The 222500-nt window shown below is 44.4% G+C and overlaps 20 protein-coding genes and 4 non-coding genes across 38 annotated transcripts in view; 13 read left to right on the top strand and 11 right to left on the bottom strand.

The window, feature by feature from the left end:
* The window catches only part of LOC134074145 (adhesion G protein-coupled receptor L2-like), an 82112-nt gene extending 49837 nt beyond the window's left edge, over positions 1–32275 (top strand). Inside the window, exons 8-21 of one of the 2 annotated variants that reach the window (XM_062530412.1) lie at positions 1–83; positions 5256–5439; positions 8307–8429; positions 8838–9043; positions 9555–9728; positions 11191–11400; positions 12517–12737; positions 13853–13919; positions 19110–19201; positions 20595–20763; positions 21450–21578; positions 22068–22164; positions 24086–24214; positions 29862–32275. The exon at positions 1–83 is cut by the window's left edge and continues 103 nt beyond it. In XM_062530412.1, the coding sequence (XP_062386396.1) occupies positions 1–83; positions 5256–5439; positions 8307–8429; positions 8838–9043; positions 9555–9728; positions 11191–11400; positions 12517–12737; positions 13853–13919; positions 19110–19201; positions 20595–20763; positions 21450–21578; positions 22068–22164; positions 24086–24214; positions 29862–30937 (2960 nt within the window). In that variant the 3' untranslated portion in view covers positions 30938–32275. The remainder of the gene's footprint in view (positions 84–5255; positions 5440–8306; positions 8430–8837; positions 9044–9554; positions 9729–11190; positions 11401–12516; positions 12738–13852; positions 13920–19109; positions 19202–20594; positions 20764–21449; positions 21579–22067; positions 22165–24085; positions 24215–29861) is intronic. The other variant, XM_062530413.1, reaches the window with a different exon arrangement.
* A 34726-nt stretch (positions 32276–67001) lies between these two features.
* On the top strand, positions 67002–84931 carry prkacbb (protein kinase, cAMP-dependent, catalytic, beta b). Of its 2 annotated transcripts, none has more exons than XM_062530415.1 (10): positions 67002–67241; positions 74342–74403; positions 74629–74757; positions 75074–75172; positions 75286–75368; positions 76588–76714; positions 77351–77446; positions 77558–77680; positions 79665–79829; positions 82527–84931. In XM_062530415.1, exons 1-10 carry the CDS (start codon positions 67223–67225, stop codon positions 82650–82652), a joined length of 1029 nt encoding a protein of 342 aa, XP_062386399.1. In that variant the 5' UTR covers positions 67002–67222; the 3' UTR covers positions 82653–84931. The 2 variants fall into 2 exon arrangements, with proteins under 2 accessions (XP_062386399.1, XP_062386398.1); XM_062530414.1 differs by lacking the exon at positions 67002–67241 and adding an exon at positions 69221–69812.
* Positions 84932–85739: 808 nt separating this feature from the next.
* Positions 85740–88335, top strand: exosc4 (exosome component 4). The gene is made up of 3 exons (XM_062557019.1): positions 85740–85962; positions 87482–87688; positions 87833–88335. Exons 1-3 carry the CDS (start codon positions 85792–85794, stop codon positions 88190–88192), a joined length of 738 nt encoding a protein of 245 aa, XP_062413003.1. The 5' UTR covers positions 85740–85791; the 3' UTR covers positions 88193–88335.
* Positions 88336–88781: 446 nt separating this feature from the next.
* gpaa1 (glycosylphosphatidylinositol anchor attachment 1) lies at positions 88782–93799 on the top strand. 2 transcript variants are annotated; one of them, XM_062530417.1, is made up of 13 exons: positions 88782–88848; positions 89282–89371; positions 89541–89720; positions 89940–90051; positions 90140–90287; positions 90481–90582; positions 90717–90913; positions 91196–91392; positions 91592–91745; positions 91972–92040; positions 92287–92483; positions 92646–92816; positions 92994–93799. In XM_062530417.1, the coding sequence occupies exons 2-13, from the start codon at positions 89298–89300 to the stop codon at positions 93235–93237; spliced, it is 1845 nt and encodes a 614-aa protein (XP_062386401.1). In that variant the 5' UTR covers positions 88782–88848; positions 89282–89297; the 3' UTR covers positions 93238–93799. The 2 variants fall into 2 exon arrangements, with proteins under 2 accessions (XP_062386401.1, XP_062386400.1); XM_062530416.1 differs by having other exon boundaries at positions 88787–88848; positions 89278–89371.
* A 451-nt stretch (positions 93800–94250) lies between these two features.
* On the bottom strand, positions 94251–101998 carry LOC134074224 (ranBP-type and C3HC4-type zinc finger-containing protein 1-like). 2 transcript variants are annotated; one of them, XM_062530419.1, is made up of 9 exons: positions 101381–101998; positions 100965–101139; positions 100692–100781; positions 100362–100503; positions 99342–99432; positions 98794–99130; positions 97627–97724; positions 96541–96651; positions 94251–95379 (listed from the first exon to the last, which is right to left on the bottom strand). In XM_062530419.1, the coding sequence occupies exons 1-9, from the start codon at positions 101630–101632 to the stop codon at positions 95323–95325; spliced, it is 1353 nt and encodes a 450-aa protein (XP_062386403.1). In that variant the 5' UTR covers positions 101633–101998; the 3' UTR covers positions 94251–95322. The 2 variants fall into 2 exon arrangements, with proteins under 2 accessions (XP_062386403.1, XP_062386404.1); XM_062530420.1 differs by having other exon boundaries at positions 97627–97721; positions 101381–101993.
* A 590-nt stretch (positions 101999–102588) lies between these two features.
* On the bottom strand, positions 102589–114519 carry puf60a (poly-U binding splicing factor a). 6 transcript variants are annotated; one of them, XM_062530424.1, is made up of 14 exons: positions 114434–114508; positions 112964–113053; positions 112085–112192; positions 111352–111447; positions 110411–110500; positions 110255–110305; positions 109799–109960; positions 109413–109505; positions 108950–109163; positions 107623–107813; positions 107238–107294; positions 105663–105768; positions 103554–103813; positions 102589–103306 (listed from the first exon to the last, which is right to left on the bottom strand). In XM_062530424.1, exons 4-14 carry the CDS (start codon positions 111427–111429, stop codon positions 103007–103009), a joined length of 1602 nt encoding a protein of 533 aa, XP_062386408.1. In that variant the 5' UTR covers positions 111430–111447; positions 112085–112192; positions 112964–113053; positions 114434–114508; the 3' UTR covers positions 102589–103006. The 6 variants fall into 6 exon arrangements, with proteins under 6 accessions (XP_062386408.1, XP_062386406.1, XP_062386407.1 ...); XM_062530422.1 differs by lacking the exon at positions 112085–112192; XM_062530423.1 differs by lacking the exons at positions 112085–112192; positions 114434–114508 and adding an exon at positions 114118–114403.
* On the bottom strand, positions 108316–108453 carry LOC134075756 (small nucleolar RNA SNORA57). Its single transcript, XR_009938477.1, has one exon. It is a non-coding gene; the product is annotated as a small nucleolar RNA SNORA57 (small nucleolar RNA).
* LOC134075755 (small nucleolar RNA SNORA57) lies at positions 109580–109717 on the bottom strand. The gene has a single exon (XR_009938476.1). It is a non-coding gene; the product is annotated as a small nucleolar RNA SNORA57 (small nucleolar RNA).
* On the bottom strand, positions 110036–110173 carry LOC134075758 (small nucleolar RNA SNORA57). Its single transcript, XR_009938479.1, has one exon. It is a non-coding gene; the product is annotated as a small nucleolar RNA SNORA57 (small nucleolar RNA).
* LOC134075759 (small nucleolar RNA SNORA57) lies at positions 110672–110806 on the bottom strand. Its single transcript, XR_009938481.1, has one exon. It is a non-coding gene; the product is annotated as a small nucleolar RNA SNORA57 (small nucleolar RNA).
* Positions 114520–115225: 706 nt separating the features above from the next.
* nrbp2a (nuclear receptor binding protein 2a) lies at positions 115226–136339 on the bottom strand. The gene is made up of 18 exons (XM_062530432.1): positions 135577–136339; positions 123708–123830; positions 123314–123415; positions 121890–121979; positions 121604–121644; positions 121335–121429; positions 121097–121120; positions 120441–120524; positions 119654–119709; positions 119449–119544; positions 119159–119291; positions 118839–118941; positions 118699–118749; positions 118475–118610; positions 118227–118280; positions 118057–118120; positions 117768–117823; positions 115226–117379 (listed from the first exon to the last, which is right to left on the bottom strand). The coding sequence occupies exons 1-18, from the start codon at positions 135697–135699 to the stop codon at positions 117281–117283; spliced, it is 1530 nt and encodes a 509-aa protein (XP_062386416.1). The 5' UTR covers positions 135700–136339; the 3' UTR covers positions 115226–117280.
* A 1039-nt stretch (positions 136340–137378) lies between these two features.
* Positions 137379–145550, bottom strand: LOC134074373 (B-type lectin plumieribetin-like). The gene is made up of 4 exons (XM_062530437.1): positions 145481–145550; positions 139010–139114; positions 137903–137996; positions 137379–137766 (listed from the first exon to the last, which is right to left on the bottom strand). Exons 3-4 carry the CDS (start codon positions 137990–137992, stop codon positions 137500–137502), a joined length of 357 nt encoding a protein of 118 aa, XP_062386421.1. The 5' UTR covers positions 137993–137996; positions 139010–139114; positions 145481–145550; the 3' UTR covers positions 137379–137499.
* LOC134074389 (B-type lectin plumieribetin-like) lies at positions 141244–142342 on the bottom strand. Its single transcript, XM_062530438.1, has 3 exons — positions 142183–142342; positions 141731–141824; positions 141244–141629 (listed from the first exon to the last, which is right to left on the bottom strand). Exons 2-3 carry the CDS (start codon positions 141818–141820, stop codon positions 141363–141365), a joined length of 357 nt encoding a protein of 118 aa, XP_062386422.1. The 5' UTR covers positions 141821–141824; positions 142183–142342; the 3' UTR covers positions 141244–141362.
* Positions 144810–153499, top strand: klhl18 (kelch-like family member 18). Its single transcript, XM_062530433.1, has 12 exons — positions 144810–144975; positions 146063–146193; positions 146322–146462; positions 146577–146775; positions 147437–147597; positions 148006–148142; positions 148278–148500; positions 148849–148953; positions 149059–149170; positions 149336–152302; positions 152552–152617; positions 152780–153499. Exons 1-10 carry the CDS (start codon positions 144841–144843, stop codon positions 149720–149722), a joined length of 1731 nt encoding a protein of 576 aa, XP_062386417.1. The 5' UTR covers positions 144810–144840; the 3' UTR covers positions 149723–152302; positions 152552–152617; positions 152780–153499.
* Positions 153500–153548: 49 nt separating this feature from the next.
* On the bottom strand, positions 153549–156957 carry bfsp2 (beaded filament structural protein 2, phakinin). Of its 2 annotated transcripts, none has more exons than XM_062530435.1 (8): positions 156399–156957; positions 155911–155993; positions 155471–155627; positions 155059–155220; positions 154750–154878; positions 154285–154520; positions 154011–154096; positions 153549–153756 (listed from the first exon to the last, which is right to left on the bottom strand). In XM_062530435.1, exons 1-8 carry the CDS (start codon positions 156828–156830, stop codon positions 153710–153712), a joined length of 1332 nt encoding a protein of 443 aa, XP_062386419.1. In that variant the 5' UTR covers positions 156831–156957; the 3' UTR covers positions 153549–153709. The 2 variants fall into 2 exon arrangements, with proteins under 2 accessions (XP_062386419.1, XP_062386418.1); XM_062530434.1 differs by having other exon boundaries at positions 153549–153774.
* A 1165-nt stretch (positions 156958–158122) lies between these two features.
* LOC134102790 (leucine zipper transcription factor-like protein 1) lies at positions 158123–163620 on the top strand. Of its 3 annotated transcripts, none has more exons than XM_062557046.1 (11): positions 158123–158159; positions 158379–158424; positions 158798–158922; positions 159034–159228; positions 160926–160983; positions 161222–161293; positions 161504–161569; positions 161767–161844; positions 162174–162350; positions 162620–162723; positions 162875–163620. In XM_062557046.1, exons 2-11 carry the CDS (start codon positions 158422–158424, stop codon positions 162888–162890), a joined length of 894 nt encoding a protein of 297 aa, XP_062413030.1. In that variant the 5' UTR covers positions 158123–158159; positions 158379–158421; the 3' UTR covers positions 162891–163620. The 3 variants fall into 3 exon arrangements, with proteins under 3 accessions (XP_062413030.1, XP_062413014.1, XP_062413022.1); XM_062557038.1 differs by lacking the exon at positions 158123–158159 and adding an exon at positions 158198–158228; XM_062557030.1 differs by lacking the exon at positions 158123–158159 and having other exon boundaries at positions 158175–158424.
* A 1052-nt stretch (positions 163621–164672) lies between these two features.
* zgc:136930 (uncharacterized protein LOC563946 homolog) lies at positions 164673–169713 on the top strand. Its single transcript, XM_062557057.1, has 9 exons — positions 164673–165418; positions 166051–166111; positions 166229–166324; positions 166456–166635; positions 166813–166938; positions 167945–168165; positions 168302–168339; positions 169268–169309; positions 169542–169713. The coding sequence occupies exons 1-9, from the start codon at positions 164706–164708 to the stop codon at positions 169622–169624; spliced, it is 1560 nt and encodes a 519-aa protein (XP_062413041.1). The 5' UTR covers positions 164673–164705; the 3' UTR covers positions 169625–169713.
* Positions 169714–172430: 2717 nt separating this feature from the next.
* Positions 172431–174566, top strand: ccr9a (chemokine (C-C motif) receptor 9a). The gene is made up of 3 exons (XM_062530439.1): positions 172431–172490; positions 172667–172746; positions 172876–174566. Exons 2-3 carry the CDS (start codon positions 172696–172698, stop codon positions 173947–173949), a joined length of 1125 nt encoding a protein of 374 aa, XP_062386423.1. The 5' UTR covers positions 172431–172490; positions 172667–172695; the 3' UTR covers positions 173950–174566.
* Positions 174567–177430: 2864 nt separating this feature from the next.
* LOC134074447 (uncharacterized) lies at positions 177431–179960 on the top strand. The gene is made up of 4 exons (XM_062530441.1): positions 177431–177563; positions 177904–177975; positions 178066–178142; positions 178662–179960. The coding sequence occupies exons 1-4, from the start codon at positions 177492–177494 to the stop codon at positions 179707–179709; spliced, it is 1269 nt and encodes a 422-aa protein (XP_062386425.1). The 5' UTR covers positions 177431–177491; the 3' UTR covers positions 179710–179960.
* On the bottom strand, positions 179852–190964 carry prpf4ba (pre-mRNA processing factor 4Ba). Of its 3 annotated transcripts, none has more exons than XR_009937676.1 (16): positions 190908–190964; positions 189185–190423; positions 188766–188921; positions 188437–188592; positions 188239–188320; positions 187792–187999; positions 187208–187281; positions 186357–186447; positions 185924–186071; positions 185281–185418; positions 184825–184978; positions 184469–184583; positions 184125–184276; positions 183477–183563; positions 182301–183329; positions 179852–181697 (listed from the first exon to the last, which is right to left on the bottom strand). XR_009937676.1 is itself a non-coding variant. In XM_062530440.1 (15 exons), exons 1-15 carry the CDS (start codon positions 190958–190960, stop codon positions 183126–183128), a joined length of 3057 nt encoding a protein of 1018 aa, XP_062386424.1. In that variant the 5' UTR covers positions 190961–190964; the 3' UTR covers positions 179852–183125. The 3 variants fall into 3 exon arrangements, 1 of the variants encoding a protein (XP_062386424.1); XR_009937670.1 differs by having other exon boundaries at positions 179852–180083; positions 180423–183329; XM_062530440.1 differs by having other exon boundaries at positions 179852–183329.
* A 297-nt stretch (positions 190965–191261) lies between these two features.
* si:dkey-154p10.3 (zinc finger and SCAN domain-containing protein 2) lies at positions 191262–196177 on the top strand. Its single transcript, XM_062557068.1, has 8 exons — positions 191262–191401; positions 191691–192198; positions 192488–193208; positions 193592–193691; positions 193849–194034; positions 194383–194516; positions 195081–195204; positions 195398–196177. The coding sequence occupies exons 1-8, from the start codon at positions 191382–191384 to the stop codon at positions 195591–195593; spliced, it is 1989 nt and encodes a 662-aa protein (XP_062413052.1). The 5' UTR covers positions 191262–191381; the 3' UTR covers positions 195594–196177.
* A 1196-nt stretch (positions 196178–197373) lies between these two features.
* LOC134102823 (PX domain-containing protein 1-like) lies at positions 197374–198380 on the top strand. The gene is made up of 4 exons (XM_062557081.1): positions 197374–197406; positions 197487–197601; positions 197698–197803; positions 198091–198380. Exons 1-4 carry the CDS (start codon positions 197395–197397, stop codon positions 198308–198310), a joined length of 453 nt encoding a protein of 150 aa, XP_062413065.1. The 5' UTR covers positions 197374–197394; the 3' UTR covers positions 198311–198380.
* A 1308-nt stretch (positions 198381–199688) lies between these two features.
* Positions 199689–201182, top strand: opn4.1 (opsin 4.1). Its single transcript, XM_062552593.1, has 2 exons — positions 199689–200836; positions 200873–201182. Exons 1-2 carry the CDS (start codon positions 199689–199691, stop codon positions 201180–201182), a joined length of 1458 nt encoding a protein of 485 aa, XP_062408577.1.
* Positions 201183–202080: 898 nt separating this feature from the next.
* tmem53 (transmembrane protein 53) lies at positions 202081–203978 on the top strand. The gene is made up of 3 exons (XM_062557093.1): positions 202081–202253; positions 202767–202870; positions 202963–203978. The coding sequence occupies exons 1-3, from the start codon at positions 202199–202201 to the stop codon at positions 203659–203661; spliced, it is 858 nt and encodes a 285-aa protein (XP_062413077.1). The 5' UTR covers positions 202081–202198; the 3' UTR covers positions 203662–203978.
* The last annotated feature ends 18522 nt before the right edge of the window (positions 203979–222500 follow it).

The raw sequence follows: 222500 nt of genomic DNA on the forward strand, positions 1-222500 counted from the left end.
AGCAGCTGGTGGACATCCTGGACGCTCAGCTGCAGGAGCTGCGGCCCAGCGAGAAGGACACGGCCGGACGCAGCTTCAACAAGGTAACGCGCAGCTCGCCGTCTGGCCGCACAGGTGCATCACCTCTTCTCTCCCCTCCCTCCCACACCTGTAAAACAAAACATTAAAAAATCTGACACATTCGCTGCCCTCCATGGTGTGAACGTTTTGATCTTCTCCTCTCTCTAAAATGACATTGTATTCCGACAGGGTGCCCTACTATTATCTATCATCTATTATCTAGAGAGGCTCTCAGTGATAATGGAACAGCTGTTTGTGGGAAAATCTGGCTGTCACAGTGGCACACGGGGCTATTAATAACGTTGCTTTAATCGTCCGGCACTCGAGGTGCTCCACGGGCACCCTTTCACGTCACGTTATGCCCTTTGCAAATAAAATTATTGCGGGGAACGTACAGTTATTTAAAGGTAGTCTGGCCATGCTGTGTGATTAATTATTGCACAGTTGGTCATTTCTCTACCTGCATAGGTGTAGTGTCCGCCGGCTGTGTGAGCCGGTGCTTTGCCAATTGATACTAACGATCTCACACCTTGAAGGAAGCAGAATAAATTGCTTTCTCTTGTCAATTAGAGCAGACGAAGTCTCCTGTAGGGCTTTTCTGTAACTGTCCTCTCTATCAATGCTAACCTTAAGTGAATTTCCCTGCCAGGGAACCCTTATTGGATCTAATTGACAAGCCCAAATTAATCCAGATAATTCCACAATAAGTTAGAGCAGGCTTTTAAGCTGGTAGTTGGAAAGAATGCCAGGAAGGCTGCCATCAGAGGATGGATTTCCGTAGTAATTTTCTCCCAAAGCCCACCTCAAAATCCTGGTATCCTACACCTCCCAAAAATTGTCATGCCCCTTGTTTCTCAGGAATGTTGCTGTCTTATCCCCCTCTGCCTCCAGGGAATTTCTCAATCTTTGCCCCCCCCACCCCATCCCCCCATTCTTTAGCCCCCCTGTGGTCTCCTACTTCTCCCTGAACCCCCCACCCCCCACCCACCCCCCCCAAAAAAAGAAAAGAACTCCAGCATCCTTGTGTCTCTGGAATTCCACAGTCGCTCTGCCTGAGGTATCTGACATTCCAGCCTCTTATCCCCACCTGCCCCTGCGCTGTTCCAGGATTAGCGCCCGCCCAGCCCCGAGGCCCTCCGACAATCTGTTCTGCCCCAGCGCTCCCGTAATTACAGGGTTAGCCCAGTCGCCTCACCTGGTGGTACAGATGTAAAAACCGATGCTAATGGATAGAAGCCGGCCCTGGAAAAAAAAGAGCCCCGTCCCCCGTGGGAGAGTAATTGCCCTGCTCTGTGTTGCATGTGTAAAGGCCGGCCAGCACGCCGGCGTCAGTAGTGCACACAGCCTTCGGCTCGGACGGCAGCACACTTTATAGCATGTGCCGACTAACTGGAGGCCGACGCAGCGTGGGTCTATGCAAATAGCTGGTAAAAACGACACCTCACACAGCTTTATATGCGTGTGAAAGCTCGGCCACATGCAGTGTGTGTTTGTGTGTGTGTGTGTGTGTGTGTGTGTGTGTGTATGTGTGTGTGTGAGAGAGTTTGTGCGTTTGTGTGTGTGTGTGTGTGTGTGTGTGTGTGTGTGTGCATGCTTGCGTGCGTGCGTGCTGTGGCAGGGCCTGCTCCCAGAAGCACAAGGAGTATATTGACTTGCCTGCGCGTCTCGCAGGGCCTGTCCTCAGCTGAACCTTTTAGTCGACAATCACTCCTGCTTGCAAATCTGTACACAAGTGCCCCAAGTCTGGCTTCAATGGAGGGCAGATGGAAGAATTATTTTGATAGAGCTGCAAGCCAGCGCCAGGCTAGAGAACACTGTATTTCCAAAGAGCACAATAATCCTGACCATCAAATACAAATGACCCTTTTCAAACGCTATCTATTGAGTTAATGGACTTTTGGGGGGGCTTGACGGTACAGTACTTTCAATCTATATCCCCCCCTTTCTGCTATTCAGCATTCTTGCTGTTTTTATTGCGTAAGATAGTTACATATTCAAAAGACACTTTTAATAGAAATGGGGGCAATGAGCTATCACTGGGATGACGAGCATTTTGTATACACAGCCCTTCTAATGCAAACTTGAAAACTTAATTCTGCCGTCCTTGAAGTAGTTTCTTCTGTGCAGTGGAATGGCTATTTTGAGTGTCACTTCAAAGAGTCATTTGATCTCGGGGTCCTATACCTGTTAATGCTGTGTTTCCTGTTGTTTTGATCTTTCCTTGTGTGTATGTATATATTAAAACAAAAAGCTTCAGAAAAGGGAAAGGACTTGCAGGGCATACATGAAGGTATAACTACAGTGCTTCTGCTGTTCCACTGCTTCCATAGCGCCTTGTCACCCACCCAGCAGCATGCAGGCTTTGTGGTGCTCCTGTCCTGCTTGTCTATCAGTCCAACTGGCTGCCTGTCTTGTGGTCTGTCCAGTCGCTGTCCAGCCACCTGTCACTTGCCTTCTCCATTGTTGTTGTTGATGTTGTTGTTTGTTTTGTTTTGTTTTTTTTGTGGTTCCACATTTTGTTTTGTCCATCCAGCTTGTCTTTCATCTCCCATTCGATCCACCTCCTCCCTCTCCTCCTCCGTCTTTTTTTTCTCGCCTCCCTCGCTCTTTCTCTCATTCCTTTCCTTTACTCTCTCCCTCCATCTCCATCGCTGCACTTTGTGCATTCTATGAGTAATTGCCATCCCACGGCCGTAATTGCAGCTCCCTGTCAGCCAATAATGGTGATCAAAGTGGCACCGAGCTCCATTTTTTCTTCTTTTCTGATTTTTTTTTTTGTTCCCGTTACTCGCTTGCTCACTCAGCCAAAAGTTTCTGTCTGTTGATGGATGCATTCTCACCCCCATGTATTTGTGATATGAAATGCTCCCTCTGTCTTGTGTTTTTTCTTCCTATGTGTTTCTCTGCTAGAGTTTGGTTTTGAAAGAGGCTGCATTGGCACAAACACACACAGCACAGAATCAGTTTTGCAACAGGCTCCCCCCCCCCTCCCTCTGTCTCCCTATTGAGCTTCAATTTAGAGAGGCAGCAAGACATGCTCGACTGTCTCTTGACACTGCCACATACACACGGTCCCTCTATCAGCGCCCCCCCCCCCCCCCCCTCCTCCTGCATCAGATGTCCATGGTGAAGCAGCACAGCACAACAGAGAGCAACGCTGTGCCGAGTCGAATCAGATCAGTCATCTGAAAAGGGACGCAACGTCACCGCGCGCCGCGGAGAGACCCCCTTTTGTGTCCTCGCCGCGTTCCGACGCACGACCTCCACCCCGAGCAGGAATTAAAGAGAACCCGATCAGAACACCGGTTTCCATACGTGCCGCAAATTAGAGACATGAAATTCCCAGCGGTGCCGCCGCTGCGAGGGCTGGCCGAGGGGGCAGGCCAATTTGTGTCGGTCTCAGTGTAATGGTCTCGGCCCTGTAATCATGGGCGGCCCCGGCTCTTCTCTCTCTGCGCTCGCTCTCCCCATCAGCGTGCCTTCAGGAGAGGCACGTCTGAGAGCCCTCCTGCTCGCCCGAGAGGTCAGGGCCCTCCAGACGAAGCGAGGCCCCCAGCCAGCCTCAGCATCCCCCCACATACACACACACACACACACACCCACACACACATACACACACACACACCACGCTTCAGCTATTAAAATAGCCAGGTTAATCAGCGTCTCGGAATAAAGCCCGGCGCTGATACAAAGCAGCGGATAATGAATGCGGCACCTAGTTAACGCTCCGTTTCATCTGCGAGGCTGGCATGTTGCCTATCGGTCAGATTCACACGCGGGGGCTAGTTAATAGAGCCTATTGCGGCGGGCTAGTCGCAGTCTTGTTAATGAGCAATCAGGGCTCAGGTTTTATGAACACTTCTATTAAAGAGACACTGCGTAGCCGTGCACACGGGTTAATTAATATGCGCGGGCAACAATCCCCTTCCGCCTGTCGGAGCCTTGCTACTGCCAGCCCCATTTGCCAGGGTTATAAACAGTTAATAGATGTTGCCCGAATCCGGGTTGCTCTAGTAGTTAAACGCTGTTCTAGTCAGAGAACAGTTCATGAATGGTTAGACTGATTTGATTATCTAGCCTGGTGAATCACGGATCACCGATATTGCAGGTAGAGCAGCAGGCTCCCTTTCAGCTGTGGCTGGGCCCCCCTGCTCAGTGGAGCCCTTGTTCAGTGAAATATGAGCCGGTTAATAGCTCGCACATTTTCCCGGTAATAAGCATTTATTAACACTTCATCAACACTTTATATGGCTCGTAAGTTCTCCTGGAAACACTAGCCGTTTCTCTCTCTCTCTCTCTCTCTCTCTCTCTCTCTCTCTCTCTCTCTCTCTCTCTCTCTCTCGCTCTTTCTCTCTCTCTCTCTCTTCAACATGCCAGACGCAGTGGCAGCAGTGCAACCTGTAACATCATGTTGTACGAAGGTCAGGGTTGGCCGTGTCAGAATAATTGTCAAGACACATCTAATGAAATTTCACAAGGACCGGGCAAGGTGTAGAATAACCCAGCGGATTGTTTGATACACTTAGCTCTTGGCTAAACACAGGAAATGAAAGGACCGTGATTGGAAACAAACGTATTTCAGTTTTTATATAGACCCACCGCTCTGAGGCCAGCAGATCGGCCGGCCTGATAAGGTTTCCCCTGTCAGGAAAGAGAGGCAGTTTCAGGTCCTTACGGTCAGATCCTGTTATGGAATGTAATCATTGTTAGCAGAGATAATTGTTCTCTGGAAAAGACGTCCCTATGTTGGACCAGCCAGAGTGGGGGAAAAAGGGAGCGGGATCGTAGAAGAATGCTTCATTTATTTGGAAAGTGCCCCTCTTATTTTCCCTCTGGAATTTGGAATAACAAGCCTCTGATGGTTTAATGGTAACACAGGCGCACACAGGCGCATGCAGTCCTGCACACACACACACACACACACACACACACACATGCACACACAAATTACCAACATCTTTAAACAATATTTTTTACCTGCTTTCGTCTGACTCGGCAGAGACATATGTTTTTCGTCTGTCATTGACATTATTTATTATTTATTTTATTTTTTTTGTTACTCTGTGCTTGTCAGGAGCCCCATTTGCTTTTCTTGCCTTTGTGCCTTCGGTGAAGTTTGATTGTATGGGTAGAAAAATAAATATATATATATATATATCAAAAGGCTGACATTTCTCTTGTTTCCACGGATACAGGCCATTGTAGATACGGTTGACAACCTCCTGCGGCCGGAAGCCCTGAAATCCTGGGAGGACATGAATTCGACAGAGCAAACGCACACCGCCACCATGCTACTCGATACCCTGGAGGAAGGAGCCTTTGTCCTTGCAGACAACCTGATGGAGCCGGCTGTTGTCAAAGTCCCCGCTGAGAACATAAGTGAGTCATTCTGTTCACCAATCAGGACATCATGACGTGTCTCCTCCCCCTCTGACTGCCCAACACACACACACACACACACACACAAACACTTCACCTGTCAGGGATCACTGGCTAATGATCAGCTTCCTCCACTGATCATGGTTAATTAAAAAGTAAAACTGACAGGTATTTCACTGACCTGATTTGTCAAAAGGCAGGGCGGTTAGCGCACCCTTTCTTCCCTGGGCGAAGGTGCACTCTGCCAGCTGAAGTCTCAAGGCCACTGAAGAATCTGCATAACGAGTTGTAAAGAGTGAGCGAGACAGAGTGCAGGGGAGGCCAGAGTGGTTTTAAAGTAGAGGGGATTTGGCTCTGAAACCACAAGTGTGTGGCTTTTAGTTTCTTGCTGTACACCAGGAAACCAATACTGGCTTTTTGAGCGGGGAGTATATTAGTAATGTGATCCCATTCATATAAGTCAGCTTTGTGCAGTCAACTGTCATTTCCCTACACTCTCTCCTGTGTTGCCATGGTAATCACATCCCGGTGACTTTCCAGTCCCTTGATTTTGGCCTGTGTTCTGTTTTGGATTTTTCTTTTTCTTTTTTCCGGGACGGGGGGGTTAACAGGCAGAGCGGCGACACAGTCGCTGAATCCGTTTTCCAGATTTGATTTTCAATTACAAGATTTGAAAATGTCCTCGGCCCCCCTTGAATACGCTGCCAGGGTCCCCCAGACTGGCCTGCCGTGTTATTATCAGCACTTAACCTCGGCAGTCCCGCGGGTAGCTGCATACTCTCTCCGCAAAGCACAACCATATGCTTCTTACATAGGCCATTTGATGTAAGTCTAGTGAAACCCTCCTGTAGCAGATAATATCACACACAGCCAGGATATTTGACTTAAAAGGAGAAAAGCTGAACTGACTGCCCCGTTATTTATTTATTTAACCTCCCTTTAATCACAAGGTCACTTGATATTGAAAAAAAAAAAATCCTTTTCAGCAAATAAGGGCAGCCAGGAAAGTAGCATTGCACACTGTTTACACAGTGTATCATGCGTGGCTGGTCATTCATAGTCCGTTTCTTCAGTCTTTGCGGAATTTATTCATAAGGCGCTGCAGTTCTTCTCCTCAATGCTTTGTACAGTGATTCTTAATGAAGAAGCAGTTTTGGCTTATCCGAGTGGTACATTCTCCCTCTCACCCTCTCTCTCTCTCTTTTCACTCTCTTCCTCTCTCTTGTTTCACTTATGAGTGTTACTGTTTCTTTTCACCCTCTTTTTTCTCTACATCTCTCTTTTTCTCTCTCTTTCTCTCTCTCTCTTGCTCGTTCGCTATCTTCCGTGCTGCTTCTCATACACTCCCTGTCTGTTCGGAGGCATAAGCAGGGCTAACTATATGGTCTCGCACCAGCTGGCTTTAAGGCTTAGGGCTGCGGGACAGATTGTGCCCTGGAGCACAGCGCAGGAGCGCGGAGAACACTTTAACACAAAGAGAGAAAAAAAGAAAAGAAAAGATCTCCGCATGCAAATGAACATAGTTTCACTCGTCGCAGACCAGCTACCTCAAAGCAGCCGCGCTGGACAGAGAGAAGAGAGGGAAGAGAGAGAGACTGTCGGAGGTAGAGAGAGGTGGAGGAAGAAAGAAAGAAAAAAAGAAAGTGTGTTCAGAGAGAGAAGGCGTAAATGTGAGACTGCAAGAAGAGAGACAAGGTGTTCTCCGGTCCAATCTTGGTTCCGTGCCGTGAGAAGTCTGAGAGAGAGGGAGAGCTGCGGCGGTGAGATGGGGGCGGTGGGGGGGGCAGGGGGTTTAGCACCGAGTGGGCTGGTGTGTGTGTCCTTCTGACCCGCCCGGTAATTTCACACATCAAAGGCGGCGGGGGCCGGTGAGGTAGTGGGCAGCGGTGGTGGCGGCGGCGGAGGCGGCTGTGCTCGTGGAGAGGAGCTGGAGCTGGAGCTGGAGATGGCGGGGCAGAAAGTGGGCCGCCCAGCTTTAAGGCTGCCCGGGCCGGATCAGCCCCAGCCGGTGCCCCTGACTTATCTGAGCCGCACAAGGGGACGAGCCCAGGGAAAAGCCCAGTGATATTTTTGATCCCAGAAATATTTGACATTCATGCTGTGCCAGGTTCTGTATGTATTTGTGTGTGTGTGTGTGTGTGTGTGTGTTTATGTATGTGTTTGTGTGTCAGTGTGTATGTGTGTGTGTGCACGTACGTGTGTGTGTGAGTGTGTGTGTGTGTACATTTTCCACTGTCGGCTTCTTGCTTGAAAGCAGGAAGCTGTGCTGTTTGAGCACACGCACACACACACACACACACACACACACACACACACACACACACACACACACACACACACACACACACAGGGCTGAATAAAAAGTGAGTCCAGATTAGGTGGTGTGGCTGAAACTCCTCATTAGGAGTCCACAGCAGATAAACCGTAATGGCGCCGACACATGTTCAAAAAAGGGGAAAAAAGAAAAAATGTTGCCGCACGGCCGCGGCTCTCGCTGTCTGAAATACTGCGGCGGTTTAAACCAGCCCATCCGCAGCATTGTGAGCCGTGCCGGTTGGGGATTTGTGCATGCATTCAAAGTCCAAGCGCTCTCTCCATTATGCATGCTGCAGTTCAGTAGCTGCATTGTTCTGCGGCTGGAAATGAATGCCGTCGCCGAAGCCCTTTGGAGGTGTATTTGCGCAGCTTGGCCACACTGTTGGACCTTGAAAATGTCATCTCGTATCTCTCGCCTAACCAGTGTGGCGAGGCTGCCATGTGGGGCCTTCACTAATATATCCACCTCTCTTCTTCTTCTCCTCCTCTCTTCTCTTCTCTCCTCTCCTCTTCTATTCCCTTCATCCCCTCACCCTTCTCTGGTCCCGCAGTGCTGGACGTGTATGTGCTGAGCACGGACGGCCAAGTGCAGGACTTCCGCTTCCCCCAGACCAGCAAAGGGGGGGCCACCATTCAGCTGAGCGCCAACACCGTCAAGCTCAACAGCAAAAACGGTGAGTGGCTTGACAGCAGCCAATACCTGCTCAACGGACACCGTGGATGGACACTTTGACATGAACCAAGGCGCCCGTACATCAGCGGCGGTGGATGGCTTGATAGGAATACCTGTCAGTCACCTCCTCACAAAGTCACTCGGGTGACACGTTCTGCATGTTTAAACTTGACAACAGTAAGGTCACACAAGACAGGAAATGAAAGGTGTTTTGTCGGGTGTCCGTCGACAGTGTCTCTCTAGTCATCACACATTCCATGTATACAGTCCTTGTGGTATTCTGTGGTAAGGTCTCCGTGCAATTATGCCACACCTAGTAGAGGTGTTGTTGTCTAGAATGTGGTGTGCTGTTTTAGCACAAAGCACAGGACGTTTAAGTAATGCTGTGGCTTCCCTATTGTTTGCGCAGGCATCGCCAAACTGGTTTTTGTCCTTTACAAGCACCTGGGCCACTTCCTCACGGTGGAGAACGCCACCATGAAGCTGGGCGGGGAGCCGTGGGGACACAACCTCACGCTGGTGGTCAACTCCCACATCCTGTCCGCCTCCATCAATAAGGAGTCCAGCCGCGTGTTCGTGACTGACCCCATCGTCTTCACCCTGGAGCACCTCGACGTGAGTCCGGAGCGAAGCGAAGCGAAGCAATGAGAAAATGAGAGAGAGAAGAGTGTGTGTGTGTGTGTGTGTGTGAGAGAGAGAGAGAGAGAAAATAAAAAAAGGAGAGAAAGAGTATGTGTTACAGTGAGAGAAAAGTGTCTGAAAGAGAACAATTTTCCGCCGTTAATTCCCAGGGCTGTGTGCTTAAAAAGTGCTAGATGTCCGAGAGTGCGGCCTGTTTACCCGTGCTGCTGGAGCCCTCGGAGTTAAAAAGAGCCACCCAAGGTTGTCTCAGTGGAGTTCCTGTGGTCTTGTGTGTACCCAGCTGAATGAAAGCCCCGAGTTCAGTGTGTACCCAAAACCAAAGCTCTTCATCTCATGCTGGGCACCCATTTGATAGGCCGCGACTGCCAATCAGTGTAATCCCCGGAATCCGCCGAAATGGATTTTTTTTTTTTCTTTCGCCTTCGCTCTCTCTCCTCTCCTCACACTCGTGGCCGGTGGCTCTTTTTGTGCTTTTCCTTTTCAGACGGAGCATTATTTTAACCCCAACTGCTCGTTCTGGAACTACTCGGAGAGGAGCATGATGGGCTACTGGTCCACGCAGGGCTGCAAGCTGCTGGACACCAACAAGACGCACACCACCTGCTCCTGCAGTCACCTGACCAACTTCGCCATCCTGATGGCGCACCGCGGGCACGTGGTGAGTGGTCAGCCTGAGCAAACAGGACGCCGAGATAAGGACTCAGACACACACACGCACACGCGCGACATGCATACGGAAACACACAGAGATACGGGGGGAACGGGAGCGGGAGCTTGCTCACACACACGCACACACACACACACACACAGACAAATACAGAAAAACGCACAGGAATACAGGTGTGTACACACACACACACACACACACACACACACACACACACACACACACACACACACACACACACACACACACACACATTTGTGCAGAAACATTCACAGAGATACAGGTGCACACAGAGAGAGAGAGAGAGAGAGAGAGAGAGAGAGACAGAGACAGAGAGACAGACACACACACACACAGGCATGCACACAGACAAGGCCACACACACCCTCTGGTGTGCACACACCATTTCATTACGCACACGCGGGTGTACACAAATGCATGGGCACATTCAAGCAAAGGAAGCCATCATCTGCAGCCAGTGATTAAAATGTCAGTGAGAGGTGGGTTTGTTTTGAGGGAGAAGGGGAGTGCATGTGTGTGGCATGTGGTATGATGGTGGGGTGGGGTGTGTGTGTGTGGGGGGGGGGGGGGGGTGCAAGCTGCGGGTTAACCCAGCTCTCGAGGAGGCCGAAGGATGTTGTTGTTGTTACCACTTGAAGGGCCCCGCAGCAATTGCACCAACTTCAGCCCAAAAGATGCCGGGTGGAGATAGGGCCGGCTTTGGCCATTGGCGGGGGGAAAAATAAATTGCGTCCTACCTATGGTCCATGACTAATGGCCCGGGGCACACATGTCTCCCCTCCACAGCCCGCGTGGAATGCGCCGTTATTAGCTGCAATTTGCATGCCCGCTCCGCGCAAGGTGGGGAGGACACATTTCCGAGTGCAATTCAATTACCATCCAATTACATGATGAATATCATGTGCGGCCAGCAGTTACACCATAATCAATGTGGAAGCAGGAGTTTGTGGGAAACGTAATTACAAGCCTGAACCTCATGACCCTCAAACCCTATCCACTAACCCCCCCGCCCGTCTTCCTCCTCCCCTACGTTTACCACCACCTCCAGCTCGCCTCCTGACGAGCAGCTTTCCGATAGGCCAACTCCTAGCCCTGACCCCAGCGGCCGCTGAAGTCCAAGCTAATTGAATGAAAAGTGCACAATAGCGTAACCCCTGAGTTTCTCTCTTAAGAGCTCCGTTGCATTTGGCTGCTGGGCAGCTGGAAATGTCAGGGCAGATCTTTTGCATTACCAGCAGTTTGGGTCCTTGAAGTGCTCCTCGCTAAATGCCCTTACGCTAAATGCCCCTCACGCTAAATGCCCCTCACGCTTCCGCTGCTGCCCCCACGCGTGCCCCCTGAGTGTGCCCCTGTGCCTGTGCTTTCTGTTTTTCTTTTCTTCTTCGTGTCTTTTTTATTTTCTTCAACCGTTCCTCTTCCTCTCTCCTCTCAGCGCGAGGGAAGCGTCCATGAACTGCTGCTGACGGTCATCACGCGGATGGGCATCGCCGTGTCGCTGGTCTGCCTGGCCATTAGCATCTTCACCTTCTGCTTCTTCCGGGGCCTGCAGAGCGACCGCAACACCATCCACAAGAACCTGTGCGTCAACCTCTTCATCGCCGAGCTGCTCTTCCTCGTGGGGATCAACATGACCGAGCCCAAGGTGAGAGACCGGCCGCCCCTCGCTTTCTGCACAGGTCATCCGTACCGCCGTCCTGGAACACTAAAATTCAATAAACAATAAACTTGAATTTCCCCTTGGGGTCAATAAAGTTTCTATCTATCTATCTATCTAAAGGTTCGATTGGCCTGAACCAGGAGCAAACGGGGGGGAAAAAACAGATTAGTCTAAAAATGTCTAAAAATGCACAGAGAATGCAATGATGAAATGGAGAATCAATATTAGATGTATGTTAATATAATAAAATAAAGTGGTGTGTGGATGTGTAAATTGGAATCACATTTGCAATTCTGTAGTAAATTAGTTGATTTAGTGAAAAGGCTGGCACCTCACTAAAAGCTGACGGTAGCAGCCAGTGTTAAGATAACAAATACTGTTATATTTTTTTTTTGTCTCTCAAATGCTGTAGAGCAAATAACTAAAAACTAATCAAGTAAAGGTATAACAGTTTTAAATGCTGTACGAAAGGTTGCATTTGCATAATATATTTGGTAGTTAAAGCTCTTGTTATACAGAGAGAGAAGAGACAGATTGAGAGAGAGAGAGAGAGAGAGAGAGAGAGAGAGAGAACAGCAGTGAGTGGAGCATGGATGTATAATCTCTAAATTATACCACAAGGGTTTGTGTGTATGTTTGTATTGGTCGCAAGATTTTAATTGACTTATTGAAGTAATTAATTGGTTCGAACACCGAGAGCATACCCGGGGGCTCTCTTGGACGACTGCGCCGCACTTGTGTTCTTGATGAAGACTGCAGCGGGCAGATTCATTGATTCGCAGAACAATGCGCATTCCCAAAGAGAAGCTCGCTGCAGTACATTGTATTGTGACCATTCTCCCGTATAATGATGCTGTGTTTGGCATGGATTGTACACCATTGGATGTTGTGAACAGCACAGACCTTGATCTGGGAAAAAGCACTGACAGTCTTTTGTTCTCTTATTCTTCCTCTCACTTCTCCTCCCCCACCATCACACCGTCTCACTCTGTCTCTCTCTCTTTTTCTCTCTCTGTCTCTCTCTCTCTCTCTCTCTCTGTCTCTCTCTCTCTCTCTCTCTCTCTTTCTCCCTGTCCTTGTCTTAATCTCGATCCTCTGTAGATTGTGTGCTCCGTAATCGCCGGAGTCCTCCACTTCTTCTTCCTGGCGGCGTTTGCCTGGATGTGTCTGGAGGGCGTGCAGCTGTACCTCATGCTGGTCGAGGTGTTCGAGAGCGAGTACTCCCGCAGGAAGTACTACTACGTCTCCGGCTACCTCTTCCCCGCCATCGTGGTCGGGATCTCGGCCGCCATCGACTACAGGAGCTACGGCACCAAGCGGGCGTAAGTGACCCTCACCGTGTTTTTTTTTTTTTTTTTTTCTATTCCATCTCTTTCCTGTGGTTTTGTTTTCAGATTATCATTACAGCCAGCTGCCATGGAGCTTGCTTGTCTGTCAGAAGGCCCCCCAAAACAAATGTGCGCTAATGAGAGCAACATCACAGAGCAGACACCCCCCCCCCCCCCCCTCCTCCTCCTTCTCCTTCTCCTTCTCCACAACTCAAACCCACCCACAGCTGCCTTCTGGCAAATTTACACTCGGTCACGGTGCGAGGAGGAATGAGAAAGCTCAGAGCAAATGGCTGTATTTAATGAACAGTCTGGCTGACTAAGATGATTTGCACTGCATGGAATTGAGGCCAGTGGTTTCAGCTTGTTGCTTCGACCCCCTTACCGGGGGTGGGGGGGGGGCCTCGGTCCAGGCTTTCCACCATGACATAGTCCCCCGTGCCGCTTTGGAGCTAGCATACATTATTCTTCCCCACCAAGTCCTTGATACATTTCTATTTGCGTGTAATGAATCCAATTTAATCCACGTCGTAGCTCTTCGTCGGCTTGGATATCCAGGACTCAGTGTTTCAGTGTCGTCAACCACTTATTGCAGCCGTGTGGTTTTTCGGCAGGGCACAGTTTGATAAGCAGCTTGCCACGGTGGGACTGATATTAGCAGACCTCGGCCTGAAGTGTGTGATGACTTGTTAATTTGAGCACAGGTCTTGACAGTAGCACTCACCCCACTGCTGAAGCAGCAGCAGCAGCGGCAGCAGGCTATTCAAAGTGCTCTCTCGCACCAGTACAGTCCCCCAGCAGCTTGTGAAAATGTCACGCGTCAGTTGCGTTCGCGCGAAAAAAGAAAACACACACAGCGCGCGGAGCAGGTGCAATCGCGGGCGTGATTGAAGTGCTATTTATCAGCTTCCAGTTGCCCCACACGCCTTGTTTCTTTGTCCACTCTCATTAAAGAGTGTGCAGCGGACCATTGTGCGGTATGATAGCTGACCCCACGCCAGCAAATCGCTCGCGGCAGGCCTATAGCCCCAAATGGCGGCAGCGGTGGCGGGAGAGCGTGTGGTGTTTAGGGGGCCCGCGTCTGACTGCTGCCTCTGCTTGTGTTACAGCTGCTGGCTCAGAGTGGATAACCACTTCATCTGGAGCTTCATCGGACCGGTCGCATTCATCATTATGGTGAGTCGCGCCTTTTTTGGAAATAGTGTGTGCTTGACTGTATATATATGTGAGTGTGTCTGTGTATGTGTATGTCTCTACCCTTATATCTGTTCAGGGCTGTGGTAATGTATGTGGTTTCAAATGTATGTTGAAGGGGCCAGGAGTGTGAGGAGCTTGTATTGAGGTCATGTCTACACTGTTCAGGATTCATTGAAATCCGAAACACTTTTGTTATGTTTGCGCCTCGTATCTATGCTACTACAGTGTTGTCGAGCTCCTGGAACGGAACGATTTGAAAACCCTGTCGGTCCCATTTTCATTTGAAAACTCCGGCTTTGCATTTTAATGTGGGAAATCCGCAAACAAGAAAATGATGACGTAGAAGTCCATTATCTCTTCCTGATTGGATCTCATCAGTCTGATCTTTTGTTCGTACGTAGGCTATAAAGATCATGCGCCCCAAGAAGCCTCAAAATGAGTCCTATCACCTTCAACTATCCATGAGTAATTTAAAGGAATACGCCACCCAAAAATGAAATTAAGCTAGTCTCGGTCACCCCCAGAGTTAGAACAGTGAAAAAAACCCGGTTAAAATCCGTCCGGGCATTCTCCTGCTTTGGGAGCAGCGATGTTAGCTTTAGCTTAGAACAGTTGCTGTAGTTGAAGGGTGTCAGTGAGCACGTCCTCCAAAAAGTGACCGAGACGTCTAAATTTTTTTCTAAATATATCTTGGGAGCCGTGTGTTCAAAACGAGTACAAATCATAATGCAAAATCGAACGAGACTATTACCTGGGCAGATCTTTACTTGGAACTATTTTCAGCCTCATCGCCGACGAAGCACCGCTAGCTAGGCGCAAAGTTCTCACGTAGCACCACTTGTGAAGTTCCAGTCGAAGCTAGTTGGGAGTTTACAAGACTGCTACGTGAGAACTTTGCGCCTAGCTAGCGGTGCTTCGTCGGCGATGAGGCTGAAAATAGTTCCAAGTAAAGATCTGCCCAGGTAATAGTCTCGTTCGATTTTGCATTATGATTTGTACTCGTTTTGAACACACGGCTCCCAAAATATATTTAGAAAAAAATGTAGACGTCTCGGTCACCTTTTTGGAGGACGTGCTCACTGACACCCTTCATCTACAGCAACTGTTCTAAGCTAAAGCTAACATCGCTGCTCCCAAAGCAGGAGAATGCCCGGACGGATTTTAACCGGGTTTTTTTCACTGTTCTAACTCTGGGGGTGACCGAGACTAGCTTAATTTCATTTTTGGGTGGCGTATTCCTTTAACTCCCACTGCTAGCCAGCCAGCGGGGAATGCACACCTTTCTGTCTTTGGTAGCATCTGGTGTGCAGTTACATTCTTAATAAATTCATTAGATTAAATTTAATCACATTAAATTAATGAATAGTCATGTGATTTGTGCGAATAGTCATGTGATCCGCATTCCAGGGGTCCAGGGCGGACAAAATACCATTTTGGCTCTGGATTTTCAAACGTGCGTCTGGACTGAGATTGTATTCGTTTTTTTTTAAATATCATTTTACAGAATGGTGTGGAGGTAGCCTGAGTCTACAATGACTTGATCAGTTGTTGAGGAGTGTAGCCTTGCTGCTTGGACATGGGAGGGTTGGGGTCCGTGCAGTGGCAGCAGGGGATGAGAGAGGGGTGGGGGGGAGGGGAGGGGTGGCAGCCGGAGTGTGTCTCTGTCAGGCATTCAGGTATGAAATGCTCCCGGCCAGGCAGAAGAGGCAGCAAGGCCATCAGGGCTGAGCGCGGAGTGTGCCGACTGTGGCTGCCTCTCCAGGGGAACCAGAGGAGGAGGAGGATGTGGGGGAGGTGTAGGAGGTGGAGGGCAGAGAGGGGGGTCGGAGCAGGGTGGAGAGAGAGAGAGAGAGAGAGAGAGAGACGGGCGATGGAGGGTTGAGAGAAAAAGAGAGAGTCTCAGCCATGAAGGTCATCCACTCGGCTGGGGGAGGAGAGAGAAGAAGTGGGGGGAGAAGACAAGGAGGAGGAATGGATGAGTGCTGGCGTAATGAGTGGGCGGCATCGACGGGCATTACCGCATCCTGAAGCCATTCACCAGCGGCCGGGCCTGGCCCACGCCGCCGGCCGTGTCCAATCCCATTAGGCCGCCGCGAGCGTGACGCGTTGGTACGCGCGCTGCCGCGCTCGCCTCTCTTCACTCCCTCCACGACGACAGAGTGCGGACAGACACGCGCGCACTCGCTTAGGTACACTCCCATACAGTGTGTGCCAGGCCCTGCACACTTCTGTTGTGACACCTTTGTAAACTCAGATTACAATTACACACACACACACACACCAAAACACACATACTGTACACACACACACACACACAAACAGACTTCAGTCAAAGTCAATATGCATAAGCCCCTTGTCCAAGTGCCTGACAGTAAGGTGTTGGTGTGCAGTGAGTTTTTTTTTTTCTTTTTTTTTTTCACGAGGCGCTATTTCTGGAAGGTGAGGCATATGTCTGAGTGGGCAGGGGGTTGGGTGATGGGGGTGGTGCTGATGGTTGACTTGATTTGGGTGTGTGTGTGTGTGTGTGTGTGTGTGTGTGTGTGTGTGTGGACGGGGTCCACTTGAGACCCCACTGGACAGGCGCGGAGCGAGGGCATGGCGAGTTCGCCGGGCTCTCTGCTGTGGTGCCTGGCTGCCCGCGTGGCCGCCTGTCTCATCAGATCTGTGTCATCACTCCAGGCTGCGTTAAATGCATTTCCAGCCACTCGACTCATGCAGACGTAAATCGGCCCTGGTGGCTAGGAGACAAAACTCAACAGGGTTGTAATCTGTGATCTAAAAGCTCTTGCTCCGTCTCTCTCTCTCTCCCTCTCGTGCGCGCGCGCTCTCTCACTCTTTCTCTCTCCCTCTCCCACTCACTTTGGCGCACACACACTCTCTGTCCCTCTCCTTTTTTCTTCTTCTCCTCCTCCTTCTCCCTCTCTCCCCCATGTCTCAACTCTCTTCAAACCGTTCTTTTGTTCTCTCCCCAGTCTCCTATCTCTGAACATCTCTTTTTTCCTGTGTCTCTTTCTGTCTTTCTCTGTCTCTTTGTCTCTCTTTCTGTCTACCACCACCCCCCCCCCTCTCTCTGGGTTCAACATCTAATAGGAGTACCTCTGTGCTGAATACACAGCGAACTGTAAAGGGAACAGCCATAAAAAGTTATGCTACGTTTTTCACAGCTGCTTATTTCCTTATGGTGTAATGTAGTGGGCAAGAAGACAGCATAGTGAGGTTTTTATGATCAACCTTCTTTGAGAAGAAAAAAGAAACACCCCGAGCTTAAACGCCCAGAACAATTCTAGTTAGTGCTAAATGAATTGATTCCTAATCACTGGACACTTAGGTCCATGATTGATTTTGTAGTCTCCAGATTTATTGACCTCGAGCTCGCGTCCTGTTTAGTGTTGTAGACATTTTAGACGGCCATTAAAAGAGCTGAGAGGGTTGGTGGACCTGCTAGATTAAACAGCGCTGCTTTTCTAACTTTAGCCACATCAGTATCATGTCCGATGACCCCAGTGATTCAGCTCCGAACCAGCCGCTGGTCTCTCGTCTGGACGTATCCTCTATTAATATGTATTTGTTTTTTTTAGCTATTGTCTTTTGGCTGCACTTTGAATGAGATGGAAGGAAGATTATGGCGAAAGCCTTGTAATAACATTTAATTCAGGATATTGATTTTTTTTTTCTATTGTATTTATGTAGGGGCCTTCTTAGGGGTGGGATGGGGGGTGGGGGTGGGTGGGGGGGGTCAGATGGTTGAGTGCCAAGTCGAAGTAAATCCCCCCACACACACACACCTCCAGGGAAGTGGAACGACCTCCCAGTGCTTCCAGACAGACTTCAGAATTCATGGAAACATTTTTCCGGCGCAGTTTAAATATGTTGCTGTCTTGCTTGGCTCCATATGCCCTCCCTCCCCTGTTCCCACCGCCCTTTTTCCTCAATTCTTTTTTGGCCTTTCTCCCTCTCTCTCTCCTTCTCTTTCCCTCTCCCTCTCTCTCTCTAGTGCTCTCATTTTTTTCTGTTTTTCTCCCTTTTTCCTTTTTTTTACCACACTTCCCTCTTCCACCTCTCTTTCTCTCTCTCCCTACCTCCCCCTGTCACCCTTGCCTTCCTCTGCACACTTCTTTTTATTTTCATGCTTTCTCTCTCAGTCAGTGTGTGTGAGTGTGTGTGTGTGTGTGAGTGTGTGTGTGTGTGTGTGTGTGTGTGTGTGTGTGTGTGTGTGTGAGTGTGTGTATGTGTGTGTATGAGTGTGTGTGTATGAGTGTGTGTGTATGAGTGTGTGTGTGTGTGTGTGTGTGTGTGTGAGTGTGCGACTGTGTATTTGTGTCTGTCTGCCTCCCCCCCCCCCCCCCCTCTCCCCCAGTGTTCTGGCAGTCTCCTGCAGTTCTCTCCTCTATCTCGTTTTCATACTTCCGGAGCTGCTTTGTCTCGGTTAGCGTTGGTGGTGCTCCGGCAGGCTGCTGGCTGTGAGCGTGGCTGGGGGTGGCAGGGCCCAGTGAGGCTGGCTGGTGGGGTTTGCTCGGGGAGGGGGGGTAGGCTGGTGGCTTGGCTCCTGGTCGTGGGCGTCCGGTAAGGGGGGGCGGCTGGTGGCTTGGCTCCTGGTCGTGGGCGTCCGGTGAGGGAGCCCCCTGTGGCCATGCTGTGCTGTTCATCAGCCCCCGGTCTGCAGAGGCGCCGGCCTCGCTCCTGATTTCAATAGCAGCTGAGAGCAGGCGAGAGCAGGCGCTGCGCTCTCCCGAGGGCCTTTGTGAAGCGGGGCTCTGGCACCGGGGAATGAAATGTGGTCGACGGTGGCCGATTCAACAGGGGAGACAGAGAGGGGGAGAAAGAGAGAGAGAGAGAGAGAGAGAGAGAGAGAGAGAGAGGACTGGTAGAACCGAAGGCTGAAAAAATAAAAAATAAAGACACACCTAGTCCAAAACAGTGTGATATCCTATCACTCGATGTCTGCCCACGGTTGCGTAATTGCTTAATAAGTGCTAATTGGTTGCTAATTGTCCGTTAATAAGTCACTAAATGTAGAGTGCTCTAATCTAGGGCAGGGCCTCCTTTTCCAAGACTGCATTGCTGTCCAGCTCACATTAGAAGACATTGGAGTGTCTGTGTCTGGGGGATTGTATAGCACATGTGACACTGTGGTCTACTCCTGTAACCTTGATATTACTGTTTGGACAGCTCAATCTCATCTTCCTGGTTGTGACCATGTACAAGATGGTGAAGCATTCGACTTCAATGAAACCGGATTCCAGTCGCTTGGAGAGTATAAGGTAAGACATGTCAGCCACGCTGAGCAACAGCCACGGTGTCTGCTTACACCATTTTATTTACAGTCTAAGAGAAATGTACTGTAGAGCCAGAGACACAAATATGGGTAATTTACCAGCTGTGTTGTTTTATTGAGATTTATGAGGTTAGATGTAGGAATAATATCATATTAATGTGCTTTTTATCGCCTATTGTTTTATAAACCATTTGCTTTTATTGCCGCTTTTAATAGACTATCCCAGCAGGGACCATAAGCCATTTCTGATTTGTTTTTTTGTTTTTTCGTACACATATTTTCATATTTTAAAATGCTTGCAAAATAAAGCCGCACCAAATAGCAGATGTACCCCCACACATTTAGATCATCTTGGGTATAATTATCACAATCACGGAATATAAATGTAAAATGTGAACCCCCCCCTCGTCCAACACGCATGTGTAATTTCGGTAATATCCGAACGAACGGAGTTGGCTCTAATTTGGTGTATTATTTGGATGGGCGTCGGGGTGAGATGTCGGGGCAGTGGGTCAGGCTGAGGCTAAGCAGAAGGGAAGCGGCCATTAAAGAGCCCAGGCATGTTATTACAGAACCCATTAACCCTTAGTCCAGCGCGCCCAAGTTATTGTCGCACACTAATTGAGTTGTTCCACTACAATTACATGCTAGAAGGACAACTTAATCTTACCAGATGCTTCTGGTCCGTCTTGGCACCAACACTGAAACCTTCAGCACGTGGTTGGTGTAGGGGGGGGGGTGGGGTGGGGGGGGGGGGGTTAGGTTCGAAAAATGAAACACTTTTGTGGGACACGTGCCCGTAACTTCGGTCAAACATCCAGGCAGAGAAACAGGAGACGAATGGACGGAGAGGGAGTGAAAAAAAAAACCTCTCTCCCGTCCCGACGCTGTGGATCAGTGCCTGACTGCTGTCAGGCCGGCCTAGCACGGGGGTCACCCGATCTGCTGGAGGTGTTCCTGGAATCTCCAGTGGAAAAAATGCCGCGTTTGCACTCTCTCTCTCTCTCTCTCTCTCTCTCTCTCTCTCTCTCTCATCTCTCTCCTCCCTCTTTCTCTCTATTCTCTCTCTTTCTTTCTTTCTCTCTCTCTCTCTCTCTCTCTCTCTCTCTCTCTCTCTCTCTGTGTCTTAGCCCACCCTGAGCGAGCCATAAAACATCCGGACGTAAGCACCGCAACAACTCTCGGGACATTGTCGTCCGATTTCCCCATCAGACATCGTGGCTAAAATTCCCATCCATCCTTATTTATTGGGGCTCATTTTTATGTGCTCGAGTGGAGACGGGGAAGGGCGGGCCGGGGGGGGGGGGGGGCCTTTGTGCTGTGTGCTTGTGTAGTGACGTTATTACAGCAGCTGTGATTTGTACCCATGTGTGTGGCAGGTCCTGGGTGTTGGGGGCATTTGCACTGCTCTGCCTGCTGGGACTGACGTGGTCCTTCGGCCTGTTCTTCCTCAACGAGTCGTCCGTGGTCATGGCGTACCTCTTCACCATCTTCAACACCCTGCAGGGCATGTTCATCTTCATCTTCCACTGCCTCCTTCAAAAGAAGGTAAGCACAGTAGTCATGGGTGGGGAGAGAGCGACTGCACCGCTAATGATGGCTGAGTTTTGTTGACTCTACTTGTTTTGATTCAGTCTACTGAAGCAATAACCGTTGAGTTCCTTTTTATTTATTTATTTATTTAGCATTGTAATTATGTGTCTAATTAAATGAAGTCGCAATTACATGAAGCCTTGCTTTTAGTCAGAATCTTTTGTGATTAGCTATTCTGATAGTGGTAGTGGCTTTTTGCTTCTTGAGGCAATCTGCAATTTATGAGCATGCCGTCATCAAAAAGCCTCTTTAATTGGTGTTTTTTGGTTTCTTCTCTGGTTTTGTGCTGTCTCTCATGCGCTGTAGTGATTTCAGCCTGTCTTGCCATCAACAGAGAGGGGGTAATTTGAAAGAATGTCACATGAAAGACATTTGCTCCTCAAACAAAAAGCAAGAATTCCCCTATCCAGAAACCAAAAGCCACAAACAAACATCTTGGCACTAAAAACAAGGCTATTTTGACACATACCACAAGAAAACAGTGATTTTTTGGACACGCTCGTCATGCGTCTCCCAGTTTCTTTCGCACGCTGCAGCGCTAACGTTTTAATGACGGCTTGGCTGGAGCCGTTGCCGTTAGACGACTGACTGACTCACTGACTCACTCTGCCCTCGCCGGGGCGCTCTGTGCTTCCCACCAGGTGCGGAAAGAGTACAGCAAGTGCTTCCGCCAGTCCCAATGCTGCGGCGGGCTGCCCTCGGAGAGCGCCCACGGCTCGGGGAAGGTGTCCACGACCCGCTCCACCGCCCGCTACTCCTCTGCCACGCAGGTACGACCACCGCCGACACGCTCACACGACAACGACAACGCAACGCACCAACAACTCCACAAACAAGTGCTTCTCACCAGCAGCTGACAAATGAATCCGTTGATCCCTCATGGTGCCTCACAGTGGAGGCAGCGTTTAAGCTGACAGACTCTAGAAGGAGTCAGATCCCTACAGGCTGGTGTTTGGGGGGGAGGGGGGGCAGGGGTAGTTAGAGGAGTTAAAAATGTCCACAGAGATTAACCTTCATGTCCTGGTACCTACCTGTTTCAACACATGTCCCAGATGGTCAATCCGATGCCTAACCACATAATGGAAATGCAATGCCTAATACGCAATACAATATAGAGTATATATATGGTCATCAATAGAACCGGGTGCAGAGAGATGTTTGTGGGGGAAGATGAGACAAGCTCTTACACCTGTGTGTGTGTGTGTCTGTGTGTGTGTGTGTCTGTGCGTGTCTGTGTGCTGTGATTGCGGTCGGAACAGAGTCGTATCCGGCGGATGTGGAACGACACGGTGAGGAAGCAGTCAGAGTCCTCCTTCATCTCAGGAGACATCAACAGCACCTCAACACTTAACCAAGGTAAGTGCAGCCTCGTCCCCCCCCAACACTCTGCCCTACTTTGTACAAGCCCCAGCCCCAGCCCCCACCCCAGACGCTCCATGGCTGTCTCAGAAAACACACGGGCGATTCAGTCGATACACCACCACAGGCAACAGCCGGCCCTTTCCAACACTTTTTGTTTTTCTGCCCTTGACTTCTGACGGTGGTTTTCGACACATCTGCTGTGATGAAATCCCTCTGTTCTGCTGTTCTGATAACAGCAAGAAGTAGAGGTGGTGCAGAGCTTGTCCTACGAGTGCCTGGTTATGGGGGATAAGCAGTGCCTGGATATCGGATAATTAGGGAGCCTTTCTTTTTTTTTGTATGAATATTTCAAATGTTCTTGTAACATCCCTACGGAAGTTCTGTTAAGTGTTCCCAATCCCATAATTGAAGAGAAGCTAGCTCACCTGACACGATCCAGTCTACACTTGTCTGCAATGAAAGACTCATTCTGCAACATTTGCATTATTTCTTTAGTCTTTTTCCCTCCCAGTCTCAACAGCCACTTCAGTCTGCTTTGGGGGGGGAGAGAAACGTTTTGATCTATTATTTAGCAGGAGTCAGAGTGTGGCTGATGAGATGATGATATTAAACTCAGCACGACCCTGGCAGGCGGGAGAGCATGCTCTGCGGCGCGCGCTTTCGCAGACAAAGTTACTTTCGGAAAAAAACGTTGCCATCCAGAGCACAGTGGTGGCCGCAGCCATGTCTGTTGTGACTCAGTTCCTTCGATTTTTTCCCCCCTTGAAGTTAGCAGTGATTTGGGAAGATGCCTCGAGCTCTACAAAGAAGGGCCTCGACTAAAGTTTCCAGGCCCTTCTCCCTTTAAATATGCTCTTAGCACCCACACTCACAAACACTATCCAAACTTCCACTGCGCACTCAGTGCCCGTAGACAGAGTGCATATTGATATAGGCGCTTGCTTTGAGGCAGAGAAACTCTGAGATGGGATTGAGATTAGTTTTGTGGACGGGTGCAGGGGGAAGTGAGTTTTCGGGGCTCGGACTTGTTTTGTTTTGTGGAGCACAGTTCTGTGCCTGTGGGAAATTGAAGGTCAGACTTGTTTTTGAGTGTGAGTCCGATTGGCTGTTTCTCTCCACACTTGTTGAAATGTAATCAAAACTACACTGATGGTATACTTTTCATGACTTTATCTTAAAGAAATGTATTCAGGACCCTGCTGGGACCCTATTCTCTACAATTTAGCAATGTGCCTTTTTTTTTCAAACGGAAGGAAATAGTCTGTGTTTTAAACTGCACTGTTTCTCATGGTGCCAGTTGACCTCAAGGATGTTTTTAATCAATTCAAACAGAAATCAGATTAAACATAATAGCTTCTTAGTATATAAATAAATATGGGACAGATATGCTTGACAATTAAAAATTCCTCTTAAGTGGATATCTACAATAGCCAACCCACAGCAGTGGGCGAGTTTCCTTACATCTGTGCTTAAAAATGTTTGATGAGTTGTTTGTCGAATTACATATTCTTCCCAAGTTTTGTGATGTACACAAACAGAAAATGAAGCTTACCACAATAATTACCCCCAAATATGTATTGGTTATGTTTTTCCTCCCGTAATTACAATCATCAAAGTTGGGATGAGAAAACCCATCTTTTTGTTTGTGAAAGATCAAATGTAATCCTACTTTATAATTAAAACGGTCCTGGCAAAAAAAGCTTGACTTAATCCCATTTGAAGAGATGAGTAGGATGGCGAGGTAGTCTTTTTCTCCTCTCATTATGTCTGCGGCTTATGTGAAATGTGCCTTTTCTTCTTCTGCTGCTGCTGCCTGTCCCTTCTCTTCTCTTCTCCTCTCCTCTCTTCTCCTCTCTCTCTCTCTCCTCTCATCTCTCTCTCTCTTTCTCTCTGTCCTCTGCTCCTCTCGTCACAGGGATGACTGGCAACTATCTTCTAACTAACCCCCTCCTCCGACCTCACGACACTAACAACCCCTATAACAACCTCCTCGCTGAAACCATCGTCTGCAACACACCCTCGCCCCCAGCCTTTCATTCTCCAGGTGCACTATGCCCTCCTCTTTTATGCTCTACTTGTGTTAGTGTGTGTGTGTGTGTGTGTGTGTGTGTATGTGTATGTGTATGTGTGTGTTTGGAGTGGGTGGGTAAGTGGGAAACATGCATGTCTTGAAATAACTGCAAATGGTTGGGGTTGAGGTTGAGGTTGAGGTTGGGGGTGAAGGTGGGGTTGGTGTTTTAATTGTTGTTTCTCAGCATTAGAAGTTATAAGCCATTTTTGATTTCACTTTATTCCCTCTCACTCACGCTTCATTCCAAAAAGATTTGACTGGATTTTCAGTCCAGCGCCAAATTAATTTGCTCCTGCTAAGATCCGTCCAGCCAATTACTTGGCTTCCTCCCTGCTGACATCTCACCCCAAGGCACACAGGAAGTTTGGTTGGAGATGGAGGATGCAGAGTTTAGCCGAACAAAAAGCGTTTTTTTTTTTTTTTTTTTTTAGTGGATGTTGCGAGGTACTTACACAAATTGGAGCACTTACGGAGTAATCAGCATCAATAATAAAACAACCCGCCTTTTTAAAGTGCCGTGCACCTCATTGTCTCCCATTCCCGTTTTGTGCGTGCACTGTGATGTTCACCCGCCCTGCCTGGTCCGTAATGAGAATTGCTACAACAATAACCAGGCAGGCGTGGCTGGCTATTTATTTCACCTGCCGCTTGTCGACGAACACCAAAATACAGATGCAACGGCACGCAATTGGAATGCTGTTTGTGTCGTCTCTGCCCCACTTTCTCCCCTCCCCCTCCCCCTCCCCCTTCTCCTCCCTCTCCTCCCTCTCCTCCTCGTCAAAGCAAACAGGGGGAAACAGTTTTTGCATTCAGCCATCTCTCCATGCTCTCTTCCTCTGAGATGTTATATCACAGGCAGCCGCTGTGTGGGCTGCACTGCACCCTCTACCAGAGCGGCACAGAGAGAGAGAGAGAGAGAGAGAGAGAGAGAGAGAGAGAGGGAGGGAGGGAGGAAAATCAGAATAAAAGGGGAGGGAAATTCAGAGAAGTCATAGAGCAGGTATCGTTTGTGCCTGGAGCTGACAGATGACAATACGGCTGCGGTGTTCTTCTGACGCCGCCGTCTCCGCATGCATTTTTAAATGGCATCTCGTTCCTGAACGCGGGGTCTTTGCATTTAGATGGCAAACAGACCTTTGAAGAGGAACGGAGCAAATAGTTTGCCGCATCTGCATACATTTCCGCTTCCCCGCGTCCCGTCGATTGACAGCGAACTAATCAGCACTCTGAAGGAACCCCGGGAATGTGTGTTTGTGAACGTGCCACACAAGGAGATAGGGAATCAGAGTTTATGTATCCGCTGTGCAGTTTTCCTACTAGTCGGGTGTATGCCGCTGCACACTACCTACCTCAATAAGTGAGACCTAAAGAATTACACTCACCTGAAATGTGTCTTAAAAATCGTGTATCAAAAATAACAGGCATTTAACATCACAGTGTCTGTAGTTGAGCAGCTATGACAAAAATAATCCGTGTGTGCAGGATACACTTCACACACATACACATGGAAAGATAAACAGCGACCTAGAAGACCTACACCCACAGTGACACTCTCACACACACACACACACACACACACACATACATACAAACACAAAAGAAAACATTCACACACACAAGCACAAAAGAAAATATTCACACTCACACAGAGAGGTAGAGAAAGGAAGAGAGGCAAAAAAAACTCCAACTCACTCACACACAACACACACGCACACACACAAATGCAAAGAAATTATTCACACACAGAGACACACACACACACACACACACACAGAGAGAGAGACACACACATGCACACAAACAGAAACACTATGCTACCTCCAGCTGTCAGTCACATTCATCATGCTAGCACTAGAGAAGGGAAAGCTCAGTGGTACCTGTGCTCGTTCACACACACACGGCGGAGGAAATGAGTAACGGCGCAAAGCCGAGGCATCATTACTGACACGCAGGGAGCAGGGAGCCCTGTTGCCGAGAATTAACAGGAGTGTTCAGCGGGAGGGGAGCCGATAGCATCCTCTTGACATAATTACAGAAGAGATTACAGAAGGAGATGTGCAGCCACGGCGCATTCTCCCTTACAACACTATCAGTGACATAAACGAAATTAGTAGTAATCCTCAAAAGCTCAGTGAGGGGCGCACGGCAGGCAATCTTGGAGGGCTTAAGTTGCCACTGAACGCAAAGGGAATCCACTTATGGAGCAGGATGAGACTACCGCCATTTTTTCTTTTTTCTTTTTGTTTTTCTTTTCTTTTTTATTCTCGTCATGCAGCTGTGCCCCCAACAGTGTGATGGCCCTGAGACTTTTCTTTTTTTTTTATTAGTGTTATTATTTTATTTCTTAAAGCCAAATGATGTCAGGAGTTTGCGATTGAACAACAAGACACAAGCACAAAGGGGTGGGGAGAGTGAGAAAAGCGAGTGAAGGAGGAGAGTTGTAACTTCACAAGGCAACTGTGGAGAATGAGAGCAAGTGAAACGGAAGGCCGCCGTTTGCGTTTTTCACCAAGAATTCCTGAGAAGGAAGGCAAAAGAGACAGAAAAGTGGAGAGTGGTGGAGGCAAGAATGAAAACGGCGAGAAAGAGAGAGAGAGAGGGTGGGGGGAGGGGGGAGCGTTGAGAGGAGAGATGTGAATAGCCATGTCTATTCAGCCTTACTCAAGGCTGTGTATTTCACTGGGGATGCACATGCATCAACACTTACAGCTGCTCGAATCAAATAAAAGAACAGGTCCAGGTGAGGGTGTGTGTGGCACAAAGACTAGGCCAGTGGCAAGGCCAGCATGTCCATCTTAACTACATTCTCACAATCGATGGCCTCCAAGTAGCCAGGCGTGATCCAGGCTCTTTAACATCTACCGCGGAGCAGCAGTCCAGAGGCTCTCGCGCCTTTTGTAGCCCCGGCCGGCTCAAGAACAAAACCTGTCTGGATAGTAATAAAACAAGCGCGGTTGTTTGATGCTCAAGCAAATGCAAATAATCTCTGCAATGGCACAATTTCATGGTGTCTCTCCCACCCCCGCCCCACCCAACCCCTTCTCTTTCTTTCCTGTCCCCTCCCCTCCCCTCCCCTCCCCTCCCCTCTCTGCCTTTTTCTCCTTGCGAAAAAGAAAAGTCTTTGATGTCTGTTTTTTACTTTCTTTTCTCTGTCTACAAAAGAGACTTTTCCTTATCTCACTGACTGCATGTTACAGGAGAGCAGCATTTTTTCCCCACTCCCTCTCTCTCTCTCCCTCCTTCCCTCCCTTCCTCTCTCTCTTTCCTTCCCTCCCTCCCTCTCTCTCCCCCTACCTTCCCTCCCTCCTTCCCTCTCTCCATTTTAGTCCCTCGCCTTTTGACCATAGAAAAGCAGAGCGCCCTTTGTCGTGTACGAGCCGGACCCCTCATAGGTCACATCTCCCCTCGCCATTTCATCGCTCTTTTTCTCTCCATTCCCCTCCATTTTCATCTGCCCTTATTTCTCCCTCTCTCTCTCTCTCTCTCTCTCTGTCCCTCTCTTTCTCTCTCTCCTTCTCCGTTGAGCTTCCTTTATTCTTCATTAATTGTGTCAATCCCCGTACACAAAGGCCTATTTGAGGAGCACTAATAAGTGGCCCTAGCTGGAAAATGTACCATAATGCTTGGATTAGCGTGCTCTGCGTTTCATTCCGAGCCCCTTATTAGCCTATCCGTGAGACATCTGGGATGGGGGTGTGGGGGGGGGGGGGTACACATCAATTTTGTGGAGGCTCGAAACATTACAGTCACAGGCTTATCCAGAGTATTCAGACCAATTATTTCAAATATGCCTGTGTGCAGACCCATAGACACCCATGTGAAATGGGCTTCGGGGGAATTTGAAGCCAAATAAAAGGGATGGTGCAAAGCGAAACAGTCGAGCACGTGCCACGCTCATCAGATCAGATGAGGAGAGCTAGCTGGAGACACATGACTGGAGAGAAAGCTGTGATTGCTTGCTGCTGATCCCCTTACACTTGCCACATCCTGAATTCAGCCATCCTGCCAATTTGCTCGATCATTTCTCAGAGGGAGGGGGGCGGGTGGGTGAAAGCTGACTGTTAAAGTCTGAATGATCTCCAATGAGCTTCATCACACTACCAATCAGGGACAGACATGTCGTGGATGACAGGTTTAGAAGCTCAGGCTACTTGGCAACGGAGTCATATAAACTTAAAGAATGCATACGCTACGGCGTAGGGCAAGTGGCCAAGGCTGCTATGAATCACTTGGTATTTGGGGCGTAAATATTGAATGGAACAGTTTCAGAAGAGTTTTGACATTGCTATTGTCCTGGTGTCAGTGCTTTTCTGCCTCTGTGGCTTTATGCTATTTTCATTTTATTTATTTCTTTTTGAAGAGGGGTTAGTATATATACACTGGTGGAGGTGCCACTAAATGGCACACCAGATCCAGTCTTTGACACCGCAGTGGGGTATCTGGGAGTCTGGGAAGCCACACGGGCCAAATATGAACGGATGGTCTGAATTCAGGCAGGACCGTTTTTTGTCCTTTTTTGTTGTTTTTTAATTATTATTAGTATTATTATTTATTATTATTTATTTGTCTTAATTATTATGATTTAATTGATTTTGTGTGTCTCCTTAAATTGGTGATCTGATCACTTTGTCATGCTGCAATGAAAAAACGACAGTTACTGTTTCACTTTTCTTTTGCGCCTCGGCAGTCCTCAGGCCCGATGGCCTGAGCAGACACACTTGATGTGAATGGTGGCAAAGTGAGTTGGGCTGCACCCTGCCTGTCTGCCTGCCTGCCTGTCTGCCTGCCTACCTGCCTGCCTGCCTGTCTGTGTGTGTGTGTGTGTGTGTGTGTGTGTGAGTGTGTGTATGTACCGCTGTGGGCTGTTGTCTGCCATGTGGCTGCTCATCCAACACATCCCCCATTCACACCTATGATTTCCATGTGGACATAGATTGTTTTGTTGGTGGTGACATTTATCTTTTCATATTTTGAGCTGTTGGTTGGTTGATTGGCTGGTGGGTCCATTTTTAAGTGTGTGTGTGTGTGTGTGTGTGTGTCTAGTGATTTGAGGTACAAACGCTTGCTCCTACATTTGGCCACATGCTGTGCACGTATTATTGTGCGTGTGTATTTATGTGTGTGTGTGTGCGTGTGTGTGTGTGTGTGTGTGTACATGTGTGTTTGTGTTAACCATTGCTTGTTGTTTTAATATTGTGAAGGACAATCCAAAACCTTAACTCAAAAAGCGTTTTGGTTCCAGTGGACTCAAATGGCCACATTAGCATTCAGCGCGACAAAAACAAACATCACATTTAGTCACCATGCAATTTGTTTCCTTCTCCTTACCAGCGATTTTCACATTCACCACGCCAAGATGCTGGCTCTCGGCTAATGTGCTGGTTAATGTCCTGAACAGTATTAAAGAGGTTGGGTGGGTGTGCTGGTTGTTTTCTCTCTGATGTGTTGCCATGGCAGAGTGTGTCCAAACTGACTCCTCTCCTCTCTTCTCCACTCCTCTCCTCTCTTCTCCTCTCCTCTCCTCTCCTCTCCTCTCCTCTCCTCTCCTCTCCTCTACTCTACTCTCCTCTACTCTCCTCTCCTCCTCTCCTCTCCTCTCCTCTCCCTTCCCGCGCCACAGGTCAGCAGTCCCTGACCAACAGCAGGGACGTGAGCGCCATGGACACGCTGCCCCTCAACGGTAACTTCAACAACAGCTACTCGCTGCGCGACGAGGAGTACGAGGACCCGGCGGCCGTGGTGCGCTGCACGGCCGACTGCACGCTGGGCCTGGACGACGCCGCCTTCGAGAAGATGATCATCTCCGAGCTGGTGCACAACAACCTGCGTCCGCGCGGCGCCTCCAGGCCCGGCCACGCCGAGCCCCCCACCGACCCCAAGGACCGCGAGCGCGGGCGGCTGGCCGGCGGCGGAGGAGGAGGAGGAGGAGGAGGAGGAGGAGCGCCGTCGCCCCAGACGTGGCTGAGCGTGGAGGCCGGCGTCGTGCGGACGGGCGGGCGGTGCGGGGCGGGCAGCGGCAGCGAGGACGACGCCATCGTGGCGGACGGCGACGACGACGACGACGGTGTGGACGCCTCCTCCCCGCTGACGGCGACGGCGGCGTCGTACCCGGCGTGCGTCTCCGGCGGGCCTCCGCCCTCCTCGCACCGCCCCCCGGCGCTGGAGCTGCTGCTGCACCCGCACCACCGGCAGGCCCTGGAGGCCCCGCTGCTGCCCCAGCGGACTCACTCGCTGCTCTACAGCGCCCAGCACCGGGCGCAGCGGCGGACCCCGCGCCCCCAGCCCGGCGACGAGGACGGCGGCGACGACGAGGACGGCGAGCGCTCGGACGACGCGGACGGCCCGGTGGCGGCCCGGGACGGCAAGGGCTCGCCCTCGCCCAACAACAGAGACTCCCTGTACACCAGCATGCCCAACCTGCGGGACTCGCCCTCGCCGTACGCGGCCGACGAGGACGAGGACGAGGACGAGCTCTCGCCCTCCTCGTCCACGCGCAGCGACGCCGAGGAGCTCTGCCACAAGAGCATGCCCGACCTGGGCGACGGGCCGCCCGCGCTCTCCTACTACCACATCAGCCGGCGGGGCACCAGCGAGGGCTGCATCGGGCCCGGGGACCCCGAGGACTGCCCGCAGCCGCCGCCCGCCGACGGAGAGCCCCCCAGGGACGGACAAATGCAGCTGATCACCAGCCTCTGAGCTCACGGCGGGTAGCGGTCCAAGAGACGCTTTGCCACTTTTAGCCCACCCACCCACCCCTCCCTATCTCATTTCATTTGCTCTCTCTCTCTTTCTCTCTCTCTCTTTCTCTCGCTCCCTCTTTCCTACTCCCTCCATCCCTCAATCTGATTCGCAGGCCACCAGGCAGGAAAAGTGAGCCACATGTAGGAGGAGGCGGCAACGTGAAATAACATTTTTATTGCTAACTCAACAAACACAAACAAACACATGCACACGCACACATACAAACACTCGTTTTTTTTTTTTTACAAAAAGAAGGAAGGAAAAACTTGCCATCTGTGTATTTTGAACTGTTCTGTTGGACTCCTGGGGTGGTAAAATGCACAGAATGGCGTGCGCGCGCGTGTACGTGTGGTGAGAAAACGAGGCGTCCATGATAAGCCTGGCGCCATCCTCACCCAATGCTTTTTTTTTGTATGATATAACGAAACCATGCCAATGTCTTGGAGCTCCGATACTGTCCTGAGTCTTTTTCCAAGTGGGAGCACTCTACTAACTCCGGAGCCTTCAGATTCCCCACGACTCTAGAGCAAGGGCCACGCCTCAAAAAAAACTGAAGACTGAAAAGAAGAGATTATAAAGAACCACTATTTCAGACTCAGGCCTTATATTTTCTCTATTGCACATTCAACTGTTGTACAAAGAACAGCTAAAGAAGATATATTTTGCTGTACCACAAGTGTAAAAAAAAAAAAAAAAAGATGAGAAGAAAACCAAGCAAAACAATTATTGCAACCATTAAGTGCGAGATGTCAGTGAAAGAGATTATTGTGAAGAGGTTGCACATCATGTTAAAAACGTGTTTATTCTTCATACACTTCATTCATTGTAGTACCTTTAAAACATGGAGAAAAAAAGGAGACGCATAAGTTCATACACACATGTCCACTTGTGAGCAGTGTTTTAGCTTCCATGGAACATGGGTTTTGACGGTTTTTTAAAAGAGATGTGTTTTTGCCAATGTTTCATGTACCATTTCAAACAAAAGATAGCAACGCCTTGCACAAATTTGGAGTGAATTGGGTTATTATGTAATTTATTTACTGTAAAATACTTGACAGTAATAGTCAAGATTCAAATATCTCGTGTTGATACGATCAAGAACGTTAAATAATTTATTAAGAGTGATGGATTGAGGGAAATGAAAGGAATGTGCTGGAAAGAAGTGTGGTTTGCATCAGCACTGTTGATACTCATTTCAATCATTTTGTAAAACCCCATTGTCAGAAGCTGATGTAAAATCCAACTCTTGTTTGATGTCAAATAAATGTGAGAATTTTTTTTCTGGTTTGCAAATTCTGAATTTGAAACACTGTTTTTTATGTGTGTGGGTGTGTCTGTGAAGGTGTTTGGTATTTTGGCTGTCCTGCACTTGGCTGGAACCAAATATATGTCCACTTTATTGCTTTGTAAAACCTCCATTTGTTGGCAATATCAAATCATTTGACATTGCTGTCCAACATCTACAGAACAGGACAGTCAAAGCAACTGCTGTGCGGCTTTGAGAAAATAATTCTACTTGGCACAACTTTGAAAAACCCTATAATAGTCTATTGAGACATTTTTCACCTTGGTTGGATCCACCCTGGCTACTCTGCCGTTAAATGGAGACAGCAGATGGTGCGTGTGGGCTAAATGGTGTTTGTTGAGTTTATTTGCCCTAATAGTATCTGAGGTACTGAAAATAGAAGACAGAGATGAGAGAGCGTTGGGACTTGTTGTTTGAGAAAAAAAAAAAACGAAGACTTTTGTAACTCCCAAGGAAAATGTGAAGTCTGGTACAAATCATGAGGGGGGTATTAATTCCTGGGTGGTTGATGTAATCTCATCAAAAGCTGAATCAATAATTACATGCTTGTTATCTTTATGAACAGCACTGGAACTCATGAAGGCAATGCCAAAAGAATAGTTTCTCCACCCCAACATAAAAAAAGCTTATTAAAAGTCCTTCCTGCAAACAAACAAACAGTCATTACAGACGTGACACTGATGCAACCATCTATCTAACTCAGCGCAACGCCCAGCATGAGTAATTCAAAGCTCATTTGCAAGTTCGCCCCATGCCCACGCACTCTGCGGGGCAGGCCAACACAAACAAGCCCTCCGGCCTTGCGAGTGTGCCACAGCACAAGACAACGCCACTACACCTGGTCCACTCAGCCCTCCCCAACCCCACCTGCAGCCACGGCGTGTCGAAACCCAAGTGCAGCCGGCGAGTCGGTTATGGAGTGCCGTTCCAGTCTGCACTTCGCTAGCCAAACATTCAAAGTCGTCGGCTGCCAACACGAGACAATACAGCGACTAATGAAACTCTTATCGTCTCGTCATAAAGCTTTGTGTGGCATTATGCATATATATTGGCTCATTGTGGTTGGGAAAAACAACCTGTTCTGTTCCTTTTCTATGTAATTATCACCTGCAGGCCCGGCTCACATTGAATTAACTGTGGGATATGAACTGCTGACATAGTCGTCGCTTTTGCATCACGACAATGTTGTGTGTTTTATGTGCTTACTGATTACAGCCATTTTCTCAGCGGGGGAGCTGGAATCACAGTTTGCAGTCTCGTTTACTAGGCTTGTGGCCACATCAAAGTAACGGTTGTGTATGTACTGTGCTGGAGCTACAGAGTTGGATGGGAGTGGAGGAGAGGGAGAGCGCGGAGGAAGGGAGCTGTCACTTCGACTCCCGGAACAATCAGATAGGGTCCCGTCTAGGGGGTCATGCATCAGCAAATGTGTTCTCAATTCGAGGCTAAGGGAGTTGTTTTAATACCGAGCAAGGTTGTTCTCGAAAGCGTTCCTGTCAGTTAAACTCAAATGCGTCCTGAGACTCCTGTGTTGTACTCCACACCCCCTGATGCACGTCACCGAAAATAAATCAAACAAATAGTGCTCATTTGGCGCGTTTTGAGTGTCGTCGAGAGATGACACGATCGAGGGGTATGACAAATGAATGCCTCACACACTGGATTTCAGTGCCTCCACAAGCCCCACAAGACCTTATCAGATTGCAATGCGATCATTCGTTTTCTTCTGATGTTGATGTTGATCTTGCCCACAGTTATTTCCCATTGTTTCATGTCCATCTTCAAATGGCATCAAAGAAGATATTGCTCTTGCATTCTGATCGCAGGGCTCATCTAGCTGTTGATGTTTATCACCTGAATGAATTCTGTGGTCATTAAAAAGTCATCAGTCCAGAGAATTACAAATACCATCCAGCACTAAAATAAATTGATTAATTAAATAAATAAATACAAATAATTAACAAAAAAAAAAAAAACAGTTTTCCCCATGTCAACTTTACCAACAGTGCGTGAGATATGTTGATGCTTTCGTTGAAAAGTCACCATTAGTAGCAGCCCTCTCTAAAGTGAAAAAGGTGTTCTTGCGGACAAACTGTTATGTTACTGGATAGCTGTGTTTAGGGAAAGCGGAAACAGTGTATAATTGCATTACTGCAGACATGTAGCAGGACGAGCTCACCTTACCACTGGGCCTCTGTGTGTGTCAAGTCTGCATTCCCTCATATTTGTTTTTGTAGTAATGGAAAGTCATGTGTGTGTTAGTGTGTGTGTGTGTGTGTGTGTGTGTGTGTGTGTGTGACTACTGTGAGTATTATGCACATTTCTGTATAGGCGTAAGAATGTATGTCATTTATGGAAATGAGGAGGTTTCATTGGAATAATGTCAGAAGTGTACTCATGTTCTAGCAACAGTTTCACATCAAGTGTAGTAACGGAGGACGAGGTTAACAGAGAACTGCTCTCTGCACTCTATCCCTGAGTGGACTGGAGAGCTGGAGAACGAGGGAAATGGTGACAGTGGGGGTGGAGGGTGAGGAAAGAGCCAGCATATAGATATCGTAAAGCACTCCTCCGTGGAGACTTGCTACAAAAGGCCTTACCTTAAAACAACCTCTTACGTGGCAGCCTTACTGCCTACAACTCTAGTGTCCACAGAGGAATAAATGATATGGTTTCCATCTGGATAACCATGTACAGGAGCTTGTGACTTTGAGCATACCTGCGTGTTTGTGTGTGTGTGTGTATGTGTGTGTGTGTGTGTGTGTGTGTGTGTGTGTGTGTGTGTGCACGACGTGTGCGTGAGAATTTGTACGCCTCTTTTGCCGAGTGCCTGTAAAGGCTTCTGTAACGCAGTACATTACCTCCTCAGCTTCCATATTCAAATCAATACCTGGGATTTCTTGTTAAAGTTTACGGTCACTTCAACGTTGGAGAATTCATTTGCAGATTGCGTTTCACCCATCGAGGTGACCTTTCCGTGCGTCTGCCGGTGGTCTTACACAGGGATTTGGACCTTTCTCTTGACAAAATTGAATTGAATATTTCGGGCCGACCAAGAGTGCATTGTACCACAGAAAATGCTCTCTTGTGGATTAAAGTTCCTAACCGCGGTGGTCATTAAATATCCTCTGACATTTTCAGGCAAAGAGTGCGCCTGGCCAGCCTCCAAGGATGGCTCCATTAAAACATCCAGGGCATTTAATCAAAGGGGAAAATAAGACACCAGTCTCTCCACAGGCCTCTCTGGTTAAATAAAGGTTGAATAAAATAAATTCACTTTCCGGCTCCAGGACCGGGGCCGGGCTCCACTCAGGGACTCTTTGTAGTGAGAGACATGAGCGTTCACGCTGTATGACAAATTAATGCATTATTACACATGTGCCTCTGTGAAAAGCTGCCGCTCGCAAAAGAGTTTATGAGCAGATATTCTCCTGTGTGTGATGGGCGTGGGTGTGTGTGTGTGTGTGTGTGTGTGTGTGTGTGTATATATGTGTGTGTGAGTGAGTGTGCGCGTCTGCGTGTATGTGTGTGTGTGAGAGAGAGAGAGAGAGAGTGTGTGTGTGTGTGTGTGTGTTTTAATAAAGGTGGTATATGTTGTACCGGTGTGGGAATGTTTATGCAGGCTGAGAAGGTCCCTCATGATGTCTGAACAAATACGGGTGTAAAGGACTGACCACCACGGTGCCATTAAATACTTCCCATCTCTGGTCCATTCCCCCCGCTCAGTCAATAACCTACCCAGAGGGTTCCTCCATCGAGGTGGCCGCCACTTCCATTCCAGCATTGTCACCCACAATCTGAAGCCTATCACCCTGGAGACCTCTACAGCATCCAATTAGAATGGTGAGCTCCTGAATGTCACAAGAATGCAGAGGGCAGAGCTCCTTACCGACAATGCCAAAGGTTGATGACTACACTGAAATATGTAAGCTCAAAGTAAACAAGCATTTAAATGGCATTAAAGGTTCACCTTTTTTTTTTTTTTTTTTAAATGTCAATGGACTTAGCTGGACATTAAGCCTATCAATAGTTTTGAAACAGATGAAGTAATACTTACTTTAAATTGATGTTGGCTGCTTACCCACAAAACTGAAATTAAGTATCTGCTCCTGATAATTTTAGCTGTTGAAAATAAAAACAGACTTCACCGTGGAATTGTAAAAACATCATTGAATATTCTTTCAATGCAAGAACATCAACAAACACAAAGAAAACACTTCAGAAATAACAGGTGCATGCTTTGAGAGTCATAATTGCTGAAAGACAATGAAATATTTTTATTATTATAATTTTTTAAAGCCTCTTGATTTTTTTTACATTAACAGCTGAAAGTGACCTGCCCACTGATCTTCAATCTGACCTGCAGGACCATAGAGCTGTGTCTGTACTGTAGTCCTGCAGGACCATAGAGCTGTGTCTGTACTGTAGTCCTGCAGGACCATAGAGCTGTGTCTGTACTGTAGTCCTGCAGGACCATAGAGCTGTGTCTGTACTGTAGTCCTGCAGGACCATAGAGCTGTGTCTGTACTGTAGTCCACTCAGGTTCAGCCTGCTGGCAAGTCCCATCTATCAGAATAGTGTTGGGCATTGTGACAGACACGGGGCTGATAGGACAAGCTGCTGCAAGATACCGGAGAAACATGCACATATTCCTTACACTGTGTCAAGGCCACCGTAACTTGAGCCACTGTTGCATAGATGGAGGTCGAGATACTGACACCACATTGATCAATACACAGGGAGGCCCAGGTAAGTCAGGAGACTGCAGGGTGCACAGGCCTTTTTCGAAAGACTTGCCACTGACAAAAGGAAATAGCAAGAGATGAACGTGTATATATTTAAAAGTGACTCTCGCCCAGTTGTATTCAGTTATGAAGAACGGAAAGTCAGATGAACATTGACATTTTCAAAGCCTGAAAACCTTGAGTCTGGACCTATCACGCTGACATCTTGCTGAATCTGAGGAACAGCAAAGGAGAGGTTTAGGAGATGGTTATTTGTGTATAAAAGCTCACATAAGGTAAAACTCCATGTGCAGTCTGGTCATATTATTTGACAGCAAACTTTAGTATTCAGATAGACTTTTTTATCTTCTCTAAAGCAAACTGCCAAAAGGGCTTTTGAGCCACAGTAGGGAATTCACATGTTGACACGATTGCTCTTGAGGTGTGTGCTCAAGGTCACATCTCAGGCGCTTTGAAAGGTGGGCATTTGGAACAGAGATGTGCTGTGTATATTGGATTAATATGCAGACAAGATTGTCAAATGAATTGAATGACGACATGGAATCAGAGTGCATTCCAAGGCTAGCGCTAACTGAAGTGATGTCTCCTTGCTTTTTCTGAAGGGCTGTTGTTCTCATGGCCATTCTTTTCAGCGTCTCTTTCGCCCATTGGCAGTTCATTCTATCCATGAAAATATGGACATATAAATTGCTTTTTCTCTAGGAGGAGCTAAAAAATGCCTTCATTTCATACTCAATGAATGGAAACACATAAAAGCCTTTAAGATAATCAGCATCTCATTTTGTTGTGATAAATAGGACATTCCATCATTCACCTGAAGTATAATATATGAATAATAACACGTGATGTTGTATAACGGTGGTCAAGGAACTATTTGATGAGATTGTGTTCTCATGGCTGCTATTGCCCTCCTCTTTGACATGCAGGTGCATTTTTTATTATTATTATTTAGGCCTATGCTTTACTATCATTGCAGCCACCATTTCTGCATGAAAGCAGTCAAATAATGAGCGTTTTGCATTTGTACACAGTATGTAGGGCATTGTATTATAAGGGCACGTAATGACATAACATTTAGATTTCTCTTCAAGAGGTTTATCACCATGTGAGCCTTCAAAGGGGATGGTTCTGGCCATAAACAACAAAACAAATGCGGATGTTTGTTGATTTCTGTCTGATGTCTGTTCACTGATTTTTGGCCCTCCTCTGGCATAAAACCACGAAATCCATTGGTGACACAGTGCTGTTTATTTCATCAACCCTACTAAAAGCTCTTTTGTCTGTAAAGGAATGAGGGCGTTCAACAAAACCGTTCTTTCTCATTCCATTCCATTCTTTAGAGTCGCTAAGCATTTCTGTGTGGTAAAAGTGTAATATTCATTTTCTTTTACCCAAATTCATGGTTTGTATGGAAACTGACAGGCCGTTCTTATAGTCTGAGTGTGCAGTGCGTATCAGATTACGTCAGTAACCAATCCAATAGAGTCCAGATGCTCTTTTTCAGACCAGAGGACTCTGTGTTTCCTCTCGATAATTTAGATTGAGTAGGCAGCCCGAGTGCCCTACAAAGAAGTTGCCACATGACTAACCCCACAAGATAAATAATATTCCAGAGGTATGCAAAAGCGATTTGTGTATGCGCAAACACTTGCCACGCAAGAGAAAGGATCTGCAGGGGAGAACTAAAGAGAACAGAAATCCATGCAAGACACGGAACCCTTTATGGATTGCTGTAAAAATCAATCGATGCACATACTCATGGGCTGTGAGGAGCTGATGAATGCGGGGATTGAGTGTGGCAGCATGCCTGTGTCTCTTCATTTCACCTGTTGCCAGGTAACACAGCTACTTCCCGCACCCCCACCCCAGTGTTGTCGAGAGGTGCTTATCAAGGTTAGCAAGTTGAGCCACGCAGTTTGGAAGCAGAATCAACCTTAAAAACGACATCGACTTGCTTTCCAGAGTACTGGAATGTAAAGCAAAGAACGCAAAAGGTCAGTGTGGTTGAGTTCTCCCTGAATGCTGCGCCAGAGCTGTAGCCTGTTGATGGGCGGAGGTGTTAGCACGGTAAACATAACGATAGCTGGCAGAGAACAGGAAAGAGAAGAAACCTCAGACGCCATAAGTAGTTATGAACGTTTGTTTTCAGGTCTGTGAAGGCCGTGTCATGCCACGGATGCCATAAAGCTTGCAGACCTGCTGGCATGTGGGGAAGGCGCGATGGCACCGGCGAGCGCATCAAATTACAACAAATCTCAACCGCTTGGTCCTAATTGTCTTTGTGTCACCTTGATTTCGGAATGCCGTGCTTCAAGTCAAGAAACTCTGTTTGGAGTGCAATAATTCTCCGGCGTAGCATTGATTTTCATAGCTTGGCAATGATCTCCATATGGCCTGAGCCTAGTTCAGTCCTCTAGAGTTTCTAGCACAGACTCTTGCTGTGGGCTGGAAACACTGGCATAAGTAAATCTGTTGAGAAAAAAAAAAAAATCTGCTTGTGAAACCAAAGCATGGATCCAGGACACCCCGCTGTCCAGAGCTGCAAACCCTGCTACTGATCCCACTGTGCTGAAAGAGAAAGGAGTTTAAGAAATGCTAAGAGCTATTGTTACAAGCTCATCCCTCGTAGCACTTACATGGCCACTGATCGTTGAGATTTTTAAACACGAACAGCCTCCTTTTTAAAAACCATGGGCTTTCATTGTTGTACAGAACAAAAGCTCTGGAACAAAAAATATATACTTCACCCACATAGCAAATACATACTTATTCATAGTCTGTACAACAATAAAATGACCTGAAGTATAAATCCTTCAGACATGAAATATATATATAGGCCTACCTAGTAGGCCTACCTATGTATTGTATAAGACCGCATTACAGACCTGATAGGCCTATTTCAAACATATTCTCACAGAAGCAATAGGGAAAATACAGGGCATAGGCTTCTGTTTTTATCTCAACTGCAGATGCGAACCTTTCACTGCAGTCTATTGGTATTTATGCCATTATGCTAAAGGTCCATGGGTAAAATACGTAAACATTAAGACATACACCTAAAAACATCAAGACGCAGGATTCCATTAACCAAAAGACCCACCGTAAATGCAGCACCATGCTGCAGAACTTTAGACAGGCAAAGTGCCTTCCTTTGTATTTCAAAGAGCCTCGTCCTCTCTCATGTTTTGTCTGTCTCTGGCACGTCCTCTAGGATGTCGTAAAAAAGAAAGCCTTTGAAGTAAAAGGGAAGGAAAACACAACAGTGTATCATGATCATTCAATGCACAATTCAGAATTACTGAAAAAAAAATCTTTGGCATAATGGCTAACACATGGCGGGCAATTTCAGTAAATAGGGTCATGGCATGATAATGTGTAAATCAATCTTGGATATACACAGTTGTACAACTGTCACATAAAGGGCGATGCATTACATTAACTGTCTAAATCACAATTGTAACAACTGCAGTTAGCCAATATATGAGGCCAAAATAAGTGCACAGACTCACAGAAAGAGCAATGACAACTGAAAACAAAATGAGTCCAATTTGAAACATTCATACATGAGAGTGAATACCAACATGCTCCAATTGCCAAGAAGAAAAGAAGGGGGAGGGAGCCCTGTAAGCATCACTTTCTAAAACATTTACCAAAATTTGAAAAATTCCTAATTCCTATCCTATTCCTAATTTCATTTGTTTTCAAGTGTTTAAATCTGTATAGATTTTTAATTTACCATATTTCAAAGGAAATCTCTGTGGGCGAGCCCTTGCCGCCGGGCTGAAGATGGGGATTAATAAACTGGGTTTTAATGTGGTGCCATGCTTGCACCTCTGGGAAATGCTTTTCCAATAACAGGAGTGCTGGGCACCAGAAGAAAGCCCACACATCAGACCAGCATTTCATAGCGAAATGAGTGTAACAGATTACCCCAGCTTCTCCTCTGCCGCTGAGGACGACACCCCAAACATGTGGATTTACGCACACACACACACACACACACACACACACACACACACACACACGTATGCATGCACCAACACACTGAGGACAACTCCCCAAACGTGGATTTACACACACACACACACACACACACACACACACACACACACACACACAACATACTGTATTGACACATAAACTTACACATTACAGTCTATTTATCATGACAGAGATGTATCTGTTGAGACTAGATATAATCCAAGTTCAATCTTTATCTCGGCGCACTTCAATAGTCATGGTAACTTGCATTTTATGGAGTAAATATGATCTAACGTAATATTCTATTAATACTTTATCAGTGGCAAACACATTTCGGAAATCCGCCTGAAGTGTTTCCAGCCATCGCAGTAGCCTCCTTTCTCTGGGTCCCACTAGATTAGTGGGAGATTTATGTTTAATTTAAGCGAAATTGCCCAATGAATCATTCGATAATGGAGCAGAGGTCAGAGGAGCCGAGCGCACCACTGATCTGCTCCCGGGCCGCCGGGGGCTCTCTCAGCTGCCCAGTGCACTGCTACACACTCACTGGAGAGACAAGATAGCCAGCGCTCACGCGCACACACACACACAGTACGCATGCATGCATACGCGCGCGCACGCACACACACACGCACGCACGCACACCCACACACACACACACACACACACACACACACACACACACACACACACACACACACATACATACGCACGTGCACACACACATACACACACACACACACACATCACATACACTCACTGCATATACATCCTTAGAACACACACACAGACACAGACACACACATACGCACGTGCACACACACACACACACACACACACACACACACACACACACATCACATACACTCACTGCATATACATCCTTAGAATACACACATACACATACTCACACACAAAAACACACACACACACACACACACACACACACACACACTCATAATTTGATGTCACTCATCAGAGGGACTGTGGTTAAGGTTCATGTGCGTCGACATATGGTTGTGTGATTTCATGAAAGTCCTAATTAAACACAGTAGTGAACTTGTCTGAGAGGCAAGGTCACTTACTGTTATAACAAAATATGGACAGATGATCGTCGAGCAGAATGCTAATTTAAAGGCTTGGGTAGCACCACCATATCAGTTCTACACATGCAATTACCCACTGGAAAAAAAGGAAGACAAAAAAAAAAAAAAAACGCGGCACGCACACATACACACACACACACACACACAGAAAGATATACAATTCCTAAATAAATTGTCTAATCTCTGCCCAATGAGACCCTGGAGGAAACTAAGAGTTCAGAATAAACATGTGCTTGATCAGGCTCTGCCAGATATAAGGAGAAAAGCACTACATGTAGCCGGGCTCTGGCGCTGCTCCCAGACACAAACAGCACCCTTCTCAATGCCCCTGTAAATTACATGCTATGTCTCATATATTTGTATTAGTTAAGAGTTTTAGCTGTGTGGCTGTGTGAAAAATTATTCGTCTCAACCACTAAATCTCCAGTTCCAAACCTATGAGATAATGTGAGGGAGGGAAAGAGTGAGGAGAGGGGGGATATTTGAGACCTTGAACCCTCCATGATGTACCGGAGGCATTCCACACGGTCCCTAGTGGTTCGCACGGGGTTCCTCCTAGACCTCAATGCCCCATTGAAGAGCCACAGCTGGAAAAGTACACCAGGACATGTTAAACACCCTTGTAAAAAGGCCATTAAAGCCAGTTCTGTCCCTGGCCATACTGCCGTGTGTGTGTGTGTGTGTGTGTGTGTGTGTGTGAGAGAGAGTGTGTGTGTGTGTGTGTGTGTGTGTGTGTGTGTGTGTGTGTGTGTGTGTGTGTGTCTCTCTCTATGTGTGTATGTCCGCATGTGTGTGCGTGTGAAAGGACTGCATACATCTGCTCTTTCCACCATCTCTGCAAAGCATTTGGTAAGAAGGTTAAGGTTGTGAGGTTTGCCCATGAACATAACCTTCAAACACAGTTTGGATGAGAATCACAGTAATATTCTAACATGCCAATATTGATGTCTTTAACCGATATAAATGTCAAACAAACATCAAATTGCATGCTATTGTTGCGTGTGGAAATAGCAAATAAATACCACTGCAATAAGTCATAAGTTATGTTCAGTTTAAATTGTCACCATGAAAAGAGCCTTTCCTAAAATCACATTGATTAATTTGATTTGTTCAGTTCAATATACCCAAATGTTTTGCATAGACAATGGGATTATAAAATGCAATTATTTGATTACATGAATGTACCACTTTTTAACCGGATATAAAAAAGTATCACAAAGACGTTCCATTGAGATATTAAGGAAAGAAAACCAGGAAAGGAAGGAGAAAAGAAGAAAGACTATAAAGGCAAATGTCTTTAGAAATTAAAGAATAATGTTTAGGGAAGACAGAACCCCTAGGGAAAAACACTACCTCACCAGTACTCTCATCTAATTGTGCACAATTCATCATCAACTCCTCTTTATCGATTACAGGTAGACAATGATGAGACAATAATGACTACAATCTGACCTTTAATCGTGGGAGTTTAACTGCTGTCTTTAAAAACGTGCTTGTAAATGAAATGACCATTTCAGTTAACAGAATGAGTGAAAATGAAAATGAAGTTAGTCCTTGAAAACAAACCTAATATGTGTAATTGATCAAATAAGACAAATCTGCCCTTCAGACTGACATAAGCCACAGAATGACCTGTGAATTCACTGAGATACAGTACAAGAATTTCAGTCCAAGGAGAGAGTTTGCTGTGTTGCCAGTTGCTATTCACCATTTTCCTACCTCTTGTATTATTGCTCCTGAATGAAAGCAGTGTGATGTGGAGCGCATTCAGACTATGCTCTGGATAACAGCTAGCTGGGTCTGGCTGCTTCTTAAGATTAGCAGCACATGGTGCCTACACGCTGGGCCAACATTAGATGTCTAATAGCTGTAATAACACGCCGAACATACTCATTGGGTCCACTCACATGGACCCAATTTAAATTCAAACAGCTTTTTTTTTCTCTTTTTTAGGCTTTGCCTATTTTGTTTTCTGAGTTTTTATTTAAAATAATAATAATAATAATAATAATCATCATCATCATCATCATAATAATAATCTTGCAATTGGTTTTAAGTGTAGTTTTACTTTTTTAAAATAGTGCTCCAATGTTGAGAACATTGTTTTTCCAAAGTGTTGAATGCTTTTTTCTCAATTTCCCTTATATTATAATAAGACCCAAATGTTACTTTCTTATTCAAAGGTGTCTCAAGCAGTTGATCATCAGGGCATCTCACCATAACCCTGCTTAATATCCTATTTGTATTAGCCAGAATAAATTGACCTATCAAATCAGGTGAAGATGTACAGTGGTAGGCAAATGAGTATGTCTCGGAATCACCCTAATCAAAATGCTATCACTCCTGAACCATGTTGATCTCCATAACAAACAAATACGCACACACACACACACGCACACCAAAAATATTTGGATTATAATAATCATCTTAAATTACAGTAAGTAAGATTAAATAATGATCATAAATAATCATCAAGATCTTATAATTGATTGGATCCATTGTACTGACGACTTTATCGGTGTCTTTTAATGGTGTATGGCTATGCTAGCTGGCATGGAATCATTTTTTGTCAGCTGTTAATGTAACATGACATATACTTCACTTTGTTACATTAGCTACACCTTTAAGCTGATGTTAGCTCCAGAGCAGGAAAGTCCTCCCTGCCGATGGCATCAGTGCTAAGAGCAGAATATACTGGTCGCTGAATACTACCCTCTGGTGTGCTACCAATTATTTGGTCGTTACTTTGACCATCATGTGCAGACACAGTAGGATAAGTGGGCCCTCTGAGAGCACTGCAGCATCTCCGGTCCACATTGGCACCAGCGCATGCTGATCACGCAAGAGCAGATTGCGTCCATGTTAGCTGAGTGACATACTGTGTAATGGAACAAGGTTGCAGAACCTTGTTGAAGCTGAAGTGAAAATACTTTATTGTCAGTGTAAGCAGAGCAAACTATTGAATTATAGGGACAAACTCCAAGTCAGACCAACTACAGTGGTTTAACCGTCATCTGGCTTACACAAAAAAAATGTACAAGGCGTCTCTGAGGTAAGACGTGTAAGAAAGGTAATGTATGCGCATTCATATTTCCATCAAGAGTCTCCATTTTGTCAGCGCAGAACAACCTCCAGGACCAAAATAAAAAAGAGTGAGATGGCCTGTCTTGTGGAGAATCTCATCTTTTTGAAACAAACTGTAAATCAGGCTGGGGCTGATTCACGGTAATATGAGGAGAGCCGCGGAGATGCCTTAGGCTGATATGACCCATCACATCTCCTATTTAAAAGATAGCATGGTTCTGAGAGAGGAAGAATTGAATCAGTCACTCTCCCCCGTAATTCCGCGAAAAACAGAACCCAGCTGAAGGCTGAGGAGAGCTATGAGATGAAAAGGGATTTCAACAAGAAGGGGGTGATATACCTCGAGCTCGGCTAATGAATGTACGTGACACGTGGCATACGCAGACCGTATATTGAGAAATGCAGAACAGGGTTTGATGCAGAGGTTTCGGGCTTGGCAAGCAGAATTCTAACAGCTGAAAGTTGTGTTCAAAGGGGCAATTTTTGTTGTAGGAATTTTCCCAAAAAACTATTTTGTCATTTTGTTGCACCACTTTTTGATGAGATTTGTGTATGAAATCTGTCTCAAAGTAAAATGCTGCATAGTCATTAAAAATGCATCACGCACTGATGCAGGTCACATCCACAAATTCTGTTATATTCACTCAGAGGCATGTATGCCACAATGAAAGTTAAAAAGCCCTGTTTGTGTTATTGAACAACTACCTTTTTTTTGTAATTCTAAAAATCAGAGCATTTTTGTATGGGTAGATTGCTATACAGTACTCTTCTCCCCATACACACAAAACAACCAGACCAGCCATTATTGATCTTCCACTGCTTAATATTCTTTCTGAGCAAACACACGCTTGTATTCAAGGATGACTGAACTGAATGCTCCAATGCCATTAAGTGTTTATGACAGCTTTGTTTGTGAATAGCAAGAAGACAACGGTTACAATGAAGCCCAGTGAACAAGCCATAATTTGCACCGTCTAAACAAAAACATAAAACCAACATGGTTCTCAACTCAACAGGCGATTATAGTTAGGATTGACGGTCTCGTCTTTGGACTGTTATTGGGACATCAGTCACCAGAAAGATCCCAGCACTTCTCCTTTCTGGAAGTTTCTTGCTGCTTTTGTTGAACTCTCTTTTGTTGAACATGCAATGGGAAAGGAAAATTGATATGGTTTCTAAGCCCTATCAGTTTTTCAGTGTCCTCTGCTCTCCATTCAACTCCAGATTCTCACAAACGGTCTAAATTCCAATTGTGGGTAGAAATTATGACATTGGGCCAAATGAGATGTTATCTGTTTGTACAGCTAGATGGTTTTCATAATGTTCTTTCCCTCTCTCTCTCTCTCCCTCCCTCGCTCATCCCTCTGAATCATCGGACCTGACAGCTGAGTAAGTGGCACAACCAGGAGCGTTGAGGTCCAGATTAGATTCAGGCCTCCAGGGTACCTGAGTGTCTAATAAGTTTATCATTAATTACTGCCTCCGGGGACATTTGTTCTTGAATTAATTAGTCGGCAGGACAAAAACCTGACCACTGGAACGCCAGATAAGGCAGCCAATGGAACAGAACAACACATGTGACACAGTAACTTACTTTTGGAGTTTCAGTTGGCGAAACACCACACTTCTCTCTATGAGCTGCCGTGAGTTCTATTTCAGATACCCAAGCCAATGGCAGCTGCAGCGGCGGCAGTTAGCGAAGTGACATGAAAGACGAGCCATGAGGCCTTTTTTTTAAAAGGGAGTGATGGCACGTCCTTGTAAAATGGTGGGGGTAGAATTATTCCGTGTAATCATGGACAGATTCTTAATGTAATGTAAAGCAGGGCGCGTAATAAAAGCCAGAGGGGGAAAAAAAGAAAGTGCGAGGTGCTAATACCCAAGCTCAGCTCTCGGGGTATTCTACTTCCCCAGTGAAAAACTTTCTTGTCTAGTTCTGCTCTCGCTCCTCACAGCTTATACTGACCATGCTGTGAATGCACACACGTTCACACACACATGCATGCGCCCACACACACACACACACACACACACACACACACACACACACACACACACACTCTGCTCTGCTGACTTTGAGGCCAGGCGGCCAACATGTCCGTCCTTTCAGAAGGCATCCAGGCCAAAAAAAAGGAGAAGAGGCCCGGCCATCAGCTCTCCTCTCAGGAGCTGTCCATCACTGTCACAGTGGATCAGTGGTGCAGAACTCCGCTGGCCGCTCCCCCCGGTACCCGGCCGACTGGACTGCAGTGGACTACTCCTCATATCAATGTCAGGAATGAGGACTGACTCCTGCTTGCTGCCTCAGCTTATTGCGTTACGTAGCCATGGATCAATGCAAACGATCCCGGGCATTGAGCGTGGAGAGGCAGGCCGGGGCAGAAAGGGTTCCGCTCCGCACTCCACACCGGCCTTAACTGTGGAAATCACGGGCGGAAAAGGGGAAAAAAGGTGAGTGACCATCAGGTTTGGGTGGGGACTGCGCTACTGATACGGGAGATGTTATGCTCTCCGTGTTCCCATAGAAATGATAGCATATGTTACAGTGTCAGCCAGACAGCTTGGTCATTCTGAGTAACACTCTTGAATGTGATTGCTGTTTAGTTCACCTTATTTGTCAGCCTTGCTCCGGGCGCTGACTCCAGCTTTGTAATTATCCCCAATTAGAGACAGCTCAGGGCGATAAACACCGACTCGACGCGGCACGGTGCAGACGGAAAAAGGAAAACAAGCCATAACAACCTGCAGCATCGAATCCGCTAGGTCTGAGAGCCGGCTCGAGCCCACCATACGAGTGTTTCGACATTACGATCGCTCGTTCCGAAAAAAAAAAAAAAAAAAAAGCAACGGAGCTATCAAACCGACCACAACCAGGCAGCAATCCCAGCTTCCCAGCCTCCCACAGTGTTGGGGACCAGCCCGCCAGACCTGACAGAGTTGCAGAGAGAGGCTAGTTTAAACTCCAGGCCACACACAAGCATATGGCACTGGATGGAGGAAACATGAGACCATGCTTTGGTTTGGATAATACAAAGCTTAATATCACAACAGGACTGATGTGAAAGCCACAGCATGCAAGAGAGAAAATGAGAGTGAGAGAGAGAGCAGAATTGAATCGGACATCTGATAAGGTGGGAACGCTAGGATTTACAGTATAGATCTTGGGTGGTGATTGGATTGTGGCTGGAGGGCTGATTGATCAGTAGGTGATATCTGTTTCAACAGCATGCAGGCACTACGAAAGGTCAGCTCCAGTAAAGTAAAGCTCAATATTTAATTAACTCAAAATCAGTGACTGGGATTAAGCTTCCACTTTTTTTTAGCTCAACTCTAAAAACCTACTGGAACAACTGAAGTCTGCTACATTTCCGAGGAATGTTTTGGCATGCATTTCTCAACATGAAGTTGATTACAGTCCAAAAAAGTGTTAAGTTGAACAAAAAAAGAATAGAAATGCTTGAATGCATCATCAACACGAGGCTTAGCCAAACATTTTTCCCAGGGATTTCAGCTGGAAAGCACAGAATGTGCTCTATAATTTTGAGGCTGAGATCTTTCGCCGGCACATTTTTTTCTTTTTTTACTTTTTTTTTCAGCCCCCCGCCACCTCTCCCCCCCTTGTCCCCAATCATTGGTCCCTCCCCTTTAGGTGTCCACATTCATTAAATATGGATGAGTGATTACAGGTGAACCGGTACCCTGATGATAGGATTCAAGGCTGTGCTGGCAAACACATCAAGGGGCCTTCTCTGCTGCATACTGGCTCGCCCTGCTGGCAAACTATTAAATCGGTGGAGCAGGGAGCAACAGGCCCGGGCCCACGCCATTGTTACCTCGTCCAGGGTGGGGCACCTGGGACGGGAAGCAGACGGCGGTTTAATTTCGTTTCTCTGTTTCGTTTCCGTGGCACCCTAGGTGTCCGCGCGCGAGCCCATTAAATGTCATTAGCACCTACCTCGCTCATCGTCTCGGGTGAGTTCGACAGAAACCAAAAAAAAAAAAAGAGAAAGAGAGAGAAACTTTCAACTTTCATGGCTCGAGACGCCCCGAGCGTGATCGAGAGCGTTTTTTTTTTCTGGGCCACAATTTACAGTGCCTGAGGGTGGGGCCCAGCAGGGCGGCAGTTTCTGTGGCGCTGTGGGCTTTTTTCAGGATCTGGGTGGGGAAGGCTGAGGAGGAGGGGGGAGATGTGGAGGCTCACCCGCCAGCAAGGAAATCCAGATGGAGGTCATTGCCAGAGAATTCCAGAATCCTGATGTACTGGCCGACAGGGAGGCTACAATGCTTTCCCCATGTAAATAACATGGGCGCGTTCCCCTCCTAGCTCATAAAAATCTGGATGTGTTTAGTCGCAGACAGCCATGAGAATCTGGAACGCATGTCTCCGTCCGCTAGTGTGTCTCAGATCGCCTCACCACAGACACCAGGGGAACGGCGCAACGAGTTTGACAGGAGTGGGTCAGAGAAACGGGCAGTGAGGATGACATCCAGAAAACGGTGGGAAGAGACCAGGGTTAGCCTCGAGTCAGAGTAAATTGACACTGGCATTGAGCGGTGTGCTAATAACCTGGAATTTCCAGAGTTTTCCTGACAAATTACAGCTAAATATTATGCTGTTTCCTTTGGCTTGTCTTTGAACATGTCTGTAGGCCACCAACAGTGTGAGTGGGAGTTGCCATGTACTGAGCAATATCTCTTTTTTCCCCCGCTGTCACACATGTCAATAAAGTTACTGAAGCAAAGAGACAACGTGTACTTTCAGGAAAAGAAACGCTGCAACTGAAATGAAGTTATTTATTATTGATGGGATCATCATTGTGCAAATGAAAAGAGTTGGCCGCATCTGATGTATCTGATATTACCATCTAAGACTTTTTTTTTACTTTTAAGAAAAGATATTTGTTTTCAGCACCTATTTTAATGAAAAAATGACCGCATCCTCTGCAATCCTCCACAGGTATGATCATCCCTCATTTTCTGTGGTGTTGCATGCAGGTATATGGCCCTGGCCAACGAACGCAGCCAGGTAGTCTGTGAACTCCACAGAGGTGGATAATTACAGTACAGTTATGATTACAGAGCTCGTCATTCATCACAGCACACTAATTCATTTCTGGTGTGAACATAGCTTAAGGGGTCAGGCATTCAGATGGTGCTTCATCACCAAGCCACGAATGCTGCGCAAGTAGCTTTGCCAGAAATGATGTGCCGTTGTGGAAATGAGAGATCGTTTTTCTTCGGCGTATAAAGCTATCCGGCTGATGGGAAAGAGATGACTGGGACGCGCAGTGTGAGAGACGAGGGGGACTTCCTCCCAGCCTAAGTAGATTTGTATTTTGGGAGTGAGTCAGTGTTGCAAATGCCATTTGTCATCCAAGGTTAAACTGTCGGCTCGGCGGTAAAAGTCCATCTTGTCCGAGGGTGTCAGCTGAAACAACGCAGGACAACAGGCGCGACAGCCAGGGCCTTTATGGGTAAAAATAAAATCAAAGCTCCGAGGAGGCTGACACAGATGTGACAGGCCCGTGAAGAGCGGCGGAGAGCACAGCACGCGGGCCCCAGCGTACAGACACACTCGGCGGGGGCCTCCCCTGAAATATGGCGGAGAAAAAAAAACACCTGCGGAGAATTAATATTGCTGACATCCAGCATCTACAGTGTGTGGGTCCGCTCCAGCTGTTTCCCATTAATTCATGTAATCGCATCCTTGCCAGATACATCATTCCCCATTCCACGTCGGCCTCGCGCTTCGCCGTGCCCTCCTTCATTCTTCTGACGCAGGCAATCTCTTCATCGCACGGGGGTGACTTTTTTCATTCACTCCACAGAGACGCGGAGGTGTGAACCGACAGATGTTTCTACTTGGACGGCTCTCTCTCTCTCTCTCTCTGTCTCTGTCTCTCTCTTCTATCTCTCTGGCCTAAACCAACCCGAGCGGCGCCTGTTGCTTTTCTTGAACTGGTTCTTCTAATGATCTTGTCCGATCCGATGAGCCGTTCGGAAACTGTGAAGCGCCGTCCTAAAAATGGGTCTCCGTGCAGGGTTCTGTTCAAGGCTTCAGGGAATCTGCAAGTTTTTTTTTTTTTTTAGTCGGAGATCGTAGATAATTTTGCTTTATGGCTAATTAGATTACGGTCTTCCGCGGTCCTCAAAGATTTGCATCTCCCCGATACTGCTGGGAGAGACAAAGCAGGTCATCTCCAGTATTGAAACCATTTGTCCATGTGTGTGTGATGCGTCTTCATCCTCTCATCTCTCCTCACATCTCTGAGCCGCATCCCCTGAGAAGAGATGGCCTATAGTGTTGTTTCATAAGACACCCTATAAGTCAGTAATATGATTCGAGCTATGCAGTATGCCGTAATGCCTTTTCTTAATGAGCTATCGTTAAGCTGGCGGCTGGCTTTTTCAGCCTATATGGCTTGCTAACGAGGCTCAGCACCTCCACTCTAACTCCCCAGTTAGCCGGATGTGAAAAGGGACCCACAGTGCCTGTCTATAAAGAACAAATAATTGGATCATCACACTGCAGCCTATCAAGACTTATAGGCACTGAATAACTCCGGGACTCAAGGAATTAGTGTTACCACAACGTTTCCGTCCCATTTGTGGTTGTCAAGTTTTGTCTCTCGTTGCAGTGTACTCACTAGTTAGGTAGTACGGTACGTAATTCTCCTATGCCGTTGCCAGAAATAGGTGCTGACAGTTGTGAATATGGGACAATATAATCATTATGCATGTCTGACTAGTCCCTGTAGCCTGCCAAGCGTGCTCTACCCCCCGGCTAGATCCGAACACATGATAAATTGATGGCTAATTAGAAGCCAGTGGGTGTTCAAACAGTGCTGTACTCGTGGCCCTTCAGCCTGAAGTGTTACCTTCCTCTCCCACTAAACGGTAAGCACCTCGCCTGGCCCACAACCGGGTTTAATTACCCCCAGCCTAATGCAATTTATACACGTGCATTAGTAGACAAAGGTTGGCAGCACCTCAAATGCCTTCGATTGCCGTGACTTTTCCCCAGCTTATCTCCCTGAGAAGATAGATTTGATTTTCAGCAAGTCTGGGGTTCTGCAGTGGGCCAACCCTTGAAGCGTGTAGTAAAGACTCCTTTTTGCTATTCACAGAGAAGGGAAAACAGTACTGATCAATGTAAACTGCCACCAGACCAGCTGGACAGTACGTAGCCTACAAGGGAGAAGTGGAACACAACAAGACACCAAGCAGACAGCATTGGAAATTTGGATTGGATATATATACTATTGATTTTGCATGGTATGAGATGAACTACAGTTTGCTGTCAAAAATAATAGTTTCCTCACGTAAAACACATGGCGCTGTAAAACAGCCTATGCATTTCAAACTGCAGAGCGCCTTTACACACGTAGTCTTTGAGTTGATGACTTGACGTTAGACATGCATGTTTTTGTGCAGATGACATCACTGTACACTTGGTGTTCCATGTCCAGGAGATTCTGTGAAGTTCATAGAAAATTGCCACAGGACAAACATTACACTTTCCATACATATTTGCCCTAATTACACTTGAGCCGGGAATGGCGTGTTTGTTCTACAGTACGTTACTGTTCTGCCAGGAGTTCAGCGCAGAGTTTGGGCTTACCATTGTTTTTCCCTCCTAACCTGAAACTCCTGTTGCTGGCTCCCCCCACACCCCCCCTTCCCCCCCACTAAACGCTCCACACGGGTCGCAGCCTATACGCACATATGACATGTATGAGCTGTGGCATGTCAACATCAATGCCTGTATTTATCCACGACACACACTCACACGCCAGCCAAGTCCAGGCCGCCATGCCAGTCAAGTCCAGGCTGCCGTGCCAGTTGCTAAGGTTAATTAAAAAATCTGGCAACCATTTCAGTGGTGCCAAGTTTGTGTCACTCGCAGGTATGTCTTCATTTAAAGTGTCTTCCGTTCTAAGTACAGTTGGCTGGCATGGACTCAGGATACCTCTCTCAAACCACACAATCACCCTGCCAGTGCCAGCCCTTTATAGTGAGGTAAGACAAAAGAAGTGGAGTTTTTCATCATCCACCAGCGTAGTGAGTGCTCTGACAAGCCAAGGAATGGCTAATGAGATCATGTTAATGCAAAAACGCGTATAATGTATCCCATAATAGCCATGAGGGTTGTAGGAGTGTTTAACCATATGGCTTAACTGCACATGTATCACATTTTGCATTTATTTTGCTATTCATTTGTGTAAACCATGATAGGTAGGAAGATCGGAAGGCACATTGGTGTGTAAGTTAATTGCCTCCATTTGTCACAACAATGTTCTGCTCACAGAACAATACTACTGTAATTGTAAGTACAGCATTCAGCTAGAAATTAGATTAGGCTTGGCAATCCCTATAACATCTGATTCTCAAGTAGCGGTATTATTACCAAGTTTTTTCTCTCCTCACAAAACAACACATAAATTACTTATATATCAAGCTTATTCCAATATTATGGTCTTCATTTACATTTTGGCGTGAAGAGCACTTTATGATGTAGGCCTATCTAATTTCCTCTAATCTAATTTGGTGCTTTGAACTAGACAGCCTTCCAATGCATGCTTTATGTGGATGTGATATTAGGCGCTTCATCAAGAGAATCTCATATTCCCCTGAGATATCCACAGATGGATACTTGCATGTGTTGTATGTCATGATATATTCTAGGCATACAAGGATAAAATAATCTGACCAACCCCATTTTGTTTGATTTTGTTAAACAAAAAAAAAGAAAAAAACTATTACAAGAATGAATACTGCACATTCATTCTGCAGCTTCATTTCTAGAGTTTGCTCACAATTTATGCTGTTACTCACTTTCTTTGAGGTTTATGAAATATCTTTATGAGCTACAGAGGAAGAACAGTGCAGATATGCACTAAATTTCATATACTAAACTATGAAATATCTATTTCACCCATAACCATGATGTGGGAGCAGCTAGGCAGTCTTTCACTCAGCATTTTTCCAGGATTATTTTTTTTTTTAAAACAAAGGGCAAAGACGGGTCAGGAAAACATTCTTTGGAAATATCGTTACAAAGAATTATAAGGCCATATATTTCTGTAACTCCAACTATCACATTTTGTGGCCATCATAAACATGCCATGTACCCCGCAGCACAAACAACATTTGTTAATGTGCCCTCCATGTTTGCAGTTTATGGGGCAAGGCTTTTCACAATTGATTTAGAAATCAATTTACTTACAGTAGTGCACGTACTGTAATGGAAATACTATTGGCCACCAGACCTATAACAGTATTACAAAGAAAGTGTTGTGTGAGAATAGTTCTGCTTTGACCCTGACTTTCCCATTTCGATCCAAGTAATTACATTTTTATTATTCCCTTTGTGAGTATGCACACATGTGGGATGACTGAAACAGGGGAAAAAAAGAATTCTGAAGAATTACTGTATATTAACAGATGAATTATGGCACTCTTATATGTCACTTGTCCACAACGCCACTTAAAGTAATTATATAATTTGTTAAGTTTGAGAAGTTGTTGCTCGCTTCTACATTTGAAAAAAGACATAAACTTGCACAAAGCACAAAACTGCAGACTTAAAAAGTCTCTTAGTATTCAACAGACAAAACGCTTTTAACTGCTTTTAGAGAATATATCAAGTGGAGGCTACTGTCTCAGGGAGATTTATCTTGTGGTGCACTCTTAATTTTTCATGTTAGCAGCTGTATTTCAAACATGGCGCTCCCGTGGCAGACGGGGACAAGTATAAAAAGCAGCCTGTTGGTTGTCTCCCCTGGGAGAGAGACCGAGCTCAGCAGCAGAAGCCTTGCCACGCGGAATTCTGGGACTGCTAGTAATTTACATAAACACATGAATAATTCTGCTAAGTCAAAAGACTCGAGCGCCGCGCTAATACATTGCTGCGGCTGCTGGCGATTAGAGAGTGCAGCGAGCATGGTGGAGATGTATGTAAAGAGGGTCTTCTTTCCCACGTTTTCCTATCCCTCTCTCGTGAGCACTATTCCAGACGCCCCTAGTCACATTGTTCCAGAGAGATAGCTGGGAATTAATAGCTCTTCCCATCTTTCCACTGAATTTGGGTGGGGAGTTCAATTGTTGTTGTTTTTTTTCTCCTTTTTTTGTGGGATTGTTAAGGGTTGCACGTGGGTAGTCTCTAGTTCTGACTGATGGTGTAATAAATAATGTTGCACAACATGAGATTGTTTAAATGTGTGTGTGTGTGTGTGTGTGTGTGTGTGAGAGAGAGAGAGAGAGTGAGAGAAAGAGTGTGAGTGTATTTACTACAAAGGGTGTGACATCTGATTTTGAGTTTAGACAGAAAAGAGTGCATCTGCATTCTGCAAGTGTGAGCCACATGTGAAGAAAAGCTCATTCTTCAAGCCTGAAAATATTAAGATGAATAGAGAAAGGACTTTTATGCGTATACGTCCCTGTTACAGCTTTATATTGAGACAGCATGTGCAATGCAATAGGCAGACCAACGGACTGAAATGCTTTGCTCTTTTAAGCACAAAGCTTTCTCCTTTTCATACACCCACACTCATAACTCCTCCTCACACATGCACTATAGTCCCCCCCACCCCCTCTCTCACACAGACACACAGATGTGTTGGACTATTTCACAAAGCTTTACACCCACTCTCTAAGGTGCACAGATACCACACCTGCCTACTGCATACACGCGCATGTAATAAAACATTTAATATTATTAATTCTATCTGTTCCCGGGTTGCAAGTGTGTGCTGACAACCAAAGTTTCATTATTAATCTGAGAATAAGATTATGATCAAGGCACTACTGTATGCTCTCTTCTTTATAATGCCTGTGTCCGTTGTCACAGTGGCATATGGTAAATCACTGCTGGTATGTGTGTGTGTGTGTGTGTGTGTGTGTGTGTGTGTGTGTGTGTGTGTGTGTGTGTGTGTGTGTGTGTGTGTATGTGTGTGAATCAGAGAGAGAGAGCCAGCTGACATGCAGGTTCCGTCTGAAGTGCGTGAATGTGAAGGGTGCAAGTGTGGATTATAAAAAAAAAATCTATTTAGCACCTTCGCTTCAAGAGTACCGATAAGTGTAGGGAGGATTGATAGGTCACTTACACTCTATGCATACCAGCGGTCTGTGTGTGTGTGTGTGTGTGTGTGTGTGTGTGTGTGAATGCTTGTGAGACAGGACATGAGTGAGAGAGAGGGCGAGAGGAAAAAAAGAGGATGTGAGAGTGTGTTTGTAATTCAATACAGCTTCATCACACCATCATGGGCTCTTTGGGACTTATTATCAGTCCTCCTTTTTAATGAGAATCAACCGATAGGGCAAGGAGATTGAGCGGGGTGATTTATCACTAGGAGAGGGCAAAGATCGCCACCAACTGGCTGGCCTTAAAAATATTTCTTTTCACTCACACGCACACGCACACACACAGACACACACACACATATACACACACACACACACACACACACACACACACACACACACACACACACACACACACACACACAGACACACACACACACACACACACACACACATGAATACATGCACCTTTCCCTTTCAGATGTAAAAGCACACAGCGTAATCCCTTGCTAACCTTTACAGCGCTCAGTGTTGTTTGTGCAGAATGTTCTGCATGAAAGCTGTACAACGGTGCAAAAGGCATGACTTCATGTTTACCCATTGCAATACAGAAAGAAAAAGACTAGCTCAAGAGGAAAATGTTATGTTGCCTTTTCATACTTACAAAATGCATGGCAACTGAACATCCATCTCACAAGATTATACGATTTTACTTCTTTATTTCAGAATTCACTAAAGATGTACCTGTGGTGAGTCTTCGTTGACAATATTGTAAATCCGTAAAGCTGTGAAAAGAGCAAGCATAATAAATATGAATATATATTTTTTATCTTAGGGAGGAAAAGGTGTTGACATGGACATGTTTAAGTTAAATTAAATTTAGCTCTTAAAAAACTCTGATTAACCAATGAGTAGAATTGGATTAATGAAACACCTGTAAGTATCTCAGGTGTTTTATCCTCAAAATGTAACGAGAGCAGATGAACACCATATGGCAGTCAATATGAGATTCTTAGTCAACACAAGATGGTGTGTGATCTACACGCATTTATATACCTGAGTGGGAATCACTTTTCACTCCTTCACTTTCATTTAAGCGTAAGCGTTCTCCGCCACATTCTCCCTCCTTCTCTCTGCAACAGATGTTGTGTGTCGCCTGCCACTCAGCCTCGCGTAAACAGTGTCGGCTCGCTGTTCCAGGAATCAGCTCTCTCTCTCTCTCTCTCTGCCGTGGCGCGGGCTCCGTGGCTGAGATGTGTGATGGGCCCGGCCGCTGCGCATTAGCACCCCTCCGCGCGTCCGCACTCCTGCCTCTGATGGGGAGTGACCTTGAGGCGGCGCTCAAGGACAGATGGATCCATGACAAGCGGGGATGCTGCTGCTGCTGCTGCTGCTGCTGCTGAGGCTGGTGGTGGTGCGGGTGGTGGTGGTGCGGTTGCCTGTGCCGCGGTGCAGGATTACTCATTCAGTGCGTGTCGAGCGGGCCCATGCACCGGGACTTGGCTCCGCTGCTGAAGGTCCTCTCTCAAACTCACAGCGTAGACTCCCCGACTCCCCAAACAGAACAACGGCTCCTGTGCAATCAGGCTCTTCCCAAATAGATTTGTTGCATGTTCTCTCTCTTTCTTTCTCTCTCTCTTTCTCTCTCTCTCTCTCTCTCTCATACTCTCTCTCTGTCTTTGAGCTCTTGTTTACTTTTACAAAATGAACACAAAATGTATCCATACGTGGTTATCCAGTCCCTGGCAGGGCCAAGTACTGTACAGTGTCTTCAGTGATACAAAATAGTAAAACAATTTATATATATATATATATAAAAAAAATGGTAATGAATAAAGGATGATATCTGATATTTAAGCAAGGGATTCATTTTTAGTTCTGTGATTCAAACCTTAGAAGCTGTTGGTTAAACTTCAGGTTATCTTTTAATGAAAATATTAAAATGGGAAAAAGTTTCCTTTCCTTTTTTCCGAACGATAAGCAATAAGGTGTCTTTTTTTATGGTCAGACATAAATCTACTGAACTGTTCCATCAAGAAACATCATCTAAAGACTTAATCAGAGATAAGAAAAAGATCGCCAAAGAAAATGAAGATTTTTCCAGATTTCTTATGAAAAGAAATTATTACATCCAAGCATTCCTCATTCGATTACGTTCTAAAATCCTCGGAGAATGTGAAACAAAATCAGCCTCTTTAATTCTGTCCCAGGCATTGTAAAGCGCGCTTGAAGCTGTCACTGGCAAATCACTCTCAGGCTGCCTAATATCATGGCTGTTGCTGAGGCTGAACAAAAGGAAGATGAATTACATGTGTGAGTATGCGAGGGTTTTGTGCAGCCTCAGCGGTGCTGTTCTCTCCCTTTCATCTGCTAGCTGTCTCCTGCTCCATTCACTTAATTATGGCCAGGGCCGCAAAGCCTGAGGAGTGGCCCGCAGTGAAGCCCAGGCAGAAAGCCCTCAGCCATAGGAAGTAAAGGTATGAATTAAGGACTTTAAAACGCCTTATCCAGTGGCTTAGCCTCCCCAGTGTCGCAGACTCGTATCAGTTTGTGTAAGTGTGTGTGTGTGTGTGTGTGTGAGAGAGAGAGAGAGAGAGAGAGAGAGAGAGTGTGTGGTGTGCATGTGTTCAGCTCCCCCCCCCAAAAAGTGGAGCACAGAAGGGCAAGAACTTGCTCTTAGCAGGCATAACAGCTGCAGGCAAAGAGGATATGCTCCTATCGTCGTTGTGCATGCATGCATGTAGGTAGTTTTTGTGATATATGTGTGAGTAGTGAATGAGAATGTGTGAGTGTGTGTGAGTATGTGTCTGTCTGTGTGTGCGTGCGCATGCATGCATTTGTGTGTGTGTGTGTGTGTGTGTGTGTGTGTGTGTGTGTGTGTGTGATTGTGCGTGCATGTATGCACTTGTGGCTCTCGATACTATTTTGCCATTGTCTGGAGAAAAGAAAAGACTGGCTTTAAATGGAAAGGGGAAAAAAGGGAAAAGACAATGTTCCCTCTTTAAATGGATGTCATTCTGTGCCATTGGCCCATTCTGGCGCCAGCGCGCCGCTCTAACACAATATTCAGAGTCCGGCGAGTTAGTGTGATTAGGCAGAGACACCAACATCACAATCGCATTAAGGTCAGACATGTAGCCCCACCAGGGGCTACCAGGCAAACACTGCTGATTACTATGTCATACATCAGAGGCCAAGCACAAAGAAAGATGAAATACATTTTTCCACTTGGAAGGAGACACAGGAGCAAGGGGAAAAAAAGTAATTACATGTTTTGGCCTTGGAGGAATACCCAGGAAATCAAACTGCAGCGGGAGTGATAGCACAATAGAAAACATACAATTATTGCTAATAGAGGGCAGTGTTTACCCAGCAATTAAAATGTCAGCTACAAAGACACCAAGGGAAGGTTCCATTCAGCGCTAAGTGGACAGACTCATCTTCATTTACCTACAGAACAAGTGACATACCCCTTTTTTCCCCCATAATAAATGGTCATTGCAGAATTACTGATTCTGTGCAATTTTATTTATGCACGCTTATATTAACATTTCAGGTGCTGCCATAGCCTGAACATAAACTGTTCCATGACAAGAATTCCTTTCCTGTGAAATTGCATGACCATTTTGTGGGGTTTCTTCTTGTCTTGCTACATTAAAGCCTCCAAATATAGGCAGCGCGCCTCAGTGTGGTGCCTGGTGCAAACCTCATCCCTGACAGGGTCATCTGAAACAATAGGAATTTCAGGAAGTTCGGCACCACAAAGCAGGATCCAGTGGTAAAGGTCCCTCCCCGACATGTGTTGTGCAGCTTAGTGTGCCCGACGCTATCCCATTACGAGGCGAAGCTTATTTGCATGGACGGTTTGTCTTCTGGCTCATTTCCATGATATTTGGTGCAGTTGTCTTGATGGGCTCTCTCTCCCTCGCTACAAGAATCACCTCTGCTCAATTAACAACAACAGAAGAGCACCAGCACCCAGGGTAATGAAAGATCTCCCCTGAATATGTGTTGTTAATTCAAAATAAATCCCCCTTCTGCTTTATTACTGGCATATTACTGAGGTACCGATGTTATGACATCCACAAGCTGTTCACTGTAGCCTCTCATAACAAGGTGTGGTTGTGTAACTGTGCATAATTACCCAAAGGGGAGCTCAGCCTCCTCCATTCCTGCGATGACTCATGCATATAGTGTGTAATTTTGCAGTACTGGCAAAATCCTATGGAATAAAGAAAAATAGGGGGGAAATAAGGGGACAGAACTTCAAAAGGTTTAATGGTACAAGAAATCATCAAAGAGAAGGACTCCCTGAAGGAGTCTGGCCCTTGTTTTCATTTAACATGGTGGCACACAAGGTTGCGTTTAAATTGTGACAGTATCAGTTTCAACCAGTAGGTCACTGTGCATCCTTATTTCCGCTAAGGGATATTCCAGTGGCCTACACTGACATGGCTGTGGAGTATTACATTTCTGGGACGTACGCACTCTTAACATACTATGTTACCGAGACAGACTACACTCAGTGAGAGATCACACACTCAGCATACTGGAACACACACGGCTGGATTTTCATTGACCGTTTTAAAGCTGTTTGACAACTCTCTGCTTGCCCATTATCATGCACTGTTCCTTATTAACTGATTAATAGCAGACACCACGCACAGTGACACAGACAAATGTCTCCCCGAGCCTGTTCAGCGCTCACTTAATATCCAGTGTTTCCAAAGCAATCCTCTGCAAGGAGACGTGCTCTCCAGGAGTTAAGATGTTTAAGCTAGGATCAATCGCATCCAATTCATGGGCTGAACTGGGACGGGAATTCCATTAAGTAGCTGGGACAGTTTTCCATTTGCTAACCCAAAAGGGGAACTCCCCTCAGCTTTTCGGGGAGTGAACAGCTCATCCTCTCGTCTGTGAGAGTGAAGCCAAAAGTGCAAAACGATGCCAACGCAGTAGACCTGTGGCAAGCAGGGGCCGCCGAGGTGGGTGACGGAACAATATACACGGGTGGGGCACCCACATCAGACTCTCGCAGAAGCTTCTAGACATGAGGCTGCAGCGTGCTCTTCCATCTCCGCCCCCCACAGCCCCCCCCCCCCCACACTCACACACCCAATGCCTTTGATTGTCTAGGCTTTGATCTGGTTCAGACGGCCCGCGTAATGCAGTATTATCTTCCCATCCTCCGTGCTCCAGTTCTGAGAGCCTTTGCTCCCTCGCTCCCTCCTTCCACGCCGTCATGTGGATTTTGCCGCATTCGCCATCCTCTGGGAGACCTGGGTCGGAACCTCACCAATTTGCCTGCCTGAGACGTTGCTCTTTTGTTCTATCTCTGCCTACCTACAACAGGTTCACAAGGAATTTGGGGGGCGGGGGGGTGTAATTGTCTGTTGTTCTTGCACCTTGTTCACATTTTTTTGAATGGCTGCAGATGTTGAAGTTAATATTTAAATTTATGGCAAGTCAAAGCTGTTATTTCTAATTCCACTGCCTGTTATTTTGTGGCTTCACAAATGCCGTCCCATTCTTAAGTCAAGGTTTTATTGTGTGCCATTATGTTTAATGTCTCCCTCATTTCTGAGGATTGTCATCCCAAAAGGCACGTTATAGTAAATGTCAAGAAGAATAAATCACAACATTAATCCATATCCTGTTCCCAAAAGTTAACGGCTCTGGCCTAGAGAAAGTGTTTCGTATAACGTGCAGAGAAGATGCTCCCAATGTATATCCATCTTCCGATCCCTGAGGAGTTCATTCTAGAATTAAAAAAAGCTGTGTGTCCCATTATGCGGTCTCATTCTCCAGAATGTGCCAGCCATTTTGTGCGGACTTATGATCGCACAGTCCTTACTCTGAAGATGAAGGATGACTCAGACTTTGACTGCAGTTGTTAACCACAGCAGACAATGAGTCAGAAGTATTTGAAGCAGTGGAGAGGCATGCCTATAGGACATTAAACCCCAGCTTTATCCTTCCCTCAACTCGTTCTCCTTCTGCTCCTATTTATGTGTATTATTAAAAATGAAATAATAAACACACACACACACACACACACACAGAGAAAAAACATTGAAGTTTAAATTATAGCCATTTGTGCCTGTCTGTGAATGTGTGCAAAACATCATTTCCCACTGAGAAAAATCCTCAAAGCATTTTGTTGCAACAGCACTGAATGATTTGCCTCAGTATCCTATTGGACAGCTGGGACCATAGCAATCTAGTGTCTGTAAAAATTGTTGCCCCATTCAAGAAGACTAGAGCTAAGAAGGGAGAGGGAGTATAGCTGCCTGTTGGCTGAGTGCTCGGTGACCAACGTGCTGGAATGTTTGCGCTAGCAGGGGGTAGACACAGGCAGACAAGGACTCATATGGGGAATCCATCTCAAAAAACCGCCATCCAACAAGGGAAAGGCTTTGAATGCCGAGTCCGTGACCTTGCTGCTGGTGCTGCACATTGCGGAAACATCACCTGTGTGCCATCACTCTGCTCCATGTTACATCAAAGCAAAGCCTGTGTGACTAGACTGGCCTGGATGTGTTACAGTATAAAAAGAAAATCTTCGACTATCTGAAATGAGCAGGAGGGAAAAGAGCGGGAGGAGGAGGAGTGCGAAGGCAATGGGGCCGCGCGTTTCTCAAGCTTAATTAGATAAACAAATGCCTGATTGAGACTTGATGCTGTATTCTAGGCTACACACCAGCTGTTGGGCCCCGTCAGAGCCAGCTGTGTACATGTCTCTTTGTACACTAAATCAAACGTCCCATTGTGCTCGTCTGGAACACATTAAGAGTTCGGGTGGAGGGAGGGTAGCTTTGATATAAAGGGGAGGAAATGGGTAATGTCCTGGAACCATATCCAACATCCTAATAGGAACTGGTGATTGATAATAAGGAGATTGCCAGATCATCTCTTTCTTTCCCTGTCTTTCATTCTCTCTCACCCTTATTCTTTCTTTCTCTCCCTCTCTCTCTTTCTCTCTCTCTCTCTCTGAGACTTAAACAAAAAAAAACAAACACACTTGTTGATGCAATGAACTTGAAAATGGGGTTTCACATGATTATTCTCATTGCACAACATACAGCGCAGAGAATAGACAGAGGAATCTCTGGTTTCTGTTCTTGCTGGGCTGGTAGCAGCATTGCTTTGAGCTGTTTTCGGTCGCATAGCAAAATAGACACCACATTTTGCTGAACCAAAATGGCCACTCATTTGTAGCCACTTGAATGGATCTACATTGCAAATGCCTTTAGAGCAATCACATAGCTGTCCCACTTCATCAAAAAACTCAATCTAAACAAAGAAAACAACATGTTTTCCTACAAACCTATTTTGCAACACATCAGTTCAACGTGTTGCTTAATCACAGTCATTTTGCATTCATTATGTACTTATATTTCTGCTGTCCTGGGTTATAACTACAAACGTCCTTCTGACTAAAGAAAAACTAGATGTTTAAGGAAAACCACAAACATCCTGAGAGCATGCATAAAGGACATGGTTTTGTGTCATCCAGATGGAAGTGCGTGTTTGAACATCAACAACACGCCTGGCATACTGGCGAAAGAGGAAAGCAGACAAACAAACAAAACAAAACGAAAGAGTTGGAAGGTTTCTGCCTTCCAAATGAAGTAACAACTGGCTTGCAGGCAGAGAGGCCTCTTGTTCACTGCTGTGTATCAATCATTCGCTTTGAAGCAAGACTGCCCTCCTGTGCGTGGAACATATGAAAGTCAATATTGAGAGCAGCTGGGCATTCGTAACGGACATAACATGCTGTTTATTGGCGGAAGGAAGAAGGGAGACAGATAGGGAGAGCAAGACGAAGAGAGATAAACACAATGCAGTCTTGGAGAGCTTCTGAGAGCTGGCTGCATACATATATGAGTAGGTAAATATATTCTGAATGCGGACCCATCTGACTGAGGAAATTTTACATCAATCACTGCACGTCTGAAATTAACTGTCGGAGCAGTATCATTTTGATTTCTTTCTGCATTCAGAAATGCATCTGGCTATTTTCTGATAAGAACTGTCTTCACTTGCGCTTGCCAGGGTGCTCTGGAAGCACGGATGTGACATGACATTAATTTAATTACAATGATGGCAAAGACAGCTTCAGATTCACCATTGATTCAGCATTGATTTAATGATGCCTTTGTCGCTTTGATTTAATTCTATTTATTTTCTGTTGCCCTGACAGAGGCCGCTATGAACAAAAACAAATCAAGCTCTTCAAGGCAGCAATGGCAAAGCTAATACAAACTGATTTCTTTGTGATGAGCAGATTTTCCTACGCAACAATGCAAGTTATGATAACATAAATTCCATCAATTATTTTTCTATGAGCAGGAATAATGTTATATTGTTCACTATAGGTACTATATTGAATTGTTAATTAACAATATGGAATATTAATGCTTGTTTTGGGGTTATCAGAGTTAATATGTTGCGTAGGTTATTACACCTATTTTCATTGAGTTTGTACCACATCATTATATTTCAAACAACTGAATTCATCTGGAGCTACATTAAAACAGTACTCTTGAGCATTTTCAAACTGGGTTGCTTTATTTATCCTCCAATTCAGACTAATTGTATGCAAGATAATTTGTTTTTTAGCTCATTAAACAAACTGATATTTATTTCTTTTACTGAGATAGTTCAAAACAATGATATATTAATTGTTGAAAAAATGTCATTAGTTAATTATGAAGACATTTCACCATGTGGTTACTTTCTAAGAGATTCAATGGAGAAACCAAATAAAACTGATAACAAACATCCGATCCAATTAAACTGACAAATTGTATGCAATGTACTAAAGTACATTTGGTTTTGCTTTCAACAAGCAATGCATGAAGAAAAGCTGTCTTCCAACCTTACTGCAGACTGAACAATGCTGTTATACCGTGACTGTAAATTGTTTGTATTACAAAGTTATGGCCATATTGTCTGTGTACCATTTGAAGTTGAGTTTTGCTTATTTAATCTAGGTCAGGTTGAGAGAAACGATTTGAGCAGTCTGACGCCAGGAGAAAGGCAGAGCTGATTCCAGCGCTCTGTGATGAGGTGGGGAGCACCAAATCCTCTCTAGGTCAAGACAAATCCACCCCAGCTGGATGTTAATCTTCCCGCCATCACTGAGAGAGAGTGTGTGTGTGTGTGTATGTGTGTGTGTGTGTGTGTGTGTGTGTGTGTGTGTGTGTGTGTGTGTGTGTGTGTGTGTGTGTGTGTGTGTGTGTGTGTGTGTGTGTCTGTCTGTCTGTCTGTCTATGTCTGTTTCAAGGGGAAAGATATAACGCATTAAAGGCTGTCTGAAAAGCAATCTTTACATAATAAGAAAAGCAACAAAGTGAGCAGGAGGTGAAAAGGGTATGTCCTTAACACAAGTGTTTGTATGTAAGATTGGCATGTTACAAGGTTTGCCACTAGGACCAATGGAGACCATTCAATTCATAGAATGTCTTGCATACTTTCATATGCAGCAACAGAACATTGCATGACTGCATGACACACAGTGGCATTCATATTTTTATATTATGACTTCAGTGCATGGGGAATGCATAGGGGCATAATTCAACCTAATGTTTCCAGCATATCTCTCTCCCCAGACCAGAATAAAAAATAAGCAACAGGGAGAAATCTCCATCTTGATTTAAATCACCTTCATGTGTAATTAACAAGGGAGAAGTGTAGTGGGACATATCACACACAGACACCCAGAGAGAGCGAGCGAGAGAGAGAGAGAGACACACACACACACAGAGAGAGAGAGAATGACTAGGAGAAAAACATGAAACATTCTGTTAAATGTTTTTGCACATTTGTTTTATATTAGCCTACGTTTTCCCCTCTGAGATGTGATATGTTGCCCTATCAGTCCTTCATTCTGCAGGGCACAGCTACAGCAGAATTTCCGATATTGTGCATGTTAGAAGTCAGGAAGTCAGACCTAATGAGACCCGGTGGCCTTTAAAATACTGTGGCCTTGGCATTAAGTATATTTGGCAGGGGGGTTAAACAGTAAATACCATGAAACATTCAATAAAATAGACATGAAAAGCTTTGAGCTTTCTGGTCTGTGTCATAAGTTAAGTATGCAACAACTTGTGAGGGCATGGAGGGGGCGAGTGGGGATTGGGGGTGGCAATAAACATGACATCAAACAAGCCCAGCATTTTTCTTCAGCGAGAGAAGCTCATGAGTCGGAGGGAACTATCATTTTTGCAACATGCAGGCTACTTTTCGTATGATTTTCTCAGCAATTGATTTCATCTTATCTGACTTGCTGATAAGCTAAGGCCTAGCCTATGAAACCTCGACAGTGATCAAGACTGGACTGTCGGCTTAATCAAAACATTCCAAGGTTACACAACAGCGCCATCTTCAGTTTTTCAAAGCAAAATACAGTATATTCTAGACAGTATATTCTTTGTGGGGGAGGAAACGAATAGTCTGTATATTTATATTTTAATGGAATTATAATAAAATGTATAACTTATAAAAGTCCGTTTGTATTGCTAATATCATTGTTTACATGCACATGACATCTTAGGCAGGCTTAGCCTTAGACTGTGAAGGAAAATTGCTAATGTGTTCTGTAATGTTAGGCCTAAGGAATGTAGAAAAGCAAGATTCTCCTGTAACATTGACACAATGCTTGAATCAACAATGACGCTTTCATCTTAGACCAACATGTTCCACGTGTAAATTGACTCTAGACGAAGGTTTACATAGCATACACGGAGTAGTTTAAAGTTCTGAGGGTTTCCACGTGTATTTCTTGTTGTTTTAAAGCAGAGCAAGATAATAGCATATGGCACTGTAAATTAGAATCGTTGGATTCCATCTTGTGCTGGCCACGCTCAATCTGTAGAACGTCGAGGACTGGTGGCGTTTAATGAATGGAGAAGTCGCATAGAATTGATGAATAATGGCTGACGTTGAGTTATGTGAGTAACATTTCATCTTTTCCCAACATTCTTTAGTACTGAGTTTTTGGTTACTGTCATCAACTGTTGTTGATAATCTGGTGATTTACTTCATTTGAGTTCACGATTCCACTTTTTTTTTGGCGGGCTAAGATCTTTCAATGAAGTTTGTAGTAGACAGTAGCAGCTATGCTAATTGGCTAACACAAGAAATAACCGTTAATGAGCTTCTGTTAGGCAACGACTAATGCTGGCTAAATGTTACCATGAAAAAGTAATTTCACCTTGATATTAGTTTGTAGTACTAACAGTTGTCAGAATTTAAGTGCAGTAATGTTGTTATTTAATAATCTGTTGATGTTGATCATTAATGCAGATGAAAGTAATGTTAGCTCTATTTTACATAGCAGCTAGCAGCTAATGATAAGTTAACGTTTATGTTAAAGTTAACTTTAGCTGACTCAGCCACCTGACATTCCAAACTTTGCTAGCTTAATGACATAGTGCTACCATTAGAACTAGTTAACCTAATCACATGTTAAACATTAGCTAAAGTTGCTAATTTAGGTAACCTAACGCTAAGTACTGCTATCACAGCTACACAATTATGGTGTTGAAGATTTGCAAAATAATTTCAAACAGATTCCCTCCCCATACACTCTACAGTTAGTCTAACGTCAACCACCCCCCACCCCCCATTAGCTTACTTACTGATCATTATGGATTTGGCTGTAACAGCAGCACAAGTTCTCTAACTTTATATTCCATGTTGTCTGACAAAGTCATTGAATATGCAGATAACTTGGGTTCAAGTCTGTAGTGGATGTAGTGGCTACCCTCCCCCTTCACTGCATAGCTGCTGTGAGTCTACTAGCCTACTCACTTTGAGTAAACACCGATTTCTGAGGGCAAATTTCTCTCTTTTAGAATAATTGCTGTAACAAATCAGATTGTAAAGGCTTCCATTTTCTAGTATGGCAATGGCAAAGGCCTATGTCCCTGAAATGTTTTTATAGGCTGTCTTTGTTCTTGAAGTTTATGTTATAACAGTTTTAGATGTAAGATCATTCGCAAGCTACTAGGTCAACTAAACATACATTTATAAGTTAATAAGTTATTAATATGCCGTTAGGGATCCAAACAAAAACATGCCAGGTTATCATTTTATCATTTTTTATTTTAATATGTGTTAACTCAGGACAAATAATCTGTGACCTACTAAATAACAAGCTCGACTTCTGAGAAGATAGCTGTGAAGTGAGGTTTAAGTCGTTTTGTCTGGGTATGTTTTTGCCATACTTGATTTTTGCATTGCATGTGGTAACAATATTGGAGATAGAGCTATTTGAAGTTACTTTTTAGAGTACTTCTAAATTCAATTAGGACTATATATGTGGACAACAAAGTATAATGGCTAATCTTTACTTTTAGATGTGTAAGCGACGGCGGTAAGAGAAATAAGCGTCGTTTTATTCCCATTGATGTTCATGTATAATTTTATTTAGGGAAGTTACAAGGTTTTGGTGTTATGGTTGCATGCCAGTAGAGGCCGTTGTTGATCCGTCCGTCATTCTGTTGACCTATTGTCATTTCCGGTTTGTACTCTGTGGTAAATGTTGAATCCAAGATAATGTACATTACAGATATAAGGCTTTGCAAATTTCATATTAGACACTGTGGAGAAAATGGTGGTGGATACTGGCCACTCCACATGTGATGACACATGCTGTTTATTGTGAAAAATATTTTTTGGAGATGAATGCGTCAGCAACAGGTGTAATTATACATACTATGAATTGTCTTGAAGGAAGTATGAACGACATACAATAAAATAAAATAAAATAAAATAACCAGACAGTGAATATAATCTGGTTGAATAACATCCAGCCAGTGTCAATTATCTCATAACTAATGCCGCTTTCCATTAGTCTCATAAGCGGTAACTGGAGACTATGCCGACTTAGGTACCTCTGTCGTTTTAGAAAATGTATGGTAGACGTATGAGACAGTTTATTTTAAAATGACTGAACTCCTCATCCCATTTAGTTTTAATTGAGCATGCGTATGTTGAATAGACGTTAATGTATACCTTATAACACTTACAGTATGTTCAGTCGTATGCTACTGTGGATGTGCATTTAAAACTTTCTTGTAGTTGCCAACCGTGTTGATGTGTCGCTGCTATTGCTATCACAGGTCGCCTGTGGCTGGTCGGAAGCTAGTCGAGTAGAGAGTCTCTGTGCCAGTAATCTCGGTCTGGAATTATCATTGGAAGCCGAAGGGATCGACTGTGAGACGAGACTCCGCTACCAATTTGTAGCGGAGACAAGAGATTTTCATCACTGGCGGAGAGGGGGAGAACACCGTCAAGGGAACGTAAATACTCATTAGGGTCTCCCCTTTAGATTGCGGACGTTGATGTAAACATTCATTATAATCAACGTGGTTTAGAAAGAAAGTTATTGCTAGGTTAGCGCGGGGAGCACCGTTCTTCCAGCCCTATCGCCATCTCCAGCACTCAAATCAACAGCCGTGTCTTCCTCACGATGGGGAACGCTGCAACCGCCAAGAAAGGCAACGAGCTGGAGAGCGGTGAGTGGAGCTGGTTTATGCTGTCATTATTAGCCAGATAAACAATGGCCAGTATTGCACGGGGGTCAACAACACAAGCACACCTCCATTCATTTTTGAAAGTGTAAATATTGTGTCGGCCCAAGTATGCTATCGCTACACTGTTACTCCTAATGCTAACGTGCAAATGGTAGCAAGTAACGGCTAGTTAGGAGTCATTCCTCGGAAAAGGTACAGAATGCTAGCAGGCTAGGATAGTTGCCATCACACAACATTAACGATACGAGATAGGCCTGACATTGTAGTGTTTGTTACTGCTGGATTGTCACGAATCTCAACAATAAACTGTAAATGTCTAGACTAGTTAGACTTCACAGAGAGTGTTGTTAAATCATCATGTGGCGAAACACAATTTTTAAGTAAGCTTAAAGCTGAATACACGGTTGTATTTGTCCCCGTTAGCCATGCTAGCTTGCTTACTAAAGGCCAAGAACTAAGTATATTCTGTTGTGAGTTATGCATTCAGTTGTCAGTCTAGATTGCTGTTTTAGATTCACGTATCCACAATCTTTGGTTTTTAAATTCTAGTCGTTTTGTAACAATATTGACTTGCATGTAAGATTCTCTGAAGGATTAGTCTCCAGTTTAACTGATTGAGTTGATGGTAGCATAGCAAGATAGATAGCTAGCAATGTAGAGGCAGGGGGCAGGCCGCCATGGCAAGTACATTAATGAACATAGCAACTGCAAAACAACCGCCAGATTATTGATCTTTGACATTGAAAAGGAGTGTGCCGTCCATGTATTTTTGTCCTTTAATTTTAATGGTATGTTTAGCCAAACAGAATCAGGTTATTGACAGGGATCCAAAGGGCCTAGTTGTTTTGACTTCTGTTATAGAGCATCAAGATGCTAACGTTGAGAATTCCAGTCTCAAATTGCAGGCCCAGACCTCTATCCAAACTTATTGCTACCAAACTCCGTGTTTTGACAACCTTTACTCAGAACAACACAGAAATAAGAGTTATTCAGCAATAGTAATGTTGTTAAGTATGTTGTACGTCGGCAGGTGGCAAGAGGCATCGACATCAATTGTTGATTAGCAAGCTAACGTTGCTGGTGTATAGCGAATATTAATTAATTTGCGGCTCTGCATAACGTTTATCATAAAAGTTTGAAATTAAGCTCTTACGACGACAATGAATTTGTTAATTGACAGATGTTTCGACTTGAACACTTGTTTCACAGGCGGAGAAGCGGTCATGACCGTGGTAGTGTGCATTTGGCTTGCGAAACTGACAGACGAGAATTGGCATCTAAAATGATATCCGCTACTTTAGCTAGATCGATGAACACACATGCATGGAAACGTATATGCCTATTTAAACAATTAGTTAACTGATTTTTAAGGTGCTGAAACAACCATGTTAAATTAACATTTTATATAAATAGTGCTGAGGTAGCTTAGAAGCTAACATCTAACTAAGCTACTGTTCAAAACGAATGCACAATGTGAATACGCTATTTGGTTGTCAATGGAGTATATGTACTAATATTTACTTGCAGAACATGTTTGACATTTCTGCTGTGATGAAGAGGGTATGTTTGGTCTTTGACTATCTGCTATTGCAAGCTCTCTCTCTCTCCTCAGTGTCTTACTGTACCACCACTAGGCACTGACTGAATATGGTGAAAAAATGACTAATGCCAGCTCCCATTCATAAAATCACCCTCAAAACCATTTATTTTCGTTTTGTTTGTTGAGAGTGCCCTCTTCTCTGATGCCCCATCCTCTTGCCCCTTAATCTCTCAGTGCTGTGAAGGTTCCTGGCTAACACACACACACACATACACACACACATGAAGAGCACGTTTGTCATTGACTGGAACAGCTTGTCATCAGACCTTCGTCAGAGGATAAGTGTAATTACGAGCTTTGAAAGGCTTGACGCAATCAGCCCGAGGCTTGTATTAGTTTGCAGTGTGACACTTTGATGCTTGCTGATAGCACACTGTGCTGTGTGATAGAAGCAGATTCATTCTCCATAAACTATAAACAGCTTGTCCCTTTTTTAGGAAATGTAGTCACTAGTACCAAAATACACATTCTCGTATTTTCTTCTTAGAAAGCATTTGCATTGCATTAGCCCTGCACAGAAATCAGGCCTAACTGTATACTGTAACTGTTTTGATTGTTATAATTCCAAAACAGGCAAACATGGAGCCACAACAGGTGTCATTTCACTGTATGAATCTATAAATATGCAGAATATCCCACTGTGTCTTGTAATAGCCTTAGATCCAGATATGATTATCTCTTTTGCTATTGGTGGTCTTAGTCTCAAGAGGTGGAAGGCACTGGGCTGTATTTGTCTGACAGGTTAGGATGAGGGAGGCAAGATGGCAGAGGGCGAGACAGGACCGGATTTAGACAGGACCTGAATTATAACACTGACCCACATCAAAGCTAGCAGGTCCAACCGTGTTAATCTGTCGTGTCAAAGATGTAGGGAATCAGCACACTCTTTCTCACTGAGTGGTGTGTGGATTTAGTGCATCTTATCATTGAATTAAGCAAGTGATATTTAAAGTAGGCTAGTGGGCTATGGAAATCTTCGTTTTTAATGTCTAATTGACTTGTTCGAAGTGAACTGATAAACGCTTGGTATCGGTCTTGTTGCTTTATGCAAGTAGTTGTGGAATGTAGACATAACATTTGTGTTATTGCTCTCGGTAGGAAGCTAGATGTAGGCTTTTAGAGTCCTTTGCATGTGTACAGCAAACACAATAATAGCTTGAAGACATGTTTCTCTTCCAGACATTTGAACAGTATGTCATTGGATGCTACAGTAGTGTTTTGTTGAGGATCACTTTACTTATTTGCTTTCTGAAGACTGACCAGTCTGCAATGAATAGCCTATGTTAGCTTTCGGGATTGTTTCATGAGTATCTATGTTTTTTTCTGCTTTGACAACATTGTGTTTCAATGCTTTTCTTTTTATCTTGGTGTGTTTGTGTATATGTGCAATCTAAAAGGGTCATAGAACAATAATGGTGTTCAGTCCCTGTTAGGATATTCTCCATCAGCCTCACCATTTCATTTGTGCTCCCCCTCCAGCTGAAAGAATCCCCTGCTAACTTTCTCGTATCCCAGATGCCCCAGGAAAGCCCGTTCCCAGGCCACGCTTGTGCTGAAGTGAAGTGGCTTGCCTTAAATGGATGTAGCCAGAGGCAGGATTCCCTCAGCCAGATGTCTTCCAGTAACACTAACTTTTAGCCACTCCCCAGCTGTTTCAAAAGGGGGAAAATAAAAGTTGAACAATTAAACCTAAAATGATGATACTCACTCCCCCAAATATATAGAAATGAACCCCCTTTTCTCTGCTGCTGGATAATGCAAACCCATCAGAGAATTTCTTGACTCTTTGTTTAGTCAGTCTGAAGACAGTTTTGACAGTCAAAAGTTTGCTGGATGAAAGAAAATATCAAATGTCTAAAGCACCAACAAGCTTGGATACTCACTATTTTCTGTTTCTAATTCTCTCTCATTTTATTTCTCTGTGTCTAAAATGTCATAAATGATTATTCTTGTCACATGTGGTCCATGTGTTGTTTATCTGCTGTGCCTGTTACATACATAAACCTTGCTCTCTTTCTCTTCTGTTTCTCCTGTCTCTTCTCTCTGTCTCTCATCATCCCATGCGTGTGGGTGAATGTTCCTGCAATTCCTTGGTGATCTATAGAGACTTTTGGTATGCCCATTCTCTCACCGGGTGGCCAGAATGACAGAAAATGCTCAACAACCTGAGCCATCCCGGCCCCTTTGAATGATTCTCAAGTCAATCACTGAACGGGATCGTGTCCTGTTTATTCTGACTGTCTACCTCTAGAGTGTTGCTTTACATCTTTTCTGTCATTCTGGCTGTCTATTGTCTGGTGTGTCCCCCTCATGTTTTGTGATTTTTTTTTATTTTTTTTAGTTTGTTTATATTTTATTTATTTTTTTTGCCTGTTTGGGTCCTGATGTGAGTCTCCTAGTTTATTATGATTGTTGTAGTTTCCTAGTAACGGTAATGGGAAGGGATGTCCAACAACTGCATGGTCTGAAAACTCCCATTTCCCTCCCATCCCCAGTAATCAGTCTCTCCCTTGGCCAACCATGGCTACTGAACCCTACTGAGCCCCACAACTCTTCACTTGTGACATTGCTTGCGTTTTGTTTGTGTTTGTTAATGCTAAGAACTTAGAATCTTGGCTTTTTCAGTTTACTAGGTACGTAGTTTAGACATATTTAATGTAAATGGGAATTTCACAGTGTGATAGTAGGCCACAGATGGCCCTTCAATCCACTAGTTTGACCTTAGTCTGAAAATTATTTCCCTACACTTGAATCCCAGATACATTAAAGGATTGCATACGTTTGTTGCCTTTCCCCATCCCTTGAATTTATAGTGTGCCAACAAGTAGGCTGTAATGCATTCAGACAACCATTGTTGAATTTGTTCTGTTGTCTAACATACATGTACTTTCCCCTCTGTCTTATCCAACAGTTAAAGAGTTTCTAGCCAAAGCCAAAGAAGATTTCCTGAGAAAATGGGAATGTCCGCCACAGGTATGGAGCAGTTGGCCTAATATTAGCTTGTGAAGTGTGTTGGGCGTACTGATGCTTTTTTTTCTCATTCCATAGTGACCGATCAATGCAGAAATAATACACGAGATACATTCCTTTGTCTATTAAATTTAAGATTTACCATCAATGGCTTAAGACAGAGCAGTGTACTCATGTAATCGAGTGTTGAAGCTAAGCATTCATTCTCTGGGCCTCTCTCCCCCGCAGTGTACGACTGGCTTAGATGACTTCGACAGACTGAAAACGTTGGGCACTGGCTCCTTTGGCAGAGTCATGTTGGTGAAACTCAAAGGATCAGAGCAGTTCTACGCCATGAAAATCCTGGACAAGCAAAAGGTTGGTGTTTCAAGTGGCCTCGTCTTTCGTCGCCTTTCATGTGCAATATTTAAATATAATGAATCAGAAATCCCATCCGCCTGAGGATATTTGTGTGATGGTGGTGCCATTGTTTTGGTAAGACTGGATAGATTATGGGATGTGTGGAAGTGCACCTCCAGAGGCACTTTGTAGATTGTTTGTATAAGGAGGAAGTGGATTTGAATGTTCGAGGGGGTGGCAGGAAATGTCTTTCGGACTACTTTCTGAATATTTGTATGATCTTAATGGAACCCCACACCTCACCTTCAGACGCTTGTGTTTTCTTGTGTTTCAGGTGGTGAAACTCAAACAAATCGAACACACACTCAACGAGAAGAGAATATTGCAAGCTGTCTCCTTCCCCTTTCTTGTCAGATTGGAGTTTGCATTCAAAGTATGTATTTGTTTCCTTTTTAGATGTTCCACTGTTTTGTATGCTGTGCTCAGTTTTTTTTTTTTTTTTTTTTAACCACGACCTAACTGTTGAACTGATCTAAATGCTCACAGGACAACTCCAACTTGTATATGGTGATGGAATATGTACCAGGAGGAGAAATGTTCTCACACCTTCGAAGAATTGGGAGATTCAGGTGTGTGCTTATGAAATTCCACTATGTCTGGCTGTGATGTACATAATGCCCTGATGCTGTACATTAACGCTGTGATGCTTCCTTCCAATGTGTTGTATTAATGTTACTATAGGGCACAACTTTGGGTTCTGGTAAATGCAACCTACTTAAGTTAATTAGCTATCTCTATACGAATGGATGTTCTTGTAAATTGTAGACTAGAGTAGGTGACATTCTACCTTTGACTATAGGAATCATACAGTTTCTTTCAAGAGTTAAAAGGAGAGTTTGTTAAATTGGAGAGAGACCTCTGCTTTGAGAAAAGTAAACAAAGCATTTATTCATTTTTGAAAGCATGACTTGGGGAATACAATCTGAGAATTGGAAAATTACAAGATACAATTAACAGTACATTGTTTGCTATTGTCACAGAAATTAAGGAGGAATTTGTGGTAGAATAGGATGTAAACAAAGAATAGCAACATATGCTCTCAACAGGCACAAGTAACAGTTACAGGGAACGCACAAGACAGTTTAATTAAAAACGTTACGTTAACTGATGTTCCATTAAGAATGCTCCCCTGGTCTGTCTCTATATTAAAGCATTGAATGTACATGTAGGCATCAAAAATCCATCCATCTTCACATGGGCACTTGTGGCCAACGGCACACTGAACCTCATGGGTAGTATGGTTGGTGCACACTGAACCTCATGGGTAGTATGGTTGGTGCACACTGAACCTCATGGGTAGTATGGTTGGTGCTCACTGAACCTCATGGGTAGTATGGTTGGTGCACACGGAACCTCATGGGTAGTATGGTTGGTGCTCACTGAACCTCATGGGTAGTATGGTTGGTGCACACTGAACCTCATGGGTAGTATGGTTGGTGCACACTGAACCTCATGGGTAGTATGGTTGGTGTTCCTTTTCAGTGCTATTACTCTGTGACCCTTGGACAAAAAAATAGAAAACACCAGCAGCACATATTGGGGCTTTTGGATGTCAAGTTACACATGGTGACACAAATGATTCGTTTAGCAGGGGAGGGCAGACAGAAGGGTATTTTTCACTAGTCTCTAGCCAGCATGTGTGTGATTGGCTGGTTTTACTTATAATCGCCGTTGATATATTTTTGTCCTTATCAGTTGTTCTTGCTGGAGGGCCCATTGTCATTCGGCATGATTGATCGAAGTACTGTGACTGAATATATGTTTTTCTCCCCTGTTCGTGTTTTGCAGTGAACCACACGCACGATTTTATGCAGCTCAAATAGTCCTGACCTTTGAGTACCTCCACTCGCTAGACCTCATCTACAGAGATCTGAAGCCGGAGAACCTGCTCATCGACCAGCATGGCTACATCCAGGTAGATCTAGATCCGCCTCTCACTGATACCAGTAACCTGTTGTACACTCCCAGCCTCTGTTTGAAGGTATGGGGATTGGACACAGAAACGGAAACACTGATCAATATAGTGCAGCCGGGTGGCCAATCTTCTCTGATTTCCGTCACCATTCCATCAGTAAGAGTGTGGAGGTTGTATTGGCAGAGCAATAGCACAGCTGTAGGGATGGGCACCATAAGATATTAAATGAATCACAGTCAGCCAGGCACAACTTGCAAGAGGAAGCTGTTGGACACCATGTGATGTCTGGATACTAACCCGGATGATAATGTATATTTAAAAAAACACACACACAGCTGCTAATCTCACTGCAGAATTAAAGTGCACTTGGGCTGTTTCCACCAAAACTACATATGGTCTAAAACCACTTGTTTCAGTTCCACTGCCCAACTCCGGTAATATACCTTATATACTGTATGTGTTTTCAGGTTTGAGTGCAGGACTTTTGACGTCTGTAAATAACATTGGCTTATCAAATATCCTTAACTTTTGAAGGCATTATTGATATTCACACAAAAAAAAATCATTCACAAATTAAAAGTCACCGTAAAATATTTTGAACTGCCAGTAAGAGTTGTTACTGTTTGTGCTTCTCAGGTCACAGACTTTGGCTTTGCCAAAAGAGTGAAGGGCAGAACTTGGACATTGTGTGGAACCCCAGAGTACCTGGCACCAGAGATCATCCTCAGCAAGGTCACACTGTCTTGCGCCCATGCCCTACTTCCTTATACAATTGCAGTCTGGCTTCTGCTATTTTCCATCCATACTGACGTGCTCTGTCACTGTTGTGGATGGTTCTTGCAGGGCTACAACAAAGCTGTGGACTGGTGGGCGCTGGGAGTGCTTATTTATGAAATGGCAGCTGGCTATCCCCCGTTCTTCGCCGACCAGCCCATCCAGATCTATGAGAAAATTGTGTCTGGAAAGGTATGGATGTACATCTAAAACTCACACATGACTCAACACAGACGGATGTCTTCAGGAGTGAAGGGATTGAAGGATTTGAAAGGGGAGTCTTTACTACTACCTCTGGATTTCATCATTGTCAAATAGGACTGTCAAAATTGATGTTCGACTATTCGTTCTTAAAAAAACCACATATATTCTAACCATTCGAACATCTGGATACTCATTTTGTCAATGACGCGCATTGTCAAAAACAGGACAAATGAATATAAAGAGACATACAGTGGGGAGCACATGTATTTGATAAAACAGGAATATTAGATCATCATGTGACAATTGATCTTAATGCCTTAATTAAAAAAATGAGTAAAAATCAAACCGCCAAGGACACCAATTTTCTTTGTGATTGAAGAATGTATTGTAAATAAATAAATGTTTTCCTGAAATGCTAGGGGAAGGGAGTATTTGACCCCCTTAGAACCCTATGGGAATTTAACACATAGGGTTAACATAGGGGCAGGCAGATTTTTATTTTTTCACCATAGCTAGAGATTGGCATGGTGCTTTTTCCAGTAGGCCTATTAGCCTGTTTGATTTGCATTGAGCTCAATGAGCATCAAACAGGCTAATAGGCCTACTGGAAAAAGCACCATGACAATCTCTAGCTATGGTGAAGGGTATGTGATGATGTGGGGCTATTTTGATTCTAACGGCCAAGGGAACTTTATCAGGATGCATAATATCCTGGAGCCATGAAATAGCTGGCCTTAAAAAAATACAAATCTGCCTGCCCCAATGTTAACCCTATGTGTTCAAATCCCATAGGTTACATAGGGGGTCAAATACTTCCTTCCCCCTAGCATTTAGGAAGAACATTTATTTTTTTGCGATACATTCTTCTATCACAAAGAAAATTGGTGTACTTAGCGGTTTTATTTTTACTCATTTTTTTTTATTAAGACATTAAGATCTATTGTCAAATGAGGATTTTTCATTCCTCTTCTTAGGCAACTTTAGTATGGTATCAAATACATTTTCTCCCCACTGTACTTACTAGATTATTTAAGTTTAAACAGATTCGACAACATATTATCTCCACAAAAACAAGTAAATTAACTAATGGTCAAGACCCCAGACTTCACTCTCACTCACTCGCTCACACGCACTCTTTCTCTCTCGCCCACACCCTCACGCTCTCTGCACATAACAGTTCAAATGAACAACAACAATAAACAAAATGTTGAGTGCTGATAGAGAGTTTTGTGCAAGCAATTTAATGCAGGCTTCATTCAGTGATTGAAACCAATATTATATATATTAGGCTTATTGACATTATATAACTGACTTTAATTTCAAAGTGCTGATCCATCGCGTTGGACAGTCGTTAATCGAAACGTTGTTTCGATCCTATTGGTGACTGTTCCACGGCTAAGGGTTACCTCATTGCTTGACTGAACTCAACTCACTGAAGCCTGCACCATCCACGACACTGATCGGTCTCATGTCATTACAAATAAACGTAATTAATTTCAGCGTGATGGTCCCTTACAAACAAAGGGCTTGTGGCGGGCGGTGCAAAATAAGTGTCAAGACGAGTTGTTAAAATCTCTTTCTCTGCTGCGGTCGAGTTGGGCTCTGCACGTTCTGCCATCTTTCATTTAAGTCAATTTTCAAAAGTGACTCTGAGCTAGACGACAGTGCGACTCACCTGTCCCTGACCCCTCAGGCAGGGCGCCCACTCTCAAAGCAGAAAGCCGCGCCTCTACCACGGGCATGTTCTTACACATTTGAATATTCGACTATAAATTCGAATTTAGAATATTCGCTGACAGCCCTACTGTCAAATATCGCCCAAAAATATCCACAGTAGCTGCATCTTATGCTCTGTATTTTATCTGATCCATGCAACTGCAGATATATTTAATTGGGAGTTATGTAATGATTGTTGCAGAGAAATACTAGATGTACCTGTTAATAGTAAATCCCACACGTTTTCCTCTTGCAGGTACGATTCCCATCCCATTTTAGTTCAGATTTGAAAGACCTGCTGAGGAATCTGCTGCAGGTAGACCTGACCAAGCGTTTCGGTAACCTGAAGAATGGAGTGAATGACATTAAGAACCACAAGTGGTTTGCCACAACAGATTGGATCGCCATCTATGAGAGAAAGGTACAGTGTGTTGGAAATGAAACTGAATGAGAGGGAAGTTGAACAAATGAAAGAATATAGAAGCAGAATAGGTGTGTGTGTGACTGACTGAGTGAGAGAGTGTTTTGTTTTCCTGTCCCTCATCCAAAATGTGGGTAAACTTTCAATCTCTCTTTTTTTTGTACTCTGATCTGATTGTTTCGTAAGGAGGGCATGTTTGTAACACTGATAGAGGAGGTCTGTTTCTTTTTTTTTTGTTTGTTTGACAAGCCTTCCACTCATCTAACTTACCCCACCCAGCTGACTAACCGATAAGACTTGAGACGTACATACTGTTTTCTGCCTTAATATGTAAATGTTTGGATAACAAGCAGACGAAACGGCTTCAGATCTCCTTAAAAGAAACACTCTACTTTTATCTAGTGATTCATTAGATGGAATTCTTAAACATGAGAAGCAACCACACATTTACACAGTTAAAGCCCAAATGCTGAAAGCAGTGACCTATTGCACGACTGTGGTAGAGGCGTTGTCCTTTTGTGCCAGACGTCAGATACAGATCAAGCTCACCCACTGACTCTCCTGTTGCCATCTCTGCTGAGGGTGCTTGAGGGCGCTGTGTTAGCTTTATCTTGAGTCTTTACGATGGTCTTTAGAGTAACAGCACTACTGGTCGTGTTGATGTTTGTTGATATTGCACATGTGGTCCAACCTAGTTACTGGGAAGTCATGTATAGTTGTAATAAACCGTTTTTGAAACCTGCTTTGCTTTCAGCTCATGTAGACTTCATGAACTAAGATGAGATTTAATCTTTTGGCGGCATTTGCCCAACCTGTTTTTTTTACGTAGCTTTTATGCGGGTTGCACATACTTTGTTGGCATAGATGCACACGTGTTATTGTTTGCTTGTACATTGCTTCTGCTTGTGCAGCATTTTGTCACGGTTGGGGAAATGTACGTTTTGACAAGGGTTTCTTAGGGTTGAACATAAGGTCTAGACTGTAGAAGTGAATAGACCCTGATCTGAGTTGAGTTACTGAGCTGGTTTGATTAATTAGAGGGGTTTTAAAATGTTTATTTAAAGGCCTTTACAATTCAATAAATATGTACAAGGGGATGTAACAAGGAAATATGTCAATTGTACACTAATATCCCGTCCCATGTTTTTTCCCCCCAGACGAAGAAAAATAATACTGTACCTTAATTGGACCCTTTTAACAATAAAAATGGCAAAAATGTATCTCAAGTAGGGCAGCAACTATAGATTATTTTTCATAATCGGTTAGTCAGTTGTTTACTTTCTTGATTAATTGATTAGTTGTTTTGTTTATAAAATGGTGAAATTATTTATAATAAATAAATAAAAGATATTCCATTACTATTATAGAGTAATATGTGACCTTGCAAAGCAAAATCAGTCGCTTGTCGCACAATACTATTTTGAGAAAATCCACAATAAACAAACTACCGGGTTAAAATGTTGAATTTCACGTTTTCGCATAATTCGTCAGTATACAGTCTACAGTTTCATATCGTGAACTCATTTCACGGAAAAACATAAGTTTTGACTGTTCAACCCGGTGAAGATTCAACACATTAGCAGTCATTCCCGTTGTCCACGCTGCTTAAAAAGTTGATTTCTCCTCTTCTGGCATATCGTGACGGAAGAACCATGTCCACTTTGGATGCAGTTATCTTCGCGATAGTTTCTGTAATACCTTCGATATACATATCATTGGATAGTTTATGAAAATAGAAAATAGCTTTAATAAGCTGCAATGAAAGATTTTGATTTTTTTCTAATCAGTTTATCTGAATTGCATGTTTAACATAGGAAAAATATTTGATTTCATAAGGAGCCCTGATATAATTGTTAAGGGTTGTGGATGTGGAAATAGCTGTCCATTGCTGAGTATGAAGTCAACAACATTTTCCATTTGTGATGGGTTTACATTTCCGGACTTGGCTTGTATTGCACTGAGCTCTGAGTGTGGGGGCTCGTAGGTCACCCTCTGTAATCATGAATGAATTGCGTGCTGATTAGAGTTTTTGTTAGCAATGCTTGATTTTGTATTTTAAGCCTGCCAGTTAGTGTAACAACATAGGCCCCCATAGGCATAAAGCTACAGGTGAATGGGGTAAGACTTTTAACTTATAGATATCGCCACAAAACTTTCTCAGTTGAATACTTACTTACAGAATGAAGTTTCATGTGATGTCTATTAATTGTTTTAGTTTAAAGTTTAAAGTTGCTATGCTAATTATCAGACTTAAAATGCAAAATCACACTTGGTAAACATCACCTTACAATTGTGGGAAATAGCCTACGTAAGACTATGGCAGGAACACAAAGCATGTGACACCTCCAGGGTTGGAGTATAATTAAAGTTTGGTTTAGACAAGAAATGTAAATCTCCAGACAGGCTGCACAGCGGGCAAATCACACAGTTCGTTTAGTGTGACCATGATATGAAAGTTTGCTCAGTGTCTCACTACGTTCTGGCAGCATATAGTAACATGCTACAGTCCGACCATTCATTTTTTTCTACCTTTGGCAGTCCATTTGCATATGAACTGAATTAGCATGCTCTATGAATGTCTCTACTGTTTCTGAGTCTGTTCTGGACTATGCTGTACATGTATGATTTATCTGTGTCATGTAGCTCAAACTTGAATGTTGTGCTGAGTACTAAATCAGTCTTTCTGGGCTTTTGTAGGTGGAGGCTCCCTTCATACCAAAGTGCAGAGGCCCCGGGGACACAAGCAACTTTGACGACTATGAGGAAGAGGACATTCGCGTCTCTCTGACAGAGAAATGTGCAAAAGAGTTTGCAGAGTTTTAGTGAGTGAGAACATGGGTACATCAGGGCTAATATGTAGATTAACAACACAAGAAAAAAAAGGGGATCTTTGCACTCTAAAGACATGGGGTGGAGCCACGACCACAACATCAATCAAAAAATTCTTGAGTAGTTCGTTCATTCCACATGGCTAACAGGAGGTCACCATGATCCTCGTGCCCAGCAGGCACTTAAACGTCATACACTGGCACAGTAAAGCAGACACATCACTTTTTCATTTGGACCCCCTTTACCCTACCAAGCCCTGCCCCCTGGTTAATCAGCTTGGAAGCAGTCTTTGTTGTCTTGGATGTTGTGTTCCCTATTAAAATGGTGGTATTTTGCAGAGAAAAAAAATGGGAGAGAGAAATAAATGAAGATTTTTTTAAAAAAAAATGCAGAACCTGAAAAGACAAAGGCCAATTTAACATCGCTATGTGTCAACACAGTATAACTTATTAGCCTAATGTTCCTGGCAGTATCACACTGTTTTGTGTGACTTGAAAGAAAGGTGTTGCCTCCAGTTCTTCAGTTTTGTCTGTTACGCGTCAGTTCTTTTTCTTTTCTTTTTTTTTCTCTTTTTTTAAGTACTATTGAGAGAGAGGGAAAAACTCATACCTCAGACTAGACCACTGATGAATCTTTTGGCCAGCCTTCAGTAGTATTTGTTTTTTTTTCTGTGCATATCTGTTTGTTCAATCTAGTATGTTTTTAAAATAAAAGAAAAAGACCACGAGTGTTCAAAGCATGACCAAAACGAGAGGTAAGTGGATGGCAGAAGAGGAGTGCCTTAGAGCTTCCTCTGTACTTGCCTTAGCAACTCAGTACCACCAAACCCAGAGAGCGTTCAACCTCCAGCCTCCCGTCACCCTAGCAATCTCAGCTTGTTAACTGCAGTGAAAGAGTAGCCGCAATGGGGAGATGGGAAGAGCAACACTTTAGCCGAAATGTACCCAGGCAATTCAAGCAGCCAAATTCTATTCAAAGCACAATGGTGTTTGGCGGCAGCAGTGACCTAATACAAATTCAGGTGTGTGAATTTGGCTCATTCAATATGTTGTCATGCATTGTTACATTAGGATGTTTAATGTTTTAATTTGGAAACTGAACTTGTCAGAAAAAAGTACACCCATGGGAAGTAGCCCTTAGAAAACCCAATGTCAATTTAAGTTCTCACTCTCCTTTATATCAAGTTTTTGAAGCCTCCAGGCATCTATACCCGGGGTATGAAACTATTGGAGATCCATTTGAGCCCTGGTGCCAGATCTAGTATTGCTATCTACAGGACTGGTGAAAACTTTCCTCTTCATTTCAAGCTGTTGTGTTCACGCCGTTTTGCAAAGTTCTCAATGACAGAAATTGTAAAGCTGCCAAAATTCCATGCTTTCCCCCATTGTTGCAGTTGACCTGTCTGTCTTTGTTTCATCCTTTTGACCGAATGTAGAGTTGCAACTCTTAGGTATGCATATTGTTTTTAAATGCTTGATTTTCAAGGTACATTCTCACATACAAACACACACTTTTATGACAAGAAAGTGACGAAGATGAAAAACAAGCTGAGGTTTGTTAGCCTCTGCTCCTTTGTATCACATATAATCCAGTTATTGTTCAGCTCATAACATAATGCATATATGCATTGTTTCTTATATATGTTTTTATTTATACACATATTAGAGAGATGCTAATAAATTTTATTTTTAAAATTGCATAGTTCTTGCTTTACTTTGGATTTTTTTTTTTATTGTTGCTGTGAGACCGGACAGTTTTCTCTTTTTTTCTTCTTTTTTAAAAATGTGTGTTCATGTCCGTCATAAAATATACTAGCGTTCATACTGCGAAGGACTTGTCAGTCTACATTGAGGCTACTGGACAATTTGAATGGAGAGTCCCCTATAACTTTTCACTGAAGATGACAATTCCTATTCTGTTTTTATTGTTGTTTCTTTTGAAGGTTTTCTCACATTCATTTAATTCATTTTACACATCAATTGTGTCATTAGGCCAATACTGGGGCATTTTCTGTCCACCATTGTTGAAATTATATGTCCAAAACTTTTTCTGTAGCAGATTTTACGTAAGTACATATTATATATATATATATATAAATATATAAATATACATATATAGTCACCTTAATAAAAGATGAACCTTTGTATTAAAAAATGTCACAATTTTTATATTTAATTTTGACCTGAAGAGGATGTGTGCTAGCTGTATGTAATACAAACCTACAGTTACTGCTGTTGTTTGAGATTTTAATAAATGCTGAAGATCACATCTGACAGATTTTGATGCACCGCTTATCTTAGATATAGATTTTCAAGAGGATTGACTTTATATTTGAGAAGAACCATGATCACTACATACTCAAGTGTAAAGCACTAATGTTTGTAAAACAGGAAAAAAACAGACTCACCTATGTCTATTGTCTACAGGCCGTTGATAATTGTAAGACATTTCAATTCAATCACTCTTATGTTTGACAGTATCAAGGAGAAAGTTACCACTAAGGTTTTGGGGAAAGAGGGAGGACTTAATTGTTAAATTAAGATGAGATGTGACCAAGACCCATAGTCAATGAACTCGTATTGAAAGATAATCCTCAAACGTCTCAAAACTACATGATTCAGTCACATCAAAATATCTTGTAAAAGGTATGTAGCCTATATTTTTCTATGGAGTGTCCAGGCAGTTGTGCTTATTCACACTAACTTTTCAAAGAAAACCATGTCAAAAGGCATCTTCAGAGTTGTTGCCTGATGAAATATTCGTGTTCAGGATCAATAGGGGTTAACTGAGCCTGACCTGATAACGAACTGCAGGGTGAATGTGATGCAGTATGCTGAAACAACAATGCATTTTTGCGTTCATGTGCATCACCCAATATGCATCACATTCAGTCAAGTTTGCGCTGCAATGTTTGAAGTCGAATCAGCCTTTTTCTGTCCGGCACACATTTATTTTACTGTCTATGCATAAATCAGGTTCAACTATCATAACTCAAATCTGTGCAGCGCTGCGGCATGATGAATTCAGCCGCAAAGTGCTCTGGGTATTGCAGTTGTTCTGCACACGTGGGACATCAGAACGGAAGTTCCTACTTCGTTGGCTATCAACTGTTTCAAACCGAAGAAGTATCAAAATGGCTGGGATCGAGTTGCTCTCGGACCAGGGATATCGACTGGATGGAAGGAAAGCTACCGAGCTTCGCAAAGTACAAGCCCAAATGGGCGTCTTCGGTCAGGCAGATGGGTCTGCTTATTTAGAGCAAGGAAACACTAAAGTACTGGCTGTCGTGTATGGCCCTCACGAGGTAAGTGATGCTAGTTTTCTTATGGCCACAGTTCCAGTGAATCCTCCGCAGTGTGCTCCCTAAACGCCGTAATGCATAGTTGCCACTGTACAAGTTTCAGGGGGCATGCTATTGTTATTTTCTTCCCCTTGTTTGCATGGCCATGTGTCAGGATGATCAAACGGTGAAAGAGTGCGGTTCATAGTAATCAGTAACTCAAGTCAAGTTTATAGTTATCACAGCTGTGAACTGGTACTTTTTATTATTGTATTTTGCCATACATTGATAGACCATCCGCGATTCATCACAACATGCACTTTATTGCCAAAAGTGGGTCACCTGCCTTGATGATATTTTCCATTTGTGAACTGATATTGGCACATGAAGGCACCCTTATATTAGACATTCTCTGAAGGCACCATCTGTACAGGCCAGTCAAGTTCATCCACGCCAAACATCCATGTCTATATGGACCTTGCTTGGTGCACTGATAGGCCTACACAGTCATGTTGGAACAGGAAGTGACCATCCCCAAACTGTTCACCAAAGTTGGGAGCATGGAATTGTCCAAAATCTCTTGGTTAATGTTGAAGCACTCAGAGTTACTTTCACTGTCTGGAACTAAGAGGCCAAGCCCAGCTCGGGGCCCCCTCCTGTTCCAGCACAAAGCACACAAAGTCCATAAAGGCATGGATGACAGAGTTTGGTGTGGATGAACTTGACTGGCACAGAGTCCTGACGTCAACCCAATAGAACACCTTTGAGATGAGTTAGAGCGCAGCCTGAGAGCCAGTCTCCTTGCCCAACATCAGTGTGTGACCTCACAAATGCGCTTCTGGAAGAATGCTCCAAAAATCCCTTAAACACACTCCTAAACCTTGTGGAAAGCCTTCCTTAGAAGAGCTGAAGCTGTTATAGCTGCAAAAGGTGGACTGACGTCATATTAAACCCTATGGATTAATAGGAGATAAGGCTATGTGCCTGAAACTTATATGGGGGTCAAGGATGTGGGAAAAATAGGATAGGATGTGCCTGAAACTTATATGGGGGTCAAGGCAGGTGACCCAATACTTTTGGCAATATAGTATACAAAAAGTACATCCAAATAGACAAAATTGATGCTTGTACAAAAGTGCCAAGAGTTTTTGCACTACATCAATTGGTTATCCATTTACAGCATCAGCATGTTTTAGTACAAATATTTAAATGACTCTGTGATCGGAATAAATTACCTGAATTGTCAGGACTTTTCTTTCATGCCCTCTTAGTCAGACAGCGATTGGACCTTCAATACTTAAAGATTCATCAAACAGTTGAAGGGCAGGGGAATTATGGGAGGCTATGGACTGTGTGTATATAATTGCACCTGCTTTTATATATGGATTGCAGGCAGGTTTTGTATATCATGGCTTAGTAGGTCATCCAGATAATAGCTCTATTATTGCCTAAGTACCACAAATGTCTATTTTTAAATAATATAAGGCTTATTTATCATTGATTGTTGTCCTCCAGTTTGTAAATATCCTGCTGAATATTTTAGGTACGAGGTGGTCGAACCAAGATCCAGCATGACCGGGCGGTCATTAACTGCCAGTATAGTATGGCCACCTTCAGCACAGCAGAGAGAAAGAGACGGCCACACGGAGATCGCAAGTCCAGTGAGATGAGCCTTCATCTGAAACAGACTTTTGAGGCTGCCGTGCTCACCCAACTGTATCCCCGCTCCCAGATTGACATCTACGTCAAGGTAACGATTGCTGGTGCCAGATGGGAGAACTCAGACAGTACATTACTTTCTGTGATGTGTTTTCCATGACCTGGTAATATATCGGTTAGCCCTAGAGGGCCAGCGTAGCTTCCACCCTCTGAACTTTGTGCTCTGTCCCAACAGATCTTACAGTCAGACGGAGGGAACTACAGTGCCTGTGTGAATGCTGCAACCCTGGCAGTCATCGATGCAGGCATCCCCATGCGCGACTACGTCTGTGCCTGCACAGCTGGATTTGTCGACGACACGCCACTGGCTGACTTGTGCCACGCCGAAGAAAGTGGAGGGGGCACGTCCCTGGCCGTGGCGTTTCTACCGCGGGGTGGGCAGATTGCTCTGCTGCAGATGGACGCTCGGCTCCACCAGGACCACCTGGACACGCTGATGGAGGCAGCCATGACCGCTTGCAAAGGGGTTAGCAAAGTGCTGGATGAGGTGGTGAGGCAGCACCTGCAAGAAACCTCTGTCCTGACTGGTGAGTGAGGAGGACTATGATGAAGACTGGAAGTGGACTTGAATGGACTTGACAGTGGAAGAATTCTTTATTTGCTGGTTTTTACGTTCTACAAAATTTTTTTTTTTTTCTTGTGTTTTGCAGTTGTGTTGTAACTGATTTAATAAATCATTGTTTGTCCGTTTATTTATGAAGTGGTGTCCCAAGTAATTCTTACCAAAATAAACATTATTTCTGTGTCTAATGGAAATAGAGTGGGTAAACCGAGTCCGATCTGCCGGCGATTGGATTTCTCCCTGCAGCTGAGGCTGGAAACCTTTCCATGTTTTCTGAAACTGGTTTATCCACCAGGCGTTGGTCGGATTGGTTGAAGGACTATCCAAGCGTACAGAGTCATGATTTGAATTATGCCAATTTATCACACCTCTTGTGCAGTAGAAATACAGTACCGACTTCCAGAGTAATGTTCAATCTCAAAAGATGGAGCTTAGTCGGGTCTTGATGGAAGTGGAGGACAAGGGGAACAGAACAGTAAGTGAATATACATCCTGGCCAGTAGGGGGAGACGAAGTAAAATGGTGTCCTTGGTAAAAGGGCTTGTCCGCTGAATGATTGTACCGGGGAGAAACAAGGAAATGCTTAGCTAGCTTTGACATCTCCTGCCGCCTTGTTGCAAGTGGAAAAGGTACGTGTGAAATGCGCAATTTCTTTTCATTTTTGGCTCTGGCAATGAGTGTAATCATAGATTTGTAGCTGCTTAAGTAATGAAAATGTGCTTGCATAATGTGCTTGAAAGTTCTCCTAGCTTTTTATGCTATAACGATAAATTGGGGCAGAGACATCAGTGAATGGAGTGGTGTTTCTCCCTCAACATACAAAGACAATGTAGTCATAAAATCGTTTAAAGTGTTGCATTTATGCTTTGGACTGTTCGCATGTCAATTCAGAAACAGGTCATCATAGTGCATGATTTTATTTTATGGGATGAGGTGGTGTCTAATCACCCAGCAGACACGGATGTATTTAGACTACACGCTTACTGTCTCTTGTAGTCGATGGTTAACAGCGTTAAGGTGAGCACATTTTGAAATATGGCATTCATGGCACTTGTCAGACAGGGTACCACAGGACGTCATGGGGCTGTTATCGGACCCAAACCGCAGGAGAGCTCTGACCAACCTTCTGACCCGGCTAAACGCACCTATTTGGTATATTTTTGTTTTCTTAATTACCCTATGTTGGGTAGACAGTACAAACAACATATAGAAATATGTATATCTCTATGTTGAATATAGATACAAGATTTAAATACTTCTATTATTAATGACCGTTTCATCTTACTGTCTCTTGTATGTCCTGGGATGATGTGTCCTGTAGTGTGATTTGCTACCTGGCTGGTGTGGCTTGGTTCATGGGCCTTGCCTTTGAGCCCTTTACACTGCGAACTTACATGTCAGAAAATGCCATGGGTTCCACTATGGTGGAGGAGAGGTTCCCCTCCGGGGAGAGGGCTCTTGCCACAGGAAGGGAGTTTGGCGCTCACAAGAGGAAGGTTGGGTAAGTCGAGTTACCACATGGATGAGCACCCAGTGGCAATGATGGGGTTTGCGCTTGAGCCCAGTCAAATCGAGACAAATCAAAAGATAAAGTGTTGTTCTATTCTTTTAAACAGAGCATTCTTACTTTGTTTTTTAGTATAACACATTCTTGTCTAGATCCTATCTGTTTTTTCTCTCCATCTTCCTCTCATTCAATTAATGAAATGTCTGTGTGCAGTGGAATGCCTGTGGATTGGCTGGTGAAAACCATGCAAGCGCGTGGCCTGGAGGTCTACACCCAGCGGTTCTCTCGCACCCTGCCTTTCCCCGATGAGAACAAAGAGAGATACGTAAGTGTGCCCTTCAATGGATTCAGTTGGACAAACACCAAGAGTGTCACCCTGAATGATTTCTCCTGTATGTATTCACGCGCTGCAGATGGTGCACGGTACCAATGTCTATGGCATCCTACGCGCCCCCCGAGCGCCACGCACTGAAGCTCTGGTGCTCACCGCTCCCTGCAGCGAGGGCAACAGCAACAACCAGGCAGTGGGGCTCCTGCTTGGCCTGGCACAGTACTTCAGGAGTGAGTCGTGGTTATCCTAGCCTCCAAGTGTGCACACCATCATTGCTTTATCGTTGACTGCTTTACTGATGATACTGGCTTGGGCAAACATACAAAAATACCCATAAGCCATCACATACACTGTCTGTTTTAATGTCATCATAAATGTTGAATGTGGTTTTCATACTATTTGCTATGCTTGTCCTAATCCCAGATCAGGTCTATTGGGCTAAAGACATCATATTCCTTGTGAATGAACATGACCTTATCGGCATGCAGTCCTGGCTGGAGGGCTACCATCACACCAATATTACAGGTACATGCAATATTATCACAGGTCAATCCCATGTACTATATTGACTATGCTCAATGTTAATTAGGCCATAACTCACAGACACAGGCATTCCTCGCATATTAATGACCCCCCCCCCCCCCCCCCCCGTCCCTCAGGCATGGACTATACTCCCCTGCAGGGCCGAGGAGGCTCTATCCAGGCAGCCCTGTCTCTGGAGCTCAGCTCAGATGTCATCACCAGCTTAGACCTGGTTCTGGAGGGTCTCAACGGCCAGCTCCCCAACCTGGACCTGGCCAACCTCTTCTATGCCTTCTGTCAGAAGATAGACATCCTCTGTACCATTCAGGGCAAGGTAGGCTAGTCAGACTCACTTAAGGGAAATTTGAGATCAAGGTTCTACAACGTGTTGAGCACGTTTTTTTTTTGTATGTACAAATATGAATGTGCAATTCATAATTCATTGCAATGTCATCATAATGTTATATTTTAGTTATAAATGTGCAATTAGAGAACCCAAAATGTTGGGGGGGGGGGCGTGTATGTCAGTGATGCAGCATATTTCTTCTGGGAAAAGGATTGCTCTGAGCATGTGTAAAGGCTGTGTGTGTGTGTGTGCGTGTGTGTGTCCACACAGCTCCAGAGGAGTGACTGGGACACCCCGTCGGGCTACACGCACGCGGCCCAGACCATGATGCTGATGGTGATGAAACAGGCCAGCGGACGCTCCTGGGGGGACCACGGCCTCTTCCTGCGCTACCACATCGAGGCCGCCACCATCAAGGGCGTCAACAGCTTCCGCCAGTACAAGACCGATGCGACCACCATCGGCAGGTGATTGACAGTCATGCACTATTTATATTGGTTATTAAAAAAGGCCACATTTTGAGAAAATATTCAAAATATGTGTAGCAGGTGTTTATTCTCTCGCCTTCAAGGTGTTTCTCAAATGTGTGTGCTTAGTTCGTGGATTCACACGTCAATTCACACCTGTGTGTGTGTGTGTGTGTGTGTGTGTGTGTGTTACTCCTAGGCTTCTGGAGGGCATGTTCAGGAAGTTGAACAACCTCCTGGAGCGTCTCCACCAGTCCTACTTCTTCTACCTGATGCCATCCCTCTCCCACTTCGTCTCCATTGGCTACTACATGCCAGCGTTTGGCTTGCTGGCTGTGATCCTTCTCCTCCGAGTATCCTCGCCTAACGCGTTTGAGTGAAACACTGACTCTGTAGAGATATAACTTCAAAGAAATATGTTTTATATTATTCTGCTTATTATATGTTGCAAGTCCTCCCAATCTGAGATCACTGGATCATTGTGTAATTGCATAGTAATTGTAAAGAGGACAATTATTTGCATTTCTTGTATCTGTCCCATATGGGTGTTTGTCTGTTAAAACCTTGACCCCAGCATAGGCATTGGACCTGTGGGTGCAGCTGGGGACTCCACCTCCAACAGAGGATGGAGTAGAAGACGAGGAGCCTGTAAGTATGACGAGCATCAATGATTGAATATGACACATTTTAACTTTATCTTTTATTTATTTTTTTTGATTTTATCCATAGTTATTCGTTTTCAATAGAAATGTCAGTCTTGATGAAAAATATGAATATTATACATACACAACATTTCTATTTCTCTCCCTCCCTTGCTGCTTTATCTTGTACTCCCTTCTTCTCTCCCTTCCTCTGGTCCCGCCCCCCCCCCCCCCCCCTCTCCCTCCCCCTCAGGCTTCCAGCCCTAGTGCGCTGTCCATCCTGACCCCAGTGGTCATCAGCCACATGACGGGCGTGGCTCTGTACACCCTGCCCATCCTCTCTCAGGAGATGGCGGTGGAGCACTTCCCCGTGTCCGAGACGGAGGCGGTGGTCCTCACGGCCATCGCCATCTACACAGCCGGCCTGGCCCTGCCCCACAACACACACAAGTACAGTACAGTACACACACACACACACACACAGACACACACACACACACACACACACACTCTCTCTCTTGCTGTTCCTCATTCTCCATGTAACGTTCTCACTCTGTCTGATACACACGTACGGCGTCATCACTAAACCCTCTGTCCCTCTCCTCCTGCTAGGTTCCTGGCGGGGGAGGGCACAGAGACGGGCTGGAAGGTGCTGAAGCTGGTGGCCCTGTTGTACCTGGCTGTGCTGCTGGGCTGCACCGCCCTCATCAACTTCTCCCTGGGCTTCATCCTGGCTCTCTTCCTGGTGCCCATCGCTGCCTTCGTCACACCCCACGTGCCCAAGTAACTGCCCTTCTCTCCTCAGTTTCCCCACTACTTTTGTCTTGATATCTGCAGATACACAATCAGCTGCCGATTCAGTGGCAGCAGCAGCAGCACCATAAAGCATGAATGATTCTGTACATTCTGTATTGACAGTAACATCATTTGTTTCTCTCTCTCTCTCTCTCTCTCTCTCAGGGTGCTAAGTGCAACCATCATGATTCTCCTGAGCCCCGGGTTCACACTGCTCTATTGCGTATTTGTCTACCAAGAGCTCCAGGAGGTGCCGGTCTCCCTGGCTGACGGCTGGATGCTCTTCCTGTCCGTCATCTCGCAGGGCATCCTGGACCACAGCCTGTACGGCTCGCTGGTCTACCCTCTGCTGGCTCTGTTTGTCTACCCCTGCTGGCTGCTCTTCTGGAACATTCTCTTCTGGAAGTGAAGGAGTCATGTCTGAGCAGCGACCAGAGTACTGCTTGGTCCAGGGTCAGCATCCCTCACCCCCGACCCTCCCAAGTGCCATCACAGGCTTTAACAGATGAGATTGAGAGATGAGAGACTGATCTCAGGTCTGTGCTGTGGACTACCAGCTATCCTGGTTAAAAAGGGAAGAAGGTATCCTGGCTAAAAGGGCAGGAGGGTAAAGGGAAGAGGGAATTCTCAAAGGTGTTGTTGACACTAGATGGGAATGGGAACGGGAATGGGAATGGAATGCACTGATTGGGTTAAGTTATTTTTTTGTCCTTGTTTTTAAACTTTGAACTCAAGGTTAAGGTTTGTGGAAGTATATCTGTATGCATGAATATGGTGCCTGAGTGGGAGTAGGAGAGAAAACACTTGAGTGTTGAGGTGCACTGGAAAACCGTCTCTTTTTGTTAATTATGTATGTTTATGTTGCTTCTGTATTTAAAACAATGTTTTTATATAGTGTGCCTGATCCATGCCCTAAAACCTTTTCACCTCAAGAGCTTAATACTACTAATAAAAGCGCCTTTTTCCAAATATTTCATTTATTTACTTCTTATGTCCAAATATTTCATTTATTTACTTCTTATGTCTTAGTCCAGTTTAGGGCTGCAGCAATTTATCTATGAAATGAATCTGGGTACGGTAATCGAACATCAGATAAATAGATAGACAGATACTTTATTGATCACCTCACCATCCACTAGATGCCTGTGCCTTGAATACACTGTAAAAAGAAAAAAGATGGTCTCTGTGGACAGCCCAGGCTCCAAAAACGGCAACAAAACTGTTCCAGCAAATCACCAACGACATGCCCGTTTAGGAGAGCTTCAATTGCATGGGAGGGAGAGGGAGGGAGTAGGGAGTAGGGAGTTTTGTTAGAGCGTCAACAGAAGTGACTTTACCCAGCATCGCTTAGAGTACCTTTAAGGTGCAGTCCTAGTCCAGTTCAATGGCATCTAAACAATTATGAGGCATTTTTGGCCCGTGTACTTTTTGATGTAATTTATTCATTTACATTATCACCATAAAGCATGTTTTAGGTTATTCATTAGGACAGATTTGGATTTACATTTGTTTTTACAGTCTCGCAATTAGTTCACATTCACAACTTAAATAATTTGCAATATAAAAATAAAACCACTTACAAACACAACTATGTATATTACCTCGGTCAATCAGGCATAGCCCCTGCATGTGTTTTAAAATGAGTCTGAACCTAACCACAAATGAAAATCACAAGGCGTTTGAGAGGTTACCCTCCTCAACACTTGTTCACAGTTTATCGTTTAAAAGAGAGGAGGGGGAGACAGAGAGCAGAATTGGACTGCAGTAGAGCATGCTACACAGCACGGCCCTGACAAAATAAACAAAACACCTCTGGCCGTGAGATGAGTCCTCGGAAACCAAGGCATATAAAAGGAGTGGGAGAGCCAAGGTTGATGTTATGAGTGGGTGACGTTATGCTACCTTATGAGGGGCCTTGCTGAAGACACGCAGGGCCTTCATTTAAATGCTGGGCAAAACGTCATAGTCAGTCTACGAGTGAAGCTCTCGTGCAAGAACTAAAGCTATCGTGGGGCTCGTGACTGTTTTTAGCTGACCCTCCGATGCTTGTGCTTAGGGTCTTGCTCATGATAACAGATTTTCAAATAGATTTCGATTCACTATTTTAATTAGCTTTAGTTAGATCATTTGCCCGGCATTTAAATTAGGGCGCACAGTGCCAGATGGCTGCCATCTCGGGGGAAGGGGGACCTGATGCACTAATATGGACTTCCTGACCTACGCAGTGGCGTTCTGGTGGGATGGCCTATGGCTGGGCTGGGACAGAATTAATCCACGTAGAAAGTTTGGGGAGGGGGGAGGGGGGGGGGTAACTTGTGCTACCCTTTATCTGTGCTTGAGTCTGACTCCACTCGGACATTCTTCAAAGTTCTCGGCAGGCGTAACCTCTTTTAGTTCTATTATGTGTTTGAGTAAAAACATTTGGCAAGTCAGAGATGTGTTGTAGTAAGTTGTGATTTATGGGGAGGTTTCCACCACTGGAAGTAGTTGTGTTTCAGATGGCATTGCTGGATGTCCCACTGCTCCCCTGATCGACTCGTCTTCCTCTCTCCTTCAAATGGAAGAAAAATGGGGGGAGGGGGGGATGAATTCCTCTAGCTTACTATGTCAAGTCCATGGTGTCTTGTGGTAATGTATCCTGAGCTTGATTACCTCATTACATTGCACACTGCACCTTTCCACAGAGTGTCAGAAGAATGTTCTGTGCCGTTATCATTCAAAAGATGGCCTCTCCTTCAACAGCACCTTGTTTATTGCCTGTGTGCTGCACCTCGCTTCTTTGCACCAACTGATCTCTTTCTGGCCTTTTTTCTGTGTCCTGTCTAATTTCAAATGATACATATTCTTGCCATGTTTCTGTGCAGTACATACACTGATCTATGTCATCACAGATCCCTACAGTCAAACCTCTCCTCTATATTGTGCAATCACAATAGGCTATATGCACGGAAGGCTGTTCAGGAGTTCATTTGTTTCTGGTGGAGCGTTAAGCTGTGTTGCAACTGCATCTTCTGTTATATTTAGCTGCTTACTCCAACTCCACTCCTACACTGAAGATATGATTGCCCCAATAATAACAATTTTAACACACGCAAAATGCTTTCACATTGTAACATGCTGATTCTCTAGACACAACAACCAAGCTGCTTCGTGTAGACAGTAATAGGGCTCGGGCACACGCCTTACATTCTAGGAATAAAGCCGCCATGTTGGTAGCGCACCGAACGTAATATCCATTCATTCAGATGCAGAAGACAAGCAGAAGTATAGCATTAGCGATTCTTTTCCTCTTGCGATCGTGGGTTGCGCTGTTACACCCCACTACACAGCAACATACGACCAAGAAGGCAAAAACTAAGTAACAGGAACACGCTAATAGGTGGAAGTAAATCCATAGTAATCCATAGTAAACTAAGGAGTGAGGCTGCCAATATGGCTGTGCCCGCAAAGTTTTCACGTCATGATCCCGAGCCCTGTTACATTAACAATAGCGGCAGGTTCAAACACACCTGGCTCCACCAGAAACAAATAGCCTCTTGTGCTTAACTTACACTTAACTTTTAATTAATTTGTCAAACCCTGCCTGTTCATAAAACAACCCTATGTCCCTTGGGTGGAGGAGGGAGAGCTGCAGGTGGAGGTTCAGAATCACCACTGGCCCAAATAGTCATGGTGTGTAGAGGTGTCCAGTGTCAGGGCACCGATCTCTCACCTGCTGGATGCGGTCCTGCTGGTGTGACTCCGGTCGCGCCGTGCTACAGATCTCACAGCCGGGACGATTAGCTTTGTTGATGAACGTGCAGGATGGACACGGCCAGCCAGCCTGAATTGGAGAGACAAACACACATGCACGAGACGCAAGGGGGGATGAACAGAGGCAGACATTGCTGGTTCCAAAGAGTAAAAGGCCTAGGCTGGATGAACCCTGCCTGAACTTCTGGGGAATATGAATTTCGCCCGGCAGCTCAGGCTGGATACCAGCAGATCTATTTTCGCCGTTTACTGCCAGAATCTTTGGCTCCAATCAGAAACGGCCATACTCTAGTCCTGGCACGCTATTGGCCGGTGACACGCCGAAAACTAAACTTAAGCGACGCGAAGTGCAGTAGAAACAAAGCGCAGCCTCGCCAGACTAATGTTCAATCTTAAAAGATTGAGTTTAGTATGGTAAAAAACAGACTATAAAAGTCCTGCCATATATTCGTTCTACTTGTGCACTTAACACAGGTGATATCACCAATTATCTGATCAGCTAATAGGGCTCGGGATCATGACCTGAAAACTTCGCGGACACAGCCATATTGGCAGCCTCACTCCTTAGTTTACTATGAGGCGTGTTTCCACTACCCTGGTTCTGGGACTTTTTTTGGGGCAAGGTACTTTTGACTGGGCCGGGACTGGCCTGGCCCTCTCAGGCGTTGTGTCTCCATTACTATGGATTTACTCCCACCTATTAGTGTGTTCCTATTACTTAGTTTTTGCCTTCTTGGTCGTATGTTGCTGTGTAGTGGGGTGAATTGCTAATACTATATTTCTGCTTCTTGTCTGCATCTGAATGAATGGATATTACGTTCGGTGCGCTACCAACATGACGGCTATATTCCTAGAATGCAAGGCGTGTGCCCGAGCCCTATTAGGATGAGCTGGTTTCCAAAATGGTTGGATCAAATACTTGGCAATACTTTTACTTTCTGAACCGAGGATGTCCGCCTCTGGTGGCTACAGTCCACATTGATTGAACTAACGGAATTATATTCATCTTTTGCTGAGACAGTGAAATGCTCCTTATGTACTGTACCTGAGTGTTGTTGACCTTGACGTTGGGCCCACCCAGCTGCAGTGAGTCAAGATTCACCATGTCTACTATGTTGGGCTTCTCTGCTGCACCGCTGTCTTCTCACCACACAACACAGGAATGTGACACACACAAAAAAAACACACACACACACAAAAAAAAAAAAACACAGGAAAAAAATATGATACAGGTCTATGAAACTTAAAATGGCATGCTTGGAAAAACAGTTACTGTGAAACTCTCTCTGTGTGTTCATTATAATGTAATAGCATCCCTGCTGAAAAAACCAGCACTAGCTGGTTTTAGCTGGTTTTAGCTGGTCTTTGCCCAAAACACAGTTCTTATTGCTGGTCTTGCTGGTGTAGCTGGTTAGGCCACCAGCTAGACATGCTGGCGTGACCATCTGAGGAAGCTGGTCGTGCTGGTGTGACCAGCCTGTCGTTTGGGATACAGCTGGTTTAAGATGGTCATGCTGGTGACCAGCCTGTCCAGCTTGACAAAGATGGTCAAGCTGGTTTTCTAGAATGACCAACATAAGCTGGCGTGGCCAGTAAAAACCAGCAATGTAGACCAGCAACACCAACTAAAATGACCAGCTTAAGGTGGTACGACAATCAAAACCAGCTGAATTACCATCATAAGCTGGGTAAACCAGCTGAAGGTGTGTTTTCGCGAGAGTTTTGCTGGTCTAGCTGGTCAACCATCATAGGGTGGTCAAATAAGCTGGTTAACAAGCTGGTCAACCAGCAAACCACCTTTAGCTGGTCAGGCTGGTTTTTTCAGCAGGGATGTGTACATGCATGTGTGTGTGTTTGCACATGAATGTGTGTCTCTGTGTATAGATGTGTTTGTGTGTATGTGTGTGTGTGTGTGTTAGCATTGGCACGTGAATGGTTGTCTGTGTATACATTTTAGTGCATGCGTGTGCGTGCGTGTGTGTGTGTGTGTGTGTGTGTGTGTATAGGCACGTGTGTGAGTGTGTGTGCATAGACATGTATGTGTGTCTCTGTGTATGCATGTGTAATAGTGTGTGTGTGTATACATGTGTAATAGTGTGTGCGTGTGCATATAGGCACATGTGTGTGTGTCTGTATTTATACATGTGTACCGTAATACCGTGTGCATGTGTGTATATGTCCGTGCGTGTGTGTGTCTATGTGAGGTGCTCACTCGTGCTGCTGTGGCTGAGTCTGGATGGCAGGGTGCTGTAGCCCCTCCAGTCATGAGAGGCGGGTCCATTGGCGGGTGGAGTGGGGGCAAGGATAGGGGTGGAGGTGGCGCCAGGGGCCGGGTTTGGGGCACTGCTGGGCATGAGGAGGGCACTCTCCTGGTCCTGCTGGCACAGCTGGCGACTCAGGCGAGCCTGGCGGGCAGACAGCAGGTACAGGAAGGCCGTGTCGCCATGCCGAGCCACCCCGTAAGATGCCAGCGAGCGTGCGTCAGTACACAGGCACTGACCGATGACCCAGCGCTGCACCCGTGGGTGAAACCCATACTCCAAAAAAATCTATAACATGGAAAGACATCAATGAACACCTTAGTTCATCTGTCTTGAATTCAATTAACTGATCAATCTAATTCAAACCCAACAAATCTATCCTTCTTATAAGACACTATTAATCCTACGCCTGCAACATCGATTCAGTAGGCGTTCTTGTTCATTATGTCCCATAGTTCACCGCAATCTTGGTACAATTTTTCAGTTACAGATATCTCACCTGCTGTTTGAGAGAGGAGACAGTCATGTGTGGCATGACTTTAACTGTGACACAACAGGAAGAAGAGGCATCCTCCACTACCACAGCAAGACTGTAACACACATCAACAAAGTCATCAGTCAGTGATAGTAATTGTATGATACAGCATATTGTACAGTTACTATATATGATATACATGTATGTAGTCACTGATATAGTATCTACATATCTCCAATGCAACTCTCAATACTGACTATTTTCTCAGAATATGTATGTTTCATTATAAAAATGCACTATGAATCTACTAATCTGATAAATACCAGTGATAGGGAAGTAAAGTACGCACTACAGAGGTATTATTATAGACCAAGAGAGATGGAGGAAGTACCGGTCCCATTCATATGAATGGCAAATACTAGCCTAGATAATTCAGCCAAAAATAAGCTCAGTGGGCTGCAGTCATCTTTAAAAATGGCGTCCAACATGTGCTCACTTCCTTCCACATGTTCTCCATCAAGTCAATTAGGTGGTAATATAACTGATGGCCACAAATTATGCTGTCCATTTAGCAGAAAGTTGATAGCTCATCTAAAAGTCCACATAGACAACATATATGACAACATATATTTGTGACACCTTCTTGAAGTGTTGTGCGCCTAATTCAATGAAACACTCATGAAGGAAGTTGACTGCTTGATAACCCTGTTGAAATGCTCTTGAAGGCTGTTCTGTTAGTGATGTTTTTGCCCACATAGGTTGATTGTTAAAATTTTGTTTTGACTGTAAATAGACACGATTGTATTTTCACAGCTACAATAGAACTCTAACACTAGGAAATGAACATCTCTCCTGTGTACATTCGAAATCTACGAGTGATGTGACAGAATGGTGAATGGTTAATGCTAGTTGGCTAATCATCACAATCCTGACCCCTGCAATCATGTTGAAAGAGTTTGTGGCACAGCTTCACTCCAAATGAGAATATTACAGTGTGGGTGCAGTATGTCACAGATCCAGTTAAGCCTGGCAGTCTGCACTAACTTGATATCTTCATCCTCGTAGTTCTTCTGTGAGGGCTGGATGCTGAGAGACAACTGCTGCTGGGCCAGGGCTGTGGCATGTTGCATGGCAGAACTGGTATCTCCTGCCTCTATGGCTTTGGCTAACTCTATACACAGCTCCTCTGGGGAGAGACAAAGACAAAAAGGACAATAATCATAACAACAATGTCAAGGACTATACCATCTGGAGCTGAGGAATCCATTTAGATAGCAGGCAAAATGTGTTCAGATGTTTTCACACAAGTCTGAGGGCTAAGTCAAAACCGGTTTTGTGAATTACATATGCAGGAATGAGTTCTGGCACACTCACCTTTGGGTGCTAATTCTGTCAAACCCTGTTGTTCAGTAGGTTCAATACTCTTCTGTCCTTCTTCCACTGGATTCTGGGAGATATTTGCCACTGAAAGGTATACCAAAAGATAAAGACAATGAGGGAGAGGGAGGTTGAAACAGCAATGTTCATGACCAAAGGGTCTCCACTGAGTATCACTGATTGACAGTAGTCAACTAGGGACCACCCAGGGAAAGGTGTGGATGAGAAGGATGTTTCAAGTGGATGAGATAAAGAAATTTTCACACTGACCTCTTTGTGCCTCCCTCAGTGATGACATCACCACAGTCGCCCATTCCTGGGCCTCCTGCTCACTGCGAAATTTGAAGCTGAGGCAGTCATGGGGGGGTGTGGTCAGTCGAAGTTCATGGCAGCGCGGGGATTTAATCTCATATTTCACTGTCCGTAGATCAAACTCAGCTAAAAACTAAATGGGAGAAACAGATTTCATGTGACACCAGAAAAAACATTATTTTCGTCTTAAAATATTTGCAGGGGAAATGGACAATTAAAAGAGCAATACAATAAACCACAAAACATAAAGCAATAACAAGATATTCTGGAGGTATAATTAGTCAAAAGGCATTATCATAAAGACACCACATACCCATAAAGGCTAAGCTCCTCATTGAAACTGATCAGCTCATATCACACTGTCATGACCTTACCACACTGCGACCAGAACTGCAGACATCCCTAAGGGCTAATCGAAACTCTCCAGCCCGGTTCGGGTCCATGCTTAGTTGAAGACGAAGTGTGTCATCCCCTGCTCCAGGAAGACAGAGCGGCCGGAGTCCAGAATGGCACACCGATACTCGTACAGACATGAGTACTGTATTGCAGGTGGATTGCAGTGCTCCCAGGACTAAGGATTGAGCAGGAGGCGGCATCTGAGCCCACCCGCCGGAGCTCAAAGCCATGTTGTGTAATGTCTATGTAACTACGGGTGTAATAAGTACTGCCACAAAAGCCAAATTCATTACGTTGTCATCTCACCTCACGACTGACTGGCTTTTAGCTGGCAATGCAACCCACTGAAAGAAAACGAAAACAGGAAGCCTGTCCGACGATTATTTACTTCCCCCTGCACAAAGAGCTACAACTGTTCCATGTCTACGTATCGCAAAAATAAATATGACTTTTTAACGGTTACAACTGAGGCGCTACCTAATTGTTGATGACTTCTAGAAGCATTGCTTGTTGTTTAAATTTCTTTCCGTTTTCATCCTGATGGTCGAAGTTAAAATGAGTGCTGAACAACCCACATGATCCCGGAAACAGCTGTCGAAATAACTCAATGGACTGTCCGTTGACTTCGGTGGCGTTAAGCATGTGTACCATTCCAAGTTCTTGTACGACATTCTGAAAACCATTTTCACTTTCCATTCTCAAAGGCAAAACCGAAGACTTTCAAAACAGGCTTTTAGTCACAAACAATTGTCATAGGGTTGAAGCGAGGCAATCTTTTATTCAGTATTGCTCTAAACTAGACATTGTGGTCGGACGGCACTGCTTTAACAGGAAATACGCTATTAAAAATTCATATGAATATTTAAATTCGTGTAACATGAGCTTGTGAAGCACTCCTTCACCTAAAGTCGATATCCTACTGTCTTCAAAACGTAGCGTTTACCACTCAGTTTTGACATTAGCAGCGTTGACATCATCCAGGCACCTCCAGAATGAGTCATCTTGACTCCACCGTTTTTCTGCTTGCGGAAAGCTGGTTTCTATACATTGATTAGTATCATTTGATAATAAACTGCTAGAACGGTGGAAGAGTCAATCTTCAAATACCACCTCTTCTTCAGCACCATGTTGAAAACGGCAGATGGGTTGCAGCACACACCAACACATTCCACAGAATGAGAAAGCATTCATACTTTGAGAATTTATTGTTCCTGGGCATCTGAAACAGAACTATATAACAAGATAGGAGTCCTCTGGAGTCTTTCAGATCATAAAAAGAAACAATGTAACCGAATTTAAACTATAATTAAGAGGGAGCAAAAAAAAAAAAGAAACAAAAAGAAAAACAAACCAATACAAAAACAAATATCCAGTCCTTCACAGTAGGCAACAGTAATAATAATAAAAAAAAAAATCCATGAGCATCTCCATTACTTGCCTTTGTCCCTAAAAGGGATCATTAATAATATTAATATGAACATTGATAAAAAATAATTACAAGTTAAAAAGTGGGGCCCGCACCACTGAGGGAGCAGTGCTTGGCAGCTGTGTTTGATAGCAGAAGAGGGGAAAGGTTTGTGGGAGGAGGGGCAGGATCGCAGTGTCTATGCCGAGAGATCACTGTTGTCAAAACGTTCTTGGTCATAGACCTCCGCTGCAACCTTGCGGCCCCCAAACCAGCGGTTGTTGAGTGCCTGAATGGCCTTGTTCATCTCCGCTGCCGAGGTGAACTCCACAAAAATCTTGACTATGACCTCGGCGTCCTCCTCCTCGCCCTGCTTCTCCTGGTAGATGATGACTCTGTTCACGCCACCAAACTTGCCGCATTCTTCTGTGACTTCGCCCTCAAGCTCGTCGTCGATGTCTTCTGGACCTACCATGTTCCTTAGCACCATGACGGTGGACTGCAAAGAAAACAAAGGGCAATGAAGATGTGCAAACTTGGCCTGTTATAGGATGAAAACACCAAATGCACACACACAAAGGCTGTAACACTTCAAAATTATGTCAAGTAACAACTCTCTTTGGGGGTTCTGATTCATGCGTTTCATGGAATCGTACAATGTTGTGATTTGATCTTCCCACTCAAAAACGAACACTCAGCTGCTATATAAACCCTGCTTGCCACACTGGGCAACCCTGAGGGCCCACCTCTTGTTTCCGGAGCAGCTTTTGCATGACCATGTGCCGGGCACTGCTGCCCGAGATGCTCATATGCTCCTGCTCGCTCAGCATCTCCTGACCCGTGCCGTCCAGGGACGCCTCCTCCTCTTCCGCCTTCGCTTCGTGAGCGGCAGCTACCGCCGCTGCCGCTGCAACCGCCGTGGCCATGGCGGGCGGCGAGGACAGTACTGGGTTGACCAGCCCCACCTGGGGCAGGGCGGGCATGGCTGGCCGTGCGGGAGTCACCCCTGTAGACAAAGCAAGGAGCCCAACATTGAGTCAGAACATGCTGGATAAGCACAGAGGAGCCTGTCAGCCCTGGAAAAGCACTACTGTGATGAGACTTTAGGGCAAACCAGACTTTACCAAGTCAGGGAACTAAGCTAGAAACTTAGCTTAGTTTCTAGACACTTGCCTAGGCTCCATCTTAAGATCGACTCCAAACTTACTATTCGACGATCAAACTCAAGTTCACCTTGTTCATTTTCCATTTAAGGACACTGTTGTGAGGCTAAATCAACAGGTGCTGGGGTGAAAGGAGCCACCGTGCAGTAAACTGCCACCTTAAGATATGGGTGCTCTAAACTGTGCCACCTTCACCTGTGTGCAGTCATCAGGTTTCACACTTTATCCTGGTCAGAGAGAAGAACTGTGTGGAAACTGAACTTAAGTACATTATGTGAATGACGTGGGTGTGTGGGGTAGTGGTGGGGTGATGGGTTTCTGAGAGTCCCTCTCCCCCAAAAAACATATATATATTTTTTTTTGTTTATTCTTGTCCATTTGGATGTTCAAATCGATGACATGTCAAAAACCCATCTCCACAAAAACACACAGGATCTGAGACTCACTGGCCAATAGGAATGAGAGATTTGTTTATGAGGGGAGGGGCTAGAGAGAGTCCTCTTCACACTTGGTTGGTCAGTGTGCAGCAAAGGGGAGGGGTTAAGAGGCCACGGTCAGGGCGATTGTGGAAAATAGGGAGGGGAAGAGAGGAGAGAGAAAAGGAGAGAGAGAGAAAGAGAGAAAGAGAGAGACAAGGAGAAAAGAGAAAATAAAAGAAATCTATTAGTGGACAGTCCCTGCGACAGGCTATGTGCATGTATGTATTGAATAGGAAACAAATGCAACCTGAGGGGGCGAAGTTTACACGTAGGTATACAAACACACCCTGAATCAAGGGCAGAAATGAAAGGGGAAAATGGTTCAAGACTAGGAATGGGCTCACTGAAGGGGTGATTTTGCAGTTGCACACATTTTTTTTATAAAGAAAAAAACAGCATGGCACTAAAAGTATTTTCAGACCATGTCACTTTCACTGTGATTCATTATTTCAATTTTATGACGAAAGACAACATTAGCCCTGTGAAACAAAACCAAGCAAAAACAAATGATTTTACAAAATGGAAGTGAATTTTAAGAAACACTAATATTGCTACATGTTACAGTATCACTTCCGTATATAGAAAGGAAAAAAATCAATCGAGTCAACTAAACAGGTAGCCCATCAACAGTGCATTGAAGTCAACGGTCTGTGGGACTGGTATGGAATGCCATCATGCAGGGGAAACAAAATAAGAAAATCAAGAAATCAAGTACTGTATGCATCTGTAGACAGAATACTTGAGCCCATTCCTAGCAAGGTTGTTGAAGTTAGTCATGCAGGAAAACTACTCCGCTCAGTAGTTACACATGATCTTAAAAACATGGGTCATGTGCTCAGACACAGACTGGAACATACTAGGGATTAAACATCTACTTGCAAAACAGTGACACAATACAACCGTACTAAGAAAAAGGCTGTCTTCTTGAATGCTATCAAAATGACCATAGAACCCACCTGTATGCGCAAGCTTCCTCATTTGCAATAAGTCTCGCTATACCTCACATCATGCAGTGAACCGCATGCAACTCTGCAGCCATCCCCAATGCGTGTGTGTCAGTGGCAGTGACAAAATCCTGCCGATGACCTTCGCTGAGGGCAATGTAACCGCTCAAGGGGAGTTATCTGGGGAAGGACCGCCACAGAGGAAAACCCAGCTTGCCTGAGCCCCCACCCACCCTCGCCCACCCGCCTCCACCTCCTGTCCTGCGTACCTGTGATGACTCCCGGAGCTTGCGCTGCCATGACTGCTTGAGGCAGTTGCAGGCCCGTTTGCGCGCCTGTCATTGCCCCCAGGATCTGAGCGCCCGCCACTGCTTCCTGTAGGGAAAGACCGGGACATAAGGGAACACCGCCTGGACAGTGCCCGTTAACCAGGACACAGAAGACATGCACCCACACCGCCAGCCGCGCACACAGACACACGCACACGCCCACGCACGCACACAAATGACAGAGGTGAGAAGGGACGAAACTGGGCATGGAGTACATAGAGAAAGAGGACAGGGGACTGGCTGCATAAAAACAAAACAAAGTCCAGCTAATTTGATGAGGGTGTTGACAAAAGATTATTCACCATGGAGGCATTCCATCAAGTTTCACATCTGCTGGTTCACAACAGCTCATTTATGATCAGCTGAGGTGTAAAAATACAAGTTCTTGAACGAGAATAGCACTACCTATAGCATTAAGAAGTTATAGGCAACTTTGCTTTAAACTCAAGTACAATGGACATATAATGTGGTTGACTTAAATACAGTGCTACCGTATTTAAAATATAAATACGACATAAAAAAAATGGAAAGGAAACTTCTCAAATTCTAGCAAACCTTTAGCAGTTTTGACTGGCATATACCAAATGTGTTATGCTGTACTACTAGATAGCATAACTTCTTAGTGTCTCATTTGACTGTACACACACATATTGACAACAAAATCATGTCTGATAATGATGGCTATAGTTTAGTCGGCTGTAAGATGATTGATGTATGATGATTTAGTATATGCAGCCAGCCCTAAGAGGGAAAACACAGGAGGACAAGACAAAACATAAACTATTCTTCTGAGATCTAATTATGTAGTCTATGATCATGTCCACAAACGCTAACATTACATTTATCTTTACCATGGGAGATTACACATCGTTCTCAATAATTACAGTTCTGTGTATGCAGCACTACACAAGCTGCATAGGAAAACAGTAAAATTAAGAGCAGACTGTATTGGATTCTCATTAACGGTCTATGATAAAAACAGATAGGTATGAAACTAACAAATGAACTGAGAAACTTAACAATTTTATAATATCAGGTCACACAACATAGGTGTGAAACTGCACATATTGAAAGAATATACATATATATAAACATTTGCACTAATTTCAACATCAGTGAGGCCTTTAAATAATGCACAGAGCATATTAATAAATCAGCACTGTTTTTGGTTGCATTTTCTTAAAGAGACAGGCTGCTGTGCAAACAAATCATACAAGGCCGAAGACTAAATCGATTCTAGCATCATAGCATCAATAGAGACAAAAGGGCTACTTAGATCTATTTTAAATCATATGAGGTGCTACTATAGCAATGAGAAACAACAGCAACCATAACATCCTAAAATTAACCTGACAATTAACATTTTACTAGCCCACAAATTAAAAGACAATGATCACTTTACTTACTAAAATAACACGAGGGGCCTGAAGACAAGTCCCTCCCAACACTTAAAAGAGCTACACATAACAAAAAGGCACCAACGTGCTTTGGAACAGAATTTCCTGAGGGATTTACCAGACAGTGTAGGAAGTCTTCTGTCCGATTCTCCGGCTGGGACAGATTCCATGCCATCTGTTTTTGGAGTTTACACGCTATGTTATCTTTCTGCATGTAAAAGTCTCTGATCTCAAATAAGTCACACTGAGTCATCATGCCATCAATTGCCTAGTCTGACTCAGAGAAGACCCTGACTAAGAAAAGAAAAGAAAACTGAGCCAAGTTCTCTCTCTCTCTCTCTCGCTTGCTATTTCACCTTGGGTCTGGTATTGCCTGATTAGGCTAATTTATCACGCAACCTTAATGTACAAGGCTCCAGTCTAGAGCCATGAGAAAGCGGCTGATCACTCACACACACCCTGACTAAGAAAAGGTAAATTGTGAAAGGAGTAAAAGGGCTCACCTGGGCAGTGATTTTGGCGGTGGCGGCAGCGGCTGCCACGGCGGCTGCTGGGGGCAGGCCGCCAGGCGTGGTGTTGGTAAGGAGGGGCATGGGCGGCGTCACGGCCTTGCCCACGCGCAGGTACTGGCCCCCGAGGTCAAAGAGGTTCATGGACGACACAGCGTCCAGCGACGATTGCGGCTTGTCATATTCTACGGTGGAGGACACATGGGTGAGGGAGCTGCAGGTATTCCATTACAAATAAAGCAACCATGTGATGCTAGAGTATGACAACATGTTCTGTTCAACTAACCAACAAATATGCATATGTTGTCCATGTGCCAATAACCTTGCATCTGGATTTTTGCCTACAATATGACTGTGCACATTCAGTGGGAACAATTAGGCAATGCAGCCTCATTTACCAGTCTTGAAACCAGACTGGATAGATACTAGTTCATAACAAGCAGCCAATTAATTTGGTAACTAGGTACATACTAAGCCTATATGACTAAAATGCCCAATTTGGTTGACAAAGACGGCTATTACAATTTGTTGCAAAAATGCTTCACATTTACAGTTAAAGGATATAGTAATGACTAAATTTGATGCAATCAGGAGATCCAAACATGGAACTTCTGAACTTAAACAAAAGTTTCACAGCTTAGCCTGTAACTGGGTTTAATACTAGCACCATGCACTATACTGATTTTGAAATGTCCCAGTGATTGAGGATAGAACCAGCAGACAATGAACACACTGGCACCGAAGACATAGCACTGGCATTTCTCTGCCTCCGTACATTACACACACAAGTACTGAAGTTAACAAGTGTGCGCCAAGAAATGGAGGGGGCTACTGAGCAGACATAATAAAGATAAGCAATCAAGGTCAACAGGCACATGTTGCCACAGACAAAATGGATGAAAACATCTTGTTTTTCACTTTTGTATGACCTCACAGTTTAGTCTGCAACCAGTTCAATACTAGCGCCATGAATCAAAAGGCACAGTCTGTCGGGAACTGCTGTGGACACACTTATCACATCTGTGGGGAATTTCACAGCAATAGTAGTGGGATGGCTGCAAGCGTCTCATCAACTAATTCAAAACCACCTCATTAGTGAAATATGACATGTATCTGATGTTAGTTGATTTTCTGAAATAATAAAGAGTGCTTTCTCAAACCCAGATCTCTAAAATAGTTTTAAAGTGACTTCATCAAAGCCCGGCCACAAAAGAAAACAAGGAATATGAAGCCAAAACAATGAGTTTTCATGATCATTACAGTTTTATTTCTAGGTGACTTTTCAGGAAAGGCTTTTCACACAAAATATGCTAAGACTCACCTATGAATCCATAGCCTTTATGTTTCCCTGTAGTGGGATCTCGTGATAACATACAGGATTGGATCCTTCCAAAGGCCTCAAAGACACTTTTAATGTCATCATCTGACAAGTCCGGATGGACTGAGGCCACGTAGATTCTGTTGAAAGCCCGCGCTTCTTCTGCTAACTGGTCGATGATTGGTTGGGCCTGACCAATATTGCTTGGTCTACCAACCTACAGATAGAACATGCATTAACAAACCAAATAAAAAAAAGAATATCGGTAATGTGTGATGAGCAACAGCTAACACTACAAGACAGTTTTCCAGACACAGACTAAGCCTAGTCCTATAATACTAGGAGCAAACTGCAATGAAAATTTCCACTGAGAAAAACCTTATGGTCTAAGACTACTTGATCCATGTATACAAAACGGTGTGCATATATTTAATGGAACAGAGTAGTATCTTTTACTTCCACTTACTTTAATGTTCCTCCCACCAAGCATGACCGAGTTCATTTGCTCTAGCGCTAACTGAGCAGCTTCTGGTACCTCATACTCCACAAATGCAAAACCCTGTGGGACACAAAGGGCACAGTTGAGATTTAATTCATTCATTTATATATGCATACACACTGCTTTTCATAACGATGTGTCCCAGTGATTGAGGATAGAACCAGCAGACGATGAACACACTGGCACCGAAGACATAGCACTGGCATTTCTCTGCCTCCGTACATTACACACACAAGTACTGAAGTTAACAAGTGTGCGCCAAGAAATGGAGGGGGACTACTGAACAGACATTAGAATGACAGATAAGACAATCACAGTTTCCATTTTCTGACCAGTCAGTTCTCAAATCTAACCTTATGCTTCATAGTAACAGAATCCCAGGACATGTCTATGCTCTTAATGGGACCGAAGGGTGCGAAGGCCTGTCGGACGGTGTCCTCGCCCAACTCGTAGTAGATGGAGCCGACGTAGACGCGGCACATGATGGCCAGGGCTCGTTGCCGCTGCGCTGCCACCTGTAAACAAGAAAATCCTAGTTAAAGCTCACTGCCAACAAACATGTTACCTTCAAAAGAGTTTGCATAGAGAGAGCCTGTCCCAGTGATTGAGGATAGAACCAGCAGACGATGAACACACTGGCACCGAAGACATAGCACTGGCATTTCTCTGCCTCCGTACATTACACACACAAGTACTGAAGTTAACATGTGTGCGCCAAGAAATAGAGGTGGTCTGGAACAATGCAACTGTGTCCTTGACACTGCTCTCTGGTTATCAACTAGTCATAACTTTGTGCCGGACAGACTTACCGATTGCAATGGTGAGAGAGGATCTCCAAAGCCCATTGACAACGAGGCCATCTGAAAATAAAGATCATTTTATTAAAACAGAAGAACTTGAAATAGAATCCTTTCAACATCCAATCCAACACAGAAGACATAGGAATGGGCCAAATGTGTCTTCACCTGTATGTTGTTTATCTGTTGTTGCTGTTGGGCGAGGGTCTGTTTAACCAGGACACTCTTGATGCTCTGCTCCATGGCATACTTCTTCGCCTGTAATAAGAGACAACTCGTGCAACCAAAAGAAACCAAGCAACACAGCTGGGCTAACTTTCCAACAATACAAAACCTGAGCTACAAGACAAATGGGGGAATGGGGAACTAGGGGAAATCACGTTTTCAACTTCTCACAGATAATCATCTTGATTAATGTTTCAGCGCTGTCCTTGTACCAAGATTTGAGAATAGCACCAGCAAACATAGAACACGCTGGTGCTGAAGGCAGTCTTGGCTATGCTCTACCTCCGCAGACGACAATGGTGGACACTGAGCAAACCCACTCATGTCGGTAGATGGAGGACATTAACAAGTCTCTTAAGAGGCCCTGTGTGTTAAGCCCAAGACTGTATGCCAAGGTAATATCTATCTAATCTCCTCTGTTCTCACCCTCCACGATCTAATAAACACATTTTGTCTTAAAGGAGCTATAAGCCATTCTGGATAACAACGTGTTTGTTGATGTTTATGCGTGTGCTTCTTGGCAAACACGTTTATCGAAAATGATTGACATTTTATTTACAAAACACAGAGAGGTAGCTCACCCCCCTTTAGTGCTGCCCAAGGCACTCCACACAATGTTTTGCTATGGTTTGGAGAAGTCATTTTTTTTACAGTGCACTCAGAGATTGGGCAACTAGCAGACTGTGATGAAACTCGGTAAATGTGACCGTGTTAGGTCAGAAATAGCTTACAGTACCTTTAACAGTTGACTAATCTGTAGCATTACAGGTCAGAAATTGCTTACACTACCTTCAATACTTGACTAATCTAGTGCTACTGGGGAGATCACCATGCAAAAAAAATAGATGCGTAGACTTCTATCAGACTCCTTCCAAGTGTCTTACCTTCTGCAGCGCCTCCTGTTGTTCGGGCGTGAGAGGCGGCAGGCCGAGTTTTGAGCCGGTGCCCTGTCCATTCTCCATTGTCAGAGCCTGGCCGCCCTGCACACATACGTCCATAACAGGTGAGAGGAGAAAAACGGACATGTCTTCATTTACCACACACCCAGAGGAACACAGGTTCAACAACATCCACATTCTTATGGTGAAATCCTAACTTTAGAACAAACTCACATCTGAGCACAGTCAATGTTTACGCATTTAGCTTCTGATTCAGAGTAGATTATAATTTTGCCTTGATGCAGAGCACCACTGCACTTTAATCTCAAACTACACTACTGATTTGAACAGCACAGAACATTTCTACATGCTAGCGTTAGACGAATCCCTTTGAGCTTGCTCTGAAATATACACAATGGAATAAATGTTACATTTCAGGAGCAGGCAGCAAAGAGCAATAAATGCATTACAAATCAGATAGGCAGCGGCCTTTTATAATTCTCTCCTACTAGATAGAAGAGGGACACATTAATATGGGGTAAGATATCAGGAAGAGAACAAAAGTAGACCATGCAAATATATCAGCACATGGTGAACACCCCATCCAGCAAAAACAGGAAACATTTGACATCTCCATATATTAGGGGAGATTTCCCCCCCTGAATGTGGGTTTTCTCTACTGAAAGTTCTGTGAGGCAAGTCCCCTTATTGATTACTACACAGAAGAAAGCTGAAGTACCTTTGTTCATATGAACTCCAGAGTGGTGCACTGCCCTCCTTAAGGAGGTTTGAACCCAAATAGTTCTGCCATTGGTTTTGGAAATATAGTACAGTCAAGAGATACGCTCTACAGCACAGACGACACATAGAGAGAAACGACAAAAAGGAAAAAAAGAAAAGAAAAAACACAAACCTACTTAGCACAAGAGTCACTGGAGAAAGTTTACAGCAATTTGAAAACAAGTTGTTTGAGCCAGTGAGGCACTTGGATTTGCGGGTTTATGACACACACACTTGCTCTCACACACACAAACTCACACTACGATTGACATGCATTAACTACATACTATAAATGGTACTGTAGAAATGTAATGATTCAACTGAATTATCTTAATCTCTGTGGAAACCGTTTCAGATGTGAATTTTCGATTACAAAATTCAAATACAAAATATAAAAATACAATTTAATATATTCAAGACTTTAAAGCCAAGTCTCTGCAAACGTATTACAGAGGTACAGTTATTCCATTCTTTGTACTGTTAGGACATTTGGACACCACATTTTCAGTCACCAGAACACCTAGCGCTCAGAGAGTGGTCATGTGGCCAATAAATTCTCCATGTTACAGGATGAACTATGTTCATCCAACAGCATAATGCATATATTGACAGGTTAAATTGGTTCTTAGCTGGTTGGTCTGAAATGAATGGGGGACGGAGTTTTTATGAGTAGTTTAGCCTCTACAGTTCGACAATCTCCTAACCATCTAAAATACTGAGGAACGCAAAAGTGCAAGTCCCTTCGACTTGGGTCAATGGACACACGATAAGTCTGGCGATCTGGCTAACGTTACACCACAACCAGTGTGTTTTAGCAGTGGGAGAGTAAGGCCCTTACCTAGCACCTGCTCTCCGTTGGGGTGTCCTGCTGCACGTAACCCGTGTGGAGATATTAAATATGGAGAGCTTATACAGTTCAAATCAGAGTCTACAGGGGGAGAAAAATCCTTCACATAAGTTATACATGATGAACACTATGAACATATGCGTCACCGCATCAGGTTCTACCCTCCATCGCATGCTCTGAATGTGGGTTCATTCGTTCACGTTATCAAAAAATAACAAAATGTTTCAAACTGCTGTCCATTCAGATCTTAATGGCTTATGTTATGTGTTCAAGCCAAAAAAAGTAACGTCACGTTAATTAAAGGTGAGTAATGTTACAACGCTTGTTTAACTAACACGAGATGATTCACAGATTCGTCAACAAATGCAAACAAAATTTCGCTCATCCAACAACAGCTACAACATCAGCAAAGCAACTGGTTGTTGGGAGAATAGCTAGCAAGCTAAGATCAATGGTGGGCTAGGAAACTGAATTGGCGTTAGCCAACTTCACCTTGCTCAAAGTATGAAACTCTTTGCCTTGATCTCTCTGTTTGAATGTTAAGTGGTTTACAAACTAGCAATGCGATAACGTTATAACGCTAGCTGTTTTCTATTCTATTAACAACATAATTCGGCAGCTAAAACGTAGTCCGTTTGAATTCCGCTGACCAGAGACTGACAACGCTTTTGGTAAGGCCTTTTCAACCTCATGTTGATGTTAATTCATACACTGTAGACGGACTCAGCCCATTCAGTTAGCATTCAGAGCTAGATACAATGCAACATTTATTCCATAAAGGAACCCCCATGCATCATAAAATCCTGGATGGAACGAAGTCAGTAAACGTTCACCTTAGCATTACAACAATTTAGAAATGTAAAGTGTTTAACACCATCAGTCTTATGACAAAATAGGTAGCTGCTAGCTGCTATGCCTCGATCCTAACGTTAACGTTCATAGCATAGTTGTTAGCTAGCAACGTTAACGTTAACGTTATAGGTTGCGTAGCAGCTAGCAGCTACTGCAGTTAGCTAGGGGACAATGTGAGGGATAATTAGCTATGGAATGGCCGTAGTTTGTGGAAATTTTGTTTCAAGTCACAAACCAATAAATCTACTCGTTATCTATAATCAAACACATGGGCAACTACATTAGATACATACCTAACCGGCAGATTCAACGGAATAACGTTAGTGTATCCAAGGCTGTACTCTAGATAGCCATCCAAGCTAACTAGCACACAGGGCCTAGCTCAATGAACAAAATCCCGCTCTCGCATTTCCAATCCACATTAGGCTAACGATAGCTAGCTGGTTAGCTGATAGTTAAAATGTTGAGTTTGAATGACTTAGCCTCGCGACAACAATTGTGTCTAACAATTGGATGGCAAATGTTTGCTGAATTTCAGTGCTGTAAACATAAACAATACCATTTAATTATATGCGTGCATGAGGTAGTATATCCATATTTTTAATTTACCGCAGACACCGCCACCGCCATGAAGCACACCTTTTCGTGGAGGCCGACCCGCTGAATATCACAATGTTTCGCGATAGTTCGATGAACGCAGCATTACAACCTCGCGAGAATTCTACTCCAAACAGAAGTTTGACTGCGTAACGTAGGCCACTAGACTAAACAGATATGAAGTTACACAGGTAATAGGAATGGTTTGTTCGGGTACTCAGAATGATTTATTCAGTCATCTTAAAACACAATGGATACACAACAAAGAGTTTACTCCTTCAACACGTGTGAATAAAGAATGTAGTTTGGGTCACTGGTCACAAAGAGGCACCCATGTTTTGTTAGCAGGTTTTGTAAACAGTAGGCGTACCTGTTCCCATAGGCCAGTATGCCAGTTAGCTAGCTACACGTTCCCTGTAACATTTTACATGATTTTTAAAAAGCATTTTGTAAAGGCTATTTTAATTGTGAGCAACCCAAAGTACATGCCTCCAATAGCATGTCAGGTAGGCAGAAGTGAAGTGCACGTGAAATGCAAATTTACTTCACTCTTACTCTGTTTATGCAGGCCTTTACTTTTCACTGTGTAGGCCTACATTTCTTTATAAAAAATGTTTATATATATATATATATATATATATATATATATATATATATATATATATACTGTTTAATGTCTATTTGTGCCTAGAATTACCTTACCTGATTTTGGTATTTCATTCTAAAAGGGATTAAGGCTGGCATGAAAACGTTCTGTAAAATGAAGAGAGGTTACTTGTAATAATGAACAATTGCTGGAAGAAATATTTATTTTTTCTTTTTTATTAGTAATAACAGAACCTTTTCACAATTGGTAATGAAAAAGGCTTCCACACAGCCAGTTTTTTATGTTTTGTTCACATTTCTTAATATATAACAGCTTAGGCAGCTTCATTCATACAGGCATTTTGATATTGACAGAACAGAGTAGACATGGAGGCAATCACATGTGAATTCAAGGCTATTGCTGTTATTATTCACATTCAAGTTGCCCGTTTACTGTAGTTTATTTTCATGATTCGGCCTTAGCGAGATACACACATTTACCAAATAATACTCTGCTGAATGCGTTCAAAAATAAACCCAGCTTTAGTTGACTTCTAAACAAGATGTTACTTGAAAATGAGCTGAAAGATGTCATGCACACCATGCCAACTTATGTCTTAAATAAGTGTTATAGCAGTCATCATTCAACATGCAGTCTCACTGATACTGGTACAGAGACACTGAAACTGAAAACAAAAAACAAAAAAAACAAAGATTATTGTATTCAAGTTGCATTAAATACTGTATACCTCTAGGCCTACAGAGTGATTCAGGAAATCACCCCCTTGAAGGCTTTCTGCAGCAAAGGTTGTGTGAATGATGTAGATGTATTACAGTATTTCAGGAAAGTTTATGAAATACTTTCATAATGTAGACGCACCAGTCAGTGTAGTGTAAACTGGGTCAATTTGTGTGCTAACAAAATAGAACGTAGTTATGCTGTGTAGCCTACTGGAGATGTCATTTACACACACTCACACACTCACACACTCACACACTCACACACTCACACACTCACACACTCACACACTCACACACTCACACACTCACTCACTCACTCACACGCAAAACGGAGTGGGGTTAACATTGTGACTTAAAACACAGATGAGTGATCCATTTTTGTTTCCTTGCATTTTCAAGCTTTGTACATTACATTGTCTGTCTATTTGTATTGGTAATTGACCGTAACTTTTAAATTTCAGTGTATGGATGAGATGTATGATGATTCCAAGAAAAGTACCAATGAAGAGACAAACCTACAAAGTATCTTTACCCCTCAGTAATGGACACCTGTTGGGGAAACTGTTCACTGTATATATCTGGAAACTGGAAAATTATGTGCTGTACCCAGGAGCCAGCAAGGTTGGCAAATACAGATTTGACACATTCCTGTCTAACTGAGGCACTTAGTGCATTATATTATCTAATTACACACAGGGACGACAATCTGCATTTTAACGCTAAGTGTCTAATTCAGGTTTAGAGGGGAGATAGGACATGTGTACAGGACAGCACTGCCACAGAATTCCTGACCAAGACAAGTACACAAAGAGAGATGCTAAAACAGTGGCAGGATGACAAAAGTGTTGAGAGCTGAGAACCATCCAGCCTTAAACATAATGCATTAAGAACAAACATGTTTAATACGAGTAATGATATAGATTCAAATCAGTCTTGTCAATAGAACAGACATTTTAAGATGGCAAAAAGAGATGCTCTGCTGGGACTAGGGAGCATTCATATTATTGGACCTTAAGCGTTTTTGCGGTGCCTTCCTGATGCTCTGACATCACGTGCCTTCTGACTTGTCTTTGGAGCAGAGCGGTTTCCCTGTCTTTGGTCATCTGGATGATAAAATGGATGCAACCAAAGATGAGAATTCAGAAAGGGTTGGACGGTTTTCATAAACACATGAAACCCATAAAAACAACACAAAAAAAAAGAAAAAAAGGGACAGTGAACATTTACAAAAACAAAAAACAAAATGTATGGAGTCACATGGAATATTGCCTCTGTGGCATGGTGAGATAGCTGCTCAGTCCTCAGTCCTCCCTCATGTAGTCCTCTGCCAGTTAGAGTTTCCTGAGGCTTCCGGTAAGACCTCTTTGGAATGCCTTTGCTGTCTGTGCATGATTTGTGAGACTTGCCCAGTCTCCTCCTTATGCAGCAATGATACATAGTCCAGTCCCCTCGTTCTCTCTCTCGCTCTCTCCACCTCCCTCTCTTTTCCATAAACTACATGTCCATGGTCCCACGCTGACAGCTGAGTGTGTCTCAGTGGATCAGGGCCACCACTGGCGCAGCAGCAGAGGAGCCATCCCAGTGTTTACCCAGCGCCTCCTCCAGGAAGCCGGCCAGCTTCTCACAGTCCTCCTGCATAATAACACAGGCATAGAACAAGACCATAAGTGACTCTGGATAGCAGCTCTTAAGTGCACTGACCTCTTAAGTGCACTGCCTAAGTGGGTGCATCCTAAAACGTCTAATGGTACTGCTCTGTGTTATAGAATGCATTTGACTGCTTAGCCAAGGCTGGGCCTCTTTTATTCAGTCAGCTAGCACTTTTCATTCATTCATTGGCTCAGTGCCTTTAAAGTTTCAGAGCAGTAACTTTAGAGGTATTAAGATCCAGACAAATTAGTTTTGCATCAGGGACAATTAACTGGATGACAGGAATTTCACCGATTTGAAAGCTGATCTCTGTTGTGTCTATGAGTAGACATGAACGGATTCAGGAAACCTAAGGGGTTGGCCCTCTTACCTCACAAATGAATGCGTGATGAACAAGCTCGCTGGCCAAATCCTTTGGACTGTCCGCTGAGGGACATAATTATTTATCACATTAATTTTATATATGCAAAATAATCTCTCAAATCTGTTGGAACTCTGACCACAAACGTCAGTCAAAGACTTGAAGATTACAACAGTGTATAGTTTTCAGACTGTGGAATCACATAATGTCCCGACTTGTATTCCTTGGAAACATATATTTCATCTTTGAAGTTCTCTTCCCACTAGAAAAAAAACAAGGATGGCTTAAAAACACTTACTGGGAAGAACATCACAACTGAGCTGGCGATGAAGTTTGTCATCCATCTTCAAAAAGAGAGAGAGCTACAAACACAAAAGTTGAGAATTTGAGAAGTTGAGATTTGAAAACTCATGGTATTAATGGTCATCAGGTCAAAGGATACATGTTTATCAAAATGTGGCAACTCACATGACTTCTGGTTCCCTCCTCATTGGCTTCCAAATTACAGTGCATCTGAACGACCTAGGAGGCAAAGACATCAAGCACAGACATTGAGCCACAGATTAAGCCAAGCAAGTGGAACAGCCATAACTTTTACCCTACCACACCACAACACACCTGATTTGTGTCATCCTCTCATACCGGTCTTAATCTTTCTAACCCCTATTCATTACAATCTCACTTTAGTTTCACCAAGTCACGTCGACCTCGCTCACCTTTCTAGTTTCGGTCTCCTGGGGTTCCGGGGTGGGTGTCTTCACCGTCTCCATGTGCTCCTGAGACAGGGAGAGGGCACGGGGGATGGGGTGCGGTCTCTGGGACGCGAAGTTCATCAAAGGATAGATCCCATTTCTGCACAAGTGAAAAAAGATGATGTTACTTCAGCTGCACAATGAAATTCATGACTTACTTGATTAGTTGCAATAGTATTGTCCCTTACTTGACATCCTCTAAGAATTTGTCGAGCTCCAGAGGGGAAACATGGGAGTACCTTCAAGAGAACAATTGCTATGTGATGTGTATTCATATGAATTCGTTCATCCATTCATATATTCATTTATGGTGTCCAAAATCACTTACTTTAGCTGGACTCCTGGGCGATCAACATGATAAATTTCTGCCATTATACCATTTGGATCATACGATTTAGTTTTTTCCTCCACACAGTTCTCTGGAAGCAGGTCTGGACCAAAGTTGGTCAAAGTTACACACAAATATCAGGACATTGTATATCATCAAACCAAACAATCAAATAGATGTGTTTTTTTCTACTTTCTATTGGAAGAATCTAGTAGAGGGCATGAAGTAATGTACATTCACAAAACAGTCCAGAACTCACAAGTCACTTCTGCCATCAGTATTGGCAGCCAGCATGTGGCCATCAGTCTCTGCATACTCACATTGATTGTTAATAAAGCAGTGGGCTGCAAGCAGTTTTAGGGAGTGCACTTCAAACAGAACCCTGTGGAACAGCAGGTCATGGGCAGTAGGCCTCATCTTAGGATCAGCATGCACACAAGACTGACTAAACTCCTACACACAACAGAACAAAGAAAACACACACACACAAACACGTCTGTTAAGACACAAGACCGCCAACATCTGTTACATTTGGTAAACTGCCATGATGCGAAACGTCCTCTTTGTGATTAAGAGTGTAGGCAAACCTACGATCTTTTATGCATCTTACCCTCATGAGAGGGTCTTCCAAGGACTCCCCAGCATAAGCTATGGCTTCTTTAGACACAGCAGTGTCCCCATTGGCTTGAATTTCCAAGACGGCCATCTACAGAAAGAAATTACGACTCAAAATCAATCTCTTATCTTCTTATCTGATTTTCATTACTTGTGCAATTAGGTAATGCAAACTTAATAACCACAGAGTTGGCACTTACCTCCAAGGCACATATGCCAAAGGAGTATATGTCAATGGAGTAGTCATCCACAGAAACTAGAGCGAGACATAACCAGAGGGGTATAACCCAATCAGCCTAATGTTACATCACTTGATACAAATTACAGATGTAAGGTATAAACAATATAATGGACAAACAATATGAATTTGCCTTAAGGTATGGATGTGGACAATACCAGCATTCACAAACATGCACACGGTTTGCAAAAAGTTATTTTGGAATGAATACAATTGCGTCAATACCGGCAATGACATACAGTAATTGCATTAAAAAAGGAGTTACTTAAGATTCCTATGTGAGATGTGAAATATGACCTATTCCTAAGTCATATGGTTAAGAGTACAGTAATAGCGGTCATGCGGGTGCCATATCTGTGGTTTTTCCCTTCCGAGGAATTTATATTGAAATTCAAAGACGAAACGAATACACAGTCATTACAGTCCGTGCTTTAAATTACACTGTGATGTAAATTTTAGGCCATACTGCACAGCTCAAATGTCATTCTAGGCGACATGTTTCATAGAGTAACCTGGCATAACACAACGTGACTCCAAGCACATAATGTAAAACACCAAGCGTGAAAAACAGCACAGGGGTACTCAGCAAGCATGACTGAGAGAGTGAGTGAGGTCCTGGGGGGGGGGGGGGGGCATGTGCTGAGGACAGATGGACAGAGAAAAAGAGAGAAAGAGAGAGGAAAAAGAACAGAGCGATAACAATCAGACAGACAAAACAAACTCAGGAAGAGAAGGAGACGGCTACTCACGGCCATACTCGGGAGCAAAGAAGTGCTGGTTCCTCTGCTCGTCTCGATGCTGGTGCACGTTCCCGTGGATCGCCTCTGGGAACACTAAGGAAAGGACAGACGCAGTTTTGATAAACATGCATGTGTGTGTATGCTTGTGTGTGTTTGTATGTGTGTGTCTGTGTGTGCGTGTGTGTGTGTGTGTGTGTGTGTGTGTGTGTGTGGTAAGTACTCACGTCAGTCTGTAAACCACAGTAAACACATTGTGAAGCATATTCATAAGCCATTTACGGCTGGAATGTACTCATAGAGGAAGAGCGCGGTCTTCATTTAATTAGCCAAACAGTAAATAAGGCACACAACTGAATGGGATTACAAAGACGCATTCATGGGCACATCGTTTGGTGGAAAGGGATGTCACGACAAGAGAAGTTACAAAGGCAAAACAGAAGTTCACCAAACGCCGAATTCAAGCATACTGACATTCCATTGTCACATGGATTGAATAAGGGGTAACTTGGCAAGAAAACAAGTGTTTATCACAGAACCAAATGAGCTAATGAGGTTTTCAACACGCAAAAATGTCTAAAGTCTCTCCTCTGTGTGTAGTTTGAAGCTCTTCACAGACTAGTAAAAAATCATTTAAGAAGTGATTCAGAGCAGGGAAAGATTCTCACCATTGACAAACAGCCTGTGCCAAACTGCAAAGAGAAAGAGAGAGAGAGAGAAAGAAAGAAAGAAAGAGAGAGCATCACTGAACATTCAAATTGCAAGGAAGACATGTGACACCTATGAACTAGAATTGGATTAATTCTAATCTGCTTGTCATAAATGTGGATTTTTGAAGGAAGTACAACAAAGTGGGCAGTGGGTATTACTATTCCGTGATTATAACTTTGATGTGTTTGTTCTTACCTGAACCGATTTTTATGAGTCCGTTATGTTGTATGAAAATGGTATCACAAGTCAAGTTGCCATGGACAATCGGCGGATCACATGAGTGCAAATAACTGTTGAGCAAGGACAACACAAATGTCACAACCTTACTAACCCAATTCAATGTACAACACAGTACTACAGTACATTATACACTCGATAACAGAGCATCACAATATACTACATTCAGTTATTTAAACGGATTGGTTTAGCTAAACCAGCGATGAATGGCATGACTCAATGCTTACCTCAATGCTGAGAGGATCTGCGTACACCACCGCTTCCAGGCCTGAGACAGACCAACACAAGCACGTCACGAGGAGGTCGAGAGCGGACAAGAAGAACAGAAACACACAGGAAGAGTGAAATGAAAACGGGAGCACGAAGACCAGCAGGAGGACATGGAGAGCAAAGACGGGACAGGGGACAGCAGTACCAGATTACTCCTCTGTGTTTACCATTGAACACTGGAGGGCGCTGTAGACACAAAACAAGGACGGCAGTATTTTTTACCAATGCCTACATATATCTCACCTTCACATTCATAGTCTTGTGGTTTTTCTTGGTTTTCTTCAAAAATTGTTTAAGGCTTCCTGAGGACATGTACTCTGTGATAAAGATCACCTGGAGACAGAGAGTAGAGAGTGTGAGAGGCAGAGAGTGTGTGTCTGTGTGTGTGTGTGTGTGTGTGTGTCTCTACATGTTCTCTCCTTGAAGCCTGTCGGCAACTTAAGAATCCTACCCGACTCTAAATAACCAAATGACTTGGAATCATCACATGTCACAGCTGTTCTTAGGAATAGCGTATGTGCAGCATGTGTGCAGCCAGCCCAGCCTTCACGGCACATTGTGCTGACAGGCCGTTTAACTGGAAAAAAGTCTGCAACTCTGAATGACATCATACGTGCTTTACTCAATGTGGAACTCAAAGGATGCATAAAGACATAACTTAGACAAAGCACAATCTTAAATGTGCCCATATGTATGTCTTTAGGTGTGTGAGTGAAAGTGTGTGCAAAGTGCAATTGAGGGAGTTGGTGACCGTGTGTTTGTGTGTGTGTGTGTTCATGTGTGTGAGCGAAAGTGCACATAAAAATGATAATTTGGTGTGTGTATTTTTGCTGCGTTCAGACTGCAGACAAATCTGATTCAAATCTGATTCCTTCTCATATCCGTATCTCATATTTTTAGGGCTGACTGTCCACACTGCTTTTAGCAAGTGTTCATATCGGATATGGCTCTGTTCAGACTGGGTCACATTAGTAACAGATCTGACAGGTTGCTGAAGCAACGAAAACAAACGTTTCTGTCATCAGGAGGAAATACTTGCTAATTTGATGTGATTAAACATAGAACAATACAACTAGGTGAGTGTTCATTGAATCCATGCATGCCTGTGCGCATTTGCACGACAGAAACCGAAACTAATCGGTGGCAAGCTCCGCTTCAAACTGTTGGAAGGCTATTTAATTATTTAACGACATCATGGATTCTTGCAACTTCCATAGAAACAGAGCAGAGACTGCATAATGCACTGTTTAGCATTGAGTATTGTTTAGTAAAATTTTAATATAACATGGTCAAAAGACATAACGTTGCTCCACAACTCGAAATAGGTGGTCAGGTGCGTAAAGCACGTAAAGTCATGTCACGGACAGTCAAAACCGATCTGAGTGTTGGGAGCTGTTCAGACTGAGACACATCTGTCCATATCCGATACGAATGCGATATGAAACTACCTCCTGGATGAGGTTTGGATCCGTTTAGCAAAAATCATGATCTGGATGAAAATCGGGAGGAAAATGTGATCAGTCACTGTTCAGGCTACAAAAGTGACATCCGATTCAAATCTGAATGGGCTAAAAATCGGATTTTGGCTGGCAGTCTGAACGCAGCCTTTGAGATCCGAGATCCACCGAATATGTGTGTGTGTATGGGCATGTGTTTGGCCATCTCACCCGTGCCCGACTCTCCCTCATGTCCAGCCAGTATTTGTGGAACTTGACAATGTTGGGATGCTCCACCTGCATCAGGTTCTCAAACATCTCCCTGATCCTGTCCTGAGGCGTGCGCACACACAAACACACACACAAACACACACACAGAGACAGACAAAAAGAGAGTGTTAAGCACGGATCTAGGGTTAAGGTCATTTTTAATTGGTACCTTGTGTTTTGAAGCCCTAGCTGAATACCCCTTGAGTCAAATATTTTCTTGAAAGCCCACCACACCTAACACACACACACAATTTGCACTGATGCACTCTGGAGATCAAATGGAAGGGTCATCGTTGAAAAGAACATAATGGTAAATGGATTCTTTAAGAGGCCGGAGGGTAGGTAGGAGCTCTACCTCGTGAGACTTGAAGACCTTCTTATCGGAGAACTGGACCTCGTTCCACACCACCTCCACCCCCTCCTCCGTGTCCATGGCCAGGGAGGCGCTCTCAATCCCAGGCACATTTCCTTGGCTGAGCTGGAGGCACACACAAGAAATACAGGCATTGATGAAATAACGACAAGCAACATGGATATAGAAAAACATCCTGAATTTGAGCAAACGCAGAAATTACATGTTTAAACTAAAGCAATTTTCTTCTGCCGCACGCTCGCTATTTGTTTATCCAGCAAATAACAATGTCCACAGACAAGTGAAAGTATGATGTGTTGCGACATCAAAGCAAGTCAAATTTGTAGTTTCTTATGTCTCATTTCATCGAACTACAGGTACGCTACCCGATCTGGTAAAGTTACATAGTGCGGTTATAGCCGATAGAGGGCCGCGAAGTGAATGCAGAAGTGCCGTTCATCATGCTACGAGTTGATGAACCGCTGAAATGATTTTGGAAACATTATTTTAGGTTACGAAAATTTCTTTAGTGTTGCTTTAAAGGAGTAGGCTGTAGGTCAGGGAAAAATACTGGCCACTCAGTACTTGTCTATTCCACACCACACCATGCCACACCCACCCTGAGCTGTCTCCACCAGCATGACACCACTCTGACGAGCACTGGCTCTGCATTTATGGAGGCACAACACCCAGATTCTCAACACAACACAAGCAGATTCTCTTGTGATAAGCTGTAGTAGTCACTTGCCTGTGTTGCAATGTAAACACCCACACCTACAGTGACATTTTATTAGTTTCACAAACACCACCTAAACTCCAGACAGTCTTGTCTAGATGAAAAAAAAAGCTTTCCTCATCATTTCAGGGAAAGAGAGGACAAGGCAGAGTTTCTCATTAAAAAAAGTGTCCATTTATAGGACAGGTTTTTGCCTCTCGGTCCAGCCACACGCTAACATGCCCCTGGGGGCTTTTTGGAGCTGGTTTCATGTCACATGCTCCCCACATGCCGCGATACAGCTGTTCTCCTTAAGGTCCAAGCCTGGACCTCGGTGGGTACATGGCCTCAGCGCGCTCACAAGAGCCTTCTCTCAGCACTTAGCATTGAACCTATTCGCTCGGAGAACAAGATCAGACCAGGTCAATTGCCAGGAGAAAGAGAAAACAGCACTGGGGAAAAAACGTTACACAAACAAACTGAAGGAGTGTATAAAAAGCCGAACAATGGTGAGAGAGCAAGCATAGGGAGGTCTGCATAACTCGACAACAAAAAAACAAACCCTGCTAAAAAAATTACTGCCAACACGCTCAATCAATTGAGTACCTCAGGTTTGTAAAGCGCAGTGTTTTCACAACTCTGTTACCGACGGCAGTAGAGGAGGTCGTCCTCTTTGTGCCTGTTTGCAAGGCTTGATTACAGGCTTCTTGAGCCACGGGATGTATAATTAGTCTAGAAGAGCCACTGCGTCTAACACAGTCTCTCGACTGGCTGATCTTTAAAATAAACACATGTAAACAGTTTATTGCCAGGCCCTCAGCCGCAGGCCTGTTAGTGGTTAGCCCGACAGGACCGTGCTTTAGGGTTACTTAAGGCTTGAAGCGTAGACTACTGCATCCGTTAATAAAACCCCCCTGAATCTAAACCAGGCCTTTTCAGAGCGACACACTGCACTGCACGGTGCCAGACTTTTTAATCGTCCGGCTCAACACTGGCTAAAAACGGTTTTGCTTGGCAGTGGATGTATGACAAAGATATCAACCGAGCATGCTCAACCTACGGGGCTATTCAAGGCAGCTCCGATTGGGCTTTATTAGCTTTTCTGCGTGCTTGTTAATCTAGAGGAGAATGTTTGCATAGCAGTGTGAAAGAATTTGCCGCAAAAAAAATTCTACTTCCTCTCCAGAACCAAAGGCGAGCCCAGGGGCATCCCACATTGCAGCTAATCTGGGAAAGAATCGTGGGTAATGATAGTGATGAGAGTGAGGTCATGCCTCTCTAAGCATCACAACACAGAGAGACGTGTTTGAACAGGATGTGAACGAGATTAAAACAGGGGTGAAGTAATGTGAAGTAATGTATTTACTCTATTGAAAGATTTGACAAAGTAATATCAGTCTTCACTCTTTTCAATGTTCGTTTTCGCTGAATTCTGAGTGTAATCAATTATTGAGAGCAGTAAGCCACAGGAGAGAACACCATTTCCATGTAAACTCGGCCCATCCACTTGCATGTTAACCCGCCGGTCACTCCATTTCCATGTTAACCCCTGGCTGACACAGGTTGTCATGCATGCATAAGCGGCTCTCTCTTGGCTCGTGGACATGTGACCTGCTGTGCAGAGATCCCCACGGTAAACAAACCCTCTAGGTTTCATTTCCTGCCCTGACACTGGCCCTTTCCTCACCGCTACTGTATGGCCTCCGCCGTCATAGCCTCCAATTACAGCGCCCGCCATTATTTATGAGGCCGGGCCTCCTCGCGCCGCCCGCCGCCTCCGTCAAGAGGCAGCCCAGCCCTTGCTTTATTGCCTCTGTCCGCGCGTGATATATAGCGCACCTATCTCCTCACAGGCCGGTGATCTGAGGACTCTGCCTCAGAGAACGCCATGCAGTTTTATCGCTTTATCACGTCGCGCTCCTCTCTCTGCAATCTCGGCAGACGGTGCTATCCGTCACGCTGATCTGCAGCCAGCGAGTGGGCGCGATACCAAGAAACCTCCGCGACCTCCCGAGGCCTCCTCCGCTCCGCCGGGAGGTGAAAAATGCGCACAAAAAAAAAAAAAATGACGGAGCGAGGCGTCCGCTCGGACTGTGCCCCCTCAATCTGCTGACTAGCGCTGCAGTGTTGGGGTCAGAGAGGAGAGTGGAGTGGACTTTCGGAGCTGCTGCAGGTGCAGGTTCTGCCCCAGGAGGGATGCCCCCACCGTCCCCCCAGCATGGAGGCCAGGGGAAAGGTGACCTGAAGGAGAGAACGCCGAAATGAGCTGGCCGGGAGGGGCTACATGCTGTCCAGCAACACGGCAATCCTGCGGGCCTGTTTGTATTTTGAGAACAGCAATGGAACACTAATACTGACTGTAATGGAAAAAGTTATGGGGAAGCGTCATACCCAACTTGGGGAAACAAATCCACCCTGTTAGCAGGGTTTCTCTTTTTCTGTGTGCATTTGTGTGTGTGCGGGTGCGGGTGTGTGTGTGTGTGTGTGTGTGTGGGAGTGTCTGTGTGTGTGGGTGTGGGTGTGTGTGTGGGTGTGTGTGTGGACGCACGTATCCAGAGGGCTTGACACACTTCAGACAACAAGAAACCACTTTGTGCCTCCACCTCAGACACATTCACAATGGGATAGAAAAAAAAATGTGTCACGGCATGCCAGGCCACACGTTTAGATAAAAGGCCGGTTGCGAAAGCGTTCCAACAGGCAGAGCTGGAGGCGATCCGTGACTCTGGCTTTCTCAGCTGCCATTCCACGTCCTCCAGGTTCAAACAGGAAGTGGAGTACCTCAAACATACAGCTGTGTTGGGTCATTTCGGGTTATCTAACCCAGGGGCCAGCCTGGGCAGTCACATTCCCTCACTTCTCTCCAGCATTGAGACGGAACTGTACACTACAGACCAACTATTCACTGGCTCTGTGATTTATAACCCAAAACAGTGGGGCTTTAGGGAAAAGGCATTTAAACTCCCCTCTGTTGTGGTTGCGATTGTGTGTGTGTGCGTGTGTGTGCGCTGGCAGGGGCTTAGCCTACAGAACATAAAGAATCCAGTGAACGGCCAATCCCACCCGTAGATGTGTGTTGACTGGGAAAACAACGTTTCCTGAAAGGCGATGCTGGCTTCGGGCTAAAATAGCTGAAGCTCACGAGACATGCAAGCGAGTCTGACAAACGCTCCAGACAGCCTGGATGAAACTCAACAACAACAATGATGCCTCTGATCAGCCTGAAAGCAAATACAGGCCTGCCCAACTCGCGTCTGAGATTTCTATTCTCGGGGCAGCGCTAGAGCGCCACTGTTTGAGCAGGGACCAGATTGGGCTCTTCTCCGGCTCCTGCTGCCAGCTGTGTGCCGCGTTGCCGTGTTGACAGAGTGGAGTGCTGATGGGGCTGGCTGCCCTGTTCTCATCTCATCCTGACGAGAGTCCTGCAGCCCACACCGCCTCCTGCTAAACACGGTCCCCGCCTCAGACCTTTTATCGGGGCATCTACAAGCCATTCTCATGCGCGGTTTTAATGAGAACAAGAACATGGGCTCAGGGAAATGGCCTCTGAGTGTGTGTGTGTGTGTGTGTGTATGTGTCTGAGGGACATAACATTGGTCTGATGGGGGGGAAAGAAAAGAAAGAGGGAGAAAGAGTGCAGTGAACTGAGAAAAATAAGAAAGTTCATTGCACAGTAAAGATGGGTCTACTGCCAGACCCTTTGTGCTGTAGTCTGCATTTGGCAACTGTCTGAGAGCATGGAGTCTGAAGTGTGTGTGTGTGTGTGTGTGTGTGTGTGCCTGCGAGCACTGCACGTCTTATCCTGAAACTGAGCTAATGTGACTCTGCGCTAAAAGCGCTCTCCCGTCACACTCAGCAAAGCCCCGAGAGGGAGCAGAGCCACCGCCTCCTCCTCCTCCTCTTCCTCCTCCTCCTCCATCTCAACTGAGCATTGTAAGGGGGCGGCAGGCATTACATCACAGGCCTGCGAGCTGCACAGCAGCACCGACATGTGAGCGCGTACCTCAGGCCCAGACAGAGGGGTGGGGTAAGGTGGGGTGGGGTGGGCGAGGGTGGTGGTGGATACTGCGTCTGGAAGACGGAACCTAAAGGCACCTCGCCCTGAACCCCGGTCCCTTCACCTCCACGTGACTAATACCAGCGGGCACGAGGTGGAGGCTCACGTCCACAGAGGGAGGACAGAGAGTTGGGCGCACAGTGCGAGGACTTGGGAGAGGTGTATGGATGTGTGTGTGTGTGTGTGTGTGTGTGTGTGTGTGTGTGTGTGTGTGTGTGTGTGTGTGGATGGGGTGGGGGTGCTGGGGTGTTAAAGGACGGAGAGCAGCCTCTCCTCTTCTAGGGACTTCTGTGAAACCGACGACGGCCCCGTTCGGAAGAATGATGTCAGGCCGCTGGTTTTAGCCTGCCGTCCCACACGGTGTTAGTCACCACCGCAGGAGGGCCCGGGCGCCTGAATGACGTGCTTTGTGACAGGGCTGTGCGGCGCGCGCGGGGAAGAGTGGGGCAGACAGACAGGGAGCATTGTTCCCTCTGGCCCCTCTCTTTTCCCCCAGTGCCCCACCACACCACAGCACAGCACAGCACACCTCCCCGGCCCCATAACCATCAAAGATATCAGAGACTGCTGTATCCAGGGCTTGTGATGCCAGGGACTCAAGAGTTCTTTTCATCGAGAGTGGCAGCACATAGAGGAGACCTTGTGCTGGATCTGTCCACTGTACTGTACATGCCACGGTGAGCTTCTCCTTTGGCTAAAGATCAGAAGCACGTTTGCAGCAGGAACAAAGCGGAGCAGGCTCTTGGGCCCCCAATAAAGACTGAAGACAAACATGCACTGGGAGTGGGAGTGGGTGTTGGTGGGTGGAGTGGAGTGGATGGACGGCTGAAGGGGAGCTACACGTCGGACATGTTTTCCCTGCGTCTCGTGTATCCCAGAAGGGGAGGGGAAAAGCCCCCTGTTAAAATAAACAATAAAAAACCCTGGCTCTCAGAGGACTAAATTTAGACGGACGACAAATCTATGTAGTTTGGACTATGCATTGCTTTTCTTTAGGGCTGGTGGGATTCCTTGTGGATCGGGGAGGATGTTGTCTCTCATCTAACTGTGCCTAGGAAGATCGCATAATTATCTTCTGCATCGGTTGCTTCTTCTTAGCCTTAAATCAAATGAATAACGAATGCCAGAAATCCCACCCACTTCATTTAGATAGATTGCAAATCACTGAACATGGTCCAGATTACACTGGGATTACAGATTAGGGCAGAAAAAAAGACAAGGATTTTTTTTCTCTCTCTCTCTCCCTGTAAAAAAAAAAGAGCTTGGCTACAGGCTCTGTCTGGCTCTGGGAGTTACGTAACGTGTGCACCTCCCGTCACTTATGCATGGGAGAACAAACAACTGGATGAGTTCAAAAGCAGACCCGGAACATGTGCACACACACAGAGACAGACACACTCGCGCACACAATAAACGCATGGAGCATCGTGCTAGCACAAGGGCTCAGTAATCCTGATGTCACGTTTCAACTGAAATGGCCATCTGCTATGCGTTTCCTCCATGCACCAGTTCACTGGAAGTGGGTAAAGGTAGATCTGTTTAAAGGGACAGCACAGAATTAGAAATACACATTGCAGGCCATCAGTCTGCGAACATGTATGAATCCACGTACAGATTTGATTTTTCAAGGCCTACAATGGTCATAGACTGGGTGAGCACAGTTTAGAAGACATCTGCAGTAAAGGCTTCTGGCCAGAATAAAAAAAGTATGGCGTCACACTGAGCTTGAAGCTAGCACTTTCATTTTCTCCAAGACAAGATGCCGCCTTGTGGGATCACATGACTCCTTCAGAGAGTCTGTAAAAAGCATGTGAGCGACACGACAATCAGACTGTCATCAAGAAGCAATCTGCCGCTCAGAGACCCAGAGGATGGCAATCATTTCAGTCAACCTATCGCTGTCATATAGCTTCCCTGTTATTCCTTGCCTATGAATGGCTGCATTGTGCCAAGCGACTCGGGCAGCAAAGCTGATTATTCCAGCCACGTTGTGCAGCCATAGGAATGAGCCGTACGCTGTTACAGAAGAGCTGTGTTTACCGCTTTTATCTAACGTTTGGAATCCACCGGCAAGGGATGGCTCGCCAACTTCTATGTATCCATGTTTTGTTTTTTTTCATAAATCTATACATCCTAAAGAAAAGAGGGGGGCTACTCGGAGTCAAATAGTCACATTGTTTACGTCTCCAATCTCCTGTTTTGGTTGTGCTGACCCAAACAGGGGAGAGGAGGAGCATGCAGGCTGAGAGAGCCTCAGTCAAACTCTGATGAGGGCGTGCGGGTGGAGTTGCCCTTTGACACGGCACTGTCAATCTCATTTCCTATATCCACAAGCCCGGAGACATGGAGAGCAACATATGCAAACATGTGCATGCATACAAACTTGTACACATGCACGCACACAACATACATGCATTCACACAAATTCTCACACAAACACAAACACGTATGCATGTATGTATATGTACATGCACAAGACACATGTGCATAGATGAATGGGAATGGGATGAATGGGATTGTTTACATCCAGCTTAAGCTTCACAAGTGGAAGGCTAAGTCTTTGGTGCACCAGAGGGGGCCAGCAATGAAAGTAAGGAGCATAACTCTACAATGAAGGGAGCAGATCCAAGAGACCGCTGGAATGAAGGCGTCACCGGCCACCTCGCACAGGCCCGGTCATGTCTTCGGCGATTTAGAGACGGCTGCTCTACTTTCACTCTTCAGCAGCTGGAGCCAAACGCATGAGCGGGGGTTCTGCCATGTCCAATGAGAGCCGGTCGATATCCATTTATTGACACAACCTCACAAATGGGCACTTTCTGGGACTGCACCGAGCTGCGATGCGCAGCAGACCTGATTGTATGGGTCGGTGTATTGAACGTTCCCAGCCTCGACAGTCAAACAGGAGCCATTTTATTACACTCCCATGATGGACGAGGGGGGCTACCTTGAGGAGACAGATTTGTTGGCGCGGGGCCTGGCCTCCCTGCTTACAGGAAGGCCTCTTCATAATCTAATACAGTGCTGTGACTGCAATGGATCGCCCTCCTGAAGGTCACTTCTAGACTGTACTGTCTCTAAGTCGCTGCAGGCCATAAAAACACTGACAAAACAATACAGTTTGTCCAAAGAGGGAGAAAACAAACCTGGAAAATGAAAGGAAGATGTGAGAATACAGCCACGTGGTCCCAATATGTACAGCAGTCTCCAATGTTATATCATGCCATCTTCTCCACATTGACAATACAGACACCCAGTCTTCCGGATCTACCATAAAACCACAATGTTGTGCACTTCCCTCCCACTTCCTGGTGCCAAGCAGCCTTTGCATCATGGGTAAATGTACGAGGGTAGTGGGAAGGGCTCTGCTGTCGCTGTTACTGCAGCTGCAGGCCTTAGCGAGGGAGGATGAAAGATACTGTCCAGGTCCAGAGCTGGGGAAACATGGGTGTGTGCACTCATAACATCAGCCTTTTCTCAGAAATCAAGGAAGGGTCTCGCAACAGGAGAGGGGAGGTGGTGCAGAGAATGACAGAGAGAGAAAGAAAGAAAGACAGAGAGAGAGAGAGAGAAGACAGAGACAGAGAGAGAGAGAGAGAAGAGAGGATGCCAAATGGATGGCTTCATGCATAAAGACAGATGGATCGCGCTGGTTTTTCTTTACACTGGCCACGAGCCAGAGTGAAATCTCCCTCACAGCTGAGTGCCTGAAAAGCCGCCGACTGTGAAAAAAAGACCCTGCAAGTTTAACATATGTTCCGCAGCGAGGGTTGTTTAGGGTCACACAACCCCAACTCACAAGGCGAGATTTAAAAAGCAACCCGTGTCTCCTCAGGTCAAATAGAGCGTGGCCAGACAAACATCTGAACACACAGTCACGGATTTCAGAGTGACTGCAATGCCTCAATGAAACTTCTTGCAACCTACAGTCTTACAGTAAGTTCCATGCACTGTTCCGAATGTTTAGTAAACTTCAGTTTACAATTCACATAAAATCAATCAGACACTTGAAGCCATTCGCTGGCACTCCGTGGGATTGCTGTTGGCAACCTGGGTCCATGTTCTGGATTACACTCCTGTTCTGGTCAGCAATTGTTTGGGAGTGAGCTCAGAGGGGGCCATCTCAGACTTCACAATTTAGCAGCCATCACTCACACCTCTTCAACGCTGGCAAGCTATTCAGCTAGCAGCCTGGCGAGGGATCCGTTCTCCTTAGTTATTTAACAGAGAGCGACCTGGGACAGTCCCCCTCAGTCATGCAGTGTTATTTAAGTAGTGTGCCTAATGCATGCATTTAGAAAAGAATGAGCATTCACACAGAGTAAGTGGTTCTAAACTCTGCCTCAACTTGAAGCCGTTTATAGTGTCATTCTACTGTTTGGCTGCATTGTAGCAATAAAAAATATATATCTACCTCAGTGGTGGTGGCTGGTGCCTTCTGGCGCAGTAGCCTAAGAAGATCTTCAAGTTGTTCATGTTACAGTGTTCTTGCATGAATAAGAACGCTTTCATTGCTTTCATCCTGAAGTGGATGGACTTCTAGATGTTTATGTTATAGTTTAGGTATGTGTTTTCACTGATTTAAGAAGGATGCAATTTGTAATTCCACAGAGAAAAAAAAACCTTTGTGCAAAGTTAATGAGCCGTACAGTAAGGCATTTGAAAATGCATCCGACTCATCATTCTACCTGAAACTGAGTTTTGCAATCCTGCCTGGAAAGGTCCACTGGCTGTCTGACTACATGTGAAATGACTTCATCAGATCCAGTTCTTGTATGTGACGAAACTGCAATATAAACAAGGTTGTGTCTGCACCCCAAACAGCGCAAGTATTTAGACAATAACACTTGTGTATACAGTACGTCAATGAAACAAAGACCACTAGGCATACCTCAAGGACCCCTAACACTTTGATGTCCTTCCTAATGTTACATGAGGCAAGAGAAGCATGAGTGATAGTTTCACCTCTCCGTTCCTCTTTTTCTGTCTCATTCTTAGGAGCCAGTCAAGCATCCAAATCTGGACAGAGATCACAGCCATGCTCAAATTCTACCAGGGTCTTGTGATGCCCTGACAAGTACCCAGGTGATGCTGCAGCTGAGGATAAAAACAACAGCATGGTGGTGACTGGGGGGTAAACGGGTTGCCACACTGACTTTTCACAGTGAATCGAGCTGTTACTAAAACTCACCTTTAAGTAACAAACTAGAACAGGTTCTACCACGTGACTTCAGGGTAAATGCTCATTTGGTATGTAGCGCAACGGAAGACGCCAAGCTAACCCCATTCCCAGCTCCCCACCACAGAAACACGTCACAATATAATATGTGAAACGTCACATCAGTGTCAGAACTGACAAGCAGGTACCAACGTGACACACTGATCTGCTTAATACATGATGACTCATTTCACACGGTTGGCCTTGTCATGCAAATGTTTTTGGGAGCAGGACTCCTGAAGCAAGATAGATTGAGAAATTCTGTACCTGTTCAGATGTTTTGTAGTGTCCAATAGGGTAACTGACTTCAGGGCACCCTGACTCTAATAGCTTACCATTTCTTGATATTACTATAAGGTCACAGAATCTGCGCAGAATATGGCATGTCCGCATTTAAGGTTATACGGTTAACCTTAAAGGTTATTTAACTGTCAACTGAAGAGAGAAATGGTTGGATGAACGCAGGTAGGTGGATTGTTTTATTAATCTTTCTTTTTGAGTTGCCGAGGACCTTAACAAGAAATGTCAAGAATGAATGCTGCCACTGATATATTTTGCAGCACAAATTCAACATCTGCACAACATGTTTAACACAGGTATTCACTCCCATATTTCCTCTTTTGGCCATGTCACACACTCCATGAATTGCTAATAAAGTGAAAAAGGGAACTGTTCAGTGGAAAACATTAAGAACAAGTGTAGCTTTTCACTGTTGTTCTATAAGCAGGTCTGTCTTGCCCAACACCCGGCCCTCAGGCACCTTGTTACGACACTGACTCAGTGTGGACTGGACGAAACAGTGACGACTGTATTCCACTGGCAGGCTGTTTATGAGATAGGAAATGATTCAATGCCATGTTTGAATCCCCATGTCACCTTTCACCACACGAAAAAATGGATCTCTGCTAATATCAGTCAGAGTCATCTGAAGACAACCCAGTTCCTTCAAAATGAATTGTGTCCTTACATTCAAAACAAACTGTACACAGATGAATCATACTCTCCGTGAAATACAAACAGCTCAGTTTAGAAAACTGGTGGCATTTTGGAGAAGTGCTTAAAGACCAGGGAGTCCCTTAATTCCCCAGCTGTAGGCCTATGCAAAACACGCAAACTTAACTAGGGTTAAAAGTTGCCCTGATAGGAAATCATCAAGTGACAGAGGCAGAACACATGTGCTTCGAAAGATAAGATGGGATATTCCTAAGTGAGAGTTATCGTTAACAAAAACTCAACTTCATTGAATTTGAAAGGTCACAAGAAACAGAGCCAAGTAATGAGAGCTCCAAACCATCACTTTGACACTGAGAAACAATCGCTAATCAGAAATGTCTAAGGCAATATTCTATGGGTAAAGTTTATGCCTTGGGTAAACAATTTGAAACAGAGCGAATCATGGCGTGAGCATCTTAGCTGCAAAAGAGAGGTGGCTTGCTGGATTTTTTTGTTTTATTTGCCAAAAAAAGAGCATAGGCTTTCTTTTGTCAACATATAGCCTATTGACGAATAGCCTAGCCTACCATAGGTCAACACATTTTAATGACAACGACGGGCTAATCTATACAAATATGATTCCCACTAATACAGCTCGAGAATAATTGTTCTCTAAAGGCGAGCCTCTTGGATTGGGCAGAATGATATGGACACTTGGATTAATGTTAACAACTTTTTGTTGTTGCTTTCTTGGTTTTAATTAGGATTATTAATACCAGACGCAAATATCCCCTAGCCGTAAAAGTACCAATTCGACATACCGTGTCAACAAACATTACATCGGCCGCTGCATTGCCTCACAGTTTCCGCTGCGCTTGTGGGCTTGAGCGTGAGCAGCATGAGGAAGGCTCGGATATTTGAATTCCGCACCATTCATCTTTGCTCCTACCTGCTCCTTTCGCTTCTGCCAGCGTCCACAGGGGCTTTCCTCCAGGATTTCACTCTCATCCTCGCTCTCCTCCTCCTTGTTGCCCCCGGACCCAGAAATCCTCTCCGGGACAGACATCGTCATTTTATCCTGACGTAGTGTATTTACTCGCCTGGTCCCTCTCGGCAGAACTGCGCATCCAGATTTCCACTGTCCGTCTCACAACAACTGAGAAAATGCAAATCCTTGATTCATCAAATTTGGCCAAGGGCGCAGACTCTTCACCCTTAGAACCATAAGGTATATGGGTTTAAGAAAAACGTAACGTTAGCCTAGAAAAATACATACAAAAGCTAAAACCTAGCTTAGGCTAGGCAACCCCTTCGAAGACTACTGTCACTTTGAGATCCTTGCGTGTGCCACCGTTTCACGATTCAGGAATCCTCGAAAAAAAATTGTTACGCCATACGGAATCTGACCACGTGTTAAACACTATTTGCATTGCCGCTGCAACGAACATGAGCTACGTGCGAGGATGGTTTCACGGCGATTCAGCATGGTTAAACAAACCCTATTCCTTTCGCGCCTGGACTAGCTTGGGATCATTTTTATCTTCTTCCAGCTCTGTCCAAGCTCTGTCGGCTAAGTCAAACCATTACCGTAAATAACCAAATATACGCAGTCCGTTAAAGCGATGCATCGTCGCCACACATTGATATTATTTTCAGTCCTTGATATCACGAAACTACTGGCATGTTAACCACAATGTTAACCGAACACACTATTGTTATTATTAAACCATGCACTTGAAAATATCACAATGCGCAAGAGAACGCATTTCCTAGTATGGTGCTGGGTGTGGGTGGAGGGGTGTGGATAGAATGGAATTTCCCCATGCAAATATTTCTCAAGTTTATTGCGCATAATATGGTACCAACCATGCTATTCTGTAAATTCAGTCACTGGTCAAGTTACAAATAGCCTACGCCCATTAAATTGCTTCGGAGTAAAATAGGTAATTTCTCTCTCTTTCTCTCTCTCTCTCACACACACACACACACACACATGTCCACTTTAGGAGCTGTAGCCTATTGCAACCGATAGAAGAGGTGCATCGCTATAGCCTAAAGCCGATAGAAAAAAACATTTGCTTTTTTATTGAGATAAACGTTACTAAATGAATATCTTCCAACAAACATGTATGATTTATTTTTACATTTTGTTTTTGAACAGAACGTGTTCACGAGTTGCAGAAAAAGGCCTTGCTGCCTGTGCAGTTGCGAGGGCGCTTGCTTGACCAAGATCGGCAGGCACAACCCCATCAGCACTCGAAACATCGATCAAAAGCGCCCTCTATTGAAGGTCCACTTGATCTCAACTTCAGGGTTAACCTAGGGGTCTTCCAAGCGAATTACAAGTGTGTGTATGTATCTGTATAGGCTAATTCAGGTTTTGATACTTTTAAATGTAGTAGCCTACTGCAGAATGCATTAACTTGCTCCAACACAGCATATGCGAATAGTGCCATATCCAATTAATCTCAGGTTTTGTTTTGTTTGGGGAGTCAGATTCTGGACCAACTGCAGCTGAACAAGCTCACTTTATGGGGGCTTTTTGTGCACTGAAGGCATTTGTGTCTCAAATGAATGGTTGCTTTTAAATGTATTAGGCCTACAGTATGTTTCTGTGTATGTTAAATTGCAACACTTGCAAACCACCCCACCACCACCACACTTTGCACACCACCCCATTTTATTTCACACCACCCCAAATGAAGGTTTTCACAGCTAGGAGAACACAATGAAGACACCAGACTTGGCCAATCATGTTTGCAGTTTGCTTTTTACTGAACGTACTGATTAATAAACACGGCATGTGACTCCGCATGTGTACATAGAGTGCACTGTTGTCTGTGCCAACACCCTGTAACAGGAGACGGCATCCTCACTTGGATCCCTTGGACTGGGAGGAGTTCCACACCTCCTCTCCATCCCTCTCAATCACCAGGTTGCCGTCATTGCGGAGGTACATGCGGCACATCTTGAAGCCACCGGACGCCTGGGTCTTGGTCTGCCACATCATCTTGTTGTCACGCTTGTACATGGCGAAGTTGCAGTCGTCCTGCATGCAGAGGCGGTGGGCGTCCCTCTGGCCAGCCGTGTCAGACGACCACATCTGCCTCCAGCCGTAGATCACAAAGTTGCCATCGTCCTGCGAATAAAAAGTCACATGGCTTGAACACACAGTGATGTCCAATGAGACAAAAATGTAAGCTAGACTTCTTTCCTGAAAGAGGGGGGATGGGGTTTGGCCAAGGTTTTCATCCTATTGAAATTAAAGACCTTACCTGGAAAACGGCTTTCCACTCATGGTTGTTGGACCAGAGGTAGTCTCCCTTGCGGAGCTCATCAAACTTGGACATGTAGTTCCTGCTCATGATTCTGTGGGGTCAGTTCCAGAAAACATAGATTTAGGCTGATATGTCTACACATAGACAAGTCTTGTCTTTAAAAAAAAAAAAACTTTAAGAACACATGTAATGGTATTACAATGGTATAACAAGAATGGTATCAGGCTACTGTTAGAATTTAGAATGGTCTATTACGTGTGTGGAAAACATACTGTAAAAGTGATAGGCTCCTAAATTGTGGAGTTAAGCCATTAGCACATCATCACTGTCAGTGTTTTGTTTTGGTCCTAAAATAAGGCCGTATTGATGTCATGATGTCAAAAAGCATAATCCTGTCCCTTAAGAATTGAGTGAGCAAGTGGACAAGCCCCCAAAAGGTAAAGAGCCATATTCCTGCCTGTTCACAGGTTGTATCACTAATTAGCTGGGTTATTGTCCGAAGAGTTGTGCTAATTAAGATCAGATGGTTTAGTGAAAAGTTGGAGGAAATGTGGTGAGAGTTTCCACTTCTGTGGAGAAGAGGCTCCCAAATAGGCACTGATAAGTACAGTGCACTTGCGCTTTTAACCTTCTCTTAGATTCCACCACCACCATGCCCACTCAGACTCTCATTCTAATGAGAAATGGAGGTTCTGTCTACAGCAGAGCACTGAGCCCAGCTGGATTTAAAGGAAACACTGATAAGAAAGAGAGATCAGGTTTAAAAACATAAATAAAAAAAATCAGAGGGTTTTATAATGGCAAAGGTTCAAAGTTTCTTCAGGACAGAGAGATCAAAACGGAGGCACTTCTCTGGAAACTAAACATAAGACACATTGAACAGATTCTGAATGATATCCATTAAGTTAGGATTCAAACTGTGAAATGAAAAGCCCAAGGGCAGTCAAAAATACCTAAGATTTACACGCCAAGTCCGGAGAGATGAAGCTTTGCCCGGATATCTGGGCTAAAGCCACCCAATCTCTGCCAGCATAAAGCTGCCAATGAAAGGCAGAGAGACAGAGAGAGAGAAAGAGAGAGAATGAGGGAGAGCACAGTACTCACAGGCTGGATGTGCTTCAGTGGATCGTCTGCTGTGGCTGTGGCTCCAGGTGAAGTGATGTTGGGCCAGCGACATCCCCATTTATAGGCCGAGGGCAGAGGAGGAGGCTGCCGGAGGAGGAGGAGAGGGACTGAGGAGCTCTTTCACGCCTGAATAGCTTCTGTGATGTACAAGTTGATCTGCTAATTCTCTTGTGAAATTACCTTAATTTACTCTTGCAGGAATTTACCATTTAACAGGAATTTAAGAGCAACAAACTCTTTCAAGTGTTAATGAGATCGGCCCTTGGAGTTTAATTTGTACCTTAAAACATGCAATATTGAATGAACACCTATCTGACCTTGTGAGTTAAATAAGGACTACCTGGTCGAAAACTAGCAACTAACTACACAAAGCATAAAACCTCATACACATCAGTAACACTCAGTTGGTGCAGGATTTAAAACCCAGAACTAATGTACTGTAGTATGCAAAATAAGGGTGTTTTTTCTACATGAATAACACCACGAAAAATAATCAAAGTTGATTCCCTTTATGCATTCTTAAAGTCGTATCTTCACAAATGTAAAAAAAAATACAGATGACATGAGATTTTCTTTTGCTAAAGAAATTGTGTTTGTTGCCGGTAGTTCAGCATGTTTACGCCAAGTAATCATAAAATTCCCTCTTGACTGATTAGGTGAAATGAAGTACTCTACATTATTAGACTATTAGGCCTACACATTTTTCTTATTCATGATTGAGTGATTATTTGAATTCTTTAACTGGAAAAGTATAAGACTTCAGTGTGCCTTCTAGTCAGTGCAAAGAATCTTGACAAAAATCCAACTTAACTCATAATAATTCTGTGTCTTACATACAGTTTTAGGAATACACAAGGTCCACTATGTTGCCAGATGCATGCATATACAAGCTTACACTAACACCACACACAGCAATGTGATGAAAGTGAATTTCAATCATTTCACACAATTATGCATATCTAAAATTCATGTCAAGTACTGTGCCCACAGCTTCATCTACAATCCTTCCAGTGTCCATTTCAGTGCAAGACCTTATAGGCCTTAAATTAAATCAGGTAATCTTCTGAAATGTAATGTTCCAATGACATGAGGTCAGTAATATATTAGATAGACTGAAGTTTCATTTTAGTTCACATTAGAGCCATGGATATTTGACATATCCCACTTTCATACAACCTGACCTGATGTGCTCCTGTACCATAGCCAATGCCATACACCGGGCTGTAGCAAGTGCGGGGCGCGAGGGGCCCTTTGCCCCCACCAATCATTCTACTGTATATAAACCATAGTTCTCAAAGTGGGGCCCGCAACCCATGGCCAAGGGGTCCAAAACATAATTCATTACAGATGCAATACTTTTCACCAAAAAATCCCCAAGCAAATTGCTCTGGTCACAAAAAAACATTATTCTGCTTGGCTTGGCTTATTTGCCATCTAGCTCATGAAAGTGGAAACGAGGATCTTTCAGTCAGTTATTGTCAAGTGATGCAAAATCTAAAGTGGAGCTCTGGATCTTTTGACAGGGTTGTTTTATAAATAATGCTGAACACAAAATGTAAATACAACACATCAGTTTTTCATGCGTTGAAGTTGAAGACTTTTCTTATGCAAGACTTCTTAAAATGTTATCAGAAATATGGTTAAATTGACATCAGTGAGCATTTCACCTCTCAGCTCATAGGCAACAGCTCTGTTGGACTTTCCTGCAGTCATGCCAATTTCACGTTCCCCCAAACTTGTGAATTCAGTGGTACTATATGCTAAAACCACATTTAGAGTGGCCTTTTGATGTTACTGTGCAATAAATCATCATTGATTCTAATCTTATAACCTCTAACACAGATTTGAATAAAGGTGTGTACCAAATTTGAGAGATATAAGCCTTTTGGTTGTACGATCTTATATAATACTGCAGATTTAAATAAAGGTGCACATTTGAGAGAAATAAAACTTTTGCGCATCTTCTGCAATTTATGGAGAATGGGACCAAAAACAAAAGTAGGCCTATTTATATTTTTGTTCAGTGTACAATTATTCATTTTGTACTACATTTTTATTGGAACACTTTTATTTACATTTTGTGTTCATTTCCTTAAGCTAATTGTGTAGATCATGTTTCACCTGTATAAAGACAATGAGCTTTTTGTATGATGATACAACTCATTTCATGGTCGTTTTGCAGAAAAATGAACAAGAAGCAAACTGAGACTAAATGCATTTTTATATTGCTCTTTATTCAACTTCAGTTTGTCAACCAACCAACCCTTCATCATACCACCCCCATCCAGAGCCAGGGAGGCTGTGCTCCAGAGATCGAGGAATGCCCTCAGCGTCATTTCATACCCCTGGACTGGGAAGAGTTCCACATCTCTTCACCGTCCTTCTCGATCACCAGGTTGCCGTCGTCGCGCAGGTGCATGCGGCACATCTTGAAGCCGTCAGTCCTGTGGGTGCCGGTGTGCCAGATGGCTTTGTCGTCGCGCTTGTACATAACGAAGTTACAGTCGTCCTGCATGCAGAGGCGGTAGGCGTCGCGCTGTCCGGCTGTGTCCGACGACCACATTTGTTTCCAGCCGTAGATCACCCAGTTACCATCCTCCTGCATCATGATGAGAAGGAGAACACTTTTTTAAAAAAAAAAAAGAGCAATAATTTACACATACACAGAAATAAAATATGTGTTGGAGCTGGGCGAGGTACCTGAAAGACTGCCTTGTACTCCTTGTTGTTGGACCAAAGGTAGTCTCCCTTGCGGAGCTCATCATACTTGGACATGTAGTTCCTGCTCATGGTTCTGCCAAAGAAATAAAATAAGACAGTGTAAACAGAAAGCTCAGAACTGCTCTTGTATATTCAACTTGAATTACCTTAAAACACAATAAGCCCATGTCTTGAGAAAAAAAAAATCTTAACTGTTAAAGGGTGGGATGCAAGTCTGGCAAATAGTTATACATAACATGCATGCAGCTCTCCTCAACCAACTCTTTTTACAGAATTAAAAAAAGTTATCATATTTCAGCCCTAAGTGTTTATTTCATCACTCTTCCACTGCTTTGCAGAATATCTATCTCAAAGAGAAAGAGACTGACTACCATCACGCCTCGCAAAATGTTTGAAGTTGAAATAACGGCATTCTTCTCATGCATACTCACAGGCTGGGCGTGCTTCAGTGGATCAGACTGACGAGGCAGAGGCTGTGGGTGAAGTGATGCCGGTGTGGAGACCTCCCATTTTATAAAGACTGAGGCAAGGAGGAGGAGGAGGGGGTCTGGTTGTGATGGAGAGAGGTGCAGACAAGGAACAGAGGAAGCGCTGTGTGGTGTTGAGAACAGAAACTTAAAAGATAACGCTTCGTTTCATGTGCGTGCTGAGTGTTTGTGAAATAATTGGATAGAAACCCACTCATCATGTGGATCTGAAAAGATGGTTTACAGGGAAAATACCAGACATCAAGAAAATAGAGAGCCCTGTGATTGGGTAAAAGGAGTATCTAAATGTAGACAGGGCCACATGGCCTCATGACTGCAATAATCTGACAACTCAGCATCTCTCACATAAGGGCTTACACCCAGATGGAGAAGGAATTCATTCAGTATTTGAAATTGACTTACATTATCATGGAGAGCACGGACTCTAATATGGCTTTGAAACAACCATATGTTGAGCAGTCATAGTAGCTTTATTATGTTTGTCTTCAATTTTTCTGCCAGCACTGTGCCTTCAGAAGTCATTTTGGTTAATTGAATGAGCAGATGTGAGGAAAAGTTACTGTTCAATCCCCATCTGGTCAAGTATCTCCACAAGCTCAACCTGTGAACTATGTCTTTCCAATTAAAACCCTTTGCACAAAAGATCTCTTTTAGAGACAACTACTATAAACATTTTCAGGGCCAACTTTGTTCGAGATTAAATAAAGATGCTAATCAAATAAGGCTGGAATGCAGTTTAAAATAGCAATGGCTTAAACTAGACACACAAAGAATATAAAATATCAGATTATGCACATGATTTAAGGCAGATATTGACGTTGGGTCAATAAGGGTTGTAAAGAGACACAATGAACTGAATATGAATGATGAAATATCTTCCTCTCAGCTCTTACTGTGCTATTGCACAATAACATGTTTTTGTTATATTATATTGTCAATCAGGGTTTTTCTTTGTTTTAAATATTATTTGCATAGTAATTTTATAAATACAAATAATAAAATTATTATTTATGCACTGGTAATCAATGTGTAATAGTAATGACTTTCTATCTCCATTATACTGTATGGTATCAGCAGCACTGCTCACCATAATCACTTTAAATGTTCCATATAACTGGTTTGTAATATTATCTTTTTTATGCCCTGATCTTCCTGTACAACATGCAACAAAACAAATCTCATCTAAGCGGGTTAAACAGGTGCATCTCAAAATAAACAAATTAATTAAAAATCCCATAGTTTGTCTCAAAAAGTAAAAATGTCATGTAATCTAGATTCATTTCACATGAAGTGAAATAATCAGAATCAGAATCAGAAAAACTTTATTATCTGACATGTCAGAAAATATTTAAATCTTTTTTTTTGTTTGTTTGTTTTCATTTTGATGATTCTAATCTTGTCAGATACTAGACGACAACAATTCACAGCTCATATGGGTCAGTATCTCCAAAAATATCAAAGACTTTCTAATATAGAAATGTCCATCTGAGAAGAGCTCAGCTAATTAAGTCAAACACTGGCTGTTTCTTAAGGCTTTATTATCTTTGAGTCTGGACAAGACAATGGACTTTTCCCACAATATTCTAGTTTTTTTGTTTGTTTGTTCGTTTGTTTGTTTGTTTGTTTTTTTGCGATGCCCGTAGGCCTACTACAATGAATTTATGCAATAACAAACTGAATTCAAGAAAAGTTATTTCTATGTGCTTCGCTAGTCTAATAAAGCAAATCTGTCATTATTTCTGTGTTCAATTTGATAGTCTTTATCTTAATCACAATGGGTTTTTTGCTGCACAAATTTAACATGTTGATTAGATAGCGAGTTAGCTTTTCTTTTCTTTGTTAGGCTACCTTTTGAACAAGCAATGCCTGTTGTTGAATTCACATTCACTGTAGGCCTATGCCTAAGCTGCACAACCAGAGCAAATTAATCTAGGCTATGCGCACTATGAAAGTTAGTTTGTTTTGTTTCTTTCATTGACCCATAATTTCAGGTTTGGTTGGTAGATTAAGCTAGGCCTACGACTATAAAATGACAGTAGGCCTAGCCTATCATGCATTAGGCCTATTGCCAATAGGGCACTATTGCCAAGTTGTTATTGCAAGACTTGAGTGAGCCACACAAGAACACTCACAGAATATATTTGATCAAAAATGTGCTGCTGAGAAACTTGTGGGTTTTCCTACCAGGTCCTTGAAATTATTTAACTCCTGAATGGTTGGATAGTAACAATACATGACCACATTCTAGCATTCAAGTAATCCTCGAACACAAGGTAGACTAATCGTTAATCCTGACTACTTTGTTTGGTTAGTCATGTCATACAGAGAAATGGGACATAGAATGACAAGGATTAATGGATTCAACGACGATGCAGTGAACGCTAAGGTCAAATCTTTAAGTATCACTGATGAACACCTGTAGGTATACACACGTTCTTCTTGGTAAGAAATAGACAGTTAGAGAAACTGACTGCAGTAGCCTACAGAAAGTTCAGCAGCAGCCGACCACGGACTGAGAAGGAAGAGTGACTACGGAGACTCGCGAAGCCCACATTACCCTATCTTTTTGCGTTTCTATATTTCGGTCTTTCCTTTTCCTCAATGACGATGGGTGACATGACATTCGAAGAACTGGAAGATTTAGTACATTTTTCAGTCCACGATTTACCAGGTCGAGGGTATGCAGTCATGGAAGAAATCCGACGGCAAGGGAAACTCTGTGATGTGACCCTGAAGGTAAAGAAATTCCACCAATGCACACTGTGCAGCTAAATGGCAGCTGGCTAGCTGCTCTAGCTAGCTGAGCTCTTGATACCACTAGCCATGAGTGCTTGTTGCTTGGGAGAGGTTGAAAGAGGGAGTGTTGAAATGGCAAGCCAAGTTAGCTTTCCCTGTTGGATTAACGTTAAACAATGAACGTTGTATGACTTTACTCTAAAAGAGTCATTGTAATAGTATGTCTAACCAAACAATAATTCCATGAGGTTTTTAATGTTTGTTGTGGTAATGGTTTGATTTTCTGCCATGAAATGTACAGATCAGGCTAATAGGTAACTAACATTAAATTAACATGGACCTGTCCTACCATCATCTATGAACGCCCATATCCGGAAGAACTAAACCCGATGTATAAACAGGTGCCAATGTATTGATCTCTTTTAGCTAACGCAGAACACGTTCACTTCACTTTGCTAGCCAGCTAGCATGAGAGACCGACAATTTTGGCAGAAACAGAAATTACCTTGCTAGTCTGATGGCAGAATTGTAACCTCTCCTTTGCTACATTTTAACAGCTGTAGTAACTATTATTGTCGGCCATCTCCGTTTTGTCCGAATCAAGGAAGGTAGTATTGACAAGACAAATTGGATGGGAAACAATGTACCGTGGACAAAATGAGTTAGAAACAGTCTGTTTCATTTCGATATTAAACCACTGTGTGACGTCGGCGTTTGTGCCCTTGCCATGCCGGTGTAGTCACTTCTCTGTATTAAGCAGCATTATGATTATCTGCAGATTAAACACTGAGAGCTTGTCTGCTGTGGCCTGCTGTTGCTGTGTCTTTGTTGTTTCTGCGGTTGCATAATCCTCTTCCAGTCCTTCCCTCTCACATACACCCCTGTCCATTTTGCTCCACTGCCCTACATTGTCATGATATGATTTGTTGTTGTAGAATTCGTTTTCACCTTGACATTAGGCCTACACTTTCTGTGCTTGCAGTAGTGTACAGTGCTTATTTTGAAAAGAAGTGAATGGCACAGTGGTGAAAGCTGACCTATGGTCTCTCCTTTGTGTAAACAATATCATCTGTAATATTATTGACAGGTTGGTGAACACAAATTCAGCGCTCACAGGATAGTACTGGCAGCTTCCATTCCATACTTCCACGCCATGTTCACCAATGACATGGTGGAATGTAAACAGGACGAGATTGTCATGCAGGGAATGGATCCTAGGTAGGCCTCCTAATCCTCACATTCCATGCATAAGTTCATTTTGGACCTGTTTTGCTGATTCAAGTATACCACTGAATTGTATAGTGCTCTCCAAGGTTTCTCTTATCTTCTTCTGTCTCTCTTCCCAGTGCTCTTGAAGCTCTGATAAATTTCGCTTACAACGGCCATGTGGCAATAGACCAGCAGAACGTCCAGGCCCTCTTAATAGGGGCCAGTTTCCTACAGCTGCAGAATGTCAAGGATGCCTGTTGCTCTTTCCTTCAGGAGAGGTACACAGTATTCCCACAGCTCTTTTTTATTATCTGAGCACACTGAGGTTTACAAAATATGGTCTTCCTGACGTTGTGGGACTGTGATAATGAGACTGGCTTTTCTTTTCGCAGATTGCACCCAAAAAACTGTTTGGGTGTGCGTCAGTTCGCGGAGACCATGATGTGCACCACGCTTTACGATGCCGCCAACAGCTTTGTGCACCAACACTTTGTGGAGGTGTCCATGTCGGAGGAGTTCCTGGGGCTTCGGCTGGAAGAGGTGCTGGAGCTGGTGGGCTGTGACGAGCTCAATGTCAAAGCAGAGGAGCAGGTCAGTGCCACTGCCAGCCCCTCCGCTGGCGCATACTAGTACAGAGGTTCTCATACTCACTACGCAGCAATCAAGCAATCAATCAATCAATCAAGCCACTTTGTTGTTATTCAGTAGAACACCTAACAGTTGTTGTATTGTGTCAAATAAATAGCATATTTGCTATTATATTTATTGCTGCTAAATATAATAATAATAATAATAATAATTATAATGATAATAATAATAATAAAAAAAACATTTATGGCAGGCTGTCCTGAAAAAGCAAAGCTGACATTCCTGAGCACCGTGAGTGATCTAGGGCTTTGGGGAGAGTGCAAAGAGTGTTCCCCGGTCACCCCACCCCTTTGTGTTTTGAATCAGTCTGGACACAGAATGTGCATCTCGGGGTGGAGAAGGGGACTCAGTCAGGTCTTTGCTTTGCCCTAAAGCTGCGTATGAACTCTCAAAGCCCTCTCACCAGCTGCAATATTCTGCTTGAGCTTTCCCAGGCTTGCGGCCCGGCTCACAGTGAAGCCCTAGGCAGCCGGAGTAATTTCCTGGATGATGGGGCCATGTGGCTTTAAAGCCTGCAGTGCGTTTAGCAGTGGGCCTCACCCTCTCGCTGACGGCTGACGGCTGTGCCTGTGTCTGTGCCCGTCGCCTCCCCCTTGTCCTTCAGGTGTTCGAGGCAGTACTGGCGTGGGTGCGGCACGACAGGGAGGACCGGGAGGCTTATCTCCCGGAGCTGCTGGCCAGGACGCGCCTGCCCCTGTGCCGGCCCCAGTTCCTGGCCGACTGCGTGCAACAGGATGAACTGGTGCGCTGCTGTCACAAGTGCAGGTACGACTATTTGTAGAGCTGCGGTGTGTGAGTGTGTGTGTGTGTGTGTGTGTGTATGAGGTGAACATGGCCTGTGTACAGTATATGTACATTTTTTTATTTGTATATTTGAACTAATTTGAACTATTTGGTCACTGCTTTTACTGTCATCTTAAGAGGTAATCTGAGTTACAGTGGTTTGTGATGTGATGGCCTTCTAAAGCTAAAAGTGTTATGAGGTGGCCAAGCTCAACAGTTGGTCAAAGCAGTATGCTGTCTAGTAGAACCCGTCATGTATTTGCAAATTTTTTTCTGCTGCATTAACAGATGTTAAGCTATGTTGTGGTAAAATTGCTCCTTACAGCTGACTGCTTGAGTCCTGTACGTTGTTGGTGGGTTGTGTTCAATGGTTTGTCTTTCTCCTGACAGAGACCTAGTAGATGAAGCTAAAGATTATCACCTCATGCCCGAGCGTCGCCCGCACCTCTCGGCCTTTAAGACCCGACAGCGATGCTGCACGTCCATCGCCGGGCTCATATATGCAGTGGGAGGACTCAACAGTGCAGGTGCTGCGGCGGCTGTCGCTCCTCCTTCTTTCATCGCCTCCTTTCCTAACTGGCTCTCTAGACCTTTCTCTCATAGCTGTGTAAGTCCCGGCAGCTGAAGCTGTTTGACTCACACGTTGCCTTTTCCACGTTTAGGAGACTCGTTAAACGTGGTCGAGATGTTTGACCCAATCGGAAACTGCTGGGGCCGCTGCCAGCCAATGGCCACGGCCCGAAGTCGAGTCGGCGTGGCCGTTGTCAATGGGTTGCTTTATGCCATTGGTGGATATGATGGCCAGTCACGGCTCAGCACAGTAGAAGTCTACAACCCAGAGACCGACACGTGGAGCAGAGTGTCTAGTATGAATAGTCAACGCAGGTGAGGATTGTAGGCAAATTCATATTTGCAACTATGGGCTATTTTTCCATTTGTTTGCAACCAAACAAAGCAGTTCAACAACATTTAGAACATAGAAACATTTCCACAAAGCATGAGTTTCTACATTCGCACACTTAAAAAGCATACAAGTGACGATGATCTGGGTATATGGGTATTTTATACATTTATACAAATAAATGTATAAAATGTACATCATTTTATACAAATTTAGAAGTAGATAATACGTTTATTACAAGGGTTTTGTAGAGGGGATATTCTCATTAATACTGTTACAATTATGTGCTACTTTGCTCACAAATCATCTGTCTGTCTCTTGTCTGTCTGCAGTGCAATGGGAACAGTAGTGGTCGATGGACACATATATGTTTGTGGAGGGTATGATGGCAAATCCTCGTTAAATTCTGTAGAATGCTATGCACCAGAGAGTGACCGGTGAGTACTGCTACCGCTATTTATATTCCACTTCCTCAAACCCATCATGTTTTAACCTACGGAGAATGAAATGGCTATTGCGTGCATGCATGATCTTTCCCCCAGGTGGACGGTGGTGACTGAGATGAGTGCGAGTCGCAGTGCTGCTGGAGTGACCGTTTTTGATGGGAGGATATTTGTGTCTGGCGGCCATGATGGTCTACAGATCTTCAACACGGTCAGTGTCGATGCCACCTCACAGGTTTAGCAGGAGAATTTTTAGAATTCTTGACATTTTCAGATCTACCAGGGGGTTCAGGCAGAATCAACAAAAGTGCTATTGTCTCTGTGTCAGATCTGTGTTGAAAGCGCTGACGGTGTACATGCACCTCTCCTCCACCAGGTGGAGTACTACAACCAGCACACAGCCCTGTGGCACCCTGTGGCGGCCATGATGAACAAGCGCTGTCGGCACGGCGCGGCGGCCCTGGGCAGCCAGCTCTACGTGGTGGGCGGCTACGACGGCTCGGGCTTCCTGATGGGCGCGGAGGTGTACAGCTCGGTGGCGGACCAGTGGAGCCACTTGGTGCCCATGAACACGCGCCGCAGCCGCGTCTCGCTGGTGGCCAACTGCGGCCGGCTCTACGCCGTGGGCGGCTACGACGGCCAGTCCAACCTGAACTCCGTGGAGATGTACGACCCCGAGACCAACCGCTGGACGTTCATGGCGCCGATGGTGTGCCACGAGGGCGGGGTGGGGGTCGGCTGTATACCTCTCAAGCCCGCTTAGCCCCGTCAAGTCCCGACCCTCACCTCCAATTCGTATCGTTTTTGTTTTGTTACCATTATTTTTCTTTTTTTTTCCTAATGGGTGATAGGACTTCCAAAAATGCATTCATGATTCATGTTTTGCATCTTAGGTACTACACTCTTGAGGCTTTACAACTGACTGTGTAAGCCTGGCAAACTCACTGAGCCTCAGCCAGCAGAGCCCAGTGGCCCGATGGGAGCTTCCACAGAACATACACAAGTACATGTTTTTCACCAGGACGCGGTACGCTTTCAGCGGGAAAGCATTTCATTATTTGTGTCCCTCCCGACGGGTCTCTTTGAAGAGAGAACAGAAGACAAGACGCGAAGGGAGAAGAGGAAAAAAGGGCCTATATTTGACTAGACTAAACTAGTGCAAGAGAGAGAGAGAGGTTTTGGGAGAGACAGGAGTCTGAGAATGTATTTGGTCTAGTGGCTTGACAGTTGTCCACAATATCATGGGCACGTGAATTTGGCACCCGACATTCAGAAGACGTGTAGGTGAGAGATCCCGGGCATTTCATAATGATTATCTACAGTGAACATTCAAAGCTGCTTAGCGTAGTCCAACCTGTCCACTGTGCTCTTAGCCAGAAATGGATCCCCACGTACTCTGTTTCAGTGAACACACTGCGTGTGTGTGTGTGTGTGTGTGTGTGTTGTGTGTGTGTTGTGTTGTGTGTGTGTGTTGTGTGTGTGTGTTGTGTGTGTGTGTTGTGTGTGTGTGTGTGTGTGTTGTGTGTGTGTTGTGTGTGTGTGTTGTGTGTGTGTGTGTTGTGTGTGTGTGTGTGTGTGTGTGTGTGTGTGTGTGTGTGTGTGTGTCAGTCAGAGAGCGTGAGCATGAGTGAATGTGTTTGTTTGTTTGTGTCTACGTATCCTGTATTTGTGTGACTGGGAGAATGGGTGCTTAACTGGAAGCTTAATTGTGTTTTTAATAGGGAAGAGTAAAACCACTGAGGGTTGCTTTCATGCAAATCTATTATTTATTGTTGGGAGATCTGGATCATGTTTCAACGGTGTACAATCACCACAGACATGGAAGTGTAACTTACGTTCTTGATACATCATTGGTGGTATCATATCAGTTCTACAGGACTATCCGCAGAAATCAACCAGAAAATGAGTAACAGTTGTGACGTCCACTTTATGTGCCATGTTGAAACTGTTTAACCATTTTTGGGGAAATGATGAGTCCACCACTATGACATAAAATATTAATGATGAGTCATTTGCCCTGTTCATTGGTCGTGAAAAAAATCTATGACGGACTTTCCACATCTCCTCTTCCATAGCAAGGGTCAGTCCTTAAATCCTTGCGACCTGAAAGAAAGGTTTGCATGTCTCACATGATTTACCTCACGGGGGTCTGTCTCTTGGTATGAGGACTTAACTGCTTCACTTGATACCAAAAAGAAGAGGAGTGTGCAACTAGCCCAATGAGCTATTCTTGAAGACTTATTGAACAGGCTGGGAGTGTTTCATATAACTTGTTCTTATAATTGTGGCCCAAAGCTTCCATGTCATTTTAGTAGGAGAGTTTTGAGAGTAATTGAATGAATGAAAACTGCTCTGCTTCCTGGATTCATTCCCATACATTTACTTTCTATACATTTTGTTGAGAGGAACAGCAACATGAAATCGTGGGATAATGTACTGTGAATTTTGAATATAGATACTTTTTTGCCATCTGTGTTTTTTCTGCTGATATTATTGTAAGATGATGTTTTTTGTATTAACTTCCAGTCCTGGTGCAGTATTTTTACTACCCTAGGTTTTTGGTACTGGACCATAGATTTTATTTATTATTTGTTGTACTTTGCTTTATATGGTTTTGCACATAATGGTTTGAAAAAAGTAACTCTTTTTTAATATGGCTTCTAAGTATTGCTTTTTCTAATCTTGAGGACTGTCTTCTGATCAGTGGAGTGGTGATTTCTCACCTTTCTTTCTTTCTTTCTTACATCTGTCATGTTGTCTTAAGCTACTACCTCTGTTCTGAGATGGGAGGTCATGTTCGGGGAAATTTGCCTGCTAAAATCAAAACCGAAATCCTCAGCCAGGTTTTACTGACACAATTAAGGCATCTTTCCTTGACGTCTGTTCTTAAATCATGGTGTGTTGAAGGAAAATTAAATTGTCATATTTTGTTCTCAGTTCCTCTACACTCATAGATGGACTGTGCGTCATGTACAAAAAAAAGAAAATGCCTTGTCAAAAATAATAAACTAAATAAATAATGTTGTTGCCTATATCTTTCTCTGAAGTTGATAGTTTAGGAGATTCACACCTACTTCTAAAGTGCTGCATCAGAGAATTTGGATAATTTGGGATCGTTTGGATCCCGCCCTTCAACATAATTATGGCCCTGGTGGCCCACTGTGGGCTTATGCAGGTATTTCAAGAGCCACTTCAGGGCAAATGCTCACATTCACATCACTGAGGCTACACTGAAACCATGAGAGGAGCCCTGCCACTGCCTTTGATGATCGCCGTGGTCTTTATACTTACACAGTGTGCTCAAGTGCACAGGACTGCAAATGGTCAACCCATCATGTCTGAGGTACGTTTTGAGTGAATTTTTCTGCATTGACATGATCGTGCTGAAAACAAAGCTATCGTTGCAGAGTATGATTTGAGGAACTTTACCTAGACTTTTTTTGGATATGATTCTGTTGCAATATTGTCTGATGTTAAAAAAAAAAAGCTATGTGAAACTGCCATAGACTTGTAGCATGATGCAAGGCTGTGTGGTCACAAATGCAGTATTTGATGCACTCAAGCTCTTCTATTTCATCTTATTCATATCCAGATGGCTCCTTCAGGGATTGTATCAAAGCTTGAGGAGAGAAGTATTGTCCTGGGTGCAACAGCAAAGGTCAATATTGCCTTATAGTTTTTTTTAATGAAAAGTCACTGCTTCACATAAACCTGTTGGGCCTGAACAGTCTACCTTGACCTTGGTGTGGAGTGGTATAGTGATGTTCTAGAACTGGTCCAGTCAAAGTTGACCTCACTCTTGTCTTCTTTTGTTCCACAGGACTGGAAAACTCCCTTCATGAGCTTTGTGTTTCGTAGGAGAAGATCTTCCATCTCCAGAAAGCCATTTTGTGCAGGTTGCTTCTCGGTCATCGGAGATCCAACAACAACGCGTCAGTAATCAAGGACCCTCATTAGTGTTTTGTGGTGATTTCAGCTGAGGGAAGTGTTCAAACTTAACATGCGCCCTCATATGGTTAATGTCTGTTGTTTTTTATGATTTCTCCCTAATTCACCTAAAGACCAACCCTGACCATTTTGAAACACATTCCCCGTTCTCCCACTCCTACAGTGAAACCAGTGCTGGGGCTGTGCTGTTATTAAATTTCACCACAGTTACCTCACCTGGCAGCCTTGATTCCGCTAGGCCATGTTTTAAGTGATGAGTATAGGCGTGAGGGGTGATTTTACAGCCAGGTGATTACAGCCCCAGCATGTCATTAGCTTCTACTATAGAATTATCCTATTACCGAGCCAACCGCCCTCACGTCACAGCCCTCCTACTGCGTCATGATGACTCTGAGACACAGCTGGGCCGGTGGGTTGCTCCGTCAAGAAGAAATGGAGATCCTTTTGGAAATGGACCCTTCAGCTCCTTCCATCATTATGAAGTTGCAGCATAAATATGAACATCTTCTTCACAGATTTCACAGAAGTCCGGGTCTGTCTAAGTAAAAGACATTACAGATCACCCCCAGTTGGGCGCTGAAAGGTTTTTTTTTGTAATGAGCATCTGTGTGTGATGTAAAAATGTCACATCAATTAAAAAATGGATTTTCAGAATTTTATTTGGAATTTTCATTCACCCTCAAATGCTTCAATGAAATCGGTGGCTTGAAGAGTAGAACCCTTGCTGGTCGGTGGAGATCGGGTTTGTACTCCTTGCACAGATGTAGATAAGTGGAGAAAGCCACACAACGGGAACTCAATCTCAGTTCTTTGGGTCTTTGGCTGGGGTGCAGCTAGAAACATCTCTCCCTGAAGAGAAAATCATGTCTTCAGTCAGACATCAAGACAGTGATTCAGAAAAGGGCTAAAATATTCAGACTTTTAACAATTAGCACTAAAAGTGATGATCTAGTAGAATCTATATTCTAGGCTTTACAAGTACTATAACAAACAAATATATTGTTGTATTTGATCATCTAACAAACAAATATATAAACATGGGTTTGAAATAGGCCAAATGTGGAACATCACATAGAATGGTTACAGGTACAGTGGGAATTTACCATCAGAGCGGGGTTTGCTGGGGGGGTCTGATGAGGAAGCTTGGGGAGGGGACACACCCTCAGGATCAGCATAACCTCCAAAACACCTTTTGGGTACAGGGACAGAGACATTTATTTGACTGGTATGAAAACCTGTTATTTCCACTGTTGAGAAATCCTGATGTCGAAATTCCAAGATGGTCTACTCTGTACATCAGGTCATCAGATTGTTGAGTGGAATTGAAATATTGGATATTGAATATAGTTGGAGGTATGGAGAGTATAAACTACTCACATTCCTGGATGGAATCGACTCTCCTCCCCATCAAGAATTCCATGATAGGTCCCGATCTCCTTCTCGAGTTTCATCTTGTTGCTAAGCAGCGTGTCGTAGTCACGGCGCTGCTGCTCAATGTCGGCCCTCACGTCGGCGAGCTCGGACTCCAGCTTCCCGATGACCGAGCCCAGGTTCTGCAGCTCGATGTCATGCCAGTGCTTGGCATCATTCAGGGAGTTCTCCAGGCCACGTTTCTGAGGGAGCACACAGCAATCCCCAAGACTTTCAGTCTATGATCTCTCTGTTTACAGATATTACTTTTGCTGCATAGTCGCTCAGCATCTGGCCGACATCCAGATGTCCTTGCCCTGCAATTACTCCTCAGAGAGCAGGTTGGGAATGTAATCATAACCAGATGAGGGTCATATTGCAGGCCCACACTAGGCTTCTCTGAGATAGGAGCAGATAGAGAAGAGTTCATACCAGTGCTCTCATGGACTCGGTCTCGGCCTGCAGGCTCTGGATCTTACAACCGGCGTCGTTGCACTCTGACTTCAGACCCTCCATCTCTTCCTCCTCCCTGCTCAGCTTGCTGTTTAAGCTGTCAGCCTGCTGCTTGTGATTACATTACATGTGTGCAATGACACACACACACACACACACATGATTAAATACAAAGCATGACCATATGCAGACATACACAAGGGAAATAGAATAGACAACAAGAAAGCGTGAGTGAATAGAAATTGTCCATATATTGCCACAATGGGTTAGAAGTGTAGAAGTGTGAACCTTGCATTCCAGGTAAGCATCGGTCTCGGCCCGGTTTTTCTCGATAACCTTCTCCCAGTGGGTGCGGATGTAGCTGAGGATTTGGTCCAGATTAGTTTCGATGGGAGCATCGGGCTCATCCACCTCCCGGCCAGCCATCTGATTGTACAACACCCTCACATCCTGCCCAGAGCAGATGGTCAATACAAGAGAGTAATCAACACATTTAAGATCCAGTCACATCACCAAAATATGACATAGTATGCATCATTTTATGATTAAAAAGGCAGATTGATAATACAGGATACAGGATAGCTGCTGTTGACGTGTCTTGCCTTATCAGATCTAAAAAAAAAAAGTCCAAATATACAAACTGAAACATTAAGTGTGAAAACAGGCTTTGGCCCAACACCGAGTGAGAATTTCAACCCACCTCCTCATGGTTCCTGGCTATATCTCTCAACTCAATCTTCATGCAGTCAATCTGGTTTTCCAGGTCCATCCTTGTCAGATTAGCATCGTCGATCACTTTATACAGAGAGTTAATCTCCTCTTCCACTGCTTTACGGAAGGGCTGCTCATTTTCATATCTGCCAGGACACAAGCAAAGCAAAACAAAATGTGGAGAGCCTTCCTCTAACATGCCAAGAGGAAGGAAAGAGGAACATAGCTCAGGAGCAATAGAGCACCAAGTTAGTGGATTAGACTCCCAAGAAAACACATAAAGTGTACATTCTTCAATTCAAAACAAAACAAACATTCCCTCCTGTGCAGCATACTTGTGACCAGCATCAACTAAATGGATACATGTCATTGTATCCAAATGTGGATATGCTGCAAAGGCTGGCGCCACTCAACCACCCCGAGACACACCTGTCTTTGAAGTCTTCACCATTGGCCTGCACATTCTCGGTCTGGAGCATGAGCCGGGCGTTGTCCAGGATGGCCTCGCTGACCTGAGGAGCACCTTTGGAGCGTTAGTGTGGCCATATAAAAACAAGGCTCGGTTTGAAGGTAAACAACACTACCACTTTGTGAAATGACATTCCATCTGAAGCACCTAGACCCACTATATTATGGGTGTTTGATTTAAATGCTTCAACATATAAGATTATCAACAGTGTCACTGTATCATTATGGAGTTACAAAACACATTTGGTGCATGAAGTATCAAACATTGATTCTCTCTGTAGCACATGATGTACTCTGCTTTATCTTTCATTTCTATGCTTTGTATCTTAGAAACTGACCATTTCACTGCATTCTTTACATTAGTAATCATATGCATATGACAAATAAACCTCCTTGTATCCTTGTATCCACTCCCACACTGAACCAGCTGATCCTCTTAGACCCCCCACCTGTGTAGAGACATCCTCCCAGTCCTCCCGCAGGGTCGCCCAAGCCCCCGCGCTGGACGCCTTGCGGTCCAGGCAGTTCCTGATCTGCTCCTCCAGCTGCTGGTTGAGCTGCTCCAGCGCGCGGACCTTGTCGCGGTACTCCAGCAGGCACCCGTTGAGGCTGTCGAAGCTGGGCTGGTGGCCTCGCTCGCCAGGCTGGGGCACCACGGGCGCGCTGGTACTCCTCAGGCCCTGCAGGAAGACGCTGCTGATGCCCAGAGCCCGGCGGGAGACGCGCGCGCCCAGGCAGCCGCCGGTGCCGCCGGTGGGGGCCGTGCCCACGAACACACCCCGTGGTGCGCTGGTGCTCCCCACAGTCACTCGGCCTAAGCCACCCGGCCGCTCGGTGGCTGACTGGCCCAGGAAGGAGGATCGGCGTCTCGGAAGAGGCATTGCTCTTGTGTGGCGGTGGCAGCAACGATGGAGATGGTGGTAGTGGTGGTGATGGCGGCAAGCTACTCACCCATGGACATTGCTTCAACAAAAACCTCTCTGCCCAGCACTCAGCGAAACGGCCTCGCCTCCCAGCACATGCCTCTTTATGGTGCGCTGGGCTTCTGGAAAGCAGAGCTCTTTGTTCGCACCCTGTTGTTTGCGGTGGCATTGTGACAGAGACCCTGTGGCCCTGGCCTTTGTGCATTGAGGCTGCGCTGTTTTCGGCTGCCTCAGCACTGTGTGGCCTTCTCAGGAAAGCTCCATGAAGCCAGATGGAAACCCAGAACCTGGTGGTGTGTCCACCCACCCCAGGTATGCACAGCACACACATGGCAGCCAAATGACAGGGCACAATAAGTGTGTGTGTGTGTGTGTGTGTGTGTGTGTGTGTGTGTGTGTGTGTGTGTGTGTGTGTGTGTGAAAAGTGTCATATCATCATGTCAAAGCAAGAACCTCTATAGGCCTATGGGTGTAAATGCTAGAATGAGAAAGATAGAAGTGTTTGTGAGGTTGTTCCCACCACACAGGGGGTAGTGACACGTTTAGGTGACACGCTGCATTTCCAAACATGTACTCGCCATGATCTGGGACATACAGTTCCTGACCCGTACATTAGCTTACAGCCAATTATGATATCCATAAACCGAGTTGTATTGAGTTTCTCACGACTAAAGCTGTGATGTCAACAACCAGTCCTTCAATGGCCATCATAGATACATGCAATGGTGATTGGTGATAAAATTGTTGTAGGCTATATGTAGCCTACAGTAGGCCTATACACACCATTTTGACATATTCAATAGTAGGCCTAGGCCTAATTGAATTCTGAGTGTTGACAGCTCCATCTGTGTCAGACAGTGTATGAGACAGGTGTGGGACTGTATCCATGAGACATCAGGAGAGGACTATTTGAACACGCCTAACAATAGACATAGTGAAGTGATGACATGAAAAGCTTGAAAGGCTATGCACAATACCCTTGATCAGAGGATCATTCCAGAACTTCTCCCTGGAATAAGGTTGCTGCTGAATTTCAACAATCAATTTAAAGACTGACCCAGAAGTTTACTATTGAAAGAAGTTAGTGAGCATTTAAAGCAAGACTTATCAATATTTAATCATTGTTCATGAATCATGACTGCAAAACCATGGTGTATGAATACAGTGATGTAGCCTCGGGCCGAGGCTCCATGTGGTGTATCCAACAGGGGGAGATATCCGACAAGGGAGGTTTCGCCTACGTTATGGCTACGTCAGGATCAGTTGCATAGCAACTGGTGTTTGCAGGTGGCTTCCCTCTGCTGTTAGCTTAGCTTGCCGCTAATAGTTCTACGTGTTTGGTGGCTAATGGAGCAAGTCAGTTGGCTTACGAATGCTTCAAAGTGTATTGTTCATCAATCTTCAGAGCATTTTGTACATTCGTGACTAAGATATCCCAACTGTCTATGTTTGTATGAATAACAACGTTACCTTGCATTTTCCCTCTGGTTGTTTGCTTCTGAGCAGCCCCTTCTGTGATTGCATTCGTTCCCTCTGGCATTAATCTGACATGGTAAGTCATCTTAGCTGGCTAACATGTTTGCCGCTAGCATAGCTTGCACAATTTAGCACAAGTTTGGTCTCAGAGAAGGAGCTAATGGCTAAATGGCCAAACAATGTTGTTCATAACTTGTCGTTGCTAGTTTCATGCTAGCATTACATACTTTACTGTATCAGTCCAATGGATGCCTGCCCTGTTGATGTTCTAGTGTGGTTTGCATGTGTCAACCTTGGTAGGAGATAAGATCATTTTCAGTTTAATTAATATATCATTACGTAATCATAGTTAGCCTAAATTAACTAACCTTAGTTAGATCTAGTTAGGTAGTATGTAGGTGTAAATGTAACGTTGGGCCTGATTCGTTTGTTGTGTTGTTCATGCACAGGCGGAGCTTGGTTTCAATGAGCATCATCAGAATGAAGTTATCAATTACATGCGTTTCGCAAGGTCCAAGAGGGTCCAGAGATTGAAAACTATTGATTCCTGCTTCGAGGACCTCAAAGAAAGCAGGTGACAACAGTAAGCCTTCATAATAACCAAACACCTCATATAGATCATGGGCCCTTCCATCTCACTCTGCCCACCTGTGCTTGTCTTTGTGTTTGTTTCTCTATTCTCCAGGCTGGTGGAGGAGACCTTCACAGCAGATGAGGTGTCAGACATGCTGGAGGGCCTGCAGGCAGTTGTGCGTGGGGAGGTGGAGATGGAGCTCATCAACACCACACACACCAATGTTCTCCTCCTCAGGCAGCTCTTCTCACAGGCCGAGAAGTACTACCTGAAGCTGCAGACCGACGTGTCAGAACTGGAGAACAGGTGAGACTGGGACGGATATGCTTGGAGTTCATCCAGGACTTGGCAACATTTTGTAGCCTATCAGACCATCTTAGAATTTATAACTGGGAAAAGGTATATAATAGGAATAGGAATGAAAGTCATAGGCATATGTCTTGAAAGTTTGAAAAACTTGGAGCAGTTTGAAAAGTTTAGCCTACAGTATATCATGTGAACTGAGAACAGTTGCTGTATGTTTTGTTTCCACAGCAGATGAAAGTTCTGCCCACAGCTGCCACTCTTGTGCTGGTTGTTGACTCGGAGTAAAGTGGCTTTGAATACCACATCCTCCAATATCCGTTTCAGGGCTGTATGTGAACTTTTTTGTTTTCATGGCGCTACATGGTGCTACAGAGTTTGATAGTCTTGTAGTACAATTCACAAAACCCTAGCATTGGCATGTAGTTACAAACACCTCATCTGCAGACTGCACTCCGTGCAAGACACAACAAGGTGTCACTGGTGCTAAGCTGGTGAATCATTCGTAGCATACACTCATACTAATCGTTTTGGTTGTTTACATTACATTTGGGAACCTCTCAGAGGGAAGTTTGTCCAGACAGTTGATTCATTGTGCTTATCTGTTGTTTATCACATTTCAACAGTCCTGTGCAGTGTTGCTCTAAAAGTTACTTTTTGTCTTGTGTAACTCTCCTGGTTAGCCCAGGGAAAAAAAGTGTCAAGACAGTGAACACACAATTCTTATCTGTGGTTTACTGCATTTCCAACAGACCTGTGTTTTTCCTGCTAAAAGTACCGTTTGTCTGGTTTAGCTCTCCTAAATAGGCCTATGCATAACAAAACCGGCAGGCGCATCAGATTGACAGATATGGATCCCACAGTTCTGTATCTAGTGTTTGCATTCTGCCTTAAATTGTGTTATTAAGCTTCTGCCCTTATTTGAATAATGTTCATAAGTATTCGTGTCTTCAATTTTTTTTTTCTCTCAGTGGATTTTTTCCCCTTTTAGAATGTTTTGTGGACCAGTTGATTATGACAATGTGAAACGTTGAACCTGTGACAGTGTGGCAGGCCTCACTTTGTACCCACACTGCAATCAACTATATACTAGTTATATCACAGTTTAAAGAAATGCCGTGTTTGACAAGAGACGTGATTGATTAAAGTGCCTGGGAGGATGGTGCAGGTTGGGACGCTGTTGCTAGCCTGTGGGTTCTTCTTTTTTTTCGGTAGCCATAAACTTGTCCTAGACAACAGTGGTTCATTGCGATTGCGATTTGCGATATGATTTTTGAATGTCAGTTCATTGACTCCGTTCAGTATTCAAAATGTCTTTTTAATTTGTGCACCCCTGATTGGTGAGCATGCCCAATGCACAAGAAGCACAGCACCCCCCGAACAACTGTGAAGTTCACCAATCAGAATTTCTGTGCCCTTCACGCACTACCCACACCCACTAATCAGACATGGCATAGTCAAGGAGGATGACATGTAAAAGTCAGAAATGTGACTTAAGTTAACTGTGGATGATTATCTGCATCTTTTGCGATTAGGTAACTGTGTTGCTTCATAGTGTGATGGTTGGCGATAATTGTGCAGCCTTTGAGTGTTCTGTGTATGATTTCTGTGTGTGATTGCACATTTGCTTAATAGAGGGTGAAATAACTGATGACTGATTGTATTCATCTGGTAACTGGCTGTAACTTCCGTTTCCTCAGAGAGCTCTTGGAACAAGTAGCCGAGTTTGAGAAGACAGACTTTAAAACAACTAATAAGGTGAAAATCAGCTTGCAAGACTTTCCATGTGAAAATACATATGACACATGTAATGCATTACAATCTAAGACAAAGCAAGAAATGAAATTACAATAGGTGCATGATATCTAAAACATTTCAGTAGTCTTTACATGTATAGGTGAAACTTTAATGTTAACTTTTAATGAAGTCATGAAGTATGATCATTAAAACAATTGAGTCATTGACCCATTAATGAAATTTTGCATGCCTGATACAGACAAGCCAAGATGTCAGCAAACCCAAGTTGGCCCCATTGAATGAGGGGGGTGTATCTGAACTCCTTAACAAGGTGGGGAGATATCTTCCTTAGACAACTAAGCAAAGACAAGTAGATTTCTGGTAAACTGATGACTGTATTATACAGAATTCCTAGTGGTTTGTTTCATAGCCTTTACAATCATTCACCTCTCACATGAGTCAGTTGGCTTTATACATAGTTTTGAGCATACATTGCACCATATGTTAATGTGTGTGTGTGTGTGTGTGTGTGTTTTCATAGGAGATTGCCAGACTACAGGAGGAGAATGACAAATTGAAGGCAAGGCTCAAAACCCTGGAATCTCAGGTACCCTAGAAATATTTGAAGTTAGACTCAGTGGTGTGCCCTCTGTCCTGTCTGTTTATGTGTTCAATTTTCTGTCCTGTTAATGAAAGCTTATGGTTGAGCTTAATTATCAGTCCCAGTGGGTATGATGACGCAGGACTTGGGCTTATTTTAGTCAACTTCTTCCATGTGGTGACTTGTGAGTGGTGTTTTTCCAGGCCACCAGTGCTCTCGATGAGAAATCCAAGGTGGAGCAGGCTCTGAAGGACCTCCAGAGGGTCCAGACTGATCAGCAGGTAGGAAGTGACCTCACACACATGGACATAAACTTGGAAGAGATCAGGAGATGTAGTAGAGGCCTCCTCTTTCCCACATCCTCCTCACTCAGTTTCTCATGATAGTACTTCTGCTTTTTTGACTGCATGGATTACTCATGGTGAGTATGTCAAAATCAAAATACCACTATATGCTTTTTGCTTGTTAGGCATAGCTTAGTCTGATATAGTATAGTATAGTATCATAGTACACTAAAAGTGTAAGAAATTAGACTGAAGTGTGAGGTTTTTTTTTATTCACGTTGTGGTGTTAATTGTCTAAGTGTAATTAATGTCCTCTGCCCTCACAGTTCACACGGCGATCTCAGGAGATCACAGACCTGGAGGGCACCGTGGAAACGCTGAGGGAGGACTTCCAGAAGAGCCTGAGCGCCACCACTGCATCTCAGAAGGATCTGCAGGACAACCTGGTAGCCGCCAAACATGACCTGCTGCGCGTGCAGGAACAGCTGGCCTTAGCCGAGAAGGTGAAGACACACATGTCCTTGGCATGCCCTGTGATGCCACGTACCAATATGATCCAAAGATCAGCTCTTGCATTCATCTGACTGGGAAATTTCTCCAAATGAATGGCCTGATTGGATTTCATTTTAATAGTCAGCACTTTGTTTGTTTGACGATGTTCCACTATATGTTCATACTTAGCATCTACTTTGTATGTCATACAATGCATATCTCATGTGACAACGGCCCATGTGTTTTTGTGTATTCATCTTTGTTCACATTTTTAATACAGGAACTAGAGAAGAAGTTTCAGCAGACTGCTGCATATCGCAACATGAAGGAGATCCTGGCCAAAAAGAATGAGCAGATGAAAGAGATAAGGAAAAAGTTACAGAAGTAAGCGCTAGAATACACTCAATGCTCTGCTAAAATTGGGCCAAAATAACATTGGAGCTTTGTTCAGCCTTAGATGCGTTTTCTATGTAAGGTCAATAGCTGAGCCAGTTTCCTTGACAGACTTCCTGTCATCTTTTGATTTCCTTGACAGATATGAATCTGAGTGAAGACGGCCAGTGGAGGCGGTGAAAGACGACCAAACGGGCCAAAAGACGAGAGGGCACTGTAGGAACACTGGCACGGACGTTTAACCTCATGACCCAATAACAGAGAAATTGGCATTCTGTGTTCAGGGAAGTTGTTTTTCAACAATCATGTGATATCACCACTGGTTATGTATCATCATGAAAATGAGCCGAAAAACCTTATCTTCCCCAGACCACCTTACAGACTGGAATTTTCTGTCTGTATGGGCGTAGGTTATTGTGGTTGGAATGTTCTTTTATCTGGAATAGTGGAAAAGTGTGCCCTTTTGAACGTTAGTTTAGATGTGTGGGTGAGTATATGTATGTGTTTGTGGCTATCTCCAACCCTGTCATATGAGATATGAGTGTGGAGGAGGTGAAGTCAAGTCTGCCTGAATTGTCCACCACGGCCTAAATTATTTTATATACTAATGTTTTTGACAATAGAATATACTCTAGTTGCTATAATGTATTTTATTACTATTTTCCCAGTCTGCACAGTGGCTTTCACCATACTGGCCAGCTGCCATACATTTCTGTACTGCACTGTCTTCAGCTGTGTGTGTTACATATGTTGCCAGTGTTACATAAAAGCTAACTTGCACATACACTTAAATGTGTTGAGAGGTTCACAGCAAAATATGATCAGTGTCGTGCTGCATCTACGTAATGAAAAGTTCCCGTCAATAAATTGTGTAGAATTATGGATAAACAGTGTTTGTAGTGATCTTTTTTCAGTGCCTAGCGTTAGATTTGCCCACTCCTGACCTAAGGACACCATGGAAAACATCTAATATCAGAGAGGAATTACAGGAGATGCACATACATACGTTGTTCACTCAGCTTGGTTGGCCAACCCTCAGAATCAAATGTTTCAGTGAACAGGAATGTCAGTGTGGAGGCTTAAGTCCAACAACTGAAAGCAACAGCTGTGTTTGTACTCATCTAATGTATGATATGTTTGAGTGATCAGGTCTTGAGGGGGAGTCTGTGGGCAGGCCTCCACAGGGTAGGCGTTGGCAGGTATGCTTCACCTGCCAGGGAGGTGTAGTACGCACCCAGCACCCCACCTCACCTCACCCCACCCCAAGATCAGCTGCTTGTCTCCCCAAGGCTTTCAAGACCAGGCAGTGCCTCCTCACTTTATGAACACTGCGACCTGAGTCTCTGCTGCATTTCTCAATGCTATTTCAGCTTTTTATTCATTTGTTGTCACTGTGGCTTTATCTCAATCTGAGGTCAACTATCATCTAACACTTTTATTAGGTTGATAAATTATCTTTGCATGCATGTTTTTATATTTTCACACTAATAGAATGGTGGTGCTGCATTGATTGTTATCTAATGCTGATGTAGCTTTGGTAAAGTACAAGAATGTAGGGGCAGAAATGCCCATAAGGGGTGCTTTTTAGCGTGGGTACTGCATACCAATCTGAGCTCCATCAAGCTGTCACAATTAGAAGCCCGTAAAACTGATGGGAGTCGCTGCCCTGGAGGTGAGCCAGGAGAGGCTCCAGGGAAGCCAATGAGAAGGGGATGGAGCAGGGGTACAGGTAGAGAGGCAGGCAAGCCCCAGCCCATCTCTGTCCCTCTCTCCCTGCCTCTCACTCTCTTTCTCTCTCTCTCTCTCTCTCTCTCTCCTTCTCCCTCTCTCTCTCTGTGGCACACCCTTGTTGCTCTCCCTGTCCCGTCCTTACCCACCTGTCTATATAAGCGGGAGGCTTCAGTCTGTGATCTTGTCTTCAATTCGCTTGGTGTGTTCTCTCGGTCTCCTGCTGTGATCACACACCATCAGCCATGTCCATGTCTCTGTCCTTATCCTCATCGCGGCTGTCTGGCCTGGGCTTTGGTGGAGCGGGGGGTGGCAGACTGGGCCTAGGGCATGGCGGAGGCGCTGGCTTGGGCATGGCGCTGGGTCTCGGAGGAGGCCTGGGCATGGGTGGGGGATCTGGAGCTGGGGCAGGATACGGGATGGGCCTGGGCTTTGGTGGTGGTGGTGGTGGAGCTGGGTTTGGCCTGGGTGGTGGTGGTGCTGGAGCTGGGTTTGGCCTGGGTGGTGGGGGTGGTGGAGCTGGGTTTGGCCTGGGTGGTGGGGGTGGTGCAGGGGCGCTGGTTGCCAGCCCGGCCTTTGCCATGGGCCGCACCATGGCATCGGGAGGCCTCAGTGCCGGCGTCGCCCTGGCCGCTGGCCCTAGTGCGGGCCCTGCCATACCTGCCGTGCTCTCCCGGGCGGCCGAGAAGCACACGCTGGCTGGCCTGAACGACCGCTTCTCCTCCTACATGGCCAAGGTGCGCGGGCTGCAGCAGGAAAATGCTGCCCTGGAGGCCAAGCTCTCCCAGCTGACGGGCGGCGCGGACATGTCCCCCGAGTCCTCCGCCACCTCCGCCGTGGAGTACGAGGCCCAGCTGAGCGAGTACCGCAACACGCTGGAGACCCTCTCCCTCGACACCGTCAAGCTGGAGATCGAGCTGGACAACGTCCGTGGCGCTGCCCATGAACTCAAGGCCAAGTGAGTGAATCTCGCCTCTTCCGCTCACATTACAAACTGCGATTTCACTGAATTAATGACATGCCTCACATTCGAAATCCTCATACAAGATAACAGAACTTGTTGTGTACTTGGATTGGAACAACACAAAGGTTGTATAGGAGTTAGTCGAGCATGACAGGAGAACTATACCAGGCACGTTACTGAAGCATTCCGTTCGCGACACGTGTGCTGCAGCAGTTAATAATCAGTATAATCAATGGAAGTAGCTACACCAGATGTGACAGTGGCGAGTAGGCCTCCATTAAAAAAAAGTCTTCTAACGGAACCCTTCAGTTACACACCTGGTGTAGCTCCCCTGTGAAGTTTGATTCTTTGCAGTTTACAATGAGGTGAGGATTGTGTTGAAGTTATAAAAAAGTTTTAGCATTTATTGTTACTTAAGGCCCCCTCTGCATCAGAATATTTTTGCTACCTACTTGAACTTTATTCCTCATTTTGTAAGTCACTTTAGATAAATGTGCCTCCTAAGGAATAAATGTAAAAAATGATGTTGACCAATTCTTATACTTGGTTGGCACTGGTAAAAAATGTTATTGAAACTCAAGAACCCAATGCATCTGATTGTGTGTGCTCATCTGCATTGTGCACAGGTATGATTTTGAACAGGGTGTGAAGTTCCAACTTGAGTCTGACATCGCTTCGATGAAAAAGGTGGGCAGAAAGAACAATGTCACCCTGGATGAAGACATGGAAATATTTCGCATGAATATACACCTTTTGATTTGTTGATTAATTGATTAGTTGAACTCTAATTGATTGTCTTGGCAGGACATTGAGATGGCGTCAGATATCCGAATTGATTTGGATGCCAAATACAATAGTCTGAAAAGTGAACAGGAATTCATCTCCAAGACACAGGAGGAGGTGAGAGAGGTTTCAGTAACACCAGCGAGAGATTCAAAGCATTATCTCCCTGTCTCTATTGCTCTCCAATATCTGTGGGCTATGTCCTAACTCCTCTGTCTCCTCGGTCTGTCCTTGTGCCTGCTCCTCAGGAGCTGTCTTCTCTGCAGACCAAACTCGGCACGACTGCCATGGACACTTCTGTGTCTATGATCGAGGTGGACACGGGCAAGTCCTTTGACATCGCAACTGCCCTCAACAGCATAAGGATGGAGTACGAGAAATCCGTGCACCAGCACAGAGAGGAGGCCGACGCCTACTACAAACTCAAGGTCACCTCTCTGTCTCTTTCTCTCCCTCTCGCTCTCTCTCTCTCTCCCTCCCTCCCTCCCTCCCCCCTTCATTTTAATGGCTCGCTCCCACTTGCATTTAAAATGAATGAGCCTCTTTCTCTGTGTTGCGACCTAATTCATAACTCCATGCTCACCCTGATGATTTGCGCTGTGCAGATGGAGGAGATCCAGACCCAAACGGTGAAGAGCTCAGAAGCCATCTCCACAGCCAAGGTGGAGATAACATCGGCCAGGAAAGAGCTGCAGGCTCTGAGTCTTGAGCTGCAGAGCATGGTGTCTGTGGTGAGTACCTTGCCTCTTCACCACATCAACATGCTGTAGACACTGCTCATTGACTGGAACTCTATGGAGGTTCATGTGTCATTTCATGTAATATATGATACCAATCATCTTGATATCTATTTTACTGCATTTAGTTTCCTATGTGCGATTTAACCTCTGTAGTCATTGAATGTGAGAAAATGGCCATTATGAGTAAAATCCATTTTTACTGACCACTAGTATTTACCATGGAGGTAAATATAAACTGGGTTGAGCTTAGAAAGTATATGATGGACACAAACAGTGGTGCGCTGAATTTATTCAGGGGCTGATACAATCGATGTAAACAATCATCAACCAACGATTGTTTGTAAAATTGTGGGTGGATGTTTGTAAAATTGTGGGCCCCTCAGTGTTTACCGGTGGGCCCAATGATGATAATAAGATCTCAAATTAAAATAAACTGAGGGAGTTCTCTCTGGAAACTTTGTGGGCTAGACTAGCATAATAGATAAGGACTTTAGGGATTGTAGGGGCTTTTGATAGGGCGAAAGCAAAACCAAAACTCAAGACCAAACTAAAACAGCTCTACAAAACATTGTCGGTTACAATGCCACCTGTCAAGGACATGCTTGAATCAGCACCAGTTCCCACCGATCAGTTAACAGTTCACAACAAATCACTGTACCAATACACAGGAAGTGGTTTTCTATGCACAGAAATATGCGTCTCTGCTCAAGAGCTGAGAAAAAAAACTTTCCCCAGAGAAAACCGTCGCACGGTTCCCCTCAGTTCCTGAGAACATCAGGGTTAAACAGCTGCACTGGCATAGACACGACTGCATAGATATTGCTCATACAGTTTCTCATCAACTGTCAGCTCTATCAGCAGGATAGAGTTTGATTATATGATATGTCGCTTGATGATTCCTGGCACAGTTTGATGATGACGTGTATAATCTTTTCCCATCACATTACACTTTACTGTTCTAATGCTTGTAATCCTCTCTCTACTGCTGGGCCTGCAGAACATGTCTCTGGAGCAGAGCATGGCGGAGGCCCAAGCCCAGGTCAGTGTGGGTGTCTCTGAGTACCAGGCTCAGATCGCCAGCCTCACCGCTGCCATCGAATCAGCAAAGGGAGACCTCCACAAGCAGATCCTGGCCTACCAGGAACTGTTGGACGTCAAGCTCGCCCTGGACGTGGAGATATCAACGTACCGCAACTTGCTGGACGGAGACGACTTCAAGTGAGTCGTTCCCTAGTTGAAGAGAACAAATAGAGTAAATCGAAAAGGATTACATATTTACAATTTCTTGTCTCTACCTAGAACATTCATAGAAATGATAATCCTGACTCATGGTGACTGTCCATATCTGTTTCAGGTTACCGGAGTTCACTGAAACATCCTATACTTTCACAGGTAAGCAAGGCAAAAGGCCCCCTCGTGATAACATGCGTAGGCCTGACGTCTCTACTTTCACAGGAATGATTAAGAGGTACAGGCCTCAGAAGGCTAGATTGGTCATAGTGGTTTTAGGGAAATTCCTCAGTCACATGGAGAGGTAACCACTTGGCACATAGAAACAGGCATCTGTTACCACCAACAAACAGCTTCACTTTCAGAGACAGAGACATGTAGCAACTTTGCTGTAAGATGTACTGTAATGTAGGCCTTTGGTGGAATGAGTTTGGAGTTTAGCCATTTTGCTCTCCCAGGATCAGGTTTAAGTCTACATACATTTTGGCCAAGAATTGCACATTGACCTCAGAGCCATGTTCTCTGTCTAATATACTGTAAGCCAGAGTGTGTGCAGGGAGCATCTGGCTGTGTCACTCTGAGGGCACTTATGACGGGAGCCCTGTGGCACTTTAGATCAAGTCTTAGCATGAAGAATCCATCAAACATCAGCAGCTGGTGAGCACTCCTCCAAGCGCTGTTTAAGCGCATCTCCGCTCCCCCAATCTCTCCCCGGCGCTCCACGCCTCCTTTTCTGCACTGCCTGGAGGAGCCCACATCCAGTGGGGTGGGATGGGGGTGGGGTGGGGTGGGGGAGTCCTGTGGTGCCGTCAGGGTGGAGCCCTGTCTCACCTGCGCTTTCTCGTCTCGCAGAGAGCGCCATGGCCCACACCAGCACCCCTCAGCACTCCCCCGTCTCCTCCCCCCCTGCGGAACGGCCCTATAGGGTCACACTTTCAGGCAAGTGTGACTTTGCTATCAGATAGACGCTGCCCCGGATCAGGAAAGTGTGGCTGTTATCAGTGGCTCAGGCTGAGCACGGAAGACATCACATCAGATGGAACATTTATGCGTGTCTAATTATTTGCTGTTTTTTCCCCCCCTTTTTCAGCGGAAAGTGGCAGCACCATAGAGGTGAAAGAGATCATCACAGGTGAGGCAAACAGTTACCCACAATGCACCAGCATTACACACAGACATGGCTGAAGAAAAACAAATCTACATTCTACATCCTGCATACACACTCCAATTACATATTTTACCAACACATTCCTCCTGAGAGGATCTAGACCACGGTTCACCCATGCACACATACACTGTACAGTATTTGTATACATGTAGGCCTCCTAGAACCAATTGGGTCTCTGTGCTCTTTTCATCCACAGAACACGTGGAGACATCGGTCGTCTCGGATGCCGACGGTGACGGTGACGGTGACGGTGACGGTGACGGATCAGAGTCCTCTTGATCCTCCCGGTGACATGCACATACAGTACATACCCTGAGTCTGTGATGGCTGTTAACTGATGTCTGTGCTGTGCTCATTCCACTCTGGACTAGTCCAATAAACAGTACAATCCTGATGCTCCCCGCTGTGTCTGTGTCTTTTACATGTGATGTGGTGTGATGTGATGTGTGCTTCAGCTGACAGCAACAAGGCACATGTTTAAGGCATATTGTTAGTGTTGTGAAATGTGTTCAATTTTGAATTTAATTTCAATTTAGTTTCACTTTTAGAGCGCCAAAACATTACACATGTCTCATGGTGCTTTACAGAGTGTTAAACATTCAAAGAGATCCCACGAGTAACAGGGGCAAGGAAAAACTCCCTCGAGGTAAGCACTGGTGTCACGTTAAATGTCACTGAAAATAATGTAGCCAATCATTTCTGTCAGTACTCTAAATAAAAAACATGGCAGAAAAAAAAATCCATGGGAACATTCAAACAGTTCATTTTCTGTGCAGGCCTTTATCTTCAGCTGGCTGAGCTGCTGAAACAGGAAGAAAACAGGTGCTGCTCTGCCAATCATGTGGCCATCATTTTCCCCATGTGAACACATGCCTTGCCTCTTCTTTAAATATGCATCACGCTTAACTAGTCTCGTGTGTCACGCTCACATTGTTTTTCTCTCAAAATGGTGACACAATGACGTGTGTGTGTTTTGCGCCTTTTTTAATCTTGTGTCTGGTGGCGTGTGAGACAGGGGAAGTTAACTGAAACTTCTGTTTTACACACATGTTTTCACGCTTGTTGTTGAGGAATCTGTCAGTGGAAACAACTGTACAGTAGGTAAGATAGACAATGTAAAATATAGATTGCAACTTAGAGGGGCTTGTTAGACCTCACACACCACACTGCATTGCACATTACTGGAATCTACAGTATGGGCCTATATCTGTGCAGATGTGCCGTGATTACTGTGAGTGGGTGAGCACAACAGAAAGATGAGTAGGGGGGCGAGAGGATGTACACTGGCACTTGTTCGAACTTCCTCAAATGGCCTCGTTTGTGGTCTGAGCTTGTCATGCAACCCCTTACACTCCCCACCCCCCAAGAAAAGTACACCGCACAATGTTCTCGAGCTACTCTATTGGCTGAGAGGCACGGGCCCGCGTAAAACTCTCGCTCATGGTAGCATCACCTCTTGCTGCTTGTGGTGAGCTTTTGCACGCAAGCTCACTGTTTTCAACTGCCACAGCACGCAGGCTCAGGGTGTCCCCACTTGTTCAGAGCTTTCGATTATTTTTTTTTTTGTTGCACTGATTGAAACCAAGTAAACATTGGACGACAGGTGAAACACTAGGACAACCGAGCAAATCACCATAGTAACAACATAATATTGACATGTCTATCTTGTAAGGATACATATCTACCACAGTGAATTTGAAGTTTAGAAATATTGAACACGCACACAGACACACGCACACACACACAGCATACACATGGCAAAGACACGTGCACTATATACAGCAACAATATTACTCTATTATTCTATAAGAAGAGTTTGTTCCCATTGGTGTTTGAGGTGACCACAAACGTGTGTACTGACATGTGCGTTCCACGTGTAGCTGAACAAACAACTTTTTTTTCTCTCTAGTTCTTTTTTTTGCATGTGGTCACACATGTGGCTGTGACCCTCTCAGTACGGCTAGTTGCCAATGTGTCTAAGTTTGTAATGTGAGTGTTTTTATGATGACTATTTATGATGTGTGTTTAACAGTTCACACAACAGGATGAACAAACAAGTCAATTATATTGTTAATACTGTATATAATCCACAGCTAATCATGGGACAACTAAAGGATTTCTACATTTGCCACTGTGCCACTAACAGACTTACTCCTGAGTCTTGAATTTCCCCTTGGGGATCAATAAAGTATCTATCTATCTATCTATCTATCTGATCACAGGGCATTAGTCTAGCTATGCTCAGTGCCTGGTAAGTATGAGGTGCAGAGTTCATGAATTTTTCATTCTTTTGTATGAATTAATCAAATCTAATTAAACAAGTGAAAAAAAAAAATAGGTAAAGCCGATTTTGAGTTTGCAAATTGAAATGTGAAATTGTTTGTTCACTGATGCTCTCCAGTGAAACTGTAAACAACACCCCCATGTCTAATCACGCCACAAAAACAAATGCACCTCAATCTGAAGTTGAGTAGGCTGCTCATACTTCCCTCTTATCTCTCTGAAAAACACTATGAAACTACCACTGAAAATATGGATGGGGATTTTGTATCTGCTGTGGTTTTAGTGCATGACCAGTTCGAAAGGCCATCGCCTACAGCGATTATCCAGTGAATGTTCACAGGTATGACTATGAACATAACGAGTATATGGTTTTCATGAACAGCTCTTTGAATGGTCAAAGAGAATGCAGTTTGGCAGATATTATGTGAATTTCCTGCCACTGTACAGCATGGAATTGCAAACCTAAAAGCGATAAGAAAAAAGATTCATTTCAGTAGACGGACACAAACTATTGTTCTGTTTTAGAGGAGTCTTTATAGATCAGAAGCATTATGGGCAGTGCAATCCCATTTTAAACTGCTAAAACACCATATTTTGATCCGTTCTTTACAAAACAAAACCTTCAGTAGTCAAGGGAAACACATATCACATTCAAATAAGCCCCTCACACTGAAACACTATGTTGGGTCCTAATACTGTTATGAGTTATCGAGCAATGGCAATGACAAAGACATTACATCATGTTCCACGTCACTGTGGTTTTGAAGCATCCCTTAAAAGCTCTGTTTGAGAGACAGCTGCCAGACAGCATTCTGCGGTTCAGTTCTCTCAGACACATCTCACAGACATCCTGCCTGTATAGGTAAGTTAACGGTCGCTCGACACTGACTTACCTCTACCACAGTGACTTTGAATGCATGCTATTGTGTTATTGTTCCATATCTATGTAGTGAGGAATTGTATTTCGCTGTGTGCAAACAGATCAAATATTTTGTTTTTAATTTGTGTTTTTCTGCTATCTATCTTCATATCTTTTAGGAAATAAAGAAAAAGAATAGGAGCCGAAAATGGAGGATTTTATGACAACTCAGATGGGGACTCCGATGGGGACACCAGAGGTATGCAAAATACATGTTACATGTTGTATGACATGCAGACAAAGATATTATATTAATTTTACATTCTTTATGTTTTATTATGAAAAAATAAAAATAAAACTCACAAAAGCATGCATTCTTTTCTGACAGGGTGATGACTACTCAACCATAACAGATGACTACTCATCAGGAACAGAGGACTACTCAGAGTTCAGCTCCTGTGACAAGAGTTATGTTAGGGAGTTTCGTAAATACTATGAACCCCCTCTCTATGCAGTCATTGTCTCCCTGGGAGTAATCGGTAACTTTCTGGTGCTCTGGATCTATGTGCATTTCAAGTCCCGCAAGAAGACCATGACAGATGTGTATCTCATGAACCTGGCCGTTGCTGACTTGCTGTTCCTGCTGACTCTGCCTCTCTGGGCATCGGATGCGCTGCGCGGCTGGACCTTCGGCTCTCTACTGTGCAAGTTCACCTCGGCCTGCTACAAGATCAACTTCTTCAGCAGCATGCTGCTCCTCACCTGCATCAGTGTGGACCGCTACATAGTCATCGTTCAGACCACCAAAGCGCAGAACTCCAAGACCACGAGGCTCCTCTGCAGTAAGCTAGTATGCTTGATTGTCTGGCTGCTCGCTGTGTTCCTGGCTGTACCAGAGCTCATATTTGCTAGCAAAAAGGACGACCCCGATTCAGACTGGCAGTTTTGCACCTTGGTCTACTGGGCCAATGAGCACAACCGTACCAAAATACTGGTCCTGGTTCTCCAGATCTTCATGGGCTTTTGCGTGCCTCTGGTGGTGATGATCTTCTGCTACAGTTGCATCATCCTCACCTTGATGAAGACGCGGAACTTCGAGAAACACAAGGCCCTCCGTGTCATCTTTGCAGTGGTTGCAGTGTTTGTCCTCTCTCAGCTCCCTTACAATGCCATGCTGATAGTGGAGGCCTCGCAGGCAGCTAACGTCACAATCACAAACTGTGACATATCTCAAAACTTTGACATTGCCGCTCAAATCATGAAAGGTGTGGCTTATACTCACTGCTGCATCAACCCCTTCTTGTATGTCTTCATTGGTGTGCGCTTCCGTAGAGACTTGCTGAAGATGATGCAGTACTATGGATGTGTGTCACCCAAGGGCAAACTCAGCAAGCTCTATGGCACTCCATTCCGGGCCTCTGTCATGTCTGACACAGATACCACCCAGGCTCTTTCTCTGTGACATTCACGCAACCATCTCAGTAGAGAACTGATCTCATTGTGAACAAGTCAGACTCAGATGCTCTCAGCCATTGGAAAGAAAGCAGTGTCATAGACATGTAACTTCATATGTGTTGATAAACGGGAGCTATTGTTTGATGGACGAAGTCAGAAGTCTGTTTGAAGTCTGTCCATACCTACAGGTTGGCAAGCTGCAAGGAGAAAGCCAAAGCCTTGGTATAAGATTTGTTCTGAAGCTATTATGATGGTAGTAGACCGTCTGATGGATCCATATGTACTGGGCCCATTTTTGGGTGATCCATACCTTGTTCTAGAGAAATATGATCTGTATGTGTCTTCAGGCATCTCACATCTCTCGTTTAGCATTAAGAGTGCAGTGCTACTGTAATTTTGTTGAGGTAGAACCATTTCAGAAACAACTGTTTTCTTTTGGTTTCCTAACTGCCTCACTGCTGTCTGCTCAGTTACAGAGGTGATGTAAATATTTTTGTTTATCCGTTTGGAGCTGAAACTGTATTGCTGCTGGACATGATGTTTTGCTGTGAAGTCATGATGCATTTGCTGCTGGTCATTTGCTTATGTTTTGAATAAAATATGTGAATAAATAAGCTGATAATACCCCCTTGCATTGTTGCTTTCTTTGCCTTATAGAGGCCACCATTTGCAGTACTTACACATTCAAGTCTCAAACTCATAGTACATAGCACATTATATAGTGTAGTATACCTGAGAAGAGATGTTACATAACACATTTGTGTCCCCCACTTCAGGACTGATACAAACCCACAGGAGACCACAGAGAAAGTTGAGTATACCTGTGGTCTGAAAACCGTTGTAAATGACGCATATCCTCACAGACGTTGTGAGTTCATTGTATTTTCACCAGAGACAGCACTACATTTTCACATTCAGGCGCACACAAATACAATATATCATTGCACTGTGCAAGACTATCTATGCATATATCCTATCTATTCATATGCATAGAATCTATGCTAGACCAATGCTGACGGTAAGAAAAAAAATGACTACAGAGGGAACCAGCCTGTCATATGGGATACAGCTGGTGTAAGATGGTCATGCTGGTGCCAGCCTGCCAAGCTTGACAATGTTATTGTAAGATGGTCATGCTAGTTTGCTAGAATGACCAACTTAAGATGGTATGGCCAGTTAAACCAGCAATGTAAGACCAGAAACACCGGCTAAAATGACCAGCTGAGATGGTACAACAAACAAAACCTGCTGGTAAACCAGCTAGACCAGCAAAACTCCTGCGAAAACACACCTTCAGCTGGTCAACCAATATAAGGTGGTCAAACAAACTGGTCAACAAGCTGGTCATCCAGCAAACCACCTTAAGCTGGTCAGGTTGTTTTTTGGAATGGAACGTATGGAATGGGCAGCTAGTGGTTGTGAGGAGATGATTGCTGAATGTGACTGGTTATGGGCTTGACATCGCATAAAATCCTTGACTGCACCTTTAAATGGTTGCTGTCTGGGTACAAAATGTTCAAAGATCTGGCTGTACCTTTTTTTTTTCATTTCATGGATGGCATAGGGCAGGGGTCGGCAATTAAGTTTGGCCTCGGGCCAGATATTTTCCGAGCCATTACATAGCGGGCCACAAGTTCACAACCAAAACAATGGCTAATTGAATTAATTAATATCGGAGGAGGTAAAAATGATAGGCGCACTTGAAATGACAGAGCATAGACATTCAAGCAGGCTGATGTAGGTTAAATTTGTCGACTGGTCATTGGGGGCGCTATTATGCCTGTGTCTTTAAAAAATAATAATAAAAAACACCAGAAAAACATTTCCACGCGTTGCTGTTAGCTGTCAAAAAATGGCACTATGAAAAAATCTGAAGAGAAAAGTTAACAGCGAAAACAGGATCGTTAATGATGAATGGACAGAGAACTATGCCTTCATCCTCCCTAATTGTATTAATGCAAAGCCCACATGCCTGATCTGTAACAACTAACGAGGGTTTCTCTGCATGCAAAGAGTACAAGACGGCACCACGAAAGTAAGCATGCTAATTTAAAGGTTGCGTTCCTAAATAACACGCACGCTATTAATGTTTGAAACTCGTGTTTTACTTTTCACAGTTCTGTGCGTAAATTGCCTGTTTGATGTCAGGCCTGTTTAAAAGAAGTCGTGTTTTAATTATCACCATAAGCCTATGTCCGTTGTTTGAATGACAACATGTGTTTTAGGGACTAGCTTGGAATTTGAGAACCAGCGCTGTCCACTGACTTCATTTGATTTTGCATGTTGTGCGTTCACGCTGCACCTCGCTGCGTGCTTCACTCGTATTCAGATGAAACAAATATCTAAGCATTTAGATTGATTGAAATTCTTCTGTTCTGGAAAGTTACGTTTCAAAATAAAGAGCATGTTTGAGACTGGCAGTCCGATTTTTAAAAAGTTTTTTTTTTCTTCATTCTCTGGTTCAAAAGATCTCACGGGCCAGATGTTTTTTGCTTGCGGGCCGCATCTGGCCCGCGGGCCGCCTATTGCCGACCACTGGCATAGGGGTACCAGCAAACAAGGTTAAACCACACACATTTCAAAACAGGATGAGGTTGGTGTGTTGACAGGTTGTACCTATTCACACCTAGGCCTACTAGTGTGGAGATGCAACAGAGGCCTCAAAACATTAATCAACACAGTATAGTTTAAATTAATTCTAATGTGAACGAGGGCCTTAAATATATTCTAGGTCTAAACAGCTTCTCTAAAGCTCAAATGAAAAGAAAAACAAGCATAATCTTCATAGAGTAAGTTTGTGAAAATAAGTAAATGGAGAGAAAGTTCACCTACAGAACGACTTCAACACAACATAGATGGACGCACTCTTGTGAGTTCTAATCACTCAGTGGCAGGCTTGTATGGTTGTTTGGCAGAATGTCTATTATTACATGCCACAGGGCTACTTTTCTATGCTCAAAGCACCCTCCAGTGTTAAGTTCCCAAATTGCCACCATGCCACAAAAGCCGTGACCAAAACCTACCGGTACAGGCTTTTAGTTTCCTATACACACACACGTCCCTGAATTCTACTGACATAACATTCCACACTTCAGAGAAATAAAATTAACTAGATACAGAACTTTGACAAATGTACATTTTGTGAATCTCCAGCTGCCATGGAAAGCTGGAGCAGGGAAATGGAAAGCTGTTACCATGGTTTTATGGCGCGCTACTCCCCCTGGACTCTGTTAATTTGTAGCTTCTGTTGTTTGCAAGCAAAATCTCATTGTGCACAGCTGTCGATACAACTGTGGAATAGTTTACACTCGCTGAAACTTATCGCCTGACTGCCCGATTCATTAGAGTGGTTGGACATTTTTTGAATGACACAGCTGAAACATGAGAGGTTTTATGTTATTACGCGCGTAATCACGCACGCGAGGGTTCATGCTTTGAAAGATGATCGAGTCTCTTTCAGAAGGCTACAGAGCAACTAACATACGCGGCTGCCTTACCACACTAGCGTTATTTTACTTTGTTCAGTAGAACAAAACTACTTTCTACGGAATGCATAGATCAGCTTTGACAGAAGATACAGGTGCCCTTCCGCTGCCCGTCAATGGATTGCACAAATATAATGTGAGTGGAAACATTTATATTGAACAAATAGGTCTAAATGATGTTGACATTATTATTATTGTTATTATATATTTGTTATTATTAAGTTTACTTAAGATTTTACTGTCGAGATCTTAAGTGCAAGCTACCTAACAGGACAGATCAGTTAATCATTCTAGCCTTGTTAGAACCACCTACGTATGCTACTAATTAACTTGCGTGTAGGTTGTTAGCTGACTCAGACTACCAATTTTATTGTCATTAGGTCTTAAAAGACAGCTGCTATTTGAATTCTGTGTGTGGGCTACCCTGCCTGTGCATTCATTTTATTTGGGTGATTTATCATTAAACATGATTTTAGGATGACTACATTTCCCAGTTAGTACGTCGCCTTGAGGAACTTGACATCTCAAGAGGAAAACCAAACCATCAGGTAAGACATCTGTGGTGTTGCAAGGATTGATTGATGAAGGAAGATACATTTCTAATACATTTCTTTCCCATAAACTAATTTTCATTACAGCCCCAAGTGCACAACTGCAATGGAAGTCTGGTAAGGGAGGACTATCGCTGCAGTAGCAACCTAGAATCACCCTTAGTGTAAGTGCACATCACCTCCTCTGCCCTGCAGCTTTGCACTGTGATGACAGCCCACTCACTCAGAGTTCATTTAATTGTGTGAATGAGGCTTGTGGAAGGCCTAATTCATTCCCTGTCTAACATGCATCTGTAACTTTATTGCTGGTTTCACTGTTTAGAGACAACAATAGTTTAGTCTCCCTCTATGTCAATAGCATGCTCTGTGTCAAGGCCTTTACATGTGGTGAATAAATCAGAAATGTACACCACCTCTCTGACAGCATCTGATGGCTGCGCTGCCTTCCTTGCCAGTCTGTAACCTGTATTTGAACTCTGTGCACCTTTCCGAGGCCTTGCAACACAAAACCACTTATGCTAGGGAAATGGTTCGACTGAGCACATCATTATAGTGACCCTCTTAGTACATTTTCTGTACTCTGCACATTCGATGCTGTGCAGACTAGCTTACTAGATTTACTGGTTGGATTCACTCTCAAATTCTAAAAAGTGTTTTGTGTTTTTTGTTTCAATAAAATCTAGTCTAGAGGAGCTCTCTGGCACGAGACCAAGAATGCTGACACAGAGGTGGCGTGACCATCTGAAGCCGCAGTTCGTCACTGGTGGGGACTTCTATCAGCAGACACAAGGACCGCAGCAGCAGGACGCAGTCAAGAGTGCCGATTTGCTGAGAATCACCCCCATCCAGGTCTCAAGCAGCCAGGGGGTCCAGAGCAGGTGGTGGGTTAACAGAGAGTGGACCAGCGTTTCTGACCTTTGGGGTGCAGACATTAATGAGAGCAGCAGGGAACGGATGGGCTACCACTCAAACGACAGCGACATCTCTGACCAAGAGAAGGGAAACGCACGGTCCCGCTGGGCCAGTCCTATCCAGATGGACCTGAGACCTGAGCCCTTTGACAGGGATCCAGACGACATCTTGACCAGAGAGGCCACAGAAGCCCAGCAGGTTTATCCTGAGGTTCTGCCAGGACCCCTGAAGTGGTGGCATATGGCTCTGAGCCTGTCGTCCCTCCCTGACGAGGGGGATGCGGAGAAAGCATGGCTTGGTTTGTATACGCAGGACGCCTCCGTCGCCGCTATCGTCTCCCGCTTGATCGAGCTGGAGAGACTTCAAGCTGCCACGGTGTTGAAAGAACGGGTCAGGACAGGCCGATCACGACCCGCCACGGCAGTCCCCATCACAAGGTGCTGCTCGCGTCAGAGGAAACCGGACCCTTGTGACCCCCGGTCAGCGGTCTCGGGAAGAGGAGAGTGCAGGTCTGCGGTGTCCGTTTTCACAGACGTGGCTACTTCAGACAAGGCTTCCGTGACCCAGAAGATGACGAAGTCAAGCGTTCAAACTAAACAGCGGCAGTCAAAGATGGGCTCTAAGCACAAAGCTGGTCCCTCACACAGGCCTAGTTCATGCTCTGAACTTAGAGCTGAAAAGCTTGCGCCAGGCCTTTCTTCAGGTTCATCAACAAAACCAACTTCGCTCAATAAAACCAAACGTTTAAAAGCTACCAAGAAGGAAATATCAAAGACGGGTCGCACAGGTTTTACAAAAGGACACAAAAGTAAGGCTTAATATATCAATGTAATGATCTTTACATATTTAAGTCATGGGGGATGTTATTTGAAGTCTCCATTGTAGTTAGCAAACACACATGTAGTTTTAGGTAATTAAGTCAATACAGAGGTTGTGTCTGATTAATTCACAAGACTGGATAAAGGTTACAATCATTCCAATTTATTTTTAAGTTTTAAGACATGATGTACTCCACAGTTTCTATGCATGTTCATGCTTGCACCAAAGAGTTGTGACGTAAGAGTAGACATCAACATTCCTAAAGATGAATAAAACAATAGACTCCACAGAGCACAATCACTAGGCGGTAGATGGGAAATCGGGACTTGATGTCTTGTATGGCCAAACAAGGAAGTGGAGGAAGCTGACTTACCCTGAAAAACACAGATATTTAAGGTCACCAGAGTTATCATACTTGTATCTGTACAGATTGGTCAGTAACAAAGAAGAAAGGCATTACCTCAATGTTGATCACTTGGCAAAGATATGCCAATTAATTATTAATAGGTCAAGTGTGGTAATATCACCATGTAAATCTTTCTCAAGTCAGTACTACATGTAAAATATATATTTATAATTTTAAGTATAATAGTGTACTACAAATGCACTATGATGTATTATTTCTTAAAAACAGCTGTTCTAATCTATAAGGGAACAAAAGCAAACTGCAGCCATGTTTAAACTTTAAAAAGTACGCTCTCTAGAACAGAAACCTTTGTCCAGTAGAGGTTCCTTGTGAGACTTCTCTAAGGGGCTGCACCTAAAACAGAGAATACGTAAACCAGCATCTTGCTGCACACTTGCAAGGACAATACAGACTGAAGCATCTGAAAACGCTGCTGATGTGTATGAGGGTTTCCCCTGTATTGGCTAGCTGTAAAGAAGTATGAGAGGCACTAGATTAACCCAATCACACGCTTCTAAAACAGATACAAAAAGTCATAGATTTAGTAGCTGCTTATGACAAGCGGTTACACAAATCACAGCTTTTGTGAAGCAATTTCAGAGCATTAGCCTACATAATAACTTGGATACACTTGGATCTCCACAGTCTTTTGTTAAATTAGGAAGTTGCTGCTTCATGCACACCCGTATCTACCCAAGCATAACTTCACATAGGTCTCTGCTTCTGTAGTATAGTCTTCTAAAAATGTGGCTCAGCAGACAGTTTACCCTTTCATAATCACCTCTAAGCCCCCATAATTGTAAACTATGCAGTCGAAAACCATGAAAGGGCCCTACAGGGATATCTTTCATCTTGAACACACAGTAAATGTAGCTTATAATCCGTCCCACCCCCGTGTTTCAGATGTACATCTTAACATGGCTTTGGCACTCAGCTACACATGCCATTAGAAATGACCTGGGTGAGCAGCCTTGTGGAGGTGTCGTCTCAGTGAAAGCAGAGGCAGGCTCTGGTGGGAGGGTGCTCAAGGCAGAGCCCCGCTGGGCTGGTGGGGGCATACTGGGTCTCTGCCTCTCTCTCAGCAACCAGGGGGGATGGAGGGTGGGGGGGGGGGACAGCAGGAAAAACATCACAAACAACAGTTAGTGGTGGGAAATACACAACTGGATGCTCTACTGCTTCCTGCAATGCACACTGAGTCTATTCAATAAACCCTGACGCGGAAGAATCACTGCGGAAACGGCCTTGTTTCAAAATGAGAGACCGGAGGTCTTCATACTTGCTTGGTCATTACTCTCTTCACAAAACATCTTTATTTTTTTTTTGTTCTTTAACAGATCACATTTACTGTGAATTTACAATAAATTCAAACTGTCAAGTCAACATGCAGGAGAGAGAGAAAAAAAGAAAAAGAGAAAATAGTTAAACATTTACTACTTTATAGTATACTGGCTGCTATTTTGCTTTCTGTAGATGTATACAGAACTTCCAAAAAGGTGGCCTTGACATTATTCAGGAAATAAAGTAAAGAAGCAATTACCGCTCATAACAAGCAGATTCAAAGACCAGATCAGGAATACCCCTGTATCAAAAGACAACATGATCACAAACACACATAAGAACAGAGGATGCAACACAAGAAAAGCATTTTAAACAGCCTTTGGAAAGTGCACATTCGAACTGAAAGGAACACAGGGGGTAGTGCAGGCGACACAACTGGAGTTTTAAACATGTCAATGTGCAGTTTCAGCCATTTCAAGGGTGAAATCAGGAAACTGGGAGAGCACACTGCACATCGGGTCAGCACGGACAGAGGCAGCAGTACACTGAAGGTGCTGCGGCCCCCCTTCCCACCCTTACCCTGAATCCCTCTCTCTGGGCACTTCATAGGCTCAATGTGTTCTCTAATTCTGTTCTGATGTTTTATTTTCATTTATTTTTTTGCATTAGAATGGCCATACCATCAACAGGAAAACTGATGACAAACATCCAAAACTACAAAAGGATGGAGGTTCCTGTTTAGAGTTTGCAACATGCAGGTGACACCCCGCAATTCCCCCCCCCCCAAACAAATCAATCAATTAAGAGTCAGAGGATGTTCGCACGACACGTATAACAAGTGATAAGAACACCAGGAGAAGCTAACCGAGGGGGCCTTTGGGAGGGGAGGGCGGTGTATGCTTACCTTCAGTGTACTGAAAGTGGTACCCAACCTGCCTGAAAAAGAGGTGGACTTCCCCTGCAGGTGAGCCACCAGTCGGAACCCCCGAGATGCCAAATTGGGCAGAGACACACCTACAGCGAGGGCATGCGGACGCGGGCCAGCACACCGGTGGAGGTGGGGAAGGGGTGGGCGCGCTCTCGCTCTCACACCTGAGGGAGACGTGGACACGCACAGCATTTATGCTGGTCTTAAACCACACTACCAAGACCACACTGTATACCTCACCTATATACAGGTGGCTGTACTTCGCTCTAAACTGAAACTGGACCTAAACCTAACCACAGTTCCTGTAAGGCCCACTGACATTTTCTGTTGTAGCATTGCCGACTTCAAATGATCCCCCAAAAACCCCTTCTACTCGGGATCTGAAAAGCTTAGTGAAACATATTTACAATTCTGAGGAAGTCTGCTACAACAGCTAAAAAGCTAAGCTTATCTTACACTTGTGGCAAATCTGAGACTTACATGTAGAACAGACATCGTATTCTCTGAAATATCATTTTAAAGTAGAATTCAGCGCAGTTCTTCTTGATATTTTACAACAACCTTTTCAAGAACAAACTAAACAGATACTCTACACCCCTGATTTGATATATTACTGCACACAAACAAAGGAACGAGAAGCTTAAAAATGCGTGTTGCTTAAAAAAAAAAAAAAAAAAAAAAAAAGAAGTCAAAGTCAAGAATGTGGGATACAAATGTACTGTTTTGCAGCACGTTTTGGGCAGGATGTGGAGTACTTAAGTGTGAGAGTCCTCATGAGTCCGGAGGGGTAGCTGTGAGATCTCAGATCTTCTCCTGGATGAAGGGGTGCTGCAGGGCCTGGTTGATGCTGATCCTCTTGGCCGGGTCCAGCATGAGAATCTGGTCCAGTAAGTCTCTGAGCTGCATGACCTTTTTACGTTGGTCCTCCGGAAGTCTCTGGCGGCCAATCATATCGACCAGCAGGTCCTTGGTGGGGTTAATGGTACTCATGACGGTGACCTTCTCCTGCGATGGGATGGACAGAAGAGAGAAAAACAGCAACATTGGAAGGGGAGTGGGGGCATAAAGAAACCGGGTTATGGCAAAGTCGAGTGAATTACTTTTCCGTTAAGCATGTCAGAGCACAGGGAAGTGAATAAATGATGTACTTACTCTCTCAGTAACCTTATCTACTTCTATGTACAAGAAGTTTAAATTTTGATCAAAGTGCTGGTCCTTGAACAGGCCTTTTCTAATCATCTGTAGAGAGACACAAACACATTTGTTAAAAAAAACAAAAAACACTGTCTTGAAAAATGAGGAGAGGGAATGAGCTTAGAACTAAATGAGTGCTGTGTATAAATATTCACTAGCAAAAATGAACCACCACATTAGAACAGGCACGCTTGTTAAAGTATTTGAATGCCAATCTCTGATCCTGTAAAAACAAGGGGTCTTTCAAAGTTAACATATGAGTATCAGGTTTTTTTTCTCAAAAAAGAAATCTAAGAACTTGCCTACTAAGCATGACCGACAGCCACCACAAAAATATAAATACTGGGAAATACAACTGCCTGGGGTTTTTGCAATCTCTTACAGCAATCAACATGAAGCAATCAGCAATCCTCCCCTGAACTGGGGAAGTTTAAGGCCCAAAATTGTTCTTGTGTCAGTGTCACTTTTTGCTAGATATTTGTGCCTTCTGGCAGCGCCATACATGTTACAAATTTTAGTTGAATTTAAGAGAGCATGCAAACTTTAGAGGAGCCGTCTTATCTCTGGCACAGTTATCCCAACAGTCTCTCTCCTGGCAAACCTCACCTTGTTAGGCATCTTGCCCTTTAGGTCCATTGCAAGCTTAATCATGTGGTTGTTGGTTTTCCCAGCAAAGAGGATCTTCCCTGTGTACAACTCATAGAGAGTGCATCCCACGGACCACATGTCCAGTCCATAATCATACGGCTTCCCAATGACTGTGGAGAGAGCATGAGCAACATTTTTTCGCAGAACCTTTGACCGTAAAAGCAAAGTGTTTAAAGTGTCCCGACAGAACCGGGACCACATACATTCACTTGATGCTCAAAACTGAAAACTAAGCTGGCAAAAAAATGAATCAAATGAAATCCCAGTGACATGCTGAATCTTAAGTCCAAGTCAAAGCTTACTGATTTCTGGTGCCCGGTAGAAACGGCTGACCAGGTATGGAGTGATGTCGTTGTCGGCCACATGTGAGGCTGACCCGAAGTCGCACAGCTTGAGGATGGTCTTGGACTCGTTCACCTGTGTAGGAGATGTGACGTTAACCAGGTGTGCCTTGCGTGGGTCTGGGTGACACCAATAGTCTTGAGCAAGCCATAGACTCGTGCCATTAGTGTTTATTGTCGCTCCCCTGGATAGTCTTTAATTTCACCATAAATCAATTTTGTGACCATTGTCTTGCATCAGTAAACCACTTCTCTAAATGAGAGCAGCTAATGGGATGACTAATACTGTGCGTCAGGCCATGTGTAAAGTGGCTCACCAGAATGTTATCTGGCTTGATGTCAGCATGGAGGATGTTGCAGCGCTTGAGCAGTTTGAGGGCCAGGAAGAGTTGCTGGCTGTAGGACCGCACAGCTTTGATGTGCAGCCCCACATCTTTGCCATACTTCTTCAGCACCTCACGGAGGTTCATACTGTAGTCAAAAAGACACACACCCACACACACACAAAAAACACACGCGCATGCACACACACACACACACACACACACACACACACTTTATTCTCTGGCAGAATGAGTGTAGACTCTAAGCTGATAAATTGCGAGCTAATTACGTAATCTAAGCCCTTGGGAGACGAATACAGAAACAAAGCTAAGTCCTTAATGCCCTCTTGGCCTTTGTTTCATGATAGGACAACCATGGGAAACTACTTGTCTCATGAAGACAGTACTTATGAGCACTGGCCGACATGGAGCTAGTCCATGTGCACTCACCTAAGCGGCTCGAACACCAGACACAGGTGCTGCTTGTGGTAGAAGTGCCTGAAGAGCCGGAGACAGTGGAACTTGTCGTCAGGGTCAGCATCATTCAGCTTCTTTAGGAACTCCAGCTCTTTAAGACCCGTTTTCTGCCTGAGGAGTGGACACATTTTTTAAGTTAGATCAACAACATGCAGGTTTTGTACCCCCCTTTTTTTTTCTTTTGAAAAAAAGAAGGTCTGACCCAACCCAAAAGGCATGTATAACTCCAAATACCAGTAATGGACATGTTTGCTGAAGCCTGCCTAGTGCCTACATGCAGAGTGGGGTTTAAAGGAGAAAGGGATGGAGACAGTTCTTCATCTGTTCTCAAGACAGCTGCAAACTAGTGGGAAAGGGGGACAAAACACATCTCACATCTCTTCAGCCAACATGTGCGACTGTCTGTTTTGCACCGTGTGAATCAAAAGGGAACAAATCTCTCAACTCTCCTTACACACAATTACAGTTAGCCAGCTAGCAGCTAGCTTTTATCAGTTGCAGTGTGCTGTGAACTAGCTAGTATCTATCTGTGGATGAAATCCTCTAAGGAGGCCTTCACATCTTGACTCGCTACAGCGTACTGTGTGCGGTGGTGAGGCCAGTCGGACAGACTCACATGAGCTCGTTGTTACGGATGATCTTCACGGCCACCTCCTGGTTGGCCCTGGCCGTGTCTCTGGCTCGGATCACGTTGCTGAACACACCTTGTCCAGTGTATCCATACACGCTGTACCTCTTGTCCAACATCTCCCCAATATTTACTCCTGGGAAGGGAAACAGACGGCACAGCTTGTTCCTCTGAGTAACAACACTGCTTCATTTGGCTCTCAGAACCAAAACTGGCCCAAGTAGGTATAAATAAATGACGAAGATGTAGTGACATTGAAATTTAACAAGAAACACATGGAACATATTAGAAATTCCATGGAACCTAACGCTACTAAACATGACTGCACATTTGTTGATGGCAGAAAAATGGCAAATACTTCAACTACAAATATGTTTTTCTCCACATAATTCTTTTGGGTGACTTAGGGATTCAAACGTACGGTAGTAGCCCTCTGCGTCCGTCCAGTTGTCCTTGAGGTTGGGGTTCTCCTTGAAGTCTTTCCCAATGCCAGCGGCTCGTAGCCTTGCACTCTGCAGACAGAACATGGACAACGTTTTCACCACACAATATCTGAAATATGGAACTGACATTTCAACTGATTAACCTCTTCTCTCCAGTGGTTCTGCTTCTTTTGTTGCACGTTCATTCTTTTGTTGCACTATCAGTGGTTTATTGTGCAAATGTTTACTTTTGAGGTTAAGAAGCCAAAGCTATCCAAATCTCAAGTTATTATCACAGTTTTTGTGTCAACCTCTTATTTCACTGTGTTACATGGAAATGGAATGGTGAAGCACACACAGAAAAATGGGTCATCCTGTCATATTCAAAGCTGGTAGAAACCTGTGTATTTTTGGATAGCCGAATATCTGCCCAGTTACATAGTTGAATGGGATTGTAAATTCCCAGTATACCTACCAAGTTAAGACACATAACCAGGTAAATGGTTCTGCTTTCTGTTACAAGCGTTGAAGTACATGCCAATGTACCTCAAAGAAGTAACAAAGAGGGGTAATTCACTAAACACAAAGCAATGTGATTGTAAGACTTCACTTTTACAATCTCTCAGAGGCAAGCAGGTGACATGGAACCTGATGGCATCATGGAATTTGATAAGTCCATATAACGAATTGTTTGGACATGGACAGCAGTGATGACAAAAAGACAAACGCTCACACAGGCTGCCTGTAACCAGACCTGTGCAGATCCGCTTTCACAAACGCGTGCATTTAAACAGAGAGACAGGTGAAGGTCAAAGACCTGTGCAATGGAAATCGGTTACTGAGCACTCACATCAAAGTAGGCTGCAAACATGTCATCGGACTCCGTAAACATATCCGGCGCTGATGGCTTTCTCGCACCGGATCCTGCAATGGGAGAGGACAAGTGTCACTAATTGCCATTCTCAATGTAAACATTTACAATGGCAATATTGTACATGCGGTTTTGGCTTCCAAAAGGCAAACCACACTGGCACATGTTCCATTTGTAGCGGATGAGCTTCCTTAACCAAAATGTCTGCGACCCGTCTTTATCACAGCAGCTTTAGTTCAAATTCGTACTTTGTTGCCGTAAGAAGATGTTGTGGTAATGACATTTGGTATAAACTAATGATGAAACCCATTGAAGATGAACATTAAAAAAATTATAATTCTGTATTAAAATCTTAATGACTATATGCAATTTTGTATACATGGGAACATGTTTTACAGATGGTTAAAATTAATTTGTATAGGGATTGACTTTGTCATATTTGTCATATGACCTTAGTTGCAGAAACACCCATCTCTGTGAGTACATCACGGCCTTCACACTCACAATGTAACATAACATGTAACAACACGCTGTGCACCATGTAACCACATGTGTCGTCCTACCATCTTTCTCTTGGGCTAGCAAATTCTGCTTAGCCTTGACGTTGGCCTCGAAGGTATCCAGGTTCTCGCGCTCGTACTCCTTGACGTCGGCGGCCACGCGCTCCAGGATGTCATCGGGGGACGGCGAGCGACTGCGGGGGGTGCTCTGGGGACTGTTGGGCTCCGAGGGGGCCGAATTGTTGCTGTCCTCATTCCCCCCCTTGTACTTCTGCCAGTGGCAACCCATACCATACACACACACACACAAAACAGCAAATTGGATAAGGCCACAGGGAGCAAAACAACAGCCCAGTAAGATTGTTTTTCACCTCACACAGCGATTTCACACAACAAACAAAGCTAAGACGAGCAGAGCTACGAAACTGATGCTAGTTATACTGGTTTCAGGAAAACTAACAAGCTGAGTACGGACTGTTTGATATCACACAATATCATATTATAGCATACCTGCACAATGGCTAAACGCTGAAGTCTTCTCTGCTCAATGAGAGCCTCCTCATCCTCTTCGTCCACCTCAAAATCCACCAGCCTGCACATGTACACAAGCCAAACCACACATATAGTTAACCTTCCAGCAGTCCTCACTATTCCCCTGTGTCCACTGACACTTACATAAGACTACAAACTTGCATGAGAATAGCTTACACTTCGTCGTCAGACTCGTCCTGCTCTGCCTTCATGCCTTCGGACAAGCTGCCCTTGAACTTGTCCTCTCGGTCCCGGCTTCGTCTCCCAGGGCGACCCTCTCGTGAACCAGAGCGCCGACGCAGTCTCCGACCCAGTCTGTCCCTGTCCATAGACCTGAACAACAAAAGGCCTCCATCTCAACATTCAAAGGCATTACAAAAGGATGGAGAAACACATCCAATATATAAATAAAAAGTGGCTGAGGAATAGTATGGAGACTGGGGACTGCTGGGAAAATGAATGTGTGTCTACTTATTTTCCACACATCTAAGTAACTGTCTTCCCACCTGCGTCTCAAAGGAGACCTGCTGATTCGTCTCCTGGGAGAGCGCGATCTGCGCCTCTGGGGCGACCAACTGGGCCTTCGTCTCCCTCCTGATGTGGGGCTCATCTCCCTTGTCCCCTCTCGGCCTCTAGCTGACGCTTCTTCCCGTGGACGTGTTCTGTGAAATAATAATGCCAAATGACTGGACAGTGCACTGGACAGTGGACAGTGCACTGACTGACAGCATTAGCCTGTCAGAGAGGGTGTGAGCACAAATCACTGAAGGCCATGTTAAGAGTGTTAAAAGTGAGCATTTAGATTTGACGAATAGGGAACAGTAGTAGAGCATAGCATCGCACCCTCACTGCAGCAGCAACAGCAGCTAAAAATGTAGGAAATCAACATATGCAGGAAATGACCATAAAATGAACATGCTGGTACCTGACGGGTGAAGGCCTCGGACGATCCCCCTCCCTTCTCCTCCTCTCCTGAGACCGTGAGTGCCCACTTCTGCCTGGAGATCTGAAGCGGGATGTGGAGGAGCCTGGGGCGGACCTCCGGTCGACACGCTGAGGGGAGTGGTGCTCCCTTCGCCTGGGGGAGGCACTGTGCTGCTGGGGGCTGGGCCCCCGCTTGCGGCTGGGCGATCGGTTCTCTTTCCCCGACGAGGTCTCTTTGGTGGGGGACTTGCCTGGCCTCTTGTCTTTGTCCTTCTCCTTCTCGGCCTCTGGCAACTTGGCCCTCCACTCTCTGGAGCGAGAGCGCCTCTCCCTGGACAGGCTCCTCCTGTCGGCTGATTTGGACCGCGTGGGTTTCTGTTCTCCCGGTGGCGCCGTCGTGGAGGGCGAGGGCGCTCTTTTCACCGTGCTGCCCACCAGCGGGGCCTCGGGTGACTGGGAGTGCTGGCCCGCTTTCTCCACCGACGACGTTCTTCTCTCTTTGGACTGGTCTGCACTTCTGGAGCTCCTTTCTGGAGACCGCCTGCGGGGAGCTTTCTCCTGATGCCTTGGGTCCGGCTCGGCTTCGCTCCGGCTCTTTCTCCGCTCGTCCTTGTGCTGCTTCGCCTCGCGCTCCTTGGACCTGCTTCGGCTGCGACGTCTGGAGCCAAAAGCGGCCTCTTCTGTGAAGTCCCATCGGCTTCTCCCCGCCTCCCTGCCCGAGTACGCGCCGCCTTGTCCCCGCAACTGTTCCCCGTTGCGTACCCTCTCCTGGAACTCACCGCCGTCTTCCTCTGAGCCCGAGTTGTAGCCCTGCAGGATGAGGCCCATGCCGGAGTGCACCCGGCCCTCCATCAGCTCGTTGTCCAGCTCAGCCTGAATCATGGCCCTTTGCTTCTCCAGGTCCTCCAAAACAGCCAGGTCATCCAGCCTGGGTCTCTTCAGTGAGGAGGGGGAGAGATCCTCCTCTCCCTCCTGGAAATTATCCCCAGCATCATCCCCTTTAGCTGAATCTTTGCGTTTGCGCTTCTTGTGTTTGTGCCTGTGCTTGTGTCTGCGGTCCTTGTCTTCTGGTGACGGGTGCTTGTGTTTCCGGTGTTTGCTGCGGTGTTTGTGTTTCTTTCTCTTGTGTTTAGGATCATGCTTCGTGAGCTCGTCTTTTCCATCTCCTGTCAACTCCTCTCCTGTGCAATCACCATTATCCTCATTCCCACTCCTCTCTGAACTCTCCACTTCCTCTCCCCTGAAAGAAGAGTATTGACCAGTTTACATCTTGAAGATTAGTAACATTTCAACAAGTATGACTACAACATATTTAGCTACCATAATAATACAAGGCATCTCTACTCAAGCAACTAGCTCCCACTCCGAATCCATCCACCCAAATGTAACGTTAATGTGTTTCAACTCCCAGGGACGAACTCAGCTAACAAGAACCAACAACCTCAAACTAACATTGTGCATGTTGTTCGCCCTCTGCCGTTGACAATAATAACACATGTCAAGGAAATAATACCCTGCTAGCAAGCTAAAATGCAGCAATATTAGCATAACAACATTATGCTTGATGTTAAGTAGATGACTAGCATTAGCATACGGTTAATTTGTGACGATTGTGAAATCAAACTCGCCCGTGTACAACTGCAACGATTTTTGTTTCATACGTTGTTAGCTAATTTATATTACTGCGTAACGTTAATGCAATAAGGAGAGTACATGTTTCTTACCCATGTTCTCTGCTACTGTCAAACACAAACGTCTCCATGTCAGCCATTTTCATTGTCTCTTCATCATCTTTGCTCATGCGCGGGAGAGGAAGGTCGAATGGTAAACACAGCAAGGCACCACATGTAAATTTCAAATACAAAAAGACACGAAAAATATAAATCTCATAATGTTGTTTTAATTTGGCAATATATGTGCACTTTTATTACAGAAGTTATTGTGGTAAAATGTGACTTTTTACATAAAACATCAATATGAGCTATGTATTGCCAAACAAAGCACAACTCAGATATGCACTTCCAGCAATCAAATGAAACAATGTACTTGTGGTCCCTAAACTCACTTCCTGAAATTCTGCGCCTTGTGTTGTTGTAAAGATGGTCTGGGCAGTGTTACCTTATGTGCCATTATTCGTTACAAATAACTTTCTTCTTTCTTTACCGTCGAACTTTTAAAAAAGAAGCAAAACATGTTACATGACGAGCCCTCAAATGAGGTAAACCTAATTTACACTAGATGAGAAGTCTAGCATCCTCACATGGCGACAGTATAGCCTACCGCCGCCACAACAATGAATGAACGTGGTTCCCTTAGCTAGTTTTCCCTTCCCCTGTATTACTGGGCTCATCTTATGTAGACGTTATTACTGTCAGTGTGTGGTCATGAGTGATTTTATAAACCAAATGGGTAATTCCGCTGTTGTATAAAGTAGATAGTTTTTACAGTTGTATAGCTTCTAGTTTTGTTGTATGGTAATTGTCTGCTTTTCTACTTATCCATTTCAGAATGAATGGGCTCAAAGATATTTACCAAGACATACCGCCAGTGACCCTGCGTCTGGCAGAAGACAGGGTCACATCCCACCTTTACTGCAGCTCAGCAGAGGGGATGGAGGCCAGGGTATCAAGCCTGGTGGAGGCCTTCCTAGTAGAGGTGTATCGTTGCAGAGTATGCAAATTTACCAGCAGCATTAAAGCCAGTATCAGCACCCATGTGGCTGAAACGCATGATTTAAGCCCCCTGACGTGTTTGGAGAAAGACGATGGCGAAAGCTCAGATGTTGGGTTAGAGGTTGAAGAGAGTGAGGTTTTGAATCAAAACGATACCCCTTATGATCTGGATGGTGAGCTGCACTCCAAAGATGGCGAGGACCACATGGACCATATGGGACTAGAGCGCATGTCTTTCTTGCTGCCTATGTATGGGATGCTTCAGAACATGAGTCCTCAGTCCTGTGAAATGGGCCTCAGTTCTAACTCAGAGAGCAGTCTCCATGTGGAAGAGACTTGTGAGGTGAGCACTCCGTAGTTTTGTGATACAGGGGATTATGAGTTCTAACACTGAACATGTTGTATATTTTTAGTGGAAGGTCAATTTGAAGTGTAATTGTCTCATAAAGGCTCATCATGTCATAACAGTGTCATAAAATAGCTGTTATGCCAAATACATGTAGCACTTAAAAGTTCTGCAAAGTATAATGGTTGTGGTATAACTAATACTAAGACTGTAGAATGTAAAAAGGTGGCTACACACATTGTTTTGTAATTGTTTGCCATTCTTTTTTTCATCCTCGCTCTCATAGGTGAGTACCTTATTTGCAGAGAATGGAAATGGTGGGGACAGTGAAGAAGAATCTGTGTTCCAGCTCCGTGACTCCAATACGGACTTGCCAAATGCTCTGTCCTGTCGTTTGGACTCGGACGTTGATGACGAGGAGATGGCCCAGTCAGCACACTTGATGACCCTTGGCTTATGCCGCATCTCCAGCAACAGGGTCCACCAACAGCCCAGCGTTCCTGACAGCAAGCCTGCCTCTGGCACACAGGGCCCTGGGGACTTTATAGAGGACAAACAAACTAGCCCGTCCGTTCCAGAGACGCTTCAGCAAATTGAGGAGGACGGAAGCATGTCCTGCATTCTCTGTCATGTGGTGGTGTCGAACCGGAGTCTGCTGGACGTGCACCTCAAGTGCCACAATGGGCCGCAGGAGTTCCGGTGCCCTCGCTGCGGAGTGGAGGCGCAGGAGTGGACGGACATGGAGCGCCACTGGCGGGGGCACAGCAAGAGGAGGGGCGCCAGGCCGCACCGGTGCACGTTGTGCCACAAGACGTTTCAGTGCAAGGATGCGCGGCGTGCCCATGAGCTGAAGCACAAACGCCGGAAGCAAGCACAAACTCAGCCTCGGACATTGGTGTTACAGTGCCCGTCCTGTGACGAATGGTGCCAGTCTACGTCGGAGTTTGAGCTACACAAACGCTGTCATTGCCAGGGAGGGTTCAGATGTCCACAGTGTGATTTCGTCGGTAGGAGTTTCACTGCAAATCATGTGAACTATTTCTTCTATGAACTCTCTGGGTTGTATTTTTAAAGATGTTTGGTTTACTGTGTAAACTGCACAGTAATGTGCATTGCAAAGGGAACCACAGTTATGTGCATTGCAAATGGAACCATTGCAAAATCCATTTGAAGCTCTTAAAAAACACCCTGAAATATTCTTGTGTTGACTAGTACCTCCAGTGTTGTCACAATATTGTACTGGAATGTGTTCATATTACTTCTTGACTACAATAATGCTGAAGAACAATTAGTTGTATGGAGACATATTCAACATTTGTGCAGTCGAGTGAATTGTAATTTAATTATAATTAAGGTATTCTGTATACTGTTGTATCTTCCCACTTTTTAGAAAACTCTTGGAAAAAGGTTCACCGACATATACGGACAAAGCACAAACATTTGGAAAAAAGGAAGAAAAAATGCCAAGAACTCCACAACAACTTGAATGAGTATGTTTTTTGTTTTACTAGGCACAGAACAGTTATTATATCCATGCCTTGCAAAGACCATTCATTTGTACCATTTTATGTGAAGCCATCTGGAAACATTTGTTTGTCATTTCACTACAGTCAGTAAGTAACAATGTTTGGCCTCTTTGTTGCACAGGAATTCACAAAAGCCAAAGACGTTTGAGCCAGACACATGGTATCAGCCAGTGAAGAAGAGAACAAAACAAAGCATCACTGGGAAGGAGAGGGAAGGCCAGAGTAACGGGCATCTGCAGGAGCAGACTCTACGCCTTAAGAAGAACACAGGAGGGAGGAAGGAATTCTGCTGCACCCTTTGTGACAGGTGAAGTCTAAAACAACAGCGAAGTAATCCTGATGCCATACAGCAATACAGCCGCAGGACAGTGTTTTATTCAAGTTAAAATAAACAAAACCATATTAACTGCCCCTCTGTATTAACCTCATAGCTGAAGAAATTTTGCAAAATCAATGTATAAGCCGCAGCTAATAGTCGGGAAATTACGGTAGATATATATACACATATACTCTATACATACATATATATATATGCCAGCTGCAGTTATACTAGTATAGTATTCCAGTGTGCATCACCTTTATTTCAAGAGCAACCTGGCAGAGTGACATGTGAGTGAATGACTAGATGATCACGGGCCATGCTTTGCAATGACAGGAAGTTCTCCACGAAGATGACCATGCGTCGCCACATGGGCATCCACCAGGGAGACAAGCCCTTTGAGTGCCCGCACTGTGATTACTGCACCCGACTTAAAGCCTCCCTTGAACAGCACCTCCGGGTTCATACAGGTGAGGCATTACCCACATGGCACTGTTGTGACACCGTGGCTTACCGAGGTCTATTCTTGAAACAGACCATCAGATGCAGCACTCTAACCTGCTTGTAGTAGTGCTGAAGTGATTTCTTGAATTATTCATTTTCAGGTCAGAATGAGTCAGGGAAATTACTTTGACAAATATAGAAAACAACAGTTGTGTAACACTGAAATCCATCTATTTAACAAACGCACAACACTGCCTGGCATAGCCAACCTCTGCAGTTTGCCCAGCAGATAATAATGCATCCTTAGTGAGGGGTAGCCTATTAACAGAAATTTCCCACCACCGTCTGTTGTGCAATTGGCCGTTAGTGCTTTAGCAACGCAACGGCGTGAAGGCATGCAGTCATATATCTCTCTTTCAGACACGACCAGTGTGCTGCATCTGCACCACGGAAGGGTTGCAGACCTTTAAAGCTTTCATGAGCCTCTTACTGAGCCATTGTTCCCTAGTTGGGGGTTGCCATGACATTGCACTGCAATGAGGGAAACCTTTTTTTTTTTCTAACAAGAGGCCGCTGTTTTCCGACTGTAGGTGAGAAGCCCTTCAAATGCACCCAGTGTTCGTACGCGTCCATCGACCGAAGCTCCCTCCGCAGGCATTTGCGCACACACACTCAGGAGAAGCCCTACTGCTGCCAGTACTGCTCATACAGCAGGTAAATGTTGTGTGCATTGATTTATGGTCCTATGTGCATGCATGTTTATGTGGATACATCTTTATGTACACACAAACACACACACACACACACATACACGCTTACTGTACTGTAGGTGTGCTCTCAGAGAGTGCATGTGTGCTTGTGGAGTGGAGTGTTTACTCATCCCTCACGGCTCTCGTCCGCTCCACAGCATCCAAAAGAAGAGCCTGGACCTGCACCTGCGGCGCCACCACACAGGGGAGTCCTTCCCTTGTCACCTGTGCAAATACACCACCCCGGACAGGCAGCTGCTGGTCCGCCACGTGCGCAAGCACCACAGCTCGGAGAACTCCCCTCTGCTGAGCCAGAAGGCCGCCATTGCTGTCTGCCCAAAGCCCACTGACTGAGTAGACCACGGAAATAGCTTCTGTAATCTATTTTTGTGGTTTGAGTAGGAAACAAGACTGTTAGTAACACGATATGCCACAGCTAAACATAATGACAGGTGATCTGTCACCATCTGATTTCTTTTCATTAATTCTTGAAATTACACGTTATACCTGAACGTTTCCACAACGTTACTTTGGGCACATTTTCCTTTTAACTGTTTTATAATGGATCATTGTAACAATGAAAGTGGACCAATTCAAAGGTCCTTATCTGTTTCAGACATAGAAAAAACAAAACACCCACTTGTGGCTTTCCTGTAAACACATAAAACAAAATATAAAAGCTGCTTTACTATTGATCTAATTCAATTCAACAACACACCAGATAAGATACTGTAGGTGTCTGCTTGATTATCCTAATCAAAAGCTCTTGAAGGCTGTCTGGTTTTTAGCCCACAAAGGCTGCTTTATGGCGATTTTGTTTTTGATGGTAAATAAGCTAAGCTTGGTTGTTGATTGACTATTATGCCAGACCATGTGAGATTATCATAATGTTTTCACAAAAATATGGCAAAGGTTTGAATAAATTATGATAATGTTTATGTTGATGTTTGGTGAGTGGATGGCTTTTCACTTTGTGGCTTTCAAAATAGGAAGAGATTACAGGATTGACTCTGGGGCCATTTGACCTATGGGGCAAACAAGGGCCTTGCGCTTAAAATGAAAGCCAAATCCCACCCAGAATCCCATAATGTCAATTGGATTATCCCACCTGTATTTCGTAGCCTTGGAAATGCATCTGCAATTAGAGCCAACTGAGTTTTCCAAGAGAAGCATTTTTAGTGTGCTACACGTCAGAATTGCAGCAGAAGGTTTTCTTGTGTCACAGTCACTATAGGCTATTCAACTTCATGAAGTTCCTCCGACTGTTACACAGTCACCTTACTTAATGAACTTAAAGTCACCCCGAGTGCCACGGGCAGCATATATCACCGTCTATAGCTTATCTACCCGAAGCTGAAGAGGAGCTTTGTTTTTCATTAGAGGGGGACATCAGGATAGCATGGAACAAGCAGCGCAAGATTCAACTGGATATTTAACTCGAAATAACTACCGTGCTACAGATGTAAGATATGTTTCTGTAAGCGCACGTCAGGGTATATAGACATTTTTTATATATATAAATGTCGTTTTTGTGTATTACTTTTGTGGATTTACGCGTATTTTAACCAGTCAAACGTGTAGTCCTACAGTCTACCATGGACTCTTCAAGATTAGGTGGATTGGAGAAGGAAACGACCCAAGCGCAAAATCCGCATGTTCGAAACTGTTGGGTTTTGGGTATTGAACGGCTGATTGTAGACCATCATGGTGGCATAGATGATTTCTTTGAAATAAGAGCAGAGTGGGCTGACAGCACTGTTCTCGTGCTGCGTCGAAGCTGGTTCGATTTGACAAGAATTCTGAAGAAACTGAGAGATTCCTTTCCAGAGGAAATTGAAGCTTCCGCGGAATCACTTTTAATTGAGGGTGCGTAACCGGGACTTTCTTGAGTTTATTAATCGACTTAAAAGTCACTTTTATTTGTGAACTGTGTAAAAACAATTTAACACAATACAATTACCACTTTCTTTTATATATAGGCCTACATATTTTACAAAGCTGTGTAGACTAAACCGCTTAATTGATGATGAAATAACGTAAAATAAGTGTAATTGATGATCAAATGCTTTGGTTAGGTCTATATGGAATAAAAGAAGCGGAGGACAACGAAGCCAAATTTGAACGTGTCGAGGAATTCCTGAGAACTGTGATCACTATGCCAAGCAAGGTATCACCTAAACATATGTTAATGTATGCAATCGATATTGCATGTCAGTGTCTTTACTGAAAACGAAAATGTCTTCACAGTACTCCCAATCAGAGGCAGTCCTAAGCTTCTTTGAGGCATCCCATTTGGACTTGATGATCGGGAACAACCTGGACCCCACACAGCTGCTTCTCTACTCTCCTATCACCATTTCAGGTATAGATGAAAAATGAATGAAAAACATTGCAGTAGGCCATCGATATTATTTTGCTTTGCAGGTGCCAATCAGACCAATATGTTTGACTTTTTCAGAAATCAGGAGGTCCAATGGGTTTTGTTTGGCTAATACAGAAACCATTATCTGTGATACCTGCCCACCACCTGAAATATCTCTTCCCATAGGCTCCATGGGCCATGTGTAAGTACTGGACATTTAATGGGACATGAATTTGCCTGTTTTTGTTGCATGTTACCATGGCCCTCTGCTGGTAAAGCATGATATTGCTCTCACAATCAACTTGAAGTTTTCACAATTAACTGACCACTATTCTGACCACTGATTTTGACTGGCATCCAGTCCAACTTAGAGTATTGTCAATGCACCTGAACTTTGAGTTGTCCTGTCCATGCGTCACCATACAGCTTCTGCCTCACTTCAGTGGACATTGAACCTGATTCACTGGTTTTAAATGTGTTCCTATGCAGATATGAAAAGACGTCCGAAGCTGAGGGAAAGAGAGTGCTTCACACATTCTCTGGTGATCACGACAAGGGACCAAATCCTGACAGCGAAGTAATTCATATCATGAAGACAGAAGCAAATCCGATTATGAAGCCACCACGCCAAGGCATTGCCTCTGAAGTGTACATGAGCAAAATGACATACCTCCACATGGAGGCCCATGAGACGGACATACTGGAGTAACTGGACCAACATCATGAACACTAACATAGGAAGCTCCAGTGCTGCTCTGTTGGCAGCTATACACTCACACACTGACCCTCTAAAAAACACTTTTCTACTTCATCTTCACCTTCTTGTAATTCAGCTCTTCAGAGATGTTTTCATCAGTTACAATAATTTTTTTTTCTGTTTCACTACTTTTCATATTTGAACTGAATTTTGAATGTGTTACTAAGAATTGTTGATACTTATATCAGTTGGGAAGGGAATAGACCTCAGGTTCTCAGATCCAGTTATAATCAAAATTATAGCTCCAGTATGTTTATGTGATTCATATGCATCACACAATGTGTGCCATGCCATGTTAGATGGAGTAAAACATTCAATATTATGTACTGTATATTGATGAATATGACATTAATGATCTTTGTAGAGATACTGTGTGTTTTATACAGGCATTTGCACCATAAAAGCCAGAAAGGAAGGCCCATCAGTAAGTGTATTCATATCTATTGTCACTTCTGAACAACTGCATATGTGAAGAAGCGGTAACTAGTGAGCTTCCAGTGAACTCCTAAATTAGGTTAAAAGCAGGCGATTTCTGCAAAAAGCCCTGTTGTTGTGCAGACTGTGTGTGACTCCTGTAGGTGGGGAAGTACACGGTTAGTGTCCAGGTCAGTGAGCAGTTCTCAGGACCGGCAACACTAATCGGCCTCTATTGGAACAAACGCCCTGCTCCACATTTTCACACACTGGACAATTGATTCGGCCCTCTGCAGTCACTCTGATGCTCCATTTCGTGCACTTTTTGGAACAAAATGTGTTTCGTTTGTCAATGGATTGTCTGGTTCTTACATGAAAAGGGACGACCAACATTTAACATCACGTGAACTATGTAATGATCTCCTATATTCATGACTTGAAATGCATAAAGAGAGAGTTGGTCCATTTTTCTGTTGGTGTTATTTATGAAATTATAGATCTGTGTATAAACTGGGTCAGTAAAATGTACTGTATGTCTGGATTGATGCACCTCTTAGTCAGTCAATGATATTATGACGAAATGTCCAGTGTCACCGCACGAGATCCATCCATCGGCCATGTGCTCAGAGGATCAAACCAGACCACGTACGGGCACAATCGATACTCTGCCGGACTGACATTGATCAGCATATATAGAGCTGATGCAGAGGCCAATGGCATGCAGACGCACAAAGAACCCATTGGACTGTGTGTGCAGAAAGGGATGCTCAGCCACTTCTAGCAACTATTAATACATCTTCTTTCCATTTCTGTGTGTTTAAATTGAAGTAGAACCAAAATAATTCTCACTCCCTCTCTCTACCATTCACTTGGTTTTTTACCTGCGGCCTTAGTATACTGTAGTAACAGCTGTGCCATGAACTATCAACCTTCAAGGAGAGACCCTCTTTGTGACCAAGGGGATCAGAACTGCACTGAGGCCTTCAGCGAGTCTCTGGCTGCTCGGACCTACATGCCTCAGGGGCCCGTGCTGAGCGACACTGTGCCGGGGCGAGCGTTCCCCACCGTGGACGTGCCGGACCACGCGCACTACATCATCGGCACGGTCATCCTGCTGGTGGGCATCACCGGGGTGCTGGGCAACGCGCTCGTCATCTTCGTGTTCTGCCGGAGCCGGAGCCTGCGCACGCCGGGCAACATGTTCGTGGTGAACCTGGCGGTGGCCGACCTGCTCATGTCCATGACGCAGTCGCCCGTCTTCTTCGCCGCCAGCATGCACCGGCGCTGGGTGTTCGGCGAGCGCGCCTGCGAGCTGTACGCCTTCTGCGGCGCGCTCTTCGGCATCTGCTCCATGATGACGCTGACCGCCATCGCCGCCGACCGGTGCCTGGCCATCACGCAGCCGCTGGTGTTTCTGGGTCAGGTCAGCCGCAAGCGCGTGGGCATGGTGCTGGTGTTCGTGTGGCTGTATTCCCTCGGCTGGAGTTTGCCCCCCTTTTTCGGCTGGAGCGCGTACGTCCCCGAGGGCCTTCAGACGTCCTGCTCCTGGGACTACATGACCTTTACCAGCTCCGTGAGAGCCTACACCATCCTCCTCTTCACGTTCGTCTTCTTCATCCCGCTGGGCGTCATAGGTGGCTGCTACTTGTCTATTTTCCGGGCGATCCGAGTGGCAGGGAAGGAAATGAAGGCGATCAACTGTGGCCAATCGCATAAAGTCTTTGAGCGCATGAAGTGTGAATGGAAGATGGCCAAGGTGGCCCTGCTGGTCATCTTGCTCTTTGTCGTCTCCTGGTCGCCGTACTCGGCGGTCGCCCTGACGGCCACCGCTGGCTACTCGCACCTGCTCACCCCCTACATGAACTCGGTGCCCGCGGTGATCGCCAAGGCCTCGGCCATCCACAACCCCATCATCTACGCCATCACGCACCCCAAGTACCGCCTGGCCATCGCCCGGCACATCCCGCTGCTGCGGGTGATCCTGTGCATAGGGGAGAAGGACATCCGCTCGTCCTTCAGCTCCAGCAGTGGCATCTCCTCGCGCCGGCCCACCCTCAGCAGCCAGTGCTCTCTGGGCGTGGGCGTGGGCCCCGGGGCCAGGGCCAGCGGCCGCTGGGGGAAGACCCGCCTCTCCTCGGCCTCCGACACCGACTCCTGCTGGACGGAGAGCGAGGCCGACGCTTCCAGCGTCAGCTCCGTCACCGATGCCCGGCGCGTCTCTACGGAGATATCCCCGGATACGGCGGTCCTGCCTCAGCAGCTGGTTGCAGACACAGCCCTGGGGCAGAAAGCCATGGCAGCTGAGAGAGTAAACAACCTGTCTGTGAATGCGGCCGGAGCTGGCATGCCAGATAGTGTAGAGAGCTCTGCTGCATCTGATGGCAAAGCATTCCTGCTTTCTGGTGACTAAATGTGCAACAACAGGCAAAAGTGTAAAGGCACTGTGTATGTCCTACTCCTTGGTCCTCATTTTGTATTTTGTTTTTCATTTGATATGACAATGCATTATATAGAATTGCTATTTTGTATGTACAAGAGTGGTGCAGATAGGTCTGTGTTACTATAAAAAAAAAATCATCCATACAGGTTTCTTACTAGTCCTTTTTTTTTGTCTGCAGTCATACATTTCAAATGCTACATGCGGTTTACAGTGTCTGCTTTTTCTGTAAGGTTGCTGAGTGACATTCAATAAGTTGACGGTCACATTCAGATTTGTTGTGGTCTCTTAATTTTCAATATGACTGTCAACTCATTTGAATGTCACTTTAACCGTACGATGACATCAGAAAAAATGTGCAGTGGTCTCTTATTTTTTTTCCAGGGCTGTATATATTTCATTCTTAGCTGGCTAAGGAAAGCTCCCAAAAGTGTGTGCAGATGACACTTGAAAAAGCTAATGAATCCATTCTAATAAACATCTCCAACCATCAAATGCTCCAGTGATTTATTAAGGCATGTAGCTACCTTTTTTTGGTCCCTCAATTATTTTAACATTTCTTTTATTGTCATGGAACAGTTTATCATCACAATATTTATGCATGGGATAGGCCTACAAGGTAGGGCTGCCTGGCTGCTCAAATTAAGAGTGATGGAAACTGTTCCCAGGTGATCATCATTCTAAAATGTCAAAAGGACATTCATCAGTGACAAAACAAATAAATAAATAAAATGCAGTTGTTCACTATGCATGTGAGAATACCAAGAAAGATTTAAAAAAAGAAAGTAATTAATAAGTTTTTTTTTCATTAAGCGTTCATTTTTAACAATTCAACCGGAACTGACTAACATCTTTCGTTGCCTCTTGTCGGACCTGATTTGATACTCATGCGCTGGACAGACTGGCCTAGTGTCATTTTCAAAGAAAAAGAGACGCGTCCAGTTCTGATAAATGGCACAGAGTAATCTGTGATTACTGAAGACTTGAATATGGGAGATGACGACATAGACTACAACATAGTTTTCCCAGAGACATTGATTTCAGGTGAGCAAAATGGTTACTGTACATGTCGTTGCGGTTAGCTACAGTAGTTAGCAAGCTAACGTTACCTGACATTAATGTTATGGGAGATGGCGCACTAGCTAGCCAGCCAGCCAGCTAACTGTCATTGACAAGTGAACCTGCCGGTTATGTCAGGTTACCTTGTTTGTATGGCTCTGATGGCTTTTAATGCCCATGATCTACATTCTTTGAGAAGAGAGAAAAGTCATTGCCATTAAAACTTGTCTCCTCCGTTGCTTCTGGCATCCTCTGCTTCTGATGAACAGACAACGTCAAGCGTCATATTCCCATCTTATTTCGGTGTGATTTTGTGCATGATCGTGCATGCTGTAGCCTAATAATATTAAAGTTGGGCCATCATGAAAATAACCTACCCTGTGTCTATCTTTGTGTCAGTGAGAATGACACGACAAATTGTTAGTGTAGCCTAGATTTGGCCAACGAACAGTCACTTGGTCACCCATTTTTGCTTTGGTCTGTCACTTTTTGTCCTAGAGAGGCACTGGCGTGGAACAAAGGAACCGATTGTAATATTACTGGGATGGGCTGGTTGCAGAGATAAACATCTAGTTAAATACAGTTCTGTCTACACACAACAGGTAACACAGACACATTATGGTGCATGTTGTAATATTAGGTAATGCTGCTAAGTGTACTATGAAATCAACTTTGTTATCCAACATTCTTCCAGGGATGCATCACCCTCCGCTATACAGCCCCTTTGAAAACAATCTTCATCTCAGAGTCTTTTGGTTACAAGGAACTGAGGCACTATGCTTTTAAACTGCTAGAGACACTATTTGATTACGAAGTGGAGAACAACCCAATCGTCTTCCATGTGTTTAGTAATGGGGGGTTCATGCTGTACAGGTACATCGTGGAGCTTTTACAGAGGGACAAACAGTTCAGCACTCTGTGTGTACTTGGTGCAGTGGTGGACAGTGCCCCGGGGAGTGCCAATGTGAAGGGCGCCCTGCGTGCCCTCAGAACCACCCTTGGACCCAACATTAATGTGGTCCTGCGCTACCTCCTTATGGCTCTGTTTGCCGTGACGGTGGTCCTCATTCGAATTGTCCTGTATCCCCTGACCAAGTACTTCCACAAGAACCACTATGATGCCCTGATGGACCAACCAGCTCCATGGCCTCAGCTCTACCTGTACTCCCGAGCTGACCCGGTGATTCGGCATACGGACGTGGAACGGATGGTCAGTGTGCTCCAAGGGAAGGACCTGTCTGTCCAGAGCTTCGACTTTGTCACACCAGGCCACGTGAGTCTTTTCAGAGACTTCCCTGAGGATTACTCTAGACGATGCCTCGATTTTCTCAAGAGCTGCATGACCAACTCAGAAGGGACACAATTGAAAAAGCGCCTTGTTGTACAGCACTGAATAAGAATTAATCTTGAAAATGAAATGAAGCTGTGTGTGCTTTGAACTGCTGTATTTACCATTTGTTGTTGTTTCTATAAATATCTTACACTACTGAAGTGTAAAGTCGATGAATTTTCTATGACTTTGACTTTTGACTAATAATATTCTTTTGTGAAATTCAAATGTAATCTGTGCTTATTTTGGTTTCTTTATGCTGTCTGAAGCTGTGAATAAAAACAATGACCATTAATATGTATGACAAATTTGGAAGAATGTGTTTATGTACTTGACTAATGTGCCTTCTAGAAAATAAAAGCCTTTTTGTTCTGTTAAAATTGAATAATGGAATCATTTTTTTCCAGGGACTACTTGTAGCCTAAAATAATCCAATGACAAGTTTGTGAGAGTGCAAAGACATTGGTTTGTAAAGCCACTTCACACACCACTGAAGTGAATTCTCTCCCAGCATTTCGAGTTTGAAAGAGCTTATTATTGAAGGACAGTGACACGTGTAAACACCATATTGACATACTGTGAGGGAGAGCCCTTGTTGAGTCAGGTTGACATGGTAACTCATGGACTGAGGGTCAAAACACAACCAGATTTCAGAAAAAAAAAACCTCCAGCATGTCTGAAAAACCACAAAGGAAACGTGTGTTTTGTAGGATGTTTTGTGGCATGTGTTTTCTGAAAGTTGTGTTTTTTGACCCTTACAGCCTTTCACTGACCAGGCCAAAAAAAAAAACTGAAGGGACATTAGAGATGTTACTACAGTAGAAAGGCCTAGTATGGTTTGTACAGAGTAACCAGATACTCTCAGTTAAGACATGCATTGCTTTTTCTAAATTGTATTTTAAAAACTGAAGCTTTTTTCAGAGAGGGAAAGCTCTGGAACTAATACACATACACACACACAAACACACACCCGTGCCAATGACAAATATGGCAGGGTATGCCTGGGAGGACCGTCATGATCAGAATCAGAATAACACAGGAAGACTAAACTTAACAGAGAGCAACAAACATCACTGAATTTCTCCTGCGGTTTTTCATCCCACCTCAGTTGGGCCACTGAGCACGTACGTGAGATTGAAGCGGGGCATACCATAGACTAAAATAGGGGCGTACTAAACGTCTAAACAGAGTTCGGACAGGACGTGATCTGAATGTGGGGAGGCGGCTCTCAGCTAGAGTTGGCTCTGGCCCAATTTAAGCCCTGCATTTAGGCCATATTGATGTGCTGAATGCTCTGAGCCAACACATGCTTATCTGGTAATTATAACTCACACTGTTCTACTTTTGTGTCTCAAAATATGTTTTTTTGTTTGACTTGATACAGTTGTAGGGATGTACAGTATAGGCATAGAATTGATGGAGTTCATTTAAGAGAGCATTCCTGAAGCACAGCTCACAGGGATTGCTTGCCGACATGCCATTTGGGGCCTTGTCCCAGATGTTCTGACTCTCTGCGTTATGTTCCATGAGGGAAGACCTTTGCCATTTGCTACAGTAGACATTAACCCTGATGTGTGTGGATTGTAAACAAACGTCCACTGATCTGTCTGGTAGATGCACTTCGCCTTGAGGCAGGTGAAATCTGTCTCCGTTTGCTCCAACCTGGCTATGGCGAAGAGCAGTATAGGGCTTCAAATTGGTCCGACAGAGATGCTTATTAACATGTGACTGTCACGGTTGACATTTGGTGGGGAATCATTGGCATTTGTCTCCTTAGAAAACTTGCCTCAGCACTTTATATATCATTTAGAACCTCCACAGAGGGAAGGAGACAGAGAGAAGTTTATACATCTGTCGAGACAGATGAACACGGCTGAGTGGATGGCACAGTGTCTGGGGTCCTTTCTGCTTTTGCTATTGGGCTGCCGATATGTACTGATACAAAAAGAGGAATGTGAGAGACTGGGTAAATATCGGATGAGTTTATTTTGTTGATCAAATACATAAATATATTCTGAAATTGAGAGATACTTAAAAAGAGGTCCATGTCAACTATGCCTTATTTTGGATGTTTTATGTATATCCTGTGTTGGTCCAATTGGAGTTGGTCTCTCAACACAGTAGTCTTTCTGCTGATGACGTTTCATGTAATGCTAATGATTTGTATTTGTGTCTACAGTGAAGTTATTTCAGATGCATTTTAGATTTAGTAAATTCGCTGTAATACAGATACAAATTTCAGTTGAATTTCAGTATTGCACGCCAACTGCAGAAATACTCCTGTAAAAGCAGTAGGGGGCAGCAATTGCTTTCATACAGGTTCTTTGTGCACCACATTGTGTCTGTAGATGTGTAAAAAAGCACATCTTTTCACGTTTTCATCTTCTCAAGAAAAACATTCTCATCTTCACCTCTCTCTCATACTCTACTCATACTATTATATCATATATTGCTTTATAGAATAGAGACTGAAATGTAGGGAAAAATGGAGCAGAGAAATGAGTTTTCTCAAATCAAAAACAAAAAGAGAGAAAAAAATCAAAAGAAAAAAACCCTCTAATTTCTCACAAAACAAACATCATAGAGGAATGCTGTTTTATATTTTGCAATGCAGTTAAACACATATGGGAACCTGGGAAAGGGTTGAAAAAACTACAATCGCATGGCCTTCAAAGAACCTCCATGCTAAACACTTTATTATTGGATTCCATTTCTGTGGCAGGCAGCAGCACTGTGTAATTGACAGCTCGCTGCATAATGGCCAAGCCTCTGAAAAGTCCCAAAATTACCCTGGAAGTTAATGAAGTCTCACAGTGTGATGAAGGAAAATTGTGGTGGAGAGGGGTCAACAGGCCTCTTCAGCCCCCTCGTCCATGGAAAATGGCCGCTGTCAAGCTCCGCGCATTAGAGGAAGCTGAATGCTCACGCCGACAAAGCAGGCCCAAAGATGAATGATACTGAGTGCTGGCACTTGGCAGATGACTAACATTTCCTGCCTCTCTGTGTTTTAGGGTGAGATTCGCTGACATTTTTTTTTCCTCGGAAAAAAATGGAATGCTTCTCTCCTCGTTCGATATATGACCGTGAAATGGTTGGAATGTGGATTAATAATGAAAAAAAAAAAATCACTTTGGTGATTTCATGTTGGCGAGGTTCAGTTTGAAAATAGTGTCACCTCTACTGTCACATTGTACCTCTGCGTCAACTTGTCGTGCCAGTCCTCTCTTGTTGTCCATAGGTGGCAGTGCTGGGCAACACCTTCCTGAGACTGAGCATCTAAAACAGATATTCAGTTGGGGAGAAACTGACCATATGCAAATACAGTACAGTTATACTGTGCAACCCGAGGTTGAAGACAAAGACTTACAGCCAAACCTCCATTAAAAGCCACAATGGAAACAGAAACATTGGTAGCTTTTATTTCACTTCCCCGAGATACTAACAGGTGTATAGGCCTAATGTTGTATTAAAGCTAAGTTGAGGGTTTTCTCGTGAAGGAAAGGTCACTTTATAGATGTCACGAGATTCATACAGTACATATATATTTCTGACACAGTTTCCATCTTAGAAGCACCATGTGTTATCGCATTATCGATTTTATCTTTCCTGCAGCTTTGAGGATGATGCTATCTGACTTCTGTAAATGTCATATATTTTGTCCATGATGCCTCTTTAATATGTTTTGAGTTGACAGGAAAGCCTCTTTTTTGGGTTAAGTCAAAGGCCTTTCAAACGGCATAAATGCAGGATTTTCCAAACTGATCTCCTTTTTATATAATTCCTAGCTCTTTTCCAAAGAGGTAGATAAAAATTTTTAGTCGATTCATTAATGTCAACTTCACAGATCACTTGACAAAATGACCTAAAAATTCCAAATTATAGAAAATTGTTTATGAACATTTCTAGATTTCAATAGCATTGTCTAAAGTTGCCATATTTATAGCTTCAGACAGGCTTTCAAAGTCCTTATGTCTGCTCCAAAAACAATATGTTAGTGTTTAAAGGATATATCTGGTCATGCTAAAATTAAAATCCTATAAAAAAGAAAATATATGTTAGAAGAATGTTAGAGTTTGCCCTTCCTTTCACTACCTTGAGTGCTTTTCCAGTCTAAACATCCAATAAGTAGTTATTAGAATAGCTCTTTAAAAAATACTTTTCAATGTTTTCAGAAAAATCTGTTAAAAAAAATGCAGAATGCAAAGCCCCATAGTGCCAGTCTTTCCCCCACAGTTAATCTATTTTTGTTAATCTATTAAACAGCTATTAGAAAGTATATATACCTGGATTACATATTCTAAAAGAAATGTACAAAAAACGTGTGTATTGCTCTTAGTGTGAATATGGGGCTTTGCAGGACCACTGTCTCTTCCTTGTGACTGACTGCACAGTGGCAGATCAGTTCAGTTCCCTTAATTCTTCCATCTTCCTGGTGCCGGTGCCACCTTCTCCCCTCTCCGCCTTGTTTGTTTGGTGTCAGGAGACAGACAGACAGAGCCCTGCACCCCCTTGTTTGTCCTCCCCTCCTCTCCTCTCCTCCATCACTCCTCTGGCACGTAAACCCTGATGGCTGCCCTGACTCTGAGCTCAACACATGCAGCCGCTCTCTGGCCCCGCTGCTCTGTTTCTCCTCTCAGTCTTTCTCTTCTCTTCTCTCTCTCACTCTCTCTTTTCTCTCTCTCTCTCTCTCTGTCTCTCTGGCTGAGGTGATGTGTGTTGTAACACAGCAGTCTTTTGGCCTGTCTTCCCCTAATGAGCAACGCGTCCCACCGAACCAGTCGAGGACAGAAGTGGCCCCCCTCCCAGCTGGCATGAAAGGTGGGGGTGGTTGGGGGGGGGGGGGGGGGGGGGGGGGGGTTGAGGGATGGGGGGGTTTGTGTGAGACCAAAGTCGTCTCTGCTTTGACAAACTTGAAAAGGTTCCCTGGTGTTTAGACGATGGATTGAAGACTCCACTGAGGAGGGGGCGAGGGAGTGAGTGGGATTTTAGTTGGACTAGGCATGAAACCAAACTCCCAGCATCACGCGTACAAGTCCTCCCACCCCACCACACACACACGCACACACACACACACACACACACACACGCACACACACGCACGCAAAACCCCACCCCACCTCGCCTCACCGCCCGACCCCTCCTCCATCTCAGTTCTGCACTTACGAGACGGAGGGAGGGAGGAAAGAAGAGACGGGAGGGGAGAGGCGAGAGGAGGCCCGCGGCGCTCGGAGTGCGGGCCGAGTGGGGCTGGTGGGGCGAGTGGGGCGGGTTCAAAGTGCCTCTCTACTTTGCGCACGCGTCTCCTTCAAGAGAACACCTCCGGCTCATCCAGGACAGCCACGGGGCCTTGTTATAGCGCTGTCAAATTAAACAAAACAAACAGCGTGAAGTCAAACACACACACACACACACAAACACACACAAGCACGCACACACACACACGCACCAACAACTGTGTGCTATACCATGTCAGGCAACAAAATCCTGTGTGTGGATGTGTCTTTGTGTTCTGTGCAATGTACAACAATGTTCATGATGGATGCACAATCATGTATTCCATGTCTTCAGGAGATTGTTACATTTGAGAGGAAAACAAAGAATGAATGTGTGTGTATGTGTGTGGGTGTCTGTCTGTGAGATAGGAAGAGTATGTGTGTGTTTGTGTTTAATGTGAGTCAGAGGGAGTGAGTCACACACACACACACACACACACACACACACAGACGGGGAGTGACGGGAGGAAGCATAGCTAATGAAGGGAAGAGAAGCTCTCCTGCCTTGACAGGCTGCTACTCAGCAGCTCACAAAAGCCTCGCACAGACACCACACACACACACACACACACACACACACACATGCTCAAACACACTCACACACATGTGCACACACACACACACACACACTCTCTCTCTCTCTCTCACACACACACACACACACACACACAGACGTATGCACGAATGCACACACGCACACACACATGCACACACAAACCAGCTGCCTTTTGATTCTGCACCCAGACTTGTCATTTCCGCTCCTCATTGGTTGGTTAACTTCTGAGACGGATACCTTTGATACTGTGGTTGTGCTGTTGTGCCATGTTTTATTTTCTTCTGTGCTAAGATTACAGTAATTCAGTCCGCTGGCAAAGTAATTCCCTCCTGTGATCATCTTTGCACACCCGAATGTGAAATTACTTGGTGTCAGTTAGGTCATTGTGGACGCACTGTGCACACACATATAAAAACCCTTTGTTATATCAGCTGTGCAAAACTGATAGTAGATAACATATTTTCCAGAATTCAATTTATGTAAACCCTGTTTCTTACCAATTGTGTAACATTTCAACAGTTCAAATAATTATTTTTGGACATGTTTCTTTGTGCTTCAAATTATTGATACCACATCCTGCAGTATCCTCTTCCTTTTTCAGTCGTCCGGACAAATTGGCCTGAGGTTGGTTGAAGCATAATAGATTATGTAAATATGAAGGACCTTTGTGCTGAAAACCACTGGGCTTGACATCATAATAATCCTCCTTGTGTGTCTAAAAGGGAGGGAGTGTTTAACTTTGGTCCCATTAGTAAAAACCTTATGATTTATGCAGTTGCCGCTAGACTAATATCTTTAGAATTTTGCCTGGGAAGCCGATTCATCTTAAAGAGTGATGAGGGGAGGTTGCTCTCTATGCAAAACGCATTAAGGCTAAATGAGGAGTCTATTACTCAAATCGGGCTGATAATCCGTTAGCCAGACCTCACTAACTAAGCAGATTTAGATATGTCATCAAGATGATAGCTCCCACTTCGAATTAACTTTACTTTTTTATGAAAGATAAAAATCACCCTCATTCCATGAAAGCCACGAAACAATGGTCCTCGTTTAACATCAGGTACACATATTCAAATGATGCTTCAAAGAATTGCCACACCAAAGTGATGTGAAATGCTACTGCACTAATTTCATTGATACACCACACCAGTCATACAAGGATTCTATAAAGCAATCAATCAATCTATCAGTCTGATCCATCTATCTGTATGGTTAAATTATGTGATTACATCATAAGAAGACCTTGCTAACATTAAAGCTTTCCTTTGTCTTTTTAAATTTGAAAGCCTTCTTTTTTTAATATTTAGGGTTTTGTTTTTATTTCACCATCTGACATGAAATGCATTAAAACTAATTATTGCCCATTGGCCCCTATCAATTACCCATAGCCCACACACTATTTTAATTATTTTTTCCCCTATTTAAATACATGAAATTGATATCCTGCATAATGTTTGATCATTTTCTCCTATTTGTCTGTAAAACTGGCAAAATCATAAAAACAAAAGCATCAACAAAAAAAGTATATGCAGTGGAGAGGACACACACACAAACACACACACACACACACACACACACACACACACACACACACACACACACAAGAAACAACAGCACAGATTAATCTGTGCGATGTAAAGTCTTGTAATAGTTCAGACGTCATTCTAAAATGTACATTAGACCAACAGCCTTGTCAGTGTACATACAGCAGATGTAACTTTCATTGCACAATGGTTATGCACTGAATGTGAAGTTAAGCTCAGTCTACCTGACTGAGTTGAGGTCCCAGCACTTGTGTGTATTCATGTTCTCCACCATTCATATTGTTCATCATTATGATTTCCTTTTTCTTTCTGGAAAGGTACTTCACTTATACAGTATATGGTCAACGTGCTGTATTGGCTCTGTAAAATATTTAGTGTGTCATGTTTTGTAGTTGGTTCTCAGGCCTTCAGAGCAGCACACCTTGGGCTGGTGAGATGGGCGACCCTTACAAGGCAGATCTTGTTTTGAACGGCCATTTGGTACTAATTAATGGACTGCGGCCCATTCCTGGCCCTGAGTTAAACACAAATGGCATGAATTAAACATGGGCATTCTTCAATCTGGCACAGCCTGAACCCCCCCCCACCCCCCCGGAAGACAAGACAAAAAAACACGCCGGAATGGCCGTGACCGTGGATGCCACGGAGGAGCTAAATGCGCGTCGGAGTGCACTCCACTTCACCTTACCCCCTGCGTACAAATTGCTACCTTCGGCGGCTGCCAGTGGCATTAGCTCCCAACAAGATCACCTCAGCTGACAAAAGTTAATTTGTGCTAACGATGCTTTATTCCTGCCATTACATTAAATCATCTTGTACCGACGCTCTCTGTTTGTGTGCGTGCCAGCAGGATTCCTTTCCCCCTGCACCAATGTCGTTTAAATAATAGAAACCTGATTTGCGAAATATTACAGGGACATTACCTGATTTGAGCACTATTTGCCCAACCTCTGGCCAAGCCTAAGTGTTCCGCCCATTAAAACTCCTTGGTGTGGTCATTTAAAGGGCTGGAATCCGTCCTGAACACAACCCATGAAGACCTCATTACAGGAAATGTTAGCACAGCAGTTTCTGAAAACATTGTCTAACTGCTCTTGTCTTACAGGGGAGTCAGAGCAGCCTGAACTGGACTCTAATGAGGGATGGATGAGGCCTTGTCATGATTATGCATTGAGATCTGGACACCCGATAGGAAGCACTTGTCCTTCATTTGTGCGTGAGTCTATCAGTGCAAGGGCTTTTAAAGAATGCAAAAAAAAAGTCTTATTTCCTGAAATTGCATTAAGGAAGTTTATGCATGTTTGTGTGAACAAAGGCCTAAATGTGTTGAAATGCAGTTTCTACATTACAGCAGTCTCATTGTTAATGCACTCTGGTATGCTGGAATGCTCTTAGCAAAAGTCTTAAAATGAAGATAAATAAATATGATTAAAATACAGGCTCCATAACTATTTTAACAATAGGTGCGAATTATCCTGCAGTTGGTATTTTTTTTCTAGTAAATTGGATTTATTGGTTTGCATGAAGCAGAAAATTATTGTAGTACAATTTTTACTACTTAAATTAGATAATGTGGGTTTTTTAGATGCCCTTAGTATATTTCTGAGGTAATTTTGTAAATTACAATGTGGACCTGCAAAACTAATACATTGTGCACAGTATTCATATTACACACATTAGTAAATGAACAGCAGATATTCATTTTTATTACCTGTTTGCTATAATTGTTCATTATACACCACTTGCCTTACATGTTTAAATTCATAACTATTATTGCATCTGGATCCGATATCATATCTTTGCTGTTGCCATTTAGTTTCATATGCTGTTGAAAATAGTGTGGAAATGCAACCTCAAGAAAAGTGTGTTATCTTGCCACGCATGTAGCAAGTAGCTACATCTGAGGCAGCAAATACATGAGAATGCCCTGGCTCTCGGGCCAAGTGATGTAGTGCTGATTTACAAGACCATCCCTCTGGAAAAGCACTCTCAGTGAGAGATTCCGACAAGAAAAACTGTTGACTTTTCACATTCTGGGAAAGCGCAACTCACCAAAGATCAACGCTTAGGCTTCAATCTCATTAGTGCTTGATTAATGAAAGGGTCTGAAACATTATATTAAACTCTGCCGCGCATCCGCGAAGAAGCAATTTTACAATTGGTTTAGAATTATGGCTGCATGTACCGGTGGTTCTGTTTGAATAGGATAATGTTCATTTGTTATCTTTAATTGTTCCTGGGGAGGCTTTTAGTAGGGGTGAAATATGATTCGATTAGAAAATGATGCTTTCCCATTTGGACCAAACAGACATGAATTATTCCATTTGGACTGTTCTCAGAGCTGTGCTGGATCATGGTGTGAGGGGGGGGGGGGGGGGGGGGGGGGGGGGGGGCTACAGAGAGCCTCGTCTCATGGTAACATCTGAGGACATGCTGCCGGGGAGTGAAGCTATGTGGAATTCATTTTTACTAAGTAATTACACTTGGAATGAATTTATTTGCTAAAAAGGAAGAGAGACTTGAGGGTCGCTGACTCTCCTTGATGCAAAAGGTTTTTAAAGCAAAGGATACAGTTAAAAATCTTGGTGTCTGAATTGACAGTGTTCTAAATTGCAATGGCCAGCTAAACAACAGCTAAATTGTAACTAATAAATAATACATTATTTAAATTAAACAATTGATAAATAAATAATAATGAAATAAGCTTTTTTTACCACCTCATAAACATTGCCAAACTTAAAGGTCTTATGTCAGAAGAACATGATTTAGACACACTCGTAGGCAATGATCTCCAGCAGAGTTCATTAGCCATCTGCATGAGCCTTTCAAAGGCCTTCCTAGAAACACCATCAAACATCTTGAGGTGAAGAAGAAAAAGCTTCTCTCTCCAGCGTGTGTTTATGCCCCTCTGATCTGTGCCATGATCTGTCTCATGCTCATATTCACCTCCTCTTCATCTCGCGTCACCCAGTATCTTTAAAAGCACTTTCCCCCCCGAATGCCTCTCAGGCCCTCGTCAGAAGACTGCCCGTCTAGTCTCTGCTGAGGAGTCGAGTCGCGCAGTACTCCATATGTGACTGAATGACACTGGAGACACTGGAGACACTGGCCCGGCGACGAGGGCTTGACCCCCACAGGCAGACTCTGATGCTCCACGGTGGCCGACTCCACAAGTGAAATGACAAGCTCATCATTAGTCTGCTGCTGGCATCAGTCATGGGTTAACCTGATACCACGCCGAGCTTGACATTTAGCTCTTTTTGCCTCTCAGACAGTTGGCTTTGTATAGATTTGATATTTGCAGAGATGTGTTCCGACCAGACACTGATGTTATTAGTGGCAGTAAAAAAAAGCGTTGGGTTTGGACTCCGGCAGACCTCTTTACTCAGTCCGGGAGACTGTCCTCAAACAGGCCTGAGCCGAGAACAAAGAATAATATCCAAGAATGTTGAAGAGAAACTGCTGCTCCATAATACACTAGATATCCTTGAGGGACACTCTCTCTCTCTCTCTTTCTCTCTCTGTGGCTCTCTCCATCTCTCTTTCTCTGTGTCAATATAGGACCAACCCCCCTGCAACCAGCCCCCCCCCCCCCCCGTCACTCCATCCCTTCATCTATACATCAGATGATTTACCCTCAAACGGGACAGAGTTACATTAACGATTAACCATTAACATTATCGCTTGTAGGACTCTTGACACCCAAGGAGTTAAGTAGCTTTCTGCACGGGGCGACATGTGAGTTAAACATAATAAAGGTAATTTACTGCAAGGCAAATTCCATAGCTAAAGGGTTCCCATGTTAAATAGCTCGGTGACCTTTAGCGGCTGATTACATAAAGGAGGCACAATCAGATTAGGCCAGGGAGGGAAAGGTCAAGCGCGTTCCCAGCAGTGGCCATTTGAGTCTCTACCTGGAGAGAGATCGTCTCGGAGCGGCAGCCCGAAAAAGTGCCTGGCGGCCCTCTGACGGGAGGAGGCAGTTAGCCTCTGTGCCCCGAGAGCCATTTGCGCAAAGGGCAACATCAGATGTGCTTGTGTATTTGGTTCATCCTTTAAAAATAATAATATATTTATATATATATTTTTTTTTTTCATCATCGTCCGGTGGACCAGTATAGGATATATGAGCATCTTCAAGATCACTGGTTTCTTGTAGAACTATTCGTGTGTGTGTGTGTGTCTGTTTGGGAGGGGGTGGGGGGCGGTTGGATTTTTTGTTTCACTGCTACGTGGATGCTCAAATGTCACATTTGATGTTTGGATATATGATGACAGCGGATGTCTTTGATGCCCAAACTTTTCTTTTTTTGTTCTCTTCGCTTAAGGTCTCAGATGCCTTCTCAGATGCCCTTTGTTTTGCCATGAATGAAGGAATCTCCCTACAAAAGAACCGCGCTCACATGCACCATCAGGGTGGTCTTGTACGGATGTTATGACAGGCATCACATTGTGTGTATTTTCAAATTGATTTGAATATCACTGCCAAGACCTTAGCTACCTGCTACAAACCCACGCTTGTGATTGACATTTGAATTTATCGTGCCCTTTCTCCTGTCTGTCTCCATCCCTGCTTTGCCTCTCTACGCCTTGCACCCATTCCATCTCTGCTGGGCTCCTGATGGAGAGACTGCGGGGAAAACACACTACTGTTTACCTCAAATGAGGTACAGACTCACACAGTCGACGTGCACTGGAGAGGGGTGTCACGGCTCCGCGAGACCTGTTTAGTCTTGTCTGGTCGTCTCTTTTCTCTCTCTCTCTCGCGCGCGTGCTATCTCCATTTCTCAGTATTTCCCATTTTCACTCTGTCCGTCTTTGTCTCTCGCTCTCTCCACCCGCACCTCCTCCACTGACTAGGAGAAATCCCACTCACAGGTAACCGTTAGGCCAGGCTGCCAGAGTAGGTTAATATATAATATGCAGAAGAATGGTCATAAGGACTCTGGCCCTGTTGCCTCATGTCCCACTGGGACAGCTGTGTCCTTGTGGAAGGCACTTTGTCTGGATTGCCTCAACAAACAACCCAGTATTTTTTTTTCAAATGAGCAATATACCAAATACAGGTCACCTTGGATAATAAGCTTCTACTGAACATGAAATGCTACTCTCAATAATAACAATTTAGTTTATTCCATTTTGGATGGGTGGTGGGGTATTTGATGGGGTATTTTTACGCTTGCATGCATATTGCCACTTGTGATACTTTGGAGAAAATGTGACATGCACATAAACAAAAATACAAATGTGTTGTTATTTATAGAAGGGCATCATTCTAGAGATACGCTGCAACTGTTCTGAAGTGGAATACTATATTCCAATACATGCAAATACAGTCGGTATTGTCTATTGCCTGGAAATTGCAGTGGCATTTCAGTTGGTTTTGTTCAACACATTTATATGTTTATTTATGTTTGTAGTTCTTAGCAGAGGATTTTGTCCAAAGCAACTTCTAATGACATCAATAAACATTACATCAACATTAAAAGGAATATTTTAACATGAGCTCATATAGCCTGAATTAATAAATACCAAAATTAGTAATACACTTTCAACATTTTACATAAACCATAAACATAATACAGGCTGTGACTTTGTAACAATGAATTAGTTCGGTATATTGACTCCCCCAAGAAAACAGGAAAGGCCATAGTTTTTATTTTACAATGTATTCTTGCTATCAAGCAAACAAGACACAAACAATCCCTACTGTGCTCCTATCTCTACCCAAACTGCCTTTTACCCTCATACACTGACACACAGATTAATGGACAATTTTCCAGAGGGCCGACACGGACCAGTACAGAGGTACCAAATGAGAGAAAAATCACAGCTTAGAGAGCGGTGTTGTTATCAAGTGGTTGTTTTCCACTTGTTGACAGCAAAATGTATCTGTGAGGCCCTGTTATTGTTATTATAATTTCATTCCACAACCTCCTGTGCACCGTTGAGTCTGGCAGGCAGGCAGGCAGAGAAGCGGAGTGATGAGATGGGAGGGTGTGTGTGTGTGTATGTATTCATATGAATCTGTGTGTGGGTGTGTGTGTGTGTGTGTGTGTGAGGTGTCTGTGTCTACAGTATGTGATAATGTGTGTGTGTGTGTGCAGAGGCACGGGGGGAAGGCCGTTTGTCTCTGCCGGCGCTCGTGGCGGGCTGGCCTGTCAGCCGGTTTTACGGCCTCCCCATTAAGGGCCTGACATGGTTAATGCTGATTGCGCACGGCGCAGCGAGGACCTGACAGTAACGGTGTGCTGAGTGACGCAGATGATGTTAACAAGCGGGGGGGAGGCGGCTGGGGCCTGTGTTTACAATGTGGGGGTGCTAAACCTGTCTGCGCGATAACCACCTTAACCCCCCCCCTCCCCATTCCCTCCCACTCCCATACACACACACATGCACGCACACACAGACACAAAAACACACACACACATGCACGCCTCCACCCTTACCCAGCTAGCACCATGCTGCCAACAGCATCCAGGGAAACCGTACAGCATTGTGGATAATTAGGGGCCCAACCAAACAAACACAAGCCGATCTCCAGCCTGTTCCTCAGAGAGGGAGAGATGATATCACACACACACACACACAAAGAGCCGTGCGCACATCCATTTCCACAAAAGCACGCGGGCCCCGGTGATAAGTGAATAAGTGAAATTGTTCTCTTTTATAGCACGCCCACAGCTTTGTTTTCTGACAACGTGGCCGTTAGGCCAATATGTGTTGCCACGGCTGCTTTTGTTGAAAGATGATTATTATTGTTATTATCATGTAGCTAATGATTCGATTAGACAAATTAAGCAATGGGGCTTTTAAATTCGGCTTCTGAGAGCGTCGCTCTCCTCTCAGCCCCGTCGCCTGCTCGTGCTCGTTTGCTTTTGCCGCGCATGCCGCACAATTTGTGTGACAATCAAGTGAAAACATGCTCAAAAACAATTAGCACAGAGAGCCACACAGCTCCAAATTAAGCCGTGAGGCCATTGCATATATAAGTCCTCTTGTCAGCCCAGTGAAGTGACAGCTAATGAGCTTCATTAATATGCTAAACAGCCCTTTTTTCCCTCATTTCGCACTCGCTCTGTCCACTGCGGAGTGACCAGCTCCCGAATATTTCTAATTGCAAGTCAATTATGTCATTGAGCCCATTTAGAACTTCATTTGTATGCAAATTTGGGGTTGCGGGGACAGAAGAGGGGTTCACCACTCCACAACATTAAGTGTATAAATAGTACATGATCTTAGCCTGGGCAGTGGAGTTGTCGTGTGACTACGCAAAGGGACTGCATTTCATTTGCTGTGAAACTTGACAAATATTTCTGAGAAAAACAAGGCGTAATTTCTCTCCCTTGCACTAACTGTCTGTCTTGTCTAGGTGTCCTCCTCTCTCCCTGTCTTCCTCTCTCTGTTTGTCTCTGTGTTTCTGTCTCCCTTCCTTTCCCAGGGCTCGTCTACAGTCAAAGACAGTTCCCCGGTCTCTGCTGGAGCTCATCAACTCATTGAATGCTCATTAATTGTCGACACCAGAGAGAGGGTGTCCCAGTAAATGATTTCTCGATGCATCATCCTTCTTTGATTTGTTTTTAGTCGATGGCTGGTTTACTGGGGTGTAAAACATCCACATCAATGAGATGCTGATGAAGATGCAGACACGGGGCCAGACACAGTGCCCTCTAGTGGTCAGATGAGGGACAGGCACAGATGCCTAGGCTGTGGTTATATTAGGAACTCAGATCGATGGAGGATGTGCAGGCAGTCTAGGGTGGCTGTGGTGCTGAGTAGGAAAGAGTTTATATAAGATAAGATATTTCATTAAGCTTTTACCTTATCCCTGCTGGCACCCTTACTGTACTGTGTTTGAAGAATCACAGCTGTGTGTTGTGGCTCAGACAGATGAGTTCCCAATACACTCAGGTGCACCCTGATGACATCACAGGTAAATACATACCTTAATATAAAAAATAAACTTCAGTATAAAAGCGTATCTAAATATTCCTGCTGAATTTAGGCTGACGGGACATGCTGAGAGGACATGTTATGTGCGGGGAGATGGGCTTGTGCTTCCTGTCTGGCCGCCCTCTTAACGAATACCAAGCTCCTCTTTATTAGTGCCGAGTCCAGCTCTGGCCAAGCAGCAGCGCTGCAAATTAGCTGCCAGCGTTGACGTCAATACCAGAGAAAATCCGGCGACATTGTGAAGTCTGCCAGCCATCAGCAGTTAATGAATGGATGAAGTTAAGACCATTTTTAGTAAATTCATTACTGTATTGGACTTGACAGGGCAGATTAATAATTGGTTTGTCACTTTTTTTCTCTCCCCAAATGATTAATATGCCTATTGATTAGGGCTAGGAAGCATGCGGATGATATTGAGAAAAATGCATGCACAAGCGTTGAGATACAAAAAATCCAATGGCCACTTAAATAGTGACCAAGACTCACACTCATCCAGATCACCAGCTATGGGCTTTACAATATATGTATGACATAAATCCAGCATACTCCACAGGAGCTGGGAGCAGAATCTTTCAATTTAACACAAGGGGATCCCTCTCGATCAGTAGGGAATAGAGCTGTATTGGTTGTGATCTGTCACTACAATGGACACAGATGTTGTATACAAGATAATTGTTTTATAAAATGAATGAATTAATTTCTAAATATTATATGATTTTTTTTTAATGTAAGTCAATTTTAAATTTGAAGTGGTTGTTGTTGTATACATTTTGGTTTACCTTCTTCTTTATGTGAAACTAGGTATATTTCTGACCAAAAGATAAATGTCACTGATATTGTCATAGACCGGCGTGCTCCTGATGCCTGGTGCTGCAGAGCTTTCTTTCTTTTATCATGTGGCTCAACCACGGAACAGCGTCCTCACAGATTGAGTTATCACACCTAGTTAAGGATTAGGACACACACACACACACACACACACACACACACACACACAAAATATATACTATACACACAGAGGAAAGAAATATGTATTCTACTGAAAGTGTCAAGTTCACTGTGTGCATTGCATTATCGCATCTCCAACTGCATCATCAAGGTGTGTGATAAAAGCGCTCCGCTCAATTTCAGCACAGCCCGAGATTAAGAAAGCCACGCAGTCCCTCTGACAATGGCACATTACCATATGAATATGGCCATCACATCCTGCTCCCTTTAGCCCATCAATCTCTCTCGCCTAACGGAGGAAAGCCAGATAACCTCCAGGAGATCCCCTCTTAACCTCAATTCTCTGGGATGGATTAAGAAATAGCCGAGAGACGCCTGTTTGAGTGGGACAGGGGGCCCGGCCATTATTCTTCGCCGGAACGAGTTATAATACAATTAATCTTGTCCGGGAGGAAAAATATGGCACCTAAGTGAATTTTACATGAAGATCCTCCCACTGCTTAGTGGCGCTGCCCTGTGTTCCTGGATCTGTGGTAATTGCTTGCGGAGACAATGACTGCAGGTGAGCCTATGGAAACTATGAGTTCTTAATCTGGCCTGTGCGGGAGCGAGGCAGCCTTAGTCAGCGATTCATCTGATGGCTCAATAACAGATACATTTGTAAATTACAAAATCTCCCCAGTGAGAGGAAGTGCCTTCAACCACCTTGAAAGATACAGTATACACTATTTTCAGTCTCTTAGCTCCAACACTGATTCACTCTTAATCAAACTGACCAAGCAGCTCCACACACTATCTCTCTTTCATAATTTGCTTATGTGGACAGAGCGGAACTGCTCGGTGGGCTCATCCTGTCAGCGGCAAACAATGAATCTCTAATGTTTTCTTTGTCCGAGTCTTTGGTTTATGTTTAGTCTGTCTGACACCCTCTCTTTCTCTCTTTCATTTGAAGTGTGAAGTCTTTCAAGCTGGAGAGCTGTCTTTTCTGGACAGTTCTTCCCACCGGGAGAGACGGTCTGCCACTCCCACGTCCGTTCTGTGTGTCTGCAGAGTAGACAGGAAGTGGAGCATTAGGTCACTTCCTGCCCCCCCCCCCCCCCCCCCCCCCCAGGTGCAGAGGGCACCAGCTGTGAGACGCCCCTGTCCAGCCACTGACAGCTCTGCAGAAGCAGTCAACATTAAAAACATTACATCATCAGCCATTCCAAATTCCCATTCCCACACCCGACCAGAACAAGAGCTGTGAGCGCACACAACAATGCTGGTGATTTCAGGTGCATTTGTTCGACTGCAACAATAGCTCCACATGTGTCGTGATTTCAATCAGGTCAGATTATGTCAGATTGCTGTAAATATTGTATGACCGCCTCTGCAAGAGACACAGGAAACACTTTGCTTCTCAATTCCAGTGTGCCATTAGCCATTTGAAACTCCATTACGTGAAAGTGTGGCGAGTACGGAGGATAGAGTGAGGTAATGTTCCACGTACTACAGTACATCACCATAATCATTGCAGGTATTCTGCAAATAAAGGGATCAGTAGGAGTGGGTCCTGTCTCTCCTAGAGGCCTCTCAATGCATATTTAAAAATGCCTTTCATCTGAGAGGGACTCTTCAATTATAGACTGGGTGTGAGTGATTTATTTAAATAAGTCTTTTTAATATACTTATATCTTGCATGCGCTGGACATTTGTAATAACGGTATATGGGGTAGTATATGTGTAAGGGGAAGACATAAAACATGGCCTGATACATCCCTTTAAAAGGACAGGGCTCACATCGGGCACTGAAGGAGGGGAGAGAACACAGGTGAAATTGATTCCTGGTGTCTATATTTCATGTTGAAAATTGGCTCGTACATCCAGTGGTTTGATCTATGGGGGCCGTCGTCTTAAGAAAAAACCTTGGTAAATGTGTAATTTCTCCCTTGATGGAACACAGGCGAAAGGCGATCCTTCTTACTCCTCAGCTCCCCCTCTCCCTCTCTCTTTCCCTCTCTCTCTCTCTCTCTCTTTCTCTCTCTCTCCTGCACACATTCTTTTCTCTTTTTGTAGACAGCTCTGCTCCTGCTGGATTAGGGCCCCCTCCCCTCCTCTCTCTCCATCCCCTCCTTCCCTGGCTGTTCTCCTCCTTTTCATGCTCCTTGATGTCTCCATTTCATTACTGCCCGTCCATTTATCAACCTGCTTCTGTAAAGACTGACTTTCCTCACTGTGCCGTGTTTTTGGGGGCCCTCAGTGATTGTGTTGGTGTCCTTCTGTTGCATGTGTCTTGTGTGTGCCTGTGTGTGTGTGAGTGTACGTGTGTTTTGTGTGTGGCTGAGGTGATGCTGGTGATTTTGTGTGTGTGTGTGTGTGTGTGTGTGTGTGTGTGTGTGTGTGTGGAGGGGGGGTTCTCGAAGCTTTTTCCTCCCTCAGTAATATTCTCGGCAGAGCCGGTGTTTGCTTGGCGTGGCCTGGGGGGTGTGAGGCCGGCGAGGCGGCCGCTGGTCCCCGCGTGTGCCGCTGGAGTCCCCTGGATAAAGATAGAGTAGCGCGGGCACACGTGAGAAGAGGAGTCAAGGCAAATGGAGCAGAGAGGAGAGCAATGCCCAGCCGCTGATGTGTAAATGATAAAGAAGCCTCCGC

This window comes from Sardina pilchardus, chromosome 2 (genome assembly GCF_963854185.1).
Source record: "Sardina pilchardus chromosome 2, fSarPil1.1, whole genome shotgun sequence".
Classification (NCBI taxonomy): domain Eukaryota; kingdom Metazoa; phylum Chordata; class Actinopteri; order Clupeiformes; family Clupeidae; genus Sardina; species Sardina pilchardus.

Bases quoted from the DNA above. Each gene is read 5' to 3' on its own strand.
- prkacbb (XM_062530414.1), top strand. From the start codon at position 69,767: ATGGGGAACGCTGCAACCGCCAAGAAAGGCAACGAGCTGGAGAGCG. The intron at 76,715-77,350 runs GTAGATCTAGAT...TGTGCTTCTCAG, and splicing joins ACCAGCATGGCTACATCCAG to GTCACAGACTTTGGCTTTGC. The intron at 77,681-79,664 runs GTATGGATGTAC...TTCCTCTTGCAG, and splicing joins AGAAAATTGTGTCTGGAAAG to GTACGATTCCCATCCCATTT.
- exosc4 (XM_062557019.1), top strand. From the start codon at position 85,792: ATGGCTGGGATCGAGTTGCTCTCGGACCAGGGATATCGACTGGATGGA. The intron at 85,963-87,481 runs GTAAGTGATGCT...TGAATATTTTAG, and splicing joins TCGTGTATGGCCCTCACGAG to GTACGAGGTGGTCGAACCAA. The intron at 87,689-87,832 runs GTAACGATTGCT...CTGTCCCAACAG, and splicing joins AGATTGACATCTACGTCAAG to ATCTTACAGTCAGACGGAGG.
- gpaa1 (XM_062530417.1), top strand. From the start codon at position 89,298: ATGGGGCTGTTATCGGACCCAAACCGCAGGAGAGCTCTGACCAACCTT. The intron at 89,372-89,540 runs GTATATTTTTGT...TGTGTCCTGTAG, and splicing joins CGGCTAAACGCACCTATTTG to TGTGATTTGCTACCTGGCTG. The intron at 92,817-92,993 runs GTAACTGCCCTT...TCTCTCTCTCAG, and splicing joins GTCACACCCCACGTGCCCAA to GGTGCTAAGTGCAACCATCA.
- LOC134074224 (XM_062530419.1), bottom strand. From the start codon at position 101,632: ATGGCTTTGAGCTCCGGCGGGTGGGCTCAGATGCCGCCTCCTGCTCAA. The intron at 97,725-98,793 runs GTGAGCACCTCA...TTGTGTGGTGAG, and splicing joins ACTCAGCCACAGCAGCACGA to AAGACAGCGGTGCAGCAGAG. The intron at 95,380-96,540 runs GTGAGAGATCGG...TTCCATTTGAAG, and splicing joins AGCAGGACCGCATCCAGCAG to GAGAGAGGAAGACGAGTCGA.
- puf60a (XM_062530421.1), bottom strand. From the start codon at position 114,454: ATGGCGGTGGCGGTGTCTGCG. The intron at 111,448-114,433 runs GTAAATTAAAAA...GTATGTGTGCAG, and splicing joins TGGCGGTGGCGGTGTCTGCG to GGCGGCCAGGCTCTGACAAT. The intron at 107,814-108,949 runs GTGAGTCTTAGC...CCTCCACCGTAG, and splicing joins TAAAGGCTATGGATTCATAG to AATATGACAAGCCGCAATCG.
- nrbp2a (XM_062530432.1), bottom strand. From the start codon at position 135,699: ATGACGATGTCTGTCCCGGAGAGGATTTCTGGGTCCGGGGGCAACAAG. The intron at 118,942-119,158 runs GTGAGTATGCAG...ACTTTGGTCCAG, and splicing joins CTGCTTTATTAACAATCAAT to ACCTGCTTCCAGAGAACTGT. The intron at 118,281-118,474 runs GTGAGCGAGGTC...TTTGCCTCCTAG, and splicing joins AGGAGACCGAAACTAGAAAG to GTCGTTCAGATGCACTGTAA.
- LOC134074373 (XM_062530437.1), bottom strand. From the start codon at position 137,992: ATGAGCAGGAACTACATGTCCAAGTTTGATGAGCTCCGCAAGGGAGAC. The intron at 137,767-137,902 runs GTAAGGTCTTTA...TTTTATTCGCAG, and splicing joins AGTGGAAAGCCGTTTTCCAG to GACGATGGCAACTTTGTGAT.
- LOC134074389 (XM_062530438.1), bottom strand. From the start codon at position 141,820: ATGAGCAGGAACTACATGTCCAAGTATGATGAGCTCCGCAAGGGAGAC. The intron at 141,630-141,730 runs GTACCTCGCCCA...ATCATGATGCAG, and splicing joins AGTACAAGGCAGTCTTTCAG to GAGGATGGTAACTGGGTGAT.
- klhl18 (XM_062530433.1), top strand. From the start codon at position 144,841: ATGACGATGGGTGACATGACATTCGAAGAACTGGAAGATTTAGTACAT. The intron at 146,776-147,436 runs GTCAGTGCCACT...CTTGTCCTTCAG, and splicing joins ATGTCAAAGCAGAGGAGCAG to GTGTTCGAGGCAGTACTGGC. The intron at 148,143-148,277 runs GTGCTGCGGCGG...TTCCACGTTTAG, and splicing joins GGGAGGACTCAACAGTGCAG to GAGACTCGTTAAACGTGGTC.
- bfsp2 (XM_062530434.1), bottom strand. From the start codon at position 156,830: ATGCCTCTTCCGAGACGCCGATCCTCCTTCCTGGGCCAGTCAGCCACC. The intron at 154,521-154,749 runs GTATGAACTCTT...GTGCTCCCTCAG, and splicing joins CCGAGTCCATGAGAGCACTG to AAACGTGGCCTGGAGAACTC. The intron at 154,097-154,284 runs GTGAGTAGTTTA...TGTACCCAAAAG, and splicing joins AGTCGATTCCATCCAGGAAT to GTGTTTTGGAGGTTATGCTG.
- LOC134102790 (XM_062557046.1), top strand. The intron at 160,984-161,221 runs GTGAAAATCAGC...TGCCTGATACAG, and splicing joins ACTTTAAAACAACTAATAAG to ACAAGCCAAGATGTCAGCAA. The intron at 162,351-162,619 runs GTGAAGACACAC...TTTTTAATACAG, and splicing joins AGCTGGCCTTAGCCGAGAAG to GAACTAGAGAAGAAGTTTCA.
- zgc:136930 (XM_062557057.1), top strand. From the start codon at position 164,706: ATGTCCATGTCTCTGTCCTTATCCTCATCGCGGCTGTCTGGCCTGGGC. The intron at 165,419-166,050 runs GTGAGTGAATCT...CATTGTGCACAG, and splicing joins GCCCATGAACTCAAGGCCAA to GTATGATTTTGAACAGGGTG. The intron at 166,939-167,944 runs GTGAGTACCTTG...CTGGGCCTGCAG, and splicing joins TGCAGAGCATGGTGTCTGTG to AACATGTCTCTGGAGCAGAG.
- ccr9a (XM_062530439.1), top strand. From the start codon at position 172,696: ATGGAGGATTTTATGACAACTCAGATGGGGACTCCGATGGGGACACCA. The intron at 172,747-172,875 runs GTATGCAAAATA...CTTTTCTGACAG, and splicing joins CTCCGATGGGGACACCAGAG to GGTGATGACTACTCAACCAT.
- LOC134074447 (XM_062530441.1), top strand. From the start codon at position 177,492: ATGCATAGATCAGCTTTGACAGAAGATACAGGTGCCCTTCCGCTGCCC. The intron at 177,564-177,903 runs GTGAGTGGAAAC...ACATGATTTTAG, and splicing joins ATGGATTGCACAAATATAAT to GATGACTACATTTCCCAGTT. The intron at 177,976-178,065 runs GTAAGACATCTG...TTTTCATTACAG, and splicing joins GAGGAAAACCAAACCATCAG to CCCCAAGTGCACAACTGCAA.
- prpf4ba (XM_062530440.1), bottom strand. From the start codon at position 190,960: ATGAAAATGGCTGACATGGAGACGTTTGTGTTTGACAGTAGCAGAGAA. The intron at 188,593-188,765 runs GTGGGAAGACAG...TTTGTTGTTCAG, and splicing joins AGGTCTCCTTTGAGACGCAG to GTCTATGGACAGGGACAGAC. The intron at 188,321-188,436 runs GTAAGCTATTCT...GTACATGTGCAG, and splicing joins GACGAGTCTGACGACGAAGT to GCTGGTGGATTTTGAGGTGG.
- si:dkey-154p10.3 (XM_062557068.1), top strand. From the start codon at position 191,382: ATGACGAGCCCTCAAATGAG. The intron at 194,035-194,382 runs GTGAAGTCTAAA...TTGCAATGACAG, and splicing joins TGCTGCACCCTTTGTGACAG to GAAGTTCTCCACGAAGATGA. The intron at 195,205-195,397 runs GTAAATGTTGTG...TCCGCTCCACAG, and splicing joins CAGTACTGCTCATACAGCAG to CATCCAAAAGAAGAGCCTGG.
- LOC134102823 (XM_062557081.1), top strand. The intron at 197,602-197,697 runs GTATAGATGAAA...TGACTTTTTCAG, and splicing joins CTCTCCTATCACCATTTCAG to AAATCAGGAGGTCCAATGGG. The intron at 197,804-198,090 runs GTAAGTACTGGA...GTTCCTATGCAG, and splicing joins ATAGGCTCCATGGGCCATGT to ATATGAAAAGACGTCCGAAG.
- opn4.1 (XM_062552593.1), top strand. From the start codon at position 199,689: ATGAACTATCAACCTTCAAGGAGAGACCCTCTTTGTGACCAAGGGGAT. The intron at 200,837-200,872 runs GTGCTCTCTGGG...CCCCGGGGCCAG, and splicing joins CGGCCCACCCTCAGCAGCCA to GGCCAGCGGCCGCTGGGGGA.
- tmem53 (XM_062557093.1), top strand. From the start codon at position 202,199: ATGGGAGATGACGACATAGACTACAACATAGTTTTCCCAGAGACATTG. The intron at 202,254-202,766 runs GTGAGCAAAATG...TTTTTGTCCTAG, and splicing joins CCCAGAGACATTGATTTCAG to AGAGGCACTGGCGTGGAACA. The intron at 202,871-202,962 runs GTAACACAGACA...ACATTCTTCCAG, and splicing joins GTTCTGTCTACACACAACAG to GGATGCATCACCCTCCGCTA.